At 45.1% G+C, this 281,093-nt stretch overlaps 1 protein-coding gene across 1 annotated transcript; it reads right to left on the bottom strand.

Moving 5' to 3' along the window:
• Positions 1-37,559: 37,559 nt before the first annotated feature.
• MYBPH (myosin binding protein H) lies at positions 37,560-184,906 on the bottom strand. The gene is made up of 11 exons (XM_069238998.1): positions 184,543-184,906; positions 163,949-164,083; positions 138,474-138,641; positions 135,335-135,423; positions 132,978-133,173; positions 129,813-129,952; positions 91,810-91,969; positions 69,983-70,119; positions 67,053-67,239; positions 53,682-53,731; positions 37,560-41,739 (listed from the first exon to the last, which is right to left on the bottom strand). Exons 1-10 carry the CDS (start codon positions 184,847-184,849, stop codon positions 53,721-53,723), a joined length of 1,530 nt encoding a protein of 509 aa, XP_069095099.1. The 5' UTR covers positions 184,850-184,906; the 3' UTR covers positions 37,560-41,739; positions 53,682-53,720.
• Between the last annotated feature and the right edge of the window lie 96,187 nt (positions 184,907-281,093).

Genomic DNA, 281,093 nt, shown 5'->3' with positions numbered 1-281,093 from the left:
GCTACATGGTTCCCATCAATAGCACCTATGACGTTGGGGATATGTCCAAGGGCATAGAAGTCACCTTTAACTGTAGGCAAATCCTCCACCTCAAGGAAAATGATGTATCTCCTTACGTGTTTCAGCAGGGCAGACAACACTCTGGACAACACGTTGGAAAACATAGGCTGGGACATCCCTGATGCCATGGCCACAGTTGTCTGAAAAGACCCACTTGCAAGGAAATGGAGCACTGGCAGCACCTGCACGTCAGGGGGGATTCCAGTCGGATGGCGGATTGGTGACATCAGGTCTGGCTCCAACTGGGTACATATTTCCTGGATTGTGGCACGGTCAAACCGGTAGGTTACGATGACATGTCGCTCTTCCATTGTCAACAGGTCCACCAGCGGTCGGTACACCGGAGGATTCCGCCATCTTCTCATATGTCCCAGCAGACGGTGCCTACGAAGGACAACAGCGAAGAACCAGTCATTATTCCTCCAGGTATGTACCCACAGTCACACACAAGACTACACCACTCACAAAACCCTTCCTGGATGTGTGTTCAGTGTAGGCCTAGCTATGTGTGACGCAGTAGTAAATGAAGCCATGTGGGCCCCTGAAATGGCAGATGCTTGACCTCTAAAGTGGGACAATGGGATTGTGGGGTAACTGCGCTGGCGTTGCACACCGTCGCGGTAGGCGGTCGTAGACCGTGGCGCAATGCTGCATTGGTTAACATTGGACCCTATGGGTCCCAGGAGCCAATGAACAGGTGCGCCGGCGGTGATGATGCACACCGCCGCGGACGTCACCGCCGCGGACGTCACCGCCATTTTCTATCTCTTCAATCACTAGATACCTGACCTTCGACAGGAGAGGACCTACACTGCAAGTGCTGCTGTGACCTCGGTCTAGAAGCGACGATGGCTGCTGCGTCTGGGGAAAGGGCCCCTGCCTTCACTGCACAGGAGTTGGAGAAACTGGTAGACGGGGTCCTCCCCCTGTACACGCTACTCTACGGTCCTCCAGACCAACAGGTTAGTACACAGGGAGCACGTTGTATGGGCTAGGCCTGGGTGGAGAGGGCTGGTTGGAAGAGGGAAGGGGGCAGAGTTCATAGAACATTAATGCATGTGAATGAATGGGCCACATGGCCAGAGTAGGGAGGGGGCCACTCACAACGACGGTGCAGTTGGTAATGACTGTTCCTCTTTCCTTGTGCATGTCATGTAGGTCAGCGCCCACCAGAAGAGGGACATTTGGCGTGCCATCACCAAGGAGGTCCGGACCCTGGGGGCCCACCAGAGACGGGGAACCCACTGCCGGAAGAGATGGGAGGACATTCGCCGCTGCAGCAAGAAGACAGCGGAGGCTCAGCTGGGGATGGCCTCCCAATGTGGGAGGGGTGCCTGTCGCACCATGACCCCCCTGATGTTCCGGATCCTGGCGGTGGCCTACCCGGAGTTGGATGGGCGCTTGAGGGCATCACAGCAGACACAAGGGGGTGAGTACAACCTCATTCTACGGACTTTGCGTGCAGTGGAGGTGTCTGGGTGGGGGAGGAGGGCTGTGGGTGTACGTAGGCCAGGACGAGTTCCATAGGCAAGGCCCGTCCGTAATGTAGGCCATGTGGCACTCTACCCCAACTCAGCAGAGTGCCAAGTCAAGGTATAGTTGCCCCTGTGGCATCCATGTGCGCAGATGTCCACCATTGCCATATAGGCCAGATCCCAGAAATTGCATGTGCAGAGGGCAGGAGCACGGCGTAATGCAGGGGGCAGCTGCGTTTGTCTTGTCCGCCAACGGTAGCGGTATGCCATGCACTAAAACCCTCTTTCTTCTGTCTCCCCCCTTTTTCTGCTCTCCCTGTCCTTTTGTACATCAGCATCAACAGGCGGAGGTACAGTGGCACCGAAGCACGAGGGAGCTGCATCCCACATGGCCATGGAGGGCCACACCACGGACTCTGAATGCACCAGTGGGACGGAGGGCGAGGGGAGCTTCACGTCGGCAACCGGATCACCAAGCAGCGACACAGACTCGTTCGACGATGTGGGCTCCCTTGTGGTGGCGGCACCATCTGTGCCCCCACCTCTACAGGTACAGCCGCCACCTCCCCTACCAGCACCGCCCTCCCAGCAGCCCCTCAGCGTTCGCCCCGTGCCCGCTCACCCAGGAGGGTGGGCATCACATTCGCCCCATGCACCTCAGGCCCTGCCCCAGTCACCCCTGCTGCCCTCAGTGAGGAGGCCATTGACCTCCTCAGGTCACTCACTGTTGGGCAGTCTACCATTGTGAATGCCATCCAGGGTGTAGAACGAGAGTTGCAACACGGTAATGCATTCCTGGAGGGCATTCATTCTGGTCAGGCTGTCATTCAGCGAACCCTGCAATCTTTGGCCTCAGCACTGATGGCAGCCATTGTCCCTGTGTCTAGCCTCCCCCCTCCAACTTCCTCCACCCAGACCCAATCTCCTGTACCCCAGCCCATCCCAAGCACACCTACAGACCAGCATGCACACAAGTCAACACACCCAAGTAGCTCAAGCAAACCTAGGCACCACACACACCACAGGCACTCACGCAAGCCTCAGCCGCATACAGACACAACAACATCCACTGCCTCCACTGTGTCCCCCTCCTCCTCTTCTCCCTCCTCCCTCCCAGTCTCGTCTACACACACACCTGCATGCACCACATCTACAGGCACCATGAATCGCACCAGGACACCCAGCACCACAAGCCGCTCACCTGCACTCACCACCTCCACTGCCATTTACACGTCCCCTGTGTCCTTTCCCAGTGTGTCTGTGACCCCCCTTCCCAAAGTACCCAAACGCCGGCAATCACTCACCCAACATCCATCCACCTCACAACAGCCTCCAGTACCTGCACCTGCACCCAAAACACCTAAAGTGACACCTCCTACAACCACCTCCTCTTCCTCCACTCCCAGACCCCCTCCAGCTACCCATCCCAGTGTTCGTCAGAAACTGTCCCTCTGTAAAGTTGACCTTTTTGACCCCAACCCCCCCTCCAATTCATCAGTCCCGTCGTAGCGCCTCAGCCAAAAAGCCTCCAATACCAGTGGTGCCTGTTCAAGGTTTTTGGAGTGCACCGTCCACCAGGTCAGGCAGTAGTACCCAGAGCCAAGGCACTGGCAGCCCACCCCCTGTAAAGGCTCTAAAATTGGAGAGTGGACGATGGGACCGTGTTAAGACTCCTGGTGGGAAAACAACTGACATGGGTTCCAAGGGGATTGGAGAGTCAGATGTGACTCCACCAAAGGTGGGGAAGGGCCAGAGGAAGTCTCCCCAGCCTGTTGTGAGTGTCACGGCGGAGAAGTGCGCCATCATTTCTGGCGGTCGAGACACAACCGCCAGCACCATCGTTACTGGTCCAGAGACCACCGCCAGAGTCACAGCCCAGGAGGGCCCAAGTATCGTCACTGGTCAGGAGACCACCGCCGGAGTCACAGCCCAGGAGGGCCCAATTATCGTCACTGGTCAGGAGACCACCGCCGGAGTCACAGCCCGGGAGGGCCCAATTATCGTCACTGGTCAGGAGACCACAGCCGGAGTCACAGCCCGGGAGGGCCCAAGTATCGTCACTGGCCAGGAGACCACCGCCGGAGTCACAGCCCGGGAGGGCCCAAGTATCGTCACTGGTCAGGAGACCACCGCCGGAGTCACAGCCCGGGAGGGCCCAAGTATCGTCACTGGTCAGGACACCACCGCCGGAGTCACAGCCCAGGAGGGCCCAAGTATCGTCACTGGTCAGGAGACCACCGCCGGAGTCAGTGCCCTGGAGGGCCCCGGCTGCCACAGCCCCGCTGGGCAATGATGAAATGTCATGGCACACACCAATGTCCAGTGTAGAGAACGTCATGCCACACACCAATGTCCTTATCAGAACCGCCATGGCAAAGCACCGCTGAACAGGGCAAAGACCGCCATGGCAAAGCACCGCTGAACAGGGCAAAGACCGCCATGTCAAAGCACCGCTGAACAGGGCAAAGACCGCCATGGCAAAGCACCGCTGAACAGGGCAAAGACCGCCATGGCAAAGCACCGCTGAACAGGGCAAAGACCGCCATGGCAAAGCACCGCTGAACAGGGCAAAGACCGCCCTGGCAAAGCACCGCTGAACAGGGCAAAGACCGCCGTGGCAAAGCACCGCTGAACAGGGCAAAGACCGCCATGGCAAAGCACCGCTGAACAGTCCGGAACCGCCATGGCAAAGCACCGCTGAACAGGGCAATGCACCGGGTAGGAATGAATGGACCGCCACATCAGGCATCCTTATCCCATGTGCAGCTGGGACAGTGACAGGAGACGACCTTTCACAGGGAGACTCATCCAGTTTGGGCACCAGTCCCCCCCAAGACCTGCATCAACTTGAGAGACTGTGGCTTTGCACTCCCCAGGATGGCACAGTGGGCAACCCAGCCACTGTATAGACTTGAGAGACTGTGGCTTAGCACTCCCCAGGATGGCATAAATGGGCATGGAGCCCCGTCATGGATCTGGCTTTGCAGTGATCCGGCTGAGGTGCCCCCCCCTTCCCTTCCCCCTGAGGTGCCTGTAGTATTTCTATCTGATGCCCCGGCAGTGTTCTCTCCGATTGTGGTCAGGTATCGTTTGTGGGCCTCGCCCATGCATTTTTGGACTGTTGGTGCACAGCCATTGTTATGTACATATCTGCACTACTTCTCGTCTTGTATATAATTATGACTGATTTTCAAATATATATCTGTATATTTTTGTATGACATGTATATTGGCACATTACATTGTTTGACCGATTTTCGCTTTGTGTATTCATTCTTCCGGGGGGATTGTGGGTTGTTACTGTGAGTTTTTGTGAATGTATTGGTGTGTATGTTTTAATATGCGAGGGTGGGGGTGGGTGTGTTTGGTGTTTGTCCCCCTAACTTTTGCCTCCCCCATGTCGTAGGTGCAGTACTCACCGTTGTCTGCGGTGCCTACGTAGCTGTTGGTCGTAGAGGAGCAGAAAGACAAGGGCAGGGAGTATTTGGAGTTCCGGCTCCATGGATTCCTCGTGGGATATGTTAAGGTGAGCGTTTTCCCATAGCAAAAGCTGTTTCCGCCGTGTTTTTATCCACGGTGAATCCGCCACGGAAAAGGTGGCGGATTGGCGGGTTGTAATACTGTGGGCGGTACATTGTCTTCCGCCTGTCTGTTGGCGGTGACCGCCGCGCTGCTTGTCTGTACCGCCGTGGCGGGCAAAGTGTTAAAGTGGCTGTCTTTGTTGGCGGTTTCCGCCAGGGTCATAATTCCCTTTTTTTGTCCGCCGGCCTGTTTGCGGTGTTTCCGCTGCTTTAACACCGTCCGCCAGGGTTGTAATGACCCCCATGGAGTCCTTTCCTACTGAATGTGTGTTGCTCCCCTCACTCTCTCTCCTCGCCTCAAGTTTGCCCTCTCTCACCTAACTCTCTAATGCCCTCTTCCTATCTTCTGAGATTCTGCTTCCCTTCTGGTCTTTCATGCCTTTGCCATATTTCTCTCGCCTCAGTCCCCGCTCTTATGCTCATTGACAACAAAAGAGCCTGCTCACCAGACCACTTTGCTCCTGCAACAATACATGAAATATTTTGCATGGTTGCTATCTTCATCTGGTGAATATGCAATGCACTGACCCAGACTGCTGGCCACTGTTAGTGTTTGAATGCAATAATAACATTGAATGCAGGCTGCAGAGGTGGCTCAGGGATTCACCTCAGGGTGTACTGGCCTAGTGTTAGGCCATTGCACATTGGTATGTAAATGATCTGCTTCTTAACAGACCCATCAGATGACATAGGGGGTCATTACGACCCCGGCGGTCGGTTCTATAGTGGAGGTATTACCGCCAACAGGCTGGTGGTACCTACCTCTACTATTATGACATTGGAGGTTTGGCCAAAGCCAAACCGCCAAGTTAACACACCGACCACCACGGCGGTAACGACCGCCGGGCTGGAGACTTCAGTCTCCAGCCCGGCGGCCGTCACTAGGCTGACAATGGAATTATGTCCCCGCCCATCGCCATGGTTTCAGTGGTTTCTGTACCGCCACGGAAACCATGGTGGTAGGCACTATCAGTGCCAGGGAATTCCTTCCCTGCCACTGATAGGGGTCTCCTCCACCCCTCACCCCCTCCCCAGAGCCCTACCCCACCCGCCTGGCCCCCCTCCCCACATATACACACATACACGCACATACATACACACCATACACACATTAAACTACGCATGCATACATTCATACACACTCACAACAACACTCACAAACATACATCCAGGTACACACGCACTCACACAACACAACATGCACGTACACACACACCCACTCATGCACACACGCATTACACACGCATGTACGCATTCAAACACAGTCACACACACCCCCACACAATCACACAACACCCTCCACCCCCCTCTCCTGTCAGAGAACCCGACTTACCTGCATGCAGGGGGTCCTCCGGCAGGAGACAGGATGCAGTGCTGCTGCCAGCAGCAGCGTCCCCAAGCAAAACACCGCCAGGCCGTATCATGGGACATGATACGGTAGGCGTTTTTTTGCTGGTGTGGCGCTGCTGCTGGCAGCAGCGCCACCTTACCGCCGTCCGCCGCCATGACCGTCACCGAAATTCCGCCATCCTTCTGGTGGAATTCCGGCTACGGTCATAATGGCATGGACGGTCGGTAGCCACGGCGACAGTATGTTGGCGGCTGTCGCAGTGGCGGTAGGTGGCATTTGCCGCCAATCTCATAGTGATGCCCATAGTCACTAGGATGGCTATCATTTCCTGTGTATGAACCAGGCTCTATGTGGCCATTTTGTTCTAATGGACTATGTACAATTATGTAACTTACAGGGGATCTTTGAGGGTTCACTCCATTCCTAATTCACTATAGCACATCAAGAATAAAAGCTCAACAAAGACCCCACCATGCAACCCCCCTTCTCAGATAAGTTAGTGTAAACATGCGCATAGCTATTTCTTTATTTGCGGTTACCTCTCAGTCTCTTGCCACTTAGTCTGGATCCAGGCACCGTTAGACGGCCAGAGTCACACTGGCAGCATTGTGAGTGCAGGACTTCCCAGCTCCTCCACTGTTCCTAGTTTCGCTCACTGCTCACAGCCGCCATGTCGGAGGAGCCCGAGGCCACAAGCACAAGTACCAATAGTCACCTGCTTTTCCTGGAGCTGCAGACCGTGCTCTGTTCACTGAGGCTGAAGCTGGATCAGTGGCAGAAGTCACTGGCCACCAAGGAGTACCGGGTTGCTGTGCAGGCTCATGGACTGGCCAGAGCATAGCTTGCTGGCGCTGAGCCCAGTGGGGCAGACGATTCCCACAGATCACTTTCCACTGATGGTCGGTCTAAGACCTCCACATCCTTTTGTATTGAGGCTAAGATAATGCATTTTGGGAAGTATAATCCTGGAGTGGTTCACTTTCCAAAGCAGTAAGCACCAAAGTCAAACCAGTGCCTTTTTACTCAGGTCACTAGATTGTCAATTGGAGCAGAATGTTAAGGAGAATTTCCCACCCGGCGGCAAGAGCAAGGAGAAGAGCTCCTGATTATGGCAGGGTTGTGGGGGCAGCTGCTGACCAGGGAAATCACCTATCGGCTGGAAGTACAGCCAGAGGCTGTCAGGCTGGTGTGTGCTGCATGCACTCAGGGCCACAGTGAAGGGAATGACCGGAAGATGGTTCAGGTTGACTTCCTACAGACAACCAAAGTAAACCTAACCAATCCAGGAGCTGCTTTCTTGCTTTTTTCACCTGAGAGAAGTTCCAGGATTAGTTTGAGCAGGCTAACCCAGCGCTCCTTTTAAGCCTAGGTGTCTGTGCCTACAATCCCTAGCAGGTTAACTCTGCTGGGATATGTGTAGTCTGAAGTCCGCATATCGGGCTGACAGTCACAAGACAGCCGGCCAATCCGACATGCACACTCTGCTCTAGCACCCAGATTCAGTCACCTTGATCCTGCTGCTGTCATCAGCCCCGCCCTCACAATCTAACACTTGTGCTAGAACAGCCTGTAATGAAATAGTCATTAACACCATTACATGTACCTGTTGTGCTCGCAGCAGACGGGGAAACGCTCCTCCACCCGTTAGGAGGAACCATCCCTGTGTGACTGCTTTGTGCATTGATTGAAACAATAATGGGCTTCTCGCCTTGCTTGGTCATGCTCCACGCACTAATGAAAATATAAATGTGATTTAAATGCCATTCTTTCCCATCTTATCACAGAATAGGTTGTGGTTAAGGAATCATGCCGACCCCACACCGTCATATGACAAGATGGGAAAGGGTGGAGATAAGGAGTGTATGACATGCAGCTGATTACTGTGCAGATGCAGGTAACGGTCTTAAAAGTTAAAAGCCGGAGAAAGTGTTTAATGGGTGCTCCAGGAACAGGGGCAGATAGACATGGAACATCACCTCATTACCTGGAAATACAAAGGCTGTGCGTGAGCAATCATTATGGAGGCTGCAGCATCAGCAAGACATTTTGACACGCACAGTTTGCAAAAGTGCCTGACTCGCTCACAGAAAGAGTCAAGCATGTCATCAACAAGCTGAGTTAATTTAACTTGTATTTATTTAAGCTGAAGGAGGCCACAAAATAGCAGAGCTGTGACCCTCACGCCCTAATATAAGATTAATCTCTGTGTATAGTATATGATAATTTAATGTTTAATTTACATTTTTTTCGTTTTTTCATGGATGGCCTTCACAGATCCTCCCCTTGTTTTTAATGTAATCCTAACCTTCTTTTACTACTTTCAACCCTTAAACCCTGAAATTACCAATTCCTCCCTTTATCACTACCCTTTGTTTTGCTTATAGCTAGAATGTTTAGGTGTGATCCCTCAAGCAGGGGCCAAGAAAAAAAGGGGGTGGAGGGGTCACACAATTTGTTTTCCTTGTGCCTATTTATACTCACAATAAGTGTAATCAGTAGTCAGCAGCTTAAATTCATTCTTCTGTTTATTGTTGAGGATTGTTCTCCTTGTACACGGTCAAAAAACCAACAGCCAACACGTGTTTCGTCATGCGAGAGAGTAATCTCACTGACTTCCTCAGGGCTGTGAAGGATACAATTATAACTATTTACAGACATGAATATCATATAACCTGTCTATTGACAGATTTAGTTGCTAAAACCCATCACCATCACCAGGCGGTGTTGTGATAAAAGAAATAGGTAAGCATCAATACCAAAATGATGAATTGAATACTTTGGAATATGTTATATACTGTTTGTGAATGAAAAAAACAAGTATAGTATATTAGTGTGTGAATAGGCTATATGCCAAAATTATCTCAGAAAAAAGAGCAGAAAATCTATTTATAGAATGACAATCTATCATAACACACTCGTGAAAATAGCGAGATACCAGAATAATAAGAAGCCAGCAAAAACATGCTAAAACCACATCTACTTGTAATCCCATGGTGCCACCAAATAGGATTATAAAAAGTGAACCCAATCAGTATGAATCTAAATATCATAATGCATTCCTCAGAAACTTAATCATAGAATATATACAATCCCAAAATACTCGTAAATTCCGATGGAGTTCTTTGGAATAAAAATTTCTACAGTCTTCTAATAAAAACCAGAAATTGTTTGCCAATATCAATAAAGAGTTCTGAGACCAATATGTCTTTAAATACAACTGACTGAAATTTCAGTATAAGACAAAATGAGGAAAGAATTAAAACGCCAAGGTTCATACCTCAATCATAAGTTTCCAGAGCTTTGGTGGTCACAAAAGCTAATAAAAAGTTATAAATGGGCTTTTCACTGCAGTCCCATAACGATCGTCTGTGGAGATAATGGCTAAAATTACTTTATTGCCAAAGCGGCCTCTACATGGCCATCGGAAAAAATATCTATGGTGTGCACCTACCGACAAAGACAAAAAGATAGAAGAAACTTCGTAAAGGGAGTTCAGATTCTCGCTCATTTCACCAGCGTGTTCGCAAGAAATGCTAGACTCAAACGAGGCGTGTGTTGAAAAAACGCCCTTTATCGTGAAAAGATAACGAGAAAAAAAGGAAAAAGGACTATCATCCCTAATTGTATGCGCCATCTTGAAATGCAAAACTCACAGTAGTCTTGTGAGAGAAAAAAAAGAAAAAGAAAAAAGGACCGTCCTAAATAATAAGTGCCATCTTAATGAAAGTAAAAAGTAGAGAAGAGGCGTCTGTTGTAACACGCCCTTTAACTTAAAAGTGCCATCTTGGAATAGAAACCTATTGGTAGTCTCGTAACAGGGCGAAAAAGAAACAAAGGACCAACTGCCCTAAATAGTAAGCACCAACTTAGTGAAGATACTGTGATTGTAATTGCTAACTGTCAACTGGTTCTCTTGGACTCCTCTCCTGGCGACGAGCATGCTCCATGGAACACACTTGTTGGACCCCATCGACACAGACTGTCCTGAGGTCCTGCTGTCCCAATTTCGAGGTCAGACCTTGCCTTCCCGAGAACAACAGTACCCCTGTGCACTGTGTCTTCTTCACCTCCTGAGGCCTCTGTGCACTATTTACAAAATTGCTTTGTGCACAACCAGGCCCAGGTCTCCAGCACTCCATCCTGCGATGTTCAACTTGCTGAGTTGTTCTCCTGCGGCGTGGGACCTTCCTTTATAGTGCTGCACCAACCGCATTTTGCACTACCTTTGTCCCCATGTCCTGAGAATCCCGTGGGTGCTACCTGATGTTCTGAGGGCTCTCTGAAGAGCTGAGAGCCCTCTCTTCCTCTGCTCCTCACACAGAGTTGAGGTCCCCAGGTCCCTCCTGGGACAAGATAGTGCCTACTTGACGCAAAATGCGACTTTGCTGGAACCAAGGCTTGTTGGAGGAATCCAGTGCCAAAGCACACCTGCATCCAACTTCACGAATGGGATATCCAGTGCATCATGCAGGAACCCGCTGACATCTTCCTAGGGTGCATTTCTGCAGTCTTCTTCAAACTGGGGACTCTTCTTTTGCACCCTCTTCTGGGTTGGCAGGGGCTCCTGTCCTTTCTGGAACTTCTTTTGACTTCTGGACTTGGTCTCCTTCCTTTGCAGGTCTTCAGGTCCAGGAATCCATAATTTGTTGTTTGCAGACTTGGTTGGTCCTTGCAGTAATTCTAATCATGACTTGTAGTGTGTCCTAAGGAAACTTGCAGTACTTTACTGGACTCTGGGGTGGGGTAATTTACTTACCTTTACTGTGTTCTTACTCTCCCAGCAATTCTGCACACACTACACTTGTCTAGGGGGGAATTTGTGATTTGCATTCCACTTTCTTATTATATGGTTTGTGTTGACCCAAGACCTATTTTCTCCCATTGCATTCTATAGCATGTCCTATTGTTTGCACTATTCTATGTCTAATTACTTGCCTTATTTTGGTATCTAGTGTATATATTGTGTATAATACTTACCTACAGAGGGAGTATTGCCTCTAAGATATTTTTGGTACTGTGTCACCCAAATAAACTACCTTTATTTTTGGTAACACTGAGTATTGTCTTTACTTGTGTATAAGTACTGTGTGACTGTAAGTGGTATTGCCGAAGCTTTGCATGTCTCCTAGTTCAGCCTAAACTGCTCTGCTATAGCTACCTCTGTCAGCCTAAGCTGCTAGGACACTACTACATTTCACTAATCAGGGATAACTGGACCTGGTGTAAGGTGTAAGTACCCAAGGTACCCACTTAAAACCAGGCCAGCCTCCTACAATAGACTCTGCCGGAATTGCATGGATCCAATGTTTTCAACCAATGCCGCCTCACTTCCACCGCTCCACAGCAAGAATCTGACACCTCTTCGCGATGCCTCTGCTCATTCGTTCCACAGCACCGGAGCTGACGCTTCTCGGATCCAGCGACGCCTCGATCCTTGACTCCATGCACTGGCTTGTTTCCTCATTTTCACAAGGTATTGTACCAGGAGGTTGGTGTGACTCCGTGACCAGCGCCATTAACGTCGGATTGTTGGGAACGATTCTGTCACGATGCCATGATATCAATGCGAAGCATCTGTGTTTCTAAGCACTATATTGAAGTTTAATCTTTTAAAAATTCATAACTTTGTGTATGATAGATTTTTGTTGTTTTGATCTTGTTTTATTTAGATAAATATTTACTATTTTTCTAAACCTGTGTGGTATCCATTTTGTGATAATTCACTGTATTTCTCTGTGTGTTGGTATAAATACTTTACACGTTGCCTCTGGGTTAAGCCTTTCTGCTCATGCCAAGCTACCAAGGGTGTTGGGGGGTAACCAAGTGTGTTTCTCCTTTACCTTGACTAGAGTGCGGGTCCTTGCTTGGACAGGGGGTAACCTGACTGCCAACCAAAGACCCCATTTCTAACAGTAATGAACTAATCCCAACAGTAAAAGGACACATTTTAAACTGAAACTTTCCTCTAGGGGGGTCTTCTTCCTCCTCTCTACCTCTGCCAACTTGGGTAGTGAGGTGCCCATCTCCTTTATTCCTAATGTTCCCAGGGCAACACCTAGTTTACCGAAAGAGGTTACCCAACACTTGAGCAATTCCACCATGACCATCAGGGTCCGGGGGCCTACAATGCTTTTGATCATGGGGTCTGCCTCCCAGGCCAAGTGCACTGCTGCCATGAAGGCCAGCACCCAGAAGAAGGCCACTGACAGCTGTTGAAACCCAGAACCACACCCTAAGCTCTCCACTGACAGGTGGGTGATATGCTTTAGTGGCAACTGTGGGGTCCTAGAACCCCTCTTGCTGTTTAGAGTGGGGGAGTTACCACATTCTGTGGCAGACACCATTCTTCCACTCTCCCTTCTGTCAGTTCAGGGGCAGCACCCTGAAGCTGGACAGCTGTCTGACTACTTAGGACTTCCTTGGGGTCAAGGGAGACCTCACCAGTGTCAACTCTGGACTCCCTCTGCTATTGTGGCAGAAGCCCTTAGGCTCACTGGAACTCTCTTTAAGAGTGGACTACCCTTCTTGTTATTTTCCCTTTTGGGGGGGGACCCCTGTCTCCTAACTGCAGGGACTGGTTCCCCAGGACTTTGGGTTGGGGGTGCCCTGGGTGACCACCCTATCTGGGATCACACACCTCTGAGAGGTCATTACCCAGAATACAATCTAAGGGGAGGTCAGCACTGACCATCACCCTAAACCAGTCGAGTATACCTTCCCTATCCAGGGGCACTATGGCTACAGGTTTGGTGGTAACCTCACTTGTGGCTATCCTAACTCTCCTTCTCTCCCCTGGGACATGCATGTCTGGGGACACAAACCAGTCATTCACTATAGTCTGACCGCCACATGTGTCTCTCAGGCCAGTAGTAGGGATCTGATTCACCTGAATGGGGTGAAAGACAGACTCCCACCCTCAGGGATCACCAGCTTACCATATGGTCCTGTCTCCGAGGCCAATGCCATGAGGACCTCATCATCTGAGGAGTCCTCCTCTATGGCTATACTGGACAGTCCAGTGCTAACCACCTTCTTGGAACAAGCTGCAACTTCCCTGAAGTGACCTGTCTGCTGACAGTCAAAGCAGGACTTGTTGTCCAGGAGCTTCTTTAACCCTGGGTCTCCCTGCCTCTGTTTGTCAGAGGGGGAGTGGGATTTACTTTCTTCCTTCTTCACCCCCCTTCTTGGAGTCTCCCCCATGTGACTTGAAAACCACTCTGGTTCTCAGGCACTCACCAGCTGCCTTCCCCAGCTCTGTGGGGTTGGTCAGCTTAGACTCCACTAGATGCTGCCATAACCTTCCTGAGATACAATTGGTCAGGATGTGCTCTCTCATGATCAAATTTTATAGCCCCTCATAAGTATTTACTTTGTTACCTTGCACCCAGCCCTCTAGTGCTTTCCCTGAGGTGTACACAAAGTCAACCCAAGACTGCGTATTACCCTTCTGTGTGTTCCTAAACTTTATCCTATAGTACTCTGGGATGAGACCATACTTCTGGATGAGGCACTTCTTCATATTGGAGTAGGACTCTGTTTCCTCCCCCCTTAGGATCAGAAGCCTATCCCTCCCAGATATTGGGACCAACTCCCATAGGAGTGAACCCCAGTACTGAGGCTTAACCCTCCTCATGCTGAGAGCCATCTCAAAAGCTGCCAGCCACTTGTATATTTCATCCCCCTCTTGATATGTAGGAACAACTGATTTGGGTAGTCTGGGGCAAAACCCATTACCATGAACATCTCACCTTCTCTGCCACTGCCGCCACCTCTTTGTTCACTCTTTGCCCACTTCTTCTTCTCTAGGGCCAACTTCTCTGCCTCCAAAGCTATCTGTGCCTCAAGCCCCCTCTCCCCGAGATCCAGTTCTGCTTCTTCTTGGTCTGATGCCACGGACCTTCTCCTCCCATTTGCTCTGGATGGGGCCCTAGCTGCTGAAACCACCGTTAGACATCATCCTCCTCCTCCTGGAAGTTGGGGAGGACATCTTCCCTTTCCCTTCCTCCTCTGAAGCTTTCTCTGCCTTCATCTGCACTACCCAGGCTTCAAGGGACTTGATCATCACAGTCTTCCTAAGGGTTTTAGCAAAAGGCAAACCCCCCTTTCTGCACAGTACCCTAAGCTCAGCTGCAGTGAGTGTGGGTAGGCTTGCCAGATTAAGCTCCATGGTCTCCCTTAAGTTTTGTGTCACTTAAAAAAAACTTTGGCGCCAATTGATCAGAACAATTTACAAAAATCAAAAATAAAGTAATTTAAAAAAATTTTACAAATTTGAAAAATCAAAAATTATTTTGCTCTAGGTCAGTTTAGAGGATTTTCAACTTATTTCACTTAAAACTGTAGTGTGATATTAAACACAAGTACTGGATCCCACCTCTATGCACCAAAAACTTTGGAAAGTTGATTATTGGTAAGGGCAGGTAAGTACCTACACTTAATAACAGGCCACTAACCCATTACGTCCAGTTAGGTCTCAGTAAATTAATCCCAGCTCGACCGTTGGTAGCTTGGCAACAAGCTACAAGGCTTAACTTAGGAGACAGATGTGTAAAGCATTTGAAAATCACAAAACAGTAAATAAGTAAAACACAAAAACCAATAAAAATCCAACACCAATTTCTAAAAATATAATATATTTTTATCTTTAAAATGACACCAAATTTATTAAAATTGGATAAGGGGAACTTGAGATATGAATTTTTAAGGAATGAATGTTTTTTAGCGCATAGAAACTAAAAGCACCAATCTGAACATCTGGTCGCATTTGGCTGGGGCAAAGTCAAAATTTCAGGCCAACTGCGATAGAGCCCTGCTTGGCTCAGCAAGCGGGAGGCCTCGGTCAAAAGTTTACCTTCAGACTTACTCTTTTTCTTGCAGATTTTTCTCACCGGAACGAAGTCATCAATCCGATCTGACCTCACTGGTTCCCTCTTTGGATACGCATCTCAGGAGATCTCAGTGTAGAATTCCACCTTCAGACTTAGTCCACTTTTCGCGATTGAAATCGTCAACCAGGTCAAAGTTGAAATTGGATCCGACGTCCTTGGACCCCTCCTCCGGTACGCTGCGCAGGAAGTCCCAGTCAACTTTTTACATTCAGACTTTGTCACTTTTTTAAAGCTTTTTCTCTCTGACGTCGGATGACCCTCCACAGCAAGCTGATTTCGAGTCGACATCATCGGATTGCCTTCCCAGGAGCCACTGGTGAGATCCTGGAGGTCTGGGGCTCCGGAGCTTTTCATGGGGATGAATCAGGCGGGGTTGACGTTGATGTAAGCAGACTTGACCCACGTTCTCCAGTCATCTCCAAATTTCTGGATCTTCTTCCATAAGGTCTTTGAAGGTCCTTTAGGAGTCCTCAGCTCACCCCAAGGTTACAGAAACTCTGAGTTGCTCCTTGAGGGTTAGGACTCCAACTCCCTAAATGCGCTTGGCTCTAACTCAAAAATGGCAACTGCACAGTGGTCAGCTGGTCAGTTTCTTCAGGATGTGATGCAGGGGACTCTAGTTAGCTATTTTCTACCTGTAGCAAACAGGGAGTCCCTTCTTGAACCAGTTGAAGCCAGACAATGTCCTTTTTGTGGTGAAGCCCATTTGTGCAGCTGGTGCAGTCCTTCAGAGTGCAATGTTCAGGTGCAAGTCAGGGGTCAAGCAGGACAGTCCTTCTTCTTCTTGTCTTTGTTCCTGGTAGGGATCTGAGGTCTGGGTGCCGCTCTTCTACATTTATCCTTGGCCCTGGGGTTGAAAGCAGGGGGGGGCAACTGTCCAATCACAGGCAGGCCACCACCCTCTTGGATTACCACTTCCTGGGAAGTGTTTGAAAAATTCCAATCCCAGGTAGCAATATTCCTTAAAAATCCAAAATGGCAGAAATTCAATTTTGGAGGTTAGTTCTGGCCGAGTCCTTCCACCGGTGTGGCTAAAATTCCTTAAAACACCCCTTTCCTGCCCTCTCCTAATCTGATATAGGGGGCGCCTGGTTGTCTAGGTTTGCAGGAAATCGGGAGGTCCTGAGCTGCTCCAAATGTCCTTCCTTCCTTTGAAGACCAGTTTGGCTGCTCTTCCCCATCCTGTTTCACCATCTGCTAAGGCAGATCTCCTCCCCCAGCCACTTCCTTTTTCCTCAGCCCAGGCCACTTCACACCTCATCAAGACAGCCTTGCCAGAACGAGTTATATTAAATTCAACAATGACAAGTTCTTGGATTTATTATAACAATAAGTTTGATACCAAACTTGACATATCGTGCTCCTTTTGAGACTTTCTTAATTCAAAATAAAGCCTCCTATGTAAGCCTATGGAACCCACTCAATGGGGTAAAATGGATTTGGCTACTTTTCCCTCACCAGGTATTGTAAAACATCTTTTATAAAGTCCCTGCTTATAGTCACACTGCACCCAACCCTGGGGCACCTTGGGCACACATTAGGGGTGACTTATATGTAAAAATAAGGTAGTTTAAGACTTTGGAAGTACTTTTAATTCCAAAGTCGAGTTTGAAGGCAACTTTAATTTAAAAGCAGCCAGTAAGGCAGGCTACCTATGGGTGCACTATATGCTGGGGTCCCTAAACCTAAACCTACATGCCCAACCATATACCTAGACACTTATTGATAGGTTGGCATAGCCAATTAAAATTAGCCTAATTTGCATACTCATTTTACACAGATCACAGGACCTGGGACTGGTTAGCAGTGTCCAGGGCACCATGAGAGTAAGGAAAACACCAGCAAAAAGTGAAAAATGGGGGCAAAAAGTTAGGGACCTTATGCAATCAGCCCAGTTTTCCCACACACATCGAGAACAGCAACATCCTGACACCTCCCAATCAGGCTTCAGGAGCAATCACAGCACAGAGACAACCTTCCTCGCTGCCACAGAAGACATCCGCTCGCTCCTCGACCATGGCCATACAGCAGCCCTCATTCTACTGGACCTATCGACTGCCTTCGACATGGTCTCACACTTCACCCTCTGCTCCAGTCTCCTCACAGCCAGCATACGCGAAAAGGCCCTACAATCAATACGCTAATTCCTATCTGGCAGAACACAGAGAGTCAGACTCCTGCCTTACCTTTCAGAAGCTACGGAGATCAGCTGCGGAGTTCCACAGGGCTCCTCCCTAAGCCTCACACTCTTCAACATCCACATGTCCCAGCTTGCATCCTTCATCATGAATCGTGGGCTGAACATCGTCACCTATGCCGATGACACCCAGCTGATCATCTCACTGACCAAAAAACCCACTACTGCTAAGAAGAATTTCCACAACGGGATGGAAACTGTCGCTGCCTGGATGAAGGACAGTTGTCTCAAGCACAACTCTGAGAAGACCGAGATCCACATCCTGGGACCATCCACATCACGCTGGGACGACTCCTGGTGCCCCTCGACCCATGGCACCCCACCACAACTAACCACACACACAACCTCAGCTTCATCCTCGACTCATCGCTCACCATGCCCCACCAAGTCAAGTCAGTCGCATCCTCCTGATTTCACACACTCTGACTTCTCTAGAAGATCTACAAATGGATTGCCCTGGTTACCAGCAGACTCGACTAAGCCAACACCCTCTACGCCGGTACCACCCAGAAGAACTTGAAGAAACTACAGGACATCCAAAACACCTCCGCCAGACTCATCCTGGACATTCCCGCTGAGAACATATCTCCAATCACCTAAGAGACCTCCACTGGCTCCCTATTGAGAAAAGAATTAACTTCAAGCTTCTCATCCACACTTACAAGGCCCTCCATGACCTAGGACCCACGTACCTTAACCACCGCATCACCTTCTACTCTCCCACCAGACCTCTCCTCTCCGCTCCACAAGCACTAGCCACCGTACACCGCACACGGAAGACCTCCCTGGTGGAAGATCCATCGCCTACCTTGCAGCAAAGAGCTGGAACACCCTGCCCTGCACCTCAGGCACTCACCATCACCTCAGGCACTCACCATCACTACCTCAATTCTGGAAGGACCTTAAAACCTAGCTCTTCAACTGAAGCTCAGAGGACAAACCCTCTTAGCGCCTTAAGACCCTTACAGGTGAGTAGTGGTGTTTTATAAACCTGGATTTAATTTTAATTTGATAAATTCTCCCCTGACACTGAAAGGCATGCTCTTTATGTGAAACAGGTTTTGGATCCTATTTTAAAACTCTTTAGTGTTGAAAAACATCCAATTTACCTATTTCTCTAGAAAATACTCTATTAAACTAATTGCAAACTTGTTGTGGAAAGAAATCGCTACGGTTTAACAATAAGACTTGGCCTAAATTATAAGGATTTAATATTATGCCTAAATTACCTTGGTCAACTCAACCCAGAATATAAGGCCCTTCCTCTGCCACATAAAAATTGGCTTTACATACTTTTCCACTGAATTCCAATTCGACTGTGCAATAACTGTTGGACCTGACAGCCTTAGGGTGGTCACCCCTAATTTTTTGCTTGCCTCCCTCTACTTTTTATATACAGTTTTTGCTGGTTTTAATACTCTGAGCACTTTACCACTGCTAACCAGTGCTAAAGTGCATATGCTCTTTTCTTTAAACATGGTAACATTGGATCATATCCAATTGGATTATTTAATTTACTTATAAGACCCTAGTAACGTGCACTATATGTGCCCAGGGCATGCAGATTAAATGCTACTAGTGGGCCTGTAGCACTGATTGTGCCTCCCACTTAAGTAGCTCATTAATCTTGTCTCGGGCCTGCCATTGCATGGCCTGTATGTGCAGTTTCACTGCTAATTCGACTTGGCATTTAAAAGTACTTGCCAAGCCTAAATCTCCCCTTTTTCTATTTATAAGTCACCCCTAAGGTATGCCCTACGTAACCCATAGGACAGGGAGCTGTGTAGGCAAAAGGCAGGACATGTGCCTGTGTAGTTTACATGTCCTGGTAGCGTAAAACCCCTAAATTTGTGTTTACACTGCTGTGAGGCCTGCTCCCTTCATAGGCTAACATTGGGGCTACCCTCATTTACTGTTTGAGTGGTAGCTGCAGATCTGAATGGAGTAGGAAGGTCATATTTAGTGTGGCGAGAATGGTGATACAAAATCCTGCTGACTGGTGAAGTTGGATTTAATATTACTTTTTTAGAAATGCCACTATTAGAAAGTGAACATTTCTCTGCACGTAAATCCTTCTGTGCGTTACAATCCTCGTCTGGCTGGGTTTAGTTGACAGCTCCCTTGTGCATTCACTCAGACACACCCCAAACACATGATACTCAGCCTCACTTGCATACAACTGCATTTTGAATTGGTCTTCCTGGGCTGGGAGGGTGGAGGGCCTGACAATTACACGTCAAAGGACAGTAGCCTACCCTCACACAAAGGACTGCCACATACACTACTGGGACAATGGCAGACAGGATTGAACTGAAAGGGGACCTTGTGCACTTCGAAGCCACTCTTTGAAGTCTCCCCCACTTCAACAGCACATTTGAGTATTTTAACAGGGCCTCTGCCCCTACCAACTCAGACACCTCCTGGAGAAGAGAACCTGAACCAGAACTTGCATCCTGCCAAGAAGACCTGCCTGGATGCCCAAAGGACTCACCTGTCTGCTTTCTGTGAAGGACTGCTGCCTTGCTGTTGCCCTGCTGCCTTGCTGCTCTCTGGCTGTGGTGAGAAGTGCTCTCCAAGGGCTTGGATAGAGCTTGACTCCTGTTCCCTGAAGTCTCAGGACCAAAATGACTTCATCTCTACAAGAAGGACTCCTTGTGCTGTGAAAATCGACGCACATCCTGCCATAAACGATGCACAGCCTGCAATGTGGTGAAAAATTCATTGCACATCAAACCAGAACGACACAGCCTGACTTTGCAACGAGAAGAACGATGCAGCGCCAGTGTAGCAACCGGAAATTCGATGCACGGGACTCTTGATCGACGCACAGCCAAGCCGGAACGAAGCAACCTGACTTCCAGTGAGGAATGGATGCAGCGCCTGCCGTGCAGTAGAAATTTTCCACGCAACGCCCACTGGATCGACGCAGCCCTTGTGACTTTGTCCTGTCAGCGCCAGAAATCCACACATCATCCCTGGGGTGTCCGAAAACCCCGCAACCGGAAGAGGATCCACAAAGAAGCGCTGGAAATCGACGCACAGACGTCCCTGCGTAAAAACTAAATGACGCATCGCCGTGTGCGGCCAGAGAAATCGACGCACACCTCCTTGTTTTCCACGCATCTCCTCTGCGGTTCTTTGTGGAGATTTTGAACGCGAACCAGGTACTTTGTGCTTGAAAGAGACATTTATTGCTTCTAAAAGACTAAAGACACTTTATATCACTTTTACTGTGATATTTCAACATATACTTATTGCATCTTAATTGTGTTGATCTGCATTCTACCAGATAAATATTATATATTTTTTCTAAACACTGGGTGGTGTATTTTTGTGGTGCTACACTGTGATAGTGCATGATTTATTGCACAAATACTTTACACATTGCCTTCTAAGTTAAGCCTGACTGCTCAGTGCCAAGCTACCAGAGGGTGGGCACAGGATAATTTGGCGACTTACCCTGACTCGAGTGAGGGACCTTGCTTGGACAGGGGGTAGCCTGACTGCCATCCAAAGACCCCATTTCTAACAATAACCAACTGTGAGTCTGGGTTTGCCTGTAAATGTTTCTAGAGGTATGTCTGAAGATATTCATTCTTTCCCTAAATTCTTTCAAAATTATTGATCCATGTCATACTGATTTGTTGACGATAATATAGAGAGACCCAGAATCAGCTACATTACCAATGGGTACACTACCTAGTGTAATTAAGCACATTGGCTTTTTCCTTGACTTCATACTAAGACCTGATATTCTTAATTCGGATTAAATGCTTCGTATACATAAGACATCGCTCTACTCATCTCCCTCTAAGGAAGAGCCTGAAATCTTAATAATACACTTCACTGTATCGTTGCCTCTCTTTTTAACTACATACTCTGGCAAAGTGCTTAACAATGCTGCTGTCAGAGCAGCGTTGTTTTATTGCTGAACAACACTCATCTATCATAATTTGTTGTGTTTTTTCCTCGTGTTTACTTGGCTTAGTCTTGATTATAAACGTCTGTGTAGTAGGTGTCACACTGCCAGTATTTCGTTTTGACAAGTTATCTAATACACCATGGGCCAGATGTAGCAAAGTTTTGCGAGTCGCAAATGGCCCGATTCGCTATTTGTGACAATGCAAAATCGGAAATGGGATTCAAAAACCCCATTTCCGACTTGCAAAAAGCGATGCGAGCCGTTTGCGACTCGCAAAAATTGTGACCCCATTTTGCAACCCGCAAATAGCAAGTCGCAATTTGCGAGTCGCAAAGCTTATGCAATTGCAACTCGCAAATTGCGACTAGTCGCAAAAAGCCCAGTTTGCATGTCCCATTTACCACTAACTCAGAGCAGGTGGTAACCATAACCAAAGCATAAAAGGAGACCCAGAAAGCCTCTGGGTTACTCAAGATGGCGGAGATATACCTGATTGCAGTGAGGAGGAGAGTCCACGCCGCACAGCAGAGGAGGAGGAGGGGCCACAGACAGGAGAAGATATATAGAACAAGGCAGACTCTTTTTCAGCAAACTGAGGATGAGATATACGATAAATATCGCCTTAGCAGCGCAGCCATACTAGAATTAATTGATTTACTGAAACCACAGCTAGAACACCAGACTCTGCGTGGTTGCGCCATCCCTACGCATGTGCAAGTGCTATGCTCACTGTACCTTTTGGCCTCAGGGAGCTATCAGGGGGTCATTGCTGTGGCAGGTGGGGTATCCCAAAGTGCAGCGTCAAGGTTCCTCAGGGCATTCCTAGATGCCTTAGTCACACACATGGCACGCTTCATATACCTACCAAGGAATGAGGCAGAAATAAACAGCACCAAGCTGGACTTTTACAGGATTGCAAACTTTCCCCCTTGTCATAGGATGTGTAGATGGGACACATATTCAAATATGCCCCCCCAGCAAACCTGGAACATATTTTCCGCAACAGAAAGTGTACCCACTCACTGAATATTCAGGTTGTTTGTGACGCCCATTATATCATCACTGACATTGTAGCTAAGTTTCCAGGCAGTACCCATGACTCATACATTTTTAGGCATAGTGGGATACATCAACGCCTGGAACGTGGGGAATTTGGATACGGATTCCTCCTAGGTAGAGCTACAGACACCTTGCAGGCATACACACAGGTCTCTGTGCACACCAATCAGGACTTCCTAACAGTGTACTTTTTGCTCTAAGGCCATGGATTATGACTCCGTTTTTAACACCCAGCAATGAATGTGAGAGGCGATACAACAATGCACATAAGAGGACCAGGAACATCATAGAGCGCACCTTTGGACTCCTGAAAGCAAAATTCCGATGCCTCCACCGCAGTGGAGGTGCCCTCCAGTATACCCCCATTACAGCATTCAAAATTGTGGTTGCATGCGCCATCCTCCACAACATAGCCACCTGACGTGGGCTACCTCTCACCCCTGCAGACCCAGATCCTGATGATGAAGAGCAAGAACAACCACATCGCCATCATGGGGATCGGAGTATAGCTAATCAAGGCAGACTGAGACGGGAACACATCGCAAACCAATACTTTGGAAGGTATGTGTCAACTCCAAGCATACTCACCTATTGACCAAAAACACCATTTGTTAAGTGGAACAAATAAACTATTTAATTAGTGCAGAAATTGAACTATATACAAGTAATGAATGTCCATGGGCATGAAAATGCAAACCAGGAATGTGGCACATTGACGTCATGTGCCACTTCAACAGGACCAGGGTAATCTCTATCACCTTCTGCCCCTCCTGCCAGCCTGGCTGGTCCCTGGTGCTTCTGCTGTGCTCTGGCTGGTACTCCTGAGCACCCTACTGTCAGTGGCAGAGACACTGCTCACTGTAGAGCCCTCCTCACTGTCCTGGGGTGTTTCCCCTGTGCCCCTAGACAGATGCCGTGCCTCCATCAAGTCAATGACGTGGGTGAGACGTCCCAGGCCCCTAGCCACATCCCCAGCGAAATGGCCCATTTCCACCTGCAGCCCAACTGTCCCCCTCGACAGGCCTGTGGTGTTCATAGCCAGCCTGCCGATGGATGTGGCCATCCTGTCTAGTCTGTGCAGGAGCTGACGGTCCCTGCGCCGCCCACCCTCGGCCTGGGCCAGTAGTCCTCCCGTCAGTTCCCTCATGGCTAGGGCAAGGTCCCCAGTGTTCGTGCATATCATGTCCATCCTGGAGTTCAGTTGCTGCATGCTGGCCTCGTTATTGCGCACGAAGCGGTGCAGCACACCAATAATCCTCCCTAAAATTCTATTTTGTAGGCGCTGACCATGCAGCAGCTGTGCCTCACTGGTGCTGGGAGGTTGTTGGCCGGACTGCAGCCCTGATGTCCTGGACCTGCGTCGCCTGCGCAGCGGTGGCTGCCCTGTGTGTTCCACTGTCTCACTCCTGCCTGTTGCTGGCGCAGCCTCTTGGGATACAGTTGCAGCAGGTGTGGATACTTCAGGGATGATGTTGGCCGTGCAGGTGGGAGTGCTGGCGGGTCCTGAGGTGTCCTCATGGGGCTGGCTGATCTGAGTAGTGGTGGTGTCTTGTGGGAGACCTGTGGGACATGGGGAACAGACTGTCAGTGTCTACCATCTGTTGCACACTTCCTAATAAACATTTGCCTATGAACTGCCTACTTGACTACATTTCCCATAATGCATCATTCTGGTGTTTGCTACCCTGAAATGGAGCTATCTTGGTTGAGTATGCCCCTGTGTACATGGTGGGTGGGGTATGGCATTGATAGGGGTACAGGCATGTCACATGGTACTCACCGGTTGATGTGCTGGGCTCTGAGGTGTCCAGGTCCCCAAATCCAGATACTACCTCCTGCTCCAGGGTTTCCTCCACCCTTTCTTCCAGGGGTGTGGGTGGTGGCACTGACGATGGTCCCCCTCCTGTGCCTCTCATCTCCCGGAGCCTTTCAGCCACCCTCTCCTTGGTCCGGGAGCGGAGGTCATACCACCTTTTTTTGATGTCATCAATGCTCCTGTGGCTCACCCCCAGGGAATTTATTTTGTCCTGGATGTCCTGCCACAGCTGTTTCTTGGTGGCTTCAGGCACATTTAGGGCTGCCTTGCCAAATAATTCATCATAGTGCTGACAGCATTCGTCTGTCAGCACCTCCAGCTCCCTCTCTGAGAACTTCAGCTTTCTCTTTCCTTGGAGTTCCTTCCATGGCAGCTGCTGTTTCTCCTGTGTGCAGTTCAGCAGTTATAAAAGGGTGTGGTCCTCCCTCCTCCCAGGTGTATTAGTAAACTTACTGGCTGTGATGTCATCATCATGTGCCAGGAAGTGTTTCCAGAGTGTTCTGGAGTGGTTTCTGGAGTGTTCTGCAGCACCTGTAATCAATTTACATGCAACTCGCAATTTGCGACACCCACTCGCAAAAAGTGACCTCGCAATCGGCGGACTCGCACACTGCGTTGCGACTCCGGGTGCGAGTCGCTATTTCGGCACTGTTGTTTTGCCTGCATTTCGATTTGCGACTCGCATTTTGCGAGTCGCACAAACTCGCAAATTGCGAGTCGCCAATTTTTTTTTTACTACATCTGGCCCATAGTCTTTTTTCTCCAATTTAGCACATTGTTTAGACAATTCAGATTTTTTTGACAATTATGATGGTGTTTTCACGGGTAGTATTTCCATTTTCCCACATTCTTTCCTCTATTCCAGAGTCGTTAGTGTGTATTACAATTTGATCTCAGATGAGATCGTCATGGAGGTTTCAGAATTTGCTAAGGAAAGCTGATTTGTAAGTTCTGATAGTCATCTGTAAATTCTTGAACTCCTATGTGGCATTGATTTACATTGAAACGATCGACTGATATACCAACAGATGTTGAAAAATAGTGATCTTAAATCTTCAATTGCATCCATGAAGACATCAGGATCTGAATCAGTTTGCTATTTTTTTTCCATTTGTAGACACATTCTTAACCTTCCAGACCCAAGGTATGTATAATTTTTTTCTAGGTGAACATTTCTCAGCAACATCATCATCAATAACTGAAATATAGTTTATATAGTATGGTTCCCATTGAGGTTCCCCCTGGAATTGGTAGAAAAGCTTGAGGGGGAATTAATGTAAATGTGTGCACACACACTGTGAGAGTTGTAATATATACGTATAAGCAGTTTGCTAGATGTAAAATGCCCTTGTCTAAAAATACCAACATTCATCAGAAGTACTGCTTGGCAGAGACTAATCGGATTTTCCGAATTAGAGGCTGTTTACAGTCTGAAATGCTGATCTCTTGTGAAGCTGTAAATAAAAATAAGCACATGTAAGATGACTTGCATGATTCCTCACACTGCCTTGTGACTTGCCAAAGCAGTGACATTGCCCGTACGCACATTTGCAAGCATCGCTAAGAATCTGACGGGAAAGGAGGTGTTTTTCAAAAGGTACTTGGTAAACAAGTCTAGTTAAAATCATCACGCAATGAAGACATCCATATTTCCTTCTTCCTTTTCGTATGTATTGAAAGTCACAGTGAACAACGTGAGTCGTTAAAAAAAAGTCTGTGCTGCAGGGTGAAGCACCGACATTGCAAATAATTGTAAAAAGAAACGTGGTTGGTCGCTGTGGTGTGACAACACCTCACTAATTTGTATCTGTTTTAAGGTAAAATATCATTTTGGTTTCAGCATAACACTCTACAGCAGCTGTTGCTTCCAGCTCCGTCTCTGTACATGTCCTTTACCCTCCCTCGTCATTGGATTCCAATAGTTAATGTCTTTCTTTCAGAAGTGACAAAAGGTATGGTTACTTCGGATGTTGATAGGTATGTTGTTCCAGATTCTAGGTGCATAGGGTGGGAAGGTCTGTCTTTTGGCCTTTATCAGTCTGGTAAAGCCTTGGCTTGGCTTCCACCTCAGGGAATATCTCTTCTAGCTATGCAGGGGTGTATTGTCTGAAGACGTTTGCAGGATATACAACTGGTCTTAACTGTGATGTGATGCAGACCTGGAACAAGGGTTACTTGAGTGACATTATTGTTGGGTTGATGACAACCAATTTCCCCAGGTGTCTGACTGACGTGTACCCTACTTCTGTGAGATCCAGCATTGAGTGTGGGACTCCATAGTGCCTAATGGTAGTATTGGAATAAACTCTCATTTTGTGCTTTGTAATTACCGCAATTTTTCACATAGTAATTTTTATGTCTCGTCTGTGACTGTGCATGCGCTGCATGCACTCTCGCATGTGAGAGACATTGTATACAACATGGGAATTGCAACCGGCCGATTGCTTACCATTCATTGGCTTATTTGTCACTGGTATTTGCTGTCTTCAACTTGGCCAGCACATGCCAGTAACACTCGTCCTTCTTTAGACTTGAGCATGGACCAAGTACTGATTACTTCAGCTGCATTGCTGTCCTTCCACTGATCGTGCCATGATTGATGTACTATTTTTATTACTTTGAATTCTTCTTCTGTCATACTTGTCCGTTTACTTCCCCTCCCCCCAACCCTCCTGTTGTCTATGTTGCTTCTTCCTCTCTCTGGCCATATCATCGAGCTTCTTTTTACAACTTTTAACCATGCGGCACAGCAGCCGCGTTGCTCTACAACATGGCTAAAAGACACTGGCAAAGCCAGTAGGTCTTGCACAGGTGAAAGCTCTTGTCTTTCCAATGCAGTTTATCATAATGGGGGTGGTCTATCCAATCTATCAGCATACATTTACAAGATTAGTATGTATAATCCACTAAAAGGGCTCAGAATTTTGTAAACTGTATTTAAACCTTACTTTTTAAAAAGCTAAACTCTGAATACTCTAAGGCTGCTAGATTCGAACACGCTTTAAATCTTCAACTGAAATCTGTAAAACCCATTCCCATTTCTTTAAAATCAATATTTTCGGTTTTATTGTATTTCTCAGTAACTCTCCTAACACGTTGGCCTTAATAATAAAAGGCTGAACAATCATTGGTGAGTGACGATCTATATGTCACATGAATTTTAATTTTGGTCCCACACTTTAGCCTTTGTATATCCTTTCAAAAATATCGTATGTTATTACACAGCATAATTCCAACATGATTTACCTGGTCTGAACCCTGGTTTGAACATTTGTTTTGGCGACGTAGCCTTGTTGCAATGAACACGTACGATTGTTTGCACTACAATAGGGGGTGGATGAGCGTCTTAAATGTTTGAACTTTTTTTCAGGAAAGAGGTAAATGAGTAGAAGAGAAGTATGCTATACTGCGGCTTGATTAATATTCTAAAATGTGGCTTTCAACGTTTCTTCTGAAATCTCGGTTTTAGGGACCTTCTCAGTCCATGTGTAGATTTATCACTCATCCTGGAGAGTCCTGTCATATTGTAATAGGAGGTACCCTGACCATTTTGATTTAATAAATTCCAGTTCCATTTCAAGTATGAAATTGGCAGGCCCAAACCAAATCTTTTAAAAGGGGGATGTGCCCCAGATTAGTGCACTAATTCTGCATATTCTTCCAAAGGTGCCTATGAACTTGACAGAAGGCAGTTTAACTACCGTTCTGTAATGGTCATATGGTACAATGAGTGTTTACAACTACAAACTATAGACTTATTAAGATTAAAATGTAATTACAACTTCAAAGAACTGTTGGCTATGATTAGATGAACGCTTTCAAATTGGACTAAACTTTTGAATTTTAGAGCGAGTCGTCGGTTACTGAAGTTTGTGACTAACAGTAATGGGGATAACTGAACTCTTATTTTAGTGGTACCAGTGAGCATCTCCATTATGTTTTTCCAAGTTTGAACCCATCATTCAACAAACAAATTATTACAAGGTAGAAAGATCCAAGGGTAAGCGGCAACTTCTTCCAAAACTCCTTTATTAAGAAGATGCAGGTTATATGTAGTACGGCCCAGCCATTCACCCAACACCTTAAGCAGGCCCTCCTGAGCGGCACGGTGGAAGCGCACTCCGTCTCCTCTCCAACCTCCACCGCATCTCACCGTCTCTCACTCCAACCTCCCACGATTCTAGAACATGTTTGTTCTAGAATACAACACATCCCCCCCTCTACAACAACCACAAAACAACACAGTAAAGGGAAAAAGATCATCTGAGAGGAAACAAACAAAAGGGGAAAAATAAAAATTATACTAAAGTCTTTAAGATATGTAAGTTAACCATAGTCTTTAAGATAGGCAGGACTCTGCAACTTTCTATGAGACGTATGGATTGTTTTTAACCTTAGGCGGGTCTTCTTGGTCATCCTGACTTTCCTGTACCACTCCACCCTTATATAAAACAACTCTATTGAGATTCCACACCCGATGATCACAGATTTTGACAGTATTGGTAAACATCTTAATGACTCTCAATGGTTTAGCTAGCCTACTCCCACCAATAGGCAGTCCAGGACGTTTTATCATAACCAAATCCCGACCTTCACCTTGGTCACCTTGACTGCATGATTACGATCAAAATGAAATTTGCTTTTCCTCACCTTGTAGAGTTCTCTCTCTTTCCTATAGATATTCTTATTAGGGCGACTCCCATCATCCAAAAAATTGTTTACCCAACCTGGTTCTAGCACAGTGTTAGGACACCTCCCATGGAACAAAACAAACGGAGGTACCCCAGTGGTCGTATGTGGCGTCAATCTATACACTCCAACTCATTTGATGACCTCATCTTTCCAGTTCTTGTTGTCTTTTTTGGCTAGCGCTATAATCTCTTTCAAAGTTCTATTGAATCTCTCAACCATACCATTAGCTTCTGGATGGTACAATGTACATTTTTTGTGTTTGACCCCACACAGCTGAGGAAAGTCCTCCATTTCCCTGGAAACAAGTTGAACACCATTGTCTGTAAGAAGAGTTTCAGGTAAGCCTTCCCTTAGAAATGAATCTTGAGAAAGCTTATAACACATTGAGTCTCAATACCTCTAGAGAAATGAATTTCTGGCCAACGAGAAAACATATCAACTACAACAATGATGTACGTTTCCTGACCATTTCCATGTACAGGACCCAGTATGTCCAAAGCAATATCCCTCCAAGGCTTTTCAGGGCGATTTCTCAACAACATGGGTTCGACTCTCGGTTTCATACTCTTCTCACTCTCTGCAAATTGTACACATTCCCTCACCAGACGTTCAACTTGGATATCCATACCAGGCCACCAGTAACTAGATTGCAATCTCTCTTTCGTCTTAGAGATGCCAGAGTGCCCTTCATGAGCTAAATTCAGTAGCTCTTTTCTTAGTGTGCTTGAGGGTACCAATCTAGTGCCCCGTAACAGCAACCCATCTCTGGTTGATAACTGGTCTTTAATAAACCATAAATCTTTGCGCAGGTCTCCACCTTGCTGCTTATGTTTCCATTGACACATGATGAGATTAATTACACCCTGTAAAGTAGAATAATCTTTCAATTCATGGCGCCATCTCTCCTCCAAAATCACTGCTTGATTTATCTCGCAAACTAAATCTCCTTCCTCACACACTCCATCATCCAAAGAAACTGAGGTGTTCTCAGAAACTAATCTGGATAATGTGTCCACTATCACATTCTCAACCCCAGGAATGTATTTCACTTCAAAATTGAACTCTTGAAGATCAACCACCCACCTGGAAATTCTAGAGGATATGAAATCCACACCCTTCTTATTGAAAACCTCACACAAAGGTTTATGGTCAGTCCTGACAATGAAAGTGGATCCCCACAACAAATGTTTTAGTTTCTTGATGGCCCAATGTACAGCCAGCGCTTCTCTCTCAATCACTGAATATTTGCTCTCAGCACCTTTGAGGCTCCTCGATAAAAACATGATGGTATTCTGGGGTCCACATCCACCTTGTTGTAATACAGCTCCCAACCCTTTAAGACTGGGATCAGTTGTGACAATAGAATTATTTTTTGGATCAAAATTCCTGAGACAGGGAGCCAAAGATAACTTTGCCTTGATTAAATTAAACTCTTTTTCCACACACCTCACTCCATACGAAATCTACTCCTTTCCTTAAAAGGACTCTCATATTATAGGTGATCGCAGCAAAATTCTTGACAAATGTATGATAATATTCAACTATTCCCAAGAACCTCATGAGCTCTTCTTTTATGGAAGGGGACACCATCGCCTGAATTGTGTTAACAAGATCAGCCTTGGGGGCAACACCATCACCTGTTTTGGTGTGGCCTAAGTAGTCAATAGTCTTAGTGCCAAACTTGCACTTTTCCAATTTGACTGTTAAAGTGTGATCACTTACTCTCCTTAATACTTGTCTGACTCTGGTATCATGTTCAGCATAATCTTTCCCATATACAAGGATATCATCCTGGTATACACAAACCCCCTCTAAACCTCTCAGGATCCTCTCCATAACCCTCTGAAATACAGAAGCCGCCGAGATTAATCCAAACAGAAGTCTGGTATACCTAAATGTGCCAAATGATGTTATGAAGGTCGTGAGATCCATAGAATCTTATGAACGTGAGAGACCACAGCACTCAACAATGTACAAGTCAATAAGTACAGTTGAAAGCTATCATGTAACAGTAATGTTAATAAAGATAATCAGTGTTCGTCTTGGTTTTCCAGGAGATTCTTTATTTGGATTGGTTTTCATAAATCCAAAAGGTACAGTCAAAGCAGCACAGCCAACACGTGTTTCATCACAATCGTGACTTCATCAAGGCTAAAATAGCAGTATAAGGTTGGTATTTCGCAGGTTCTTAGACTCCATTGCTTCTGTTTATGAAAATGGAGTGCGAAGCTGGTTTTTCATCCGTGTAGATATATCCTGCTGTGTTCAAAAGGGTGACGAATTCCAAGGGTACAATGTAAGTACTTCCAAGGCGAGTCAAAGATAGAGGGACCTTATTAAGTCCAGTCAATAGGTAAAGCCGATCCCTATCGTATTTTGGGAATGAAAAGTAAAAAAGTAACAAGCAACAAACACAGGGCGCGCAGAAGCACGCGTCAGCGAGACTCCCTCGTGCACCACTTTAAAAAAAAACAACAAGGTGGTGCGCGAGCGTCACACTCAGAGGAGTTTGAAAGAAAGTTAGTTAAAATAAACTTCACCTCACCGCCAAAGGAAATAAAAATGCCAATCTGCCGTCAGGAGGAGACGCCGAAAACTGCCGTTCCCCACCTTCGTCGCCAGTATTACAAAGTAGAAAGATCCAAGGGTAAGCGGCAACTTCTTCCAAAACTCCTTTACTGAGAAGATGCAGGTTATACGTAGTACGACCCAGCCATTCACCCAACACCTCATGCAGGGCCTCCTGAGCGGCACGGTGGAAGCGCACTCCATCTCCTCTCCAACCTCCACCGCTTCTCACCGTCTCTCACTCCAACCACCCACGAGTCTAGAACATGTTTGTTCTAGAATACAACACAAATGTGTGAAAAACGTGTTTGGCAAACCACAAATGACTTACTGCTTGCCAAAGAATGTAAAGGTCACTTATTTTTAAAGGTGCAATATACCAGTCAAAGATACCAGTGACCCAAATGAGGCGATTTTAAATATGTAGAATTCAGGAGCATTGATGGCCATTCTATGAACTTCAAAAGACAGACCTCATCACACAAGTCTTAGCCTGCCAACCAGTGGAAAGCAATGTTTACCTCAAAATATTGACTGTAAAGATTATGGAGGGGAAGGACCTAAATACTAAATACCTGTGGAAGTTAACCCCTAATCAAATTATTGGGTTTTACTTCAGTGCAAGCAAAGGCTGTATGATAAACAAAATCAAATTCAAGTTAATAAAAACAGGAATCAAACCCATGCAAGTCCACTACTTTGGAATGTCTTGCACCATTGCTAAGGACAGTGCTTATGATTGCTTTGAAGAGGGCCCTGAAAACTGCTCATTTCATGGAGGTTGATAACTAATATCAAGTAAGGGAGACCATCTCCAAATTCCTCCTCACTACGCCTCCCAACAGGGACTGGAACCCTGGACTGCTCTCCGGCATTGCACTGCCCCTTCTGGCTACAGAGCAACTTTAATAAACTGATAGCTGATCTTGACCTTCCCCAGGAGGAGGATTCTCCACTGGTTCAATGCTGACAATTTGTGTTATTGGTGCTGCTATGAGGCCACCAGGCAGCATGTTCCGTGCCTTAAAAACAAAAATTATTTTTTCCTTAAATATGTAACTGCCTAATTGTGAGCAGTAATTTATGTTCAGTTCACAGATGTCTTTTCTTCCTGTCAGGATTGGTGCAGAAGCCAAGGCAATGAAAGGCACCTGGGATTCAGTGTAGTAAAAGTGTCATGGGCCTTGAAGTAAGAAAGGAAAATAGTTGACTGGAATTTCAGTAGGAAAATAGAGCAGTAATTAGAGTTGAGTGAGGTCTGTAGGTCTCTGGGCCCCAGTGCCACTGCACCTGTTGCTCCATAGACAGCTAGGCCTCAGGAGAGAAAGCGGATGGGGCAGAAAAAGAGAAGCAAAGGGAAGTAAGAGAAGGGGTTGCGAAGAAATAAAAGAAAGATGGGAGAGAAGGAACGAGAAAATGAAATTAAAACTAAGAGAAGAAATAGAGCAAAAGTGGAAGACAAAAGAAAAAAAGGGAAGGAAGCTAGCGAACGAAAGATAAATAGGAAAAATAATAAAAGAAGTGTGAAAAAAAGAGAAAAATTAACATTAGAGAAAAAAGAGAGATGGTGAGAAAAAACAAGCAGCGAAAGAAGCAGGTCATGTATGTATTGAAACATTTCCCACAGACACGCAATGGAATAACTACTTTTACACTTTGGGTCCCGACAAGTAACTTGTGGCTTCCACATAGAGACGGGAAAAAGAGGGATTTATAGTAAAACCTGAATTGACAGATACAGATAAGAAAAACACCAGGGGAAGTGAGGAAGCAAGATCTAAAAAAAAAAGTGAAATGATGCATACTAAATCAAAGGAAGGAGCAAATAAAAAAGACAAAGAAAGAATGATGGGAGGAGAAAAATTAGTGAAACAATGAATGCCTGATGAAGAAAAAGGAGAGGAACTAAACAAGGAAATAAATAACCAAGTTTTTGCAAGTTTGAAAGAGAAGGTAGAAACAGGAAGAGGGAAATAAAAAAAGGGAGCTGAGTAGAAATAAATAGTTGAAAGAAAGAGTGAAACTGTTAACTTGTGGATTTTAAGAGCTGGAATGAGAAATGTAAGGGAGAAAGAAAACACTGAGAGAAAACAGAGTAAAGGAAAGAACAAAGTGAGATAGGTGAAACAGACCCTCCCAAATAAAGATGGCAGCTAAGAATAGATTTAATTGGCTCCCCAAGGCCTCAAACAGAAGTCAGAGTGTGGAACAGCAGTGGGCACTGCAGAACAGCAGGAGGTATGTGAACCCAAATACAACAATATTTGGACGCTTCAGATCGGGACTGGGGATATAGTCAGAGCTGTGTCCCGGCCCGCTGCTGGAATAACAGAAAGGCAGCGGGTGAGGAATGAGAAACTGAGTGCCATGTAATTCCTGGTATTGGAATAATGGGGCACTGCAGGTTATGGTTGAGGTACATTAGCAGAGTTGTATGTGGGCTGAAGTACTGGAATAGTAATGGGCACACAAGGTCAGAAGTGAGGTATGTTAATGAAGCTATGTGTGGAATCTAGTATTGCCCTGCCAGTGTTGCCGAGTGTTAGCCTGCAGATGCCCTGATGAAGCTGCGAGTGAGGCTCACCATGGTAGTAGTTTTGCCTCTGAACCACAGTAGTGAGGTGTGGGTGTGTGAGCCTTACTACTGAGAAGAAACATGCACTGAATGTTAGAATTAATGGATTCTGGCAGAGCTGTACAGTGGCGTTGGATGTTAGACTTGAGGTGCACTGGCTGAGCTGTGTTTTGCTCTTTTGGATCCAGTATTGGCTTGGCAGTGGGACTAACTATTAGAACTGAGCTGCTGTAATGGAACTGTATGTAAGTGGGGTCCCAGCATAGGAAAGGAAGTGACCTCACTAGGGTACAACTGAGGTGCACTGATTTAGCTGCACCCGAGGTCCCAGTACGGGAACAGCAGAGTGTACTGACTGTAAGAACTGAGGTGTTCTGGCAGACAGCTTGTGTGGAGTTCTGGTACTGGCACAGCTGAGGGGCTTGGAGTGTGTGAACTGAGGTGCATTGATGGAGCTGTGCCTGAGGTCCCAGTACTGGAACAGCAGAGTGTACTGACAGCAAGAACGGAGGTGCTCTGGCAGATAGCATGTGTGGGATTCTGGCACTGGCACAGCTGAAGGCTTTGAGTGTGTGAACTGAGGTGCAGTGATATAGATGGAGTGGGATCTCAGTATGGAGCAGAAGGGGGCACTGTCTCTAAGGATTGCAGAGCCCTGGTAGAGCTGGGTGCCTAGGCTTTAGGCAATTACAAGCAATCCTCCCCCGTAGTGACCACAGGCAGGCACACTTGGTAAAGAAAATCCACGCCAAGGAAGGGTGGGAGCCAGGCAGCTGAGAGAGGGTGCAGGGAGCCCACAAAGACCAAACGTGACCAAGATAACAGCCTGATTTATAGCCTTTTGTACAGCTAAGCTCAGAGCAGGAATGCTCTGTAAATGAAAAAGGAGGCTTACCTGGACAGGAGCAGGAAACAAAGTACACAAAAAAGACCCCCTATAGACCAGTTAAACAGGACAAAGCGTAATGATACATTAGTTGGTCCCTGCTCACACACATAGGAAGGCGGCACAAAGAGGCATGACTGACCACTAGCAATCAACGATTTTTAAATGACACTGAAACTAACAAATGAAGTAGCTGATAGCCCCCAGAAAAAGTATACTTTAAAGTATACAAGAGGTCGATCGCTTACGCTAGACCTAAAAAACGAGGATCTAGCAGTTTAGTGACCTGATTTTTAGGTGTATGCAAGGCAGGCGCAAACACCTCCAACTCTCATTTTGGATCTAGCAAGGTCCAACTCTAAAACTACCAGATCCTCCACCTTGCGTGGCAGAGTTAGTGTTTTCAGGGACCACAACTGAAAAAATCACAAAAGATAAGCACAAACGTCTCTAACATCTGTGGAAAAAAGATGGCATGTTAATGAGACAATATAGGCGGGCACTGACAATGTACCCTTCCCTGCCCCCGTCATGTTTTTTTAGGATGCATTTCCAGTGTCCAATAGGTTAAGGAAACAGCACCATCCTGCCTGAGTACTGGTAACGCTCCTGCAAAATGCCCTCATCATCCCACAAATTAGCTCTTTCTCTAGGTGGTGCCACTTTGATGAAACCTCTGCCACCATGGTGCCACTTTGATGAAACCTCTGCCACCACGGTGGCAATTTCGGAATGTATTGAGGTTCTTTCAACCAGTGTAGTGAAGAATTTTGATTTACCACACTGAAGGATGGAAATGCCATCCACAAAGCATTAAACAAGCCATTCCACATCTGCAAGCGGAAAAAATATATATTTTTCAATACTCTGATAATGCAACAAACGTTTAAAAGTGAGAATTATTACATTGCCAATGTGATTTAAATTGCAACAATATACTGTAGTGATGTAAATGAAACTTGTGGAAGAATGATTGCACAAACAATTTCTAATCATGCAAAAGTTATGCCAGACCACCTTGTTCCAAGTTTGGTAAGGCAGATTTAGGCAACTGTCCCCGAGATACCAGATGAACACTAGAGACAAGCAAAGCTGCTCCTCAGCTCGCTGCAATTCAATCTATACACCAATTAACTCCTGGAAGTACTGAAAAAAGCGACACTGGCTGCCCCCAAAATCAATGACATTGAAATCCGGGCACTACTGGACACTGATGACTCAGTGCTGCTGTCGAAATGAGGGAATGCATTGTGGAGGCTACTGACACAACTTCAGCACAGAATCTTGGCTTCAAATCCAAAATCATGCCCAGGGTCCTATAAATGTTACAATCTGCAAGACAAGCTATGTAGGTGACTCGCCTGCATAAAATTAATCAGTTTCAGTACCTAGAAATCCCTATATTGTCAGGTCCCAGTTCGACCTAACACATTTCAAGAGCAACAAAGAGAACCGATTCCAATGGCTTACCTAGATTTTCTCAGGTACATGGCAAGGGCATGGTAAGTATGTGGAAAACATCAATCAGTCCAGAACTGGCAGCATAATGATATATAAAGCTGAAATATGGGCATCGGGAACTACTCCTACTAAGCACACATAGCACAAAAGAAATACTGGCAAAAATGTCTCAGCACATCGGCTCTTTGGAGGTAGATTGTGGGGCTACTATCGCTAACAGGCAGGTAGAATGTGCTGCATAAAGCCGAGATAATCCTCCAACAGGGAAAATCACAATCAAAGAAAGAAGAGGTCAATCCCCGCACGAAAGTGAGGAAGAAACATCAGTCTTCTTGGTTCATTCATCCTCATTCAGTGCAGAGACGCAGTAAAATAAACTATTTTTTTTATTATGTTCTCCTTGTCTCTTCCTGTACCCAGTTCCTAGATCTTCATTATTTATGTTATCTTGTATGCGTTTTAGAAAATGTATTTTATAGTCTTCTTCCCTTATGCGAAAGCCAAGTGCTTTAATGCAAATAAAAACAAACCCATTATTTTTACTCTGCAAGCATAACTTTGTTTCCAAATTATAAAATAAGAGTTTTTGTAAACCATCATAATTAAAAGTATGTTATCTTTGAAGTTGAAAATGGGTACAAATGATGTATCACTTCACATCGGCCATTGCACTGGCCGTTTAGAGTGGCATGCTGGCTTCTTTAATGCAGTGTAATTCCAGAGTCCTTTTAAGGGATCATTTTTGCCTACTCTGTGTTGACGACCTTTTTCTGAGGGATTATTCTTTGAGCTGCCTGTTGTGTGCCAAGATCTTAACGCCAGTCGCCAGCATCTATTGTGTGCAGTGGTGCCCAGCCACACCCCATGTTGATTATGTCTTTTGTTGAAATGATTTAGGTACCACCTTTTGTCTTTACCTGTCAGACATGTAAGTGTACAGTAGAGCTAGACCAGCCACGTGATCTGTCACTGAATCGGTGAGGGGCCTTCTAGTTGATTTAATTTTGAAGAAACACACAGTACTCAAGATCTAGGTACAATAGCAGCTTTATTGACTAACAGAAAACTACCACAATTACAACAGTGCAAGAGCCAAACCAAACAGAGAAAAAATCCCAGAAAACCAAGGCTTCCCTTTAGATTCAAACTATAAATACTCTATAAGAGATAGATAACTCCCTAGAATCCATCCGCTGAGGTCCCCACATCCGTGACCTCATCAGGTGTGTTGCAGTTCCACATGTCTCTTTATTTGCACAAACAAAAAGTAAAACACTCCATTAATTCACAGATCTCTGAATTTTTGTAAGCAGTGGAGAAACAGGACTTGCTTTCTGACTGCCCGCTTCCTCCTTTTCTTTAGTTCCAAGGCCTGGGCACTATCAGAGTCCTCAACGGAGTCCTTATTTTTGCATCATTGAGTCTTGCAATGCTCCTCACTGCCTTAATGATTTTAAAGAGACCGGAGACTCTCCCGGTGTATACATGCAGGAAATTTCCCACTTCTTACCAGTTCAATGGCTTTCATTTTACTGGGGTAATTTCTTGTAGCTACATGATTGTCTTCCTAAGTAAAAACAAATGATGGAAAGCATATTGACACATATGGTTCGTGAAACATAGGTAAATTATCCTTGCAATCTCCTGCAACTAATCTAAACGATCTCTAAATGAAAACGGATTCTCTGTTTGTAGGCATATTGGGCCAGATGTAATAAACATTTTGCACGTCGCAAACAGCGAATTTCGCTGTTTGCGACGTGCAAACTGCAGTTTGCAATGCACAAAACCCGTTTGTGATTCGGGAACCTGGTTATTGAATCGCAAAACGGGTTTGCGACTCGCAATTAGGAAGGGGACTCCCCTTCCTAATTGCGAGTTGCAGTGCAATGCCAGATTGCTTTGTGACGCGAACGCAGTCGCAAAGCAATCACAGTTTGCACCCATTTGAAATGGGTGGTAACCCATTCGCATAAAGGAAGGGGTCCCCATCGGACCCCTTCCCCTTTGTGAATGGAACTGAAAACATTTTTTCAGAGCAGGCAGTGGTCCTGTGGACCACCGCCTGCTCTGAAAAAATGAAACGTTTCATTTTTCATTTTTGTAATGCATCTCGTTTTCCTTTAAGGAAAACGGGCTGCATTACAAAAAAAAAACTGCTTTATTAAAAAGCAGTCACAGACTTTGCGAGTCGTGTCAGTGACACCCTCCTACATTCCAATTTGCGACTCGCAAATTGCAAGTCGCTCTGACTCGCAATTTGCTAGTCGCAAATTAGAATCTACCTACATCTGGCCCATTGCCTTTATCCCACTGGAATATTGTTGGTGCGGTCTAGATTTCATGTGGTGTGTTTTGGACACCCTATTATTTTATGCAAATTGCCAGTGGATCTAGTTGTCAGTGATACATTTCTTAAGACAACCTTAACTGAGGAAACTTGAGAAAACAAATGTATTGAGTATTAAATTAGCATACGTTAAATGAAAGAATTAAAACGTCTTCAATGAAAATCTTCATATAGATCACCTATGTAAACAGCAACTTTATCCTCTGAGGCAAAAGGAACGACAACGTGTGTTACCACAAAAGGCTGAGCTTTGTAACTGTGTTGCTGGATGAAACTCTACCACCTCCCCTCAAGTACTTCACAACTATTAGAAGGACTGACTACCAATATTTCCACCTCGTCATTCTCTTAGCGCAACTCTTCTTTTTATGGCAGTGATTAACTTGTGCCTGATTCCCTTGAAAGAATTACTACAATGAAGCTAATTCAATCATCACACCGAACACATAGCCTGGAAGCTTCTCCAAAAAAATAGTCTCCGCTACACCACCACAAATCTCGTTTCTGGCTTTCCAGAACTATGTCCGACTATAGAACACATGGATGTTATTCTGTAGCCTTAGAACAGCCCCACTGGCCTCAGGTCACTCGTCGACACTCTTCTCTTTCCTTTAAGCATAACAGCCAAATTCATTCTCTCGGCCATTATGTACATCTGGGTCATCAATCCGCAGCCCGGATAGGCAATCACTCATGTAACTCCTACCTTCACCCATGTAGCAGCCAAGCCACGATCACTGGCATCAGTAACTTTCAACAGGCTCAGAACAAATATTGGATAATAAATCTAAAGCTCGGCAAAGAAAAGCCTTTAGTTGTAAAACATTTGACAATCATTTTGTGTTGGAAGGAAAATGACGGACACGTTTCATTCAATTGTTTTGGCTAGAGTTTATGTTGGTCTAGGCGTGTAATCAAACAGCCGCACACCATGCAGTGGAGTAGTAAGGATCTCCAATCGGTTATAAGGAAGGATTGTTGTCTTAATACGAAGATATGTAATGTAGGCTTCCATTGAGATGAGTGAATAGTGCCCCCTGTAGGCGACTTGATAAAATACACAGGGGACTAGTGGGTTTAGCAGAGCAAAAGACCCATCATAAATCAGCCTGGCTCCCACTTTACCAAACCTTCAGTTTCCCACCTTAGAGACAGGCAAGCTGCCAGGTTTTTCCGCAGCAGAGTTTTAGTAGTCACCAACACTGGAAACCGTTAACCAATGCCATATTACCAAGAACATTGGGGTTCAGCATTAGACATTTCCCACCCTATTAAGGTTAGGGCTTCATGTGCTGATTTCTATTGCCCAGAGTGACCCTTCGTGCCATGGCAAACCTTGGCAGGAAAAGAAAGAAAAGCTTCTGATGAGCAGAGAACTCCAGAGAGGGATGTTACATTTTTGTTCTGCTGAAAGAAATCAAGATTCGAGGAATTTCTTTCTGCAAAAAACATATCTACACCTAAAGGGGCAATATTTTGGTAAATTATATTTTGGCCACTATATTTGTGATAGAAGATATTTCTGTACCCAAAATTGTGACATATGCCCCGCCAAGCGGGTTAAAATCGCAGAATGTACAAGGTGCTCCTCTGCTGGGTGGGCAAAGGCTGGAAATGTGTTACTCTGGCTGTCTGGTGGACTATCTACAATTGTTTAAATTACCCCTTTAGTATTATATATGTTTCCTGTTTTATTAGTGAGAACATAACTGTCAGATATTTAAAAATTGTACTGTGTGTGAAAAGAGATTGTATTAACATTAGCACCATGTGAGGTTTGTGTTAGAATATCATTAGGAAAAATAACGCTAGCCAGAAAAAAAAAAAGTATCCTAAACATAGTTACACAAATATTGTCCAATTTGCTATAGATTTTCTGTTATGATTTCCAATGAGGCAATTTTTGAGAATTATATTTAGGACAATCTATTTCTGTCAGACAATATTTTATCTAGAATACACTGGTACCATAATCATCATTTGTACAAATTAATCGAAACATTTATGAATTACAAGGGAAAACTCTTTTCCTGCCCTTGTTGTCTAAACCTGAACCCTAGACTTAAATATAAAAAGATGAAAAGTTGGAAAAACCTGAACGGACCCAGGTAACACAAAAGTTTGACCAGTGCAGGATAACCCTGTGCAGCATGCAGCATAAACATGAACCTTTGTAAATGAAAATTCAAACTATATAGTAAGATATTCCAGACAAGGAGATAAAACAGTCACTTGATAATGTAACTGAGGCCGTCTGGGGAAACAAACAGAGCGAAGTAGAACCAAAATGGAAAAAGAGAAGACGAACGTGTGTTGGTACAGAGAACGCGGTGAGCATAAGGACAGTGGTACGTGGTGATCACAGGCGTCTTGTGTTAGTGGCATCACACACACCGGCCAGATCCTTAGTGCACACTCTTGGGTCGTTTTTACCTACAAACCACCTTATACATATCTGTTTTAAAGGACAAACGTTATCAGTCCTTAAGAAGCTAAGCAGTAAATATGTCCAGGCCGGGCTTCAATTGTCGAATCGCACATATAAAATCAGGAAGACATAGGTTTTCTCAATGAACAAGTCAGAGTAAAAAGGAGATCTTTGAGTTGCATCAGACACATTTATTTGTTGAAATGTACTAACGAGCAACGAGGATTGCTCCGGCAGAGTTCAAGCACTGTGAAATGAAGCTGATGGCATACCCTAATGCCGACCAGCCCGACCTGAGAAGTGACGCTAAAACGCAATAAATATATTAACATTGTCATTGTGAATTGCTTTTGTACATGGTGATGCACAGCACAGTCTTGCTAGTGTCTTTGTTGTTGTCTTGAAGTCTCCGCTTTTATTCACGATGGATTCTATCAAATGGAAGCAAAAAAGAGCAAACCTATGTCAATGAGCAGCAAGGACCTCCACATGCAAATGACCACACAGCATTTCTAACGAAGAACACACTTAAGTAGCCTGGTTGTCTATTATTCTGTTCATTGAGTGGCATGCTATGGATGTACAAGTATACAGTGCATCTATGGATGTATATTATGCTCATGTACATTTTCCCATATATTTTTGTGTGATGCTTAGAGGATTTTCTTGTCCTTTTTACAGGTAAATTAGACAATACCTAAGTAAACAGTAGGAGGTGATTCTGCTAGGATTCTCAGAAAGTAGTTTTAAAAGATTTCATTATGTGTAGGTTCTTAGAAAAGAGTCATAGTAGTACATACTAGATAAATAGTTTTTAGAATAAGATAGCAACAAAAATGGTCTTAACCAGGGACAATATTATTATATTTCTTTCTTGTATGGTAATTCCTCTAACCCCGTGCCATAGAAACTATAACTCATGCTGGAAAGTAACTTTGGACAACAAGTAATAGTTTCTTAAAATACGCATACATACAAGTATAACTACAACTGCTGCATTTAACATCTGTGGTCACCACTGTGAAGCTATATTTCACATTTTTTATGTTTTATTTCAGTCATATTCAAACTCACAAGTCATTACTGTTTCAAGAGAATTTTTGTGCCATGTAAAAAATGATTTCACAATCCTGGGGGCACTATGAGATGTGCTTGACCCCAGCAGGGATGCTGGGGGACAAATCGAATTGTAAACAAAAATTAAAACTGTCTAATAAAGTGCTTATACCCCCCCCCAAAAAAAGAAATGGGTTCAAAGTGCCATCACAATCCGCAGGAAAATCGTAATCCACCAGTAGCCATTTTGGATGCTCCTAAAAGCCACCATTTGTGATTATATTTTCAGACAAATAATGAAATAAAAGAAAATATAGGAAATACAGTTTCCCATTCAAAAAAGAGAAAACAATGCTGCATTACGTTGTACACAGGGCCTGCATCTAGGTCAGACCTTGTGCTCAGGCCTGCTGTACACGGCTGAAAGCCAACAGTGGGGCAGTGCATGCTCGCAGGTGGATGGGCACTCCACTCCTTCTAGACAAGCCTGAAGGCCGTGTATAATGGGAAGACCACATTCACAGTGGTTTGAGCAAAGGGCATGGCTGTAAGTTGCAGGAGATGCCCTCAAACTACACAGGGCACAGGGTGCGGAAGGGATGATTGGCATCTATTCTAAAGGTTGCATTTGTTTACACACACACACATATGTGTGTGTGTGTATATATATATATATATATATATACATATATATATATATATATATATATATATATATATATATATATATGTATATATATATATATATATATCCATATATATATGGCCCTGAATTCACACCAGGGCCATAGGCAGTGAAAGAAAGCTGCTGTTTAAGGACTCTTGTGCACCGGCCTACCCCGTGTGAGTGTCACAAAGCATTTGTGAAACCCACTACTTTTATAAAAAAGTTACACACACATGGACCCACTGGCGCTTGCCCTTAGAGACCCACTCAGATGTTCATGCATCCACTTACAGACCCACTCCGACACTGACACACCCATTCACAGACCCACTGAGATATGCAGTCACTCACTCACAGACCCACTCAGAAACTCATGTACCCACTCACAGATCCACTCAGATACTCAGGCACCTACTCACAGACCCACTCAGAAACTCAAGCATCCACCCTCAGACTCATTCACACACTCACTCACAATTATAAAGTCTGATAGTGGAAAAGTCCCTCTAATAAAATATTATGAGAGTCAGACAAAAGTATTATTGTTTACGGGTTAATCCTCAAAATGCCTTATTCATTGTGAGCAATATGATTCCAACATTATTAATATAGAAGAATGAGTCCGAAACAAAACATCCGGCCAAACACACAAGGTGAATCCGTAGTGGTTGTATAAAGAGTCAGTCTAGTCTTCTTATTTCAGGTTTATTGTGAACAACGTCAATCCAATGTAAATGCCGTCAGTTGTGAGTCTATTTACAGTAGCCTAGGAACATCGTCCTAACATCGTTGGTGAGTCTAAAGCAACGACACAAGACCATCAGCCAACACGTGTTTCGCCCCCTTACGGCACGTAAGCCGGGGCTTTCTCAAGGCATTCAGATAAGTTGTGGTGATACGAGCACTTGGACATAATATAGAATCAGAATCTCTTGTGAAGAAAAAGGCGCATCTCGGGAGAAGGATCTTGCCGGCACAGTCTATAATTAGACCGTTAACGTTCCTACGAGCGTCCCGTTCTGTTTCTGGGAGACGGACGCGTTCTCCCGAGATGCGCCTTTTTCTTCACAAGAGATTCTGATTCTATATTATGTCCAAGTGCTCGTATCACCACAACTTATCTGAATGCCTTGAGAAAGCCCCGGCTTACGTGCCGTAAGGGGGCGAAACACGTGTTGGCTGATGGTCTTGTGTCGTTGCTTTAGACTCACCAACGATGTTAGGACGATGTTCCTAGGCTACTGTAAATAGACTCACAACTGACGGCATTTACATTGGATTGACGTTGTTCACAATAAACCTGAAATAAGAAGACTAGACTGACTCTTTATACAACCACTACGGATTCACCTTGTGTGTTTGGCCGGATGTTTTGTTTCGGACTCATTCTTCTATATTAATAATGTTGGAATCATATTGCTCACAATGAATAAGGCATTTTGAGGATTAACCCGTAAACAATAATACTTTTGTCTGACTCTCATAATATTTTATTAGAGGGACTTTTCCACTATCAGACTTTATACTTGTTACTTTAGGAGGACTAGGGTCCAATGTCCTCCGGTTAAGTCCCTTCAGTTACCTCATTTAGGCATTTTATACAGAGAGCTAGTGTACTGGACCCCCTCCTTTTTTGGAGCTTTGTTTTTGCATGTACACACTCACTCACAGACCAATTCAGAAAGTAACACACCCACTCACAGACACACTCTCACACTCACAGAACCCCTCAAAGACCCACTCAGACACTAACACACACACTCAAGGACCCACTCAGATATTCATGAACCCACACACAGACCCATTCAGACACTTACACACCCACTCACAGACCCACTCTGATACTCATGCACCCACTCACAGACCCACTCATTCAATCAATCAATCAATCAATCAGTATATTTATAGAGCGCACTACATACCCGTTAGGGTTTCAAGGCGCTGAGGAGGGGGGGGGGGGGTGAGTTGCTACTGGTCGAAGAGCCAGGTCTTGAGGAGTCTTCTGAAGGTGAGTAGGTCGTGGGTCAGTCGCAAGTGGGTTGGGAGAGTGTTCCACGTCTTGGCACCGAGGTAGGAGAAGGATCTGCCGCCGGATGTCTTACGGTGGATGCGGGGGACGGTGGCGAGTGCGAGGTCTGGGAGCGGAGCTGGCAGGTGGGAGTGTAGAAGCTGAGTCTGTTGTTGAGGTAAGCAGGTCTAGTGGTGTGGAGTGCTTTGTGTGCGTGGGTGAGGAGCTTGAAAGTGATCCTCTTGTCAACGGGGAGCCAGTGGAGGTCTTTCAGGTGGGGTGTGATGTGGTTGTGGCGGGGTACGTTGAGAATCAGTCGGGCGGAAGCTTTTTGGATGCGTTGGAGGCGCCGCAGGTGTTTTGTGGGGATGCCTGTGTAGAGTGTGTTGCCGTAGTCTAGCCTGCTGCTGACGAGGGCCTGTGTCACAGTTTTTCTTGTGTCTGTTGGGATCCACTAGTAGATCCTGCGGAGCATGCGGAGAGTGTTGTAGCAGGAGGAGGAGACTGTGTTGACCTGTTGACTCATTCACACATACACTCACATCTACTCAGACACTAACGCACACACTCACAGACCCACTCAAGACAATCATGCACACACTCACATACCCATTTAGAGACTCTTGCATGTACTCATGGACTCAGAAACTGATGCACCAACTCAAGGACCCAGTGAGAGAGTCATGCACTCACTCAGACAACCACTGAGGTATTCATGCAGACACTCACAGGACCACTCAGACGCTCAAAGATGCACTCATAGACTCATGCAGTCATGCACAGTTTCACTCAGATACTCATGCACTCAAGTAACTATAACTCATGTTGTAAGCTAACTATAACTCGCACCCTCGCCATGCATGTAGACAGCCCCTGCGGCAAACTCCTGCTGCACATGGCCAAAAGCTGTGTGTGGGGTGGGGTTGGTGTGGTTATAAGGGGTTGGCTGCAGGTCCTGCGGCCAAGCCCCCTTGCACATGGCCAAAGGCCTTGCACAAGGTGGTTGGATTTACGTCTAGTGATTAAAATTACTTTACGTGAAAAAAACATAGAAATTCACTGTAAAAAACAAAGGTTACATAGAATTTTTTTAAAACATAGAAATTCACGCAAAAAATTTTTATAGCGATTTTATTGTTAGGTACTGAATTTACTTACACAAAACCATAGAAATTCAGCAATTATAATTATGATTAGCTCAAGTAACTATAACTTATGCCCTAAGGTAAGTATAACTCGTGCCCTCGTCATACACTGCTAATTACCCCAAATATTACATCACTCATGACATCTCTGATAGAATCATTGGTAATATCAATGTAATATTTCCAGTAAAATGATTTAATAATATTTATATAATAATATTTGCAGTAGTGTTTAGAAGAAAACTGGGTATGGTGAGAATGCGAGTTATACATAGGCAACTATTATATATATTTTTATATTATATATATTATTTATATATTTATATTTATATATATGTTTATATAAAATATATTTATTACATTATAATTAGATTATATATATATTTAGATATCATTTTATATAAGTAACTATAACTCATGCTCTCATCATGCACAGTTTTCTCATCAATAATTTTACTGCAAATATTACAGTGATATCAATGATGACATAGGTGATGTGGTGAGTGACGTAATATCTGGGGTAATTAGCAGTGCATGGCGTGGGCGTGAGATATAGTTACCTTAAGGCATGAGTGATAGTTACTTTAAATTATTCTAACTATAACAAATTGATTTATATGGTTTTGTACATGTAAAATCCGAACCTAACTATAGCGTCCCTGTAACCTTTGGTGCTTTAGTGAATTCCTGAGGTTTTAAAAAAAAAATCTATTTCATAACTATAATATCCCTGTAATCTTTGGTTTTTTTCAGTGAATTTCTAGTTTTTTTTTATGTTAAGTAAAATGCCCATTGCAATGCACGTTGAGGTGGGGGGGAGGGTTAGACGCAGGGCCTTGCCTAGCAGTGTGCTACCCCTACACAAGCTTTCCTCCTTGCCATCCATTGGACAGTCCGTGGCCCTTCTCCCTCATTACAGCCCTGTGCTGCCATTGTTCTGCCACTGCCCTTCCCGCCTGCCCTGAACAGTTAGCTTGCTCCCCATCCCTCTCCTCCCTACTGTCTGTTGTCCGAGTCCATGCACAAGCCCCTTCACTACTGCCCTGCATGGTCCAATATGCGCCCCTTCCCCTTCCCTCCATTTAGCTTGATGTCCCTGCCCACTGCTCATGGTGTCCATTGCCCAATTTTATGTCTCATCATTGCCCTCCAGCTTAACGTATGTACTTAGCTTGCTGACCCTACCCCTGTCCTCTGATGTCTGTGTGCTTGCACCTGCTCCCGCCTTTCTGCTCACCATGTTCCATTGACCTGCCACTCCTATCTACTCTGAATTTTCTGTTGAGATGCCTCTTCCCCTCCCACCTGCCTAGCTTGATCGGATGACTACTGCCTGTCCCTGCCACCTCCACCTTGCCTTCTGGTGTTCCAAACCCCTATCCCCTCCATCCTTGCAGCCACTCCCTTTTGCCCTCCATGCTCTGTTGTGCTGTAACTACTCCTCCTGCCTACCCGCATGGTCTGTTGTGAAGCTCCTTTCCTGCCCTCTCATGCCTGTGTCCAGCCCCTACCAATCCCTTATCTCCTTTATGGTCTTTTGTGCATGCCCCTGCCTCCTCCCTCTTGCCCATCATGGCTATTGTGCTGCCACTTACCCTTCCGCTTGCCAGGACTGGCTTTCTGTGCTGCCACAGCCCCTCCCATCTGCCTTGTGTGGTCAGTTTGCTGCCCCTGGCCCCCTCCCACCTTCCTTTCAATGCTGGTGTGTATGCCATTATAGTCTCACTTTTGCCCTCCATGGTGCGTTGTGCTTTCAAAGCCCATCCCGTCTGCCCTCCATGGGCAGCTTACTGCTCCCGCCCTCCTTCCTTGCCCCCTGCCATTCTTTTTTCCATGTCAGACCCCTATACCCACCCTCTTGCCTTGCCTGATCCCTTATTGTGCCCCTGCCCCTTTCCTACCGCCCTTCATGGTCTGCTATGCTGCAACTGTCCCTCCTGTCTGGCCCATAGGGTCAGCTTGCTGCCCTTGCTTCTTTCCACTCTGCTATCTGTTGTTCATGCGCATGGCCTTGTCCTGTCCCTATTGCTTTCCATGGTAAGTTGTGCTGCACTGCTGTCCCACTTGCCTTGTGTGGTGTATTGCACTGTAGCAATCCCTGAAGCCTGCCCTGTAAGGTCATTTTGGTGCCCCTGCCCATGTCCCTCAAGCCTTCTGTTATCTGAGTCCATGTCCTTTTCCCATTCCTCCTGGCCTCAGTGATCCAATGTACTATAATTGCTAACATTTTGAACTTAGTAATAGGGAGATATTTAAAAAAAACCTGAGGAGTTAATTTCCCCATTGATAGACATTGAAAAAGATGAGATTTTAGGCAGGAGACAGATAAAATAAAGCCTGTTTGGGCTTAAAAACATCGGGAGTCTCCTGCCTGATTCAGGTCTGCTGGTATGTATGGTTGTATTGCGACGGCCTCTTCCTTCTGCCCTCAACGGTCAGTTATATTGCTACAGCCTCTCTTCCCTGTTCTGCATGGTTTGATTTGTTGCCCCTTCCCCACTTTCTACTGCCCTCCATGGTCCCTTCTGCTGCCACTGCCCCTCCAATCTGCCCAGGTTGGTCAACTTGTTGCCTCTGCGTCCTCCTCCCTGCCCTCAAATGTCCAAATCTGTGCCCCTGACATCTCCCTCTCCACAGTATTCTAAAGAACAACTAGATTGTTAACATTCTATATTTAATACAAAAGTGTGGCACGCCTGACTTCATCTTGATGTAATCAAAACTGTACTACCTAAAGTATTTACTTTACAAATTATAAAAATGAGAGGGTCTTATTCCCATAGAAATTATGGGTAGTGCTCTAAAAAACTAAAATTAGGACATATTTTCTGAGTTCTCAAATAGCAACAAACCACTTTTAAATTACTTGCTATCTTGATGTTTTTTTATTCAGCTGATCACTTGATTATATGTTGTACTTAAGGGAGGGAATGTGGTGTTATTGCCAAAGCTACAGATTTTGCAACTGGGGAACCAGGTTTGAGTTTCAGCGTCAGCTCGACATCCTGTGATTCTGGACAAATTACTTAATCTCCCCAAGTCTAAAGCCCACAAAAAATTTATTTTTGTGTAATCTAACTGATGCCCATGTAAAGCATTACAATACCTTTGGGCCGAGTCTGTGCTGTATATAACTACAACCCAAAAAAATACAATTAAGTATTTCGCACACGTCTGTCATTGAGCTATACTTGGGCTACCTTTGCGTGATATTTGTGCTACACTTGGGCTCTTTTTTTCTCTGGTGGCCATGTTAGGAGACTACTTTGCTGTGAAGCTCCCTAATCTCTTAATTTACTGCATTATCCTCAGGGGAAAATTATTTCAGTTTTGTACTTCCATTCCAACAAGATGGTGGTCAGATGTGCCTCACTTTTGGCATAAATTCACAGAATATGCATGTTTCAGTCTCAAAGTTGGAATGTTTCAATTAAATAGATAACGAAGATATTTGAGAACTCAATTAAAATGTGTCCTCATTTTTATTTCTACACCACTAACCATAACTCATCTGGCAAAATGGAACCCCTTATTTTGTTGCTTTCTTAATTAAATGTTTTAAGTTTTACCACTTTCATTCAATCAAGATGGCTTCAGGTGTGCCACACTTTTGTCATAAGTAAGACTGTCAGTGCTTTAGTTGTACTTTAGAACACTCTGAAAGGCTGCAGTAGAACACAAGGGAATCAACTGCCTGGCTGCTAATTTTAGAAGTACATATTTTACTGAGAATGTCAGACTTCATTCTCATGTAGCTGAGAAAGACAGTATGACCTTACGGAAAATATGCTATAATTTTAGCTTCTGGAGCCTCTTACATAACCTCTATTGGAAAACCATGAGAAAACAGTTTTGTCTCAAACATGATTCATGAAATCCTAGCAGAAGTCTCTTTCAAAGGGTAAAATCACCTAGGCAACAAATGATTTTTATTGTAACTAAAATCTGTTATCATTCTTTGCATGTTCTCCTTTTTGTGACACTCAAAACCTGCCATTCACTACCATCTATTGTAATGGGTGCTATCATGTATATTGGTCCCAAGATGGCTGCAACCACTTTCTGGTTGACATGCGGACAGCCAATTAGATCTCACCATGTGCTTAGGCGCCAACCAGATATACAACTTTGGATTTCTTTTAATATCTCGAAAACTGCTGAACAGATTTGCACCAAATAACAAAAAGGTTTCTTTCTGGAACAAAAGCTACCTTTCTGCCAAATTTTGTGTAATTCCGTCCAGCAGTTCGGGCTGCAGTTGTGTTCAAAACCCTATGGGAATGATAATGGGAAAAGCATTTTTTTAGCTCCCCCACCCCCATTTTCTTTCTGCCCCACTTGACGGATCACAACAAAACCCTTGGGCACATTTTATATACTCATGTGCGCCCAACATCCCTGCAGGGTCCCAATCCCCTGTTGTACACCGCTTTGGCCAAGTGTTGCTTGAGCTCCCTCGCTGGCAGGCAACCACATCTGTTGAGCACATACTTCATCATCCTTCAGCCTTGCACACTGAAGGGTTAAACCCCTTCCCCTGGTGTTGTAGGCTGACTATATGTAACAATATAAAGGGTGTCATTTTAAGTTAAGCAGACACACTAGCCTGGCCACAAAGTCACCAATAACTATAATCAAAAGTATATTTCATAAATTCACAGACTGAAAAATTTACTAAAAGTGATTGTCATATTTTGAATAAGTCCTTTTAAAAAACATTAACATATCTTTGAGTCTTTCTTTTAACATTTTTCAAGGAAGCTAGTGCAACCATAAAACCAACCACTAGAGGTCCAAGCATTCCAGCTAAACAGCATATAGATCCTGTCCAAAGTACTTTAAAATATATGGTAAGCTCTCCTGTGGTCATGGATTTAATAACACAGGAGACTTACTGCTTTTTTAATGTTGCCAGACAACTGATGCCCCGTGCTCCCCACAACATTAAAAGCAAAGTTTGGGAATGTCCCTGCCTCTTCTAGGGGCACAACCAGTGAAAAATGATGTACTTAAAAAAAGCCTTAGTGAATTATCGGGCCCTCCCAGCTAAGGACAGTGAACAATAAACAAGTGGCTCTTGCCACTAGTTTATTGTTCATTTTTCAACTTATTTTTGATTTATTTTTTTATTATTATTGAGGGTGTCCCGGGCCCATCTGGGACACCAACCACTTTCTGTTCTCTTTCAGGGCTGCAGGGGGGGCGGGCGGGCGCCAGGGCCCCAAAGGTCTGCCAGCTCCCCTGGCAGCACCCATCCAGGTGCCGTCAGGAGCAGGCAATTCTTTTGATTTTTTTAAATTTTGGGAAGGGGGCATCTGCAAATCATGGAAGGCCCTGTTACACTTGGCATAACATGTATTGAAAGGAGTGGTGTGTGCGCCCCTCCTCCCTGAGCCAATACTGGCCGAGGACTCCATCCCTTGGGGCCTAAGTTGGGTGCATACCATGTTGGGGGCTACAGGGAAAAGCCCATGGCCCCTGCAGTCCCATCAGCTCTCCTGCATACACCCATCTAGGGTGCAGCGGGAGCTCATTTTGCTCCCACACGCTTGAAGCAGGTTTTTTTCTATGCTGCTGTCAGGCGGGAGCAAACTCTGTTTCCCTACCTGCATGAGTGCGGGCAGGGTAAAAAAATGTGTGCTCCCACCCGGCGGGGGTATTTCTGCAGCTCTTCCTGGGTACGAGCATATACGTTTCCCCTGCCCACCCTCTTACAGGCAGGGAAACAGTGAACTGGGGGTGGGCACTGGGGGTGGCCTCCAGGGGATGGGGGTGCTGCAGGACCCCTCCCTTTTTAAGTAAATACAGCCCTAAGGGATCAGATCCCCGGGGGCTGATAGAGTTTGGGGAGGGAGGCCACACTTCCTCCTTCCCACAACAAACAATGTGCCATCCGGCCAATTTATTGCCCACCCTCGGAGGAGGTTATTAAAAAATAAAAAAAAGCCAGTAGATTGCCTCATGTTTTTTCTAGTCAGTGCCTGGATTTTTTTGTTTTTTTTTAAAAGGCATTTTGGACTTTGGTGAATTCCACTGGGGGATGCCCCAACCGGCTTAGGAGGGTAGGGTATGGTATTCCTTCCTTCCCTGCACCCTACATTTTTTAACACTTCAGTGTAGAACAGGGAATGCAGTCCCCTAGTCCTAAAATTTCTGCCATCATATCTTTGTTGATGTGGTGTCAGCCAATCAGAGTTCATCAGAGACCTGTCAGCTCCACAGATCATCGGCATCATGACATATCATTATTTTTTAACCTTACTATCTTGAATACTACTGAATGGATTTACACGTATTCATCAAAAACACACTTTCTGGACCAAATTCTAGCTTTGAGAATTTATTGTAATTCTGTTCAGCCATTTAGGCTGTAGCTTTGTCAACTTTTCCTATGAAAAATGAATGGGGAAATCTTGGCCCCCCCACTTGAAGGATCACCCTGAAACTTTCCAGGAAGGAGCTGAGGTGGAATAATATTTTTTGGAAAGTTTTATAAAGATTCATCAAATGGCGCCAACTATAAAAGCAATCCAATATTTATTTTCCTATGTAAATGTGGTCCTAACTATAGCTACTCAGTGGTGACCACCACTGGGTAAGATAGATAGATAGATCAGCTCTCACACTCCGGAGGTGTGGCTTGTATGTAATCCTCTTGCTCTGGTGCTTGTTGACATAACGCCACAAGCTTCCTTGGACGTATATACGTATATAAATATGCATTAACTCATCCTTAATTAAAAAGGTGAGATTACATATCAAATTATGCTTGGCACTTTGACAGAGACAACTATTTATGTAGTATAATTAGTTATTTTGATTATATATTTTTTAGTTACATATTTACTTTTAATAATACTGAGAGGTCAAAAACATTACATCTGTGTGCAAGTTATGGTTTTCATGGATGTTTGCGATTTATGGATTCAGACTGTCAGGACATAAATTGCGGTTTTATAACCAACTCTAACCATAACTTCATTTTAACATTTGGTTTTAAACAGCGATCTGTTTTAATCATATACAACATCCAAGAGTTACATGCAAGTATTCCAATAAAAAAAAAAATCAATTTAGAAACGCCTAATTAAAGTGCAGTTATGCCTATGGATTAAAATGAAGAAAAAAAACTGAATTTTGTAAGTTATGGTTTGCAGTTTTATCATAGTTTCGACATCCATTGCAGTAAATACATAAAGAAAGTGGTTCAAACATCACAGAATGTATAGGAACAGTTTGAAAGCCAGTCACTAAAAGTACGTAAACAAAAATAATGCTATGTTTGATGACAAGTGTTGGTTTCCTCCGAGCTCTGATGGTGTAGCCGGGCCTTAACCTCACTTAAACATCGAACACCCACCCACACATTGCCCATCAAACAGCTTGCTTTCCACTGCAAAACTGCCATGAAATCCGTTGCATCCCTGACACGGTAACGACATAGCGCAGTGAATTCTCACAAATAACACACGATATACGGTTTCGCACAAAACGTACCTTGCTCTTTGCTTCTAAACCAGATCCAGATAGAGATCCTTATTGTGGCACTGCAATAGAAGACAAACGTGCTTTTAGGAGATAAAACAAGCTTCAGCTTGGCTGAGAGGCCTTTCTGTGCTTCCAGATGCAGAGCTGCAGACTGTAGTGTCCTGAGCCCGTGCCAATGGCAATGATGTGTTGCAGTAATTGCATTACTCTGTTGGACGGATATGTGTTGTTTTGCATATTTTGGGGTTCTCTGGTTCATAAACAAACAAACTAAACGAATTCTAAAATGAGAACGTTTTTCTGCCTTCATTTTCCTAGGCTGAATGATTGCAGCATCTGTTCTTCTGGGATGTATCCTGATTAAACAAATGGAAACATTACAGACAATCGTGGCCTTTTCAGACTCCGGCGGCTCAGAGGGAGGAGGCAGTTTTCACCAGCTTAATTTCAAAGTTGGAGCAGGTGTGTGGTTGTGCTGCCACTTTCATTTGCAATAATGAAGCATTGCACTTCAGTGTACCCACCAATAGCTGCCTTCCGTGTGCTACGATGTTTTAAGTCACGCTTTAAAACTGCCTGTTGTAAAATTAAATAGATTCAAACAGTGTGTTGCCAAACTATGATGTGTGATCTGGTAGATCTACATTGGTACCTATTTACCTTATCCCTTGCATACCCAAATTAGTGCAAATGTAGTCAAATTCATCTTTCTGCTACTTATAAATAAAGAAGAGAGTCACTACATTTTGGAATCTAAATTGATGAAAACGTTTGGTTGGTGATCAATGTTTTTAAACAAACTTAGTGCTGTTAAATTTAGATTATAGCATTTTTTAAATAAGGTTTTAAAATACTTTGTCAGTATTTTTCAATCTACTGTATTTGAGTCGGTTTTGTGATTTAAATTTTATGATTTTAATCAACAATAAACATTGGCTTGAATTGTACCTGATCTGCAGAATTCCCATTCTGCTGAGGACACCAATCCCTTTCGGCCCATCTCTTCCTTATACTTCCCAACACCCTCATGAGTGCACAAGGTGCAGTGAGTACGCCTGACTATATACTATTGAAAGTTTCAAGATAACCATGATCATTGGGTAAAACAGCGACATCACACGTTGACGATATGAGGTGATCTTTGCATTAAGTAGATTGCTAACTTGTAAAACAAAGGATTCACATGATTGTGCGTGGCCATAACACTGCATGCATCCAATTGACAGCACTTTAAGAAGACATTTCCCCATAATGCAAGACATCAGTCATAGCTGTATGCAGGACAAAATCACAGACAAGCAACTACTGACCAGCAGAAAGCCAACGAGGCTTTTGCAAGTACCAGTTGACAGGTTAGGAAAAGGGTGCCATCATACCGGGCTTCTTGGAACCTGGGACAGATGCACGTGGGCGCAGAATGATAATAGCTCATTTTAACTTCTGCACCATTATGAGCATCATAGCTTGTAGTGGTTCTTTCAAGTATTCATGAATGAAAAAAAATAACATATATATATATATATGTGTGTGTGTATATATATTAGCGTTTACAGAAAAGGGATGTTAAACAGGCAAGAACTTCCAAATGAAGCAATTTGACTGCTTCAGGGGCTCAGAAAGTAAGACAATTTGTCAAGAGCGCAAAGGCGTTATGCAAAAGGTGGAAATCAATACAGATCTACACTCCCTTGCATTTCACCTGCCGAAACAACCGTTATCGATTTGACTGTAAGTTATTAGACAAGCAACATAAAATAGCCTTTTCTTAAATGAATATGGATTGGACTATCACTGTCAGTGTCACGAGATTTCAAAATCCTGGCGATAAGTACTTTAATAGCATGATACTGCGCTATTATGCGCCATTTATTTAAGACTATTCATATACATTTGTTAGAATATATAAATGGCTGATTAGGCTTGGCCAGCCAAGATGAGGGCGCAAGTTAATGGAGCTCCATTGTGGGGCCCCGATCTAGTGATCCTTTCAAATACGGAGAGGTAATCGGATCGCTCTGGCGTGTGGAGCGGAAGAGCGGAGCATGCAGGGCGTCAGATGTGCCGCTTGTGGGGTGGATCAGTGAGCCTTGAGCAGTACTGGAGCAGACACAGCCTTTGCGATGAGATGATGTGTGACAGCCATGGGGAGGAGGCCGATCCTGTAGCGGGTGCGGGTGGGCGGTGAGGCTCGGACGTGCACCGTGTCGCCTTGATGGCCGGTCCCGCGTCTGACTGAGTGGGTCAGCACCTGCCTGCCCTTTGAGAAGGTGAGGAGCTGGTGGAGCGCATCATGGGGCTGCTGCTGTCCCATGCCCCCCTGGCTCTGCTGTGAACTTGATCATGTTGGGGGGCCCTCATTGGAGGTGCATACATGAGGGTCCCCCAGATGAGAAGGAGACGTGTGGGGCTGCGGTAGTGTAGGAGGGGCCCTGGTGATTGGCGACAACTGGGGAACACCTCTCGGAGGTTGTGGTTTGGATGATCATTTTATCAATGGCCTTACTATTACTCTCCTATAATCAAGCTACTGGAACTGTGGATATCACCGGTTGACCGGCCCACCCATCTAATGCGCTTTTGATGTCCAACGTGAACTGTGCCTTACCACCTGCTTGTTCTGCTATTACAATGATGTAGGCTGCCTCATCGACAATCTTGCAAATTCACAACAAAATTGCCCCTGGTGCAGCAACTGGCCTTGTGCATAAGTGAAGGAGAGGTCACTTCCTGTGATCGTCTTTGGGTGGCTGCTTGTGCTGCTGCACGCTGGGAACTGCTCACTGTGCACGTAAGTGGGCCCACCTGTGCAACTGACAACTAACAGCCCAACCCTATGGTCACGGAGCCCTAAAGTGTCTCAATGAGCCTAGCACACCAAGCCCCTGGATCAACCGAAATGGGCTGTCCTCAGTCTGGCATGGAAGCCAAACAACCAGCACTTAAGATTAGATGTCTGGACATCCAAACCTCACGAGAGGGTAAGATTGACAAGGTGGCTAGTGATCTCGCTCTGCTCCGTGCTGATCATCGTAAACTGGCGGACAAGACCCGTTCTCTGGAGAACCGCCTTGACAAAATCACCCTTCAGACATCTCATCTGGAGACCTCCATGCGGGATGTACTGAGTAGACTGACAAGGCTGGAATGCCAGGTGGAGGACGCTGAAGGATGTTCAAGAAGGAACAATCTCTGTGTTGTGAGTCTCCTGGAGGGTGTAGAGGGCACGGATGTGGTCATCTATGCCATGAATTTGCTTCAGGCACTGGTTCCTGAGGGCACATTGACATCCCCACCGGGTCCTGACAAGAGGTAGGCTGCCGGGCATGGAGCCCCGCCCATTCTTTATCGGTCTGTTACACTTTGTGGTCATAGACAGCATTTTTCCGTGAGGTGAGAACACTCCCAATACTTCAGGTAGAAAATATGCAAGTCATGATGTTCCTGGACTACACCGTCAATGTACAAAAGCAAGGAGCGGCCTTCCTGACAGTGAAACGCAAACTCCACCACCTCCATCTAACATACTCCCTTCTCTTCCCTGCCAAGTCGTAAGTAGTGCACCATGGAAAAATGCACTTCTTCCACACTCCGGATGATGTTTGGGAGTGGGTGGAATCCACAAGCCTGAGTAGGAAACAAGAGGCAACTGCAGAGGAGGTCACATGAGAAAACACTCAATCACGCAGGTGGGGAAGCTGCAAGTGATGCAAAACCGTCTCTCCAGATGCCTGTCATGCTCAGAGCAGATCACACAGGAGCACCGGCTTGCGATCCAGAAAAAGGCGGCTATCAGTGAGTCACTGACCACTCCTGACCCAGGGCCAGAACTGGCAGACTCTGATGCTGAAAATGGCTCCCTTGCTAACTTGCTCTCGGACACCAGCTCACCGGCTCCCCCTGTGGTAACACCACAAACTGCGGACAATATCCTCTGAACAGCCTTGCCTAATGTGTTTGGATACTCCAGTCCATTGTCAGGAATGCAGTGATGCTGTGCAGCAAGTTTTTTTGAGAAGTGCAATGCCACATGTTCTATTTGCCCCTCATGTAGAACGGTGGGGTATTGCTGTTCCACACTACTTTTTGCAATTGCTTTGGCAGTTATAGTGGGTTCCCGTGCAGCCTGATTAACGCCATTCTGGACGCCATGTGACACATACATCCACCTCCCAAGACCACAATATATCCGGGGCCTCCACCTTCTTGGGCTCCCCAGTTGCCATCCGGCCACCTTCCCTCACATCCTACCTGCTGTTAGTGGGTCATTCCCACTCACACTGAGGATGCCAGCAGGCTTTTTTTTTTTTTTTTTTTTTTTTTAGTTTGGGTGGATACCAGGTGTCCCTCTGCTCTGATGGTATTCTACACTTTTATTGTTAAGATAGCAGTCGGTTCTGCACTGTGCAAGTTAAGTTTTGATTGAGGCTAGAGGTTCCCCTTACGTTTGTCCCTCTCCTCTGCGCCCTGCTTGGCAGCCGTGGGACTCTGACCCTCCCGGGCCCTGATGTCTAGGGTAATACTTACCCACCATGTCCTCCACCAACATCCTGACATGGAATATGCGTGGCATTCACAGCCCAGTGTGCAGATATTCCATATACTCATACCTTAGGAGACACTTAATTCACATAGCGCTCTTACAGGAAACCCACCTCACACACCCGAAGGATGGGCAGTTGTGGAGGCGCTGGTGAGGGCACCTGTTTGTGACTAACTACTCTTTCTATGCCAGGGGGACCTTGATCTGGGTTCGTCCAGGTACTCCGTTTGTGGCTGATGCCTGTGAAATTGATACTGAGGGGTGTTACGTGTTGATGCTCGGATGACTGCGGGGCAGGATGATATTATTGGGGTCCATTTATGCACCAAATGTGGACCAGGCTTCTTTTCTCAGCAGACTCTCTGGTCCTCTCTCTAGATGGAGTGACCTCCTTTGGCGGCTGGAAGGAGACTTTAATAGTGTCCTGGACCGCCGGATGGACCGCTCCATCCCCCGCTGCCACAATGGCCGCCACGCGTGCGCTGCGAAAATTGCTTGGACACTGGCGCCTGCTGGATATCTGGCGCCATCGTAATCCAGATGTCTATTCGTTCTTCTGGCCCCATATCAGCTTCATGTGAAACTTGACAGATTTCTATGCACGCCCACATTAAACTCTGTGGTCTTTGGGACAGACTACCTAGGCCGCACTCATTCTGATCATAACCTACAGCTCCTGCAGCTGGTTTGGGACATATCTCCCCTGTGATCCCCATGTGGCGACTGCGGTCAGAACTACTAGAGGATACTGCGTTCAGGGCATCGCTAGACAAAGGGATTTCTGAATATTTTGAACTCAATGCTGGTTCCGCCTCGTCAACTCTCACTGAGTGGGAGGCTATTAAGGTCTTTATACAACGGCATTGTCTGGGTGGAACCTGTGTAAATCCGTTGAACATGACCTGGTTCGGGTGGAAAAATCCCTGTTATCATACAATCAAAGGGTCGTACAGTTCCCCACGCCTCCTCAGAGTTAACAACTGTTCGGGCGGAGCATGTGTCCCTGTTGGAAAGGTTGAGGTGTCTTAACTTTGCAGCATATTCGGCCTGCACACACGCTGTGGCTGACCGGTCGGGTAGATTGCCGGCCTGGCTGATCTATCAGGAACAGGATCATAGCCCTGTGGTGGAACTGCGCTGGGAGTTGGGAGTGCGGCTCCATACCCCATGTGAGATACATGCCAAGTTCACCCAATACTACATGACGTTATATCGCTCCTCTGTCGTAGCTACCTCAGCTGATTATAATTAATTCTTCTCCCTGAACACACTTCCCTGACGGAGGAGCAGCGAGAGGAGCTGGATCACCTCTAGCACTCCTTGAGCTACAAGACAGTGTCCGTGAGTTGACTACCGGCAAAACACCGGGCCCTGATGGCATTCTGTCAGAATTCTATAAGACATTCTCCTCTGCCATCGCCCCTCGCCTTCTTGGCCTTTATGAGGAGGCGCTGAGAACCGTGACGCTGCCTGCATCACAATGAGAGGTGCTGTTGGTATCGCTCCCCAAACCTGGTAAGGATCTGCTGATGCTGGGCCCTTGCAGACACTTTGCAATGTTAAACACAGATTACACAATTTTTGCTAAAACTCTGGCGTCGAGATTCACACCCCTAGTGCCCCAACTGGTACATCCAGAACAGAACGGATTTGTGCCAGACCGCATCACGTCCTTGAATATCAGGTGCCTATTCAGGGTCATGAGGCACTCGACTCAGGACTGGCCCCAGGCGGGCTGCCTAGTGCTTGACCTTGAAAAAGCCTTCGACTCCCTGGAGTGTCCCTATCTTTTCGAGGCATTGTGGCGCTTCAGACTTGGCCCCCACTTCCTGTGCCTGACGAGAGTGCTACACACTCGACCTCAGCTCAGAGTTAAAATTGGTGTAAACATCTCCGACCCCGTTGAGGTGGGAAGAGGGACCTAGCAAGGTTGTCCCCTCTCTCCGTTACTATTCTCACTGGCCATGGAGCCCTTGGTAGTTGAACTTTGACGGAGGTGGGTAGGCTGGGCTTTCCACTGAGAGATGGCACCCACATTGTCTCCTTATACGCGGATGACCTCCATTTATATTTCAGGGGCATTGCAAACATCCCAGCTGACATTACGGATATCCTACAAAACTTTGCCGCACTTTCTGGCCTGCGGGTCAACTGGGCGAAGTCATGTCTTTTTCCATTCACCCCTGACAAGCCCGATCCGGGGATCTGCCTTTCCAGAGTACCTTCCCCTTGGCAGTCTAGAACATTTAGTTACCTGGGCATCAACATATTTCACATGGACGATGACTTGCATGATGGCAACCTTAAACGGGCGGTGACCTCCATTAGAACCCAGATGACGTTCTGGCAAACTCTGCCCCTTTCGGTGATGGGTAGAATATCCCTCCTAAAAATTGTAGTTCTCCCCCGGCTGCTTTATTATTTTCCTAATTTGCCCTACTATGTTCCGGCTAAATTCTTTCGGTAGCTGGAGACTGCGTAAGATGTACTTTCCCCTGGATAGGGGAGGCCTGGCGGTTCCAAATATGGAGTAATACTAACTGTCCTCCCAGCTTCAATGGGTTGAGCGGTGGCTAGGTGGTTGTCAACTGGCAGACACAGAGACTAAAGCGCCGCCCTGGACAATGCCCGAAATCCTACACCTCTTTCAGCTCTTTACAAAAGCAAAGCAGCCAGAGGTGCCCTTCCTGGGTGTGGTGCACCGATGCTACTGCAGGAGTCTGTATCTCACACGCTAAAGCACCCCCTTCGCCCCTGCTGTGGCATTGCTGGGCACGCCACATGGCTTGCATTACACTAGCGGCACTGAGCAGAGACTCTGACATGCGCCAGAGATCCACACATTAGGCGATCTATAAGAAGAGGGCAAACTCATCACATTCCCCACACTGGCTGCGGAGACGGGTCTGTCCACAGGACAATTCTTGCTGTACAGCTCCCTGATAGCAAAGTTTAAGCGACACAGGGGGGGCATAACAACCGAACCCCCGGTACACCTATTACTGCAATGCATGCACGTCATGGGGCAAGGTAGACACCTAGTGCGATGGCTTACTGATGCTCTCCATTCACATACGGCTCTTAATTGTGCTGAGCTGCGTACCAGATGGGAGGCAGATCTGACCAGGCCTTGCTCTAACACGACATGGGCTGGAATACTGTCTAGCCACACTAACATCCCCATTATCTCTAGGTTCCGCCTCATCCAGTTTTACATTCTTCACAGGGCCTATCTCACGCCTGCCATCCTAAACAAATACCACCAGCAATTAAATACTGCATGTCCCTGTTGTGCACTGGCGGGTGTGGACTTGCTTCACATGCTTTGGTCTTCTCCCTCTCTTAGTGCCTACTGGTGTGGCATAGCGACATGACTGTCGGACTGCGCATCGTGCCCACTCCTGTCCACATGGGAAGCTTGTCTCCTGGGGCTATACCCCAGGACCAAGAGGCATAAAGCCTCATCGAGATTTATTGATCTTAGGCTCCTGGAAGCTAGACGTCTCATTACCAGGGGTTGGAAAGCCACGTCCCCACCTACATTAACGGCATGGTAGAACTCCTTTGTGGTGTGGGAGGAGGCGGAGGGAGTGGTGCTGCGTAGGGAGGACAACCTGGGCCTTCGGAAATCTCCCTTGGCCGTTAATTGGGATGCAGTGCTTAATAAACTGAGGGAGGTGAGGCAATCGTCGAACCTGGGCACCACTGCGGCCATTGATGCATAGCCGTCCACTGGTTGACATGTCCATAAATAGGGGATGAATGCTGCACTCATTGTAATGCCCGCACGCCACCTTCATTCTAGCTTTGGGGGGGGGGCACCCTGACAGGAGGGTGGAGTGGGGGAGGTGAACCTCCCATAAGTAGGTGAAAATAGATGATGGACGCGTGAGGTATACTGGAACTGGGGGGGACTAGGGTGGGGGCACTCGAAACAGACTCCAAGTTGTTATCTGTTATGTGTTATCACTCTGTTACTACACTACAGTTATGCTGAATCTCCACCTTGAAGCGTAGTTGTATGGTGAGACCACTTGAAATACTATTGTCCTCCATGTCATCCTGTGTTGTACTGTGACTTTGAATTTAAAGCTAAAACAATAAAAAGATTCAAGCAAAAAAAAAAAATGAATGGCTGATTATTAGGCCTTTTAGTTTCTGTATTTTAGGTATCCTAATTCAGACATTTAATCTGTAGGGTTTTTTAATTGGCTATCCTTTTCTGCTGAAACATAATAATGTTTTTTTTCAAAAAATAAGTTGGGTATAAGTAAAGATTTAAAGTGGTATGCACAGCAAAGGAAGCTGCCAAATGTTCACGCAGTGTCACTTAAATGTGATTTTAATGTTTAACAATCACCAACAGGTCAATCCGTGTGTATTTGTCACACCATTCAGTGCTTTGTCCTCAGCCCTGTCTCAATCACAGGAAAGGGACCACACTACAGAATGTGGCTTTACTACCTTAACAATCTCCTTGATAAAAGAAGCACCTGGAGTCTCTGGTGACCTTTGTCTCCCACCTTGCATGTACCTGGGAACAAGCTGCATACTGGTCATATCAGGCTGCCCTTAGACACTCCCAGTGAGATTACAAGGTTTTTAGTACATTTTTACTATGTGATAGAACGTAGAAGTGTTTCTGGGGAAGCTAACTCTGATTCCTATCTATCGTCTCCCGGCACATTTATCGATACATTTATTCATTTAAAAAATAACCCTAAGAACAATTTCCTGGTATCTAATCTTAGACAGAAAAAGGTCCAGTCACACCAGAATACAAAAGTTAGTGTACAGAAAACAAATCTTTCACGGAGAATAGTTCTCTGTCTTCAAAGTACAGCAGGTATAGAAACTGCTATGAAAGCAGTCTGTCACCACAAAGTTTGGCCAATGAGCTAGATCATACAAATCTGAGGGACCATCAAAACGTATTTATTAACATAAAACAATCAACCTATAGCCCTGATGTGTTTGAAAACACTTGCAGAGAAGAAACAGCATTTATCATTGTCTGATTTATAGACGACCCGATTTTCGCAATGGTTACTACAAATTAATTAGTGACGTTAAAATGCAACAGAAGATTTAGGGCTAAAATAAAAAATTGTCAAATGCATCTCCTAATTAATGTACCGAGAGGTGTAACATATACAATTAAGAGTAGTAGGCTCAAAGTGGAAATCTGAGAAACCCAGCCTGATAGTTGCCTTTCCTCACGCATGCACAGTGGCATGGTAAAGCATTGGGTGCAGTTAGCTAGAAACGAGAAGATCCAGAAAGTACAAATCACACCACGCCTACATTAGGTAGGTGTTCAAGAACTATCAAATGTTGAACAGTATCTAATGCTTTCTAAAAGTTAAGGAAAATGAAGGCATTGTCTCTGTTGCCACTTGCAACTTACCAACAATTGTCAATAGGTGCCTCATGTTTTGGACAGATTCTGTATAAAGGGAATCCAGGAGCTGAAGTAAATATAGGAATTGTTGTATTTGCCTACCTATTGTGCTGCCAATAACCTTCTGTTGGTAAAACAGTTTAAATGTGGGACTGGGATTGTCAGTGTCAGGGGCTCTTGACCTTGGACTCCTGAAGACCTAGGTAATCAACTATAGTTTTAGGACTTCCACCTCCTCATCTGTTGGATCTGGCCCTTTCTACAAGGTCATCCCCAAAAGTTGTGCCTTCCTTCTCCTACTTTTTACTGAATTTGTTTTAGTTGGACTGAGAAAAGTTATGCCTTCCTTCTACTTTTTACTGAATTTGTTTTAGTTGGACTGAGGACTCTATGTATTTTACCAGTTCTAACCGATGCTAAAGTGCTTGCACTCTCCTCTTAAACCATGAAAACAAAGGCTCATACTCAATTGGCATATTTAATTTCCTTTATGTCCCTGGTAAAGTAGGACTACATATGCCAGGGCCTGTAAATTAAATGTTACTAGTGGGCCTGCAGTGCTGACTGTGCCACACACATAAGAAGCCCTTTGAACAGGTCTCAGGCCTGCCATTGCAGAGCCTGTGTGTGCAGTTTTAAGCTGTCATTTCAACCTGGCAAAATAAACCTTTTGCCAGGCCCATGCCTTACTTGTTAATACATATAAGTCACCTCTGGGGCAGGTCCTGGACAGCCCATATGGGTGGATGCAATGTATTTAAAAAGTAGAACATGTACTTTTACGTTCTACATGTCCTGGTAGAAAATAATTCATAAATGTGTTTTTCACTACTGCAAGGTCTATCTCTCCCATGAGATAATGCTATAGTTGCCTTATTACATTTTATAAGTGTAATTTCCAATTGGAGAGTGATGACTGGTTCATGCTTGGTGTCTAATTTAAAATCCTATCTTATGATGAATTCGGACATTAAAAATCAATTGTGAAAATTCCGCTTTTAGAAAGTTGGCATTTTCTTGTCTTAGGCTTTTGGTGCATGCATCCTGTCTCTGGTCACATGTGTGGGTGTAGTTGGGCTTTGTATATTTTTCCTTAACAGCCACATACAATGTGAGCTTAGGTGTGCCTGTATGGGCCATAATTGGCAGGATGGGAGGGAGGAGCTGGGCCCAGCCTTACTTTCACTTGAACAGCCCGTGTCCTTTCTCCACAAAAAGGACAGAATACCCCCAAATACTCTGGAGCCAGGAAGGCAGAGCATCTGCACACTTCAAAAGAATGCCTCTAGACGTTTCTCCCTATTTCAAAAGCACAACTGTGTATCTAAGACAGACTTCAGACGCCATCACTTCAGTAAACTTCTCAACCTGTAAATACTATGCCAGGAAGAAGGACTGGTGTGCTGCTATAAGGACTCCAACTCTGCTGGATTGCTGCCCTGCTGTGCTAACCTGCTGCCCTCTCTCTTGGGGAAGGCGAACTGCACCTACAACCCATCTTGAACCCAGGACCCCAGAGTGACTTAAAGGGCTAGTCTGCTGGCCTGCTGATCTGATCCTCAGGGACATAAAATACTGCCCAACTGCTCCTCGATCCATCTTCAGAGATTTCCAACCCCCCAAGCGTTTATCCTCTTTGTGACCACGAACGCGTCCCATTCGCCGTGAACCGCAGTTCTTGCACTGAAAATCAGTGCAAGCTGCTGCTAGCCCATCTCTTTGCACAGCATCATTGCAGCCCATGGAGGTCCAATAAACGAAACTCCAGCCCACCTGTCTGCCACACTCGGCCTGCTTTTTGCACCATGCCGACTGCCACCGGCGACTTTCTCCTTGCTCCTCACGACCCTCTCCAATATGAAGGGCACTCTTGGCACAAAACTTGAGAAGATAAACCTTCAGCTGGGCTACTCTGGGACTTTATACAACATGCACTCCATCGCAGTCAGCTTAATCTTTTGACTTTGACCCGGTCCAGCATGACCAGTTAGCCACACTTGGTGCTTATGTTTTTAGATGCCATACTGCAGTTTATTCTTTGAGAATTCATAACTCCGGTTCAACCAATTGAATTTTTGTTGTTTTGCTCTTGTTTTATTTACAAAATTCTGCTCTATTTTTCCAAACCTGGGATGGGATACTTTTTGTGTAGTGATTTCACAGTTTTACTGTTTGAAACATTGTACAAATACTTTACACATTGTTTCTCGGCTAAGCCTGACTGCTCTGTGCGAAGCTACCAGGGGGTGAGCACAAGTAAATTTGGGATATGCTTTTGCGTTATCCTGACTAGGATTGTGGTTGCTGCTTGACTAAGGCTCACACCCTGGGAGGGGGGGAGAGGACAGTAACCCAATTTCTTACATATCTATTGCTTATGTTTTTGTTCCATTCTTGCCATCATTTAGTGTATCGGGATTCTGCTAATCAATGGGTGGGTATCGCAACAGGAAGATGTCCTTTCATATTCACTGCTGGAGTTCTTATAACCTCTGTATAGACTGTGCCCTGTTTACCCTAGAATGCCCACTTCAGAGGTCAGTTCATGGAACAAGCTCCAAGGGAGTTATCTCTGGCCTCTTCTCCCAGCCCAGTGTTGATCAATGAGGATTTACCACCTGTGTATTTGGGCATGCTTTCCTCATCATCCACTTCACTCACAGTGACAGAATGGGTGATACTATGTCTGCCTGCAGTGTTTTCTCTCACCCAGGTGCTAAGATGGGATTGTATGAACATCCTTTTTCTGGTCTGGCTTGGCAACACAGCTGTTGCCAGACAACTATGTGAGTAGCACCAGGAGAAGGGTTTTGCTCTGCCCACATGTTCAGAGGCAAGTGTACATGTTTTGATTGGGCAGAAGTTGTGTGCTGCCACAAAAAGTGCTTATCCTTTAAACATATGTGATTACTTTGTTTATTTATCTAGCTGCATGAGCTTGCACCTTCGGGGGCTGACAAATGGCATTGTAATCCTCTGAAAATGTCTTAGATAACTAGATAATGTATGGTGTTTTTTTCTGGCAGCAGTACAGATGGAAGGAGGGCAGTCATTATCCTATATGGATTTTTAGGTCTGGCTTAACAGTGCAGCTGTCACTTGACCTTTTAACCTACATCAATATTATTCTATAGTACTTTACTTCCACATAAATACATATCCACTTGCAAGCTATCTACTTTCAATGCTTCACATTACATTACTTCATTCTTTTAAAGACAGACCTACTGGCATTGCCAATGCAGGTTGCTCTTGTCACTGCCATTTGTGGTGTACACTTGCATAGATTGCAGCTGTGTGCTCAGTATGAAAATAATGCCAGGGTTGAAAAGTTGGGGTGGGAATTGTTAATTTAAATCTGGAAAAGCAGCAACAATGAAAGCCTCATGGGCAGTTGCTAGTTCTAAACATGCACACAATATTTGCATTCATCACCTACCTTTCACGTCCAGCCTGCAATCCACAACAGCTTCTCCAAGGTCATTGACAGCTTTGCAGGAGTAGACGCCCCCATCAAAAGGGCAGGGCTTGCGAATCTCCAGGGAGCACACACCCTGGTTGATGAGAGCTCTGTACTTAGGGTCTTCTCTGATCTCCATCTGGTTCTTCATCCAAATAATTTTGGGCTGAAAGAGATTTATTGTCTGAACTAATTGCAATCTTTTTTTACAAATCTGTGAATAAGTTCAATTTCAAAAGTGCACAACTATAATTTAAAGTCTTGTCATAACATTATTGATAATCAACTGATAAAAAAAATAATGTTTGATTGCAAGCTATATAGACAATGTTTTAGAGAAGATTGGACCTGTTCAAAAAGGCATTTTGGAGGAAGTAAAGTAGAACCGCTTTAGTAATCTTCTATATGCCTTTGTGAATTGGCCTTTAAGGGAAAAAAGAATTTTTTGAGAATATGTAAGTATTATTCATATTCAATTAATACAAATAGAAAGGACCGTGCCCTCTTCACACTTTTACTAAGAAGGGCGTTGGACATTTTGGGGTCGATTCAAAAAGGAAAGTATGAGTACATAAAACAGTAGTGATGTAGCGCTGCTTCCCATACTCATGAATGCTTTTGTGAATGAGCCATTTCATATTCATTTAATACTACATTGTAATAGTGCCAAGTTGTTTATATTGTATGACTCATTTTATTATTGTAGACCACTGCCGTGCATACTTTGTAACAGAATGTAATGGAATACATGAAATACAAATTGTTTTTAGTCTATTCGCTTTAGGAGGTCATGGAGGGTTAAAGGGCAATTCTCGATCCAAGGTATAGACACCGACAGACTCAGTGAGTGAAAGTGCAGACACCTTGATCCTTGATACAGACTGAGGATGAAGGGGCGATGAGAGCTTCTTAGTAGGTGGGGGGAGTCTTTATTGTGGCGCTGATTTAACTTTCTTCTCCAATTTTTAGATCAATAAACAGAAAAGTAGTATTTTTACTAAGAGTCCAATCTCCTATATTTGGCTTTCTTAGAGAGGGGAGATTGTAAGCATCAGGGTGAGTATTTGATGAAGAAGAGATTTTGTGTAGGCTGAAATGAAAACAAATATGTCAGCTTTTAAAATAAGTGTGTTTTATTTTTCCCTATTTGTTTATTCAAAGAGCGGAGATAAGAACCCTCTGCCAGGTGTCTGTCTGCAGTGTTGTAGCAAGTATGCCTTGAGTTCTAATGCAAAGAAGGCTGATCTGCCTCCTTCTATTATGGTTACAAAGTAATAGACAGCTCCCTTTGGAGTGCAGTGAGCCCCTTACACTCCAGGCTCTGATGCCATTTGCACCTGCTGGTTAATGATAGCTACACCATTATGCCCCCTAATTCTACATTCTTATTTGTCCACTGTAAGAAAGTGGATTATTAGCTGCAGTGGATGTTAGTCCACTACATGTAATAATGTCACTCTTCTTGTTAGATCCAGTAAACGTTTCAGTAATTATGGGAGAAGTAGACAGACCTAACCTTTTAAGTGCGGGTGTCAACTACCAACAAACGCTGTGGAATATCCTGGCGTGCTGATGTCATTGCCATTGAAAGCAAAATGAGCCGATCAGCATTTTACTTTCACAAAACCAGTGCTCAGGGGCATATCTCAGCCCCCAGACCGCTGATTTCCACAGGGCAGGTAATGTTGGAAAGGGGAGTACCTTACCTTTCCGGTTATATCTCTCCTCCTTGGATCCCAGCATAGAGGATATTGCAGGAAGGCGATCCCTAAGCAGGGATCCTTCTAGTGGGCATCAGGTATGAAGTTAATGGGGGAGAACATCCCCCTAGGTATGGGCTTGTGTTCCCTCCCACCTCAGAACCCGTTAGACTTTTTGGGCCCACTGGAATCTAGATGTGATGCTCCCCACTCCCCCAATCAGCCTGTGAAGGGGATTACCTCCAATCTAGGAACATAAAGCCCATGAGACACCATAGATATATTTTATTTTTGTAGAATAAAATATGGTGGGTGGGTGGACCAACCTGATGTTGAGCCATTCCTCCAGTCCCTAAACCCATTAAGTCATTCTGCCCACCTGGGGCATAAAATCCAATTCCAGTGGCAAGTAAGGGGAAAATGTAATTCTTTTGGTCGTAGTTTTGAAATATGTATTGGCAGAGTAGGGGGAAATCCAAATCTCCTACTTGCCATGGTGAATGGTTGCGCCATTCTAGCCCATCCTATGCCATATAGGGAACCAACATATTGCAGCCATTTTGAAAACTAGACACTTAGGAGATGTCGGGCGATGTACCTTGCATGAATCCCCGAAACTAACACATTGGCTCACATTTCTGAGAGGGAAAGTTCTGGAATCTGCAGGGAGCCCAATGCTTTACTACAGAGCATTCCCCTAAGTCTCCAAATTAAAATGGTACTTCACTCACGAGGATGGAACTGACGCCCATGACAACAAAGGATCCAAAATGGAACAAAATGGAGTTTATTGAGAGTCCCCTGGCGAGAACCCATGATTGTTCTTCAATTTTCTACATCTAAGTTTTTCATTATGAAAAAGAGTGAGGTGGGAGATCACTGCAACGTTTGCAATATACTGTACAACAAAATACAGTACATCCAGTATCATCCAACATTACATCATCAAAGCATATTAAAAATATATCTTAATGAGGTCTTTCAAAAATGTGCCTTCATGACAGTGATTGAATTCAATTCAAATATGTAAAATAAATGTGTTTTGACCAATTGTTTGTGTGGCAAGGTGCAAATGTATTGTATAATAAGATAGTGTTACATGATTTAACAGCTTGTACACAATGTAAAGAACATTCTGTAGCAAATGCATGAAACTTATTAATATGAAAATGGTGCCATAATGCTGTAATGCAGTGTAACTCGTCCTACCTTAGGGGTCCCACGAACTGCACAAAACAGCTTTGTGCTGTAGCCGGTTGTGGTTGTCCTGTTGCTCAAGGCCTGAGTGAATTTAGGTGCTTCTGTGAAATCACGCTCTGGGAACTCTGCCGGCTTGTACACAACTCCTGTTAATAGACACAAGAACATGAGCATCTTCAGCTCAAGCAAGACTGGTCAGTCTACCATGTTGTATGTCGCCCTTTGGTTTGTGTGAAACAGTGTATGTACAACAGTGATTATATCGGCTATTATGAGACAGAGCTAATAAAAATTAAAGAAAGCAAATTAACACAAGGCTCAATATTTTCTGAATGTGTTTCCATTCTTGCCTGTAGCCTAGTGATGGAAATCTCTACATCTAGACATTGGGGATTGAACTCAGGCTTCCATTTCACGTTCCTCAATGGACCAATAAACATCCGCCAAGTCTAGTCTAGTCACGCTAACACTGAAAGGACCTAGTATATTCTTCTCCTTTCATGTCTCACTTTTAAAACCTACTCACCACATTTTAGTAAATGGTGTCTCTTGTCTCCGCTCCCCAAGGCACGCTCTGGAGATGTATCCATTATTGAAAAAATATTGCAATTTTGGACAAAGGTGAATAAGAGCACTAATACAACAAATGTGTGCAAACAAAAACTTAAAGAAAGAGCAATCCTTTGAGAGAGTGTAGTCAGCTGTGCTGCTGAGCCTCTTAAACATGAATATAAAATGGTGGTCACAATTTGGTGGTCATATTTTGGAATAACGTGAAGAGATGTTTTCATTTAAATGGTGCATTGCAATACACATGAACAAAAGAGCACAGATAAATATATGGTGTTATATAAGCTGCAAAGAATCTTTGTTTGAATTTTTTTTATGTTATAATGTTTTAGAAGTATTGTGGTATATAATCATTCAGTAACAGAATTAATATAAACTGCAGAGTATTTGTGTTTCTTTAACTTCCTGGAGTGAAGGCCACAATTATTTTTCTTGCCTAACATTCAATGTGAGGCTGTTTTTGCATGTTTTTCTAAGAGATGTATGTGGCTGGATCCGAGGTTGAAGTAATGAAGAGTCCATTGTGCTTGAGAGATACGAAGATTTGGGAAAGGTACGATTATCATAAAGAGAGTCATTTGGAATGGTATAAGTAACTCTTCTGAGGTTCCTGGGAATGTGAGGGGGGCACAAGGTTGGTATGGAGTTTCTGAAGTTAACGTGCCAATTATAAATAATCTAAAGATCTATTGTTCAATGAAGATGCTTTTGAAATGCTGCAAGCTCTGGAGGACAGAAACCTAAAAGTGAGATCTATTCAGTGAAAGATTCAGATTAACATTGTACTTAGCAGAGAGTAGACATTACTGAGATATATCTTATACTTAAATTCTCTCTGGCTTCATGCCACTGCACCTCTCTAAACAGAAACGTGTACTGAAGATTCTGTTTGCTGACTCTTTACTCAGAAATCTTTAGTATTAAAACAGTTAAACTTAGATTAAGTGGTCGGGGAGGAGAACTTGATTTCAGGATTTAAGCATCAGTCTTTATTTCTGATTTTCTGCATTACTACTATTGAGATACTTGTCTTTTATATACTTGTGAAATTTAATATAGTACGACGCTTTAACTTTACTTTGGTGATTGTGTATATCTATATATAGTTTTGAGACTCATTTATGTAAGTTTGGCTTTGAGTCTGTAATAAAGCCCTTTGAAACTTAAGATGGTCTCTGACACTTAATGTGTGGCTCCCTGACTTGCACTGTAATTACTCTGCACAAAGTTGATGCAGGTTCTCCTCTTACCTCGGAACTGAGAAGAAAATATTCATCAGACTCCAGATTTATAGATAGGGCCTAGTGCTCTATCACCTCCAAGACACATATTTTCAAAATACAGCAAACACTGTTACAATAGGTACAATTATAAAGACTTGGTTATGAGGACAGTGAAACATATATATCCTGGATGGCATGGGTTTGAAAGGGTTGCCAACTGCATTTATTCAAGTTACTGTGTACTGTATAACCTGCACATTTCTTAACTTCTTATAATCGTATATCATTTGTAGTAGATTTCTATGTGTTTCCTAAAGGACAATTAGTAAACTTTGTGGTAAACATAATAAATATATTGTTTAGTATTACTATAGGACAGGTGTATAAGATTCTTGCAGGGGTCCATGTATGACTTTAAAATGACTATCTAGAGCAGAGGTCTCCAAACTTTTTAATGCCACGCCATCCCAGCTGAAAAATAAAAAATCATTGGGCCTCCTCCTCAGAATTTTGCACAATTATTGTATAAAGATGGCAATGTTTAAATATGTCTAGACCTATTTAAACATTGCAGTTAAGTACTGTTATCTTTTTAAAGATGCAATAACATACTTCTGCTTAAAACAAAGGCCTGTTATCTGTGTAATGGATCTTCTGGCCAGAGTCTGGCGCCCCCCCAGTGATCACTTGAGGCCCCCCTAGTGGTGCCCGCCCCCCAGTTTGAAGACCTCTGATCTAGAGGCAGTGATATGATAATACAAAGTGGCAGAAGTCACTAGCAAAATCCCAGACAGCCAATCAGTCAGGGTTATGTCCTATGAAGCAGTAGCATCCAAAGACTTCATTGGCTTTCAAAAAGATTGTTGATTCAGCTCAAAGTTTTCTCATAGGATTGTGTTGTAATTTAAATATATCTTGATGTTCACATATATTATATTTTATTTTATTTTATTTTATTTAAAAAGGTTGGTTAGAACTGTAAATTGGCCAGGAAGTTGTCAATAAGACATATCCATCTGGAACAGTTTTCTTCAGTTTGTCTAAACCTGTTTCCAAGAAAACGTGCTGAGAATAGTAACTTAAAAATGAGACATAGACTCCCGACATTCCAGAAGTATGACAACATACACCACTACTCTCTTGTTATTGTATGCTCCATTTATGCTGAAGAAAGGGATCTATACTAACTGCTTTACTGGGCCACTAAGGCTTGTGCTGGCCTGGTCCATGCTCAACAAAGGACATGCAAAATATAATATATCTTGGTATGACTGGTCAAATGACAGACTCTCTTGAAATCAATCAAATCTACCCTTAGTATGTATTGGGATCCTTCAATACTTTATCCTTTTCTTCTGGAGCCCTGCCCAAAAACCCAACTTCCTCAATCCACTTGTCAAATATGTGCACAACAACATTCATTCATAAGTAACTATCCATGTTCAAGAATTTCATTGGTGGAGTTGCCAGTGAAGACCACTCTGAAAACATTTATCCATTACCATGCAATCATAATGGTTGGCGTGTTCTAATGGTTATCGTTGGAGTAAAAGTTGTCATGGAAAACAGATATTGTGCATCACATAGTTGTTTGGTTGCCTATGACACCATCAGTACACCTAGACAGGCATCAGCTTCAAACTTTTGCCTTAACATCCACATACAAGAGCCAAATCTACCAATAGATTGCGCCAGGTTTGTGTCACAAAAGTGACGCAAACCCAGGTGAATTTACTTTTCAACGCAAATCATGATTAGCCTTGGAAAGTTGCCTAAAGTAATGCAGAGTAGCGCTTGGTGTACTTTGCACTACTTGGAGATGAGGGAGCATACCATTGGTGGAATATGGGCATTACCATGCAACTACCAATAGGTTTTGATGCAAATCCCTTTCTTCTAGCATTTGTAGACAGGGATTTGCACCAAAAAACTATGCCTCCATGAGGCAGGTGTAATAGTGGAGCAATATTTAAAACTCTCCACATTTTTCTTACTTTGCATATATGCCCCCCTTATCTCCTATTCTGTCTGCCATCGCTATGGAGCCACTGGCAGCTCGACTGAGGCAGCATCTTTCCCAACGAGGCCTGGCCATTACACCCCCTGAGGTTCTCGAGTCCATGAATGTGGATGATGTTACATTATACATGAGGGATCGATGGGACAACTTAAACCCGCTGATTAAGGAATTCCCCAGATTTGGTGGCATAATTGGGATTACTGTCAATTGGGCTAAATCGATAATGTTCTCATTTACTGCAGTGACAAGGAACTCATCTCAGAGTTCCCGCTGCTGTGGCGAGTGAGCCTGTGCGTTACCTGGGGGTCTGGATGAGCCAAGATCTGGATGAGTTCTGAAGGGCTAATTATGGATGCTTGATGACCTGGCTGGGGGAGCGGATGGAGACTTGGATGAAGCTCCTGTTATCATTGACTGGGAGGTTGGCCATCACTAAGATGGTGTCCTCCCTAAATTATTTTATTTATTTCTAAACCTCCTCCTGTCAGCGTGTTTTATGCAGCAGCTCCGGTCGCATTTGATGACCCTTGCATGGGCAGGGAGGCAGCCTAGGATTGCATGGGAGGTATTAACATTCCCCTTTGAGCAGGGCGGGCTAGGAGCACCAGATGAGGCATTATAATATTATAGTGCCCAGGTGTCTTTCACACACTACTGGCTCTATCCTAAGCAGTTTCAGGCTTATACTGAACCTGAACATGATCACGCTGCACAATGTCTTCTCCAGATGGCATGGTACCTTACCCCCAAGCACCCGAGGATGACAATTAGCAATGTTGGTTGCACAGTGTGGCCGTGGAGTGTGCTTTTGCAACGGGCTCAGCTGAGCAGTCTTTTTGCCCCTTCAGTACCCCTCCTCAGACATCCCTCATTCCCCATCATGCTTGATGCCAACACCTGTGGTGGGCTGTGTCACTTACAGCTTACTACCAAGGGGTCCATATATCTGAACTGCACCTTTATTACACCACAGCAGGCCCTGCAGGGTCCTGGAATTACACTATTGGACACATTTGCATCCTATCGGCTGTGAGCTACCATCTGTGCGCTTCATGGTTCCTTTCCTGCAGCCACCCCCCCACATGTAAGGTACTTGAGGCTACTCTTGCATGCCCTTCCCCATGAAGGCTGATCACTAGGCTTTATGCTGGTAAGCAGGACAGAGCACCAATCTGTGTCCCCAATGCCCGGAAGGTGTGGTCTGATGCCCTGGGAGTCCCCGTTACTGAGGGCCAATTGAAGTTTTGTTGCCCCAAGTCCCGGACACTTTCACCCAATTACTGGCTGAGTTTAGTTCATTTCAAGTATGTACACAGGCTATGCTGCACTTCAGAGTAAATGCACAGGATGCATCTGTTCAGTGGATGCCCGTCCTTTAGGGCGGAGGGGCCACACCCCCCCACCTTTTGCCCCTCATGAAGAGTGTCTGTCAGGCTGAACAAAGGTCAGCCTGACAGACACTCTTCATGTTCAGCTCAGGCAGCCAGGAGCAGACATGCATGATTTGCGCACACTCCTGGCTGCCTGAGCTGAACTTTGCTGGGCTGAGGAGGTCACAGCTCCTATGGGCGTGACCTCCTCGGCTCAGCAAAGGTGCCTCAAGGCCCTCCCCTGGGTGATGAGGAAAGCATCACCAATTGACACTCTCCCTGGGCGCTTCAGGTTTAAGCCCTGAAGCACCCAGGGCGAGTGTCAATCAGTGACACTTCGTCACAGAGTGGGGTGGGGTCAGCAGTCTCACTGACCCCATCCCACTCTGTGACGAGGCTAGGACTGCTGCCTTCCCTCATTGGCTGACCTAAGGTCTGCCAATGAGGGAATGAAGCAGTCCCAACCCTCCTGGGCCCTGGAGGCTGAAGGTAAGTGTGTGTGTGTATGTGTGTGATATTTTAAATTGAATGTTTGGTGTGCGCGTGCATGTTTGAGTGTTATGAGTGTTGTTAATGGATGTACGCGTGTGTGTGTGTGATCTTTTAAAATGAATGTTTGGTGCGTGCGTGCATGTTTGAATGGTATGAGTGTTGTTAATGGATGTGTGTGCGTGCGTGAAAGAATGAGTGTGTGTGTGTGTGTGTGTGTGTGTATCCCGCCCGCTCCCCTCCCTCCTAAAGCTGCCGGCCGCCACTGCGTCTGTTTGGGGATGCATGCTGAGTGTGCTGTGCTGTGCCCTGCCCTGCGCTGATTTCCTTCAACTAGTGTTGATTTGTCCTGGTTTGGGGTGCTTCTGGCTCATTGTCTTTGATACTATTGAAGAGGTCACTTGGCACTCACTAGAGCTGCTGGATTATGTGAAGGAGTTTCCCTGGAGGTGTGCAGACTGACAGCACTCCTACCTTTTTGCTTGCTAAGCATCGGGTGGCGACACATTGGGGTCGCCGCCCGGTGACACAGAGAGATGAGTGGCTTCGAGATGCAGCCTGCTGTCAGAAGCAAACAACTGTCTACTGGGAGCTGATCCCTGTGAGGTCCCTCTAAAGATATGTGTTCCCCTTTGGAGATGTTTCTGAGTACACAGAGCAAGAAGAAGGCAGTTGATGCCAATACATGCCCTCGGACAGATGATTAGCAGATGGCCAACACTGCCATATGCCAGACTCCTTCAGAGGGTGCTTATGTTAGCTATATGGTACACACACTGTCTTTTCACTACATGGGCATCAGGGGACTCACTCTTGGAGTACCTGCCTTGTGTTTTCCTTGCTGAGTTATCTCCCCTTTCTTTCCCTTTTTTCCCTCCCCCCTCTGTTGTGTTGGCCTGAAGTACAGCTTTCGCACCGTAATTGTTTGCAACTTGTACATTGAGCACGCTATATCGCACTGTTCTGTATGCTATTTTGCATTAGTCTGTATGCTGCACTTTGTGGGTCTGTCCAAAATTTCAATAAAAATATATATTTTTTAAAACATTGCATAGATGCTGCACTGTACACCACACATACAAAGTGTAAAACGTATTAAAGCATAGTTTTGCACTGGAAGGGTCTCCTTCCAGCACAAACGTATCCTTGACAGAAAGCACACACCCCTACATTATGGTGCAAGGGTGTGTGTGTGTTAGCTCATGGCAGCCTAAAGTGAGCCATCGCTGGGGGAGAGAAAACAGCACCATATCCTGGTAAAAATTGTGCTGTTTTGCTCTCACCTTTTCATACATTCCAGCAAGCACGTTTGGATACTGAGGTGTGCTGTGTTAAAACTCAGTAAATCTGCTCCACAACATATATAACATGAGGTAGCTGTTAACATAAAGCATAGTTTGTTGAGACAAAGTCGGAATAAGGCTAATGTAAATCAACACGACCCAGCATACATCAGAACGCTCCTAATTGGACACAAAGCTATATGGGCCCTCGTTTGGTGTTAGTTCTGCTGACCTTTGCAGACTCCGAATTTTTTGACAAGTGCTTTTCTGCAAATTTTCAAGACTATACATAGTTAGGTGTGCATTGCTGTCTTTTTTGAGGTTTCTATGGTACATATGAAAGTGACATTCTAAACTATGTTTTGATACCAACACTACAGAAAGTAAAATCATGTATATATAAAGTCATAAGGAAGCCATATTATGTGATTTGCAATAGTTACAAGGTATCTAAAAACGCCTAAGAACTGACAGTGAAGCAGCGCGCTTCACGGGTAAATGCTGAGATCGACAATAACATCAATGTTGGTATTACCGATGTATGCTGAAACTAATTGTGAAGTGTGGTTTTGTGTGTTCCCGGCGTCAGCCTTTATGACTGTCAGGCAAATGGTAAACAACGGAACAGCCGTTTAGTGTTTCAATTGGAAACACTGTTATTCTTAGAAAAGCCCTACGAATTCAAATTCACTTTTAAATAAAAATGAGGCGCTGGGGACTAATTTAGTTCATCTCATCAGATTTGCATTAAAACACAGAGGCGTAAGCCAAATCTGTAAGCTAAATCTTTTAAAAGGAAATGTAAGTGCAAAGACCATAATAGCCCCCAGAGTGGGGCATAAGTAGAACTGGGCTCACGTGTCGTGAAAGTAAATGGCCTCGCTGCAGGATTAGCTGCACCGCTATCTAATGCCCGTGAGTAATGTGAGTCAATGCAGCGTGGCAGCGCGTGCAACCTACGCACGCGCAGGAGATCGATGCGTGAAACGTAGCAATCCATTCTAATCTATACGAGTGGTTCTGGAGACAGGTTCTGGGGTTCTTTCCAAAAAGCAACAAATTATCTGAAGAAACCTTTTCTAAGTGCGTACATTATCCTGACAGAATAGCAAAGAAAGCCAACATGGCGCAGAAGTTAATGCAGACAAAGAGTACCGGAGGGGTACCTGAGCATCACTCTCCATCTCCGGGTCCCTTTCTCCTCCAGCCCTCTATGTCCATGTCTCTTCGAATCCTCCACGTCTGCTCCTCTTCCCCTTCTCACCCTTTCTTTGTCTCCACCCTCGTCCTTCCCACTCTGCTATCAAACCCACCCCCAGCCTTCATCCCTCTTCACCACTTCATGGATGAGGGTTCGCAACCGGGTTGAAGCGCGCATCAGGATGGAGCGCTACCAGTAGTGAAGGATAATACATGTCATTAAAAATAGCCCAGCTTTTTTCTGAGACCTAGTGTACATCTTCCTAGATGTGAAACAATAGAGATGCATACGTTTGCACTTATCTATGAATGTATGGGGGCGGGGCACGGAAGATGATGCGGATTGAGGGGTCAGGTAGAAGGGAAACGCACAGAGAACAGTCCCTGGCAGTGGTCAAATGGGGGGGGGGGGGGGGGGGGATCTGAGAGGCATGACGTGGCCATACTTTTGTACTCCAAGATAAACAGTTCCCCTACTTTTTTGTGAAAAGACCACAGTCCCGGGATGGTGAATTCTTCATGCTCCAGTTGAGCTGTAAAGCAGGGAGTCTCCTGAGCTGTGGATCTGAGGGAGGGACAGACAACTAAACAAGCCTCCTTGCCAGGGTGCCGGCTTTCGTGAAGGAAATGTAGATGTGCACAAATGGTTAATCTGCAAATGTAGAGGGTGCCTTGAAGCCAGCATTGGCTTTAATTGACGGAATCCCTTGAAGCTTCCCTAAAACAGATGACGAATGCGTTTTCTTTGAGAGGTATTGCAAGGGAGTTACCTTGGCAGCTGTGAAGCACATGCTTTTAATGAAGAGTTATGAAAAAATTGCACTGCATACGGTCTGGGTATTAATAAAATCTATGTTTTAGAAGCACTTTTTTTTTAAACCTTCTTGAGCATTTTGCAAGAGCCTTTTTAAAACTGTAACGCAAGATTAAAATAATGGCTTGTATATTCACAGTGCTTTCTTTTCACAGGCTTGGACGTCATGGTACTAGACATACACAAGTCACTACCGTTATCTTTACAGCTGCCCTCTTGACTTATGCACTATCTGACAGACTTTTTCAATTTTAGGGTCGCGGGTTCAGATTCCTCGCAGTATTCTGTGCACCTTTTTCACACACGGAGGCAAAACGACTAAGGGTTATTTACGATTGAGTGACCATGCATTATTAACCAAGTGCGTCTATAAACACCAGGGCCGTGGAGGGTTTGACAGTGGAGATGAGTACATGTTCGAGCAGAGTGTGAACATTCAAGAGTTTCCAATCTGTAATGAATCGTGTGTGACTCTAACTGATTATGAACGCGCATTTCATGATTGCACCTCTGATGTAATATGAATTATTTATTGAATGACTGACACGCAAGTGATGAGATTGTGAAGTCAGGAGTGCCTTGCTCAGTGGCGGGATGCAAAATAATGCCCCTAGCCCCCTGCCAAATGTTTTAAGGGTCCCTCAGGCTCCGATTTCTCACGAATATTCATTGGCCTTGGGCTGGGTGAGGGCCCCCTGAATGTCAGAACTCCCCGCCCTCCTCCGGGCTCCAGGAGCCTGTGTTACGCCCCCGATCTTGCCCTTGAAACTGTGACAGAGAACCAGGTGCACCCTGGCCAGAGCTCGCGCTTCATGAACGCAGGATCCACCGATCACGACTGAACTGCGGCCTGATGAGGGATGGGACATATCGCCCAATCCCTGAGGAACAAATGGTGTCTCTTCACTTTACAAAGCTCTAAAGAGCATAAAGCTAGGTCCCAAGGACTACGCCGCACATAAGGAAGAAAGGAACAAGTATAGGAAATGTGTTTAGAGCGCAGTAAATGAGCACTTTGCAGGCGTATCCCCCCCGCTTGGTATTGCTTTGGTCAGCAGAGAGCAATACTCTAGACAGAAGCAGTCGATAGTGAGCGTGCGTCCAGAAGAATAACGGAACCAATGAATCAAAGTGCACATGTCTTTCAGATGCAGGCAATGGTAAAACGCGCACCCACCGGAGCAGTCATGCTGCAAACCTGCAGTTCAACTAGTCAGCTCCTACCAGGGAGTGCAAAGGTGGGAGTAGGAGCAAACACGATTCTTCTGCCCCCCTGAAATAGACCATCTCATGCAGGTGCGCCGGAAGGTGAGGGCTAATGGAAGGGCCTTCTGTTCCCACAGCTGTAAGCAATACCTCGCACTGATCCCAGCCATCAAGGAGCTATTGCAGCTGGCGCAAATTGGTGTCGCGGTGGCATGCCTGGTACCTGTGCAGGACTGGGGCATTTCACGTCTCTTCTGACATCGAGGGCCTGCAACACCACCTCTCAATCCGGATACGGCATGTAAATCAGAGAGAAATCCCTGAGGCCCAGGGTGCGGAGGGCAGCCATGATTCACGCAGATGTCCAAAGACTATGAGGGGGTGGCAAGTGGGACCCCACAGCCCAGGGCACTAAAAACAAGGGGAAGGGGATATCGACTTGGGGTCAGCTGGTCCTCTCTCGGGATGTTACTGCAAGTCCAGGGGTAGGACTGCAGAAGCCCAGTCTCCTGGACATGGGTTCACCTTCTTCCTGTGTGACTCCTTCTGCACGCCTTTGTTTTCCATGGCACGTGCTTTCCTGATCACTTTGGCAGCGATTATCACAACCAGGAGGGGGAGGTCGGGAAATGGCACAGCTTGGAAAATTCCTCGCCAGGGAAGCACTGAGACAGGTAGAAGAAGATAAGGTGAGTAACCTGACCAGCTAGCCGGTGGGCAGACATGTTGCAATCAGGAGCCCACTAGATAAACAGAAGGGAAACCCCAAGGAGACAGATGAAGTCAGGAGGTGACCCTGCGACCACAAGAATGTACCGATTCCAGTACAATTGAGAACTATGCTTGGAAAGAACGGTGGGGGATGAAACTTGAGAAATAAAAGCATAGGAATGTAGAACGGTGAGGATTTCTGTGCTTTCCGAATTTAAAAGGGAAAAGGGCATATATATCTTATTCTGGTGCTACGTTTACACCATGTAAATCACAAATTTACACTACGGGCTGTAGTAGCAGCCAGTTACGGCGTTTTTACGTGGCATAGAAGAGTGAAAACAATCTCTCGCTTCTCAATCGATGCATCTTGAATGACTGTGTTTGGCTTCCCGCGTCGTCACAAAATGAGCTGCAATATAGACCTGCTGCCATTGTGCCAATTTTAAAGCAAACAGAATGACACTGTTCCAAGAACATCTGTAACAGTGAGACGCGCCACAAACAGGACGTCTCCGACAGATGGACTCCTACCTACCTGGCCAATCGATAAATGCATTAGGCGGAAATGTAAACTGTAATGTGTGCATTCTGATATTACAGGGAAAGATAAAACCTGTTTGCAGCCGTACGCCGCACTCTACCGCACTTCTTTGTATTGAATGTTAGCTGCATTTACATAGCGCTTCAAACTGTTGTAAAGACTGCAAAGCGCATTTGGAAACGGGTGGCATGCCACACTACTAACGTGGCTGATGTGGGAATGTTCTTGTGTGTCCTTGCATTGTAGAGGCTGCTGAAACTGTGTCTCGGTGAGCATGCAGTGCCACCAGTAGGTGGGAGCAGGAGCAAGTGTGGGAAAAGGTGCTGTCCTGCACGCGATACCTGTCAGCTCCAGAGTGACCTGTCAGATCCAGAGTGACCTGACAGATCCACAGTGACCTGCCAGCTCCAGAGTGACCTACCAGATCCAGAGTGACCTGTCAGATCCAGAGTGACCTGCCAGATCCACAGTGACCTGCCAGATCCAGAGTGACCTGTCAGATCCAGAGTGACCTGTCAGATCCAGAGTGACCTGACAGATCCACAGTGACCTGCCAGCTCCAGAGTGACCTACCAGATCCAGAGTGACCTGTCAGATCCAGAGTGACCTGCCAGATCCACAGTGACCTGCCAGATCCACAGTGACCTGCCAGCTCCAGAACGGTCTGTACTATGCAGTTTAGACAGCTCTGAAGAAGGCCAAGGCGTGAGGGATGCCACCTTCAGACAAGCATCAGATCCAGTATGTACATTGGAATCCACACAAGAGTGGCGGATGGGCAACCCAAAGGAATGAATGGGCTTTATGCAATGGTTTATGCTCTGGCAGGTCTATCATGGAGTGACAGAGGAGCAGCAGCCACCAGTCATAGTATATACCAAAGAAATCTACCCGTTTGTGGCAGGGAACAACCTATAGGAAGAAGTAAAATAGGTTGTACGGCACTGCAATGCATGCAGTTACCACGCATACCTTCACCATGCAGTTAAGTATGACGAATGTAAGTTAAAAATATATGTATATCCATACACATATATGTGTGTGTATATATTTATATATATAACTATCGTGTGAATAGTGTGGCTTGTTCACTTAGAAAATCAAAGGTTACAGGGACGTTGCAGTTAGGCTCAGATTTCACTCGCACAAACCCACAGAAATTAATCAGTTATGGTTAACTATATCGTACGCCCCCACAATGCACTGCTTATGACTGCACATATTTTTCATATACGTTTTTTATTGGGAGGGACCACCACAATCCTCCCTTTACTAATTACCTTTAGCACTCTATGCCCCTACCCACTGCCAAACCCTAAAAATACTTTGCCACCATATACTCCTACCCAACCCTAACCTCTATCACCAAATATCATTAGCCATCATTAAATACTAAAAACATCCTTACTACCCTATACTCTTACCCACCACTAAATCCTAATAATGCCCTTATTACCCATGCCTCTACCAACTCCAAACCCTACAAATACCCTTACCAACCTCTACACCTACCCACTACTAAGCCATAAACTACCCTTATTGCCCTCTGCACATATCTAAACCTAAACCCTAAAAAAAACCCTTACCAACCTATACCTCTACCAACCCCTAAAACCATTAAGAAAACACCTTAGAACCCAATATTCTTACCCATGCTTAAAATACCCTGACCAGCCCATGCCCTTACCCACCCCAAGCCTCAAAAATACTCTTCCCTAATCCCTTATCACTCTATACCCCTACCCATACCAAAACCCCCAAAATCCCTTACTACCCTATGCCCTCACCTTACCCAACCCCTAAAATACTCTTACCACCACATACCCCTACCAATCCATAAACCCTAAAAACACCCTTACAGCCCAATACACTTACTCAAGTGAAAAATCCATTACCACCGTATACTCCTACCCACTTCTAAACCATAAAAAAACCTTACTACCCTATGCCCTTACCAATCCCTTAAGCCTAAAAACACAGTTACAACAAAATAGTCTTACCTACTCCTAAACCTTAAAACAACCCTTATCACCTTAGACACACCCCATACCCATTTACCAATACAAACCCCTAAACCCAGATGGATGGATAGATAGATAGATAGATAGATAGATAGATAGATAGATAGATAGATAGATAGATAGATAGATAGATAGATACATAGATAGATAGATAGATGGATGACCATCCATGCTATATGGGCTGGTAGAGAAACAACTCACAAAACTGGGCAGGATTATACCAACAGCCATGATATATACTCGGGTGGTCCTCTGTGAAGCAACAAAGGACACTCATTATACAATCATGCATACTATATGCTGGAGGAGTCTACCCAAGAGAAACAGGAATCAATCCAGAGGAGGGGATTTTCTACAGTCTGCGATAGTACATGTTCTGTAGAATCTATCCAGGAGCAACAAAGGAGTAACCATTTTTCAAAAGCTCATAATAAATGATCTGATTCCACACAGGAACAGCATAAGACCAATGCATGAGAGTGGTCATTATAACCAGGTATGCTAAAAATGTCTGAGGGGTCCACCTGGAATCGGCAGAGGAGTATCTCATAAGATTGGCAGTATGCATCAGACCATGGAATATGCCGTCAAGGACGACACAGGAGTGGCACTGAGCAACCAATATCAATCTGCAATATACTATCCCATGCTATATGTCATGTAATATACAACCAGCCATGCTATAGAGCCTGTGTAATACCCCAGGAGCAGCAGAGGAACAACCCAAAAAATGATCATTTTGGTTACAGCCATGCACTTTGGGATGTGGCGCTCCCCCAGGAGTAGCAAAGGATCTACCTTTAGGAACAAGCATTATACAGTCAGTAAATTATGTGTTGTATAGTGCAGCAGAGGAGAACTCGATGGAAGCAGGCAGAATACAACCAGCTATAGCATATTATAGGAGGAGTCGGTTCATAAGTGACAGGGAGTAAGCAACAGGAATGGGCAATATACAAACCAGCCATAAAATAAGGTCTGATAATTGCTCCTAGGACAGCCAAGGGAGAAACACAGGAATTAACAGACACCACACATATATGGGTTGTAGAGTCCAGCCAGGAGCAAGGACAGTCAAGCCAATCGATGTGGGTGATGTTAAAAAACAAATCGAAGAAAAGGGGCATGTGAGTCAAAGAAAGGTTAAGAGCGGAGAAAATTGCAACATTATCGTCTCCTCCCTTTAGATGTATGCCAAAGCTGGATGCTCCAGTGGTAAAATAGGGCAGGTGAGAGGAAGCGGGAAGGTCAGAGGAGGTAGTCCTGCTGAGTCACCATGAGTGGCCAAGATTAAGATCTGATGGCATGATGCAGGCAGGCATATTAGGAGAGGGAAGGAGAATAAAATGTCCATGGGGGCAACTGGGAAATAGGCAGGGAAGTGAAGTGACCTGTGTGTTTCCTGATAACATTTTCCCTAATCGGTAAATTAAGAGGCAAACGCAACTGGCAGAACAAAACACCAGAGAGGCAGTCACAGCTCTGGTCACAGTTTTGTTCAGGCCTCTCAGGCTATCCCAGGCTTGAGCTGTTCCCTCCTTTGGTCATTCTTTACTAGCCAATCACCAGCCTAAGAAGACTGCAGCACTCATGATGCAGAGTGGAGCTGGTCCCAGGACAGAGGAGAGCTGAGCCACAGACTCTGAAAAGATCTCACCACTCTGTCCTATACAGGTAGTTGTCGATTAACTGAGATCAGTTCCGCATGGGAGGAACCATGCGCCTTAGGACAGACAAGGGGAGAGAAATAGCCTTCCCTGGGAGAGCAGGAGTCCTGGGACACCACACTGAGGGTCAAAGCATAAGGATCTTCCATGTTTGGAGAAATGAGAGCACAATATGTACTTAGGCTTTAACCACCTTACACTTTTGGAGAAATTAGAGTAAAATACGTAGGTAAATGAAGTACTCAGTGGTTCTTCTTGATATTTTTTTTACAAACGAGTAAAATAAGAGGCAGAGGCACTCTGAAAACATAACAACAGGGCTCCCTTTAGTCAGGATGCCGATCGGAGAGTATTCCAGGTTAGAGCTGCTCTGCCTTCTATTCGCTCACCAAGCACCGAGCATCAGTCTAACCCTCATGTAAATTTCTAATCCTCACTAAACAGAAAAGCTGGGCCTCCTTCTAATTTCACTACCGATGTCTTCTCAATCTATGTGTACAGTGTATACATTATTCCAAGGTACTACATGAAAGGTGGGCTGTCTGTGGGTAAAGTGCCACAGCCAGTGCATTAGCAATTCTAACATGCCTAGAAGAGTCAGCCACACAACCAACTAGAGAAAAAGAGATGGAGATAAAGAGAGAGAATGAGAGAGCATATAGGAAAGAGAGCTGGAGAAGTATGCTGAGTATGTGTGTGGTGTGTGTGGGTGTGTTTCTGTGACTGAGTGCCTGTGTGTGCATGTGTGCAGACGTGTGTGTGTGTTTAGCGCCATCTTAAGGATTTTAGTGGCTATGGGAAAGATATTTTTTTGGGGCCCTTGTTTGAAATAACTTGCAATTTATTACCCGTTTTCAGCAAACTTAGGTAATCGTTATATCAAACAATATTACATTACATATTAAAGTTTTAAACACTGGGACACAAACATTTAAAGCTATCTGGCACCTACCGGGTCTATTGTACCAAAGGAATCTTGACCGAGTATGGATGAAGCCATTTCTTTTTGTGCTTGAATCTACATATTTGCAACAATATTTTACCTAAAACTAAGGCCCATATTTATACTATTTTAGCACCACATTTGCGCTGCTTTTTGACGCAAAAACGGCGCAAAATTACAAAATAGTATTTTGCAAGTTTGCGCCACTTTTGCATCAAAAAATGACGCAAATACGGTGCTAAAAAAGTATAAATAAATATGGGCCTAAGTTTCTAGCCAGCTAGTTCTTCCCAGATGGTTAGCAGACTAGACGTATAATATGAAATGTAGCTTTAATTGCTGCATATTCATAATCAGAAATATATCTCCCTTCAGATCTGGCATTCTTCCTGCAACAGTGAAAATCAAAACACCTGCTCTGAAGATTTTCACCATTCCGTCGGGTGAAATATGATAATTGTATTCTTAATTCTCTTTCTCTGCCTTGTCCCTCCGCACCTTTTTATAGGTGCATAATTTCCTGGCTAGGCCATGACCTCTGCATCTTCTGCGTAAGAGAAATAGAAGGAGGTGAGAGACTGAAGAAGGTCAGAGATAAAGTTGATGGTATGCTCAAAAATATGAAGCACAGGAAGAACAGATGTGTAGACAGCAACGAGGGAGGCAGGTAAGTGAGCTGGGAGAGACATAAGGTGAAAAGACATATAATGTATTTACTAAGAAAGATACAGAGTGGTAGAAAGATGAACAGGAATGTAGAGAAAGGATTATAGGCAAACAGGTAAGATTTTACAGTGATGTAAAGATGGAGGAGAGAGGAAGAAATAGGGGCAGGGAAATGCAAAGGGTGGAAAAGGGGTGGGCTACATCAAGGAGTGAAGTAGAGAGAGGTAAAGTAGAAAGACGATGAGTTGGAGGTAAGGAGAGGCAGAGAGACAGAGGTTATTCAAGAGGCAAGGTGGTGATAAGAAGTATAAAGAGATGCAAGGGTGAGAGAGAGCAGGGAGACTGAGAGAGCTGCTAAATAAAAAGTGGTATAGAAACAAAATGGTTAGGTATAGAGAGAAGCGATGCAGACAGATGGTAGCGAGCAGGGATGAAGGGTAGCAAAAGGCATGAGGTGTAGAAAATAAGATGAGAAGTAGAGAAACATAGAGGAGGCACAGGAAGAGGGATGAGGTAGAAAAAGGAAGGTAACAAGAAAGGTGTAAAGTGGTGAGAGATGAGGTAGACGGAACAGAAGTTTAGAGAGGGACAGGAAAGGGAGTGAGGAGAGATAGCAAAATAGCAGAGAGGTAAACTGAGAGGGCAAGTAATGAGAAAATAGACAGAGTAAATGGTAGAGAAAATGGGGTAGTGAGGGAGATGTGAATTGCCCACATTGCCCAGGCCGTAAAACATCTCTGAAAGTTGGCCTTTCTGCGTGTGTGCAAGTATGTGTGTCAGAGTGTGTGTGTGTGTGTTTGTTTGTTAATGTGTGTATGTCTGTGTTTGAGTGTGTGTGTGTGTGTTTCTGTATCTCTGTGTGAGTGAATGTGGTACACTGTCTGGCGTAGTAGGAAACAATAGAATGCAATGCTTGGAATTCCAAGAGATGAGTTGAGAAGTTTATAAAGAGAAAAGAGAAAAAGAGGCTGAAAGAAAGAGGATAGTTGTAGCAAGGGAGAAGGTGAGAGACATTGACAGAAAGAAGAGACAAAATGTTAAGGCTAGTAAGTCAATAAAAAGTGTGAATAATTGCCAGACAGAGAGCACGGTGGAATAGAAAGCCACTGTTTCCTTTATTGGAACAGAAATCGAGCAAAACTTAGGTTAAACTCAAAGGTCTTGTGTGACTTTATTGAGCAACAAAGGTGAATTTACTGTTTATGTATCACATGCACCATCCCTTAACTCTGCCATATGCAGACCACGGCAGTTCATCCTCAGGGCAGCTGGTTAGGCTTCCACTGACATTAAAACGGAGGGCTACAGCCTCTAGCAGCTGGCAAGATGCATGGACCCATCACTTTTGGGAGGAATCTTCAAGGCCAATCAAGATATCTTATAAACAGGCACTGCCACAAAGTAGTGAGTTGAATTATGAATACACCAAGAAGCTGATCTTCATTTTTACATATGATGAATAACCAAACTATTGCAATATGCATTTAAGGCTGTATACATTCACTATGAGAATCATATGACCTTGGAGTGACCTTCATGCAAACCCCTGCTCCTTGACCGGATGCACCCTTCGGTGTATTTTACCAGTTCCATGATGTAAAGTTATGGAGCCCAACAACCTGTATACCATAATCAGACAAGTGTAGTTTATGAAATAATGATGGCTTTCCACCAATAATGATGGATGTAAAAAAAAATTGCATGCACATTGGGTGCCTAGTTAGATGGTGACTTACTTTCCATCTCATTTTTTAAAGGTATAAAGTGTTGAATTAACATTGTAATTTCCTGTGATTTGATGTTTGGTTGTGATTTTTTCTTGTCTCCTCCACAAATAGCATCAATAATAAAATGTGTTGATTAACTGAAAGGCATGTTACTTAAAAATACCCCACTAGCAAATGGCATCATCTGTGAATATTTTTATATTCAAAATATGTAGTACAGACATGTGGCAGCCATGTTATATTTCTCTTTTTTCTTTTTGTAGCATATGATTGCAGGAAATTAAATATTACAAAACAATTGCACACCTTGCGACAAATACTTGCACACAACTTTTGGCTTTGCCAATGCTTGTCTTTTACTGACATGGTGCTGACCTCACCCCAGGTGCACCAGAGGAATTTACAAAGTACTTATTTTACGAGTTGCCACCTGCTGATGGACTGCATGGCATCGCCATCTGGATGAAGAAGAGCCGCCTCAAACTTAACTCGGACAAAACAGAGATCCTCATGCTCGGCTCCAACTACTCCACATGGGACGATTCCTGGTGGCCACCCATCCTAGGAACTGCACCTACACCCACCACCCATGCACGCAATCTAGGATTCATCCTAGACTCTTCGCTCACCATGACCCACCAAGTCAATGCTGTCACATCCTCCTGCTTTAACACTCTCTGCATGCTTCACAAGATCTTCAGATGGATACCCACCGAAACAAGAAGGATGATCACCAACGCTCTCGTCAGCAGCAGACTGGTCTACAGCAACGTGCTCTATGCAGGAACCACAGCCAAGCTCCAGAAGAAACTACAACGTATACAGAATGCCTCCGCATGCCTAATCCTCAACATCCCATGCCGCGACCACATCTCAGCCCACCTCAGAGACCTGCACTGGCTCCCTGTCACCAAGAGGGTCACCTTCAAACTCCTCATCCACGTTCACAAAGCTCTTCACAACACAGGCCCAGACTACCTCAACGAGCAACTCACCTTCCACACTCCCACCCGCCAACTCCACTCCACCAACCTTGCCCTCGACTTCGTCCCTTGCATCCATCGAACTACAGCCGGTGTCAGATCCTTCTCCCACCTCGCCGCCAAGACCTGGAACACCCTCCGCGCCCGCCTTCGACAGACCCAGGACTTCCTGACCTTCAGGAAATGCCTCAAGACCTGGGTATTCGAGCAGTAGCAGTCTACACCCGACCCCCTTCCCCCCAGCGCCTTGAGACCCTAGCGGGTTAGTAGCGCACTTTACAAATGTTTTGATTGATTGATTGTTGCCATTTGGATGCTGAAGAGATTAGTGACAACAGACTTAAGTGCTGCACAGGAGAAAACTGCCTCATCAAAACACTTATTAAAAATGTTATTACACAAATGCTTCGTTATTACTGCAGAATAAGGAGACAGTTAAACATACTTCTTAATTTGAGGATTAAAAACAATTCCTAGAATATAAATCATACTGGTGGCAATTTTGGTAAACTAAGATACTATCACACCTCAATCAGGAAAAACAAAGATGTCACCTATAAGTGTTAGCAGCTAATTACAATCAGCAAGGACATTTGGGGATGGGTCCAGCACACAGCAGGACAACATGGAGCACTGCTTGTGACCCTTGCCTGCAATAATCTCAGACGTCTCTGTTTATGCTGTCTCTGCATTTACAAATTGCTAGCTCTATTAGTGATCAAGTAGAACCTCATGGTGATGCCCCGGGATGAAATAATGTCAATTATTTCAGTGGTCAAAGTGGGCGGGATCTGAGGGGCACAATGTGGCCATACTTTTTTAATAAAAAAAAAACAGTACCCTTACTTTTCATAAAAAGACAACCATCCGGGGACAGTTAATTCCGACAGTTGAAATGCTTCAGTTGAAGTGTATGGCAGGGAGTCTCCTGTGCTGTAGAACCCAGGGAGGGGCAGACAGCTGTGGCCTGAAAGAAATGTAAATGTGTGCAACTGCTAAATCTGTAATTGCAAAGGGTGCTTGGAAGCGGTATTGTCTTTAATTGATGGAATCATTTGAAGCTTCTTGTTGACACAGATGTATTCTTCAAGAGAGGCATTGCAAGGAAGTTACCAGCTGAGCTGTGAGGAGTGTGCTTTTAAAGAGCAGTTAAAAAATGCACTGTAGTGGCTGGGCATGCTTAGATCTATATTTTGAAAGCATTTTTTAAAAATCTTAAAACTTTCTATGCCCTTTGTAGCAGCCTACCTTATACTGTCTGTAAGGGAAGTTTAAAATAATGACATGCACATTCACAGTGCTTTCTTACATAGACTGGAACCTCATAGCACTAAACATACACAAGTCGATATTCTCCAATGCAGCAACCAGAATTTGGATCTGTGGCTCTGGTTGCAGTACATTAACTAAGAGAGGTTTCATAATGTACCATAGTGCATTTCTCATTAACTTAGCTTGCATCTGTATTCCTCATTTAAACTGCATGTTATTTTATATGTAGTTACCTGAAGATGAAAAAACAAAAAAAGTTACAGAACCTTTTGTTTTTTAGCCACAGCTTGGGCCCTGCCGCCACGCTCACTGACCTAAACCCCATAACGCACCATCATAGTTCTTGTACTTTTTTAATGCACTTCGACCGCGGCAATCATGTGGTTTTTTGACATTTTTTCGGCCGCGGATAATTCAACATTTTTCAGGAAATTACCAGGGCGTGTGCCAGCAATACTGCATACCTCCCACTAATTTCCATAAGGGGTTGTCTTTTATCCGGCAATCTTTTGCAGCTGAAGTAGTTGGTATAGTGAAGCGACTTTCAGAAACAGCATTATTTCCAAATCTCCGTAGACGTCTTCAAAATATAATTGAACCCATGCAGTTAATGCTATTTTTTCAACAGTTTACAGCATTATCTAAATCGGGACCTAGGTCTAACTAGAGATTTCTTAAGAACAGACCCAGCCAGGGTTGATGCACTTGCTAACGTTCCTAACATTGTTAGCTATCTTTGCCCTAGCAGATCTGCAAGACGCATTTCTTCCATTCCATTCAGGGTGAGAATGTTGGTTACAGGCCAGGTAGAGAGGCCAAGGCCTCCTTCCATTCAGAATGTAAATCTTCAGTGGTATTTAGGAGACATGTTATTCATCGTATGTACACTAGAGGTCAGGGCAGGATTACTCTTTTTTTATTTTATTTCACACCTCGCCCACATTCATACATGATCGAGATATATTCCACTTGCTGAACGGGAGGTGTTACATGCTGCATGCCCTACTTAACCATGTCAGTGACATTAGTTTTCTTGTCACGAAATTTGAATGAAAAATAGTAAATAATGATTTACAACCACAACGAAGCACCCCCCCTAATTTGACCGTGACGCATTTTTTACGAACCTGTTTTCTTAATAAACGCGCAGTCTTTCGTTACCACGGGCTTCTCGCTGAGGCCGACCAGGTTTTCTGCGAAGACCCGGAAGTAGTAGGAGTTGCCCATGATGAGGTCTGTCACGGTGCAGTTAGTCCTGTGGTAATGCTCCAGAACCGTGAACCACTCCTAGAAAGAGATCGTGCAGGTTAGAAGGGGTGCTGAGTGTGTAAAAGAAGTGGCCACAACAGTGAACTGAGAGACTCTATAAGTGGTTCCCAATATGTTTTCTTCTGTGGACCCACGTGTGATAATTACTGGAACCCAGGGACCCCCACTAATTCATTTTTAGAATCCGGGGAGCCCCCCACTGAATCATAACTGGAAGGCTGACCCCCAGCCTAAAACATTGTCGATGATTTGAACCGCGAAAACAAAACACATAAATTACAGAAGCAAGCATTCATTAAACACATACACAAATGACAACATATACTATTTCATTTGCAAACAAATACAAGTAAAAAAGTGTAATTGTAATAAGAAGGTAGCTTTTTCATCATCCATACTATAATCAGTTGGATGCACCTGCACTGCTCCCACGAATCAATCTGAGGATGCTAATTTAATTATTAGCCACCAGTTTCAAATAACTTGAGATTTATAGTACGTTTTACAATTTTCAATTGTACATTTAGCCATTTTATTTATATACACTTTAATAATCTGTTAATATTATTAAATTTTCTAAGCAGTCGTGGACCTCCTGAGGAGGCTTGGCGGACTCCCAGGGGTCCCCAGGGCACAGGTTGGGAACCACTGCTTTATTTCATACTTTCATATTCAGCCCTGGCTTTTGGCATGGACGAGCTGGGCCTAGGCCCAGGCGCCCGCCAGTCTGCGGAGGGGCAAAAAGAATTGAATGCATTAAGGCCATGCAAGCAGTAGCACCTTCTCACTTGGAACCGATCATTCTGTTTAAAGTGCAGTGCTTTTGGTCATTGTTAATGATGGCATGTGTGTTGTTTTAACACATTATCAGCCCCTTTCCAAGCCCTCTTATCCATTGCTGGAATTGAGGGGGATACAGCTTAATCCCAGATCCGGCAGCTGTTATGGAGCCGGGTCGGGGATCCGCCTGGTCCCAGTGAAGTATGCTGAATTTGTCCTGGTGTTATTTGCCAACACTGGGACACAGTTCAGCATCGCCCGCACCAGCAGTGCATACCTTTGTTTGGTGCAGCAACCTGGATGGGCGAGGGAGCTTTCATATTCTAGATTACAACTGGGTCCAAAATAAAGGCCAAATTTAAAGGGCCATAAGCACTTCTTTTGTTCAGGTATAATCCTGGCGGTGAGCTCTCTGGAGCCGAACATCTAACTGCCAATGCAATTGAGGTAATTAAAGGCACACAACTTATTTTCACCTTAGAAGTGCTTTAGAGAAACTGTTATTTGGATGTAAGCTTTTGACTGTGCATATAAGAAATATGCATGTAATGTAAGAATGTCAGATGTATGAGTCTACAAGTATTTAGAAGAATAAAATTTTAAAAAGCAGTTTATTTTTTTAATTTAATTATTTTGTAGCGCTACTCAACCCAATGTAGGACGTCAAAGTCCTTTATATCAAGATGTCACCTTGCTCTGCGTGTCATGTGAGGCACTGGCACACAACCTTGACTTTTTAGTAAACGGCACCTTGACTCGGGATTTGTGCACATTGAAGTCAGCATACATGCAAAGGCAGGAAACTCACAGCATGCAAGGTGACTCTTTGAATGTTTCACAAATGACATAGGGCACTTGGCTAATAGCCTGCAAGTTGTAGGTAACACATTTTCAAAGCCTTTCAACTCCCATACCTGTTGATTCCAGCCATCCACGCTACTGCCTATGCCCTGGTTTCCAATAAGGAAAACATACTTGTGGGTGAAGAAATGGAGTGTATGTCCTATCACAGAATTAAGAAGGCTCTCCACATCGCATGCACAAAGTGTAACCTACAATAGTGCCTGTGCTTGGGCCAGCAAATCAGTGAAAGATGAACCTGTATTTTAAAAGTGAGGCTCCATCTTTCATTGACAGCAGACCTAGTCTCAATTTTGAGGGCTGGCAGGGATCCCCATAGGTGAGTGCAGTGTGTGAATACATCCACCTGCAGGGGGATTCCTAAGAGGTCACTCCCACCTTTCAAGGCATGCCATTGGGGCACACTGAAAGTGTGTGACTTGTATGTGGCACACAACCCAAACACTTTCCAGTGGGCTGGTTGCAAGAACGCCTGCATCTGTAATACACCTGGCCACTGGAATTATGCGATTCTGCGGCCCCAGCACTTTTCACATAATTATAGATTTGCAGCAGTCGCCACATAATCTATCATCTTCTACATAATTTGCTGATTTTAACAAAAAAAATGGTTCTAGCTTAAATGGATCAAAAGCTACTAAGAATGCAGCAACATGTGTGGCTGTGCAGTGGAAGGAACTTCGCAAGATTGACTGTTCACCTTTCAGTTGCATATTGCTGCATTTGGGGGTTAAACTAGTACTAATGAGATGAAACCTTTGTCCAGACAGTGTTAAGATGTGTAAAAGATAACAAAATAGTGATATGATACTGAGAGTAAATATGCTTCATAATTTGGACTTTCTTGCAGCTAAATTTAGTAAATCCTGACACATAATTTGATTCCCCCTTTCTGCATAATTCCAGTGGCCCTGGTAATACAGCACGGAGGCTAGGGTAAAGGAGTTTCCTCATGTGCATGAGGCCACATTCTCATGCAAAAGAGGAATGCCCCTTTGGGATGGCGCCTCCGCACATTTTGTAGCAACACAACTTATATCACAGAAGGGGCCATCCAAGTGTCTTCAGCTCCTTCTATAATACTAAAGTGTTCTGCAGCTATAAAAAGCCACCACAAAAACCTGGTGCTCCCCCGGGGTACTTTGTGTAATAATGCCACATGTGAATAGTTGTTGACCATAGGGACCTGCGATGGTCACTGTGAGGTACCAGTTTTTGGACGGACTATATGCCACTGTCCCAATACTCTTTGTGTACAGATTAGAGGACCTGAGTTTAATTCTCTCCTACACAGGGATCCATTAAAATGTTTTTTAGGCAGTTTTAATATTGTCTGCCTTCTGTAGGGTCAAGAACATTCTGGATGCTGAATTCAGAAGCCTTTGTAATCTCTTAATAAGTTTTCTATGCATCTATTCTCCACTCAGCAGTGAGCGGGCCTGATTTAGATTTTGGCGGATGAGCTACTTTGTTATAGCGGTGATGGATATCCTGTCTGCCAAAATCTAAATCCCATAGGATATAACGAGATATCCGTCACTGTTGTGAAGGAGTAACTTGTCCGCCAATCTCTAAATCAGGCCCAATATTTTGAACCTTCTTTATAGTTGAGATTAAATAGTATTCCCATCAGGACAGTCAGGTTGTTACTTTGGAAAAGGACCTGAGGCCACCTCCTTCGACGATACCACTTATGAATAAATAAATACATCTTTTTGGCACTGCCAGTTTAGAGCAATAGCAGACATGTGTCATAAACATATAACACACACACCAAGGCCATGTGGACTGAATAAAGGAATATCTTTTTTGTGGTTGATTTGTGATTTCTTAAGTTAAATCTCTAGTTTGTAAACATCAGGGCAGGTGTGGGCAGCCATCTACCTCAATCTATACTATTATTTCTCAACTACATCCGTGTTCAGTGCCACTTTAGTCTTGAAGTCCCTTTCACATTTACCTTTTGTACAATTATCAACAGGCTTCAGTACCCTAAGTCTTGAGGCATTGTCTGGCCTTATTTTTAGGGCAACTCAATTAAATATTGAAATTACTACACAAATAACAGATAGTAGGAGAGCTTACTGTCAGAATCTCAGCTAAGCAAAAAATAAAGCACGTGTGCTTGCTTCAAGGTGCTATACTTAATAAACATTTAAATCATTCCCAATTTTTTTTTTTATATGACCAATGTTTTCCAAACAGCGGGGTAATGGGATGTGAATGACTCAGGCCTTTGGCTATGTTGCTGGATGAGGCAGAGCTACTGCAGGTGTAACGTTACCATCTATCAATTTAAAACAAAGTAATGATCATATAAATAAGGTTATTGCCAATTGTATATTATAAGGATAGTATACGTCACAGCAAAGCTGTGTGCTGTATTAGCAAGGAGTGCTTGATATAGGTACAGAACCCAGAGACTTGCAGTTAGGCTTAGGCAAAATTTTTATAATTTTCTAGACATTATGTAAGATGTCTAAAAAGTTATGAGAAAGAAATGCTATTATCCAAAATGCCGGTCTAGCACTTTGCACATTTTCGTAACATAAAATGCATCTTCTCTTTCATTTTCGGTGCATTTGGCATTAACAAAATTGCATATAATACAAACAACAGCCACTCACATTTTATTAGTTTGCATAGTTCTCTTACTCCTGCAATAGGATTTTTACCCAAACAAAATCTCAACTAGATGACCTGGCATTACAGCATAATCGCTGGCATTTTGAATGATTATTCTAATGTGAAATGCTGGAAATAACACAAGATTCCACCTGTGTACATTACATTTCACAAAGGCCTATTTCCATCGTGCCTAAACCCAGTTGATGAAGGCGCATTACTTTACATTAGCTTATTTCCCCTTTCATACAGTTAAGTGGCTCCTTACAGCCAAGCAGGTGTTGCATTGTTCTGAGTTTTGTAATAGCAGCTGTCTGAGAACTATTGAGTACAAAATCTGTTTTTCCTCGAAGTGAAGGAAGGCCATCTGAAACCTGTACCTGGCTCCCATGAGCTTCGCCTTCCTGCCAGTATTGTTATCTTCACTCTGCATAGATCCCTCTTCCAGCCATTCATTAAAAGACTCTGAAGTATACAAAAAAGTGATGGATGGAATGCTTGAATTAATCTCAGCCACTGGTAATTACTCGAGGCCGGATCCCAGTCCCTAATTATCTTGCGCACCATACCACCTCAATTAGGACCAGTTATATGCAAATCAGTCTCAACCTTGCTCCAATGGGAACAGTCTAGCCCGAACTGCCAAACCAGGTCCTCCCTGAACTGGAATACAAGCAACTTAGGACCTGTTTCAATCTACATGGGGCTCATCAGCCAGGTATAGCTTGATTCCAGTGACCCAGTGTGCACAGGACCCACGTCTGGGCACACCTGTCCCATTTAGGGTGACACACTGAAGTATACAAAAAAAAGATGGCATGAATCCTCTAATTATTTCAGCCATTGGTAATTACTCATAGCTGCATCCTAGTCCATCGTTATTTTGCACACCATGCCACCACAGTTTGGACCAAGTTATATGCAAATCAGTCTGGACCTTGCTCCGGTGGGAACAGTCCAGCAGTCCAGCCTGAACTGCCAGGCCAGGTCCTCCCTGAACCAGAAAAGAAGCAACCCAGGACCAGTTTCACCTTTTTTAGGGTTTATCAACCAAGTATAGCTTGACTCCTGTGACACACTGCGCATGGGACCCATGTCTGGGCATACCTGTCCCACTTAGGAAGAAAGACAGAACTGTACAAAAAAGTGAGGGATGGAGTGCTTGAATTAATCTTACCCACTGGTAATTACTTGGGTGTGCATCCCAGTCCATTATTATTTTTCACACCATGCCACCTCAGCTTGGACCTAGCTATGTACAAATCAGTCTTGCCCCTGCTCCAATGGGGACAGTCCAGGACTAACTAGGGCAACACTGGTCTTAGGCTGCTTGTAGTTCTGGTTCAGAGAGGACCTGGCCTGACAGTTTGGGCTGGACTGTTACCATGAGGAGCAGGGTCAACACTGATTTGCATAAGGCTGGGTCCAAACTGAGGTGGTATGGGAGCAATTAATGATGTATTGTGACACGGCCCAAGCGATTGCCATGGGTAAGATTAATTCAAGCATTCGATCCATCACCTTGTTGTTTTTTCATATCACACCCTACATGTGCAGGGTATGCCCAGACATAGGTCCCAAACTCACAGCGCCACTGGAACCATGTTATACCTGGCTGAAGATCCCTAATGAGGGTGATACTAGTCCTAGGTTGCTTGTGTAAAGGTTCAGGTTGGGCCTAGCCTGGCAGTTTGTTTCCATGAGGAGCAGGGTCAAGACTGATTTGCATTAGGCTGGAACCAAACTGAGGTGATATGGTGGGTGAAACTACTAGATTGGGATGCACTCGAACGATTGCTAGTGGCTGAGAATGATTCAAGCATTCCATCCATTATCTTGTTGTTTTTGCATTTATTAACATTCCGCATCTGGGAAAGAAGACACAAGATACAACTCAAGAATATACACATTTGCAAGACCACTCTTGAGGGTCCAGCATCAAGCGGAAGGCTGCAGGATTTGCAACCCCGTGTGTTTCGGTACACCTGATCCATGGCATCTTCACCATTAATGTATAGTACAGCAGAACAAAATGTCAGCTGCAGATGAGTGTGCAGCCAGGAGGCCACAGGACGGAATGGTGAAAAAGGTGCCTGAGCATTGCAAACTAAGATCCAGATTTAATAAACTTTCATGCAATACTAACGGCAACTAAATTTGCAGCGCTGCCGTGCACAAGGGGCAAAACAAATGCCATATCTATTTGGACCGGCCTGCTGCCTCTGTCATCCCCTGAAATCTAAAATGCTATCTTTTATGACTCATAGCCTTGCAGAGGTCTATGGGTGCTATCCAGCATAGGGTTTGTGCTGGAGCATAACCTTCCAATACAAATTTCTATGTCTAGACAAGCATAGATGGATCCCACACACTGGATTAGTGATGCGCACTGTAGCACACTTGAAATGTATGTTTTGAGAAATTATAGAATGTCTCCTTGTTAGTGCCTGCTTCCAGGAGGAATTATTTTTTATAGCTATCTTACTAGATCAGAGTTTGCGTCAAACCATATGGGTGTTTGTGCTGATCTTCCCAAGTAATGCCCATGTAACGGCTTCCTGATGCAAAGCAGCATGAAGTGTTTTATGAGCTGGGAAAATGGCTATGGATCTTTAATTTAGCAGACTGGGAAAATTTAGCTCAATCCATTTCGTGAAGGCCCTAAATCTTCTTCTCAGCAGAATATGAGGGAGCGATGCTGGGTGGGTCATGCCAAGTGCGGGGCTATGGCCCCCACAGCCTCTTTTCTCCATCAAGAAGAGGTTATATTTGAGGAGCATGAGAAATCCTCTCTGAGTAAAATCTTCTAGTGAGTGTGCAGCAGTTATCATTTTTTTCAAATATAATACTGGATCTTTCCAGATAGTGCTTTATCAGACACTGTTTTCTTTAGTTGTTCTTTGCACTGATAGTTTGCCAGGGCAGGGATCTCATTAATGGGAAGAAATGATTTTGACTTTGAAACCTGCTTATCACTCTAACAGTGCCATTCTGGATAGTGCACAGCATACTGAGGGTCTCAGCATCCAGCCTGCTGAGATGATTGTCGAAATAGTCTAACCATGATCATCTAGCACCCTTGACAACTAGGGATCTCTTCCATAGGTGGAGTGTGGCAGGGTATTCCTCAAAAAGCCTAGAGAAAGAAAGGTTCTCTTAAATCTCTGCTTATTGTGGTCATAAAGGTAGCAGCTCTTCATCTACTCAAAAGCTATGATAGGTCACATTCTCTGTGACTCCCTAAAGATAAATGCCTTGGCCCACTTAACTGACTATTTTACAGACTTTTTCTCACGTTCAACAAAATTGCATCAGTTATTACTAGCTCTCTTGCATCCAGATTCTAAAATATAGTAGGCAGTTAGACAGAAAGGTTCATCCATGGTTTGGCAGATGCTCTATCCATCAAACCAGTGATTCCCCAGGGTAATTTGAAGGTGGAAAAATCAATGAGTTTTCAACTGTGAAACCTACGCTGACTCTGCTGTCAGATACCCACCCCTGATGACCCATCCATCAAATGACCACTGGGTTGCATATGCCAGATGTCCTACTCTATTTAGGTGAACCATTCTGATGGAGATTTTCTCTGCCTAAGTCTACTATGTAACAAGTGGCGGACCCATTCAGGAAAGATAAGCACTGATCACCAATGAGCAGTGATGAAACTCCTCCATGTCACATCCATTGCATTTTTGAATTTCTGAAACAAACCCCTTCTTCGAGAGTTTGTTTCTGCAATACAAATAAATCCTGAGTGGGTCCCCATGACATGGCAGACCTCCTAGTTTTGCAATGTCACTGAAAGAGCCCCTATGCCTTGGCTAAAATGAGTTTGCCAAATATGCCCCCAAAGCAGAAGGAAGCTCTTGATTTGGCAGGGGAGCTGTATGGTGGCCTGTCTGCTAAACCGTAAGACTGCCCCATAATATGTTGAGGTCCTAAAGCATATGCCAGTGGCATGAACATTTAAGTTTTGTTCTTAATATACCTGAGGCTTCAGAGCACAATTTTTTTTACGAGAAAAGAGGCATCCTTATAGACATTGAAATATTTTGATAAGAGTAAAGCAGAAAATCGGAAATATCAAGGGTTTCCATCAATGAAAGAATAACAATGGCAATATGAATAAAACTGAACTCATTAGAGCCTGCTTTATCTGTCTCAGGTGATGGGAGAGAAACTATTGAGAAGGAAGGAATATGTTTTTTTTTTTGTAAAGCCATTGAAAGGTACAGCAGGGTTTGCAGGCATATTGTCCTCTGTTGGATTATGATGCTATTGCAACCCAAACTTCCAGTAGTTCTCTGCTGTGGTCCAAAACCTGTCTTAAGAAAATGTAGGGAGTGAGGAACTCGCTTGGAGTTTGGCAGAGCACAAACACAGCTGTAAATTGGTGGTGCTGCCACCGGCCAGGTGTGCTGTTCCTGGGTTCTATTTGGAATTGAGCTAATCTTTGGGCTTCAGATGGTGGGGAACCTTTGACCTGACTGCCCATCTGCCACTGGACTGTCATTCCAGAGTGCCACTCATCGCACTCTATTTGTCTATGGCAGGGTGACCATCACTCATCTTCTTGGGTAGGGGCAATGCACAATGGACCTCTTGTGCAGGGAAAATTCTACCTGCATGTCAAGGAACATTGTGTATATTTCTTTCTGGAAACAAACGTTCTCTTTGGGAAACTGCTACATTTTTGGTGCTGGTGATTCACTATGTTTCCAGTCATGGCAAATCCGGGATGCCTGGTCTCCGAAAGATATTGGTTGTGATCTTGTAACAGGCTTCTCAACAGGTGCACATCAGATAACTGTGGCTCTCCCATATATCCTTCCAGAACTTCCTTCCTCTGCAGCGGGAGATCTCATCAATTCAGTATTGGTCTTTTGTAATATACTAGCATGCAGGGATGCTGGCATTCCAGTACGCTAGCAGTCCTGCCTCCTCACGACTGGACACATGGAGAATCACAAGGACCAACAATATAGCACTTGTCTCATTTTCAGAGAAGGTCGACTGAACACAGGCACACAAGATGTCATGTGTTCTATTATATAATCAGTTAAAAGCTCTTTGTAGAAAGCAATGTAATTAACATACTTTAAAAACGTAGCATTTAATTTGTGCTGTTTATGTTTGGTGAGCACTCTCAGTGAAATCGGTCTGTGCCCCACAGTTGCAGAAAACCGAAGTCCTTCTCTTATGTTTGTGAAATATCCTGTTTTTCACTTTTCAAAATCTGGTCACCCTTCAGTATCTCTACTACAAACGCAAAATAAGGTTCAGCCGATCCCTTACCACCAGTCACCAGGCTCATCAATGCAATTATGATCAGCTGCATTTCACAATGTAGTCATATCTATGGAAATATTAACAATTAGTGCCCTCAATCACAGTTAAAACTACAAGCGGGCTAGCCAACAGCTTTTCATGGAGAGCCAAGCCAAAGGTCTTGCTTGGCTCGCTGCATGAGCCGAGCCCTGAAAATGTATGCTACGTAAATCACACAACAAACATCAGGTAAAATATGATAAAGTTGCTTCAAAGTACAACAAAGTGTATTTGTTTACCATGTGAAGCTTCGACATTAACACATCTTGCTATAGCACTGCACTGAGAAGTACTTATTACAAAATATAGTGCACTAATGGTTTATGTTTAAAATCTAAGAGGCAAAACATTTGTCCTTTAAACCCTACAAGTGTCCCAGGTTACTACAGGTCAACATTATAGCCTATTAAATCACATAGAATACGTTTTTGTAGTACTGATATTCTGAATCATATATTTTAAAGTCTTTCATATGCAATAATGAAGAAAAATGTGTTATGATGAAATAAAATATTTGCCTAAGATCATACCATTTAAGCTGGGAAGCCGCAATTTATCCGGGTTTTCTGGATTCACTTTATACAAATGAGTACCTATTTGCCTTCCCTTATGTAAAGACTTTGTTTTTAACTCTTTGTGTATTTTTACATAGTGTGAACTCGACTTAAGGCATTGGCGCACTATACAAGAGAACCAGTTCCATTACACAAGGTGACACTCATTGATATAGCCATGGTGAGATTAAGTGATTTGCCTGGAATCACAGGATGCTGACCCAGCGCTGAAACTGGAACCCAGTTTCAAAGTCGCCAGCTCTGTCCCTAATGTCACATCCAGGGTACAGGAAAGGAGGCAGACAGCACCCACAGGAAGCTCGGCTCGTTATGGGCTCAAGGTTCCAACAGGACCTTGAGCTGAGCCAGAGTCAGGCTCCACACTCGGGTCTCGCTCGAGCTTTCAGTGACTCGCCCACCTCTAGTTCATATGCATATAATGGAACACATATGTTCAGGCTAAAATCACAACTTTAGTAGGACACTCTACTGACTAGACTGCCCCCTGACGCTTGAATGGTAGAACTTAATATCACCTACTAAAAATTAAACATCTTTCATTTAATCAGCTCTGCCAGGACTCAAACGCCTGGCCTGCAGGCCATTGAACAGGTTTTCATCACACTCTTTAATTTCTATTGCTTTCTACTTCTCTAATCTACAGCCTGGGCGGCCCCTTCACGAGAGCAGAGAAGCATCGCCCCACCAAACAAATGCCACAAAAATGCCCCCGGAGCTGAAAAATCAAATGGTAATACATTTTCTTTATTACCAATCTTATTTTTCAGTACCCCATCCTGAACGGAGTGTCAGGACTCGGGGGACCACTTCTGCTCTGCTTCTGAGTGACAGCAGCAAGGAGCTGTGCTCTTTAGTTTAGTGCATGTCCCTTTGGCTGGTGTCTTGTGACGGCCAGCCTGAAATGCGCACTTTAAACTTTTCTAACCCATCTGTCATTGGACAGCTGGGTTAGAGAAATCACAGGCCTCCAGCGCTCTGGTAAGCACTGAGAGAGGCCACTCCCACCAATCCTGATCCTGGTTACAAGCATGAAACCAGCATCAGGATTTGGTAGCACTGTTTCCTGGTCCCCGTGCCGTGTTGGAGACACGACAAGAGGAGAACGCCGTTAGGAGAGGGAGACCCGTCGCCATCAGTTAAATGCCTTTTCTTTTCTTTAAAAAAAAAAATTATTATTGTATTCCCCCCACCGCCGTAAATACAAGCCCGCCACCACTTATCCTGAGGCAAACAAAAAACAAGAAACATACAAAAATTAAGAGCAGACCAACGTGCCTGTTAAAAAGTCCAAATTGTTGAAGGTGCTATCGACTTTAAAAACCTAAAATTTTATTTAGAAAAAGTGTATCATGTTGTCAAAAAAAAAGGAGGCGAACAGTTCAAAGTTCATGCATGTTGATTGAATACAACATATGCTGCCAGAGAGGATACATCTATAGGTGCCATCTATAAACGCACCCTCTAAATGTCTTGTTGTCTCTAATTGCTGAATAAAAACATTCGCTCAATAAAGAGCCGCCTCCCAGTTGACTGGGGCTACCGTGCTACCCGTCCTCGGAGCCTGGGGATGCCTTCCTGCTTCTGTATTTGGGCCAGATATCCGTCAGCACGCTGCCGGCCGCGACAGATGCTCTTCGGCTTAGCCAGCGCACCGTAAATCACTCAAGGAGGGTTGCATACTCAAAATGGATACAAATATTTTTCGCTAGGAATTTAAGCCGGTGTCAGAAACAGGACACCTGCTGCAAGAGAGCAATAGTGCGGCCTGCTGTGTTTTCAATCGTTTACACAGCTTGCAAAATAGTTTCAAGGCCTTCCTGACTCTGGGAACTCTGACTCAAAATCTGCTATAATGGTAACCCACTACTGTGTTTACAAGACAAACGTGTTGCATCTGGCTCATTGGCGAAACGCCTTTCAGGGTGCCTCAGCCTGACACCTCAAGGTTTGAAGTATTACGCCATCTTCTATGTCTGGGGTGAGCCGTGGAAGGTTTGTCAAACAACTAAGAAGCTATTCTTAATTGAGTTACAGTCCACTTCAGGCTACAACGCGCCTGTCCCGAAAAAACACTTGACAAACGTCAAAGGAATCAAATTCCCAGGGTGCACCTTTCCTTCGGACATCTCTGCTGTCTGTAGTGAGCGCCCCTAGCCAGCCCCAGTCCTCTTCCGCATTGGCTAGAATTTAGTCTACATTGTGTTTTTTGTTCTTCAAATGCAGCCAGGGATCAGCTCCTCTCTATAGCTGCAGCTCTATATGCGCGAAGCTATGGCATTCATAGGGGTTGAAGACTGAGCTCCGTGGAGTCTCACATCTGGAATATCTGCCGAAGTCGCCACCTGCGCACGCCTCCTTCTCCATTTTTAAATGTAACTTCATCCATCTGTTTTGAACTTCTCCCTTCTCTGAGCCCACCTATTAGCAAGAGCAGCGCCTAGACACAACCTGGTTGCAAATTACGCTACATAAATGCCTTCTTTGGTTTACCCTGGCACGTGAGGCCCTCGCTGATGGCAGTCACCAGCATCTAAGACACTTAGTGGAACAGGAAAGATTCGAAGTACATTTTGGGACCTGAAAACAAGGTTCTCTCACTAACAATCCTGACATAACCTTACATTTGCTGAACTATTTACCCATTACAGCTACATGTGTAGAGTGAGCAGCCAGGCCCTGACTTTAAGCTGTCACGCTTGTGGCATGTAACATGTTCAGACTCAAGCCCATCCATTGGAAAGCATTGGGACGTATTGTGCGAGCGTCAGGGTAAAAGGCTTTTACCAGCTGCCCTGAGGTGCAGCAGCATCGTAGTCTATGTGATGGATGCGGATGTAAACATGCACTATGTGCCCACACTCTCTCTTTAGTAATAAAAAAAAGTCACAGTCGTCCATTTCTGGATATGAAAAGAGAGAAGGGTACATCGTCTGTATTTACTTAATTTGAAAGTATCTGCCCCAGTTTGGCAGCTGCAAAGTATTGTGAGATATTTACCCACGCATCTATAAACTACAAACTCGAGCACTTGCCTTCTTCTATCGCCATCAATAACTGCCTGACCAGACAGCACCTTCCTGCTTTGAACTGTGTCTGTTTACGGAAAGGTTTTGTGCACAATTCAGCATTAACGCTAGACCCGACGGATCAATGAAACGGGGGAGCATTTTGTTATTTATTAGCAGCGTTTATTGAACTCTGGTAAATGAGGGGCATTCAAAATGGCCGCTCTGAAATAAACATATGCTGCCCAGCCCCGGCTTTATCGTTATTCCATGTGCGTCTTCCAAAGCACGGGGCAATGTTTAACTATTCAACACAGACATCACTTGCCACAAAAATACGCGCCATATATTTTACTCCTACAAAGTTTAATGTCAGTAAAGCTTATTTATTTCTGTCCCATACTCCCAGTAGGCAATACTTTTCCATGAACTCAGGAGGGCCTGCGAGGCCCAGTGTAATCCCTGTGACACTGCGCACATGGCTTTGATGGATTATATGTAAAGTGTCTTGGTGATAATCTCCGCACTCTGTCACTGGTCAGCTATTCTGGTCGACGCTCCTGAGCAGTTACACGCCGTTTCCTACTATCCATCTTCAGAGGTTTTCTCTCACTGCCAGGCCCGCTCCCCATCTTCTGTCGTGTTAGTGAGGTTTGAAAGCACACTCTGAAATGTATATGGCCTCGTAGCCAACGAATGCTACTTTACTCCTACTCTTAATGTTTCAAGGTTTACAAGTCGGAGCATTTATAGATAGCTACCATGTAGCGCTGTCCTACAATTAACTGAACCAGACCGTGAGGCTTCTGCTCGGCTATGGTAGGTTTAGTGCACTGAAGCTTAAGCACACAATATGGCTCTGAAATATGGGCGCAGGCCCCGTCTCCTGCAGTTGTAATGATTCAGTAGCACAACGGAGCGCCTGAAGGAGCCAAGCATTTGGGGGAAACCCACTGCAACAGGAGAGCTGTCACCCCAGGCTTATCAAATGAAGAATCTTGACGCTCATTAAAATTCAAGATAAATGGAAAGGGCAGATTCTCGTGCCTACTGTCATCTGGTCCTTTAGACTGCAGAGGTTAATTAGCAGTGGCCAGTTTGGCTTTACACAGAGATCCAGCTGGGACCGGAGGAAAGAGGGTGGGCTGCTGAGGAAATTGAAACCCCATTACTAAGGTGGCATATCTCTCCAAACATGGCTGCTCCTTCTTCATTCTGTCCACCATGACCTACGTGGCACTCGAGATTTTAAGAGAAGGAAGGTAACCAGATGCAAGCGATGGGGTGTATCACGGATGGGGTGTATCATGACGCTACTGTAGAGTATTTAAAGGTTTTAAGAAGAAAAATCACACAAGAATGGACAGAAAGATGCATGAGTTTTGAGGACACATGGATAGGAATGATTACATCTAGATGATGCAGAGTTCTGTGCTTTGTTCATCCCAGGACACTCCAGTGAGTCTGGATACAGTCAGGATACATAAAGAGTTGAGGGTTGTCTTGAGTGAGGGGATCTGGAGGCTGCCTCATTGGCTTGACAGAGTATCATCCAGCCAGGCCGGATTAAAGCTAGGGATGCGACTTTTAGAGCGCGCCTGCTGAATCAGGAGACCGTATCCTGATGACTATGGATATTATCATTCCGAGTTGTGCACAGGATAGGTCTGGACATATGCTTGATACAGTACAAGGGCAGGTTGTAGAAGGCTTCTAATCACTTTAATGGCACACCCCTTCATAGCGCCTCATCCCTGATCTTTCTGTGGCACAAACACAGAAAACCAACTGATTAATAGGAATCCATAGATGTAATTAAGGGTCGCCAGAGTAGGCAGCTGCTACTGGTGGCAACCTCTATCCTCTTCCTAGCCACTCCTGTCTATCAACCAGTCACTACTTGTCTCTGCTGTGCACAATTGTGAGGTGATACTATGTTAACTATGCAAACTAAAAACTGCGAAATGGAACAAGTTGCACTTCAGTTCGCTGTAAATAAACTGGAAAACAAACTGCCATCTAGCACAATCTGAATTACAGTTGTTCACACGAACGCAGAAATAATACACCAAGAACGTTATAATTAATAGGAAAAAACTTCACAGTATTGCATAAAATGCAATGCAAAGGTCAGCACCTCTGAGTTAAAACTGCTCATTGGTGATCTGAACTGCTTGATATTTCGTTACATAGCTGTTTATACAGTTAACAAAACCTGGTCTCCTCCGGAAAAAGGAACGCCGTGTAATTGTGATAATTTTTCCATCCAGAATACAATGCATTTTCTGTTATTCTGTGACCATTACGCGGCCTTAAGAAAGAAATATTTGTTCCCAATTTTAAAGGAGGAGGGGTTTATACAGGTCAAACCAGCCCTCTTGTTCTTACAGTTATTGCAGACCCCTAGGATTATGTTCCATGTTGCTAGTTTTTTAGTGGGAGCTGTTAGGGTTAAGAAAAAGAAGTTCGCCACTAATCCGACTATTTCATTGTAATGAATTGAGTGATTAATTAACTTTTTATAGGAAATGTAAGTTCTGTGAATCTGGGAGATTATTAATGTTTCACGTCAAATGATGTTTTTAGGATGTTTTACTCTACTGACCCCCCTTTTTAAACATTGTAGATAATATGAATTGTTGATTGCCTGTAATTTTTGATTGTATTGTTTTTATGCCTTTTTATGATATTTATTTATCGAAATAAAGTACTTTGACTGACTGACTGACAGTTAACAAAACTATTGCAAAATGTATAGCACATGTTAATGCATTGCTCGCTGTTGGCCATTAACATTTCAACGGAGGATGTTAACCTGTCTTGTAACTTTCGTCTAACCCTCTAGGAAGAGAAATGGCTCATCCCTCTGTCAGATAGTTGGCGAACCCGCCATCTTGATTAAGAGCACAGATCACCCATTACCTCCAGTCCCTCCCTCGCCTTCCTTAAGCAACCAATGAGGCCCCTTGCCTCACCTAGACCCCTCCCATCGATTCTAAAAAGTCCCACACAATGCATCACACCTCCACAGAGACTCACCACCCAGCCCATTCACGAAGACTATAGCAATTGCCCAGACAGTGCCTCCCAGGTCAGGTCCCGAGGCCACTCTGTCCCACACATGCCGCTGCACCTGGCAGTGGCACACAGCAAGAAACAGGCTGCCAGCTCCTGGCAAGCCTTTAGCACAGCAGCCACTCTCGTATTACAAACGTCTTAAGTACAGTCACTCACTCTGCTAGTACCTCTTGTATAACAGGGTCTTGCAGGCAGATCTTTATGATGTATATAAGTGGTCTCATGCCCCAGTTAAAAGGGATAGTCCAGAAAACAGTGATACAGTTAACACCCTTTTGAGATGATTATGAAGATTATTCAAATATATGGAAAATAATATTTGAAGTAGAAGTCATTTAAAACAAATAGTATATACTCAAAAGATTATAAAGCTCGAAACAATAGCATCCTTCCAAAATAAAATCCACAATGAAACAACGAACAAGTGCTGTAAAACATACCTCGTTGGTACAGAGAGCAGACTCCTTCACTAGGGTTCCCTGAGGTAGTAACATAGCGTTATAGTTACCAACAGAGTGTAAGGTACTGCAACACCCAGGACAAGTTCTGTCCCTAACACCTTACGGCCATCAATGACAGGGGTTACCTCTGAATCCCCTGGTATCGGTAAGTCTCAAGCGGTGGTGAATAACAGATCAGCGACCTTGGCTCTCAGTTTCAACCAAAGGCCTTTTATTTAAGTGGACAGCTGTTGCTTGGCATAAAAACGTGTCCCTCAGCTTGCACCCCAGTGCTCATGGTGTATGCGCTTACTCAGTCTGTTCAAATATAGCCGTGAAATGGGCGTCAGTCCTCCATGTCTCACCTTGACATATATACTCACCCAGGCCTTCTGGAGATGTGGCCTCTAGCTCTGCTGTTCCAGAACATCTGAGTAATCGCTGTGCAGAAAGCAACACAGACACTGCGAGGCCCTCTTCCTACCCTTGCAACAGTACCCTCAGGCCCATTCCCTCCACCAGGCACTTAGAACTCGCCCCAGGTTATTAGTCTAAGGGAATTCCTAACAGCGCAAGACTTGAAAACCTCATCTGTGTCATAGGCATTAATTGGGATGGACAGAAGGACGGACGGACGTATGGACAGGTGGGTTAATGGATGCAGGACTGATGGATCAGGAGAGCTGAGATAGGTAGATCTGCAATGTACGGACTAAATAAATACATTATTTGACATTTCTCATGATACTAATTGAGTATGGCGTACAGGAAATAGCTGTGATACTTCGGCTGACAAGTGGGCAATCACTTTTAAGAGTATAATATCTAATGCATGTCCCTATCTGAATCAATAGGGGTTAGCCTGCAAATAAATAACTTTGTCATCCTCCCCAGTGCAAATAATGTATCATGGAATGGCCAGCAACATTTTGTCCCATTTTAGCACGTGAATTTGTACGTGTGCAAAAAGTTCCAGTTTAGAGTTGTACAAATAGTGTTGACATGTACAATCTGTCCGCTATCTTCTCTTCAGAAATAGCATCAACTACTAATTCATGTTTTTTATTGTTACTTTACTGCAGTGTTTAACGATGTATAGTGTCAGCTAATCGGGGCGGTTGTATCATGCAGCCTCCAAGTCCAAGTGTAAGCTCCTCGGGTATACAGAGGTCCAGAGTATGGTTCTGCTTGTTGTGAGAGTATCATGGACCATGTATATGTTTTGAGGAACTACATCTTTGTGTGTCATTATGGCACAAAAAGTGATCCTGTTAGTCGGTGGGAGCGCAAAGGACACCATCTTGCTCTCCCAAAACACTGAGAGCTGCTCTTAAGCGAACTGCTTCAAGCCTCATCTTAATGAAAAACACGAACTTCCAGTTTTCTATGAAAAGAAAGATTTTACTATCCCCTTTCCTTAAACTTGCTATCCAGATAGTGCTGAGGAGATCACAAGTGAAGGACGAAAAAGCTAATTGCAATCTTTTTTTCACAAGGTTCCCTAATAAACTCATAATCAGACTTAAATGCATCCAGAATCAAACTGCTAAGATAAAGCAGGAGGGATAAATCTCAATACTAAAATATAGAACCATATAAAACCCACCTTAGAATCCTTTTACAGGCTCCAGATAAAAGAGCAAAAACATATTCACCTCCCATAAAATGGCTCCATCTACCTTAAGAAATCAGCAACACACGTTTAAGTCAACCAAGTCAGATTCAAACACTGGGCTCGTGGAGGCAAATCCCTCACAATTCAAGGGCCAGGCCAATGGAATGATCTAGACCCATACCTGAGAATAGAGCTGTACTTCATGAGTTTCAGGCAACATCATAAAAGAGCTGTGTTTCGGAAGACAGTCAGTTAATTAAGGGTACCATAACAGCAGATGAGTCCACAGCTCCAAATCTGCCAGCACTAACTAGCACCACGCAACCAGTGTAGTCAACTAACTTTTCATGACCCACCCAATCAACTTTAGGGGCCACGTCACCAGTCACAGATAAACATACTTAAAAGAGGTTACAAGAAAATTTACAATCCAAGCATCAACCATTAACCTGTTGAGAAGTCACTGCTTCACATACGTCGCCTCAGGAAGTCGGAGGCAGAGCCATATGACCTTCATGGATGAAGCTATCCATTCATCTTGTATATAATTGTCCCCTTTCTGATGCTGTGGACTAAACCTAAACTTTTGGTGATCAAATATATGGGTCAACAATGCTAGCAATATTTGTGCCCATTGCATCCCTCCCACTGCCATTTCACACTAGCACATGAGAATTTGTAGAAAATACCGATACCACTGACTCTGAAGTGACTAGTAGGCAACACAGGACATAAGGTTACATACACCAAATCAAATGAATAAATATGGTTTCAATTTCTCAGTATCATAGAGGAGAGACTGCCACAATGTAACACGTGACAGAAACACAGAAATGCTGAGAGGGAATAAAGAAAAAGGACAAACTGTCAGGGATTCAGCATGTCCTCCCTATCTGAAAAATGCCCTAAAAACTTCCCCTATCATAATATGGCAAGAGTTTTAGTTTTGGATTCTGGAAGTTCCGCTGAGGGCAGTCAGTCTAGTATCTCCGCCATTTTTAGGTCGAGCATAGCAGCGCGTAAGCACTGCTTTCTTTGATGTGTAGTTATCCATATGGGCTTTTAACCACTCCCACGTCACGCCCGTTACATTTACTCGTTCGTGGGTTTGCACTTCAAAAATCCTTTGTCATCATTGGCAAATGCTTTACTTTTGTTCCTCCTTGGGGCGGTTTGGTTACCGACTTGGGCACCGACCCTGTTACATAGCTAATTGCACTTTTGCTGATACGTTTGACTGCGAGCACACTTCTTTTAACTTTTGTGTGGCTCCTTCATGCTCGTGCTCACAGCGGCCATCTACTCGCTTATGTGAAACTCTTTTAGTTTTCATTTACAATTTATGTGTCAAGAAAAGCCCAGTTAGGAGTTTACAACGCTGATACCTCTAACTCGAGCAAATGTGAGACCCACTGCAATGCACATGCTTGTTTTATCTCCTGCAACACCTCAGATTCTCTTAGCGCTGCACTTTAACGTGCACATTTAGGGGTACTTTACCGATGGGCAGGGGTTCGGCCTGGAATTCTGCTCCTCCCCGGCAGTTGTGTGTGTAATTTGATTTTAGAATAAACATGCTAAAAGACTAATGTAATATGCACCGGCATAAAACGCAAATGTTGCTGTAATTCAGCCTCTTCCATGCGTTACCCGTTTTTTTACGATTTTGTAAATGCAGCAATATCCAACATAGTGGGGAAATTATATTTTAAAATGCACATTTAGTCTTTGCAATACGACATTTCCAATACAATAAGCCTAAAACTGCTGTGTATTTGAAATGATTGCTATCTGCAAACACGCACTGGTAATCTAAAACCTGGATGGATTGGTGGGTACTCTATGCAAAAACGAAAAAGCAAAGTACTGTAGCCCTTGTATGTAGTGGTACAGTAAGTTTTTTTTTTTTTAGTTTGAGTCGAAATAACAATTAAGGCTTCATTTAGCATTTGACCGTAAGTTGCCATATGGCTGCAGAGGAAGTCACAGAGTCAGCTGATCCAGCCTCGGCCAGCCTTCAACGTTTAGGGTTTCCCACCGGGTCTTTGTGTTTGTTTACTGAAGCAGTACCCACCTGTATGGCAGAAGCCCCTTCAGTGTATCACAAGCATTGACAAACCAATAGGTCTGGCGTTGGATGCCAGTATTTTGACTTTGCATGTTTTGTAACGGCTTTCATAAAACATTACTGTTGGAGGAATTACTGGGCAATCACCAATGTGTATATATATATATATATATAATGATTGAAGGGAAAAATATTTTTTGGGTCTCGAAAAGCACACAATGGCAAGTAGTCCCTGCACTTAAATGTTCACTCACAGTGAACTTAGCCAATGGCTGCAGAAGGCCGAACCATAGTCCTATGGTGTATGCCTTTATGCCTTTGCAGGTGGAAGAAAATGTGTGTGGCACAGCAGTTGACCAATGGCTAAAGAGAATTGGTTTAGAACCTGTATAAGTAAGTCTCATATATATAAGTCCTCCTTCTGGACAATCGATACGGCGGTACAGCACAGACAAGTCCGCAACCCAGATCCTGTAAGCTGTAGAATTCTTTCTACAAAGTGCAACCAATAATATATATATATATATATATATATATATATATATATATATATATATATATATATCTTTCAAAATGATGAGGTTCCACTCATCATACAGCTGCACCACAGCTAAAATCCACAGCTACTGTCGTTAACAGGAAAAACAGCCGATGTACATATTTATCAATGATGGTGTCTTTCATTGTCAATATTGTGCTGCTCCCAAACAAGACAAAGTGTCAACGCATTTCGGCTGACGCCTTCTAATATATATATATATATATATATATATATATATATATATATATATATATATATATATATATGTATACATATATATATATATATATACATATATATATATATATATGGAAAATGTCACTTACCCAGTGTACATCTGTTCGTGGCATGAGTCGCTGCAGATTCACATGCTGTGCACAGTCCGCCGTCTGGTGTTGGGCTCGGAGTGTTACAAGTTGTTTTTCTTCGAAGAAGTCTTTTCGAGTCACGAGACCGAGGGACTCCTCCCATTTCGATTCCATTGCGCATGGGCGTCGACTCCATCTTAGATTGTTTTCCCCGCAGAGGGTGAGGTAGGACTGGTGTATATTAGTAATATTGCCCATGCAATGGAATGAATACGTATGTACATAATAAAGGTTAAAGTAATATATTTACAAATGTACAAATGTTTAAGATCTACTTCTAAACGGCTACAGGCTCCCGGGGAGGCGGGTGGGCGCATGTGAATCTGCAGCGACTCATGCCACGAACAGATGTACACTGGGTAAGTGACATTTTCCGTTCGATGGCATGTGTAGCTGCAGATACACATGCTGTGCATAGACTAGTAAGCAGTTATCTCCCCAAAAGCGGTGGTTCAGCCTGTAGGAGTTGAAGTAGTTTGAAATAATGTTCTTAGTACAGCTTGACCTACTGTGGCTTGTTGTGCAGTTAACACATCTACACAGTAGTGCTTGGTAAATGTATGAGGCGTAGACCATGTTGCTGCCTTACATATTTCGTTCATTGGAATATTTCCTAGAAAGGCCATGGTAGCTCCTTTCTTTCTGGTTGAGTGTGCCTTTGGTGTAATAGGCAGCTCTCTCTTTGCTTTAAGATAGCAGGTTTGAATACACTTAACTATCCACCTAGCAATGCCTTGTTTTGAAATTGGATTTCCTGTATGAGGTTTTTGAAAGGCAATAAATAGTTGTTTTGTTTTTCTAATTAGTTTTGTTCTGTCAATGTAGTACATTAGTGCTCTTTTGATGTCTAATGTATGTAGTGCTCTTTCAGCTACAGAATCTGGTTGTGGGAAGAACACTGGTAATTCTACTGTTTGATTTAAGTGTTTGATTACCTTTGGTAAAAATTTTGGATTTGTTCTTAGAACTACTTTATTTTTATGTATCTGAATAAATGGTTCTTGTATGGTAAATGCTTGAATCTCGCTCACTCTTCTTAGAGATGTGATGGCAATCAAAAATGCAACTTTCCACGTTAAGTATTGCATTTCACAAGAATGCATGGGCTCGAAAGGTGGACCCATGAGTCTTGTTAAGACAATGTTGAGGTTCCATGAAGGAACAGGTGGTGTTTTTGGTGGTATGATTCACTTTAAGCCTTCCATAAACGCTTTAATGACTGGTATTCTAAATAGTGAAGTTGAATGAGTAATTTGTAGGTAAGCGGATATCGCGGTGAGATGTATCTTTATGGAAGAGAAAGCTAGATTTGATTTTTGCAAATGTAGTAAATATCCTACTATATCTTTTGGAGATGCGTGTAATGGCTGAATTTGATTATTCTGGCAGTAATACACAAATCTTTTCCACTTGTTTGCATAGCAGTGTCTAGTGGTAGGTTTCCTAGCTTGTTTTATGACCTCCATACATTCTTGTGTGAGGTGCAAGTGTCCGAATTCTAGGATTTCAGGAGCCAAATTGCTAGATTCAAAGATGCTGGATTTGGATGTCTGATCTGTTGTTTGTGTTGTGTTAACAGATCTGGTTTGTTGAGTAGTTTGACATGAGGTACTACTGACAGGTCTAGTAGGGTTGTGTACCAAGGTTGCCTTGCCCATGTTGGTGCTATCAGTATGAGTTTGAGTTTGTTTTGACTCAACCTGTTTGCTACATATGGAAGGAGAGGGAGAGGGGGAAAAGCGTATGCAAAGATCCCTGACCAGTTCATCCATAGAGCATTCCCTTGGGATTGATCTTGTGGGTACCTGGATGCGAAGTTTTGGCATTTTGAGTTTTCCTTTGTTGCAAATAGATCTATTTGAGGTGTCCCCCAAATTTGAAAGTAATTGTTTAGTATTTGGGGGTGAATTTCCCATTCGTGGGTTTGTTGGTGATCTCGAGAGAGATTGTCTGCCAACTGGTTCTGAATCCCTGGAATAAATTGTGCTATTAGGCGAATGTGGTTGTGAATCGCCCAATGCCATATTTTCTGTGTTAGGAGGCACAACTGTGTCGAGTGTGTCCCTCCTTGTTTGTTTAGATAATACATTGTTGTCATGTTGTCTGTTTTGACAAGAATGTATTTTTGGGTTATTATGGGTTGAAATGCTTTGAGCGCTAGAAATACTGCTAACATTTCTAAGTGATTTATGTGAAACTGTCTCTGATGTATGTCCCATTGTCCTTGGATGCTGTGTTGATTGAGGTGTGCTCCCCACCCTGTCATGGAAGCATCTGTTGTTATGACGTATTGTGGCACTGGGTCTTGGAAAGGCCGCCCTCGGTTTAAATTTGTACTGTTCCACCATAGAAGCGAGATGTATGTTTGGCGGTGTATCAACACCAGATCTAGAAGTTGACCCTGTGCTTGTGACCATTGTGATGCTAGGCACTGTTGTAAGGGCCGCATGTGCAATCTTGCGTTTGGGACAATGGCTATGCATGAAGACATCATGCCTAGTAGTTTCATTACCATTCTGACTTGTATCTTTTGTGTTGGATACATGGCCTGTATTACCTTGTGAAATGTTTGAACCCGTTGTGGACTTGGAGTGGCAATCCCTTTTGCTGTGTTGATTGTCTCTCCTAAGTATTGCTGCGTTTGACACGGCAAAAGGTGTGACTTCGCGTAGTTGATGGAGAAACCTAGCCTGTGAAGGGTTTGTATGACATATTTTGTGTGCTGTGAACACTGTTTTAGCGTGTTGGTTTTGATTAACCAGTCGTCTAAGTACGGGAACACATGTATTTGCTGCCTTCTGATATGTGCAGCTACTACTGCCAGGCATTTTGTAAAAACTCTTGGCGCAGTTGTTATTCCGAATGGCAACACTTTGAATTGGTAATGTATTCCTTGGAATACGAACCTTAGGTATTTCCTGTGTGAAGGATGTATTGGTATATGGAAATACGCATCTTTTAGATCTAATGTTGTCATGTAGTCTTGCTGTTTCAGCAGTGGGATTACGTCTTGTAACGTGACCATGTGAAAGTGGTCTGATTTTATGTAGGTATTTAGTGTTCTGAGATCTAGTATTGGTCTCAGAGTTTTGTCCTTTTTGGATATTAGAAAGTACAGTGAGTAAACTCCTGTGTTTTTTTGTTGAATTGGTACTAATTCTATTGCGTCCTTTTGTAGCAACGCTTGAACTTCTAGTCCTAGAAGATCTATATGTTGTTTTGACATATTGTGTGTTTTCGGTGGGACGTTTGGAGGGAATTGGCGAAATTCTATGCAATAACCATGCTGGATAATTGCTAAGACCCAAGTGTCTGTTGTTATTTCCTCCCAAAGTTTGTAAAATTGGCTTAGTCTTCCCCCCACAGGTGTTATGTGATGGGGGTGTGTGACTTGTGAGTCACTGCTTATTTTGAGGGGTTTTGGGGCCCTGGAATTTTCCTCGATTTTTTGGGAATTGGCCCCCTCTAAATTGCCCTCGAAAACCTCCCCTCTGATATTGACCCTGCTAGGTAGGTCTTGTTTGTGAGGTTGTGGTTTCTGTGGGTTGACCTCGAAACCCTCCCCTAAAAGGTGTTTTCCGAAATGTGCCTCTGCTCTGCGGGGAGGAGAATGCGCCCATGGCTTTGGCTGTATCGGTGTCCTTTTTGAGTTTTTCAATGGCAGTGTCTACCTCCGGCCCAAACAATTGCTGTTCATTAAACGGCATATTGAGCACAGCCTGCTGGATTTCCGGTTTGAACCCAGAAGTGCGCAGCCATGCGTGCCTTCTTATTGTGACTGCAGTGTTTATTGTCCTTGCAGCTGTATCTGCTGCATCCATAGAAGACCGTATCTGATTATTTGAGATACTTTGTCCCTCTTCCACCACCTGGTGCGCTCTTTTTTGGAACTCCTTGGGTAAGTGTTCGATGAAATGTTGCATTTCATCCCAATGAGCCCTGTCATATCTTGCCAAAAGTGCTTGCGAATTGGCAATACACCACTGATTTGCTGCTTGTGCTGCAACCCTTTTTCCAGCAGCATCAAATTTGCGGCTCTCCTTGTCTGGAGGTGGTGCGTCGCCAGAGGTATGAGAGTTGGCTCTCTTACGAGCTGCCCCCACAACTACTGAGTCTGGTGTTAGTTGTGTTGTAATATATATTGGATCCGTGGGCGGTGGCTTATATTTTTTCTCCACCCTTGGAGTTATGGCTCTGCCTTTAACTGGATCCTGAAATATTTGTTTTGAATGTCTTAGCATTCCCGGGAGCATGGGAAGGCTTTGGTACTGGCTATGGGTGGAGGATAGGGTGTTAAAGAGAAAGTCATCCTCAATTGGTTCCGAATGTAAGGAGACATTGTGAAATTCGGCTGCCCTTGCGACCACCTGTGTATAGGATGTACTGTCCTCAGGTGGTGACGGTTTTGTAGGATAAGAGTCTGGGCTATTGTCAGACACTGGAGCATCGTAGAGGTCCCATGCATCGGGATCATCCTGACTCATTGTGGTATGAGCTGGTGAGTGCATTAGTGGTGGAGTTGTCGCCGGTGATGCATGTGTTGATGGTGGTGGAGAAGGTGGTGGGGTTGTTTTCTTTGCCACCTTTGCCTGTGGTTGCTTGTCCCCTTGTTGAAAGGCAAGTTTCCTTTTAATCTTGATTGGGGGAAGAGTGGTTACCTTCCCTGTGTCCTCATGAATATGAAGCCTTCTCTGCGTGTAGTCAGGCTCTACAGCTTGAAGCTCCTCTCCAAATCTATGTAATTGGGTGGTTAACCCTTGTTCCTCTGTATAGGAACTGGTTTTAGGCTCCGAGGCTGGATGTTTCGGTACCGAAACCTTTTCGGAAGTCTTTTTCGGCTCCGAAGAAATTTTCTTAGGTTTCGGCGTGGTGTCTCGGTGCCGAATCTCTTCGGTGCCGCTGTCTCTGTGCCGAAGTTTCTCGAAGCCGCTGTCTCGGCTCCGAGGTTGCTGTGTGGCGGTATCACGACCGGAGTCGGATGACTTCGACACCAGCATGCCCTTTTTTGGTGCCTTGGGTCGGTCACCTAGTTTTTGGGTTAAGCCATGGCCTGTTGGCGGTGGCGTCCCCTGGGCTTTTGTGGACTTTTCGTGAGTCCTTATTTTCGACGTCTTACTCACGGTTGTTGTTTCTTCGGCGTCGAGTTCTTCCGAATCCGACTCATGGATGGAGAAAGTTTCTTCTTCCTCCTCGAACCGCTGTTGACCTGTCGGCGTGGATGCCATTTGTAATCTCCTGGCTCTTCGGTCTTTCAGCGTCTTCCTCGACCGAAACGCTCGACAGGCTTCACACGTATCCTCCTTGTGCTCGGCGGACAAGCACAAGTTACAGACCAGATGCTGATCCGTATACTGATATTTGTTATGGCATTTTGGACAGAAGCGGAACGGGGTCCGTTCCATCAGTCTTGAAGTCGCACGCGGTCGGGCCGACCAGACCCGACGGGGGATCGAAATTACCCCGAAGGGCCACCGGAGCTCTTCAAAATTCGGTGTCGATTTGTTCTAACTAACCCGATACCGAACGCAACAATACCGATGTTTTTTTCCGAGATTCTAACTAACTTTCCTACCCGAAACACGGAGCGAAAAGGAACACGTCCAAACCCGATGGCGGAAAAAAAACAATCTAAGATGGAGTCGACGCCCATGCGCAATGGAATCGAAATGGGAGGAGTCCCTCGGTCTTGTGACTCGAAAAGACTTCTTCGAAGAAAAACAACTTGTAACACTCCGAGCCCAACACCAGACGGCGGACTGTGCACAGCATGTGTGTATCTGCAGCTACACATGCCATCGAACATATATATATATAAATAAATACAACCAAATCGGTCCTGTGTCGGGCTTCTCAGTGCACTTTCTTTGGTGGTGCGATACTCCGTGCTGCAGGACCATACATCGCTGAAATCCTTCACACCGTGCTGCCATCATTAACAGAATGAGTCACACTTGTGCATCAGGTATCAGCAAATCCTTTTTTATTACATGATAGTGGAATGACAAAATAAAAATGCCCAACGCTTTCCAATCCCCCTGTTCCTTTCTCACAGGATCAAGGACCAGGTGGCCTGAAACCAATTGGGCGTTTCTTTTGTCATTCCACTATCATGTAATAAAAAAGGATTTGCTCTGATGCATGAGTGCAACTCATTCTGTTGACTACGGTATGGTGGTTTAAAGTAAATAGATAGGTAGGTAGATAGGTAGATAGATAGGTAGGTAGCTAGATAGATAGATAGATAGATGGATAGACAGATAGATAGATAACAGACTATACATACAGATATATAATTTTAGTTAACTCAAACTCCCCCGCCATGTACAGGTTCCTCATCAAAAGCTTTATTGCAAATGTTGCAGTGATAAATCAGTGATGCCATATATATCATCAATGATGTAATATGTGGGGTAATTAGCGGTGCATGGTGAGGGCGAGTGTTATAGTTACCTTAGGGAACGACTTATAGTTACTTGAAATATTTCTAACTATAACAGCTCAATTTCAATGGTTTTGTGCATGTAACTTCAGAACCCAACTACAGCCTCCTTGAAACCTTTGGTTTCTTCAGTGAAATTCTAGGGATTTTTAAATGCTAATTCCTAACTATAACATCCCTGAAATCGTAGGTTTTTTTCAGTGAATTTCAATTTTTTTAATTCAGCGGTAGGTTGGCAGCTGGACCTAACACTCTGCATGCCTATAACCCCACACCAGGTATGGCCTTTTGCTGTGTGCAGCCAACCCTGGCATGCATATAATCGTGCACCAGGCACAGCTTTGTCCATGCAGGACGAAGGTTGACCACACCTATGGCCAACCCCCCCCGTATGCATCTAACTGTATGTCACACACTGCTTTCCGCCGTGCGTGGAAGTGGTTGACTGCAGGGCCTCACCTGTGGCCAGGCCCTATGGCTAACACCCCACATGCATCTAACCCTTCACCACTTACAACCTTCAGCCATGCATGGAGGGGGTTTGTAGCAGGGCCTGGCCCCTGTGTACAACCCCTCCTAGACTTTTACTGGCTAATTAGTACGTGCTATCTCGTTAGGAACATATATATTGGTACGTATATAGTGCATATTCCACACTACAGCTGTGTGAAAGTGCCTGAGGTAATAGCTCCAGTGACTTTGTGAGTCCCTAATTTTGACAATGTGATTGTTCCTCAAGCGTCTTCATACTGATAACATGAGTCCTGCTGTGGAGAAGATGTCGAGACTATGAACAGTTGAATCTCCACCAAACAAGGGTACTTCATCTTAATTATACATAGTAAGTACTTCTTCTGTGGAGATGTGCTCATATTTCTCTGCATCCCAAATGGGATCGCAGGGGGAGCTTTAATGCCCAGTGGTCCATGTTGGCTCCCCGCCTACTGCGGGACCCACCAGTGCTCCAGGACGCAGGGAGCATCTAAATATGTTGCTCCCCATGTGTGGGAGCAATCCTTTCATATGTTTCTCTGCCCACTTGACAATGGGCAGGGAAACAGAGGAAAACAAGCAGTTTTCCTGCTCCCACTTGCTGGGAGTGGAGTTACTGTTCGCTTGGCAGGAGCTGTTGAAGCTCCTGCCAAGCAAACAGCTATCTCCTGAGTGTAGGCACTTTAGGAGATAGCAGGAGCCGGCTCTGGAGGATGGCAGTCCCCAGGGCCATTTGCGGCCTCCCTCCTGTGTTCCTTAGGGCCAGACTATGTGGCCCCCCTTCCCATTAAAATTTGAATCAGCCTGCCCGAGGGAGGTGGTTGTCCCCGGGGCTCAAACTGGCCTTTTGGGAGGGGGATGCATGTACCCACTCCCCTTTATTTATATATAAATATGCTCCCAGAACCTGGCCCACCCTTAAGTTGAGTTTTAAAGAATCCCTGGACATTGCGCTTATTTAAAAAATAAAAAAAATTGCTGCAAATTTGAGGATCTCTGTGATTTTGTGGCTAAATTTTTTTTTTAATGCGTTTTGCTCTGGCACGGTCCCTGGGGGGCCCAAGCACCAGGGCTAGGCGGTCAAGGTATTCCTACTCTGCCCCTTTTCTTTATTTTTACTCTTTTTTCGGGGGGGACTCGGCTGAGGTCGGGTCCCAAAATGGCTGCCAAAACTTCCTGGTTAAAGTGTTGGCAGTCAATCGGATTTCTGCACTTGGAGTCTTGGATCCACAGAGGATTCACGTTCCTAGATATACAAATTTATTTTTCATTTAATATCTCAAAAATTACTGAACATTTTTACACCAAAATTAAAAAGCACACTTTTTGGGCCAAGAGCTAGCTTTCTGCCAAATCTGGTGTAATTCTGCCCAACTGTTTGGTCTGTAGTCAGGTTCAAAATCTCTGTTTTGGGACCCTCCTTTTTCTCAGCCCTCTCTTGAGGAATCACCATGAAATTTTCAAGACAGCTGAAGTGATTGGCGTACTAGTTTTGAAAATTTCATGAAGAACCGTCAAACACACCAAAGTTACTGGCAAAAAAAAATCGCTTTTCGATGGAAACTAGGTCCTAATAATAACTACCTACTGGCGACCACCAGTATGTATTAAATATATATATATATCTCCACCAAACAAGGGTACTTCCTCTTAGTTATATATATATATATATATATATATATATACATATACACACATATACACACACATAATGTACATACACATCATATCTATCTATATTTATATATATATATATATATATATATATATATATATATATGAAGGGTTGGGACGCTGCTTCCTGTGTTAGTTAGCCTCCCACAGACTTTAGAAAATTAATAGAATGGAGCGTCTTTTGTACGTGGATTATCGGTCCTTATGCAATCATGTAGGACAGTGGTCTTCAAACTATTTAATGCCGCCCCCCCACCCCCCGAAATCATCGGGTCCTCCTCAACATTTTTCACAATTATTTTATTAAACTGGCACTGTTTAATTAGGTCTAGACCTATTTAAACATTGCAGTTAGGTTCTGTTACCCATTTAAAATTGCAGTCAAATACTTGATTGCCAAACATATTTTTCTGGTCAGGTAGCTTTAACAATGTGTAAAAGTATTCACAGTGTGATTATTAGAAATGGGGTGTGTGGGGGTCTGAAGAATATTTGAAATCCCTTCTATTTTGACACATTCTCCCACCAGAATATAAATGACAAAAGAGGTTACTGATGGCCCATTACAGAGTGGCTTACTGCCGCTCACTAAAACAAAAGCCTGTTATCAGTATAATACTTCCTTTGGCCAGAGCCTGGCAGCCCCCCCCCCGAGATCAGTTGAGGCCCCCCTTAGGGAGGCCCACCCCCCAGTTTGAAGACCTCTGATGTACAATTAGACAGCTGATGGAATTTAGGGCTACTTTGAATTTATTCTAGGAATTAAGTATTGTTTGTCATTAATTTAGTTGTGTTAGTGAAATGGAAAATTTGCCCAAACATACACAAATTTGGGTATTCATTGTATTGGAAACCTGCCCTCAATGATTGGGAGGAATGATGTGATTGGTTGTGATGTGGACTCTAGCATACTATAGGCTCCATAAAAGATAGGTGTGATAGTGAATTAGGTCACTATTCAGGTTTAATGTAATTCATTGTAGGAATCATGTATATATTAAGTGAATTTATCTAGTGAAATGGTAGAACATGGATGGATATGTATGAATCATGCATTATTATTCATGAAATAAATATACTTAGTGAAATGATAATATGTTTATGGTTGCACACAAATCAAGTTTTCATTTTTCTAATAGTTGTATTGGAAGTCTGTCTTGCGTGGTTATGAAGGGGGACACAATCAGAGACTTTTTAGCTCAAGGACAGCAACAAAGGACAAATTGATAGTAGTGAACAAGACCTTGGTGTTAGGTCGAAACACGTCTGTTTTACCTCTGCCAAGAGAATGAAATAAATAATTTTTACCTCAACATATCCAAACTGGAGTGACTAGTGCTTTTCACCTGAATTGGTAAATGCTTTGGTGGAATATTACAAGTGGCGGTGTCCACTAACGAAGCCCCGACCCGTATGGCTGGGTGTTCTTTTTTTACATCCTCTCATGGATATATACATATATTCTATTGCTTTCAAAATTCTATTTCCTAGCTATAATGTTCCTTTTACCTTTGGTTTGTTCTGTGCTGAGGCATCAGAGCCCAACATGATACGGCTCCAAGACCTCTAAAATGAATGAGGGTGTAACACACACTCCTGAAGCCCCTGCAACACTTTCACAAACTTTCAGAAGGTCCGCACTGAGGCCAAATTCAGTGAATATCTGTAAGATGTGGGAGCCTCAGGGACCCTCATCACATTCTGTGAGGGGGCATCATTTTGTATTACACGCTGAGCTCATAGAAGAGCTAAGTGCCTATTTTATGTGCTATGCAGTTTCTAAAGTGTATACACATGATGTGGATTATTGGTGTTAGCACGTGCAGCTGGCAGCCTAGGTAAGAAACAAAGAGAGCTGCAGTCACTGCTGTTTCAGAGCTGTGCTGTCTGCAGATTATGCATTAACTCAGAGAAATTACTGTTATGTGTAACCACTTTAGACACTGAAAACATAAATAAAACAAGGATTGGTAAAGCCAATAGGTCTTGCCTTGTAAATGAACTGTTGGCTTCGGCAATGTGTTTTGTCATGTTTTGCACCAGTGTCGCTGATGTTCAGCATGGCAAAAACTTAGTGGTGTGGAGTGTCAGAATGGAGTGGAGGAGCAGCGTGTAGTAAAGTGGATTTTTTAGAATGTCATAGAGTGAAATAGGAGGAGTGGAGTGCCGTAGAGCTGAGTAGAGGGAAGTAGAGTTCAGTGGTTCAGTGACAGAGAGTGTTATAGAGTGGGGTGGGTTGGAACAGGGTGGAGAGGATTGAGGTAGTGGGGTGGATTGGTTTGGAGAACAATAGGGTGGACTGAATTGGGGTAGAGTCAGGTGGGTTGAGTGGAGTGGGTTGGATTGATATGGGATGGGGTGGATTGGATTGGGGTGGGGTGTGGTAAGGTTGGTTGTATGGGAGTAGGGCAGGTTGTTTTGGATTAAAGTAGGGCAGATCAGAGTGGGGCAGGTTGAAATAGATTTGAGAGGGGCAGGTTGTTTTGGATTGAAGTGGGACAGGCTGGAGTAGGGCAGCTTGTTTTGGATTATAGTGGGGCAGATTGGAGTTGGGCGGATTGTTTTAGATTTTGAGTGGGGCAGATTGTTTTGGATTGGAGTTTGGCAGTTAGGACTGATGAAGATTGTTTTGGATTGGAATGGGGCAGATTGGAATGGGGTGAATTGGATTGGGACAGATTATTTTGGATTGGGGTGGGGCGGACTGGAGTAGGGCAGATTGATCTGGATTGGAGTGAGGCAAATTGGAGTGGAGAGGATTGTATTAGGATGGATTGGAGTGGGGTGGATTGGGTTGGGTTGGTGTGGGATGGAATGGATGAGAGTAGGGTGGATTGGAGTGGGGCAAATTGGGATGGGACAGATTGCTTTCGAGTGGAGTTGGGCAGATTGTTTTTGGATTGGAATGTGGCAGATTGAAGTGGGACAGATTGTATTAGGGTAGACTGGAGTGGGGTGGAGTGAAGTGGATTTGATTGGAGTGGATTGGGTTGGTTTGTGATAGATTGGATGGGAGCGGGTGGGTTGAAGTGGGGTGAATTGGGATGGAATGGGGTGGATTGAATTGGGGTGAGGTGGATTGGAATGGAGTGGGACATATTGTTTTGGACTGGAGTGGGGCAGATTGTTTTGGAGTGGAGTGGGGCAGATTGTTTTGGAGTGGAGTGGGGCAGGTTGGAGTGGATTCCAGTTAGACAGATTGTTCTGGATTTGAGTGAGGCAGATTTGAGAAAGGCAGATTGTTTTGGATTAAATTGGGGCAGATTGTTTTGGATTGGAGTGGGCAGATTGGAGTGTGGTAGATGGGAGTGGGGCAGGTTATTTTGAGTTGCAGTGGGGCAGATTGTTTTGGATTGGAATGGGGCAGGTTGGAGTGGTGTGGATTCCAGTGGGTCAGATTGTTCTGGATTGCAGTGTGACAGATGTGAGTGAGACAGATTGGAGTAAGGCAGATTGTTTTGAATTAAAGTGGGGCAGATTAGAGTGAGGTGGACAGGAGTTGGGGAAATTGTTTTGGCTTGGAGTGCAGCAGATTGAAGTGAGGCAGATTGTTTGGATTTACGGCAGATTGGAGTGAAGCAGATTGTTTTGGATAGGAGTGGGTCAGTTTGTTTTGGATTGGGGTTGGGCATATCGGAGTTGGTTAGATCGGAGTGGGGAAAGTTATTTTGAATTGGAGTGGTGTTGATTGTTTTGGAGTGGTGCTGATTGTTTTGGATTAGAATGGGATGAATTGGAGCAAGGCAGATTAGATTGGAATGGGGTGGGAGGATTAGAGTGGGATGGGTTGGATTGGAGTGGGATAAATTGGTGTAGGATAACGTTGGGTGGATTGGGGTGAATTGTAGTGGGATGGACTGTAGTGAGGTGGATTGGGGTGTATTGCACGATTATGTGTTAAAGCATCATTTAATAAAATACACATAATAAAGAAACAATGTTGCTTCACAATATTTCAAACAAGATAATTGACATCTTTTGAGAACAGCACCCACAAGCAAAAACAAAAGAGAACATGAGAGGGAAAAACTACTTGGCAAAATAAACTAAAGTAAACTGTAAAGAATAAAACTTTGCAATTTTGTTTGTCATGCTGGGCACATTTTTGCCATTCACAAGCCTTCTGTTCGCAGGGCACTAGACGTCAAAGAGAACAAAATAGTCCCTCAATCATGCCGGGAGCAGTGGACGGGCACAGATTAAGTAGAATCAGGCAGTGTTTGGTCCTGCTCCACATAGACAATTGAAAATTATGCCAGGCCTGCAGTGATGAATTACGAGGCTGTAACAAAAAGTGTCATACAAGCCAACAAATGGTGAGTGACAGGTGGGGTCAAAGCCCTTTACTGTACATAGCAGAGTCTCCCAGGCGAGACACATGCGCTAGCACATTGACTCGTAGGCTCCACCCTAAAAACAGGCTCTCAGCTCTGAGCCAGCACATATGTTCATGATACAGCCCCTTTTGTGTCACCACAATAGTTTTATGCATAAAATAATTACTATTTTTTTCCAAGTGTCATTCTATTTTAATGACCTCTCAGTTTCTGTCGTGCTAAGTTGATTGACAAAATTAACGTTTTGCAAAGGGGTTTTCAATGCTGTCCTAGTCAGAAATTTTACTCTGAAAAAAGCCACAGGTTGTGTCAGTGTAAGACGGCTTACTGAGATGAAGTGATGCAAGCCGAGACACCTTTAAGCTGGGCCAAGCAGAATACATCATACAAGAGGGGGGTTTCAAGTGCTTTCAAAAGTCTGTTGAAGTGATTGAAATCTTCAAAAATCAAAGGAAACTACATTTATAGGACCACAGTGGCGCTCGTACTGGTATGGGCCACTTTTGCTACCATGTTCCCAGTGGACTAAACCACCAATATCTAGAAAGTTGCAAGATCGAAGAGGTGTGTTCTGGTATTGTATACATCAACTGTTGAATCAGAGCAAGTGGACCTGACCAGTCTACATGATGTGAAGCAAACATTGCATCCACATAGCCTCAGAGCCCTCACACAGCTTGACATGACAGGCAAACCCTAATACTGAGGTTGGTGGAAAGTGTACTGAAGCCCACCGGTGTGTATCAGTGTAACTTACCATGAACCCTGCTGGGCCTGAGCTCCTGTTTGAACCTGTTCTTGTCAAGCCTCTAGGATCCTGATGCCTTAGAAGAGGTGTCTTGAATGCGGTGCTGGTCAGCGTAGTGAGGTGTCACTGTGCAGGACTGTTGTATTACTCACAGACAGAGACTCCATGAGTGGAGTCAGGTGCCTACCTGATGTAATTCAGGGTTTGGTGAGGGGTTCCCTTTGTCCCTATTGGCACATGAGACAATTCTTGACTACTGGTGTTGCATGCTGCCTGTGTGACTGTCTGGCTAAGAGACGTGAGTAAACTTCTCTGTGAACACAATTGGCTGGGCTAAGTTGTCGGATGTGGCTTTAGGTGTATGCAAAACACATGACTGCGTTGCTGGCCCATATGGCCGACCCATGTCTCACATGTGGATGTCTGATACATGAGCTTTGGATCATGCGCTCCTCATGGTAGACATGCGACCTATTCAGTGGAACCTGTCAGTGCCTTTGTAGTTGTGTCAATGCTCATGAGTTTCCTCTGAAATAGGTTTACACAGTTGCCCTAAGCAAGAAGTGTACCTGCAAAGGCCTCTAGTTTGTTTCCATCCACAAGACTGTGGTCGACTAGTTTGGACTTTACCACCAAATATACATCATCTGCTTCATGTCTACCATTGGTGCGGCAGGTGCAGTGACACTTGGGCCTAAAGCCTTTACGGGGCCCATTGAAACCGACCATGCTGTCCCAACATAATTTAAAGGGGCCATTTGCCTTGCTTGCACCAGGGCTCATGGCAACCCTGCTACTCCACTGCCCGTCTCTGATATTTCTCACAACTTTATGCTCTTGCAATGCTTTTCATTTTTACTTTATCTTTATTCCTTACATTATTGCACCAATTCGTTAAAAATGAAGTGTTTGCTATAGATGTGTCATACAAAAAAATACATAATTTTCCCCATTTACTAAGAAGTAAGTATCCAGTAGAAATTTGACTGAATATGAAGTGGTACCATTAGGTATAAGAGTGTCAAATATAACACCTAATCTACTGAATGACACGGTGGTAGCCAGGAACACTGAGCTGGGTGTCAATTCTGTTCAGAGACTCCTGCCAGCCTTACGGGGGGGGGGTAAGGGGGGGGTGTTGCAGGAGCTGCCAGTTCTATCAGGCTTCCTGGACAGCCTGTGCTTTGACATCATTTTCTTGCCCGAGACACCCGCACACCTTGTTTTTGGCCTGGCCATGCTAAAATTATTGAGATGCTGGACGAGGTCCCAGCAATGACAGTTGATTCAGCAGCACATAATACAGACTGAACCTAATCCAAGAGTCCATTAGCTGATTATACCCCCTCCAGGACCAGCGGGGGGGGGCTTATAACTAGCTTGATCAAGTACATCGCCCTGCTGATGACATTCGAGCCTCCGTCCGCCGCGACTTTGTATCCAGACATCTTAATAGATGTACCAGTGCTTGCCCCCCACCAAAATTGTTGTGGTTATGGTACGACGGTTTAGTTTGTGGAATAGGTCATCCTGGGGGAAACATTTAGGCGCTCATTACGAGTGGCCCTCTAATTCAGGTACAGCCCTATGGGAATTATAGGTGTTCGGTAACACAGCAGCTCAGTAGAGTTTCCCCCAGAGATTTCACCTACTGAAAGCAGGCAAAGTGTCCGGGTGTAATGCAGACATATAGAAAGTGGTTCAATAAGTTCAGGTTCCACATGTTATGCACTAAAAACTGTAATTATTGTTTTTCCCTGCCTCTGGAATTACTGGAATCGACAGAAACATTTAACGAAAAAGTAATAGATGGAATATAATGGGACTCTTAAAGAGTGTTTCGAAATGAGGGCCTCAGAGATCACTATCTGACGGGCTGATAACTCCACACTGTATACCATCAGAAGAGAAAAACAGAATCACTTTTTTGAGTATTCCTTTTAATTCTACAGAAAAACAGCAGTAGGTTGTGCACACCTCGTTATTTAGGTACACACAATATCTATTCACTAAGGTCACAGAGTTATGTGTTAAACAGCTTTGAGATTCTGACCCTTAGATTTCATGACAGTTGAGTACCTCAGAAGGATGGATAAGGTAAATCACAGTAGCTTTTATATTTGGGCAATACGTCGATACCACCGGAGCACAATCAGTTCCATGTTAAACTTGTAAGGTCGTTGTTCTACTATCCTTTCATAATACATATCGTTAGTACTATCAATTTGCATAATAGTTTATTTTTCTCGGCATGAGGAAGCCCTACAACAGAGAGAAAGAAACGAGGACAGTTGAGCGGCATGTGAGGTGGGTGCAAAGTGCCCTGATCTTTGTCAGGCAGTGAAAGTCCAAACCTCATAAAAAAGGCATAGGTCCTCACTTGTTGCTTTACAGCTTTTACCACAAACTATGACAGAACATGTCTGCAGATGCTGGGAAGGTTTCTTATCCAGATTTTGTTCTGCTAGGAGAAAGCTTTTGATCAAGTGAAACGTGAACATCTAAAAAGTGCACCTGGCTGGTGTAGACGTCCCTAGGGCCTAGAAAGGAAGTGTGCTTATACATTTGTAAAACATCTGCATAGGACGTGTGTTTGTTGTGGACTACATTGCTGGAGTGGGTGTGGATACTGACGCTTGCTGTTTGTTATTGTCAGTGCATAAAATGGAAAAATAAAAGTGGCGGTACCCGGTACCAGAATGCCTATTTGCTTCTGAGACGTGTTGGTACTCACCAATTAAAAGAAGTGCCCCTCCGCCTCTCAAAATAAAGAAGTGCAGATGCACGGTACCTGCCCATTTAAAGTACTGGCTACAGCTTTACAATGTGGTTGGAAACATTTCAGTGACTATGTACAGTTGCAACCAGCGTTAGGGCGGCTTACCCCGGTCTTTTTGTCAGATTTCTGGATTGTGTAGCCCTTTATTTCAGAGTTGCCATCATCATCTGGTGGAGTCCACTCCAGAGCGGCGTTGAATCCCCAGACATCGACCAGCTTGATGCTTTTGGGAGGCCCAGGTCGTTCTTGAAAAGGAAGTAAAATGCTGATGTTTAGGGATAAAACTGTTTAATATCATGTGTTTGCATTATCATTTCTGTAAAGAACTCAAAAGCACATTTTTTAAAGTGGTTGTGCTAGTTTCACCTTATTGAATGAATTGTTTATTGTGTCCTGAGCAAACTCCTGCCCCACTCCTTCCAATTTACTAAAGCCGAAAACTAAAGCTTTCACTTGGGGTAAGAGGATCAGTAAGAAAGAACAAAAACAAACAAATAAACAAGCCCAGATGCATCAGATCGACCCTTAAACTAGAATCTGGTCAAAATCGCACCCAAACCACAGCTGGTAAAAGTCAGAACCTCTCCTTTGTATACCAAGCATAGATGCAGCCTTTTATATTCTATCATTCTGGTGTTTTACAAACAACCAAGGTCAATGTCACCTCTAAAAATTGGAGTTTTGTCATTCTCACTTGCGGCCTGCAACATCAAAGCATGCCTCCCTTAATGCCTCTGCCTAGTCTGGCTTGTGGACCATAGGAATAGAGAATTCATCAATAGGCAGGAAGAAGGAGCTGTGATGCTTTATTCCTGCTCTCGTAGTGTTGCCATTTCAATTGCACCGCCAGTGGAGATAAGATCCATATGTGTCGGAATGTTGGATGAAGCATGTTATCAAGGTATGTGCGGTGGTTTCCTTACATAATCATAAACGCCTGGAACACACCATGTGCAGATCAGGCAGAGATCACCAAACTCATTTCACTTAATACTCGATGCGATCACACATCCTAACCCACTTTGCACACAATGCTTCCAGTCTGCAAGCCAAATCTAGCCAGATTTCAAAGAAGCTCTCCACTGTCCTTTACCACTCTGGCAAAGTAGGTCTGAAAGCCAACTGGAAGACCTCTCAATACCGCAAGCCACCATCTTGTTCCACATGTTCTTCCAAAGATGACACCTTTCTCAAAATAATGTTCCCCAGTAGAAAAGCTTGCCAACATGCTTGGTCTGAATGAAATCACACAAAGACTTCTCTAAGATCCAAGTTCTGAATAAACTTGAAATGACAGACAAGGAAGCATATTTAATGGGAAAAATCAAGATGAGTTTGCTTCCCAAAAATAAGTATGACAGGATCCTGGAACTTAGTACCCTACTTTGATAAAGATTTAGACAAAGATAGCTTAAAAGTGTTGCTTTCCTATTAAAATAACTGACACCTCCATGTATCTCATGAATACAGGTGATAATATAGTGCTTGAGCAAATAAAATGCTTTGGAAGGAGCGCTCAACCATAGCTATGAATTTTCTATTCAGCCACAAAATGGCCTGAACGCCCACCCTACCATCAGAGCAGGGGCGCTCCTTCACAATGGTGAAGGAGCATCAACCCCCCTGCACCCCTCTCCCCCGGCTGAGCCAGGAGCTGAAAGATAAAACGATATTTCTGTATCGTTTTATCCTTCAGCTGCTGGCTCAGCCAGCAGCATGTGAAGGGAGGGGTGGGCTGGGCCATGGGAGGGGGAGGGGGAGGGTGGAGGAGGAGAGAGTGCACCTCAGTGAGCATGTGTGCTTGGCCAGTCGTCTGAGGCCAGCAAAACACGCTTGCGCACTTAGGTTTCTCCAACCCGGCTGTGCTGAACAGCCGGGCTGGAGAAACTGCACAAATCCCAGGGCAGTGTCTGAGCCACAGTCCAAGCCACTCAGACCACTCTAGACACTGCTTTCATATTAGGTAATGCATGAAAGTAGCACCAGGATTAATGGGGAGCAAGTGCTGGTTTCCCAGTAAATGCTGGGATACCAGAAGAAGAGGAGCGAGGCAGAGGGAGGCGGCAGCGATGGGAAGAGTATGTTTTTTTTAATTCCACCCCATCCCAGTCACTACTCCCCACCCGCTTCTCCCCTTGAGATTTGCGGCGGGCCACCGCTGCATCGGAGGCCATCTCATAAAGATAAATGCTTTGTTTCACAAGAACCAACCATTGGTCTCTGATAACCCACACTCATGTGTATTTCAACCAACAAATTAGGATATATGGAAAGAACATTTTATGCAGTGAGGAACTAACAGTTATCAAGCTGTGCACAGATTTTGGAGGTAGAGTGTTAATCTCCCTGGAGTGGAGGCAGGAACATCAGATACCTGGCGGAAGAGAGAGGCCATGGTAAAAGGAGAGAAGAGTAATGCACACTTGTGGCATGAGATGCTATTACTGGCAGGAGTCCCCTGCATCAGCAGCTGGTAGTGAGGGGTAGTCAGGGCCAGCTTTAGAGGGGTGCCACTGGTGTGGGTGCACTGGGCGCTGAGCTGGATGGGGGCACCGACCTCAGGGGGGTGCACTGTGGTTAGCAATTACATTAAGACTTAAAAGCACTGGATGCAGAGTTTCTTGTGCTCCAACTTTCAGGAAGCAATAAAAATGTCAAGATAAGACTGTGATTAATGTTCCTGCTAGAGAGAGAGATCAGAGTTGTGTCTAGTAGCAGTTTTGAATCACCATAAAGTAGTTCACAGGGTTATTATGCCTGCTCCAGAGAACAGATCTGTATTTTGTGTGGAATGCTGAGTGGATTAGTAAAGTCAGCCTTTACCAGCACTTTAAAACAAATGAAATGTCTGTGAAAGAGGGGATATGAAGTGATGAGGGGCATTTTAGCCGAGTGGTAGTGAGGAAATCCGAGAAGGATGTCGTGGTGGTGGGGTACCAAAAAGACTGTCGCAACGGGTGCCACTAGCGCAAAAAACAGCCCTGGTGATAGTGGTAAAGTTAAGGAAATGCAGGAGCTGCACAGACTTATAGTGGAAGAGAGAAATCTATGTAATAAAAGAAGGCATGTATAATACTGGAAGGGGGAAATCGAGGTCCTTGTGCTGTGCTGGTCTGTATTAAACAGGTCATTGCACTTTATGTGTTATCTTTCCTGTCACAATATACTAACTCACAATTGCATTTAAATACAACAGTCATATTTGATTGTCAATACTCAGCTCTTTCGGGATAATATTTTAGAATTAAGGGAAACATTAAGGTCCCTTACCAATAACTTGAATATCAATGGTTGCCTTGTCCTCCAGGCTGTCAATCTGAACAGTCACCTCATATTTTCCAGAATCCTTCCTTTCTGTCTTGCGGATGAACAGAATGGTGTCTCTGTCACTGTTCCGTACACTCACTTGCTTGGGATCCAAAGGCTGACCATTTTTAGTCCAGCTCACCTGTGGCCTGGGCTTCCCCTGTAAAAAATAGCTTGACATTAATATCTAGACACCTACTCTTGTTAAAATAGTGATAGTAAAAGAAATTAAAAGGAGACTGCTGCAAAATGTATTATGGAACATTTATGGAGGAAGGATATTGCTAACAATATACATGGCACAGTGGGATAATACAGATATGCTGATGAGTAGTATTCTCTTTCAAGAGGAATTATAGACTTGGAAACTCTTGCAACTATATGAGTGATGTGCAAAAAGTTAGAACCTTTGAACAACTCAAATATAGTCTTAAAAGCTTAAAATGCATCGCCTAATGAACAGAATAAACAAGAGCTACTGCTGAGGGTATTTTGGAAAAACCTGTCTTGTCTCACTAGACACTTAATATGGATGTTGAGCAACCACAACTACAAAAGCCAAACATTTATACATTTCTAAAAAGAATCATGGCAGCCCTATGAGCATAGAAGTAACCATACATCAACAAACTGAAGTTGATATTGAGCAGCACCTCCAACTGTATGTGCTACTCTCCACTGATGAAGGATAACTATCCTGAAACATGAGCTTATGTCTAGAGATACTCAGCACTGGCTGGACCAACCAAGGTGAAAATGATGGATTGTTTAATGGAAGTAAGTGTTAACCATGCACTGCATTTACCAGGATGCATTCGAGTGAACTGGGATGTCAAGGCAGTGTGCTCCCACCCTGTTTTTGAAGATGATATTGTATCCACATCACAGGCATTTTCTATGAATAATATTTTTAAAAATGTATATAGTTTCAGTTAACCTAAACTCTCCTCAACATTCTCAATTTTTTATTTCGTTTCTTCCTCAATTCTCATCATCACTTCCTCCACAATCTTCTTCCTTAATTGAAGTATCATCCCCTCCCATGCTCTGTGCTGGAATTCACCAAGCCTCAGGACATGGTATTCTGCTTTTCTCGCTGTATGTTCTCCCACTTGGAAAACTAATCCACAGTTTGGTATCAATTACTGACTTTACACATATACAAGCAACCTAACCCTGTCTCTCTGTTCTCCCCCACTGTGCACCAGGCAGAATCAAAGACCTCCTGGATCATATGCTGACAGCTTAAACTAAACATGCAAAAGTGACACCAGTCCTTTCACCTCAAAATGTTATCACCTGACCAGTAACCAAAGCCACAGTAATGTCAGTTTCTGATCATATATGTTAGGCCCCAACATAGATGCATCTGGCCACCCATGCCTTGCAATTCCGTCTCCATAAATGCACGCGCTTTACTTATTTCTTACTGTGAGAATCACGCCCTTTTGCTCCCTGACTTCTCCCTAAGCATGCCCCTTACTTAAGCAATCCTTTCACTTTACACATAGTTTCACCCACCCTCTTCCCGGCAGTCTGGTGACTCCACCTCAACTCATGCATTCTTTCCCATAAAGTCCTCTACTTCATAATGGCATCTTCAAGATCATGCCTGACTTCCCATACACAAAATATACGCATTAAGCTCCATGCCACTCTTCTTGCCCCCTCCCCTAGTACTCCACTCTACAGAAACTTTCAACTCCATAAAGTCCCAGTATTTGCTACTTCTCTATTGGTCTTGAAGCCTCACAATACCGGTCATCTATTCTAAACATCTTTATCCTCCGGCATTGTATTCGCTCTTCACCTCCCCCTTCTTACTTAGCATGTTCCACTTCAGCAGCCAGCTCTGCCTCTCACAGACACCTGTACACGTTCACCAGTAATGAGTCTCTGAGACAACCAAACATGCTTCTGCTAATGCTTCTTAACCACTGAAAGCTCAGTTGGGCAGCCTTATGGATCATTGCTTTTACTTTGCCTGGGGCAATGGAAAGGGGACCAAACATTATGCTAATCACTGTTGTCACTATTGCAATGAAACAATCTAGTTAGTATCCCTGTATCACATCCCCTCTGCATGGGACACAACCAAGCCGATGCATTATCCACAGCACAGTCCCATACAGATCAATTTTGGGTACTTCACACCAAGACCTAAACCCATAATTTGTACAGACAGATCACGACATAACCCTTGCGGTGGCTGGGCAGTGAAAAGTGCCATTTTGCACCGCTTAAGAGGTGCAAACGATGTTTTGCGAAGGTTGGTTACTCTACATGGTGGTACATAATCACCAGTCACAGACTGCTGTTACCTGGAAGGGAATGACCAAGTTCACGCCTTCACCAACGTGTCTTAAATATGTTTGCCTCAGGAATCGAGGAAGACGGATTTTGGGGCGATCTGTGGGGAAGAAACAAGACAAGCCCGACATTTTTGTCAGTATTATTTCACAGGCGCTAGTACGAAATAAAAATGTTAGACCAGGGCAGAGACCACGAGTTACTTTCGGAACAAGACATGCATTTCACAACTTTTGGGTCCCGGCTTTGTGAGAAAACATGTTCGTGCAACACTTTACCTAGAGCTCCAGCTTTGTTTTCTTTCAGGACTGCTAAAATTTAGATGTGCGCGACCGATTTCTAGCTTATAATTTCCCAAAGGCGCATGCTGGATGGTTGTTTTTTTTTCGTAATGTTCACTAAATGTGTGGGAGACTTAACGCGTTTTGTACGTTTCCCAACACCTACAGACGTTCATGGCACCCCCAGCCTCGTGCTTAGTTAACGACGGGGTATAATGAGGAATCCAAATGCACGTGGATATGGCCTTGACGTCAGGACTTGTATCAGTCGTGTAACTTAACCAATACCTGAGCTTAAAAATACACAGCCATATGTGCCAGAGACTATGCTGACAGAGAGTGATGAGCCGCGAGGGGAGGGGGCGCGATGAGGGGCTGGGCTCGGGGCTCAGAATGAGGCCCTGAGAAGCACTGCTTCCGTCGACGGCGCCCAAGGACCTCCGTGGGCTCCACGGGGCAGAAGCGGGCCGACGAGTAACACTCCTAGTGGGTAGAAACCCTCAGGCGAGAGGCTAATGGGACAACATGTCTCATCGGCAATCTAAGTGCGAAGACAAAATGTTAGGCGGGTTTTAAGTGCAGCACAGGACACTGCTGGCGAGGTGAGACGTGGATGGCTGACAGGCCCAGATGGCCGGTATAACAGCTGAGATAGCATGTTCTCCCCTCACTCCATAACTCGCCTCTGGGTGTTTTTTTCTGCTGCTAACACTTGCCCTTATCAGTCTAGGGGAAAGCGGAGAAACCCAATGCCTGTGAGTGAGCATTCCTCCCGGGGGCTTTGACTGACGTCGTCCCTCTGATACAAATTCATTATTATGCACTTAGCGGGGTCGATATGTTGTAGGTGTTTGCACTACACAACTGCTGCAGCCCGCAAGACGTCATTTAGAGGTTGCCAGGGGTCGCAGCCGAGACCCCTGGTACTGCATTTGTGACACCTGGCTTCAGAGATGGCAAATTCAGTGCCAGGAACACAGTGGCAGCCTGTCCTTGTCCTTATGGACATCAGTTGGGGCTCCACTCCAGGGGCAGCTTTAGGGCGGTGCGAGCGGTGCGGCCCCACCGGGTGTTGACCTGGATTGGGAGGCGCTGACCTTTGTTTAGCAATAACTTAGAAACTTGCCATTTAAAAGCACCTGTGGAAAAGTTCCTTGTGCGTTCAGCCTTCAGGAAGCAATTAAAATGTCAAGATACCTCTTGTGATTAATGTTCCTGCTGGGGAGAGAGATGGGAGTTTTGTCCAGCAGCAGCTTTGACTGGCCATAAAGTAGATTAAAGGACTAATATGCCCACTGCAAAGAACAGAACTATATTTTATGTGGATAGCTGAGTGGATTAGTAAAGCCAGCCTTTACAAGCTTTGAAACAAATGAGTGTATGTGAAGGGGGGGTTATGGAGGGATGAGGGAGACATTTGCAGGGTGGTAGTGCGGGAATCCGAGGAGGTGGTCATGGGGTGGAAGGGGTGCCAAAAAAGACTATCGCACAGGGCGCCCCCAGCATTAAAGCCAGCCCTGCCCCAATCTCTTTGTTTTCTGTCAATTTTTTTATTACACTAATAGTGAAAAATAAAATATTATTCACTATTAGTGTAATAAAAATGTGAATATGCCCTTCCATGGCCCCAGGGGTAAGTAAAAATGCTTTTTGATCCAAGTTGTGTGCGTGCTTGCAGGTGAGAGAGTGTGTATGTGTGAATTTGTGTGTATGTGAAAGTATGTGGCGGTGAACGAAAGAGGAGTCAAAAGGTACGTGATGTCACTTATGCTACCCCGGGCATTTTGGTAAATGACGCCCATGGAAGACAGTGTTCTGTGCAGTACTTTATGACAGAAACTAGGCATTCTTGTATTAGAGAAGTCCAAAAATAATTTGCAGTATTTATTTGTTTTGGGGACCTGCTGTAAATTAGTTTCAGCAATGTCAATACAATATGAAGCTCTGTAATCATTGTTTTGTAACTGTTAACAGGCTGTCTTTCTTTACCTGAACAGAAAATTGAAGTACTTTTTGAGATGTTGAAACCTTTCTAAGGACACTTGAATAATTTAGAACCTAGAGGTATTTAATCCACACACCACTATAGTGTACTTAATTTTTCAACATTTCAGATGATTTTAGGCAGTGCTTAATTTGTGCTTGTTGTTTCCGGTGCTGAGCACCAGCACTTATTTATGAGGGCCGGGGCTTACTCTTCTTCCTCGAGCATTTGCTGCGAGCAAAAATTACATATGAGAAAGACGGATGAAGGGAAAAACGAAAAAAACGTAACAAAGAGAGAAAGTAGAATGCTGTGAGAGTGAGCTGAAGGGGCACATAGTGGCTTTAAATGGATTGGAGAGGCCCAAGATGGCTTCGGGATTGCACCGCCTCAGTATTCCGTGCTCGCACATTTAATTGCTGCAGCCGTGTGTTTGAGGAGGGCTTTGAGCACCGGCACCTTTTTATTTACAAAGTACACCGATTTTAGGTCCCCGTTTTGTAAAATACCTTCAAGAGCAAAAACAATTGGAAGTTGACGCAATTGTATCCACTTTTATTGTCTGTCTTCATGATGTAGATCTGTTGAAGTTCAGCTATCTACCACATTTCGTCCCTGGCACAGAAAGTAGATTGGACGAGTTTTGGGAATTCACCTCACTTCCTGGCACCCATGGTCACGTTCGCTCCTGCCTGGCGAGCACACGCGGTAGGGGAACTTAGTGGGGAGGGGCGTTGCGCTTATGTCTTTGACACTGGGCCACAATGAACAGAATTCTTTGGCTGGATTGAGAAATGCAAAGCCCGAGGTCTATGCAGCAGACATGCAGACGCAGCACAGCACACAGGAGTCGTGCAATGCGAGGAATGGACAGAAGGCGTTTACCAACAATCTCTCTAATTGGAACAGGTTGATCCAGGACAGCTGGCACGCTGGCTCCCCCACGGTTTAGTGCCTTCACCCGCACAAGAAGCTTGTCTCCCTGAGTCAGGTTCTGGATGTTGTACCGGTTTGATACACATGGTTCTTGATTTACAGCCACCCAGGCATCAGCTGAGGAGAGACAAACGTGTATTTAAGGTTAGTACTACAAAGCCCTTCAATACAAAATTAAATATAATACCTGTGTACATGGAGTTAGGAATAGTTTTATTGTACATGTAAAGGCACATAAAGATTCTAAGGACACAGGGGTGTTCTGTCCAGATGTACTGCTTGGGTGTGTGAGTAACATAACTCAGAAACATAGCATAACATAGCTCAGAAACATTAAACACTTTGCAGCAAGCCTCACACTCCATACTTCAATGTGAGAACAATGCTAAGCAGAATATAAAGTACTACATTAAGAGCATCCTTTAGCTTTACAAAAAGGTCAAAGACAGTTAGAAACAAAAGAGGGCTAATGACAGAGGAGCTGGGCCGGGGAGAGAGGAAAACAAAATGCAAAAAGGAAGACAGCCATGTGCACTCAAAGCGTGCTTAGTATTTCATGATTTAGGAAGCGTCAGATTGTGAACTTTGAAACTTGTGGGACAAAATGCCTACCTCCACTTGGACTGAACAAGTAACCAAACTGAGTAAGCCCATGAAGAATATGAAAAAACGAAGCATAAACGTTGCGATTTGAAGCACAAACAGTGGCCTAACGAAACTTGTGGGGGACCCTGCATGGTACACGGAGGAGCCCCCATTCCGGACTCAGTCAGGGGCTCTCGGGCCAGAGTACTGTGCTAAGGGGGGCCTTGGAGCTTGCCCCTCTCGCACTGCCCGAGCTGCAGGGTCCTATGTTACGCCACTGAGCAGAAGTATCACATTAATAGGTTAAAAAGTCAAAACTTCAGAAGAAGTGCTAACGAAATACCCCAGTACTGGCATATCTGGCAAACATTGTCCTCTCTGTGGTTGTCAGGGCATACCCAGCACCATGCAACTTTGAAAATATTGTGGCAAAACGATGTAATTTATGCATTTTCTCCCTAAAAATTGGATAAGAGTTATATTTATTATGGGTAAATTAAACTGTGAAATGCAATATCATATAACTTATCGTTTTTCAAAATATATGGAACACATTTCATTTTCCATTCTTGCCCTTCTAGGTAGATTGATAGTTATACCCAATGACTGATAAGGTAACAGATTAGACAGCAGGTAAGTTACATCAATCTTATTTATTAGGCTTCAATAGCAGTGATAGTATACATTTTATACTATGAATATAGATGACGAAAAGCCTTCAATATGTCACGAAACAGCCAAAGCAGTAAAGTCTGCATGGTACAAAGACCACACAATCAGCAACCACGCTCCAGAACTCACTGAGTTGTCTATAAAATGCCATATTAAAATATATTTCAGAACATCAGCCAATTCGGCCAGGCATCCCTTCACCAGTTTAAAAAATGCATACAATTAGAAATGTGGCACACATTTTTAATTTTGAGTAAATAAACTCATTCCCAAAAAGTAACGCCTACCCTATAGTTAAAAAGACAAAACATTACTGTCCTTGAGAATCCGTTTTCAATTCCCAGTAAATACGTTTGTTTTATAGACATCACTGCCTTGTTTCGACCAAGATTTGTAATCTATTGTAGTGTTTCAGTAAGAGTCCAGCGCTTTCGTAAGTAATACATGTATATTACTGTCATGCATGGACAACGTCTGCCTTGCATGCCCCTTGAACATGATCATCAAATACCAGGGTTTGCAGATTTATGGAAGAAATTGTCATGCCCTATTATGGAAGTGACAGAATATTATTCAGATTGATCACAATATGCTGAGGCTGTGCCTAGTATTACGCCAGGTGTAGACAGACCGGAGCGATACTAAAATGTTACCTGAAATGCCCACAATCTCTCATGGATGGACAATTAATATGCTAGCCATAATGCTGTGGGGAATGTCAGTCATATATCAAGGATGGACCAATATTAGGCCAGCCAGAGCACAAACATTGGCATGAACTGACACAACATGTCTGATGTGGGCCATTATTATGCCTGACATGGCCTTAATAAGCAAGAATGTACACAAAATTTCAGGTTGCCACTATTTTGTCACAGATAGCCAACAGGTCATCAAGAAAGCTCATTATATTTGAAGAATAGACCATTATTGTGATAAAGATGCCCAAAATCTCAACAAGAATGCTCACAATATCTGAAGGATGGCCCTATTATGCAAGAGGCTGCCAGAATGCCTTTAAGAATGCGCACAATATTTGAAGGATTGGCCACTATTCCAGCAGGGATAGCCAGAATGCCATCAAGAATGCCCACCACATGCCAAGGACGAACAACTATTATGTCACGGAGCAACACTAAAAGGTTACCTGGAATGCCCACAGTATGTCAGGAGTACACCATTATTTTGCCAGCGATAGCCAGAATGTCACTAAGAGAAATGAGAAATGTATCTAGGTTTCTAGCAAACCCCGGCCATCCTACTACCTCTGGCCTGTGCAGTTGTACATTTCTGAGCTGAGCAACATCTTCACAAGCAATCAGCAGCTCATGTTCTTTTTGATTACAGCGATGAGATCACAGTGTACGGAACACTTTATTAGAGTAAGCTGCCATGCAAGCTCCTTGAAGGATGTCCTACCATTCATCACAACTTCTAATGAAGCATCCTTACTAGGGCGTTTTAATCAGTGAACATAATATTGTCAAAATTAGTTTAATCTCATAAAACACAGCATAACACAGCAGGAGATATTTTACTGCATGCTGTACACAGGACCGAACACCAGCCCTGAGAGTAACTCAGCCATCTTGTTACACTGGATAGGAAGCACAAGAGAAGACCATCTTCTATGATGGCCACATTGTTTGAGCCACAGGAATAAGATATTCGTCAACAGGAAATACTGAGGTGTTCCGGGTTGCTGAATGGCAGAAATTGTAATATTTCCTAAACTATCTTCCATTGTCACCGATCACCAGGGTCTGCTGCACTATACATGGGAACACAGGAGCCAAGCTGGGCCCTTAGCAGGTAGAGAGGTAGGAACTACACCTTCTCGATCAGAATGCTAGAATTCTAGAATACTATATTGATTTGTACCAAGAATTATTCAAGACACCCAAAAAGCAAGTTCCCCAGATCAGTAATCATAGAGTATCTGCATTAAATAAATCACCATGCAAATTCAAAGCACACCTTATTCTCAAAGCATGGGAAGCCTTGAGAATGGACGATAATGTGCTGCAAGTGAACTTTGGAACAAGCCAGAATGGTGTCACTGACAGAACAAGTGTTACGATCTAACAGAAGAATCTCCAAGAGCTGATTGCATTTAAGGAGGTGCGCACAGTAATCTGCATATAAACACATGCAATATTTCCCTGTGACAAATGTACAGAAGTAACGCGCACTGGCAGCATAGAAACACGGCCCGTGAAAGTCTCAAGGAACAATGATAACAAGAAACCGTCTTAAAGGAAAAGTATGGGGCGCCACACTGGACAAGATGGTAGAAGGCAAACTTTTAAAAGGAAACACCACATCAAGCGCAGGTTCCGCTCTGCTGCGTAACTCTGCATTACTGGACGAGGAATATAGGTGGATTCAGGGGCTGATGTAATGACTATACTTGTCCTATAACCATACACTTTCCGCCTGAGGGTAGGAGCAGGGTTACAGGAAACCTTTGAATGCCTGGAAATCAAAATAATGCGCGAGTAATAAAATGGAAATGTGTATTTCCACATGTCCGTTTAGCTTTCTCTAAAAAGAACATATTTCCCCAGTGGATAAGTCATTTCCCTGCAGAACTATTAAGTAAAAGGTGTTACTTCACTAGCATTTACTAATTGTGCGTTCCAGTAGGGGATACTTCTGGCAAATTGAATACCAGTTAATGTACACAGTCATGAGGTTTCACCAGTGAAGTCGACGTTGCACGATGGGCAGAGGAGAGGAATGCAGTTCCTTTACAGGATAGCAAGTTTTACTATATTCCTGAACCTTCAACTGTAAAACCCACATCCCTTGCCCTGCCTAAAAGAATGTGTAAAGTCCATCATGCTGGCAAATTCTTACATCCCATTAGTGAATGTAAAATTCTACCAGCCCTCCAACTCTGAATCTAGAGCTATAATGTACTGGGGACTGTTTTTACTCCTAAGTGAAATATAGATGGACAAAACGTAAGTGAATCACACCTATAGTGAATAACTGAGTTCACGTTACCTGAAGTCAACTTAGCTCTTTACAAACTGGTTTGAGCCACTTAAATCCTTCATACCTTTGGGCTCACTTTATCTGTGATCCCTAAATTTGGCTTGGTCAGCTCTCCTAATTTCATTTTAAAGCATCAGCTCCTTCCATTGTCCTCTCCACCCTTCCATCTCCCGGCTTCAGCATCTGTGCTTTCATTATTTGCCTAAAATTAGATCATTAGATAATGTTTTTTGCTCTTTGTGCTCGAAGGGAAGCAGACTCTCTTATTTTTGTCCAAAAGCAACCCCATTGTTATTTGTGAGGTCTGCATGTTGTCCTGGAGGCATAGGAGTGTGAGAAGCCACACCTGCTGCTGGTGGGAAGGAGCATCTATCCCTTACATTGGCAGCTCCTCCTACTTGGTTTTGTCTTTATGAAGCCATGCATGTTTTTTAACTCCTGGTGTTCATGTATTTCATATATGGAACTACTGGGAATGGTGTGACCTTCAGGAATCTTTTCTACTCCTGGTGTTCACACATCTCCCACAGAGGATTTTCCTGTTCCTGAGGTTCACGGTATTCACACATGGGAAATCCTTGCTCCTGTCAACCGTATTTCACACAAGGGATATTAGTGCACTTACCATCATTTGCCTCATTAATAGCACATTACAGCTATTTGGGTCCGTGTAGCTGGCATGGTTGGGACCAAGTAACTGGCATGAGCTTGGACCGATACCCACACCCACCACTCACAGCAAGAACCCCAGGATCATCATTGATAGCAAACTCAACATGACTGCCAAAGTCAGTGCTGTCACTGCCTTGTGTTTCCACAGCCTGAAGAGGCTGAGGAAGATTTTCAAATGGCACCGAATCAGCATGTGTAAAGCCATCACCCACCCCCTGGTAACAAGCAAGCTGGACTAAGGGGACAACCTCTATGCTGGGATCAACAAAAGAACTCACCAGAAGGGCTACAGAATTCAACCTCAACAATTGAATCCACTTTCATAAACCTTCTAGACACATTAGCTCACCAGGACTCTTACATGCAGAAAGCACAAGCATACAGAAAAAAAAGTTCTGGCGGTCCAGCCTTCTCCTACATCATGCCTAAAGCATGGAAAGACTTGATGCCTGACATAGGAGCCTCCTCCTCACTTCTTGAATTCCACAAGAAGCTGAAGACCTGGCTTTTAAAGTAGTACCACTAGGTCCTAGGTTTGTCTAGGCTCACACTTGCTCAGCACCAGGATACTCTCCTGGGTGAAAGATCGCTCTACAAATGTACATAAAATAATGTAACAGAACATAACATAACAGAATATGGTGGTCCTTCCTACTCGTAGGGTCCCCATATTTCACACATTTCCTTCTCCTGAGGTCCATGTAAGTCACACAAGGAGCATTCCTAATATCAAGATCATTGTGTCTCTTACAGGGGACTATCCCAGCATTGCTGGACTGGCCAGCCAGGCAAAGGAGGCTGGAGCCCGAGGAGGCCGGTTTTGACAATTTAAGGCTGGTTTCAGCCTCCAGGAGTGGTGATGCACATTACACAATCTCTGCGAGAACTTGAAAGAGTTGCTTCTTTTGCTTTGAATTTCTGGAGATGGTTTTAATGTGCATTAGCACTTCTGCACATGGAAAATTAATTTATATTTTTTCCAGGGCTGTTTTAAGTGCCCAGGCACCCAGTGCTTAATTTGTGCTTGTTGTTTCCGTTGCTGAGCACCGGCACTTATTTTTGAGGGCCGGGGCTTATTCTTATGCCTCAAGCATTTGCTGTGAGCAAAAGACGTACGGAGGAAGAGAAAAACGAAAAAGCATCACAAAGGGAGAAAGCAGAAAGTTGCAAGAGTGAGCTGAAGGGGCAGGGAGTGGCTGGAAATTGAATAAAGAGGCCCGAGATGGGTTCAGGATTACGCCGCCTCAGTATTACGTGTTCCCACATCTAATTGCAGCAGCCACGTGTTTAAAAAGAGGGCTTTAGGCACCGGCACGTTTTTATTTACAAATTAAGCACTGCAGGCACCTCTTTGATCACTCACGGATGACACCAAAACGCTTCCCACCTAGTTTTACAACAACAAATGTAGCAACATTCCAATTGTGCATTTTAGCCTGTACCCGTAATGTGCTTCTGCGTCCCACAGTAAGGTATTGTGTTGTCAGTGCATTTATAGGATACCCACTACCCCCTGACTGTACTGTGTGCTGCCACTGTAAAGCACTTTAACGCCTCATTAGGGGTGGTGAGCAGCATATAAACGTGATACAGTATAGAGCTGCATGGGGCGAATTTATGACTGGATTTACGATTAAACGCTTCTGATAAGTTAACGCCCGGAATGCATTAAACGAAGGCAGAACGCATTTACATCTATATTTGGGCTCCCAGCTTTACGAGGCAGTGTATGTTGCACGAGCCCCCTCTGCCCCTTCCCCTCAGACGCTGATAGCCTGACCGCGTTTTTATCTCTTCGGAGTAAGGCAAGTTAAAACCGTCCGTGCTGACCCGCCAGCCAGGCTGCTGCACAAACTGCAGAGAGTGCACATTGCGGAGGCACATTTGCTGATATCTGTCAAGACGTTACAGCGCCCGCACACGGCTGCCTATTAAGACAAGGGTTAAATTTAACGTGGCAGCTATGATTCACAAAGCTGTCCATGATGTATGGCCCGTTTATATCCGGAGCCCTGTTCCAGCGCGTGCCACCGGCTGCGGCGCGTGCGCTGCGCAGGGAGATGCTGCTCCACCGACCGAATATCGAACCCAGCTCCTTAGCTTCCACTGCAAACTCTGGAATTAGACACCAGCATGATATTGGTCTCCTGATTCTCCAGTTTGTCAATATTCTGAAAGTATTTGACAGCCGCCTGCCGCTTTTGCTTGGCTGTAAAATAACATGCTAAATGTAAAACACTCTAAAAATGCATACAATGTAAATTGCACTCATAAGATGTCTCATTTGGTCGAAATTCACATTGCAAAGTGTCACCTTTGGAAAGTTCACATGGCAAAGTGTATCGCAGCCCACTTCTGAGGTGTACAATAAATAATGCTATGGATAAAGGCTTTCTTGTTATGACTCTCTCAGTTAACTTAATTCTTGTTAAATACAATTTACAAACTTGTTTAGGTTCAAACTAGTTTGTGGAAGTTTTAAATCTGAATAGGTTCATCAACATAAAAAGGTTGTTAGAGCATCTGTATCGAAATAGGCCCTGTCTTCTATTTTGTTTAATTGTGAAATATCGTGTGCAATAGGAGGCCAAAGGAAGTGGACCCGGATAGGAGAACATGATAGCATAGGTCACTAACAAGGCCAAGATACATGGGTGGGCCCAGATGAACGCTTCTAATGTATTATAATTGGCTAGAGTAAGTGTTATATTTGGAAACAAAAGCATATTTGATTGTTTACCCGGCCGAAGGAATAGGCCAGAATCACGTTGGTTGATCCATAATAGCCTGAAAAGGGGTGACTGGAATGTCCCAGTTTAATATAAACGTATGGATATAAAACCTTTAAAGTATTTCCACTCATGTTAGGAAAAGGTAAGTTATCTTAGCTTTGGCTGATATATAAGTAACATGTTGCATCAATGGCATGGTGCGGTGCCACTAAGTATATTTACAGGTGACTTCATATAGCAACTTTAGAAAGGTATCAAAGAGAAGAGAGGATAACATCCATCTCTGCAGGATATTGAAATATACGTGCAAACATGTAGGGCACTGGCATTTTCTGTTGAGAGCCATGATATCCCCTCAGATGCTCGCCAGCATCCTTAGCCTTCAAAAACACACACAAAAGAGATCCTACAAAAATGAAATGCTCATCGCCAAGGTCTCTTTACAGAGACAAACAGGGTTCTTACGAGCCTGGTGGTCACTTGACCACCAGACTTGTGGTGGCGGTCAGATCGCCGCCAATGCGGCGGTCGGAGTGCCACATTATGAACACGGCGGTCGTATGAGTTTCTAAGTGGGTCTGTAAGTGGGTGCGTGAATCTGTGTGTAAGTCTGTGAGTTGGTGTGTGAGTGTTAAGTGGGTCTGTGAGTGGGTGCGCGGGTGTCTGAGTAGGTCTATGAGTTGATACATAAGTCTCTGAGTGCATCTGTGAGTGACTGCATGAGTTTTTCAGTGGATCTGTAAGTGAGTACATGGGTCTCTGAGTGGGACTCTGAGTGGGTGTGTGAGCCTGAGTGGGTGCATTAATGTCTTTGTGGATCTGTGAGTGGGTGCATGAGTGTCTGGGTGAGTCTGTGAGTGAGTACATGAGTCTCTGAGTGGGTCCATGAGTGGGTGCATGAGTGATTGAGTGAGTCTCTGCGAGCGTCTGTGAGTGGGTGTGTGAGTGTCTGTGTGGGTGTGTCAGTATCTGTGTGAGTGACCCGGCCACAAAGTAACCTCACCTGTCCTTTTATTTAACAAGAGTCCACAGCTTTCATAAAGTATCTACCCAAGTGGGGTTCCTTCTATCTCTTTGGGTAAATGTCCAGTATATATTCTATACCACAGCTGTGCAATGTAGCACAAGAAAATGTCACCAGTGACCTTGTGTGCGTTTTGGCAACATGATTGTTCCTGGTGCATCTTTCTCTAGAATTCTGTGATAACATGAATCCTTTTATAGTGAGGCCAACACAACTACAAAGATGTAAATCCCCACCAAGCCAGGGTCCTTACTATTATCTATATGAGGTAACTGCTTCTTTGTTTAGTGGAGATGTCCTCATATTCCTCAGCATCAAGAATGTGCCACCAAAATCAGCAGCAAACACACTGGGAGGCCCTTTGGTAAGGTGTTCATCATCCAGGCAAAATGCGGGAGGACCTTTGCATACCACTGAGGTCGACGATGCAGGGCCAAGCGGACGGAGCTTCCAGGTGATTTGCACATTTGCATACTCATAGCAATTTAAAGAAAGAACCACGGACTCTGCTCTCACCTGGAGAGAACAAGAAAGAACCCACTCGTCACAGTCGTATACAGATGGCGTTCCAATAAATCAAAGATGCATTCACCTCCCTGAAGTATTTCAGATTTTAATAAGGGAGGGAGGCATTGTTGCCCCCCTCCCTGGGCTGATCTCGGCCCTGGGGACCCCATCCCCCAGGGCCTGGCCTTCATTCAATAGGGGAGCGGGGGCAGCGTGGCCCCCACTCATGGGTCAATTTTGGCTCTGGAAACCCATAACCCAGGTCTCGGCCATGTCTCCTTGATGCCTGTCAGGGCACCCAGTGAGCACCGCGGGGTACCATGGGGGAGTCTGAATGCCCCATGGTCCAAGCCGGCTCTCCCCCTCCTGCGAGAGCTGGCGTTGTTCCCATACACACTGAGAGCAATCCTTTCGTCTTTTTCCCTGCCTGCATCTCTGTGGGCAGGAAAACATATGAAAACTCTGCTCCCAGCAAGCAAGTACTATTTGACAGCTCTGGCTTCCTCAGAGCAGAATTCATGCTTGATCTGACTTGGCAGAACTGTAGTATCTTCAGACGGCACACCATTATGATGAATCCTCTGAAAGCACAGAGATCTCTGCTTGCCTGACAGAGATCTGTAAAAATAATGGACTGTCTTCTGCACAGGCAGCAAAATAAATCCTTTTCTGTCCTTTTGGACCAACGAACCAGCCAACTCTCCATAAGTACCATGTTTTTTTTTGACCAATCACAGACTTGACTTGACAAAGAAAAAGACAACTAGCAGTTGTTGAACCATCACATTTGAACTTTAACAGAGCCTCACTGCACATGCATTATTATTAAAAGACTGTCTTGCCCAACATCTCCAATTTAATCAACAGGAAACTAGTCAGACACTCTTTCAATGTAGACCAAAAAACATTGATCACACCATTTAGAGAGTTATCAAAATGCACAGACAAATACCAGAAGCCTTTCATTGCACAGAGATTTCAATCTACGGCTCACCCCTTCTTTCATTAAAGAACTCAAATCGTTATGCCTAGAAAGAGAGACAAAAGATTCGAACTTTTTCTACCCTCAACAAAAAGCTACAACCAAAAATGCACTATGGATAATCACCACAAAAACTACACCCATCGCTCTTCTAACAGTCCCCAACAAAACTACATCTCTACCAGACAGCTCCTCTCCTAAAGTTATACTCCAATCCATTAAAACATCCATCATGCACACCTCAGTCAAAGATGTCCCTTTCATAAAGCACACACCCATAAAACACACAACTTCTAACAAAACAACCTCGATTACTCAAGTATAAACTTTCAAGGGTTGACTCAGGCTTGGCAAGAGTATGAAGCAACTGTAACACAAGTTATTCAATAATCATATCCAGAGGTTGCACAATTCACCTTAAAGAAAGCCAAACTCGTCTCAAAGTTCCCCTCTGCAGAAATCACAATAAACAATTCGAAATCATCTGTCAGTCTATGAAGAAAGCATGTGCCATGCTGAATGACTACCAACAATTATACAAAAAATGTCAAATGTCTTAATTGACAAAATGTAAAAAATCCCAAGACGACTCTTCCCAAGACCTACATGTGTTTTGTCGATGAAACATCTTTGGCAAAACATTGTATACCTTCAAAGCACCCCATCCAAACACCTAAACACACTTAGTAAACGAGAATAGACACCAAACCTTCCTTTGTGACTAGCACAACTTCCATCAGTGGCTCTATCATATTTGTACAAATCAGAATTATTCCAGTCACCCTCAAGTAAGTCATCACCACACCTATTAAAACAAAAATACCCTCATCCTGTACCTTCCCCAGAAAGTACACACCTATTGCCCTTCTAACCACTGTATATGTCTTTATTTATTGTACTGATTTATAAGCGTTGAGCAGTGACGTAATTTAAAATTATGTGTCCACCACGCCCTGCAGAATATGAAAAGGTGCCCTGAGTCTCTCATATCTCAAGAGACATTACTTGACCTTGGGCCAAATGGTTGGGGGCGCCCTGCACCGCAGTGCCTGCAGGGGCCTGCATTATGCAGGCCTGCGTTATGCCCCTGAGTACCATAAAATGCTTTCTGCTACTGAGGCATGCAGCCAATTTGGAAAAAAACGGTGAATCCTAGCTAAGAATGCTATAACATTAGAAAACATGGTCCTAGCACAGTAAAAACTAAGATCATTTACAGTCTTTCTCAACCAAAGGAGCAAATTATTCCACAGATTGGGAAGTAGGGAGGGAGAGAGAACGAAAAGAGACGCCTCTCCTTTAAATATGGAACATTTCGTTGGCTTACATTTCTCTGAGGTATTGAGGGACTAGGGGAGTAATTTGGAGTTAGTCAGACAGGGCAATCCATCACAAAATAGCGAAATACCATATTCATCATACCATTGGTTCATCCACTCTATTCAGAGTTCAGCGAACCATCATGTTTCTGTCGCCGCAGCCCCACTTTGGGAGTTTGTTTTTGAAAAATAACACATTTGCAGAGTGGCCACATGAGATATGGCAGCCGCTCAGCACAGTGCCTTTAGAACAGCTGCACAGAGACCTCTGCCAGGCAAGTGGAGTCCTCAAAATATGGCAGGTGAGCATCCACTAAGGTGAGGAGATTATTACCTGTGCCACTCTGACAGAATGGTAGGCGGCCCAACACAACCTACATAATCCTGTCAATTTGTATAGTCATAGAAATCTTGCTAATTCTGATTACTTGTTTCCATAACAACTTCATTGGGTAGAACGGTGACAGTTAAACCCGGGGGCGCCTCCTCCACTAAGGCAGAGGAGCGTCACTCCACTGCTTTTAGGCAGAAGGGGAACAAAAAATAAAAAGATAATAACAAGGTGTTATTATAATTTTATGTTTCCTGGGAGCCGAGTTAGGGCAGCTGGCGTTGGAGGGGCCTGCAGGGAGGAGTGGTGAGTGCACAATAAGTGCACATGTCTGTTTAGCCGGCCGAGTTGAGCCAGTCAAACAGACATGGGCACTTTGCATCTACCCACCAGGCTGTTTTGAACAGCCGGGTGGAGAAAGTGCACAGGCTTCCACTCCCTGTGTGAGCGCCAAAGCCGGGTGCTCACACCGATCATGACGCTGCTGTCAGGGTGGTGACAGCAGCGTCGTGATTGGCTGGGAGCCGGTGTGCTGCCAGGAAGAGGATAGAGGAGATCATAACACGTCTCCAGAAGAAAGGTAAGCGTTTTTTTATTTTTTTATTTCTTTATATTTTTAGCCCCCCCAGGCGCCACCGCCAACCCACCACTCCCATTCAGTGGCAGCTGCCACCGGTTCAACAGCACTTTCTGTTCCACAGCCAGGAAGGCAATTCTCTCTCTGCTTTGCACACATGGTAAAAAAACTCAAAGTTGCAGGTCTGTTCTGAATGTAGAGTGTACTAAGGTCCATATTTCTACTTTTTTAGTGCCACATTTACGCTGTTTTTTATGCAAAATCGGTGCAAACGTACAAAATACAATTGTATTTTGTAAGTTTGCGCTGCTTTTGTGTCAAAAAATGACGCAAATGCAGCGCTAAAAAAGAATAAATATGGGCCTAAGTTTCTCAAACTTTCTTCTACCAACATTACATTTTTAAATATGCCATTTACTCATCCGAAAGGCAAATAAGACCCATGACCTGCAGTCTCACTTGTACGATGATGATATTCCACTATATTTCCGCACAACCCATTTTGAAAAGCACACAAGAAATATTTGAGCGCAAGTAAGGAAAGTATGGTCTTTGACGAAATAAACAATTGCTTGCATGTGCTAAGAGTAGTGCTTAATTTGAGCCGGCGGTTTCCGTTGCAGGGCACCAGCACTATTTTTGAGGGCAGGCACATATTTTTCTACCTCAAGCATTTACTGCGAGCAAAATACACAGATGGGAAAGACGGAGAAAGAGAAAAGTGAAAAAACATCTCAAAGGGAGAAAGCAGAAAGCTGCAAGAGTGAGCTGAAGGGGCAGGAGGTCACTGTAAATGGATTAAAGAGGCCTAAAATGGCTCAGTATTGTGTGTGCACACAATTGCACCAGCCGTGTGTTTCATAGGAGAGCTTTGGGCACCAGTACGTTTTTATTTTCCAAATTAAGCACTGGGTAGAGAAATTTTATGTTATTTACTCCTAAAACATGAACTTGTTTCTGAGACTATTACAAGGTTGAACACACATTTTCGAGCGAGGCCTAAGATGGCTCAGTATTGTGTGCGCGCACATTTAATTGCACCAGCCGTGTGTTTCATAGGAAAGCTTTGGGCACCAGCACGTTTTTATTTACAAATTAAGCACTGGGAAAGAGACATTTTATGTTATTTACTCCTAAAACATGTATTTGTTTCTGAGACTATTACAAGGTTGAACACACATTTTCTAGCTAGTATCCTGCATTCCTTCACCCTAAGGCAATATTACGATCTGAAATATCGGTAATAGTATTGTTTAAAAGAGGAAGAGATGCCTCATGAAAAATTATATAGCCATTATTCTTTCGCTTGTGCTTTACAGTATTTGGGTAGGCCTCATTTTCCTATTGGTTACAGCTTCAGAAATCTCTTCTGCCTAGCACTTGGTCACATAAAAAAAACCTGTCGGACCCAAACAAACACTATCCTTGTGAGAACCGGTGAGTTATGAGGACCGATCCCCGTAGTGTGTTTAGGTAGTCTAGAGCGAGTGTATAAAAACATTAAAAGTGCAGTTATATTTGCCTCGATCCGCTTCCGCTTTATAACTTTTACCACTATAAAAGCATGTGTGGAGTTAAAATAGTAAAAACACACTTCATTAGGGTCAAAGGCCGGACCTCATAGTGGTAGGTGTGTTATGTTCAGAAGTCACCTCGTTGCACTGGCAAACAAGAGCCATTCACAGGTGGCCAGTAGCAAAGGTCAAGGTGTTCTATGGAGCTTCTCATCAGCTGCTGCATCCAACAAACATGGCCTCAGTGACTCACAAACAGGGCTCAAATGCAGTTTAGCCCACATAGTGCTTTTTGATCTGTACGAGAGATTACATATTCTGTGTATCTGTATATGCCAGATAATTTATTAGAACCAGATTTATTAGAGCCATTGAAGAGACATGATTTTATCAGCATACCTACCATACGTCAGATAACAGTGTCCCTTTCCAGTAAGTCTTCCCTTCCCAGCACTGTGTAAGCTATGTCACTTCTTGTGACGTACTCTTGAGCCAGGAAGGAGCCCAACGGGAATTAAATGAGTGCATGGAAGAGCTAAATGTCCAAAGGCAAAAACAAACTTCTAAGTTTTAAAGAAAATGAACAAAAAGATAAGAACATAGCAAACTATCGGCGACCCAAAATAGGAAATACACAGTAGTGAAAACATAGTTCCAAATGCTAGAAAACTAAGTTATTGTTGCTAAGATTCTGTCCATGAGTCAGGGCATCTTTTTGATTTTTGAGAGGAAGCCACAATGTTAGAAGCTAGTGCTGGCAATCTGAATCAATAGACATACACAATAGTGCTGAGTTTAAGTGCCTCGTACTTTGGATAACAGGGTGAACCCCCAAGCTAACAAAATAACCATGCACACTTTTTCATTTAGACTAAAGAGGCAAGTTAATGATAGCATCGACCTGGGTCAAAGCCATAGCAAACTTTCAGGAAACCCATCTGACTTTCAACTTAGATCTAATATATGTCTCATGTTCATATCATGTTGGTATTCCTAAAGTCTTGCATAAATTTAGCTATTCTGTTCCTTCGCTGGGCACTTTTAAGTTAGACTAACACGTCACACTGTACCTTGCCTGACCCTAGAACAATATCTTCAACTCATATACAGAAACTAGCCCCTAATTTTTTAACAGGTGAGAACCAAAAATATGTGTTAAACTTCAAAATGAGTTCACAGTCTGGGTAAATATATAAAAAATTTGGATCAATGAAAAAACGTCCAACTCTTGCACTAAAGCAGTAATCTGGAAAACACCAAACAATAGTCAAATGAGATAGATGTACAACTTTCCCTTATGGCATAGCGTGTGATGAGGCAGACCTCAGCCTACGTTATGTGCGACTAGTCCCCACAGCACACAGTCGGTGGTCAAGGCATCAGTATGAGTGACTTTATTTCCATTCACTTCTTCGCTTGAATTCAGCCCTCAGGGTTCAACTGAGTATGGATTCCAGGAGCACGGTGGCACCAAGAGCTCTTGTACGCCTGCAGATCTTTCAAAAACGAGCTCACGCTTTACTTTTGTCACTGAAAAGTATAAGTAACAGTGAGGAGCCACCTATCTCCCCTTTCAATGATGGTTTCATTTCAACACATCCAGTAATTAAACCCTCCACTCCTTGTGTAATCCATCGGATACACTCTGATTAGACATATCTTGCTAATGACTACATAGCTCTGGAATGAGGCGCAGAGAAGGATACGCTCCTAAGGAAATTTCCAGTCACCCATCCAACATCCATCGAGTATCCGTCTTTGTATTGGAAAGCACACAACATGCAGAAACCTAAGCTTACTACTCGGCGTTACGTTCTACTCTCACCCACTTTTGTCCAGAAAGAACCATTTCCAACATATCCATTCACAAGCACATGTAGCCCATGAACAGTCAAGGAAATGTAACATTGCATCCGACAGCGTCTCGGATAGGGATGAATCTGCTCTAAGACAAAATAATGTACTCTCGGTCGGTCACTATTTATAGGAGCACTTAAAAGCTACGGTGTAATGTGCGTCATAAGCAGAGTCGTGAGGGCGCTCTAGTGCTTCACGGTGGCAGGTCATACTGCACTTTGAGACGCTAAGAACTGTATAGACAGCTGCCTCAGCGGCAGGTTAACAAAATCACATTCTGCCTGTTGGGAACTGCAGAGTCAGGCTGTGTCCTTTGACCCTACGGCTATTTTTAACACCTCCTACTTTTGCAGGCTCCAAGTGTCAATTCTAAAAGGTTGGAGGCGGGAAATGGCAAAAAGAGAAGAGAACTACTTGTACAAGAGGAGGGGCACCTGACTGTGTTTGCCAAGAAGCAGCATAGAAGATGAAGGTGAGATACCTCTGCCCAGCACAATGAGGCTTCCAATGCAGTGTGGGACAGACAGGATGCAATTGTACGCCAATGCACGCTTAATAATGTCAATACATATCAAAATAGAAAATAAAAGATAACACCGAATCCTTTCACAGTCAGGGTTTACTAGAACCACCACAGATCAGAGTAGCTTTAGGAATCTTAGTTTAAGTCACCAAATCGTACCAAACACGGAGAAAGGAAATAAGAATGTGCAACTGAATGTCTTTCATAACTGATTCTCTCATCAGGGAGGCATCAGTCTGTTTGGATCTCAACAGTCCGTTGTCATTCTCCGCAGCACCACAAAGAGTGAGTTGTTCTCAAGACTTCTTTATCAATCTCCGATAAGAGTGACGACCACACCAGTTCGTCTCCGTACTCTTCTGCGCTCCTCCCTCACTTTTGCAAATGGAGGAATAATCTCTCTTAGAGAAATGTGCAATTCAAAAGAATTTACTCCCCTGTGGCTCAAGTATAAAAACATGAGCCAGTCTAGCCATGCATATGTAAAGCCCTACAACATTTTGGGATTCACAAACGTGACAGGCATACTACAGACAAGGTCTGTTGCATACTCCTGCCTGCCATCACCCTACAACTGCAGACGTGTTTGAGGAATGAAACATCCAATGTTATATGACTAGGGTAAGGGTAGAATTGTTTGTGAATACCTTCAAAGTAATCTCTTTGTGGATGTAAATCACGTTGGCAAACCCGCCTTTCGTGCACTCGCATTTGAATACCCATTTACCGACCCCCAGGCCACATGTACACCCACAGAATAACCATAAACCGAGTGTATATGTAACACAGTAATACATTTAAATCTCCACTTAAAAGAATCTGCAGGCCGATTCTATAAACACGTCTGTCATTTGTGGACCAACATGCAATCCTTTGTACACCTCGGTATCACTTGAGGGCGCCGGAAGCTTTACTTATCATTCCCACATTTTAAACTGGTGTCCTAATCATGAGCGCAGTGCGTTTGGAGGTGTCCTCCATTACCTCCTCGCCCCCCTCTCTTACTGCCATTACACAGAGAGGCCCTTGTGCGTCGTGGACACCGCCCTTACCAATGTAGAATGCCCCACCCCCTCCACACCACCTGTTCTTTTGTGTCTGTTTTGTTTCTGTGTTTTGGTTTGTCCGGAAAAATGGCACGCTAGGATATTTTTATTCTTTGAACCTCATAATGATTGTTAAAGTGAAAGCGAGGCCTTACCCGGGTAGGACGGGGGAGGAGTACTGTGGCAGGGGCAGTCTAGATCATTGTTGGGTAGGATTCCCTCTTGTGCAGGATGGGAACTTCAGAAAACAAAACACTACAAAGACACGTGCCATCAGGAGTGGTGAAAAAACTGACCATACTCTTTTAGGAAATGGCAAAGAACACCTCGAACTAATGATATGGTCAAAGAAACATCCATCGCATATGCATTATCTTAGTGGGTTAATGCACCTCATGTAGCACTCTGTGTAACCTGTAAGTCAGAGATTCGAATCTTGTCAAAACCAGAAGGTCGTATGTGAGCATTTGGAGATTTCCAAACAGAATATTTTGTTATTCATAGTTGGAGCCAGTGAACGCCATTAATCACGGGTTAAAGTAAGTACTTTAAGTACAGAGCTTTGTTTCTTGGAATCGGAAACAGAATCTAGAAGCAGATAAGAGTCACAAAACCACACAGGGTCTCTTATCACAAGTAAAATAATTGGACATTTTTAGGGCAAATAGTTTAAGTTCAGGTAAAAATGTGCTCTTGATAACTCAGAAACATTACACTGTCTCAGTTTCAGTCACTACAGCGGGAGAGTAGGCCAGGCTGTTCTTGAGCCAGGTGGCTGCCAGTCAGTGAGTCAAAATGACTGACGCAAGCATATGCCTGTCCACTTTAGCCACGGAGATACCTCTTGGTACATTCACCAATGTTCCCTTTAGACGTCTTCTGCTGATGGCAGAGCTTTGCTGAGTCTCCTGGTGTCCCCTCTGGGCTGACTGGTGGGCTGAGTGACGTTGCTGCATCCGTGTCAGACTCTCATTCCACTTCAGAATCCCGGCCGCAGAGCCCAGTATCGCCTACAGCAATATCCACCACATTGCAATAGCCCACTGGTCCTACTGGCATTTTATGGGATTTCTTGTATCACTACTGGCCATACCGCCCTTGGCCCACCGAATTCTATTTTTGCAAAGCTTGGAGCAGTGACCAGTCCTGCTTCCTCTGGCAGTAAATTCCACTGCAAGTGAACCGACAGGTGAGAGCTATTTCAAGCAGAATCCGTTGAAGGCTTGAGGATTTGCAGCCTTCACTAATGTTAGCTGCAATGGCCTCCATTGGAAATAGCCACTTTAGTTGTATTTAGTTCTTTGAAAAACCAGAACCTTGAAACGAAGGTGGGACATCAGTATAGGAACAGAAATGTTTTATTACCTACACTTTCCATTTACAGACTGTTCTATTCTGGAACTTATAGAATATTTGGCTACATGGATATGCAAGAGTAAAACTCTAAGAATTCATTGGTTTGTCAAGTGAAAGCTGTGGTCAATGCACAAAGTAAGCATCTTTAATACTCCTTTGGTAGTTTTCCACATGGTCAATAATATTAATAGTGCGCCGGCTATGGTCTCTGCGCCTCAACAAAGCTGGGTGTATGCAAACCCTGAGCCAATCTGTGCAGGTTTCAGGGCAGTAGCAGTTCTGTTCTTTCGAGAGATCCTGCCACGGATATGAAGCTGAGAAGCATGTATGTGCACAATAACGTTTCCAGTGAGGGATAGTTCAAGATCAGTTAATCCTCCCAAACACCATCTGCCGAGCTAAACCATTTTACATCTTGGTTCTGTTCACAGGTCTGAATCAAATTAAGGAATGCAGAGCCTTTCAGACTCCCAACTGTTTTCTTCCACATATCCACAGAGATTTGCTTTGGGGCAAATCTAAAGTAACAGTGCATCCTTAAGATGCTCAATAGAACATGCAGCTGACAAAGCTGTACTTAATGGTAGCTTGGACATAATCCAATCAATTTCGGATTTGCTCTAGTCCAAATATTTATGGATTTGTAAAATACAGAAGAAGCAAATCTGAGATATTTCTGGCATCCACTGATCAGCTCGTCACCTTTGTGAACACTTACTCAGATACTCTCTTTCAGATAAAGAAAAAAAACTTGGTGTACGCACACTACCTAAGTGATTTATGAGTTGGACACAAGTTTATATGTTATTATAATATGTTATGCTTTGTTGTTATGCTATGTTGTTATGCTATGTTGCTATGCAATGTTTTGTTATGTTATGTGGTGTACCATGCAGAAGTTATATGTTGAGAAACACAGCTTAAAAAGGGGAAAAAAAGAAGTGTGCACCAAATATTTCAGGGGCCTATTCACAAACTAGATTTTGTAATACGTTAATAGTACTACTATAAAACTATTCACACACCACAAAATGTTAATCCCAAACCTACGTGCGAAGGTTTCACTTCCGCCTCTGCTATCTTTGCCTGTGAGTAAATCTCTACCCGACTTCAAAGTCTCCACACACATAAGTAAATGTTTTAGTAGTCACTATCAATGGGACAGAGGAGAGTGGCTGGAAAATGGGGAATACTTGCTACACAATGGGAGGGGTGAAGGGAGGAGTAAAGAGGTGCTTTGGGAGGGACCTGCACACACCCACAAAGAGTAAGACCATTTCTATTCACAAATTGCACTTCTAAAGTTACCACAGCAAAAAGGGTCCAAAACAGTTGTAAACGTACTCCAGTTCAGAGCTGGAGTAAGTCAAGCACATCACATGGCCAGCCACTGGTATAGTAACACTGAATAATGGAGGTAGGGACTTAATATAAAATCCCATAGGAAACCATGTTAAACTAAATTAAATCACTTAAACTAGTTAAAAATATAAATAAAAGTCATTTGATGCTAACACAACTATATAAAATGAAAACAAATGTGTATTTCAATTTTACATAGTTCAACCTACTTTTATAAATGAAAAATTAACATAACATTAGTGTGTACAAAAATATGATTAAATTGCTTCTATTTAATCCTGTACATTACTTTTGAAAACTTTTAATACACAATAAACTATAGATATTTTATACCTTAGGTTTTTTTATTTTTTATTTTAAACCTCTGAAAAATAATTAAAATGTAATTTAATATTTTAAAAAAAATATATTTTACATTTCAATTAGATACACTAAAATACGTATATAAAATATTAACATTAATATTTACATTAAAATATTTCTCCTATGCCTTTATGTTTAATAAACCTTTACACGTCTATCTTTAGTTTACCATTCAGAGGACTCCACCTCGTTGGCGAAGATATCTGCTTACATGTAAAGAGTTACTAATAAATAACTTTAAACTATTAACTTATTTTACATACGTTTTAAATTAATTTGAATATATTAAATTAAAGAAAAATATTTGTTGGAATATTCATTTAAGAAATCCCTCCTAAAATAATGTATTTGTATTTACTTATTATCTATTTTGAATTACAAAAGATATGTATAGAAATAATTTGTATGAATTTAATTTCTTTCTTAAAAATGAAAGTTATGTTTATGTTTAAATTAAAAAAAAAAGTTATTTAATTATTATATCATTGAATAATATTTATTTTTAATATATGCAATTATTTTCACATTCAGTTTCATATTTTATATATATATAGATATAGATATAGACACACACATGCATACACATATACGTATATTTAATTTTGGCACACAAAAGATCAGTGTCCCTGATGCACTTAGAGCTGTATTCTAGGTTGTTGTGGACTTTCCTAATTTTTTCAGCCTAAGATTGGTGGTCCTGAGTAGGTTTAAACAGTGTAAGAAGGCTCGCCCTAAGGAGGGTGGGCTTTCTGATGCCGTGGAGATGGCCGTGCTGCGTTAGCTGCCCATAAAGGTGTTTTCAATGGCAGAGACCACTGAAGCTCAATATAAAATGAAGTTGTTCCATCACTATGTGACAGATAGAAGAGCACTCATGAATTTTTAGTTGATGTCTCAGTTCTCCTTTAAATGAAGCACAAATTGTTCTATGTGAGCTAAACAAAAAGACAAGGGAATAACAGGAGCAGTGAACAATCATACAGCTGCAACCGTATATATTTTGACATGGCAAAGTGAGTGTGAGAGCTTTGATGAGAATCTGCAGCTGGAGCACATGACAGAGGAGAAGTGATGCAGCTGCAAATTGTAGCTGCCCTAACGCTTATTAGTGTATTAGTGCTGTAACACATTCAATCATGTAATTGCCTGATCCACTGCAGTTTGCACCATGGCTTTAACATAGGCCGTTGGGAAGGTTTATCGGGGGTATGCACTACCTTGGAATGAGAAATAGTTCACGCAAATGAGGTGACAAAACTATTGCTATCAAAGTATATCACAACTTACATGAACAGCTACTACGATTTAACTCTCACTTGAGCGAGCACACAAAGATGAAACACAAAGCAGTAAGAAAGATTAGGGAGCAGAACAGCATAAGCAAGGAGGAAACAAAGGAGAAGTTTATGCTATATATTTATTTGTCATGGACGTTGGGGCTCATTGCGAGTTTGGCAGTCCCAACAGACTGCAAGCACGCAGGGAGGATGCCACCACCATTGCCATGGTGTCCCTCATCTCTATTACAAGGTGTACACCGGCCTGACCTGGCTGACCCGAAGAAACCTTGAAATAGAGCATTCCCGCCTGTCTGACCAGTTGGAGCAGTGCTACAAGACAGTACTCGTCTCCCTTAAAGGAGCCAAGTGCTTTTTCATAGCACAGAGGGGGCCAACAAGCACCCTCGGAATGGGCACTGTCTGTGCACATTCCGATGGTGCTGGGCAGGGAGGCCTCTGCACTGTCCATGCTATGCATCCAAGACTGCCGTCACCCCGTTGGGATCATGGATCCTGGTGGAGGTGGCGGTCGGTTGGCGGTCCGACCGCCAAATTTGTAATGCAGCAGTTGGACCACCATAGGTGCTGTGGTCTGACCGCCACTGTGAGGCTGGTGGTCTTGTGACTGCCAGCCTCAGAATGAGGCGTTTTGTCTTTAAACTTTAGGATCTTGATGAGCTGAGATTGGTTAAAGGATCATCAAAAACACTCTTCTAGAGCTTAACTGAATTCATTCGAAATGAACATGTTTAATGGGCTACATAATTCATTAATCTTGAGAAATACATAAAACGTGAACACCTTCAGCATAGTCCACCTTTTCCAGTTAGAGTTGTTATGCGCACCCTATCAGTTGGAAAAAACCTGTTTCTATTTGGTTCCTGGAAGTTTAGAGAACAATAATTGGTAAGTGAGCTAGCCAATCACTAGGACCAAATTAAAAAATCTGGTTAACAAGAAGGAATGGTTTAAATACTTACAGGAGGAAATAGGCAAAAGGAAATTGGAAAATCATGGATAAGGAATCCTATTCTAAAAATAGTACTAGAAAGAGCCTGAATTGTTTAGGATGATGATCCTGCATACTAGTCTCTAAAGAGCACATAGAATAGAACTAGAACTAGCATTGGAGTACTTTATGTCAAGGGAAGGAACACCGCACGATTGATAGTGTGCAGCATTGATCAGACACAGAGTCTATGGAGGGCTGAAATCTTCAGGGTGGACGAACAAACCACTGAGATCCTATTGCAAAAAAATTGAAATAAACTCTTATTCAAAAGGAACATATTAATGTACTCAAAGAAGAAAAGAGTAAGTTCTGGAAACCCTGTACACTTAATTTTGGGAGGACCCAAAGATCTTGTTTTACAAATATTTGATTGTTTTACAAAAAAAGGAGAAAAACGGAAAATTAACCAAAGGTTCTCCCATTGTGTAAATCTTATACATCATAAGGAAAAAAATCCAGCCCATGAAAAACGTCATTGCTCATTAATTTCCTCTTTCTGAAAAACATCATAAGGAGTAAAAAGAGGAGAAAAAGTTGAGAGAGAGTAAAGACCTCGAGCCTTATTCCACAGGGCTGGAAATTTACATGTCTGCATGGGCGTACTTTACATTTCTTTCTGTTCACAAGCATTCTCAGTGGTACGCCAAGAAAACTGTCCCAGTTAGGTTTCCAGACACACTACTTGGAAAGGCATATGACAATTCCTGCGGGCATCTATCCTTACTGTGCACAGCTCTGTAGAGGATAGCAATCCCCATAGAAGGAAAGGAGCCTCTCTTTGAAAATGTATGTGTTTTTTTTCTTCTGAGGGAAAACTTTTTACCTCATCTTTCACAAACAGAAGATCTAGGGTTGATCCACTTCCCTTCTCATCCTGCAAAGAGAGTTACTCCAGCCCTCTGCTGGAGTGAATTTTAAACCATTTCCAGAGTTAAAAGACTCAGGAAAGGAGTTTCGGAATGCCCACTAATGTATATGTTTGTGGATGTTTCAAAATTTCCAAGGCAAAATAAGTCCTAAAATGCCCACTTCCTACCACTCGAGTGGGATTTACTACTGCAGAGTCATCCCCAACTGCAGCAATAAATGTATTTATGCCCCTAGAAATCACTTTGTGAATTCCTGAGATACATAAAACAAGGGTTTTTGTCTTAAACTTATGCTTATGATGGAAAATGGCTTTTGGAACAGGCCCCCGACTGCTTACCTGACAATCCTCTCATTTTTCTCTCTTGTCTATATAAGTGATTAAAGGTAGTTGTTGGCCAGTTTGAATTTATACATCTGGGTGAAGATAAAACACAGAGGCCAAAGACATAGATTATTGAACCAACCCATTTAGAATAGAAGCCTCCTAGAAAATGCTAGAACTTGGAGTTAAATATGGAAAGCTTTCTGCAGTTTCAGAATCTACCGATGTTCATCTGGAGCATGCAATACTGAAGGTGTGGCTTCTGCCCCGATGGGTCAGGGTGGCTCAAATCTGAGCCAGAATCCTTGAGCACGCAGCTGCTGAAGGTGAAACATCATCAGGAGAAGCACTAACAGGTTCCTAAAAGGAAGGTTCATAAGAACGTTCAAAGACTGTTCAATAGGACAGACAACTGTACAGATGACCTACACTTGTCCATGTGAAAAGAATGAATTAGCTTTTCTTTGCTGTGGCAAAAACACTGAGTCACAATGATTTAAATATATAGAGACTGTTTTTACTACGGCCTACGTTTTCAAGAGAGGTTTCATCCAGTAGTCAACTTTAGCGGGTAGTTAACAAGATGACAACAAGCTTTACTATCATAAATAGTTTTAAAAGGTGGAGTATGCTTGCCTCCCCCTGCAGCAACGGTGCTTTTCGTTGATTATTTCTATAGCAGGCTGTTAAAAGTGAAATACAGGCGGAAGGTGGAATGATAGGTTTAATTTAAAAAAATGCATGAAATGCATCATGTGGTGCACTGGCTCTGGAGTCTGATAGGGAACACGACTTGTGCTTGAGACTACAGTAGACCATTTTTCTCAATGAAAGAAATAAGGGCTAATGGTTGATGAATCCTATTGTTCAGGTCATGACCCCGACATCCTTAGCACTACTGCCATGACTTTTTCAATTAAAGTGTACTTTTCTACTGCAAAAACACTACGTAGTGACCGACCCCTTAGCACTCAATGTCTGACAGCCCAACACCAGATGTACAGATTTTTGTTTCTATACTGACAAATGTTTATGGCTTTTAATCAAGCACTTTCTGTGAATTATGGCTTTTAATCAAGCACTTTCTGTGAATGCAAGCACGAACATACAATAAAGTCACACAATTATTTGGGACAAGAAGCCCGAGGATGTATCCTGATCGCATCATACCACATGGCTTCTCTCTCACAATTCTCATGTTGCTACTGTGGACATGTGCCACATTTACATTTTCAATTTACGAAAGAACTGCCAATGTCCTTCAATCTAGGGCAAAGATCTTGCATGAGATCAATGTCTTCAATTGCAGGCAAAACAATAATATTTGCAGTTTGCTGTGTATTAAACAAATGTGTGAAACGTGTGCTAGATTTTCCATGTACCATTGGCCTCCTACTGCATGCTGTGAAACCTGGATAGAATCAACGCATCTTTCTCCCGCTTTCAGGCTTACAGCTATACAGTCTTGGTTATAGATTGGTGCTGTATGGCCTTCAAATAGACAAAAACATAACCTACTTCCTTCCTTGCAGTACTCCACGAGGTATCCATCCAGCCCGGCTGCTCCCACTTGCTCTGGAGCTTTCCACTTCACCAACAACGTGGTATCGGTGACATCTTCCACCGTCAGTTCAAGGGGCTGACTGGGAGGTTCTGCAACAACACCAAAAACCATCAATTACTTGGTGCACTTATCACATAATAGCTCAATCCAAATGAAACGCAGAGGTTGGTACTGGCTGATCTCAGAGGTGAGGCATGATCTGTTGAATGCAGGGCTGAAATCTCATATTAAACAATTGTGCAACTTTCCTGTTATATTACACGTAGTGTGTCCAACGTAGGTTGAGAAGGTATGGCTCCATGCCAGGTTTTCAGAACAACCACTGAGTGCATATTTGTTTTGTAGGTTAATTAATGGTATTTATGTGTAGCCCGTGTGACCATCATGAAATTTAGCATGGCTATGATAGGGGAGTGGCTTCATTTTGAGAGACGTCACTTCCAGTGACATACCTGTGCATTGCATATGCTAATTAGTATCATGTTTGTACTATTTAGGCATTGCGTCCTCAAAAAACTGTACCCACAACCTGATGACACCTAATAGCAGTGAAAACTGGAGTCCTCGGATGTAGAGGTCACATTCTAGCTAGGCTGGAGTACAACGTGCTCTAAGCTGGCGAGCTATTGGAAGCTTTGGAATACAACCCGGAGTAATGGGTCATGATTCACACGAAAGTGCGCAACTTCATCAAATGTGCCTTCAACACTAGTTTACTTTTCTGTAGGAAAGGGAACCATGATTCATTAATCATTGATGTGGTAGTGACGTCTAAAAAGGAACGTGTACTGAGTCAGGCGGAAAGGAGGAATGATCAACAGAAGATGAGATTATTCTTTCCGGCAGACTCCTTACTAAGTAGATATACACAACACTTCCATGGTGCAACACGGTGAACAGACATGGCTGTTCTCAACAGCTGCTCACTCACCCCGATGGAAAGAATTAGGCGACCCCTCAAATAGGGCTACTGAGGTGTGTTAGGCCACAGTGATCATGGTGCTCTGGTGTGTCTAGGCCACCCAGAAGCCTGGCTTGCAAGTCTCCTTCCACAAGAAGAGATTGTGCCCTGTAAACAGGGCTATGCTTGTGAACCAGCACTTAACTTTGCAATCAATTAAATTCAATTTATATATTGTCAGTGTTAGAGATAAAAACATACATCTCAGTCGAGGACTTGGGGTGAACCAGGGCGCTCTCACTGCTTTTGGTAAATGCAAGTCCTAGTGCTGAAAAAAGCTTTCAAGATCAATGTCTATTATCTTTTTGTTTTTGGGCCACAACTGTAGCTTTTCTGTGATCCCAACTCTTTGTATAGCAAGCCAAGATCAAAATAGGCATTTTGGCCTTGTCAGAGTACTCTCTAGTGGCACTTTTTAAGGCGTACAGCTCTTCGGTAAAAAGGAGTTTGATGAAAGTGACACCGTTCCCATCTAAGAGAAACAGTGTCCATGACTGGAATACTCAAGCATGCTAACTGTGCCCAGCAGGTCTACGTAGGCCAGGTTTTAAACAACCCTTCTGAGACAAAGGTAAAATATGCACCTGGGGTAATAGTCACTCAGCAGGTGCACAATATTCCACAAGGATTTAAAGGTGATATCTTTAATTAAACATGTAGACAAAGTCTAAGCATTGGAAGCAAATTCTTAACAAAATGCAAAACATTGTTAACAAACTGACAATACTTTATTAAAGTACACTTACATTCTTATTTCAGGGACCATACTACTATTCCATGTTATGTGAGGGAACATGTAGCATGTCACTCTACTTTCAAAACATAATGGATGCATGCTGATGACAGAGGATGGATTTTCTGATGAAGCAGTAGAAGAGACATCATTGAAAATAACTACAAACCTCGCCTCATGTTAGAACCAAGAGCCTGGCTCCTATGTAGTCAAGCAAAACTGGCTCGCTAAGATGGTGGGGGCAAAGGCACCACTGTCTACTTCATTTTATTTTTTGTAACACATCCTGTGTTCCTTTAAGGAAAATGGGCTGCATTTCGAAAATAAATTGCTTTATAAAAAAGCAATTAAGACATGGCGGTCTGCTAACCATAGCAGGTCACCATCCCTGCACCATCCCTGCAACCTATCCTTATTAATATTCATGATAGGTTGATGTGTGATCCACTATGTATCACTAAATGAAACTCAATGAGCCTCATATATTCTGAATAGAAATTTCCTACTCTTTGTGTTGCCGTCATTGGCTTGAGTGCAGCATTTGACCTTGTCCCAAGAATGGAGTTGTGGGAGGCTTTAGTGGGCATGAACCTCCCAGGTAATCTGTTGAACATAACAATGCGTTAAACAATGCTCAGATCTCCAGACAATAATGGAAAGATGTTTGCTCTTTTGTGATACTCATGGGCTAGAGACCAAATTTATGGTCTATTCTAGAAAGCAGAGATCATGAGGTACCATTAGCCTAGGCTATAACACATTAAAGAAAGTAAAGAAATTAAAATAATTGGGAATTGAACAGTCAAACAATGAGTCTTGGGAACCCCAAACCCGAAAGACTCATTCAATAATCATCCATAGAACATCCACCCCTGTGAAGTTTGCCAAAAGAGTGTCAATTCGCCCATTCTCCTTTGTGATTCAGATCTATAACTAAAAGATTAAGAGTGTTGCATTATATAGCCCAGAGTTATGGGGCCACTGCAACTCCTCTCCCCTTGATGTGGGAAAAAATAATTCTATCAGAGCTGTTGTTATTCTTGGGTGCGCAATCCCTCTCCTGCTGCTGAGACTGGCCTTGCCCTCAAGCCCATCACAGAAGTGGTGAGATTGCTGCCCTTTTGGATCTAGTTAATAAAGGTGCTAAACCTGTATAGAGAAGCCCTAATTGAGATTACAGCCCAGAATGACTCGTACAAAGTCCCCTGGTTGGCATACATTAAACTCACATTCAATAGTTTGGGGATGGGAAGTCTCTGGAGTGACCCCCTATCCATCTATAGGAACAGCAAGGGTATTTTCAACTGAGCAAATTGGGCAAACTCTATTGTATCCAATGAAACCTCCCACTCTCTAGGTAGCAGGACTATAGCCTTTTTAATGCATAAAGATATATTTAAACTAGAGGATGGCCTGGACTTTATTAATCTGACTAGGGCTCCCTCTTTTTTCTTGCAGTTTTGCTATGACCATCTATGCTTCATCTTGGACTTTGTCAATTAACAAATTGAAATTCTGTCCAGCCTGTCTTTCTACAGATGTGTTGGAGGAGCAGTTTTTATTTTTCTGTAGATCTTATTTCATATCAAAATCTAGGTGGATTGCATCAATGGGCCAGGCTCTGGGGCTGTGTGACCATATTAATTCCCAAAGAATATGCAAAAGTGACACTAGGGCAATTGTGGTGTTTGCTGTGGCTAAACTTAATATGTGAACATGGTCCATGTGGCAGAATGTCATAGCCTCCATATAGATCTCAGCATTGTTGTATTGTAGGCAGTAGCCATTTAATTAATATCACTTTTGATGGATTGGACTTTTTAAAAGGCCATCAACACTGCTATTTCAACACTTTATGAGTTTAGTTTTTATTGATATTATATTGTGATTAATGTTATCAATCTGTCTTTTTAATATTTTAAATTGTACGTTATGTAATTTGCTTTTAATCTTTGTACTTGTTGATAAATTGCTAAATTGAAACTGACAATGAATCTGGAATTTCACAGAAAATCACAATTAGGTAATTCCTATTACTACAATTTGCACATTTGGCTCATCGTCGCTTATCTTTTATTATCAACAAACATATATTTGAACACATCTTTAAAAGCTCCAACCAGCACAGCCTGGATCTCAGTGTATACATACAGCAAGATGAAAGTCCAATCTAATCTATGTTAACAACAATAAATGTAAACTTTGTGAGATACCCTTTTTTGTAGGTTGATGCAAATGGATACACTATGACCTTGCCCATTTGATGGGAATGGGAGATAGAATCTTTAACACAATGGGAAGTATTTGTTGCATATTGCCTCAAAGCTGTGAAAGCTATGCTTCTAAAAATAACAATTCCCAATTTTTAGTTCTAAAAATAAATACTATGCAAAAGGAACACTTCACAAAACCTTTGTTCCCAAATGATATTGAAGGAAGGGCAAAATGAATGAGGTTAAGGCTCAAGGGTTATGAATATAGGTGTTAACGGTATGGGATTAGGGGTTAAATGTATAGAGTTAGAAGTATAGGTTTAGGGGTTAGGAATTAGGAATTAGGAGCAGGATTGTGGTATCAGTTTTAGGAGTCACAGGATTAAAGGTATAGGATTTATAAATCAAGGATATTGAGTTAAAGATTAAGGGAAGAGGGGTGGGGTTGTACACATATGCATTTGTGGTATGAGGTAATGCCTTCTGGTATTGGGCTAACAGGTAATTGATTAGAGGTAAGCGATTAAGGGCTAGAAGTTAACGAGTAGAGGTATGGGGTTTAGCATGAATGGTCTGGGTCTATGGAGTATGGACTGACTTGGAGTATAGGGGTTAAGAGCTAAGGGTGCAGGTTTAAGGGTACAGTTCAAGAGGATGAGAGGATGGGACTACAGGTAAGCATGTAGGAGTCATGGTGAAGGTTCTGAGGAATGGGATTAAGATTCAGGGTACAGGGTTAAGATTTAAGGGTTTGTGGTATAGTGGTGAAGTTTTAAAGAGTACAACTAAATGGTACATGGGGTAGAATTATTGGTATAGACAATGGTGTTGGGATCAAGGATATAGAGTAAACAATAAAGGGTGTGGGGTATAGGGTTAAGGGTTTGGGAGTAAAGTGTATACGATAGAAGGTTAAGGGTTTGAATTGCAGGTCTGGTGTAAAAGGGTAGAGATTAAGAGGTTATGGGTTAAGAAGATAGGGGTTAAGGCTACAGGGTTAAAGTTTAAGGCTTAAGTATATTTTGTATAAGGTTAAGACTACAGTGAATAGGGTTAAGAGCATACAGATAATGGTTTGTTTTTCATAGCTTGTGGAATAAAGTTAAAGTTTTAGAAATTAGGGTGTAGGTGGTTGGAAGGTGGGGGCTGGGGTTAGGGATTGATAGTATAGGGTTAGACCCAATGACTACATTTGTTTAGTGTCACAATTTGAAATGTGTTTAGGGCAAGGTGAGTTAAGGAGTGTTAAAGTTATTTATAGCCTATCTGTATGAGAAAAAAATGAAAGTGTTGCTTTTCCTTCGGAAACTGCACTTAATTCAAATGGAATACACAATTGTAAAGTGATGCATTTAGAAATGTTAAAATCAAACAGATCTACGTTCTCAGTAGATAATTCAAATTAAAAAGGCACAACCATTAGTCTTAGGCCATGTACCTTTTAAAATTGCTCACTATACATATATATATATATATATATATATATATATATATATATATATATATATATACAAATTACTGCAAATATCACATTGATATTATCAATGATGTTATCAAAGATGTCATGGGTGATGTAATTTGTGGGGTAATTAGCAGTGCATGGTGAGGGTGCAAGTTATAGTTACCTTAGGACACGAGTTATAGTTACTTGAGATAACTCTATAACAGGTGAATTTCTATGCTTTTCTAAGTTTAAAATGTGAGCCTAACTATAATGTCCCCGTAACCTTTGTTTTTTTAAGTGAATTTCTATGTTTTTTAATTCTATTTTCTAACTATAACGCCCTGTAACCTTTGTCTTTTTTCAGTGAATTTCTATGTTTTTTTTTAACATAAAGTAATTTTCATTACTACGTTAATCCAACCACGGTTGCACACAGGCCTTCAGCCAGTCCCTGTGGTCAACCACCCTAAACGGCCAACCCCATGCTGCGCATGGCCTTAGGGCTTGAGCTGCAGCAGTTGGTTGCAGGACCGTGTGCCTCCCACCTCCCCAGCCACTTTTGTCACAGGGGACCCCATCCCCTGGTACCCGACATTAATATATGTATTTTTCCGGGAATGGGGCTGCAAGGCTCATCTCCCTGGGCAGATCTTGGCCCCGGGACTCAATCCCTCAGGGCCCAGCCTTCTAAAAATTATTTCTTTGTGGGAAAGACGGCCATGCGGCCAACCTCCCCTGGCCCATTTTGACCCCGGGGACCCCATCTCCTTGGGCCCGGTGTTAATATATTTTTGGGGGGCAACGTGGCCCCCTTCCCCCGGCTGATCTTAGCCCAGCCAGTCACCACCATTGGGGATTGTAGGGGGAGCCTGAAGGTCCTCGCGGTCCCAGCCAGCTCCCCATCTCCTGGGGGAGCAGTCATTGCTGTCACAGACAGGAAGCTGCTAAACATGCAGCTTCCTATCTGTGAGAGCAATAGTTTTCCTCTGTTTCCCTGCCTGCAGGTCTTTGGGCAGGGAAACAGAGGAAACCTTTGCTTATAGCAACTGAGAACTGTTTGACAGCTCTCACTTGCTGGAACCAGAGTGTTTGCTCTGACTTGGCGGGGCTGTCCGAGCTCCCACCATGTTAAAGCAAAAAGCTATGTCCTGGGGGTGGGCACCGGGAGCAGAGCGGGAGCCAGGGCCATTATTGGCTTCAGGTGTGGGGGCTTTACTGTGAAGTAGTCCCAGGGAAGTGGTGGTCCCTGGGGCCTGAGGCCTGCAACGGACCTCCTATCTTATTTTAATTTAGCTTTGGGGAGGTGGTGGTCCCCAGGGCTGTAGGGGGGTTGGGCAGCCCCCCTGCATTTCATTATATATTCTGTCCCGGGGAGGGGCATGAGAGCTGGGTTGATCCCCTCCTACATTTAATTAGATATCAGCCCCAGGGAGGTGGCATTCCCCGGGGCTGCAGGAGGGTCAGGTGCCCCCTGCATGTGATTATATTTTCTACCCTAGGGAGGTGGCGGTCCCCGGTGCCGTGGGGGGGCTAAGTGGCGTAATATGTGGGGTAATTATCTGTGTATGGCAAAGTGTGAGTTATAGTTACCTTAGGGTACAAGTTTCTTTTTGGGACTCGACTGAGTCTGAGTCCCAAAATGGCTGCCAACACTTCCTGGATGAAGTGCTGGCAGGCAATCGGATATCTAAACAGGCTGGTGGATCTGCAGAGGATCAGCATCTCTACATATCTATATTTCTTTTTTCTTTAATATCTCAAAAACTACTGAACAGATTTACTCCGGAATAACAAAAAGGGCTCTCTTTCTGGACCAAGAGCTACCTTACTGCTGAATTTGGTGTAACTCTGTCCAGTGGTTCAGGCTGTAGTTGTGTTCAAACTCCCTATGAGAAATTGCAAAGGGAAAGAGCATGTTTGGGCCCATTTTTTCTCACCCCCTGCTTGACGAATCACACCGCAACTTTCAAAACAGCAGCCGAACTGAATGGTGTACTAATTTTAAAAATTTCGTGAAGATTTGTCAAACTGTGTCAAAGTTATTGGCAAAACAAAAAATGCTTTTCCCATGGAAACTAGGTCCTAACTGTAATTATCTACTGACGACCATCAGTAGGGAATATATATATATATAATATATAGATATGGTTATAATTACTAATTGGGTAACAATGTGTATCCATGATTCCCCATTATGTTTCATGTATTTTTATCTATGTGGCCTTTCCTGCATCTTCCTTTTGGCCACCACTTCTCCAACTCTATGAATGATAGTTGCATAAAGAATGTAGTACATTTTTGTTTTAGCCCGTAAATTTAGCATGGGCCAACAATGAATATAGGACCGATGCACAAATTACTGGTCGCAAAAATCTGATAGCAATTTGTGACCAGTATATTTGTGGCCAATAAAGATTGTAACAAACTGACCTATGAACTTATAGTTGTAATTTAATCTACCTCATGAATATTAATATGGTAGGTCACAGATTGAGCCTCACTCTGACTGGTGGCCACCACATGGATTGCACCGAACTAGAGACAGCAGACGATCTTTAATGATCTTTCAATAATTTTTTTTTTTTTTTTAAATACAGTCCATTTTCCTTAAACTAAACAGGGTTGTGTTTAAAAAGAAACTCTGTTTTTTAAAAGGTTGTTTGAGAGTTGAAAGTGGTCCCCAAGGCCACTGCCTAATCCCAACAACCCTTTAGTACATTCCCAAAGCGGAAAGGGTCGCAGTGGGACCCCTTCCTCTTTGCGAATGCATTACTACTCCAATTTAGGAGTTGGAAATATTTTAATGTTTTGTGGCCAGATTTCAATTGCAAAACATTGATGCATTGCAGAGTAATTCTGTATGTGGAAGGAACGCCCACAACACACCCCTTCCAAATACCGAATCAGTATAGATCACAATCCCATTTTTTTTGATTTACTGATTACTAAAATTGGATTTGCTGTTACAAACTCAGAATCGGGTGTTTGTGTCAATAAAAAAGTTTTTCACATCAGGCCCATAGTTTGCAACTTTGAACATGTTAGCTCCAAGCTTTGGGTATTTCATGGTTGTGCTAACTGCTAAAAGTGGTAGTCTGAAAACATGATATATACCAGTGCATGCTACACCATCTCTAAGAAATAAATGAAGAGACCTCTGTAGGAAAAGTACAATAATTTCTCGGTTTGCAGTGGTTAGTGCTACCCTTAGTCCTCCATGGTGAACATTGTATTTTTAGCAGTGGGTACAACAACAGTACAGGACATCCAGCCAACAGAACATGCACATGCAGTCTTCGTAAAAAGTGATTTGTGAAGTGAATTGACCCAGAATCTTCATCTGGGACTGGCTTGAAATCGCCATATGTACACATACTGCAGTTGCCCTTTTAAAGATAATCTTAGATACTTTTAGGGTCGAGCCTGCGTTGCATGCGCTCGCGCATGCGTATCGCAGCAAGACGCTTTAGTATTTAGAAAAGGGCTCGGAGCCCTGTCAACTTCACGTCAGTGTTTTTTATTGGTTTGTGGGCTTGCCTAATAAAATCTGCTTGCTTTCATTAGTCGAAGGCACGCATACGTCATGCCTTTTCCGGTAGCTAGCCCTCCTCGAGCGCAGCGACCAAGTACAGAAAACATGCGAGGCTCGCTGTTTTCCATCGGGCTCGTGGACTACTTTTTCTCTAATTTACGAGCGCGATCTCGCTTGGCAGAAGTCAAGCGCTTTACATAGTTAATTTCACTTTTTCGGGTTATGTACATAAATGCACTTTTGCCCGATAGGTGAAAAGTCGGGTTAGGAGTTTACAACGCGATTAGCTCTAACATGAGCAAACGCGAGACCCGTTGCATTGTAAATGCTTGTTTCCGTTCTGTCGCTACTCTTGCCCACCCTCAGATGCTTCTTCTAATTTACGCCTATGAATCACTCACTACATTTTGACAACACTGCTTTAAAAATACCCCACATCACAGCGCCAAAACGATAACAACTAAGGGCTCTATCACAAAGCCTTCGTGTAAAATGTAGAATATGCCCCTGTAAATTCACACATGCATTTGGAGAAGATGTTTGACTTTTATAGCATTAACAAAGAAGCTAATGAACAAGCTTGGACTGCAAGTCTATGACTGCTGTACTTCAATGACAAAGAAAACAATTTTCTTGTGGAGAACCACGTCCCATAAACCGCTATTTTCTATTCATTTATTTCTTTTTCTTTTCCTCTCTCGCAAAAGCATTTCCTCTCGTCTTTCGTGGATTTCTACATCGAAAAATGCCGCAAACCTTGAATTACTACAAAAATATAACTTTGTGGGACTTAAATTCATTTTTTCAGCCAGCGTCCGACGATTTACAGTCCCTGGCTCTAAAATTGTGAATGCAGTAATTCTACCCTTTGGCGAATTTTGAGTATAATAAGAATGTGGCTTTGTGTTCATTTAGTGTAAGTTGTATGTTTATTACTTATCGAAAGAAATAAGTCACTAACAAAGAAATGGGGAAAACTAGTAACAGAACAAACCCAGCAACCCTGTGCAAGAAATTATGAAAAAAGAGTAGACGATTTTTAAAAACAGTTTCTGGTGCAGGATAATCTTTTATTGGCATCTTCACTGACCAACCACTGCAAGCAGTGTATTGGGATCCACTGAGTAATCTAAAAATCTGTTGGCACTGGCCACTTTTTAAGGAGATGGTCTGTGGAAGGGTGCTTTTTGGAACCTGTTGGTCAGTGAAAAGATGTTTTTTTAATCACTTTGTCGGTAAAAAGGTGTTTTTTTTATTCAGTTGGTCGGTGCAAATGGCAGTGCCAAATTACCATTCCAGAGTGCAAATGTTCTAATCCGTTCTTGATCTCGTAATCCAAATGACACTTTGTGAACAGGATCCCTCTCCTCTCATTTAATGAACTGTGTCATTTGTAGGTACTTCCTAATCAATCCTTGCCCCTCAAAACATATATACCTTCAAAATAAGGGTGTGAATGTGCCAGAAAACTATAAATGGCATGTGGATTTCTGCAGGGCCGATCATAGGGTTTCTGGGACCCTGGGCAGATTAGCAACATGTGAGGCCCCTCTAAGATGTGATATCACAGGAATTTACATCACCGGAAGTGATATCAATTGAGCATTACTTTTCTGGCATTGTTGAAGCAGTTGCTTTGCAAGAAACTACTTACCTAGTATGGGTATCAATAAAATGGATAAAATATAAATAATAATCATGAAAAAATAAGAACATATATTTTAAAGCTGTATTACGTGGAAGTACATTAAATTAATTAAACTGCCTGAAAACTCTAGGCCTAGGTCTCTCCAAAACTGATACGATCACTGCAATGTTCACTAACTGTTTCCAGATTAGGGCACAATCAAAATTCCAAGTCATATTTTTCCAGAACTATACAGAGGGACTTCAAGTGACTCGCTAGCCCTTCCTTTATGCTAGTGAAGTTGAAGATAAGGCATTTTGTTTTCAGCAAGGAAGAGGGGTCAACAAAAAATGATACATGTTACATTAGATGAGCGACCTGCAGGAGCTGTAGCAAACAACAGAAAGCACAAATTCCAAAAGAAAAGAGGAGACAGCACAGATGTCATACACAGTGGGATGGGTAAAATATTGTCAGGAAGAAGCAACAAAGGGTGGAGCACACATGCACACTAAACACCTAAACACCGCAATTAATCTCAAAGATTTTTAAGGAATGTAACAAGCTGAACTAATGTAAGATTAGAAGAAATTAGTAGGCCACTCCTCAATGCTCTGCCCCTTTCCTTTAATCTTCCCACCCAGCCTCTCACCTTCTCTTGCCTCAACTACTTTTGCTGGTTCTCTCCCCTTTACATCAACCTCTCCATTTTCCCCAGCCTCATCTTGCTGGTTTTGCCCACCCCACTAACATCAACATCTTCCTTACTTACACTGTTCTTTAACACTCTTCTCCTCTACTCTCGTACCCTGTTTGAGCTGTTCTCCTCCTTCATAGCCATCTCTCCCCTTCCATCATCCCCCTTTCTGATTGGTTTTTACATTTTTTAATGGAATTTGCCCATCCAAACATGCTATTATAAGTGGGGAAACCACTAAAATCGTGAGCCAGAGGCCTGGCTCTGCTCAGCTGAAGGTCCTTTTGGAACGTTGAGGCCAAAATGAAGCAATGTGGCCTAGTGGCTACAACTGCCCACAATGCATCAAGGGGAGCCAGGCTAAATCCTGGCCTTGTCTCAGGATCCTGCATATCCAGACAAATATCTACACTGGAAAAAAAATGTACGTATTCTGTGTCTGTTGTAAAGTGCTCTTATGTCCTTGGCAACGTTTGTGCTATGTAAAACTACCAAAAATACTATGTGGACCCAGCCTGTCATAAAGGATCTAGTATTATTGTCCAATAATTAAAGATGAAGCATGAAGCTTTAATGTCATGAAGAGATAGTCATGTTGTGGCTGAGTTTAACAGTGAGAAGCTAGAAAATTGAGATCACTCCTGGCTTTCCTGCTTGACCAATTTGTGTGATTCTTGGCAAATGCTTTATTTCGCCAACCTCCATTTTGTTAAATATCACACATCAAAGCACATTCAAATATGTGCACATCAAACGCCTCTTGTGTTTAATGTAATAGACTATAATTTTTTTCCATGTTTAATATGAATCTAGCACACGTGCATGGTTCACATGAACCCTGACATGCTTTTCAGTCAGGACCACTGGAATTATGCAATTTTGTGGCTGCTGCCTTTCAGCACATTTATATATTTTCCCACTAAGCCATCTGATGCATGATCTGCAGCTTCAAACACATTTTGGATTGTTTCTAGCTCAAATGGATCAAAAGTTGTGAAAAAATGCAGCAACTCATATTGCGGCACACTAGAAGGCCCTTCACAAAGGTTGTCTGGTCATCTTTCTGTTCCTTATTGCAGTATGTGGTAATCAGACTGGTGCTAATGAGATAAATCATTTGCCCAGATAGTAATGTCATGGTACAAATGACAAATAATAATACTATTGCAAAATCAGCCGCATTTTGCCACATAATTTTCCTTTTCCTACTGCATAAGTTAGTTAACCCTGCCACCTAATTTGGTCCTGCCCTGTCACATAATTCCAGTGGCTCTGCTCTTAGTTCACTAACACCATTATCATCAGGCTGGGGGCAGGAATGTTTCTCAGTTCATGTTTAAAAACTCTCACTTTGACTAAATACATCTCAATACAGTGATATAATCAGATGTACTAAGGTAAAAGGCTTCTGAGTGTTAAAGAAATATGTTTTTCTGAATTTTGATGACACAGCCCCTGTCTCCTCCATGCTAGGTGAGTATTACCCATTGGTAATGGAACATGATTCTTTCTTCTGTTGTGAGCCCTGCAGGGCACCCTGCTTTACATTCAAGCAAGGGCATGGTTCACTTCACACCTAAGAGCATTTCAAGTAGCCATATATTGCAGATGCAGCAACTAGATTTCTGAAACCCTTTCAGCCTATGGCTGCAAGGCCCAGGGGACTGGGGCCCTCCATCCCCTGGGCCTCGCATTGCTGAACCTCTGCCTCTACTTGGGCATCATAACACTGGAGTCTTTTCAACAGCGGTGCTCTAGTGCAGGACCCCTTATTTGCAAGCAGGAGCGAGGCTTTTGGCAGCTTCCCACACTGCCCTTGCCTAGCACTGGCCTTGGTTTCGAAGGTCAGGGAAAGGACTTACAAAGAAGTGTCAATTAAAGTCTATCATAGCAGGAGATTATGTAATTCCCTGTCATCAACATCTGGAATAAGGAGTAAGTGATGACAGGTAAGCATAGTGAAAATACTATTGATGCCATTCAAAGTGAATGGTAACAAAGATCATATAGGAACTCAGCAAAAGAGTAGTGAGTCTGAAGCATGTAATATGGGGTTGCGGGCACTACAGAAGGGCATAATAGTATATCCAATGAGAACAAAATTTACGCCTGGACGGCTCATTCATTGTGACCGACTAGCATAATGAAGTGTTACTACTGTTCGATGACGCCCACTACAAGCTACATTACTTGTTATATAAATTGTTTCAAAACAATTACTTTTTTTGAAAAAGTAAGAAACACATGAAGAGGCAGGAGTGAAAGCATGCTTAAGGCACGAAGTGCACACCATCAGTTTGCAATAATGTGAGGATTTGGGTGTACTATATGATGTGGCTGTGGGGCCATATCGTGCAGTACACTGTCAAATACCATCATGGGTCCAGTTATGGACATTTACTTAACCTTAAGATTAACCATGGGTAACTGTGGCTGAGAGCAGTAAGGCTTAGCATAGGAAAAAGATGTAAAGCATTTAACAGCACCAAACAACAACAAAAAAGAAAGCAACATTACACGAAGAACAAAGACACCAATTTATAGGAATAGATGATATATTTATGAATTTTTCGAGACCTTGATGAACAAAATCCACCAAAGGGTTTTGGAAACACAGATTTATAAGATATTATCACTTTTAGATGCAGCTGCAAACAGGCATTGGTCAACAAAAACTTTGGGAACTTTTGAAAAGTTTGAAACAGTTAGTTTGACTACTCATGCCCAGGTAGGGGACCAGAGTAGACATTTTAGACAGTTACCTGGCCACCAGAGGGTTTTTGAAGCATAATTTAAACTTCACAGGACAGCCGCTGTAGACGAGAATGAGGTGGTCCTGATGCTGAGGGATGGATGCTTCGTTGTAGTGTGGTCAACAAGAGTGTCTTTGTTGGTACTCTTTTGAGTGTCTGGCCGCTGGTAGCGGCAAAACATCTGCAGTGGCTGCCAACTGGTCAATTTGGGCAACTTCAGCTCTTGTTTTTCTGGACCTGTGGACAGGAGATCAGCCGACTGATTCTTGGAGTCACTGCTGTAGGTTGGGGTTGGGAATTAACTTTTCCCCCAGCCACAGGCACAGTTCAATCTTTGGTAGCCCAAAGTGCAGCACGTGCAGTCCTTCTGATGGTGCAGCCTCTCTTTCTGCAGGTCCAAGGGCAACTGGGCAGTCGTTCTTTAGTCCTCTCTCTGATTCCAGCATAATCTAAGAGTCAGAGTGCCAGGAGTGCCATATTTATCCAAGGAAGGTGCCCTGAGTGGGGCCACGCAGTCACTAGCCAATGGGCTATTGGGTTCCCTCCTATCTAGTAACAAATTTTCTATGATGTGTGGCATCTGGCTATCCCAGAGTGCCACATTCTGGCCCCATTCAAGATGGCATGACTCTTTCTCGGTTGTTATCGAGAGGTATGGCTACCAGAGGGCCACATGCCCGCAGTAGAACCGGTTTGGGCATGAGTTTTACCTCTTTGACCCTCTATCCACTTTGTCTGAAGGAACAAAAGGCAATCTGCTCAGGGGTGTTGGCACTACTTCCCTCACAAAGACAGCTTCATCTTTCAAGCTCACCTAGTGGTAACACCCTGAGTGGCCATCCAGTGGGAGGAGGTGACAACTCCCTCCGCCGATACTGCCTTTGTTGCTGTGTTGGGGAACCATTAATACATCTCCCCAGGTGGTCAGAATGCTGTCAGTGTGCCAGGTCTTTTGCGAGGATGCTGGGCTAGCTGGAGCACAGAGTGGCCACTTCCTAAAAGTTGCTTACCTTTAATAGTGATATTAAAATCGGCCTGGGCATCAGGTCAGGTTTAATGTCACAATTAATGTGATACCTTCCATGACTAAGTTATGTAGTCCCATTCAGGAGTTAGCTGGGTTGGGATGCCAACCGGGTACCCTGTGTTAGCCAATGGGGCTACTAACTTTACCCACAGCAAAATGACAATTTGGAAATGTTGCTGTTAAGACATATCAAACATATATGTCTTACTTAATAAAATACAGCTCCCTGCCATAGGGCTCAATAGGCCTTCCTTAGGAGAGACTTACATATAGTGTTATGGGATAGGGTGAATTTGCCATTGGATGAATGGCAAAGTCGAACTGGTAGTGAAAACACAGTCCTTCCAGTCTGCAATGGAAGGTTTGGGGCAATTTTGTACTTTGTCACACAGAGTGGCCAAAACAGTGCTGCAGCCCTGAGTTGCCATTCTGCCTTGCATGTCCTGGGTACATATACTAGTAAGTCAGTCCTTGCCAAATGAGTGTATCCAATTCGGCATGTAATTTGTATAGGGTTAGAACACGGGCACTGAGGTCTGGTTAGCAGGTCTCAGTGCACTCTTAGAGTCTAAAACACAGCAGTATCAGTCCAAAAATGTGGGAGTGACCATGCAAAAAGAGGCATTTCCTTACAAGTAAGGGATGTGTACTTTTCACAAACAAGATTACTTTAGTTTTCCTTCAATAAAACTAGATGTACACTTGACTCCTAGTCTGTTCTGCTTTATTGAGTAGTTGTCATATCAGTCATGGAGTCTTATTTTTCTGAGGTCCTGATGTTGCACACCCACCTTAATGTCAAAAGACTCACATTAATAACTTTTCAACAAAATAAAACTAGAGCTTCATACTACATTTTTGCCATGGTATATGTAACATTTGATACTACTGGCCAATTTAATAGTACACAAGTCACCAACCAAAGAATGGAAGGCTGAGTCTGCTTATGGGGATCTTAACTTGTGATCTGCAGGACCCTGCATGTATCAGCATGCACCTGTTTAAGTCACTGAGCCATTATGCCAGCCTAGAATAAATAAGTAATGATATTTTCTTCACATAGACAACTACTGCATAGGTAATTTCACTAGTATGGCCCATAGATGGGGATGAATGAGGTTGGGGCATTCAGAAATAACACGTTTTTGGTTCACTGATCAGGCAATTCAGCAGTACTGAATCAAAATGTGTGAATGCTATCTTTCATTAGGAAAAAGTTACATTTTATACATGTGAAAGTAGCTTCTCTCATAATTCCTTGCACTGCAGCTGTGTGAGGATGAATTCCTATGCACATAAATTAGCTGCACATTTTTACAAGATAGCCTCTAAGGTAGCTAATACATCTGCCCCATAACTGTATGTAAAACCTGCAGGATTCAATGTCTGTAGCACAACAAGTTCAACTTAACCTTGCATCCCTCTGAATTTGATAAAGCAAGTACAAGTCAGTCAAGTAATATTAAGACCCAGTATTAATGGTCCTATGAGGCAACATGCAGTCAGTGTCAGACAGCTCTCACCAAGCAAAAGCAAACAAAGCAGGCTTTCTGACAGCGGGAGCTACTAGTTACTAGCTACTAGCGGGAGCTGACTAGTTACGTTTGGATTCAGAACAGAACAGAGTCGCTCCTGGGCTCATAGTCAAGGTCTTGTGTTGTCACTCAGTAGGCTGAAGGGTCAAATCCTATTATCACTTGGCAGCTTGTTTGTTTATTTACTAGTGTTTTGAAATATTTCATTCTGAGTATATCATTCATCAAAGCCTAAAAAAAACTCTATATCTCTCTCCCTCTCACTCTCTTTCTCAATTTATTCTCCCAATCACACACCCACTCAGACCCCTACCTACATACTCACAGACCCACTCAGACACTCATGTACCCACTCACAGACCCACTGAGACCCTTGTGCACCCACTCACAGCCCCACTCAGACCCTTATGCACCCAGTTACAGGCCCACTCAGACACTCATGCACCCACTCACAGACCCACTCAGACTCTCACACACCCACTAACAGACCCACTGAAACCCTCACGCACCCACTCAGAGACCCTCACAGACACTGATGCACCCACTCACAGACCCACTAAGACACTAATGTACCCACCTTCACACACAGATAGACACTCTCACAGCCACTCTCACACCCAGATACACCCTCGCACACCTAATCTCTCTGCCACAGAGAAAGGCTGCGGCCAACTCCTGCCATGCACGGCCAAAGGCTTGGTGGTTAGGGAGGTTGGCCGCAGCATCTAGCCTCGGGCAAGGCCTTGCAGCCAACCCCGCCATGCACAGCATGCCTTTGGGTGGTTATAGAGGTTGGCTGCAGTCATGGGTTTAGGTGGTTATAGGGGTTGGGTGCAGGCCCTGCAGCACACCCGTCCTGCGCATGGCCGAAGGCTGTTGCAGCACGGGGTTGGGTTGTTATAGGGATTAACCACAGTGCCTGGCCACGCCGCAGGCAATGGTCGGATTAACGTATTGTAACAAAAATTACTTTACGTTAAAAAATCAATAGAAATTCACAGAAAAAAAACAAAGGTTACAGGGACGTTATAGTTAGGAATTTTTTTTTTTTTTTAAAGCATAGAAATTCACATAAAAAAACATATGTTACAGGGATGTTATAGTTAGGATCACATTTTAAACGTACAAAACTATAGAAACTCACCTGTCATAGTTAGAGTTAACTCAAATAACTATAACTCGTGCCCTAAGTTAACTATAACTCATGCCTTCTCAATGCACTGCTAATTACCCCACAAATTACGACACTCATTACATCGTTGATAACATCATTGATAATATCAATGTAATTTCGGCAGTAACACTTTTGATGAAAAAACTGTGCATGGTGGGGCGCGTTTAAAATGTGAACCTAACTACAACGTCCTTGTAACCTTTGTTTTTTTAAGTAAAGAGGTGTCAAATATTTGTAGCAGAGAGTGCATATGAAAAAACTGATGTGGATACATTAGAGGTTCTTAATCTGTGGTCCAGGGACTGTGACGCCTAATCAGGGGGTCCACGACAGCTTAAAAATTAAACATAAAAACAATACTAACAGTTTATTAAAGTGTGTATAAATAAAGAAGTAAACTATAAAACTGAAACATTTAAATTTTTCTGAAATTTTGAAATTGGAGGCTAAAAACTCAGCTGCTACCCTCTGATTGATTTAGGGGAGCAGCGCAAGTGTATCAAATAGAATATAGTATGGACAGTGAGTCGCCTCAATTCAGTTTAGAAAAACTCCAAATTTCCCTTTAAAATTACATTTTTGATTGTTTGTATATTTGTTTATGAGTCAAATAAAATATTTCATATTTTTTATATCTGGTTAATAAATGCTTGTTTATGTATTTTTGTGTATTGTTTTGCTGTTTGAATCATTGGAATTGCTCAGGCTGTGTTCTCCCGATCCCAGTAATGATTCAATGGAAGTCCCCAGACTCCAGTAATGATTACATGGCGGTCCCCTGATTCTAGTAAAAGGTTAAAAACCACTACCCTAGACAATTCCCAACAGTGATGAGCATCAACATAGGGGTGCTCTTGTGGAGTTGCAAATGAGTGGAATGAGGTATCTCTGACCACCGCCTAGCATCATTTCAGGATCCATAGAAGAGAAGCAGAGGGATACAGGAACATCTTCAGAAGGTGCTGGTGGCAGCGACTAATGGAGGACAGGAAAATATCTGCAGAATGCAACAGGAGAGTGAATGTGCCGGATTTGTGTGAAGCAAGGGATATACTTAAGTTACAAAATAGCAGTGTGTTACCTTGGTTTGATGGGGTGTGCAAGAAATCTCTCGGCGTTAACAGAGAGGGAGCCTCTGATGAGCCAGCAAGAAAGAGATATTGAATCTGAGGAGCTGAATATCACTGTGTCAAGCCAGAACATCTTCCTGTTGGGGCATCGAGATCTCTGGATAACCCAGACACAGATGGAGTCTATGCAGCTACAGATCTGATGGATGCCTCCAGGGATTGGAGTATTCCATTGCTTAGGGTCAGCTTAAGTGTCAAGGCTTGGGAAGTAGTCACCAACACAATTTTGCCTCATTTTGTGTCAGCAACGATTTACAGTAGCGGCTGGGAACCAAAATCAGCTCTGGCAAAAATGTTCAGGCCAGACCCACTCCTTTCCTCTCCACATTCCCAACCCCAACACCCTTCATTATCCATCTATTTTCTGTCTCTCCTTCTCACTCTCTCTTTCTATCTCTCCGCTCCTATCTCTTCTCCCTCAGGTCTCGCTTCATCCCCTGTCTCCTTTTCTTCACCTCTATCTCTTTCCCTCTCCTCTCGCCTTCTCTCTCTGTTTAAACCGCCCAGGGCACTGGAGTCAGTGACAAAGCTACCAGAGGTGGCTGATGCAACCCTCCTACTCTAGGAGAAAATGCCCAATAAGATAAATGGCCAGTCCGGCCCTGGCGATGTGGGGCATGAGCCTGTAGAAATAGGCGCATTTCCGTCTTGTTAAACATGGTCAGTGACACATAGCTTGGTTCTATAGCCATAGGACCCCCTGCTCTAATGTGTACTTATTTTAATAAAGAGATGTTCACCATGTTCCAGCTGCTTCTGTTCATGTTGGGGCGATATGCAAATGAGATCAGTCATTTTAATGGTGAGGTAGAAGACCATAGGTTATTTCCATGACGAGAGGTGGACGACTGTGTCAGGCATCATGTGAAGTCCTCATAATGTTTATTAGAAGATTTGTGATGAACATTGTTGTAATAATTTAAAGGGATTAAAACCCCAGAGTCAGATTCACAATGATGCTACCATAAGAGGGTGTGACTTTTGACTTACTCTTTCTAGGCTTAGTCCTGGGTTTCAGGAGTAGGCCTTGAGTATTCTTGCTTACTCCTTAATTTATGGAGTACTACAAGAGTAAGTCACAGCAAAATCATTGTGAATCGATAGCTATCAAATGCGAAAGCGCAGTATAGTGGCAAAATAGAGCTTGATCCACGCCGTCTCAGCGACAGAAAAACCATCAGGTCGTGGCCCGAGTCAGATAGTGACATGCTAAATCTGGTTTAGATATGCCTAATCCTATTAAAGACAATGTCTGATTTTCAGATCAGAGTGCTGCACGTGAAAGTCTATACTTTGCCTGAATATTCGCTGCAGTTTGTGACTATAAAAACACTAACTCGTGATTTCAGAAAAGGGAGAGCATGCACTGGTTACTGGCAGAGTACTGCAGCTAACGCTCCTAGTTTAATTACATTTTGAGCCGGCCCCTTTTTAAAAACCATCCATTTAGAGACCACAAAGTCTTTCCAGAAGAACGTATCTATTTTTGCCCCTACATTAGTGGCTAGCATATATTTTACGTGCGTAATGTCAAACAAGCATATGATGCTCTATAAAATGAAAGACTAGATTGATTTACGGATACACGTGTGCAATGCCTCAATGTCTGTGAGGGTGACTAAAACTGATTCTTGGGGATTCCACGTAACACATTTTCCATTTGCACCCACTTTGCCCTTTACAGTATGTCTGGTGGACCCCCAGCCCTCTTCCCCTCCTCACCATCCTTTGGTTTCTCGGGCTCCGCGGGAGGGGGTGGGGGCGCCGCCTCTGCTGGTTTCTCGGGCTCCGCCGGGGCAGCGCTCTCCGCTGGCGCCGCCTCCACTGGGGCCTCTGCCGGCTGAGCTTCTGTCGCAGGGGCGGGCTCTTCCACGGGAGCAGGGACAGGTTCTGGTGCTGGAGCAGGGACCGGCTCAGGCGCGGGCTCAGCCACCGGGGCAGGCTCGGGGGCGGGGGCAGCTGCTGGCTCCGCCGGCTTACTAGGAGCCTTTTTGGCCGGGGCCTTCTTGATTGGGACTTTGGCTGGCATGTTTGTACACTCTGCTCACTCTGCCACCGTCAGGACTTCAGCTCCAAGTGAGCTCCTTGGCTTTGATTTATATAGACACTCGCTGCAGCACTTCACCATCTGTTCTGCAGGGCACACCTCCTCAAAAATCCTATTTCTAGTCACAGAGGGCGCGCACAGTTCCCCGGACAAAAATAGACCCGGGTAGTGGGTACTATTTTGCAGATACCGAAGGAAATTCTCATCAGCACAGGTTTTCGATTCACGTTTCGGGCTCAGAATTCTTTCACTTTAAAAAATAACAATCGCCATGTATACGAATCTAGGCGCTAATATGAGCGCAATAGTGACAAGAGTAAACAAACAGCAGTACCCGCACAAACCATCACTAGTTTAACAACGTACAGCAGTATTGGCAAGTTCTAGCAAAAGCCATGCTGTGTACATGACAATAGGTACACAGACTTGGTTACATGTCGTATGTTCTATTAACGTCATAATTTTTTTGGCAACCTCTCCACTCCTCTTCGAACGAATACGACCAAAAGCAAATGAAAGAGTAATACATGAAGAATTATTGTGCAGTTAAGAGTAAATATTCCAGAATTTATTGACTCTACATAAACCTATAAAAAGAACTCAAATGAAGACACTTTGCGACTTGCTTTCTCAAGCTAGGACTACAGAACTGATTCAAATGGAAATTATTTCATAAATTGCTTCCTGCACCATAATCAAAAACGGAACATTGTTGATGTAAACCTCGAAGTAATCCGTTACAAAAGCAATATGTGACAGTGGGCGTTCTAGAAGTGAGGGTGTTTGTATTTTGATGGCCGAGTTTCTGTGTACAAATCATGATGGCAGGGTAGGTTGATAAGTGAGAGGATTGATGGGGAGTGAAGGGTTGATGGATGAACATGTGAACGGATAAAAGTGCAAATATAGACTGATGAATCAAAGAGTTCTAAGATGAATGGGTGAATGAAAGTTTGGAAGGATAATGCATACACGTAATTATGAATGAATGAATGAATGAATTAATGTGCTGCAAATTTTGCCTCAGGCGTAATTGTTAGGGACTATTGTCTATCATCATGAACAGACACATTTTGCAACCTATCACGCGATGAAATATGCTTTACACACTTTTAGGGCCCGATTGGAAGTGAGCCATTAAATTAGGTTAAAACACCTGTTTGCGTAGGGCATTGCAATCACAAGTGGCCTTATTTTTATGCACCTGGTAAGTAACAAGTGTGATAAAGATCACACACTGTTAAGTTTTGGCGGGTCAAAAGTTCCAGAATTTAACACGAGAAATGGGGCTGCATTTACTGAGGCATACATAATTTAGTGAGGTTAGAACAAAACTTTGCATGTTGTCCCCCAAAAAGTCACAACAGGTGATAATTGCCCCACCCCACAAATTTTAAATATCTCAGTATTTGATTTTTATCAGATGCAATAATTAGTGGTTGCAACCAGTCCCTGAATGTGTAAGTGAAAATACCTGAGGCGGGTGGGAGGAGGTTGAATAGTATTCAAAGAACAACACAGTCAAGTGGAAATTAGAACTTTATTACAGGCATAATAAATGAGAGAGGAGGGTGTGAGATAGAGGGGATTAGGGTTACTGAACAAGCACGCATGTGTGAGTTTTTTAGTGCTTACTGTACTGAGTGCTACTGCTTTACAGATTTGTAATTTCTTTTTTTTAGGGAAGGACCTCAACATCCTACTGCCCTGAGGCCATGCACAGCAGCTGGTATTGTACCATTAGGAGACTGTAAAAGCAGTAATTGTTAAGCTATTTTTCTTCGTTTTATAATGATTTTTGAGTATGATTATTTAACTTCTCCTTTTTAATTTGAAGCATGCCTCCTCGATCGATGGTAGTGTGCAAAGTTGCAAAGCTACATGTTTTGCAACTTTACATATTGTGTTCAAACTTTTGCCAGATTTGCACTGTTGTAGAGCGCGATAAGTTTAAAAAATCGAATACAAGGAAGCAAACAAGGAGCCTGAGTGACTCTGTTGGTGTTCCTTCTGCCACTCAGCATGGGGGAACAGGAATACTATTTGTAAGGCAATAGTACGAAACAGTACATTGATGGCAAATTAACTGAGGGAGGAAAGTTGTGACCTGGGTAGGAAACGGGTTACAGAATAGTTTTGTGTGGGATTACATTTGTTTACTTCAGTGGGTACTAATAATTATTGCATTTTTTCATCCCTCCTTAGGAACGCTACTGTCTGTAGAGATGCAACAAGGTGTCACTGGCACCACAGCTGTGCGACCAGGGATACATTCACAGGCCACTGCATGCCAGAAAGTTGGAAAAGATTGCAGAGACTATTACCTTGCTGAATTAAAAACTAGCCAGATTAATAAAACTGCCAGGTACCTTCTTGAATCTAAACTAGGAGCGGGGTGAATATTTACGAGACCAATATACTAGTTGGGTCAAGGTGGGACATTTTGACCTGCATGGGGTTGGCTGAAGTTTCCTGAATCCACCAGACTCACAGCATCAAGACAATATCGTCCTCTATCATGACCCGTTGCCAGGCTGTTTATGGAGGGCTGGGCTACCAGCACCCTACATATGCTGTAGCTTACACCACGTTTTTACCACCAGCATTGTCACTGCCACAGATGTCTCTATTCACTCCCAGCACTCTCATTCGCATCACCAGGGGACCTATCTGGAGTACTTTTCCAGAGTTTAAATAAGCTTATGGACTTCCTGCTATACCTTTATGCTGACTTTTAGCCTCTTGAGCCTATTATGAAATTCTTTTTTACGCCAGATCCATGTCGGGTTTTGTGAAAACCAGTTTGCTTTTGTTTAGACCAGTACCTAGAATTCCCTGTTCATTGCTTCCTGTCCATCCCTGTAGGCCAAAACTGGGTGGAGGAATTCAGCACACCTGTGGCTCACAGGTGCTAGCCTACTCACACCTGAGAAATGTGTTTATAGTGAGCTCTTTTAATCCCCAGTTTCCTTCAGTCCTGAGTTTGTCATTGTAGCAGTTTTCTTGTTTCACCGACTCCTTGTTTCCAGAGTTCCTGAACTATTGTTAACCCTTGCCTGCATTGCTTTCTTGTTTGCTGTCATTAGCTAGCACTATTTTAGTGCATCCTTGTTCCCTGAACTAGCGCCACCTGCAATGCGCTTTAATTCCTGAGCCAGCACTATTTTAGTACATTCTTAATCCCTTGAACATTATCTCTGTCTGTAGTTACCTTTGTCCTTGTACCTGCCCTTCTTTCCATTTACCTTAGTTCAGGTTTCTAGTTGGCTATCCTCCTATTACTGCTGCCATAGATTCCATTTCACTTGTGTGGTTTGTTACTTGCTTTCACCCAAGTGTGGCCTTTTGTGTTCCTTTCTTCCCTGTTACTCATTTTTCCTTGCCAGCTCCTTGCCTATTGTGGCTGTGTATCTTAGTTCTCCATGCTTACTGTTACCACCTTGTGTGTTCCTGTTTGATCACCAGCATTTATGGACACAGCTGATAACCTATTTGGTGTTTCCTGTTCACTGTGAGTATTGTATTTATGTTACTTTCATAACATCACCAAAGGCATAAACTCCACACACCATGTGTTGGATGCTGGCTATTAGTAGAGGTAAGTACACACCTACCACTAGCAATAATGCCCCCAAGGCAATGTTAGGTCCAGTCAAAGTCTCAAAACATTAGCCCCTGGCTCAACTCCTGGTAGCTTGGCAACGAGCAGGCAGGCTTAACTTAGGGGAGAGGTATGCAAAGCATTTAAATGCACCAGTACAGTAAATAAGTAAATCACAACACAGAATAAAAATCCCACACCAATTTATAAAAATAGGATATATTTTTATCTTTAAAATGACACCAAAAGAACAAATTTCCAATATAGGGCACAGGGATTATGACATTTTAAATATTATAAAAACATGCTTTCTAGTGATTAGAAATCAATAGCACCCACTGGGGACATCTGGTCACGCTTGACTGGAACAAAGTCAAAGTTTGAGGCAGACTGCGATGAAACCCTGCTCGGATACATTGTGCAGGAGGCCTGGGTCAAAAGTGTACCTTCGCACTGAGAAACGTTTCTGGAGCTTTTATCTCTAGATGTCATGTGGTCCTTTCCAGCAAACTGATTTCGATGCAGCATCTTTGGACTGCGCTTCCACAAGGTCCCAATAAAATCCTGGAAGTCTAGAGCTCCAGAGCTTTCAGCAGGACAAACCTGAAATTCAGGCCAGGTCGCGGTTGAAGGTAGTTGGCTTGACTCAGGATGTCAGGTCGTCCACTTATGGAGCTCTTTCCCAAAGTTGCTCCAAACGTCTCCAAACTTCTGGAACATCTTCCTGAAGTCCCTCTTGAGAGTGTAAATGTCCAAACCATAAATCCAAGGGTCTAGAACCTCTGCAATGGTCCTTGGAAGTTTAGGACCACAATTCACCTGGCCAATCCATAAAAGTCCACTGGACACAGTCCAGGCTGGGGACTTTTGTGATAGTTGGTGCAGGCAAGCTCTGTTAGCCTGTTGCTATCAGGGAGTCCACTCCTGAGTCCTTTCTGAAGCAAGGCAAATTACTTAGGGCTGTTGTTCCAGTGTGCAACAGGAGCACTACTTCAGAGTGCCGTCCTATAGGTGGCAGACCAGGGTTCCGACAGGGCAGTCTTTCTTCTTCTTGTGGGATAACCCGAGCTGCCTGGGAGAGCCATGTCAGCAGTCTGTATGGACTGACAAATAGGCTGACAAAAGGCGGAGCTAGGCTTCCTCCAGTAGTGACTGAACCATCTATGAGTAATAATCACTTGCCAAATTTCAAAGATGAGGGTAAGCTTTCGGGCATCGCCGAGAAGGAAGATCAAATTCAAGTTTGGGAGCTAGCACAACTAGTCGGCTTGATCAATAAGCTGAAGTCCAAAGGGGTAGCTGGACCAAATGGACTTCCGAATGCAATCTTCAAAGCCGACCCAGTATATTGGGTGCAGTATTTTCTGCCACTCTTCAACTCTATCGTCCACATCAATCGGATCCCAGAATCATGGAGAGGCAGTATAATACATACCGTCTATAAAAGCGGAAATCCCGCTCTGCCGTCAAATTATAGGCTGATAGACCTCACTGATGTAGAAGCCAAGCTCTACAGCTCATGTTTGTTGCAGCACCTTCAGACCTGGGTCGATGAAAACAAGCTACTCCCTAGGTTTCAAACAGGCTTCAGGGCAGGTATGGGAACGTCATCAAATTTAATCGCACTTTCCCTTATAATGGAAAAAGCCAGCTACAGGAAGCTGGGCCTTTACGCATGTTTTATTGATCTCAAATCAGCCTTTGACCGGGTCCCCAGGGAAAAGGTTGTGGTCTAAGCTGGCTAAATGGGGTATCCCTCACAACCTACTGAGGGCCATTATAGATCTCTACACTGACACCTGGGTCCAGATCAAAGCTGGAGATGGTTCAAGATTAACAAATAGAATACAGACACAATCTGGCCTAAAACAAGTTTGTGTTCTGGCACCAATCCTCTTTAACCTATATCTGGCAGATCTTGCTGGCATGTTAGCACAAGTGAACAGTCTTCCCCGGCATTGGGTTCAGAGAAAATTCCTTTGGTGCTTACAATATGCAGATGACATCATTTTGCTGAGTCATACCCCTCAAGGTCTGCAACTGAGTTTAAAACAACTTTATGGCCGAGCAAGGCCTCGAAATACATCTTTACAAAGCTAAACTGATAAGGTTCCTAGGGACAAACTATATACAATTTAATTGGTACCTGGGAGAGGAAAAAGTGGAGATGGTGCAGTCGTATAAATATCTATGAGTTCATCTTGAACCACGCCTAAAATGGAAGCGCCAATTACAGTCGATCAAAACAAAGGCCAACTCATTAACATATAGCTTTAACCTGCTTAAAAAGAAGCTGGCTTGCCCAAACTGGTCCCATCTATTAAAGATCATGTCAGCACAGCTGCTTCCAGCTATTTCTTCTGGGACTGAAATATTGAAGGGCTGGGAGATCTATGCATTGAACAACAGTCAAGTCAAAACATACAAGGCTGTTTTTAATATCCCAAAAAGTGCACCCCCCGGCCTAGGTCAGACTTGAGATGGGCTTAAAAAATCAAAGTTTCCAGCATCAGGGCACCTTTCTTAAAGCATCATGGAGTTTATGAGTGGCAGAGAATTCCTCCTTACTCTACTCCTACTGGCAAGAAGTGCAGGCGCAACAACTTAGTAACAGGAAAGGAATATGGGGAAGCTACTTAAGCCAGGTTATCATTAACCTGGGAATGGAAGGAGTATGGAAACGTCACATGGGGAAGTCCGAATTTAACAGATTAGTCAACATTGCTGTTAGTACACTCTCGCTCATTACAGACAAAGCCTTTCTGGGCAGACAATGGCAGGCCTGGGCAGTCTTGGGGTCTTATTCAACATTGTCCCCACAGGAGTATTTAGTTGAGCACTTTTATTTTCATATCAAACATCAATTCCTGCTAAATCGTATGGGATTCTTCGACAACGACAGAAAATCGTCCATCCTGAAAAGGCCAGTATATTGATCTAAACTGCCGCTTGTTCGGCTATAACCAGGAATCATTACTGCATGCCTTTTGCATTTGCCCCGCTCTTGGTCTGGAAAGAAGAAAATTGTTAAAACATGATTTCCTAGTTAATAATATCCCCTCATGTAGACCTACGGTAATAAACTGGCTTAAGGGTGAGTCAATTCCATTTTGCTGTAGGGGGTTTAACATTTTTACAACTACTCCGTAAGAAACTGAATAATTCAGCCTTGGGGCAATTGCTTTAGGATAATTCTTAAAGAATCAGCTTAAACGTTTTATTATGGTTGTAAATGATTTTTAGCTCCCAACTTTTTAATTGTTTTATTATTAAGTGTCAATTTTACGATTTGTAGCATGTGGCCATGTTTTATATTGCAATGTTTTTTTATTAATCGAGCAATAAAGTATTTGATTTGATTTTATTTCTTCTTGTGATTTCAGGCAGCAGACCTGAGTTGCAATGTAGCCCAGACCTATTTATTCAATCATCTTGGGGACAAGCAGAGGGGCACCCCTATTCAATGAGATGCAGGGTCTCACCAAAAAGCACAATAGCTTCCATCAAAGTGTGGCATTTTTCTTGTCCCATAAAGCACTGCACTTTAAAATCCAAGATGGATAATTTCTCTCTAGAGGAGCAATACCTAGCTAAATCAACCTACCGGTGTGGCTCATTTCCATTAACACTTCCTGTCCAGACCATCTGCAACTTCCATTCCTGGGGCTGCTATCTGTCTGTGGGGTACAAGTTGAGAGGGCAGGCCATACTAGCATTTCTTACTGTTGTGCTTCCTTTGAAGCCAGGTTTGATTTACCCAGCCCCATTCCTGGCCTGGCCTCTGCAGCTGCAGAAGTCCCCACCTCATCAGATAACCTCTGCTCAGTGCAGGTCACTTATCACCTCATCAAGGAAGCCGGGCTATTCCACGTTAAGGCAGACCAATCAAGAGAGGAGCCTAGCAAGCTGGATTTTGGCTTACAGAAAATAAAGTCTTATAACTTATTTTCTGCATTAGCTATGATAAATTACACAGTGGCAAGTTGTTGGATTCATTATTACCCATCGTTTGAGTCATTGAATGACACATTTAGCTCCTTCCTAACATTATTTATACCTATATATAAAAATTCCAGTGTTAGCCTATGGAGCTACATATTTACAATGGGGAAAAATTAAATGGGCAGTTTTTCCCTCACCAGGGCATGTAAAACATATTTTATAATGCCCCTCCTTATAGTTACATGGCACCCCACCCCTGGGGCACCTAGGAGAGACCTTCGGGTGACCTATATGTAAACATCAGGTAGATTATCACTTTGGAAGTACCTTTAATTACAAAGTCAAATTTGCATCCATTTTACTTTTTAAAGACAGCCTGCAAGTCAGGGTTGTCTTTAAAAATGACAGCAGCCAACACAGCAGTGAACAGTCCAGTGCAGGAAATATAATGGGCCTCTAAACCTTCCTGCCCTATTATATATTAGGGACTTGTAGGTGGTTTGAATCCCCCTTGCCTATTTACTAGGGACTTATAGGAGCCTGTCATTGCCAATTGTAATTGTACCACACTACCAGATACCTTTTGATCAGAACACTGGCCCTGGGCCTGGTTAGCAGAGCCCAGGGTACAGTCAGGGTCAATTACCACCAGTATCAGTCAGCAAAAAAGGGGGCGTGAACATGCTAAAAGGATGACTTTCTCACAACCTGCCTTAGCATGTATGTCCTGTGAGTGGGTATTGGCAGTGAATATATGTAATAGCAAATGTGGATGAGGAACTTAAGGAATTTCAATCTTATTGTGTGGGGTTCCTGAGAACTTTACCCCACATTCCTTTTATTGGTAATATTGGTATATGCCTGTCTTGCACATTCCAGGTGTTAATTGTTGTTAGACATTGGGCCTGTAGATGGCAGAGGTATGCACCCTGCCCAAGTAGGGACCACAGTCCCAGTCAGGGTAAGTCACATCACAACCTAAATTATCCTCTGCTCACCCTCCAGTAGCTTGGCACAGAGCAGGCAGGCTTGACTTAGAAGGTAATGTGTAAAGTATTTGTGCAATAACTCATACAGTAACACAGTGAATACACCACAAAAAGTACTCCACACCAGTTTAAAAAATAGCTAATAATTATCTAAATAAAATAAGACCCAAACAACAAAAATCCAGAGGTCTAAGTAAGTCTTAATCCATAGGAATCAATGGATGTATCTCTTTAGAACAAAGTACCTGGGATGCATTAAAAATAACGACAAACAGGAGGTGATGCATCGGAAAGTAAACCGATGCTTTGATTTTTCCAGCACAGCAGAGAGTTTGCGTCAATTCTTTCCTGGGCGACAAGGTGATGCATCGATTTCCGGATGTACAGCCTTGGTTCCTTAGTGCTGTGCGGGGATAATCTGACACCCAGGTAAAATGTGTAGAAAATCCAAATGTGCTGTGATGAAAAAATAGGCGCTGCGTCGATTCGGAAGGTGTTGCTGTGATTTTCCAGCCACAAGACAAGCACTGCATCGATTCTGCAGACGTTGTGTCGATTTTGCAGTCATTGCTTTGATATTTCAGCCAAACTGAATTTTCTCTCTCAGGTGCAGTCTTTGATGGCCCTGAGACTTCTTAACAGGAGGCAAGCTCAGACCAAGCCCTTGGAACTCACCAGTGGAGGAAGGCAAAGTCCTTCAAGGGAGAAGCAGGCAGCAGGGCATTGAGCAGGAGAGCAGTCCTTTTAGAAAAGTAGTCCAGATGAGTGCTTTGGGCAGAACGGCAGTTCTTCTGACAGAGTGCAGTTGTAGGTCCATAAGTGTCTGATTTTAGGGGGACACAGACCAAGTCTATTTACACCCAAATGTGCCTTTGAAGTGGAGGATGCTTCAAAGAGTGGGTTTGAAGTGCACCAGTTCCCCTTTTAACCCAGTCGTGTCTGTCAGGAGATCTGGGGGGGTGATCAGTTCTTTGTGTGAGGTCAGGCCACTATCCTTTCAAATGTAAGTGAGAGCTCCTCCACCCTTCCTACACAGGAAGACACATCAGTCCTTTCTTTATGGCTGTCTGGGTACAATACACAAGGGGAGCTGTCAACCAGCACAGACTAGACGTGAATTGGAGGCATGCTGTAAGGCACAGAGAGCAGTAAGTGCAGAGAAATGCCCTCTTTCTAAAAGTACTGTCATGGAAAAGGAGTATGGCCTTTAAAACAGCGAGTCTAGGCCAATCAAAATACACAAAAGAAACAAGCGCCAACACTTTAAAATACTTAAAAAGAATTATTACTCACAATGAGAAGGGAAAACCAATTACCTCTTACAGGCAACACACACGATTGGCTACATTATTAGTATTATGTTGCAATGTCAAGAGACCCCTGCTTTGGTGGTAATCTATTTACAAGATGGCAATTCCTACTGATCAGATATTTATACTGGAATGTGTTAAGGGCATAGTGATGAGATCTGTTGCCACTCTTTCTTTTAGTACTATATGTGATTTTTTTTTTAGCAGTTGTGTTTAGGTATTATGTGTCCTGAAGAGAACTCTTGAATCTAGTGGGTTTGAAACGCATCGACAATAGGGAGCAGTGGTGAGCGCTATTAAAGAAGATTAGGCATTCAGGGATAATTCAAAGTATGGTTTTGTAATGCACATAATTCCTGATTGAGCTATCACAAAGACTTATAATCAGTGCCTCTGTGCTGTTTTGCTCTTTAAGGAGGAGCCAAAAAATGTTGTGAATGAGTTAGGCTCCGAGTTCCCTCTTTTTCAAATTAGTGCAGAACCTGAACTTTATTTTTTAATGGGATGTGTTATTGTTAGTTTTTGAATTTCTATTATTGCCATGTGTTTTTGATGTAAGTAATGTTGGCATAGTGCCAATTCTTTATATGAGGTAATTGTTAATTTCTGTTTTTGTTTTTCTGTGTGCGACAAATGTTTTCCAATTAAAGTTGTTTTTCTTGATAAATGTTATGAATTGATACCAGTGAGTGGTAATTGATTTTGCCTTCTCATTGTAAATAATAATTCTTTTAAAGTATTTTACAGTGTTGCTCATGTTTCTTTTGTGTACTTTCTAAAAGTAGCATTTCTATAATAGTAATGTTAAAAGCAGTAAGCATGATTACTCACTACCACTCTAACCACACCAAACATGACAATGCTACTTCCCTTTCAGTTCATAAACTACCACTTAAAAGTATACAAGGGAATTTCCAATGCTGGCCTATAAGAGAACTAGGCTTCACAATAGCGAAAACGAGTTTGGGAGGTTTTCACTACCAGGACATATAAAACTTACAAGTATATGTCCTGCCTTTTGCTTACATAAGACCCTGCCCTATAAGCTAACTACGGCCTACCTTAGGGGTGACTTATGTGTGATAAAGGGGGAGTTTAAGGCTTGGAAAGTAGTTTTAAATGCCAAGTTGAAGTAGCAGTGAAACTGCACACACAGGCCTTGCAAAGCCATGCCTGAGACATGATTAAGGGGCTACTTATAAGGGTGGCACAATCAGTGCTGCAGGCCCACTAGTAGCATTTAATTTACAGGCCCTGGGCACTTCTAGTGCACTTTACTAGGGACTTATAAGTACATTAAATATGCCAATTGGGTAGAAGCCAATGTTACCTCCCTGGTGCGGGTCACAACCAGTGGCCGACAACAGGGAGGGGGTTAAAAAATCCTCTGGTGTGTCACACTGGAGGATTTTTTTTCTATTTAAATACCCTTGCGAGACACGAAAGTGCATCCATGTCTCCCCCGCCCCCTCACCCGCCCCTTTGTGACACGTCACAATTTGTTTTCCCCACCAGAGCAGGAAGCGGAGGTAAGGCCGCTTCCTGCTCCGGTGTGAAAACGGGCCCTTTCTCCCCTTTCAAACAAGGCCTTCCTGAAACAGGTTCCTGGCCCTCGATTGCAGCACACCTGTGATCGAAGGCCAGGAATCCCCACTAGACACCAGGGAATTCACATGGTGGGTCGTCCCCCTCTGGAAACGGGCGACCCCTGGGGGCATACCTTTTAAAAAAACAATAAGTTTACCCCAGGGGTAAAAAAATATAAAATATATATGATATATACAGGGAGTGCAGAATCATTAGGCAAATGAGTATTTTGACCACATCATCCTCTTTATGCATGTTGTCTTACTCCAAGCTGTATAGGCTCGAAAGCCTACTACCAATTAAGCATATTAGGTGATGTGCATCTCTGTAATGAGAAGGGGTGTGGTCTAATGACATCAACACCCTATATCAGGTGTGCATAATTATTAGGCAACTTCCTTTCCTTTGGCAAAATGGGTCAAAAGAAGGACTTGATAGGCTCAGAAAAGTCAAAAATAGTGAGATATCTTGCAGAGGGATGCAGCACTCTTAAAATTGCAAAGCTTCTGAAGCGTGATCATCGAACAATCAAGCGTTTCATTCAAAATAGTCAACAGGGTCGCAAGAAGCGTGTGGAAAAACCAAGGCGCAAAATAACTGCCCATGAACTGAGAAAAGTCAAGCGTGCAGCTGCCACGATGCCACTTGCCACCAGTTTGGCCATATTTCAGAGCTGCAACATCACTGGAGTGCCCAAAAGCACAAGGTGTGCAATACTCAGAGACATGGCCAAGGTAAGAAAGGCTGAAAGACGACCACCACTGAACAAGACACACAAGCTGAAACGTCAAGACTGGGCCAAGAAATATCTCAAGACTGATTTTCTAAGGTTTTATGGACTGATGAAATGAGAGTGAGTCTTGATGGGCCAGATGGATGGGCCAGTGGCTGGATTGGTAAAGGGCAGAGAGCTCCAGTCCGACTCAGACGCCAGCAAGGTGGAGGTGGAGTACTGGTTTGGGCTGGTATCATCAAAGATGAGCTTGTGGGGCCTTTTCGGGTTGAGGATGGAGTCAAGCTCAACTCCCAGTCCTACTGCCAGTTCCTGGTAGACACCTTCTTCAAGCAGTGGTACAGGAAGAAGTCTGCATCCTTCAAGAAAAACATGATTTTCATGCAGGACAATGCTCCATCACACGCGTCCAAGTACTCCACAGCGTGGCTGGCAAGAAAGGGTATAAAAGAAGGAAATCTAATGACATGGCCTCCTTGTTCACCTGATCTGAACCCCATTGAGAACCTGTGGTCCATCATCAAATGTGAGATTTACAAGGAGGGAAAACAGTACACCTCTCTGAACAGTGTCTGGGAGGCTGTGGTTGCTGCTGCACGCAATGTTGATGGTGAACAGATCAAAACACTGACAGAATCCATGGATGGCAGGCTTTTGAGTGTCCTTGCAAAGAAAGGTGGCTATATTGGTCACTGATTTGTTTTTGTTTTGTTTTTGAATGTCAGAAATGTATATTTGTGAATGTTGAGATAATAATTCTGCACTCCCTATATATATATATATATATATATATATATAAAACATGATACCTTAAAGTTCATTAAGGCAACCAGCACTCTGCGAATGGCAAAACAAAGGTTTATTTAAACAAAACAGGAACGCGTTTCGGCGTGACCGCCTTTGAGGTTGATAAAGGCGGTCACGCCGAAACGCGTTCCTGTTTTGTTTAAATAAACCTTTGTTTTGCCATTCGCGGAGTGCTGGTTGCCTTAATGAACTTTAAGGTATCGTGTTTCATGTCAGACGTGGTGGTGCGCGTCCAATCCTAGCACCATTGGCGTTCAGGTGCGGCGAGGGAAATGCCAAATGAAGTGTTGATATAAATATATATATATATATATATATATATATATATATATATATATATATATATATATATATATTTATTTTTTTTCAAATGAAATTGACAGGGAATCGCCCGTGTGAAGGGCGACCGCCTGTAGGGGCAATTCTTTTTTTAATAGTTGCATGGTTATAGTGGCCCCCAGGGAACCCATACAGCTATTAAAAAAAAAATATATATATAGATATATATATATATATATATAATATTTACATATATATATATATATATATGTATACACATACCTACATAGTATATCTATAAACATAGGTATGCATATATATATATATATATATATATATATATATAGAGAGAGAGAGAGAGAGAGAGAAAGAGAGAGAGAGAGAGAGAGAGATCACTTATGTCAATGCGTGTGTGGTGTCAGTGGGGGCTGCATTCGGCCCCCAGGAAAACCACACCCACATATAAAAGTAATCTCTCTCTCTCTATATATATATATATATATATATATTATATATATATATATATATATATATATTCGCCACCAGTTCTCTTGCAGTTGCAGCTTGTGTCTTCAAAGCAATGCACATACTGCAAATGACACGTTTCAACTGTACCTTTTAGCCAGCAATAAAAAAGTCAAGTAACTCTTGTGATTATGTTTCTGCTACAAAAGGATCTGACTTTTGTATAGTGGCAGTTTTGATGCTATAAAGTAAAAGGTGTGTCAGTTTTATTGATCAGTTAATTAAAACAATTACAAATTCGAGTATGAAAAAAATCATGTGATTCAAATTATTTTTAAAACAAATAAAATTAAAACAATAAAATAGTCTCATTTGTGACATAAGAAATGCTTACACACGGTTAGCTCCCTCGTGAGCTCTGCTATCTATTCAGCTTTCTGGGCTAGCAGCCTCCTGAGAGCTGTCACATACTTTGCACATCTTGCCAGAGCCCAAGTTGCGGAGTGTGAAAAGCAAAGGTTAGATACCTCCACACAGGACCGTGCACCCTGCGCCAGCGCCAGAGAAATTATTAGTTGTCTTCTTTTGTGTGCTAATTTGGGACGGCAGCACAGAAGGTGTAGACAGGTTTCTCTGTGGTAAGAGCAGAGCCTACAGGCGTTTTTTTGCCCATGTGCGGACCAAGAAGGATTAAAGTCCTTAATTGGGAGGACTAATATTCGCATGTAAAGGATTTGATGCTGGGTGCCTGCGTTTATTGCTGCTAGGAGGTATGGCTGAGGGGCTCAGACCAGATAGAAATCACTTAGCGCTGGCACTGTTGTGGGTGATTTAGTTAACGACAAATCAGACTCTCGTGAGAGTTCCTTTGCTCTTTTGTTAATCGATAAAGTAGCGCAGAATGTTTATATGCCTACTGCAAAGATCAAATCTGTTTTTTATGTAAATAGCTGAGTAGATTAGTAAAGCCAGCCATTACCTGCACCATAATGCAAATGAATTGTATGTGCGAGGGGGGGCTATGGAGAGATGAAGAGCACGTTTGCTGGGTGGTAGTGAGGGAATCCAAGAAGGAGGTCATGGGAGTGGGAGCACCAATAATGATTGTTGGACTGGGCGCCAGAGGTGCTAAAGACTGTGACGATTGGTATGTGACAAGGTCTGAGACAGCAGATACTGAGACAGCATCTGAGGGGATAGGACAAAGGCGCAGACTCTGGGAGTGATTTTTCCGGCATCTCCTCTTCCAGTGATTCTGAGGGAGGTGATGAGGACAGTCCTGCTGTCCCTTCGCAAGCACAGTCTGTACAGCGGGACAATAGTGGGTTAGCCCAACCCAGAGAGCAGGTGCACGTGGCAGCAAGCACATAGAGCATGCTCTCTTGGGAGCTCCCCAATTTAATTCAGCCCCAAATTCCACCGCCCAAATCGTACTGTAGAGGCATCAAAATAATCTATCACAAAACAACCTTTTTTTGTAAGGCAGGTACCTGCGTTTTTGGTCCCAGGCTTGGCGGCCATATAGGGAAACCTACCAAACACAAATATTTCTGGAAACTAGACACCCTGGGGAATCCACTGAGGTGTGACTTGTGTGGATTCCCTAAAGTTTTCTTACCCAGAATACCCTGCAAAGGTGAAATGGTGAATAAAAACTCTATTTTTTCTTTCATTTCTCTCACACAAACTACAGGAATATGCTGGGATCCACAAAATTCCTACCACCCAGTATTTCCCCACCTGTCCTGATAAAAATGCTACCCCACTTGAGTGCCTATACCTATTGCCTGCGTTAGGAATGGATCACCCCAGGGAAGGACTAACATTGACGGTTGTGTGATCCATTCCTGACACGGGGATCTAGGCCTACCCACACAAGTGAGGTACCATTTTTATCGGGAGACTTTGGGGAAGGAAATTTGTGGCTCCTCTCAGATTCCAGAACTTTCTATCACCGAAATGTGAGGAAAAGGTGTTTTTTTTGCCAAATGTTGAGGTTTGCAAATGATTCTGGGTAACAGAACCTGGTGAGAGCGCCACAAGTTACCCCAATCTGGTTTCCCCTACGTGTCTAGTTTAAAAAAATGCACAGGTCTGGTAGGTTGTCCTAGGCATCGGCTGAGCTAGAGACCAAAATCCACATCTAGGCACTTTAAAAAAACTCGTCAGTTTTCAATGTAAAAGTTTGATGTGTCCATGTTGTGTTTCGGGGCCTTTCCTGTCGCGGGCTGTAGGCCTACCAACACAAGTCAGGTACCATTTTTATCGGAAGACCTGGAGGAATGCTGGGAGGAAGGAAATTTGTGGCTCCTCTGAGATTCCAGAACTTTCTATCACCGAAATGTGAGGAAAAAGTGCTTTTTTTTCCAAATGTTGAAGTTTGCGAAGAATTCTGGGTAACAGAACCTGGTGAGAGCACCACAAGTTACCCCACCCTGGGGTTCCCCTATGTGTCTAGTTTTTAAAAATGCACAGGTTTGGTAGGTTTTTCTTAGATACCGGCTTAGCTAGAGACCAAAATCCGCAGCGAAGCACTTTCCAAAAAACACATCAGTTTTCAATGTAAAAAGTTGATGTGTCTATTTTGCATTTTGGGGCGTTTCCTGTCACAGGCTAGGCCTGCCAACACAATTGAAGTACCATTTTTATCGAAAGACCTGGGGGAATTCTGGGTGGAAGAAAATTTGTGGTTCCTCTCAGAATGCAGAACTTTCCATCACCGAAATGTGAGGAAAAGTGTTTTTTTTGCCAAATTTTGAGGTTTGCAAAGGATTCTGGGTAACAGAACTTGGTGAGAGCCCCACAAGTCACCCAATCCTGGATTCCCCTAGATGTCAAGTTTAAAAAATGTATAGGTGTGCTAGGTTTCTCTAGGTGCCGGCTGAGCTAGAGGCCAAAGACCAAAGCTAGGCACTTTGCAAAAAACACATCAGTTTTCTTTGGGAAAATGTGATGTGTCCAAGTTGTGTTTTGGGGCATTCCTGTTGAGGGCACTAGGCCTACCCATACAAGTGAGGTACTATTTTTATCAGGAGACTTGGGGGAATGCTGGGTGGAAGGAAGTTTGTGGCTCCTCTCAGATTCCAGAACCTTTCAGCACCGAAATCTGAGGGAAAAGTGTGTGTTTTGCCACATTTTGAGGTTTGCAGGGGATTCTGGGTAACAGAACCTGGTGAGAGCCCCAAAAGTCACCCCATCCTGGATTGCCGTAGGTGTCTAGTTTAAAAAAATGCACAGGTTTGCTAGGTTTCCCTAGGTGCCGGATGAGCTAGGCAAAAATCCACAACTATGCACTTTTTAAAAAACACTTCAGATTTCAATGTAAAAATGTGATGTGTCCATGTTGCGTTTCCTGTCACAGGAAGTAGGCCTACCCACACAAGTAAGGTACAATTTTCATCAGGAGACTTGGGGGAACACAAAATAGAAGAACAAGTGTCATTGCCCCTTGTCTTTCTCTATATTTTTTTTCTAACTGTAAGACAGTGTGTAAAAAAGAAGTCTATTTGAGAAATGCCCCGTAATTCACATGCTGGTATGGGTACCCCGGAATTCAGAGATGTGCACATAACCACCGCTTCTCAACGCCTTATCTTGGAAATACAAAGGTTTCCTTGATACCTATTTTTGACTTTTTATATTTCACCAAATGAATTGCTGCATACCCGGTGTACAATAAAAACCCATTGCAAGGTGCAGCTCAATAACTGGTTCTGGGTGCCTAGGGTTTTTTATGAACCTACAAGCCCTATATATCCCTGCAACCAGAACAGTCCAGCAGACATAACGATATATAAAAGTTATAGAAGAAAACGTGGACATAAATGGTTCTTTTTTACCTCAATGTCAATTTTTGTTTTATTTTAGTTGTTACTTTCTGTAGGAAAACCTTGAAGGATCTACACAAATGACCCCTTGCTGAATTTAGAATTTTGTCTACTTTTCAGAAATGTTTAGCTGTCCGGGAGCCAGCATTGGTTTGACACCCATTTCTGTCACTAACTGGAAGGAGACTGAAAGCACAAAAAATAGTAAAAATGGGGTATGTCCTAGTAAAATGCCACAATTGTGTTGAAAATGTGGTTTTCTGATTCTAGTCTTCCTGTTCCTGAAAGCTGGGAAGCTGGTGAGTTTAGCACCATAAACCCTTTGTTGATGCGATTTTCAGGAAAAAATCACATGCTTTCTTCTGCAACCCTTTTTTCCAATTTTTCTGAAAAAAACAAAATGTTAGCTATATTTTGGCTAATTTCTTGCTCTCCTCAAGGGGAACCCAGAAACTCTGGGTACTTTTAGAATCCTTAGGATGATGGAAAAAAAGGACACATGTTTGGCGTGGATAGCTTATGTGGAAAAAAAGATATGAAGGTCTAAGTGTGAACTACCCCAAATAACCCAAAAAGGGCTCCGGATGGGGGGCGTGGGAAGGCCCAGCAGCTAAGGGGTTAAAGTTAATATGGCCCTCATTACGACCCTGGAGGGCGGGGGAGAAGTGGCGGTAATACCGCCAACAGGCCGGTGGAAAAAAAATTGAATTATGACCACGGCGGTTACCGCCATGGTCATCCGCCACTTCTCCACTCCGACCGCTGGGCTGGAGACTTCGGTTTCCAACCCGGCGGCCGTCACCAGACTGTCGGCGGTATCAGGACTCTGCATACCGCCATAGATTTCAGGTGGTTTGGAACCACCACAAAATTCATGGCGGTAGGCACTATCAGTGCCAGGGAATTCCTTCCCTGGCACTGATAGGGGTCTCCCCCACCTCCCTCCCCACCCCGAGTCCTCCTGCCACCCCCCACCCCCCTGCCATCCCCAAAGGTGGCAGGACCCCCCTCCCCACCCTCACCCCCAACATTAACTTACACACACCCCCTCCCCACTCCCAACCCCAACATGAACATACACACACTTCTACACGCACACATACACTACAACAACACATACCCGCACACATAAAAACAGACATGCAAACAGAACGACTTGCACACATTTTCAAAACACACAACACACCCCCGCATGCATACACGCACTCACACACCCCCTCTACGTACTCACACGCACACCTCCATTCACGCACACAACACACAACACCCCCCAACCCCCTCCCCTAATGGACGATCACCTTACTTTGTCCGGTGATCCTCCAGGAGGGGACGGGATCCATGGGGGCTGCTCCGCCGCCAGCTCCCCATCATCAGAACACCACCACACCGAATCCTGGGTTGGGATTCGGTGGGTGGTGTTCTGATGACGGGGAGGTGGAGCAGCCTCCACTTCCCCGCTGACCGCCAGTATGGCTGCTGACGGCTCTCCATCCGAAAAAGGAAGGAGGGCTGACAGCAGTCATGATTCGCTGCGCGGAAAACCGCCTGCACTGGCTGTCTTCAGCACAGCAGTACCTCGGCAGTCTTGGAAAAAGACCGCCAAGGCTGAAATGAGGCCCTATATGTTTTAAAAGTATTATATTGTATAATAGTTACATTTTGATATGCTTACCTATTTTATGTCAATATTGTAGTCTTCCATATTTTTGTTGTTGATATTTTTGAATTTACACACAAATAATGTAAAATCGATATTTGTGTCCTCAATGTTTTTCTGATGATATTTGTGTCGCTGATAATTTTGTCAGCGATATTTCATCAAATAACTGTACCGGGTTCAGCTTATTTGTTTTGTTCTAAGTACTCAGGATTCAGTTGTTGTGTACGATCATCAGAATCAGTGTTGGATCTCAGATGACTTTGGGCCTGAATACAACCTTGACGGATGGAATACTCTGTCCCAAACTTGACAGATGTCCGGCACGCTGTTTTACAAGTTCCATAGGATATAATGGAATTTGTAATACAGCGGATGGGATATCAGTCACGTTTGTGACAGAGTATCCCACCTATGAAGGTTGTAATCGGGCACTTACAATCAGATCTGTTTATAGGGAAATTTTAGATTACAGCAGAATACGTTTCACAATCAGAGCAGGAAGCTGTCAAGGGGCTGGCTGCTGAGAATGTCTGCTGAGTGCTTCGTTGACTGCCCAAGGAAAGGGCAACTCTTCCATGTAGCCATAGCACCACCCTGTACAGGTTAGTATTTGTAAATATGACAAGTGTTTTCTTAAGAGGGGCCCCCCTAAGGAGGAAAAAAGCACAAACAGCAAGAAACCTCCTTAGCAATGTTGCACATCTTGGTTAAAGATGAAAGTTAGTATTGAGTATAATAACGAAGTACTAAACCTCCCTTGACATCAGGAAGGAGAAAACAGCAAGGCAATGGGATCCAGAAGTAGAATGCAGTATAACATTCCAAGTGCAAAGAGCAAAAACAGGGACAAATATGGAAATAAAGTGATATATATTGTGGCAAAAAAATAAGGGAGTGAATGTGTTTGGTGACATACTCTTCACTTGGAAATGCCTTTTTATATTTACATTTTTTATTTCTCTTGTAGAGGGCAGGTTATAGCCTTGCCCACTCCTTCTTTTGTACAATTTTGACATTCACAAGGTAAATGAAAAAGAAGAACAATTTTTGTCTACTTTCAACCTTTAATGTATTCCGCGATCCTGCAACCGCCATCCATGTCTGGTACACTGGGGTACCTGTGGAGCACCTGTCCATGTGACTGTTAGTGTGGAGACACCAGGGCGGGACTGCCTGACCATGAAAGCAGCGCTCCTTCCTCTTTGGCTCGCACTGAGCCTTCAGTAAACTCTTGGCTCAGGTCTCTGTACAAATACAACGAATGGTAAGGATGAACAGTTGATTGGGTGGGAAGGGAGGATAGGGTAAAAGGGATGAGGCATGACTGTGAGTTACCCCTATTTCATGGAAAGAAAATGATATTTTTTAAGCAATAAGCATTCAATTCAAAGGAATTTATCAAACGCATGGCTACCCAACGGGCTTCCCAGTGCTGAGAGATCTACCAGACTTAATACAACGATCTTAAACAAACAGAAACATCTTGAGTTGTTTCCTGAAGCTGAGAAAGTTGTCATTCAGCCTAAAGAGTTAGGGATAAGGACTTAAACAGTTTGGGGGCAAGGTGGGCAAAAGAGCACCCAGTGCATCTAGCTTTCTTCACCCTAGGGATAGAAATACTTAGATTGGTAGATCTTAGCTCTCTGTTGAGCTGGTAAGGACTGACAGATGATGGAGGATGTGTAGCCCCCTGATGTGCCTCGCACCATGAGCCACGCAGAGTGCTTTAAACTGAATCCTCTTGTGTATAAGTAGCTAGTGTACAGTAGCAAGTTCAGGGGAGGCAGCCTGAAATTTGAAATTTAGGAATGCCCAGAAGGATTTGTGCTGCTGCATTCTGTACAACCTGATGTTTTTTTAGTAATGGAAAGTGGGCTTCCCAGATAGAGAGAGGGATAATATCAGGCCTTGAACCACCATTCTCGGAACAGAAACTGATAGCCAACTAAGTGGCTTCCTGGGGGCTCTTAAGAGTCCAAAACAACTGGAAAAAAGCTTCTTGGCCTTAGCCCCCATGGTGAGTTTGCTGTGCAGTATAACACCCAAGCCTTTCGCTTCTAACCTGGGGGATAGAATATATCACAAGGATAGGGGGGCGACTGAGCTGATTCCAAAGTGATGGATTGTTCCAACCACCAGAACCTCAGTTTTGTCACCATTTAACTTCAGGCAACTGGCAGCCACCCAGCTGGCAACTTGCTTTGAGCAAGAGTGAAGGTGTTGTGAGACAATGATCTGAGTGTCGCCTGCATACGACACCACAGCAAAGCCTAAGGACTAAATGATGTCTGACAAAGATTAAAAGATGAAAGAGTTTCAAACTCAAGGAGGAGCCCTGGGTAACACCACACTTTAGGTGATGGGTGGGAGAAAGAATTGGCACTTTATTCACTTGAAAGCTTCTGTTATTTAAAAAGGAGGAGATCCATTTTAGCGCACCCCTCATGATCCCGGCCTCTTCCAATCAACGCAGAAGGATTGGGTAAGAGGCAGTGTCAAATGCTGCATTCAGGTCAAGCAGAATGACGACGATTGAATCACCTTGGTCGAGGACACTTTTCAGTTTATCCATGGCAACAAGGAGTGCTGTTTCCATACTGCACCATGGCTGGAAACCAATTTAAGTAAAATGCAGTGTGCCATGAGACTTCAGAAACACAGAAAGATGTTTATCAATCACTTTTTCCAGAATGTCGCTATCTCCAGGGAAGAGGGCGATAGGCCTATAGCTTTTGATCCAAAGACTCAAGATCCAAAGATGGTTTCTTTAGCAAAGGTCTAATGATAGCATGCTTCCATGCATCAGGCACATTGCTGCTGTCCAATGACGGATTATATTTAGCAGTAAGTACTGAAAGAATGTAATCCCCTTCTTTTAGCAAAATATTGAGGGGTGCAGGATCCAGCAGGGGCCTGATTCCACAGTTCTTGCTATATTCATGATTTCCTCCTTGCTAACCAGTAGAAATGAGGAAAGTTCTCCCTTTGACCTGTCAGCCGAAGCCTTCTTGTTGGTCGTGCCCTTCTATTCTAGCTCACACAAGCTTGTCATAGATAACCCTTGCTTTCCAGATGTTAGACCTGTCAACCACTGGCTTGGATTTCCCTGTCTTTTGGCTATCATGTGCTGAATTTCATTTTTGCTGGCTTTAGTACTCTGGGCACTTTACCCCTGCTGACCTGTGCTAAAGTGCAACTGCTTTCTGTCTAAATAGTATTGGTGATTGGTTTATTCATTATTGACATATTTGATTTACTAGTAAGCCCCTAGTATAGTGCACCATATGTGCACAGGGCACGTAAATCAAATGCTACTAGTGGGCCTGCAGCACTGATTGTGCCACCCATATAAGTAACCCTGCAAACATATCTCAGGTCTGCCATTGCAGCGCCTATGTGTGCGGTTTTAAACTGCTATTTTGAACTGGCAAGTGAACCCACTTGACAGGTTTAAACCTTCGCTTTTACTGCATGTAAGTCACCCCTAATTTAGGGCCATGACAGTCTATGGGCAGGGTGCGGTGTATTTAAAAGGTAGAACATGTACTGGTGTGTTTTACATATCCCGATAGTGAAATACTGCTAATTGGGTTTTCACTATTGCAAGGCCTATCTCTTCCATAGGATAACATGGGGATTGCCTTGAAATATCTTTTAAGTCTAACTCCCCATTTGGAGCAGATAGAGATGGGGAGTTTGGGGTCTCTGAACTCACAATTTAAAATTAAATCTTTTGGCGAAGTTGTTTTTTAAAGTGTAAGTTTGAAAATGCCACTTTTAGAAAGTGGCCATTTTCTTGCTTAACCATTCTGTGCCTCTGCCTGTCAGTGAAATACACGTCTCGGTCAGGATGACAGTTGGGCTGTTTGTGAATTCACTCTAGACAGTCACACAAAGGGAGCTGAGGTGTGCCCTGCGTATCCTAATGGGTCTTCCTGAGCTAGAGTGGTAGTAGGAGCTGACACTTGCACCTGAATAGGGCTGTGCCTGTCCTTACACAAAGCAGTATCCAAACCCTTGGAGTGTGTCTGGGGCCAGGGCAGGAAAGGCAGGGTCTTTTTTTTTAAGTTTGCCTACTTCAAAGACAGAAGTGAGTATAAGTACTGGACCTCTGACCCCACAACGTTAGAATCCTTCTGGACTGAGGACATTCTGCCAAGAAGAAGAGCTGGATACTGTAGGAGGGACTGCCACACTGCCTGTTGCTTTGCTGTGCTGGCCTGCTGCTTGCTGTTTCTGTCCTGGGAGTGAAAGGACTGGACTTTGCTTTCTACATCCTGCTTCCAAAGGTTCTCCAAGGGCTTGGACTGAGCTTGCCTCCTGTTAAGAAGTCTCAGGGTCATCAAACACTTCATCTGCCAGTATATGGGTTCTCTTACTGAGACCCCTGACTTGCCAAGTGATGCAAATCTAGTTCCTGGGCCCTTGGGAGTGAGTTCTGGTGTAACCAAGAAGAAACAAGCACATCGACTCCAGAGTGACTTCAGAACCAGCGCCACTGTCCAACTCAGCACTGCTACCTGCATCTGAGTTGTGGTCACTGCTAAGTGCAAAAACTGCAACAAAGCGCTTCAGCACCTCTGAATTCCCTCCACAGCGTGAGTCCTGAGTGCAGTGTCACCGACATCCATGACACCCGACTCTGACTCTGCCGCAGCACCTGTTGCTCTGTGGTATGATTGCGACACTGCGAAGTTGACACCTCGCTTCTTAACCTGTTGGATTCATCGGTCTCGCCTTGTAAGGAACGGATGCCACAAGCGCCACATTGCCTCCCCCCCAACTATAAGGAAATTACACCTCACATCCCCTGCCCAGCAGTTAGGGACTGATGCCTCACCTCCCTGGTAGCAGTAAGGAACAAACGCCGCACCAGCTCCAGCAAAGCCTGACCTCCCAGGCTCTATGAACAATCTTTGTTTACTCGTTTTCCAAGGTACTGTACCTGGGGTCCGTGCGACTCCATGGCCGGCCCGCACTCCCTCACAAGTGGCATCAGACTGTTGGGAATGACTCCCTCTAGATGTTGTGATAGTCCCAGTCGGAGCTATTATGTTTCTAAGCACTGTACTAAGATTTAATCTTTGAAAACTTGTATCTTTGCTTGTGAATGTTGGGTTTTTGTTTTTGTCTTGTTTTACTCATTTACTTATTGGTTATTTTTCTAAGCTAGTGGTGAGTACTTTTGTGGTGGTTTCACTGTGCTACTGTGTGTGTGTACAAATACTTTACACATTGCCTCTGAGATAAGACAGACTGCTTGTGCCAAGCTACCAAGGAAGTGAGCAAGGGTTATCTTAGCTCTGTGACTCCTTCACCCTGACTACAGTGAGGGCCCATACTTTGACAGGGTTCAAACCACTGCCAACTAGAGACCCATTATTAACACCTGAGAAAATAATTGGCTAATAGATCACAATGTAACTCAGAGGGAGGAGGTCCTGAACCCATACAAGCCAGTTTCAGAAAGGAATTAACACATTTGTAGAGTTCCTTTGAGTAATTGGATGAGCTTTCAATACTCAAGGTGAAATCATCTAGCCAGGTTTTGCTTATGCCTCCCTGATACTTTTTTCAAGCTTTTGTGAAGATAAGTTACCTTGTTTCATCATAACTTACTCTCCAATTCCTTCCCCTCCTTTTACATTATTTCTTTAGTTCAACCGATTCTGCTGAGAACCACAGGGCTTTTCCAGTGTGCCGGGAATGCCAGCGCACTAGGGTGAAACCAATCTTAGTTGCTTGTGTTACGGTTCTTGTAGGACCGGGCCTGGCAGTTTGGGCTGGGCTGTTCCCATGAGGAACAGGGTCAAGGCTGATTTGCATATGGCTGGGTCCAAACTGAGCTGGCATGGTGGACAAAAAACCGATAGGTTGCTAGTGGCAGAGATTAATTCAAGCATTCCATCCATCATCTTGATCTTTTTGCATTTCCTGCCTTAATTGCTCGGAGTATGCCCAGACATGAGTCCTAGGCTTTCTGTGCCATTGGAGCCACGCTATACCTAGCTGAAGAGCCCTAAATAGTGTGAAACTGGTCCTAGGTTGCTTGTGCTCTAGTACAGGGAGGACCTGGCCTCGCAGTTCAGGCTTGACTGTTCCAATGAGGAGCAGGGTCAAGATGGATTTGCATATGGCTGGGTCCAAACTGAGGTGGCATGGTGGGCAAAAAAAGGATAGATTGGGATGCGGCCCAATTGATTGCCAGTGGCTGAGATCAATTCAAACATTCCATTCATCATCTTGATTATTGTGCATTAACCACTGGGCTTTTGCGAGTAGCAGAGCATTCTTACTCAGTCTCAAGCATTTTACCCTGTCTAGACAGTCCTTTACATATTGTTAAATGTTGCATAGACTATGGAGATATCGCCGAGTAAATCAGGGATAGAATTATATAGCGCCTTTTCCCAGCTGGCTGTGTCTAATTTAGACCATTGCCGAATAAAGCTCAACTACACAGCTCTGGGGGCATTATTTCCTATTATTGGCAGAGAAAAAGGGGTGATGAAATGATCAAAAACTGGATCAAAACATGTCCTTTTTATGCGTGCATGATGTTACCAATTGAGAAAGCGGTATAGCAGAAAGATAATGTATGAAATTTACCATGTATTCACAATCGATGTCCTCTAGGTGCAAACTGAAATCCCCCAACAATGTGAAATTTCTTTTCTGCAAGCTTTATATAGCCAGTGCGGCTGGCAAAGCATGGAAGCATTCAATATACTTGCACATTACTTTAACAACCTTCAACTAATGACAAGCGTTCAAGGACTGAGCACAATGAGTGTCTCTTTAGTTTCCTTTGTGATTATGAGAAAAGTGGTCCTCAGCCCCGAAGCCATGGTCCACCATGCATTTATTATTAACATTGAAGTGTCTTCTTGAGAGGGTTCCAGTTAGGAGGAAACCCCGCAAAGGGCGGAAATAACCTCTTTGGTGATATTGGTTCTGGCCGACAATTACTGCAGAGGTCGAAAAGCAATGCACCAAAACTACCCTGAATCAGGGTTGAGAAAGAGCCCCACATGATGTCGTCTAGGTAAAAGAATGAAAAAAGAATCCTGCTGAAGAAAACAAGCAAAAATTGAGAAACAAAAATGAATCAGAAAGGGTGAAGTATATGACCCAAAGTATGATAATGAATGTACTGCAAAGTATTCTTCCCTGGTCTCCTTATATATGTTCTAAGCAGGAAATAAAATCACAGGAAACAGGTTAATACAATCTTAAATTAAGAATTTAAGGGAACAAATACTATAGAGTGTAGACATAGATTTAGGGCAAGTCACATGTACTCGCAGGAAATGTAATTTCCAAGAAATGGCAGACAGAACAAGAGCCCCATGTTTGACACCTTTAATACTTCCACGTCCTGCAGGCTTCCTCTTCTACCCAGTATTCCGTATCTGAAGTGGAGCTTGCTGCTGAGAGATTATGATCACCAAGATCTGGTGCAGATTAAGTGGTACTGCTGAAAACACCTCCAGCATACCAAACATATAAATCAAAGATGCTCTGACTTCGTCTTGAAAGGCAAAGGGCTAAGAGAACAAGCTGCTGCCTCCTGTGAATTTTTTTCAAGATCTAAAAGGTCAATAAGTAAGAATAATAGAGACAAGTTTGATCAGTTACAGTCACAATCTGACAATTCACACCTTTATTGATTCCATTTTGTAATTTTGCTCAATTTTAGCAAAACCTAAAACACTCTGCTCCTTACGCCCATGACTGAAGCAATAAGACATGATGGCTTCCCTGATATCAAACATCTCGTATTGATAAACCCTCACTGATGCCCTTGATGGATTGATCAAAACATGCACCCAGAGGGCACCTTAGAAGTACCCCCTGAAAACCTACCATGTACCCATGTGCAGACTGACCAGAGTCAGTGTACCAATGGTGCCAGCATGGTCCCCCAGCCCTCCAGGGACCAAGCCTACCTCACACTTACCCACTGTGGACTCATCTACACTGCCTGCAGCTTGTGCATGAAGGCCCCATCAAATTTAAATGCTCTGGTGTAGAAAACCTGATGCCTCAAAGTACCTCTGCAACCGTTGCCCCTGGCCCGGTGAGACGAGGGCCTGAGGTGTTTCCACATCCCCAGACATCTCAAGAGCCAAACCCCCTTGTTGGTTCCTCCTGATTGGTTCCCCAATCCTCAACTGCAGCATTTTCTCTCCCAGACTGGTCTCCACAAAGCTACATTGGGCACACAACGTCGTTCCTCACCTCTGCACCCTGCTGCCGCCCGGTGTGACCTGTTGGTGTGGTCCTGACTCGTGCCCAGTACTTACCTCAAGTCCAGGAGATTGGTCTCGTAAATTTCTGTACCCTACCTAAATACAGTACTTGTTCTCATCATAGGATAACATTGCACCTTTTGACAAATGCACAAAGTATCGACTTTCCAAAGCTGTAACGAATCTCTTTGCAAAAGCGTACTGACCTGATCATAATGATTCTGGTGTCAAAAATATAAAAATGCTTGTTATTTTTGTAAATTGGTGTAGATCTCCTTCTTGTGCCATGTGTCTCATTTATTAATTGTGCATGTATTTGCAAGTGTCTCACACTCCTCTCTGATAGGCCTAAGGCTGCTTGACCACACAACCCCCTAAAAGAGCACGTTGAGAGTGCTAGAGCAAGCCGCTGTCCATAAGTAAAGGGACCCCTGGTCTCTTTGCAAGATATATCTCATTTTGATATATGATATAAATAGTCAGGTCCTATATTGGTGGCAGCTGTGGAATACAAGGCTTTGGCATTTGCTGTAGCACTTGGTTAATAAGTGATTGCACAAAGGAATCCAAAATTGTGTTTAGTTAGGAAGCATTTTTCCAGTTTTCAGTTTTTCCAAATTGTTTAGAATTACTGTTAAGGCCTTGTGTTAAGTCCCTAGTCCAAACATTTTGGAATGTAAAACACATTAACTAAATTAGGCCTTTTAGTTAGTTTACTTAATTTCTAATAAGGTTCCAACTCTGTTAAAACCATGACTGAGGTAGCAGGGTCATCTCAGGAGCTCAACCTGGGCCCCAACAAACACCTTAAAGTTACTCAACTTAAGACCCTCTGCAAAGCATGGAAACGTGTCATGGACAATAAGCCCACAAAAGCCATCTGTAGCAGCTGCTTGCAGAAAATGATAGAGCCATGGCAAGCAAAGGTGCCCCTCAGGAGAATGAGGAGTAGGAAGAGGATGAAGAATCCCCCCACAACTCTACTGACAGGAACACCACTAGAGTCACTTCTTATAGTACCCCAGTAGATGTAGACAGTGGGGATGCTGAACTCCAGAAACCAGCTAAGAGAGGAATAGAGTTACAGTCTTGACTCTTAGCTATAGAAAAAAAAGAGATGAGATGAGCCTAGGACCCATCTCTGGTGGCAGCAAACTTTTAAATAAGGAGAAAGAAGAAGCTTTCAACTCTAAACTACCTAAAGGGATTGTCCCCAACTATTCAGAGGTGATGATGTCACCAAATGGTTCACAGCCTTTGAGAGGGCCTTTGCCATGAGGAAATGCAACCAAAAGTATTGGGGCTCTCTACTCTGGGAGCTGTTTTCAGGGAAGTGCAGGATAGGCTCCTGACACTGACTGGAGCAGATGGTGAGTCCTATGACCAAATTAAAGATACTCTGATTGAGGGATTTGGACTCACAATTGAGGAGTACAGGATCATGTTCAGGGAAACTAGAAAAACCTCTAGTAAATCCTGGGTAGATTTTGTTCACTTCTCAGTCCAAACACTGGGTGGCCGGTTAAAAGGGAACCAGGTGCAAGATTATGATGGGGTTTATAATCCTAATATTAAAGAGCATCTGTTAGGTAACTATCTTTCTGAAATATTGCATCAGTACCTGGTAGACCTAGGTCCAATTTTTCCCCAAGCTTTGGGCAAGAAGGCAGACCACTGGGTGAAGACTAGGGTACCGAAGACAAGTCATGCTGGGAGTGACCAAAATAAAGGGGTTGCTAGCCCCCCCAAGGGAAAGGTGGTGACCAGTCTAAGAATAAAAATGAGGAGTCTTCTAAAGGCCCCCCAAAAAATCATCAGGCGGGTGGGCCCGAAACAAACTACAAACCAAAGGCAGGTACAAGGGTAAGAACTTTGACTCTAAGAAGGCTTGGTGCTTGAATTGCAAAGCCAATGGACAGTGAACTGGATACCCTACCTCTATTAAAAAAAAATCCCCTAGTGCACCTGCAGCTCCTGCTGCAGTGGTAAGTCTCCAGATGGGATCTCGGGTGAGATCTGACTATTTGAGAGAGCACACCGAAGCAACTTTAGTCTCAGAGGGAGGGATGGATGTTGCTGCCCTGGCTGTCTGGTCCAGTAATCTGGAGAAGTACAGACAACAGCCTCATATTAATAGGATCAAAGTTGAAGCACTGAGGGATACAGATGCAAGTGTTACCATGGTGATTGAGAAACTGATATTCCCAGAACAGTATCTGACTAGTGAAACTCTCATCATCACCAATGCTGACAACCAAGCTAAGTTTCACCCCATGGCGTGGTATCCTTAGAGTGGGGAGGGGTTACTACTCAAACGAAGTTGGTGGTATCCTCTGCAGTTCCTGTAGCCTATCTGCTAGGAAATGATCTGGAGTCATCAGCATGGGCTGAAGTCGAAAGAAAAACCTGTGTAACTATGCTGGGTATACCTAAATGGTTGTGTGTGAAAACTAGAGCACAATGCAAAGGCCAGGGTGAAAAAGAGGTGATGTAGCCTGGAATAATGGCCCAACCCTCCAAGAAACAAAAACAGAACGTCTGATAAGCCAGCTTCTGAGTAGCCCCATGCTCATGCCTCCTTCCCTCAGGGAGAAGACCTGTCAGCCTTTGAGGGAACTGAGCCCCAGGAACTTCGGCCTAATATGACAGAGCTCCTAGGTCCAGGGGGGCCCTCTAGGGAAGAGCTGTGCCAGGGACAGAGGACCTCTCCCACTCTTGAGAGCCTGAGACAACAATCTGCTGACCAGGAAAAGGGAGATTTCAGTGGCTCCCACACAACCTATTAGGAGGAGGGACTCCTGTATACTGAGGCCAGAGACCCCATTCCTGGTGCCATTCGGAGAGTGGTAGTACCACAGATGTACAGAGAGTTCCTAGTCACATTGGCTCACGACATCCCCCTAGCTGGGCATCTTAGCAAAACTTGGAGTACGTTGGTACCTCACTTCTATTGACCAGGTATGCCCCAGAAAGTGAAGGGATGTTGTAACTCCTTTCTCATCTGTCAAGCCAGTGGCAAGGCAGGTGGCCACCCAAAGGCCCCCTTAATTCCACCTCCATTGGTTGGGGTTCCCTTTGAAAGGGCAGGGGTTGATGTTGCTGCCCCTCTAAACCCTCCAACAGCATCAAAGAACAGATTTATACTGGTGGTAGTGGATCATGCCACCAGGTAGCCTGAAGCTAAACCCCATAGGACTACCACTGCTCCTGCAGCGGCTAGGGCCCTACTCAGTATATTTTACTAGAGTGGGCTTCCCTAATGAGTTGGTCTCAGACAGTGGTAGCAGCATCATGTCTGCACACCTCAAGGCCATGTAGAATGAATGTAGAGTGACTTATAGTTCACTACCCCATGTCACCCACAAGGAAATGGTTCAACTGAGAGATTCAGCAAAACCATGAAAGGCATGATTGCAGGACTCCCTGAAAAACTCAAAAGGAGATGATCCATCCTTTTTCCATGCTTGCTTTTCACCTACAGAGAAGTACCACAGAAGGAAGTAGGTTTTCCCCCCTTTGAACTTCTGTTTGGTCATCCTGTAAGGGGACCTCTGTGTCTAGTGAGGGAAGGTTGGGAGAGACTTCACAAAGAGTCCAAACAAAATATTGTGGAGTATGCGCTTGGCCTATGTTCAAGGATGACTGAGTACATGGATAAAGCTTCCAAAAATCTTGTGGCCAACCAAGAGGTCCAGAATCCCCAGTATGACCAAAAGGCTGCCATGGTGGCATTCCACCTAGGGCAGAAGGTGTGGGTACAGGAGCCTGTAGCTCCCAGGCCACTCCAGGACATATAGAGTGGCCCATACCCCATCCTTAAAAAGAAAAATGAGGTCACCTATCTGGTTGGCCTAGGCACTCCCTTGAACCATCACAGGTTCATCCATGTGAACCTCCTAACGCTCTTCCATGACAGGGCTGATGTCGCCATGCTGATGGTCACTGATGAGGATCAGGAAGAAGAGAGCGAGCCTCTCCCTGAACTCCTCTTCCACAGCCCTAAAATGGGTTAGTTGATAGACTGGTCTTCTCTGACACCCTCACTGCCCAGCAGAAAGCTGACTGCAGGCAAGTCCTGCAGCAGTATGCTGAGCAGCTCTTTTCCCTCACCCATGGTCAGACAACTGGTGTGTCCATGATGCAGACACTGTTGACCACATGCCTGTCAAAAGCAAAATATACAGGCAGTCTGACCATGTGAAGGAGAGTATCACAGCTGAAGTAAGCAAGATGATGGACTTAAGGATGATTGAGCCCTCTGACAGTCCCTGGGAGAGCCCTGTGGTCTTAATCCCAATACCTCATTCCAAGGGAGATAAACCAGAGCTGAGGTTTTGTGTGGACTAAGGAGGTCTCAATGTTGTCACTAAGACAGATGCTGTAGGAAAATGGCTCCTCGTTGCAGTTTTCCACTTTTTGCCTGATATTGATGCTGACTTGACTGAGAGTGTGTTGGCACCCTGCTAACCAGGCCCCAGCACCAGTGTTCTTTCATCAAAAATGTGCCATTGTTTCCACAATTGGCACAGCCCTGGCACACAGATAAGTCCTTTGTAAAAGTTACCAGTGGTACCAAGGGCCCTGTGACAAGGTATGGTCTCTAAGGGCTGCAGCATATGTTGTGCCACCCTAAGGGACCCCTCACCTAAAACATTCACACTGCCACTGCAGATTGTGGCGGTCATTCTGACCGCGGCGGACGGCGGTCGCCGCCCGCCAAGCGGTTCCCGCCGAAAGACCGCACCGCGGTCATAAGACCGCGGCGGCCATTCCGGCTTTCCCGCTGGGCCGGCGGGCGACCGCCGGCCGGCCCAGCGGGACAGCCCCTTCAACAATGAAGCCGGCTCGGAATGGAGCCGGCGGAGTTGAAGGGGTGCGACGGGTGCAGTGGCACCTGTCGCGATTTTCACTGTCTGCTAAGCAGACAGTGGAAATCTTTGTGGGGCCCTGTTAGGGGGCCCCTGCACTGCCCATGCCAGTGACATGGGCAGTGCAGGGGCCCCCAGGGGCCCCACGGAACCCATTCCCGCCATCCTGGTTCTGGCGGTGGACACCGCCAGAAACAGGCTGGCGGGAAGGGGGTCGGAATCCCCATGGCGGTGCTGCTTGCAGCGCCGCCATGGCGGGTTCCCTGGGCCAGCGGGAAACCGGCGGGAAACCGCCGGCTCCCCTTTTCCGACCGCGGCTTTACCGCCGCGGTCAGAATCGCCCAGGAAGCACCGCCAGCCTGTTGGCGGTGCTTCCGCCGCACTCCGCCATGGCAGTCATGGACCGCCAAGGTCAGAATGACCCCCTGTGTGTGTTGTTGGGGAGAAAAAGGCAAAGTCGACATGGCATCCCCCTCAGGGTGTCATGCACACAAAATACTGCCTGTGGCATAGGTAAGTCACCCCTCTAGCAGGCCTCAAAGCCATAAGGCAGGGTGCACTATACCACAAGTGAGGGCATAGCTGCATGAGCAATATGTCCCTACAGTGTGTAAGTCCATTCTTAGACATTGTAAGTACAGTATGGCTATATTAAGTATATGGTCTGGGTGTTAGTCAAAACGAACTCCACAGTTCCATAATGGCTACACTGAATACTGGGAAGTTTGGTATCAAACTTCTCAGAATAATAAACCCTCACTGATGCCAGTGTTGGATTTGTTAGAAAATGCACACAGAGGGCATCTTAGAGATCCCCCTTGTATTTTACCCAATCCTTCAGTGCAAGACTGACTGGTCTGTGCTTGCCTGCCACTGACAGATGAGGTTCTGACCCCCTGGAGTGAGAGTCTTTGTGCTCTCTGGGGCCAGAAACAAAGCCTGCACTGGGTGGAGGTGCTTCACACCTCCCCCCTGCAGGAACTGTAACACCTAGCAGTGAGCCTCAAAGGCTCAGTCTTCGTGTTACAATGCCCCAGGGCACTCCAGCTAGTGGAGATGCCAAGCCCCCGGACAAAACCCCACTTTTGGTGGCAAGTCCAGAGGGATAATGAGAAAAACAAGGATGAGTCACCCCCTCAGCCAGGTCCACCCCTAAGGTGACCAGAGCTGAAATGACCACCTCCTTGAGAAATCCTCCATTTTGCTTTGGAGGATTAGGACCAATAGAGATAGAGATGTACTCCCCTCCCCAGAAGGAGTGGGTACAAGGAGGGTGTAGCCACTCTCAGGGACAGTAGCCATTGGCTACCGCCCCCTGACCCTAACACACCCCTAAATTTAGTATTTAGGGGTGACCCTGAACCCAGCTCTTCAGATACCTGATGACCTACAAAGAAGGACTGCTGACCTAAAAAGACAGCAGAGAAGAAGGAAGATGACAACTGCTTTGGCCCCAGCCCTACCGGCCTGCCTCCTACTTCAGAGAACCTGCACCCCAGCGGTGCATCCTGTGGGCCCAGCGACCTCTGCCAACTATGAGGACTGCCCTGCAACTAAAAAGGATCAAGAACTCCTGTGGACAGCGGACCTGTCCAACCAAGAAAGAAGAAACCATCTTTAAAGGGACTTTCACCTCACTCCAGAAGCGTTAGTCCCCACCACTCTGCACCCGACGCCCCTGGCCCGTGTCCAGAGAAACCAACAACCCAGAGAGGATCGCCAGGCGACTCTGACAACGTGTCTACCCTGGGCTGACCTCCCTGCACCCCCACAATGACTCCTGCAGAGGGAATCCCGAGGACCCCCTGACCGCGACTGCCCGAGACGAAGATATACGTCATCTGGAGAAGCACTGCACCCTCAGCCCCCAGGCCTTTGAGAAACTGACTACCAGTTCAGCAACGACCAGCAGGCAGCCCGCGCCCTTTCTCGGGCCCACGTTGGCTGGCCCGAGAAGCCCCCCTGTGCCCTGCCTGCAGCGTCTGAGTGACCCCCGGGTCCCTCCATTGAATCCTATTGAACACCAGATGCCCTGTTTGCCCACTGCACCCGGCCACCCCTGTGCCACTGAGGGTGTGTGTTGTGTGCCTAATTGCCCCCCCCAGTGCTCTACAAAACCACCCTGGTCTCCACTCCGAGGACGCAGGTACTTACTTGCCAGCAGACCGGAACCGGAGCGCCCCCTGTCTCCATAGGTGCCCATGTTGTTTTGGCTCCTCTTTGACCTCTGCACCTGACCGGACCCGTGTTGCTGGTGCTGGGTGTTTGGGGATGACTTGAACCCCCAACAGTTGGCTACTTATGCCCCGGAGACTGAACTTGTAAGTGCATTGCTTACTGTAATAACTAAACTGTACTGACCTCCCCCAGGAACTATTGAAAATTGCAGTGTCCACTTTTAAAATAGCTTATTGTCATATTATGGAAAACTGTGTACATTACTGTTTTGGTTCAAAGTTGTAAGTATTACTATGCAAAGTACCTTACATTTAATGTACTTACCTGCAACCTTAATCTTGTGGTTCTAAAAATAAATTAACAAAAGAATATTTTTCAATACAAAAACCTATTGGTCTGGAGTTCAGTCATTGAGTGTATGTTTTCACTTTTTGCTTGTGTGTGTACAACAAATGCTTAACACTACCCTCTGATAAGCCTAATTGCTCAACCACACTAACAAAAATAGAGCATTAGTACTATCTATTATTGCTTCTGTCAAGCCTCTTGGGGAACCCCTGGACTCTGTGCACACTATGGCCCTCATTACAACCCTGTTGGTCGGTCGGTTATAAAGTGGCGGTAATACCGCCAACAGGCCGGCGGTAACTACCGCCAAATTATGAAAATGGCATTGAGAACTCAGATAGACAGCCACTTAACCACACAAGCCGCCAGGGCGGACACAACAGCCACCACGGCGGTAGCCGCCAACAGCCAGGCGGAAGTCAATGTTCCACCCACCATATTAATAGATAAGAAACTGCCACCTTTTCCGGGGCGGTACTAACGACATCAAAAGCCTGGCGGAAACACTGCACAGAGGGGAAAGGACTCACCTTTGGAGACACAGGGAAGAACTGAGCCACCATGGATCCTGAACTGCAAATATTCCCAATGATTTTCTACGTCCTGCTCCACCACGAACACCAACGACGGCATAGATGACCACGGTGAGTACATCCAGGTAGCACACGGGGGGAGGAAAAATAGAGTGTCACACACACGCAACACACACACACACACACACACAACATCATACACACAATCAGCTGCCGTAATAAAACATAATTACCGTGTACCCCTGTGGAATAATGCAGGTGTTGGACTTTTTTGCTTATGCAGGGTCATCCTCATTCTTTTTGCCTCCTGCCTCCTATTTATTCTGACCTGTTGCTGTTGGCTTTTGAACTCTGAGCACTTTACACCTGCTAACCTGTGATAAAGTGCATATGCTCTCTGTGTAAATTGTATGTAATTGGTTTATCCATGATTGGCATATTTGATTTACTAGTAAGTCCCTAGTAAAGTGCACTAGAGGTGCCAGGGCCTGTAAATCAAATGCTGCTAGTGGGCTTGCAGGACTGGTTGTGCCACCCACATAAGTATCTCTGTAATCATATCTCAGACCTGCCATTGCAGTGTCTGTGTGTGCAGCTTTAACTGTAAATTCAACTTGGCAAGTGTACCCACTTGCCAGGCCTAAACCTTCCCTGTTCTTACATGCAAGGCACCCCTAAGGTAGGCCCCAGGTAGCCCCAATGGCAGGGTACAGAGTATGGTTAAGGTAGGGCATATAGTAATGTGTTTTATATGTCCTGACAGTGAAATATTGCTAAATTCGTTTTTCACTGTTGCAAGGCCTGTCCCTCTCATAGGTTAACATGGGGACTACCTTTAAATCTGATTAAAGTGTAGATTCCCTTTGGGAGCGGATGGACATATGGAGTTTGGGGTCTCTGAGCTCACAATTTAAAAATACATCTTTTAGTAAAGTTGATTTTGAGATTGTGTGTTTGAAAATGCCACTTTTAGAAAGTGAGCATTTTCTTGCTTATACCATTTCTGTGACTCTGCCTGTTTGTGGATTCCCTGTTTGAGTCACTTTGACAGTTGGGCTGGTTGCACCTCACACTAGACAGTGACACAAAAGGAGCTGGGTGTAGTCTGCATTTCCTGATGAACCATCTGTGCTAGGAGGGAGGGGAGGAGTTGTTATTTACACCTGAAAGGGCTGTTCCTGTCCTCACACAATGCCGTCTCCAACCCCCTGGTGAATGTCTGGGGCCTGGCCTCGGCAAGGCAGGATTTCACTTTCAAAAGAGACTTTACTTTGAAGTAGGCCTACTTCAAATGAGAAATTGAGTATAAGAAGGGCACCCAAAACCACAGACTTTATAATACTTCTGGAAACAAGAGGAACCTCTGCCTGGAGAAGAGCTGAAGAGCTGAGGAGAAGTGCTGCCCTGCCTGTGACTGTGCTTTGTGGAGCAATCCTGCAGTTGCTGCTTCTACCAGAGTAAGAGAGCAAAGACTGGACTTTGTGTGCCTTCCATCTTGTTAAGAAATCTCCAAGGGCTTGATTTAGAGCTTGCCTCCTGTTGTTTGAAGTCTCGGGGACAGCAAAGACTTCTCTCTGCCAGCACCTGGAGTCTCTGGAGAGACTCCTGCTCTGACAAGTGGTGCCCTATCCAGTCCCTGGGCCCTTGGAAGGAAAGCTGGTGGAAATCCAAGGAAATCGACTTCGGACGACTTCGGACCAACGCCGCTGCTGAATCCGGTGACGTCGCCTGCAACCGACTCTGTGATCTTCACTGGAACGCAACGACCTTCACAGGCCCGACGCTGCTGCAGCCCCGCTGAAGTCCGTGACTCCGCGGAAGTCTCCGAACCACGCCGTGACCGACACCGCTAGAAGTGCGCAGATTCAAAGTTTCTCACAGACGCTGCGATCCCCGACTTTGCGCATCGACTTCTTTTCACTCCTCACCAAAGGTACTGTACTTGGGGGTCTACGCGACTCGGTGCCGGCGCCGCTGTTATCCGCTTGTTGGGAACGACTCCATCATGACGCTGTGTTAACACCTCATCGAAGCATTTTGTGTTTCTAAGCGCTATTTTTGAGTTTAATCTTTAAAAATTCATAACTTGCCTTGTGTATGTCGGAGTTTTGTCGTTTTGGTCTTGTTTTGCTTAGATAAATATTTCCTATTTTTCTAAACTTGTGTTGTGTCATTTTGTAGTGTTTTTATTAAGTTACTGTGTGTGTCATTACAAATACTTTACACCTAGCACTCTGAAGTTAGGCCTACTGCTCTGCCAAGCTACCAAGGGGGTAAGCAAGGGTTAGCTGAGGGTGATTCTCTTTTACCCTGACTAGAGTGAGGGTCCTTGCTTGAACAGGGGGTAACCTGGCTGTCCACCAAAGAGCCCACAACAGGAATGAGCAAAAGTGAGTGTAATAATAACAACACAGTAGAAATATGAAAATGCAATGTAATGGTATATACATATGTACAGTTCAACGGACACTGCCCAGTCCTCATTGTGCATGCGCCACAGGGCCACAGGCCAAAGTCCAAGGCCCCACTTGTCACCTGCACCAACACGGAGAGAACACTGCAGGGGCATCAGTTGGAAAATAGGCAGGCACCTCAGGGGGACAGGGAACGGGGGCTCCTCAGCTGGCAGATGGAACAAGACCATTAGTTCTGGAGGGGGATACATTCCCTGTGCTTGGTCCTGGGGAGTGCAAGGACACAGTCTCTCAAGTGGGTGACTTGCCCACATGCTCTGGAGGGGACAACATACCCTGTGCTCGGTCCTGGGGAGTGCAAGGCCACAGTCTCTCAGGTGAGTGTCTTCCCCACTGGTTCTGGAGGGGGCATTGTGCCCTGTGCTTCTGATCCTGGGGAGGCTGGTTGGTGGATGTCTTCCCCACTGGTTCTGGAGGGGGCATCGTGCCCTGTTGTGATACTATTAATTGTGTTTGACCAATGACTTTGTGTTTCACTACTGCGCATATTAGTTGCTCAATGTTCACCAGTAGCACGTTACATGTTGTATTCAGTTTAGCTGCGTATTGGCTTTAACGTGGCATTAGACATTACATTTGATATTTAGGTTAGCTGCCTATTGGCTTTAACATGGCATTAGCCATTACATTCTGTATTCAGTTTAGCTGCCTATTGGCTTTAACATGGCATTAGACATTACATTTGGTATTTAGGTTAGCTGCCTATTGGCTTTAACGTGAAGTTAGACATTGCAGTTGAGACATTGCAGATGAGCTGTGTTTTTCCAAGCTGTGTTTTTCCACATGATAGACCAAGCTGTGTTTTTCACACCAAACCCTAGCTGATAAGAGCGCGTAGATTTTGTGTTTACCTCTCAATCCAGTCTGAGAACGAGTGAAATTTGGAGAATTGGCCCCTCTCCAAGTTTATTCGGTTCTCACACTGAGTTTGCTTTTAACGATGGCCCTGGGCAACAGCGAAAGAGAAATATCTTGACTTCAGGCAGGAACGGACGTCAGTTGCCTGTCCCCGTTTGGGTAGAAAATCTCTTTCTCGCAGTTGAACCGAAGTCATCAACTTGCAGGTCCCAGAAAGATGAAGCAGAGTGATAGGCCCTACGGTGATGCAATTTTGACTTTTATGCTTTGCTTTGAAGTTATGCTATAATATAATCACATGTTTTGCTGTGTACATCGCAAATGAGAAGTACTTTGATATATTTTGCTTTCATTGCTGCGACTACGTTTAAACGTGTGCTTCCAACCTACTAATTTCGTCTTTCAGGAACCTCGTGGTGAAGTAATAATAACAATAAATGTCTTCTTTAAACTAAGAAGTGCATTCCAGAGAGGTTTTGTAAGCTCGGTCATAAGATAAGAGAAGGAAAGCAGAACACCTGTGCATCTGATCCTGGGGATGCTGGGGTTGGTGGGTGTCTTACCCACTGGTTCTGGAGGGGGCATTGCGCCCTGTGCTTCTGATCCTGGGGAGGCTGGGGTTGGTGGGTGTCTTACCCACTCGTTCTGGAGGGGGCATCGTGTCCTGTGCTTCTGATCCTGGGGAGACTGGGGTTTGTGGGTGTCTTACCCACTGGTTCTGGAGGGGGCATCATGCCCTGTGCTCTTGATCCTGGGGAGTGCAAGGTCACAGTCTCTCTGCTGGGTGTCATACCCACTGGATTTGCAGGGGACAGGCCGAACAGCAGCCCATGGAGGCAGGACTACATACTGTCTGCCGGCAGTGACTGCTGCTCAGTGGTGGTGCTGCTGCAGCCACTGGTGGTGGGAGGCCCCAGCCCATACCTTGCAGCCTCAGACGGCTGCCCACTGGTGGTGGTGGTGGTGCTGCTGCTTGTGGTGGTGGGGATAAGCTCCTGCCCATCCCCTGCAGCCTTGGATGGATGCACAACCATGGTTGGTGGTGGGGTCTCTGTCTGAGTCCCTGCACCAGGCCCCTTGTCCTTCCTGCCTGCTCGCTCCTTACCCTTCCTGGCAGCAGCTGGTGCAGGCTCCTTGCCCTTCCTGGCAGCAGCTGGGGCAGGTTCCTTGGTCTTCCGGCCTGCAGCTGAGGCAGGCACCCTTTCCTTGAGTCTGCCTGGTGCCCTAGATCCTTTCACACTATGAGTGGGTGTGGAGACTACTGGGCCCGTGGACTGGGTGGCTGAGGTGCTTGCCTGGGTTTTTGCCACCCTGGCCAGACGTGAAGGACGGGGGGAAGGGGTAGGGAAGAGGTCAATGGTGGAGAGGAATAACTACTTAGGGACATTGGGGCGGGAAGAGGGAGAAGGTTTGGGAGAGGAGGAAGAGGGAGTGGTTGTAGGAGGTGTCTGTCTGCTGTGTTTGGGTGCAGGTGCATGGGCTGGATGCTGTTGTGAGGTCGATGGCTGTTGGGTGTCTGAGTTTTTGCGTTTGTGTACCTTGGGAGGGGGGTGACAGACACAGTGGGAGATGACAAAGGGGACATGTGCATGTCTGTTGTGGAGGTGTCTGCCAGTGAGGTGTGTGTTCTGCTAGGTGTGGTGGTGATGCTGGTACTGGATAAGGACGTAGTGCATGCAGGTGTGAGTGTAGATGCAACTGGGAGGGAGGTGGAGGAGGCGGAGGAGGGGGAGACAGTGGAAATTGTGGATGTTTTTTGTCTGCATCTGAATGGTGTTTGTGTGAGTGCCTGTGGGATGATGTGTGGTGCTTGTGTTTGCCTGTGCTACTCTTGTGTGTTGTCTTGTGTGCATACTCGTCTGCCTGTGTGCTTGGGATAGGTTGGGGTTGAGGGGAATGGGATTGGGAAGAGGAAGTTGGAGGGGGGAGGGTGGAAACAGGGACAATGGGTGCCATCAGAGAGGAGGCCAGAGCCTGGATTGTTCTCTGTTGGGCCGCCAAGCCAATGTGAATGCCCTCCAAGAATGCATTAGTCTGTTGCATCTGGGCTGCCAGCCCCTGGATGCAATTCACAATGGTTGACTGCCCTACAGAGATGGATCTCAGGAGGGTAGTAGCCTCCTCACTCAGGGCAGCAGGGCTAACTGGGGCAGGGCCTGAGGTGCCTGGGGCGAAATAGATGCCCACCCCCCTGGGTGAGTGGGCACAGGAAACTCGATGAGGGGCTGCTGGGAGGGTGGTGCTGGTATGGGGGTGGCGACTGTACCTGTAGCTGGGGTGGGCACAGAGGTGTCCCCCACCACCAGGGACCTTCCATCGGAGGAGGTATCTGTGTCTGAACTGTCCCCTCCTGTCTCCGCCATGGTGCTCCCCTCGCCCTCATTCCCACTGTTGCCCTCAGCGTTGGTGGACTCTGTCTCCTGGGTCATGTGGGATGCAGCTCCCTCCATCACCGGTGCCTCTGCTCCTCCACCAGATGATGCTAATGCACATGAGGACAGGGTGACAAAACAAAAAGGGGGGAGAAGAGACAAAGGATACATTGGGTCAATGGCTGCACCAACACCACGTTGGCGTCACTCACAGGGAACAGCCCTACGCACTATGCATTGCACTACCAGTTAAAATGCTAGCCACCAAGGCATGGGGAGGGGCACATACCACCAAATGCAGCACACCTGGGGCCCACACAGCCCTGACCAGTTGTGGATGCCTACGAGCTAGGTAGCAGGATAATCACTTCAGAACCCTGGCCAACATAGGACCTACTCTGCAATGTCAGGCCTGGCCTAGGGGCACCCACTGACACACATCCCCCACCCGGGCACCCCTCTACCATGCATAAGTTGTAATGAGGGGCACTGTACTCCCCTCTTGTGGCTGCTGTGATGCCCTGAAGCGCCCATCAAGCTCCAGACAGGAAACGGCCAGTATGCAGGCCATCAGGGGGGTCAGGGTTCAACGGGCACCCATTCCTCATTGGGAGGCCATCCCCAGCTGGGCCTCTGCCGTCTTCGTGCCCAGCTTCTCAGGTCCTCCCACCGTTTCCGACAGTGGGTGCGCCACTGGCGCACGTCCTTGGCGATGGCATGCCATATACCCTTCTTTTGATGGGCGCTGACCTGCAGGGAAATACACACAGGAAATGGTATCAGTCAGACAGTCCTGCCTGTTACACTTATGGCCCACCATACCCCTTCACTTCACCATTTGCAAACACATGGCCCAGCACACAAGCTGCACGCCGCCCAGGGGACATCACCCACCCCACCACACAAGGCCTTCACACACACCACTTCATGCATTCATGCCATATGCATCGTGCTCACAGTGTACTCACCTGTGGTCTAGAGTGGAGTGGTCTGGAGGCCCATACAGCAGCCCATACTGGGGTAAGACCCCATCCACCAGTCGCTCCAACTCCGCCAAGGTGAAGGCAGTGGCCCTTTCCCCATTCACACGAGCCATGGTAGGTTCCAGACACAGGTCACAGCAGCACATGCAGTGTAGGTCCTCTCCTGCTGAAGGTCAGGTAGCAAGTGAGTGATCAGATAGAAAATGGCGGTCACGTCCGCAGCAGTGCATACCGTCACCACTGGCGTACATCACCATTAGCCACTGTACCCCATAGGGCCCAATGTTAACCAATGAGGAGTTGCACAGCGGTTCCCGACTGCCTACCGCCTACCTCAATGGCGCACAATGTCAGCAGAATTACCTCACTTCCACCTGTCCCTCCACACAGGACAGGTGGATGCCATTTTGAGGGGGGGGCAGGCCCTGGATAATAACTGCGTCACAGTTAAAAATAGGACATACAGGACAAATACCACTTAACCATTACAAATTAACATAATGCATTGTACTGTTGTGGGTCCAATGTTCAGTTTGTGACCGGCTCCTCACACTTTTGTCCCTTAGACTGCAACCACTGTGGATGAAAAGGAGATGGAGACATACCCCCGTATACAGACCCCTGGTCGACTTGACAACAATGCAGGACAGGTACATTATCCTCACCTATAGACTTGACAGGATCACAATCACAAAGCTGTGTGCCCAACTGGAACCTGACCTGATATCTGCTAAGTGTCACCCCACTGGGATTCCCCCCTCTTGTGCAAGTCCTATCTGTGCTCCATTTCTTGGCAACTGGTTCTTTCCAAGTGACAGTGGGCGTGGCAGCAGGAATGTCACAGCCAAAGTTCTCAATAGTACTGACAAGAGTGGTGTCTGCCCTGATTAAACACATGTGCAGCTACATTGTTTTCCCCCAGGTGGAGGATTTGGCCACAGTGAAGACTGACTTGTATGCAATGGGACATATCCCCAACATAATTGGGGCGATTGATGGAACTCATATTGCATTTGTCCCCCCCCCCCCCGGCAAAATGAACAGGTCTTCAGAAATTGAAAGATTTTACACTCCATCAATGTACAGATGGTGTGCTTGGCGGACCAATACATCTCCCATGTCAATGCTAAGTATCCTGGGTCGATGCATGATAACTTTATCCTGAGGAATAGCAGCATGCCTAATGTGATGGCCCAACTATAGAGGCACCGGGTGTGGCTAATAGGTGAGCCCTGGTTCCCACCCAGTAGATGTTGTTGTATGGGTATGGTGTGGGCCATATAGGATAGTGTGTGCCTAAATGTTGTCCCTGGATATTTGCAGGTGACTCAGGTTACCCCAACCTATCATGGCTACTGACCCCTGTGAGGAATGCCAGGACAAGGGCAGATGAATGTTACAATGAGGCACATGGGCAAACAAGAAGGATAATCGAACGGACCTTTGGTCTCCTGAAGGCCAGGTTCAAGTGCCTCCATCTAACTGGGGGATCCCTGTGCTACTCACCCAAGAAGCTCTGCCAGATAATCGTGGCATGCTTCATGTTGTACAACCTTGCTTTGAGATGCCATGTGCCTTTTCTGCAGGAGGAGGAGGCTAAAGATGGCCGTGTGGCAGCAGTGAACACTGTGGACAGTGAGGATGAGGAGGAAGAGGATGAGGACAACAGAACAGCAGTGATTCGACAATACTTCCAATGACACACAGGTAAGACAGTGTTACTTCACATTTCATTGTCATTATTTAGATTCTCTTTGACACTGTCATGCTGTTATTTCCCATTTCTATGCCCAATCACTGTACCCTTTGACAACTCATTTTGCAGATGTTGGTGCCCCACTAACGCTCCTGGTGAGATCACTGCAGCCAACTACACGTCTTTCCTATGTGAACATTACTGTACAGTTGAATTGCAATGTTTGAACCTGGTTAAACGAATACATACTTAAATAAGTTGAGATGTGGTGATGATGGAAGAAACCTGAGGGTATTGTTACAGTCTATTTGGTGCACAGGTGCATTGCCCAAGGGGACATAGGAAGTGGAGCAATGGGAGTTCAAGGTGGACAGGGTGACAGAGTGCGACACAATGGTGACAATCAGGAGAGTCTAATTTCCTGGCGGTTGTCTTGGCAATAGTCTCTGGCTTCTGCCTGGATCACAGGGAATGTTTGTGGGGTGATTCACCTTCTGCAGGGTAAGGGGTGCTGGTCGCCTGTTGGTCCTGTGGCAGAGCCTCCAGTCCACTAGCGGCAGCGGAGGTGGAAGGCAGTTCAGATGTCTGGCTAGTGGCAGTTGCCCGCTGTTGTGAGATTGCCTCCCTCATAATGTTGGCCATGTCTGCCAGCACCCTGCTATGGAGACCAGGGTGGTGTTGATGGCCTGCAAGTCCTCCGTGATCCCTTGGTACTGTCCTCCTGCAGCCACCTGCTCTCCTGCACGTTGTCCAGGATCTGGCCCAGCGTATCCTGGGAATGTTGGTAGGCTCCCAGGATCTCGGCAAGTGCCTCCTGGAGAGTCGGTTCCCTGGGCCTGTCCTCTCCCTGGCACTCAGCATTCCTCCCAGTTTCCCAGTTGTCCTGTGTCTCTGTCCCCTGAACCGTGTGCCCACTGCCACTGACCCCGAGTTCCTGATTGTCTTGGGTATGAGGTGTGCCCTGGGGTCCATGTAGTGGTGGACACACTGCTGATTGACTTGACCTGGGGACAGAGGTATGGGTACACTGGGTGGGTGCTGTGGTGGTGTTTCCAGATGGGGGAGGCTCTGTGGTGGTGTGTGACTGTGGCTGGGTAATCGACTGTCCAGAGGTCCCTGATGGGCCAGGTTGGTCATCCAGATCCAGGCATCCAGAGTTGCTGTCATCACTGTGGGCGTCTTCAGTTGGGGGACTGGATAGTGCTGGCACCTCTTCTCCACTGACACTGGCTGGGATACCTGTGGGGATGTAAATGCTGTGTTATTGTTTCTGTGTGTGACATATTGTGCATCAGTGGGTTGCCCTCTTTGTTTGTATTTGCCCTGCAGCTTTCACTTGTGTATGTTGGTGTATGGTGGGATGATTAGTTCTCTCTAGTGTGCATGCTTTAATGATAGGTGTCCATGCAGGTCAGTGAGTGGTGCCCATGCATTGGTATGGCATGCAGGGCTTGGCATTGGGATAAGTGAGATGTGATGGTGGGGGGTGTGGGAGGTGGTGGAGTGATGGGAGTGAGGGTCAGGGTGGGAGTATGTGGTGGCATGCAGGTAAGGGGGTGATAGTAGTATAGAGTTGACTTACCAGAGTCCAGCCCTCCTGCTACTCCGGCCAGCCCCACAGGATGCATGATTGCCAAGACTTGCTCCTCCCATGTTGTTAGTTGTGGGGAAAGAGGTGGGGGTGCACCACCAGTCCTCTGTACAGCGAGTTGGTGTCTTGCTGCATTGGAACGCTCCTTCCCCCGTAGGTCGTTCCACCTCTTCCTGATGTTGTCCGTTGTTCTGGGGTGCTGTCCCATGGCGTTGACCCTGTCCACGATCCTCCGCCATAGCTCCATCTTCCTAACAATGGATATCTGCTGCACCTGTGCTCCAAATAGCTGTGGCTCTACCCCGATGATTTCCTCCACCATGATCCTTAGCTCCTCCTCTGAGAATCTGAGGTGTCTTTGTGGTGCCATGGGTATTGTGTGAGTTGTGTAGGTGAGGGTGTGTAGGGTGATGTGTTAGGGTGTGTGATGTGGGGTGCGTGGGTGGTGTGTGGCTCTGGTTTTGTCTGTAGTCGTGGTGTCTGCCTCATGCCAATGGTTTGTAGTCGTAAAGGGTTGTGGGTAATGTGGGTGTGCGTTTTATAGTGGTGTGGGTGTGTGGGTGTGGTGTGTGTATGGGTGTCAGGTGTGTGTAATTTAAATTGACCAATGTAGTGTTGTTTTGTATGTGTGTGTGTATTTTGAGTGCAGTGGTTAGTACCGCCAATGGTTTACCACCATTTAATGTGTGCCGTGGTGATTCGTGAGTCATAGGTGGTCATTCCAACCCTGGCGGTCGGTGTTAAAGCGGCGGTAAGACCGCCAACAGGCCGGCGGAAAAAAAATGGAATCACGACCATGGCGGAAACCGCCAACAAAGACAGCCACTTTAACACTCCGACCGCCACGGCGGTACAAACAAACAGCGCGGCGGTCACCGCCAACAGACAGGCGGGAGACAATGTACCGCCCGCAGTATCACAACCTACCAATCCACCACCTTTTCCGGGGCGGATTCACCGCGAACAAAAACACGGCGGAAACAGGACTCCGAAGGGAAAACTTTCACCTCTATACACCCCACAAGGAACCAGGACGCCATGGAACCAGAGCTTCACATTTTCCCGGCCCTTATCTTCTTGCTCCTCTACCAGGAGCACGAACGCCGGCGGCGAAGACCACGGTGAGTACTGCACCTACGACACAGGGGAGGGGGGAGGGAAAAAACAGTGACACACATGCACCACCCCCACCCTCACCCACGACAACATACACACTAATACAGCATGATACATTACAGTTACACCCCTCAAACCCCCCAGAAGAATGTAAAGACAAAAGCAAATGAGTGTAACCATTGTAATCTATTAAAATCCAGTACGCAAAAATACATATATACACTATGAACAAATATATATACACCAAGAATAGTAGTCCAGGTATTGCTCCATTGAAGTCCGTGGAACACTGGGCCCACACTCCATGGGCGAGGCCCACACTCAATACCCGAACATGACAGAGAGAACACTGCAGGGGCATCAGATAGAAATTAAACAGGCACCTCATGGGGAAGGGAAAGGGGGGGCACCTCAGCCGGTTGAGTGCAGGACGCCAAATCCACGAGGGGGCCCCATGCCCACTGTGCAATCCTGGGGAGTGCAAAGCCACAGTCTCTCAAGTCTCTACAGTGGGTGGTTTGCCCACTGTTCAATCCTGGGGAGTGCAAAGCCACAGTCTCTCAAGTCTCTATAGTGGGTGGTTTCCCACGGTTCAATCCTGGGGAGTGCAAAGCCACAGTCTCTCAAGTTTCTACAGTGGGTGGGTTGCCCACTGTTCAATCCTGGGGAGTGCAAAGCCACAGTCTCTCAAGTGGATAACAGTCTCAACTGGTTTTGGAAGGGGCTTTGTGGCCAGAGTGCTTCATCCTGCCAAGGACAGAGGTAGTGGATGTAAATCTCCACTGGTTCTGGAGGGGGCATTGTGCCCAGAGTGCTTCATCCTGCCAAGGACGGAGGTAGTGTATGTAAATCTCCACTGGTTCTGGAGGGGGCCTTGTGCCCAGAGTGCTTCATCCTACTCGTGGCGGACTCAGTAGCGTCAGTGCCCTTGGCGCTCATGGGCCAGCGGTGCTTGTGGCGGCGGTGTCGTGCTCAGCGTTGGTTGTGGCGGAGGTGTCCTGTACAGCGGTGTTTGTGGCAGAGGTGTCCTGTTCAGCAGTGCTTGTGGCGGCGGTGTCCTGTTCAGCGGTGCTTGTTGCGGCGGGGTCCTTGGCAGCGACTCAGCTGCTGGCGGTCCTTTCTGACCCAGCGGGGCTGGTGGTGGCGGTCCTGTCTGGCCCAGCGGGGCTGGTGCTGGCGGTCCTTTCTGGCCCAGCGGGGCTGGTTCTGACCTAGCGGGGCTGGTGCTGACGGTCCTGTCTGGCCCAGCGGGGCTGGTGCTGGCGGTCCTTTCTGGCCCCGCGGGGCTGGTGCTGGCAGTCCTGTCTGGCCCAGCGGGGCTGGTGCTGGCGGTCCTGTCTGGCCCAGCGGGGCTGGTGCTGGCGGTCATTTCTGGCCCAGCGGGGCTGGTGCTGGCGGTCCTTTCTGGCCCAGCGGGGCTGGTGCTGGCGGTCCTTTCTGGCCCAGCGGGGCTGATGGCCTCCTGGGCAGCGGGGATGATGGCGGTGGCCTCCTGGGCAGCGGGGCTGATGGCGGTCGCCTCCTGGGCAGTGGGGCTGATGGCGGTCGCCTACTGGGCAGTGGGCGGGGCTGATGGGGGTCGCCTCCTGGGCAGCGGGGATGATGGCGGTTGCCTCCTGGGCAGCGGGGCTGATAGCGGTCTTTTCCGCTTTGCTGCTCTTCCCAGACTTGCTGAGTTTCTTGTGCCCCTTCCCCATCTTGGAAGGTGTCGCAGCTGACTACACACTCTCACCTGTACCCCTGGGAGTGGCTTTGGTGGCTGGAGTCTTCCCCCTCTCCCGCCGGGCACTGGCCAACTTTTGATGCTTGACAGGTGGGGGACTGTCCATGTTGTGGCTCCTTGCCACACTGGCTGCCCTGCTGCCTGGTGCACTCCAGAATCCGGTGACTACTGGCACCACTGGTCCCGGAGATGTTGTGGCTGAAGTGCTGGGTTGGGACCTGGAGAGTCGGGCCCTAGGAGACTGACGGGGTGAGGGAGGAGAGGGAAAGAGGTCACGGTTGGGCAGGAAAAGTTTCTTTGGAACACTGGGATGGGTAGCTGGAGGGGGTTTGGGAGTGGAGGAAGAGGTTTTGTTTGTAGGAGGTGTACGTTTGGTGACTTTGGGTGAAGGTGCGTGCGCTGGAGGCTGTCGTGAGGTGGATGGCTGTTGGGTGGGTGTGTGGCTGCGTTTGTGTATCTTGGGAGGTGGCGTCACAGACACACACTGGGAGAGGACACAGGGGACGTGTGAATGGTAGTGTCACGTGAGCGGGGTGTGGTGGAGTCTGTGCTGGTGATGGAAGTAGTGGGTGTAGATGTAGTGCATGCAAGTGTGAGTGGAGACGAGACTGGGAGGGAGGAGGGAGACGAGGAGGAGCGGGACACAGTGGAGGAAGTGGATGTTGGTGTGTCTGCATGTGTGTGATGCTTGCGTGAGTGCCCGTGGGATGTGTGGTGCTTATGTTTGCCAGAGCTTCCCTTGTGTGTTGACGTGTGTGCATGCTGGTCTGATGGTGTGCTTGGGGTAGGCTGAGGTACAGGGTTGTGGGTCTGGGTGGAAGAAGTTGGAGGGGGGAGGCTAGAGACAGGGACAATAGCTGCCATCAGTGCTGAGGCCAGAGTCTGAAAAGCTCACTGAAGGGCTGCCTGACCAGAATGAATGCCCTCCAGGAATGCATTTATTTGTTGCAACTGCCTCTCTACACCCTGGATGGCATTCAATATGGTAGACTGCCCAACAGTGAGGGACCTGAGGAGGTCAATGGCCTCCTCACTGAGGGCAGCAGGGGTGACAGGGGCAGGGCCTGAGGTTCCTGGGGCGAAGGTGATGCCCACCCTCCTGGGTGAGCGGGCACAGGCAAAGGCTGAGGGGCTGCTGGGAGGGCGGTGCTGGTAGGGGGGGTGGCGGCTGTACCTGTAGATGCGGGGGGGCACAGATGTGGCCACCACCACAAGGGAGCTCCCATCAGAGGACGAGTCCGTATCACTGGTGTCAGCTCCTGTCCCTGCCGTGGAGCTCCCCTCGCCCTCCGTCCCACTGGTGAATTCCGAGTCCATAGTCTCCCCCTCCAGGGCCATGTGAGATGCAGCTCCCTCCTGCTCCGGTGCCACTGCTCCTCTGCCTGATGATGCTAATGCACACAAGAACAGGGAGACCACAAAAAGGGGGGGGAACGACAGAAGAAAGACATGTTGAGTGCATGCATTACCGCTACCGTTGGCAGACACAACAGACACAGAAGCCCCCTGCACTACGCCACGCACTTGGGGTCCACTGTTTAATCCCTGGGACATGGCCTACAAAGCTATGGCTGACATCTGCACATATGGATGTCACAGGAGCCTGACTAGGTGTAGTTGGCACTGTACACAGGTGGGGTGGGGTGCCACAGGGTCTGCCAGAAGAAGGGGACCTAACTAGCACACTCGCCCTGGCCTAGGGAAACCCACAGCCCACCTCCTCCACCCAAACACCTCCCCTGTGCGCTGAATCAGCAGAATGAGGGTGTACTCACCCCCTTGTGGCTGCTGTGATGCCCTCAAGTGCCCATCCACCTCCGGGTAAGCCACCGCCAGGATCCTGAACATCACCACGTTGGGAGGCCATCCCCAGCTGGGCCTCCACCGTCTTCTTGCTCCAGCGGCGAATGTCCTCCCATCTCTTAAGGCAGTGGGTGCTCCGTCTGTGATAGACACCCAGGGTCTGGACGTCCTTGGCGATGGCACGCCAGATGTCCTTCTTCTGGTGGGCGCTGACCTACATGAATTGTACAAGGGAAAAAGAAAAGTTAATACCAACTGCACCGTCACAGTCATTGGCCCCCATCCCTGCCCTTGCCATGTGGCACATGCACTCACTGTCGTTTCATGCACACCTCAATCTCACCCCCCATCTTTCATCCACCCCACTCCTCACAGGCTTAGCCCATACAGCATGCTCCCAGTGTACTTTCCTGTTTGTCTGGAGGACCGTAGAGTAGCATGTACTGGGGGAGGACCCCATCCACGAGTTTCTCCAACTCCTCCGTGGTGAAGGCAGGGGCCCTTTCCCCAGACACAAGAGCCATTGTCTCTTCCAGACTGAGGTCACGGCAGCACTTGCAGTGTAGGTCCTCTCCTGTCGAAGATCAGGTATCGAGTGATTGAACAGATAGAAAATGGCGGTCACGTCGGCGGCGGTGCGTACCGTCACTTCCGGCGTGCATCGTCATTGGCTCCTGGGACCCATAGGGTCCAATGTTAACCAATGCAGAATTGCACCGCGGTCTCCGACCGCCTACCTCGACGGTGTACAACGCCAGCGCAGTTACCTCACATCCTATTGTCCCACTTTACAGGCCAGGCAGCCGCCATTTCAGGGGCCACATGGCTTAATTTTTAACTGCGTCACACATACCTAGGCCTTGCCTCAACACTCATACATGCAAATTTCAGATTATGAATTGTGTTCTGTGTAAGCTGTGGGTACGTACCTCTGAGTTGGTTGACTCTGTGCTCGCCGTTGTCCTTCATAGGCACCGTCCGCTGGGACATGTGAGGAGATGGCGGCATCCTCCGGTGTACAGACCGCTGGTGGACCTGTCGACAATGGAGGAAAGACATGTGATCATCACCTACAGGCTTGATCGTGCCACAATCCTGGAACTGTTTGCCCAGTTGGAGCCAGACCTGATGTCAGCTATCCGCCATCCCACAGGAATCCCCCCTCAAGTGCAGGTGCTGTCAGTACTCCATTTCTTAGCAAGTGGGTCATTTCAAACAACAGTCGCCATTGCATCAGGGATGTCCCAGCCTATGTTTTCCAACGTGTTGTCCAGAGTGTTGTCTGCCCTGCTGAAACACATGCAGAGCTACATCGTTTTCCCTCAGGTGGAGGATTTGCCTACAGTGAAAGGTGATTTCTATGCCCTGCGACATTTCACCAACATCATAGGTGCCATTGATGGGACACATGTGGCTTTGGTACCCCCCCCGCAGGAGTGAACAGGTGTACAGAAACCGGAAGAGTTATCATTCAATGAATGTGCAGATGGTGTTTTTGGCAGACCAGTACATCTCCCAGGTGAATTAATAAATTCCCTGGCTCAGTGCATGACGCTTACATCCTGCGGAATAGCAGCATCCCTTATGTGATGGGCCAACTCCAGAGGCACCGTGTGTGGCTATTAGGTGAGCAGCTGGAAGCAAGTCAGTGGGAATGGTTGCCTGGGTCTGCGGATATCCCTACAGGTTAGTGTGTGTCTAACAGTTGTCCCTCGCCATTTGCATGTGACTCTGGTTACCCCAACCTGTCATGGCTACTGACCCCAGTGAGGAATCCCAGGACAAGGGCAGAGGAACCATACAATGAGGCCCATGGGCGAACTCAGAGGATTATAGAGCTGACCTTTGGCCTCCTGAAGGCCAGGTTCAGCTGCCTCCATATGACAGGTGGATCCCTATTCTACTCACCAAAGAAGGTGTGCCAGATCATCGTGGGCTGCTGTATGCTTCACAATTTAGCTTTGCGACAACAGGTGTCTTTTCTGCAGGAGGATGGTCCAGATGGAGGTGTTGTGGCAGCTGTGGAGCCTGTGGACAGTGAAGACGAGGAAGCAGAAGAAGAGGACATCGACAACAGGAACTCGGTGATCCATCAATACTTCCAGTGAGACACAGGTAAGAATACAAACCTGCCTACTACATGTACTTTAACACATTCCTACCTCTCTACTGTCTGTTGTTTTCACCCAGTGTATGGTTACTGAGTTGGCACTTTCCATTACGATTTCACAGATGTGGGTCCCACTGTGTGACATCTGCTTTGTTTCCTCATGGACTAGAGCTGTCTGACATAGGTATGTTGACATTACAATTGAAAGAGCATTTTGACACTGTAATTGCTAATAAACTATTTCAAAATCACAGACAGACTCCAGATTGTTTTGTGCTTTAAGGGTGTTTATTTAAGTGCTCAATATTGGAGGGTGCTGTAAAATGGTGAGGGGTGATGGTGGATGAATGTCCATGGCAGAGTCCAGTCTATTAGTCTCACAGGTGCATTGCCCAAATGGGCATAGGAAGTGGAGCTGGGGCAGTTTGGGGATGAACAGGGTGACAAGGTGGGACAGAAGGATGACAATCAAGGTGGTCTCATTTCTTGGCGGGGGTCTTGGCATCGTTCTCTGTCTTTGTCCTGGATCTCAGGGACCGTTTGCGGGGTGGTTCTCCCTCTGCAGGGGGTGAGGTGCTGGTGTGGTGGTCCTGTGGCGGTGCCTCCTGTCCACTAGCGCCGGCAGAGGTGGTGGGCAGTTTATCATCCAGGCTAGTGTCAGGAGCCCCTTGTTGTGCCACAGTGTCCCTCCTGGTGTTGAGGACTTCCTTCAGCACCCCTACGATGGTGCCCAGGATGGAAGTGATGGATCTGAGTTCCTCCCTGAACCCCAAATACTGTTCCTCCTGCAGCTGCTGGGTCTCCTGAAACTTGGCCAGTACCGTTGCCATCGTCTCCTTGGAATGGTGGTAGGCTCCCATGATGTTGGAAAGGGCCTTGTGGACAGTGGGTTCCCTGGGCCTGTCCTCCCCCTGTCGTACAGCAGCCCTCCCAGTTCCCCTGTGTTCCTGGGCCTCCGTCTCCTGGACCGTGTGCCCACTGCCACCTCCCCCAGGTCCCTGTTGTTGTTGGAGTGTTGGGTTAGCCTGGGTTCCCTGTAGTGGTGGACACACTGCTGCTTAACGTGTCCTGGGGACAGAGGTATGGGCCCGCTGGGTGGGTGCTGTGCTGGTGTTTCCAGAGGGGGGAAGCTCTGTGGTGGCCTGTGACTGTGTCAGGGGAACCGAATGTCCAGAGGTCCCAGATGGGCCGGGCTGGTCATCTAGATCCAGTTGGAGAGAGCTGCTGTCATCACTGTGGGCCACTTCTGTTGGTGGTGTGGACATGTGTGGACCCTCCTGTCCAGTGACTTTGGGTAGGGGTCCTGCAGGGGTATAAAGGATGTTTATTGCATCTGTGTGTGCCATGGTGTGCAATGGGTGGCTGACCGTGTACCCCAGTGCTTGCATTCCTGTGTGGGACCTTGTGTGATGGTGGTTTAGGGGGGTGTATGGGTATGTGCAGTGGCCATGCTTTGGTGATGGGTGTCCATGCTTTGTTGTTTCATGCAGGGCTTGGTGTTGGGATGTATGGTTTGTGATATTGGGACATTTGTGAGGAGTTGGAGTGATGGGGGTGAGGGCGAGGGTGGGGGTATGTGATAGCATGCAAGTAGGGTGGGGGATGTAATAGTTAAGATTTGCCTTACCAGAGTCCATTCCTCCATCTACTCCTGCGAGGCTGTCAGGATGCAGAATCACCAAGACTTGCTCCTCCCATGTTGTTAGTTGTGGGGGAGGAGGTGGGGGTCCGCCGCCAGTCTGCTGAACCGCAAGGTGGTGTCTTGAGACCACGGAACGCACCTTCCCCCGTAGGTCGTTCCACCTCTTCCTGATGTCATCCCTATTTCTAGTGTGCTGTCCCACTGCGTTGACCCTGTCCACTATTCTTCGCCATAGCTCCATCTTCCTAGCTATGGAGGTGTGCTGCACCTGTGATCCGAATAGCTGTGGCTCTACCCGGACGATTTCCTCCACCATGACGCTGAGCTCCTCCTCAGAGAACCTGGGGTGTCTATGCCGTGCCATGGGGTGGTGTGGGTGATGTGTGGGGTGGTGTGTGTAGTGATAAGTGGTGTGAGATTTAGTGGTGTGTTGTGTGAGGTGCGTGGAAGTTATGTGGGTGATGGTATTGTGTGCCTGTGAATGCTTGGTAGTAGTTTGTAGTGTCTCTCTCTGGCCTTTTTTCGGTATTTTGGTCGTAGGGGTTTGTGGGTGATGTGGGTGTGTGTTTTATATTGTAATGGGTGTGTGGGAGTGGTGTGTGTATGTGTATCCGGTGTGTGTATTTTGATTTGTCCAATGTAGCTGTGTTTTGTAAGAGTGTGTGTACTTTGAGCGCGGCGGTGTGTAGCGCCAATGGAATACCACGGTTGAAAGACCACCACGTGGATTCGTGGGTCGTGATAGTGTGGCCGTATTTTTGTTGGCGTGATGGTGGAGGTTTTGTTTTCCCCAGTTTATCACTGACCTTTGGTGTGGCGGACTTGTGTGGGTGTCTCAATTTTGGCAGATTCCGAGCAGAGGGTCATAACGACCGTGGCGGAATTCCGCTGCCGCGGCGGCGTGTTAGCGGGCTTAGGCACGGCAGTAAGCGGCTTTTGCCGCCAATGTTTTAATGAGTGCCATAATGTGGTCAGCATTGTTCTGTTGGTGTAACGGTGTAGGTTTGAATACCGCCAGTTTATCACTGACCTTTGGTGTGGCGGACTTGTGTCTGTGGCTGAATAGTGACGGATTGCTGTGTATGTGTCATAATATGGTGAATGGCTGTCCGCCATGGCGGCGGTATGTTGGCAGCAGTCAGCATGGCTGTAAGTGGGATTTACTGCCAATGTCATAATGAGGGCCTGTATCTCATTTTGATATAGCATATACAGAACCAGCTTCCTACAGATGCACACCCTATTTCAAGGGCAGACAAGTTGATTGACAGGCTAGAGGCAGCCACATTTCTCCGTATTTTTGATTTGACATCACGGTAGTGGCAGATTGGTCTGACCCCCTGAGCAAAAGAAATATCAGCCTTCTCAACCCCAGATGGCCGTTATCAGCTCACTGTTATGCCATTTGGTTTTGAGAATCCCCTTGCCACCTTCCAAAGTTTGGTGAATAAAGTTCCTGCTGGGTTGGAAGCCTTTAGTGCAGCATATCTTGGTGATATTGTTGTCTTTAGCTCAATTTGGCAGGTTCACCTGATCCACCTTAGCAAGGTCCTTGAAGCACTACTGAATGCAGGCTTCACTGTCAAGGCAAGCTTGTGCCAGATAGGGCAGAGCAAAGTTGTATGCTTAGGTCACCTAGTAGGTGGAGGCTAAGTTCAATGACGCCATCCCAAGATTTAGACAATCCTGGACTGGGAAGCTCCAACCACTCAGACCCAATTCAGGGCATTCCTTGGCTTGATTGAATACTAAAGGAGGTTTTTGAAGGCATTGTGGCACTCCTCACAAAACTGACCTCCAAAAAGATGCCAAAGAAAGTAAACTGGACAGTGAGCTGTCAAAAGGCCTTAGACACCCTGAAGGAAGCAAAGTGCTCAGCAACCATTCTGAAGGCTCCAGATTTTTCAAAGCAGTTCATAGTACAGACTGATGCCTCTGAACATGGGATAGGAGTGGTCCTATCCCGGACCAATGATGATGGCCATGACCAACCTGTTGCATTCATTAGCAGGAGGTTACACCTCAGAGAGCAGCATTGGAGTGCCATTGGGAGGGAAGCCTTTGTTGTGGTCCAGTCCCTGAAGAAGTTGAGACCATACCTTTTTAGTTCTCACTTCCTTGTTCAAACTGACCACAGGCCTCTCAGATGGCTGATGCAGATGAAAGATGAAAACCCAAACTGTTGAGGTGGTCCATCTCCCTACAGGAAATGGATTTTCCAGTGGAACGCAGATCTGGGACAGACCACACAATTGCAGATGACCTTTCCCAGTTTTTCCAGTTAGGCAATGTAGACTCGCTTTGGAATGGTTAGCCTCATTCTTTTTTATTTGGGAGGGGGTTGTGTAGGAAAGTGCCCCTTTTGACATGGTCACCCCCACTTTTTGCCTGGTATTCGATGTAATTTTAACTGAACCTGCACTGGGCTCTTGCTAATCAGGTCCCCAGTGCCAGATCCCTTTCCCTAAAACTGGACAAATGTTCCCCATTTGGCAATATCTTTTGCCGTCCTGTAAGTCCCTAATGGATGGTACTCCTGGTACCTTGGGTGGGGGTACCAAAGAGAGTACCCGAGGGCTGCATCATGTATGGTGCCACCCTTAGAGACCCCAAACCTAGCACGCTCAGACAGCCATTGAAAACTGCGTGTCTCTGGGCAGCTAAAAGTGAAAACTTAACATATCACACAATCTGTGCGTCATCTCCCCGAACTCTGTGTGCAATATATGTAAGACACCCCTACTGCAGGCCTTACAGCCATAAGCCAGGGTGCATTATGTTACATGTGAAGACATATCAGTGTGAGGAGATATGCCCCTGCTATGTTTTTGTAGATTCTTAGACATGGTAGGTGAGCAGGAAAGCCATTTTACGTGCCTGTGCTTGACACTGGTAAATATGAGCTCCCCAGCTACATGATGTCTTCCCTGAAAAAAGTAATGTTTGGTATCACACATCTTGTATTAATAAATCCTCATTAATGCCAGTGATCGATTCATCAATACATGCACCCAGAGGACACCTTAGAGATGGCCCCTGAAAACCTTCCATGTACCAGTGTGGAGCCTGACTAGTCTCAGCCAGCCTTCCATCACCAGACACAAGTTTGGTCCCCCAAGGGTGAGAGCCTTTGCTCTTGGGTAGTCAAAACCAAGCCTGCTCCGGGAAAGGTATTAACACACCCCACCTAACAGGATGACCAGTGAACCTGCATTCGAAGGCAGAGGGCTTCAAAGAGGCCTACCACCCTTGGTATGCAGATCTGGCTTCACTCACAGGAGAGATGCTGACCTCTGCCCCAGGGTCCATTTGGCAACTAGACAAGTGAAAAAGTCTGAATTCAAGGAGGTGTGCCTACCCCCTCAGATCAGTCCCACCCCTAAGATGAGCTGCCTGATGTGGACACAACTTTTAAAAATCTGCCATCTTGATGTTGGCAGATTTAGAAACTCTGGGACAGGGTAATCCCCCCTTCCCACAGGAAGTGGTAAAAAAGGCATATAGTGACCCCAGGGACAAGTAGCCCATTGGCTACTACCCTACACTCCCTGAAACACCCCTAAATGCAGTATCTAGGGGTGCCCCTGGCACCAGGAAAGCAGATTCCTACTGACATACGAAGAAGGACACTCAAGAGCCGCAAAATCAAAGCCCGAGGAAGAAGCACCTGACTTGGCCCCAGCAATGGTGGCCTGTCTGCTGTTCCCACGGATTTACGCCAAAGTCGACTCGTCCTGCAGTTACTGCGCCTCCAAAAGCCTGGGAGGCCTGCCTTCAACATCGGAACTTGTGTACATTGCTTCTGGATATCGACACATGAATGACGTTGCCCGATCACGAAACAACACATCACTTGCAATAGCGACACATCCCCTCCTTTGGATCAACACATCAACCCTGAACATTAAAGCAACCAAGGCACTGTCAGCGGGTCAGGGTGACTCCTGTAACTGGACCGTGCTCCATCACAGTCAGACTGATTTGTCACATCCAGATTGCCCCAGTTGGAGCTACTGACGTCTAAGCACTGCATTATGATTTCATCTTTAAAAAATCATACCTTGACTTGTGTGTGTTGAATTTTTGTTGTTTTGATCTTGTTCTACTCAGATAAATATATATATATATTTTTTTTAATAAACTGGTGTGGAGTATTTTTAAGGTGTATACATTGTGTTACTGTGTGCGCACAAATGCTTTACACATTGCCTCTTTAGTTTAGCCAGACTGCTCTGTGTCAAGTTATCAGAGGGTGAGCATAGGTAAACTTTTAGGGCCAGATGTAGGAAATCCATGAATTGCGACTCGCAAATTGCGAGTCAGAGAGACTCGCAATTTGCAAGTCGCAATTCAGGATGCAGAACGGTGTCTCAGACACCTTCTGCGACTCGCTATGGGGTCGCAAAGACCCACCTCATCAATATTCATGAGATGGGTCGCATTTTGGGACCCCATAGCGAGTCCCTGCACTCAAAGGGATGGTGGCCTGCTGTAGTGAGCTGACCTCCATGTCTGTGACTGCTTTTTCAATAAAGCAGTTTTTTTTTTCATTTTGCAGCCCGTTTTCCTTAAAGGAAAACGAGTTGCAAAATGAAAACAAAAACGAAACCATTTGGTTTCGTTTTTTTCAGAGTAGGCAGTGGTCCACAGGACCACTGCCTGCTCTGAATTTTTTTTTATGTCGACATTCACAAAGGGGAAGGGGTCCCATGGGGACCCCTTCCCTTTTGCGAATGTGTTACCACCAGTGTGACACTGGTGGTAACTGCGAGAGGTTTGCGACCGCATTCGCGGTCACAAAGCAACTCTGAATTGCGATGCGAGTCGCAAATAGGAAGGGAACACCCCTTCCTATTTGCGAGTCGCATTCCCAAATTGCGAGTCGTTACGACTCGCAATTTGGGAATGTGCATCGCGTGGGCCGTTTGCATGGCGCAAACTGCGTTTTTCGCAGTTTGCGGCATGCATTGAATCTAATTTAATTTGATTGAGAAGACACAAGATTGGAGTGATTTAAATAAATATTGAGAAACATGGAAAAGGGGAATGGTAAATAAGAGAAAGATGAAGAAAGTGAGGCAAAAGCAAGAAAAAGTACAAAAAGTGATTCAAAAGTGGGAACACGTGCAGTGGCTGAGTTTTATTTAAGAGAAGTATACGGAGGGAATTTGGTGGATGCCCATTGAATGATGGCCTATTTGTTTACCTTTATACATAATTTTCCAAAGTTGAAGGAAGACCCCCGCTAAGTGGTATTTGTTGTCCCTAAATTGTGGACAGATTTGAATTCATTGTTTGACATTGTTGTTTTCGGAGATTTTGGTGCTGGAGTTTAAAGTGGCTCTAAGGTGCACAACACAGGAACCTCCTAGACAGGGTCCTAACAATGCACCTTCAACAGATCTTGCTGAAAAATACAAGGAAGAGATTGAGGAGCTGAAGAAACTAATTGCAGAAAGAGATATCAATTGGTAATGGAGTTTGAGGGCAATACAGGGGCCTAAAGATCCAGTGCATTCCTAATATGAGAGGTTAAAGCAGATATATTCTAAATGCATAGCAGACTTGAAACTCCAGAGAAGGAGGCTGTTGGAGGTTTAGTTTCTGCTTTTGTGAGAGGGCTGCAATCCTGGATTAGCAATCACTGATGAGATTTTGAAATTGACTACAAACAGTAGTACCTACCTTCAAAAGAAACAAAAATAGCTGAAGGAGAAACTGATGATTGCTCATTCAAAGAATATGAAAAGGGGCAGATGGGTTTAAATATGAATTTTGTGAGAAGTTGGATGAATTAAAACAATGGGATGACTCAAATGGTGCATGGAGAAAAGGTATATGGAATGGTTGGAAATTTGAAATGTTGTAAAAGACTACAGTTTGTCAGTTTTGTAGTGGATTGGTAATTGAAACGGGGAATGTAGACATAATCCAAGCAGAATTAAGGGCAACATACAGCAAAATCAGTAGGTGTAGATAAATAATGTAATGTAATGTCAAATATGCAGAAAACAGACCAGAAGATACAGAGCCAGAAAACGCTTTGAATGGCAGTACCCTCAGCTCTGGTAATGCAGCCAAATATGAGAAATAAAATGTCATATAATTCAGGCTATCAGAAGAATGCCATGATCTTCCCTGTTGAGATGCAGGCACCAATTCGCAATGATGGTACCTGAGAGGGGAGGAGGATTGCTTACTTGGAGCAGCCCTAGTAGTAGATCAAAGTGGGCCATATATTGATAGGGAAGTCAAAGTTGTAGGGATCAGCAATAAACAAACTGTTAATCAAGTTTCAGCAGAGGTGCCAGTCAAAACAAGACAAATGCAGAGTAAACATCTGTTTATTCTATGTGATTCAAGCCTAGTGAACTTGTTTGAAAGGGATCTTCTTTGCAAGATGAATTGAGTTATGTATTGCAGACTGGACGGGATTACAGTAGAAGCACAATATGAAGATTCACTTTTTACATTTAGTGCAGAGGACTCCAGAGATGAGATGTACCCAGTTTTGACAAAAGAAGACCTCCTTCCCGACTGCCACACTATGAGGTTGGCCACATTATGAGGGAGTCAGCGCTGCCCTCCTGATTACAATCTTGTTCTCCACCAGCCTTTTCATGGCAGTTCTACCACCATGATAAGGCTGTCGGAAAACAAGTGCAGGGGGCCACAGGGGGGCCCTTCACTGCCCATTCCCTTGGCATGGGCAGTGCAGGGGCCCCCCTGCCCAGTACCCATGCAATTCACACTATCTGCTGTGCAGACAGTGCGCATTTCGAAGGTGCTGTTGCCCCCTGCGTGCCGCAGCATTGCCGCTGGCTCTATTATGAGCCTATGCCATGCTGCTGTACCTTTTCCACTGTGCTGATGGAGGGAACCTTGGTTCCCGCCCTCAGCCCAGTGGGAAAGTCGCAATAGGGCCGGTGGGAAGACCGCCACCTTCATAGCAGTCTCCTCACCACGGGTCTAGCAGTCTGCAAAGGCGACCTCCCAACTCATGATCAGGCCCTATATATCAACATTTATAAATAAAACCTAAATTAACATTTACCATATGACAAAATATAGGACATAACTGATAATAAAAAAAACCTAAAACTAATCTAACCAATAGAACCAAACTATAAATAACTGTAGCCAATAAAATCAGAAAAACAATTAAATCAGCCTTATAAAAGGCACACTAATTTTACTAACTAAGTATATCTAAAGCAGCAAACACCGCAAGAAATTCTGCTGAATTCTTTAGCCAGGACCTTAAAGAAGAACTACCCACATTTGGACAACTACCTAACCAAGTAAGTAAAACCTAGAAAGTAAATCTTATATTTAAACTCAAACTAGCTCCTGAAAGAAAACACTACAAGTTCAAAAAGGGATAATCTGCAAGAAAAAAACCTATAACAAATCAGCAAAAAGATATATAGAAAATAAGTATACAATTAAAAAAAATATATATATATAAACTCACTCCAATAGCAAGTAAAAATAAACATAACAACCTCAACCTCTACAAACTACCAGCAAATAAACATTTAAAAGGAAACTTACACTTTTTTACCTTTCCACCAGAAAAGGAAGCAAATGCTCCCTATTACAACACCCCAATGGAAAAGCTGAAAAACAGTTTGAAACATCTAAAAAGAACATATATGTAAGTATAAAAAGTAGGAGTAGTGCATAATTGTATATGAAAATAACAAACGCAAACATTTAAAAAATGTTTATTTATTTATTTAGTTATACTCTTACACTACTTTCGGATACAATGACACAGCTAGCCAGATATATAGCATCCGAGAAAGGAAAGAAATTACTAAGTCACATGGATTACAGTTACAACCAAGAAAGTGCATGAATAGAAAATTTGAATTCACACCAAATATTATTCTAATGCATTCTATGGGAGTGCCATTACAAAAGATGATGCTGTAAGAGAACACATTCAAAACCCAATTGTGACAGAAATAGCAGTAAGGGAGGTATTGCAGGATATAAGAGAGGCAAGCACAAGCTCCCAGGAACCCAAAACCAAAATCCTAAAAGATATACTGACTAAAGGCCCCAAGCACAACACAGGGCAACTACTACCTATACCCACTTTAAGATGTTTAATTGCACAAACTAAAAACCAATCAGTAGTACCCCTCCTGCCCCTAGAAGACACCGAGATGTAGCAGTACCTGAGCATTTAACAGTGACACATATTGAGGAACCTTTCCTTTTATATGACAATCTAAATAATGAGAAAATTATCCTCATATTCTCTGCATCAACTAACGTTCTAAAACTAAGCCATTGTCAAACCTGAATGATGGAAGGGACCTTCAAAATATGTCCGAAACCATTCATTCAAATATACATCATACATGGTTAATATCAAAACACACAGATCCCTTTTATATATGCCCTACTACAAATAAACAAAGCAACACTTACTACAAACTCTTATACCACATAAAACAAATTACTACCCACAAAAAAATCATAGACTTTAAACAAGCCATGGTTCGGACAATTTGAATAGAATTACCCCTACACAGGCTGTTACTATCATTTTAAACAAAGCATATGGAGACACCTCCAGCAATCTGCAATGAATGTAGGATATGCTATGACAATCCAATTCGCCTTTGAAATAAAAACATAATAGCACTAGCCTATGTCCCTGTCACAGAGTTAGCTAACCATTGCAATATACTAATTGAAAGCCATGATGGAATGTCTATGACAGCACCTTGGCACAGGAAGCCAAAACAAACAACAGTGGAAAGATAACACAATGCCTTCAAATTTACATTAGGCAGAATTCAATATACACTATCTACAACTATGAATGGAGCAATCGATAAAAATGAGAATGAACACTGATGATCAGTTCAATAAAGTCGGATCTTTATTGGCCATAGTCCTCAACCGATCCGACTTCTCTCTACAACTGTCCCCTCTGGAATGCCACAGAGGATCTCTCATTCCACATTCCATGTATAGCATGGAATATAGAATGTATGAGATCACTGCACAATCTGTTAGCCAAATCTCACCTAAACTTAGCAAACAAACCAAATGAATGTAAAACATGCTACAATTTAAAGTCATACTCTTCATAAATAACAAAGGAGTAGCCAAAAGCATATTATAAAATAAATTGTAACCTACAAAAGTCCCATTAACCTGCCACAAAATCTAAACCAATGTGACAAATTGTTTTTATATAAAGAATAAACAAAATATTTTTCTACATCAGTCTAAACATTAAATCGACTCCAATATTAAATACAACTGAGATAAGTAAATAATATGTACATTATTTACATTAAAACATTACATACAATAAATACAACACATAAACCATACATTTCAAAATTAGAATCACATAAAATATACACAAAAAATGAACTATAACATTTCTCATCTGAAATTTAAAAAAAATATAACTTACTGTTCAGTAACTGCAGATCTTCTTCTGTATCCATGTAGTCAAAAATAATATTCCGACAAAAATGGGGAAAATATTCTTCAAAAAGCCCCCCCAAAAATAAAAAAATTAAACAGTCCCATTAGACATCCCTCAAAGCAACTATTAAAACACATGAAATAGAGCCTCATTATGAGTATGGCGCTCCCACCACAGGACTGCCAAACTCAGAGGGAAGACACCACTGCCATAGCGTAATACAATGTTCCAGCGAGGCTGACCAGCGGAACCATTGCAATACCAGTTCCTTCAGGGCTGCCCAGCAGGAACAGTGTTAGGATATTGGCCTCCACTCCCAGGCCAATAATCTAACACTTCAGTACCCTCGGAATGCGCACTGTCTGCAGTAAACAATAAAATAAATAATAGTATAAAATAGATACAAAAACTTATGTTTAAAATTATGTTATAAATATGTACATAAAGCAATATAGGAAAAGTTAAAACATGTAAAACAGTGGAAAAAAATTGAAAATGTACAACATGGAATACATTTTAAATACGATTTACATTTTTATGGAATAATAAAAATGTATTTATGTATTTATAATTTTTTTAAAGTTTAAATATATATGTTCAGACAATACAGAAAATACAAATAAAATAAACTTAGAAAACATAAATAAATTTTAAAAAATGTGTTACTTGTCTTTATTACATAAAATGATGTAATTAATAGTATGCATTATAAACATGCTACTAACAATTTTTCGTTATATTGCTCAACCCCAAAAATACTAATTACATAACACAAATTATTTCTGCTACATATAAGAACAATTTAAGCAAAGTATTTTACACTAAAATTAAAAATTAAATATTCACACTTCAATATAAACTTTATTTAAGAAAGTGCTGGACAATAAAGGTGTAATATTTACTATTCCCACTACAATCTACACCAATTTGTGGGAGGTGTTGGACACATAAAGGGTGACATTCACTATTCCCTCTTACACTTAAACCAATTTAGGGAAATTGTTGGACACTAAGGGGGTGCCATTTATTATTCCCAATCCAATCTATGCCAATTTAAGGAAAGTGTTGGACACTTTAGGCCGATTGTGAGTTTGGTGGTCGGACCACTAGACCATTGTGTCAGTAGTCCCAGAAAGACCGATGCAGCAGCATTCTCCAGATCACCATATTATGATGTATGTAGGCTGAACCGCCACTCACCAAGACAAATGGTGGCCTGCCAGCTGTGCAGTGGCCTGCAACCTTGAGGGTACACACTCAGTTGCCATCATAGCTTTGGATAACTACCAAGCACATTACAAAAACACAGGTGACGTTGCGATCTTCTTGTGGCAATTAGCTCACGGCGGTCGGCTGCCACAGTACGGATTCAGCAAATCAACAGACATGGATGGATTAGAAAACAACACATCTACTGACATACATTGGCCCAGTAGACACACCTGCAAATAACACTATAAAACACGCCCCTTCCCAGATCATGATGCTTTACCTCTCCACTACAGCACTGCAAGAAAGAAAGCAGAGATCACATTTTTTTTATTGATAGATAAGGCACCCCTTATTTCACCATCCTATTTTATACCTTTAACACATTTTTGTAAATTTGCTCCCTATATCACTTTTCCTGTTAAGTAAGTCCCTGTTACCCACTTTAATTTACATCCACGTCACATCCCAAAACACCGCGTATTTCTGAAGATTAGTTGAGAGTCATGGTGGATAGGAGTAGAGCCACAATTGTTTGGAGCCCAGGTCCAGCATACTTCTCTCAATAGGAAAATTTTAATTTGGCAAAGGATAGTCGACAAAGTAAATGCTGTAGGCACCACCTTGTGCACAAAGGAGGACCTTAGGAAGAGATGGAAAGACCTGAGGGGGAAGGTGGTTGCCTGGCCTCCAGGAAATACATGGAGGCCAATAAGACTGGTGGTGGTCCTCCCAGTGCCCCATTACAACTCTTTCCCTGGGAGAAGAAGGTCTTCGCCATCCTGCCTCCAGAGGGCATGACAGGAATACATGTGGGAGCTGAGTCTAGTAAGTTACAACACAAAAACTGTCACAAATCTTAAATGTCCTGAATGCTCACATCTCACCTTTGCCACTGTGTTGTTCATCTACTTTCCCGACATGTAATACAAATAGTAGCAGAGATGTGAACTTGTCAATATGAATGTTCATACATAACATCAGATGTATCAATCCCTATTACATGCCATATATTGGAATGGGGTCTGTAAGTGCTTCAATATGAAAAGATCATCCTAGGACCCATGGTATGTTCCAACATGTAAATGTATTGTTCAACCTAACTGTAGTGTGCCAACAGATATGTAAGACTAAACATTTGTCAAGTGTTGGGAAGTAGAGAGAGTGGCATGCATACAACTACCAGGAGCCCGTGTTTCTGTAACTTAAACAAACATGCCATTCTTCACTTGCCCAAATACACCTATGTGTTATATCTCAAATGATGTACCCTCCACTGTGAGTCTAGCATTTGTGTAGTGTGGGGAGTCAGCAAGTGACATGACTAAAACTACCAGAAAGCCCTGTTCACACATGTCCTTTCAACAACTTCAGTACCAAGGAAACATAGTATAATCAGCAAACCTACCACTTAAGTGTGCCGGAGGTCTCTACTTACAGTGTCACAAAACCTTTGGATGTAGATCCCACACTTCAACCAATAACAATGTATTCTATTTCTCAACAGGTCGAGCTGGCACAGCACCTGGCCAGACATGGTCCACCAACCAGACTCCCACCTCACCTCTGGATGAAGCCCTCAGTGATGATGACACACCTGGACATGTGGACGTGGATGACAGTCCTGGCCCATCTGGGCAGCCTAGTCAGACAGCAACAGTGAGTCTCACTGTGACCACAACAACATCTCCCACCTCAGTTGCTTCTACACTATAAGCAACAATGTGCCTCCCATGTGTATTTATCACTGTTGCAACCATCTTGTACCCCACACTCCTGGTTCCTGAGGTGCAACTCAACAGTTGTGACACTGAGTGTCCTGGACCCAGTTAGTGAGGGCACCTTGTGCCAAGGGCACAGGCTTGTGGGGGTAGGGTTTGTGAGAGGGATGATGTGGGCCAGCAGAGTGGGGCCACTGGGGCCACTCATGGCCAGGATACAATCAGTCAAGTCTTAGGGGTCTATCAGGAGTCCCAAGGTGTGATGGGCCAGGTGCTAACCAAACTCTGGGAAATCAAGCAGCTGCAAAGGAACATGGACCAACAAATGGAGGACCATAATTCTCACATAGGCACCCTAACAGGGGTTCTGAGAGACATTCATACAGCCCTGAGAAAGGCTTTTCCACCACCATCTACCCCTTACGGTGGGCTAACTACTTCAAGCCCAAGTATATCTGTGGCAGCCACAGGAAGGGAGGTCCTGCCAGAGGACCAACCACCCTCAGACACCCCTGCCTCTGAAGCAGCTAAACACTGTGCCTTCGCAAGCGGGGACGTCCATGTAAAAATCCAGGTGGTGCAGATGGAAAGATACCCACCACTGCCAGCAAGAAACCTCAGTCCTTAATGTCCTTCTTTGTGTGTCACACATTTACTGTGTGGACTGATCCTGAACCCCATTCAATTTCTGATGGAAGGAGGACTCTGGACTTTGGACTTTTGATGGTGTGCCATCTACACTTATGATTAATTCACCATAACTGACCCCTTCACTTTCCATTTATATTACTTTTTGCCAAAAGTTTTTTTCACCCTAAGCACTGTAATAAATTCATCAGTCACAAACGTATTGTCTGCTGTCCTAAATTTCACATTTAGAAATGTAGATATGTAAGGACATTTGAAACATACAATGACAAAACAAGCTACGAGCCATGTCACCTACCTCTCAAAAGGAATCCCACAACACATCATGAAATATTCAGACAGATGGAAGTACAACAGTTCCTGGTCACAGGGGCATTACAATCCAGGGCATCTGAATCTGGTGGTCTGACACAAACAAATGTCAGTGATGTGCCACAAGCACCTTGGCCTACAAAGATGAAACACATCAACGGCTACATTCAGTTCATACTAAAAGAGTGTTTAGCCAATGTGAAAGGAAACTAACATAAATTTGGCCTAGGACTACATATTTTCCGACCAAATGAAGAAACACATGATGCATCAGGGTTATCACATGACAAGGGACAAGTCCAGGGGAGTCTTCTAAACTTCCATCCTATCATTGTGCATGCTGTCTTGGCACGTCTTGTACACTCAATGTATGTGACATACATTCCCAGGAACAATCCATGTCAACTTCGTATGTCCCAGCAGCATCATATACCTGCCAATGCCACAATTTGGAAATGTCCTAATAAAGATGCCATGGTAAAGGCCTGAACAAACGCAAAAACAAAGAGTATAGTTATGAAACCATACATATGGCACAATTCCTATAGCAAACGTCTAGAGAACGCAGTCCATGTTATAAATCTCACACAAACAAAGCAACATCTCCAAAATGTGATTGTGTCATAAACTTCATCATCAGACACATCTTGCTAGTATTTGCCAGAGCTTCAGCTTTCTAACATTTACAACAAATATACTCCTCACATCATCACAAGAGTTCATCGTACAGTCAAAATCATGAATTATAATGACATACTTACACTCATGAGAAGAAGCTGTTGAAGAGATCTTGTCACAAGTTAGCTCCTTCATCTTCACTATGATCATCTTCATTGGGCATTGCAGGATTCTCTCCTGGTGGCAACACAGGCTCCCCCTGTGTGGCATTAGAATGGGGAAGAGAGAATGCGGGAGGTAGAACGTGGCGTGGGAGGTAGAATGTGGGTGGTTGGATGACAACGGAGCGTCGTGGTGAGCGGTTAAGATTTGCGGTTGCTGCCGCTTATGTATCTTTTGACGTGAATAAAAGAATAATCCTGCACTCCGCATACCTGCATCTTCTTCACATTGGCGACAAGCGGGAAGAAGAGGGATCTCCTTAGGAGAGGCAGCAATCTGCTTGTTCTTTCAATGCTCATCAACGATCTTCAATCTGAGGACTTCCTAGCAACGCGTTCTCGTTGCTAGGTGGATTAAGGACTTCCATTTCCTGTGCCGATCGCGTTCGTGGTGGGATAGTGTGTTGGTGATTTGCAATCTCGCAGGTATTGTGCGAGACTGTTTAAACATCTAGTACACACTCTTGGATGACGCCGGCAGCCGTTTCGGCGGCCATCTTGGAAGTACTCAAGTGCTGGTGGTTGTTCTGAACGACACAAGTCCAATTTTGAGTATTTTGAGTTCCAATTGAATGCTGGCAATTTTGGCGGCCATTTTGGATTTTGTGCATATTTGTTGCCTAACTTGCATTGGTGGATACTTCATGAGGTTTCGCAACTTTTGTGGGCTATATATATATATGTATATTTTTTTTTTTTATAACATTTTTGTGCATTATTGGCAGTATCATTTTTTTTTATTCTTCTCTTCAAGACTATTTCAAGTTCATAGTGTATATTTATAAATCAACTACAATTTAACTTTATCATCATATAGTATTTCGGGCGCCTTCTTCATTGTTGAACAGTTGCATTATTTTTATTGTTCAGGGAACTTTAATTTCTGTTTAAGTTTATTTATTGGTTTCTGGAACAAGATGTCAAACATCCAACCTCCACCATTTTTTCTTGCGGAGCCGGGTGAGCCTCCTTTTCAATGGGAATTATGGATTGACTTATTTGAAGCTTATGTGGATGTTTGGAAGATCAAGAATGCACGCCTGACAGATATTTGGCCTTGCTGAAACATAGTTTAGGCGCGGTTGGTTTAAGAGAATTTAAGAACTTACCTCCAATGGACAATGTATGAAATGTGGATGTTTATCAGCTTGCAAAAAAGAAACTCCATGAACGCTATGGCAGAAAGATTAATGTGGTTCTGGAACGGTACAATTTTACTCTAGAACACGGCATGATGATGAAACAATAGATCAATTTGTTGCTGCTCTCAGAGGTTTGGCTGTCACCTGTAATTTTGAACAAATATCATATGACCAGGTTTTGCGGGATCAAATTTTAATGAAAACTAAATCTCGTAAAATTCAGGAGAAATTATGGTCATGTGGCAGTGAATTGACGTTGAAAGGAGCCATTGATGTAGCGAGAACGATAGAAGTGTCTGAAAAATGCACCCAAACTGTGAGGAAACATATTTCTGATTTGGACCCCGGGGCAGTTGCTGTTAGTGCTGTGATGAAAGAATCTAAAGGGATGGAGAAAAAAAATGAATGGAAAAGGAATAATATGAAAAATTGTTACAGATGTGGGGCTGGGGATCATCTTGCTAATTCCAAGAAGTGTCCTGCACTTAACAAGATATGTAATTTGTGTAAAAAGATTGGCCATTTTGGCAAAGTGTGTAAGAGCAGTATGAAAAGTGTGAATTATGTTGCGGCCTGAGAGGATTCTGATTGCACTAGTGTTCAGGATTTAGTTTTAAAATGTTTCACCATTGCAATCTTCTGGGTTACCCACTTGCAAATTGAGCATTGATGGTACTGAAGTTACTGCCATGGTTGATTTGTGTGCATGGTTCACCATTATCTGTGTGAGTATGTTTGAGAAATTAGGGCCTGGGAGAGACTTGATACCTACAGATGTCAACCCTGGAAGTTATACTGGTCATAGAATTTCTATGGTCGGATATACTAATGTATGCATGGAGTTTGGGGGTAAGTGGTGTAAGGACAAATTGTATGTTGCTGAGAAAGGCCAGACAATTTTAGGATGGCCACATATTAAGGAGCTGGGTATCAAAATTGATTCTACGAAAAATATTCCTGTGTATGTGGTAATGGATAATAATTTCCAAGGTGCTCTGCAGTATGATAAATTGGATGAATGCTATCCAACAGTCTTTTCAAAGTCTTTGGGTAAATTGAAGGATTTTAATCACAAGATTATACTGAGAGAAAAAACTAGTCCAGTAAGGCACAAAATATGGAATGTTCCAGTGCATTATAGATCTAAACTTAAGGAACTGTTGAAGGACTTATGTCAAAAGAATATTATTGAACCAATTCAAAGCTCGGACTGGATATCTCTGGTTGTATTGTCACTTAAGATTGCTGGGGATCTAAGATTGTGTGTTGATTTAAGATCTCTGAATGATGCTATTTGGGTGGATACTTTTCCTTTACCAAATTTGCAGGAATCGGTATCATCAGTGTGTAAGGCTACTGTTTTTTCTATCATTGATCTGTCTAGTGATTATCATCAAATTGAATTGTACGAAGGTTCAAAACACTTTACAGCATTCATAACATCAGAGGGTGCTTTTCAGTACAAAAGGATGCTCTTTGGCCTTGCAAGTTCGTCTGCTGTTTTCCAAAATGAAATGAATAACTTTTTCAGTAAGGTGCAAAATGCTAAAGTATTTCATGATGATATTTTGGTATATGGGCATGACAGATTGGAACATGATAGAGTGTTAAAGGAGGTTTTGAACTTACTAAGTGAAAATTGATTGACAGTGCAGAAAGATAAGTGTAAATTTGGGCAAACACAAGTGGAGTATTTAGGCCACATTATTTCTTGTGAGGGTATTCGTCCCAAAGTTAGTCATGTGAAGGCTATTGTTGATGCACCTGAGCCGAAATGTAAAGTTTTTGGGTCTTACTGAGTTTTATTCGCAGTTTATAGAAAACTAGGCAACTAAGGTGGAGAATTTGAGGAAATTATTAAAGAAGAATGTTCCATTTATATGGGGGCAGGAACTAGTGGAATGTTTTGATTCTATTAAACATGAAATTATTCAGGCTCCGTGTCTAAAACTTTTTGAAACCTTTTGAAACCAATACAGATTGTGTGATTGCAGTGGATGCTAGTAATTATGGTATTGGTGCAGAGTTATCAGAAACTAATGGATATAAGAAAGCATATGTTTCGCGTACATTGACACAGTCTGAGAGAAATTATTCCGTAGTTGAAAAAGAATTGTTAGCAGCTTCATAGGCTGTTGAAAGATTTAGAATGTATGTATGGGGAAAGACATTTAAATTATGTACAGATCATAAACCCTTGGTAAATATTTCACAACTGGGGGGGTGGAAAGAACTTATCGCCAAGATTGACGAGGCTTGCCTCTAAGCTGCAAATGTATTTTTTCGAAGTAATGTATGTTCCGAATAGAAACAACAATATTGCTGATGGTTTATCTCGTTTGCCTATTGATGATGACTGTGTTGATGTTGAGTGTGATGTTGCGTACACATATGAGGAAGTTTTAGCGAGTTTGGAATCGTATGATGCATCTGATCAAACTGTGTTGTCCAAACGGAAATGGGAAGAAGAAATGATGAATGATAAAGATTTGCAAATGGTAAGGAAGTATATTATCGATGGTTGGCGTTGTGAGCGATCTTTGCGTTATGAATTGAGATTAAAAGATTAAGGCCCTCATTCCAACCCTGGCGGTCGGTGTTAAAGCGGCGGCTAACCCGCCAACAGGCTGGCGGTTAAAAAAATGGAATTCTGACCCTGGCGGAAACCGCCAACAGAGACCGCCACTTTAACACTCCGACCGCCACGGCGGGACAAACAAACAGCGCGGCGGTCACCGCCAACAGACAGGCGGGAGACAATGTACCGCCCACCCTATCACAACCCACCAATCCGCCACCTTTTCTGGGGCGGTAGCCCCGCCGATAAAAACACAGCGGAAACAGACATTTCAAACCGAAAACGCTCACCTCCATACACCCCACGAGGAATCTGGACAGCATGGAACCCGAATTACACATCCTACCAGCTATTGTATTCCTGCTCCTCTACCAGGAGCACGAACGCCGGTGCAGAAGACAACGGTGAGTACTGCACCTACGGCACAGGGGAGGGGGGAGGAGAAAATATTACGGGGACACACATACGCGACACCCCCACCCCCACCCACTACAACACACACATCAATGCATAGCAATACATCACTGTTACAACCCCCAAGCCCCCCGAAAGAATGCAAAGACAAAAGGAATAGATCATAAACAGTCGAATATATTGGATTATTGCCTTATAAAAATATCACACATTTAAAACTAATATATACATAAATATTAAAAGTCCGATAATTCTAGCTGTCATTGTCCGTGGACCACTGGGCCCAAATCACATGGGCAAGGCCCACACAAGATACCTGACCTAAACGGAGAGAACACTGCAGGGGCATCAGATAGAAAAACTACAGGCACCTCAGGGGGAAGGGAAGGGGGGGCACCTCAGGCACATGAGTACACAATGCCAGATCCACGAGGGGCCTCCATGGCCACTGTCCCATCCTGGGGAGTGCAAAGCCACAGTCTCACAAGTCTCTACAGTGGGTGGGTTGCCCACTGTTCCATCCTGGGGAGTGCAAAGCCACAGTCTCACAAGTCTCTACAGTGGGTGGGTTGCCCACTGTTCCATCCTGGGGAGTGCAAAGCCACAGTCTCACAAGTCTCTACAGTGGGTGGGCTGCTCAATGCCATATCCTGGGGAGTGCAAAGCCACAGTCTCTCAAGTCTCTACAGTGGGTGGCTTGCCCACTGTCCAATCCTGGGGAGTGCAAAGCCACAGTCTCTCAAGTGGATAACAGTCTCCACTGGTACTGGAGGGGGACTAGTGCCCAGAGTGCTTCGTGCAGCCCTGCCCGACACAGATGCGGGCCTGCCCCTTCCCCCAATGGGCCAGCGGTGCTTGAGATGAAGGGCCCAGTTCAGCGGTGCTTGAGACGGCGGTGGCCAGCGGAGCGGTGCTTCAGATGAAGGGCCCAGTTCAGCGGTGCTTGAGACGGCGTGCCCTGTTCAGCGGTGCTTGAGACGGCGGTGCCCTGTTCAGCGGTGCTTGAGACGGCGGTGCCCTGTTCAGCGGTGCTTGAGACGGCGGTGCCTAGTTCAGCGGTGCTTGAGACGGCGGTGGCCAGCGGAGCGGTGCTTGAGATGAAGGGCCCAGTTCAGCGGTGCTTGAGACGGCGTGCCCTGTTCAGCGGTGCTTAAGACGGCGGTGCCCTGTTCAGCGGTGCTTGAGACGGCGGTGCCCTGTTCAGCGGTGCTTGAGACGGCGGTGCCTAGTTCAGCGGTGCTTGAGACGGCGGTGCCCAGCTCAGCGGTGCTTGAGATGAAGGGCCCAGTTCAGCGGTGCTTGAGACGGCGGTGCCCAGTTCAGCGGTGTTTGAGACGGCGGTGCCCAGCAGAGCGGTGCTTGAGATGAAGGGCCCAGCAGAGCTGTGCTTGAGATGAAGGGCCCAATTCAGCGGTGCTTGAGATGAAGGGCCCAATTCAGCGGTGCTTGAGACGGCGGTGCCCAGTTCAGCGGTGTTTGAGACGGCGGTGCCCAGCGGAGCGGTGCTTGAGATGAAGGGCCCAGCGGAGCGGTGCTTGAGATGAAGGGCCCAGCGAAGCGGTGCTTGAGATGAAGGGCCCAGCAGAGCGGTGCTTGAGATAAAGGGCCCAGCGGAGTGGTGCTTGAGATGAAGGGCCCAGCGGAGCAGTGCTTGAGATGAAGGGCCCAATTCAGCGGTGCTTCAGATGAAGGGCCCAATTCAGCGGTGCTTCAGATGAAGGGCCCAGTTCAGCGGTGCTTGAGACGGAGGTGCCCTGTTCAGCGGTGCCCTGTTCAGCGGTGCTTGAGACAGCGGTGCCCAGCGGAGCGGTGCTTGAGATGAAGGACCCAGCGGAGCGGTGCTTGAGATGAAGGGCCCAGCGGAGCGGTGATTGAGATGAAGGGCCCAGCGGAGCTTGAGATGAAGGGCCCAATTCAGCGGTGCTTGAGATGATGGGCCCAATTCAGCGGTGCTTGAGATGAAGGGCCCAATTCAGCGGTGCTTGAGATGAAGGGCCCAGTTCAGCGGTGCTTGAGACGGCGGTGCCCTGTTCAGCGGTGCCCAGCGGAGCGGTGCTTGAGATGAAGGGCCCAGCGTAGCTGTGCTTGAGATGAAGGGCCCAGCGGAGCGGTGCTTGAGATGAAGGGCCCAGCGGAGCGGTGCTTGAGATGAAGGGCCCAGTGGAGCGGTGCTTGAGATGGAGGGCCCAGCGGAGCGGTGCTTGAGACGGCGGTGCCCAGCGGAGCGGTGCTTGAGACGGCGGTGCCCAGCGGAGCGGTGCTTGAGATGAAGGGCACAGCGGAGCAGTGCTTGAGATGAAGGGCCCAGCGGAGCGGTGCTTGAGATGAAAGGCCCAGCGGAGCGGTGCTTGAGATGAAGGGCCCAGCGGAGCGGTGCTTGAGATGAAGGGCCCAATTCAGCGGTGCTTGAGATGAAGGGCCCAGTTCAGCGGTGCTTGAGACGGCGGTGCCCAGTTCAGCGGTGTTTGAGACGGCGGTGCCCAGTTCAGCGGTGCTTGATTGAAAGGGCCCAGTTCAGCGGTGTTTGATTGAAAGGGCCCAGTTCAGCGGTGCTTGTTTGAAAGGGCCCAGTTCAGCGGTTCCGGCCCAGGCATGGGTGTCACTCGCCACCTGGCATGTGGCTGTCAGGGCCTTCCTGCCCATCTGTCCGTTGGCTTGCGGGGCCCTCCTGGGCTGCCGTACCAGGCCTCTGGGTGTCCTCCTGCACACCTGGGAGTGGGCTGGTGGGGCACTCCTGGGCAGCTGGCCTGCTGCCGGACTTGTCGGGCGTGCTGCCCTTCTCTGGTCGTCTGTGGCCCTTTGACCCCTTTTGCGGTGTGCCAGGTGGCACCCCACTTCCAGACGGAGCCAGGGTAGGGATTTTGGTCCCTGGTGTCCGTGGCCTCTCGCGCCGGGCACTGCTCACTTTTGGATGCTTTTCTGGGGGTGGGCTGGGCGTGCCTTGGCTCCTCGCCGGAGTTGTTGCCCTTGGGGGTGGGGGACTCCACAGTCCTTGGACAACAGTCCTGATAGCTCCTGGTTTGGTGGTGGCTGAGGTGCTGATTGCAGTCTTATGAGATGGACGGGGTGGGGGAGTTGTTGGAAAGAGGTTAAGGTTGGCAAGGAAAAGCAATTTGGAAAGAGAGTGACGGGTAGGTGTAGTGGGTATGGGAGTGGAGGAAGAGGATGTGGTTGTAGGAGTGTGAAGTCTGGTGTCTTTGGGTGCAGGTGCTTGGGCTGGAGGCTGTCGTGAGGTGGATGGCTGTTGGGTGGGTGGCTGCTTGCGTTTGTGTGGTTTGGAAGAGGGGGTGAAAGACACACTGGGAGAGGACACAGGGGACGTGTACATGGTAGTGGGGGTGGTGACTGCACGTGTGTGGAGTGTTCTGGTGGGTGTGCTGTGATGGACGTAGTGGCTGAAGATGTTGTACATGCAAGTCTGAGTGGAGACGTCACAGGGAGGGAGGAGGGAGACGAGGAGGAGGGGGACACAGTGGAGGCAGTGGCTGTTGGTATGTCTGCATGTGGATGTTGCTTGTGTGAATGCTTGTGTGATGTGTGGTGCTTATGTCTGGATGAGCTTCCCTTGGGTGTTGAGGTGTGTGCAGGCTGGTCTGTAGGTGTGTCTGGGATAGGCAGAGGTACAGGGGATTGGGTCTGGGTGGAGGAAGTTGGAGGGGGGAGGCTAGAGACAGGGACAATTGCTGCCGTCAGTGCTGAGGCCAGAGCGTTGAACGATCGCTGATGGGCAGCCTGACCTGAATGAATGCCCTCCAGGTATGCATTACTCCGGTGCACCTCCTTTTCTACACCCTGGATGGCTTTCAAAAGGGTAGACTGCCCAACAATGATGGTCCTCAGGAGGTCAATGACCTCCTCACTGAGGGCAGCAGGGGTGACTGGGGCAGGGCCTGAGGTGCCTGGGGCGAAGGAGATGCCCACCTTCCTGGGTGAGCGGGCACGGGGCGAAGGCTGAGGGGCTGCTGGGAAGGCGGTGCTGGTGCGCTGGGTGGCGGCTGTACCTGTTGTTGCGGGGGGCACGGATGTTGCCGTCACCACAAGGGAGCTCCCTTCAGAGGACGAGTCGCTGCCACTGACATCAGCACGAGTCCCCGCTGTGGAGCTCCCCTCGCCCTCCGTCTCACTGGTGAAATCCAACTCAGTTGCATGGCCCGCCATGGCCATGTGAGATGCAGCTCCCTCGTGCTCCGATGCCACTTCTCCTCCGCCTGATGATGCTGATGCACACATGAACAGGAAGGCCACAAAAAAGGGGGGGTGGTGAGAAATAAAGACATGTTGAGTGCATGGATTACCGCTACCGTTGGCGGACAAGACAGACACAGAAGCCCCCTGCATTACGCCGCGCACTTGGGGTCCACTACGCAATCCGTGGGACATGGCCTACAAGCCTATTGACGACAACTGCACACATAGATGACACAGGGCCATGGATACCTGAACTTGGCACCCTACAGAGGTGGGGGGCGGGGGCACAGGGCCATGCCTTACGGAGGGGCCTAGCCTACAGAATTCGCCCTGGCCTAGGGAGACCCACAGCCCTCCTCCCCCACCCAGACACCTCCACTGCGCGCAAAGTCACCAAAATGAGACTGTACTCACCCCCTTGTGTCTGCTGTGATGTCCTCACGCGCCCATCCAAATCGGGGTAGGCCACCGCCAGGATCCGGGACATCAGGGGGGTCAATTGACGACTGGCACCCCTGCTACGTTGGGAGGCCATCCCCAGCAGATCCTCCGCCGTCTTCCTGCTCCCGCGGCGGATGTCCTCCCACCTCTTCCGGCAGTGGGTGCCCCGTCTGTTGTGGACCCCCAGGGTCCGGACGTCCTTGGCGATGGCACGCCAAATCGCGATTTTCTGGTGGGCGCTGACCTATGTGACATGTACAGGGAGAGAAAAATTGTCATCACCTTCTGCATGCTCAATGTGAGTGGCCCCCCATCCCCACCCTTGCCATGTGGCACATGCTCTCATCTGTCGTCTGATGCATGACTCAATCGCTCCCCTCCCCACCATCTTTCATCCACCCGACTCAACCCAGGCATTGCCCACAAAGCATGGTCCCAGTGTACTTACCTGTTGGTCTGGAGGACCGTAGAGTAGCACATACTGGGGGAGGACCCCATCCACGAGTTTCTCCTCTCCTGTGGAAGATCAGGTATCGAGTGATTAAGCTGATAGAAAATGGCGGTCGCGCCCGCGGCGGTGCGTACCGCGACCGCCGGCGCACATCGTCATTGGCTCCTGAAACCCATAGGATTCAATGTGAACCAATGCGGCTTTGCGCCGCGGTCTTCGACCGCCTACCGCCACGCTGTGCCACACCAGCGCATTGACCTCACATCCCATTGTCACACTTCACAGGTCAGGCAGCCGCCATTTCAAGGGCCCACATGGCTTAATTCCTCATGCGTCACACATACCTAGGCCTTTCCTCAACACTCATACACACCATTCAATGCATAGTGAATCGTGTTGTGTGCAAGCTGTGGGAACGTACCTGTGGGTTGATTGACTCTGTGCTCGCTGTTGTCCTTCCTAGGCACCGTCCGCTTGGCAATGCGAGGAGATGGAGGAACCTTCCTGTGTACAGACCGCTGGTGGACCTGTCGACAATGGAGGAACGACATGTCATTCTGACATACAGGCTTGACGGAGCCACTATACATGAACTGTGTGCCCAGCTGGAGGCAGACCTGATGTCACCCATCCGCCAACCCACAGGGATCCCCCCTTTAGTGCAGGTGCTGTCAGTACTCCATTTCTTAGCAAGTGGGTCATTTCAAACAACAGTGGCCATATCATCAGGGATGTCTCAACCTATGTTTTCCAAGGTGTTGTCCAGAGTGTTGTCTGCCCTGCTCAAACACATGCAGAGCTACATTGTTTTCCCTGAGGTGGGGGATTTGCCTACAGTGAAGGGTGACTTCTATGCCCTTGGACATATCCCCAACATCATAGGTGCCATTGATGGGACCCATGTGGCTTTGGTACCCCCCCGAGAAAGTTAACAGGTGTACAGGAACAGGAAAAGTTATCATTCGATGAATGTACAGATGGTCTGTTTGGCAGACCAGTACATCTCACATGTTAATGCCAAGTTCCCTGGCTCTGTGCATGACGCCTACATCCTGCGCAATAGCAGCATCCCGTATGTGATGGGGCAACTCCAGAGGCACCGTGTGTGGCTATTAGGGGACTCTGGTTAGCCCAACCTTTCCTGGCTATTGACCCCAGTGAGGAATCTCAGGACCAGGGCAGAGAAACGCTACAATGAGGCCCATGGGCGGACTAGGAGGGTGATAGAACGCACCTTCGGCCTCCTGAAGGCCAGGTTCAGGTGCCTCCATATGACAGGTGGATCCCTAATGTACTCACCAAAGAAGGTGTGCCAGATCATCGTGGCCTGCTGTATGCTTCACAACCTGGCTTTGCGCCGCCAGGTGCCTTTTTCTGCCGGAGGATGGTCCAGATGGTGGTGTTGTAGCAGCTGTGGAGCCTGTGGAGAGTGAAGAAGAGGAAGCCGAAGAGGACGACATAGACAACAGGAACACAGTAATAGAGCAATACATTCAGTGACACACAGGTAAGAGTACACACCGGCATATTACATTTACTTAAAGACTTCTACCTCTCTACTGTCTGACTTTTTCCCCCAGTGTATGGTAACTGTGTTGTGACTTTCCCTTCCGTTTTCAGAGCTGTGGACCCCACTGTGTGACATCTGCTTAGTTTCCCCATAGACTACAGCTGTGTGACAGCGGTTTTTTGGCATCACTATGTGAATAACAATTGTGGCACTGTCATGTCTAATACATTTGTTAAAATCAGAGACAGACTCCAGATTGTTGTGCAATAAGTGTGTTTATTCAAGTGCTCTAATTTGTATGGGTGGTTGCAAATCGGTGAGGGGTGATGGTGGAGGATTGTCCATGGCAGAGTCCAGACTATCAGGTTCACAGGTGCATTGTCCAAATGCCTGTGAGAAGTGGAGCAGGGGCAGTTTAAGGTTGGACAGGGTGACAATGTGGGACAGTGGGATGACAATCAGGGCGGTATCCTTTGCTGGCGGGGGTCTTAACATGTTACTCTGTCTTCTCCCTGGATCTCAGGGCCCGCTTGCGGGGTGGTTCTCCTTCTGCAGAGGGTGGGGTTCTGGTGGCCTGTTGGTCTTCTGTCGGGGCCTCCTGTCCACTAGTGCCGGCGGAGGTGGTAGCCAGTTCTTGGTCCATGCTAGTGTCAGGGGCCCTTTGAGGTGCCACAGTGGTCCGCAATGGGGAGATTAACTCATTCAGGGCCACTACGATGGTACCCATGGCGGTACTGATGTTTCTCAGTTCCTCCCTGAACCCCATATATTGTTGTTCCTGCAGAAGCTGGATTTCCTGAAACCTGTCCAGGACCGTCGCCATCGTCTCCTGGGAGTGGTGGTATGCTCCCATGATGGAGGAGAGGGCCTCGTGGAGAGTGGGTTCCCTAGGCCTGTGCCCCCCGTCGCACAGCTGCCCTCCCAGTTCCCCTGTTTCCTTGGGCCTCCGTCCCCTGGACCGAGTGCCCACTACCACTGCCCCCAGGTCCCTGTTGTTGTTGGGGTGGTGGGTTAGCCTGGGTTCCCCGTAGTGGTGGACACACCGCTGATTGACGTGTTCTGGGGACAGAGGTATGGGCCCGCTGGGTGGGTGCTGTGCTGGTGTTCCCAGAGGGGGGAAGGTCTGCTGTGGCCTGTGCCTGTCTGAGGGGAACCGACTGTCCAGAGGTCCCCGATGGACCGGGCAGGTCATCTAGATCCAGGGAGACAGAGCTGCTGTCATCACTGTGGGCCTCTTCTGGGGGTGGAGGGGACATTTGTGGACCCTCCTGCGCGGTGACCTGGCGTTCGCGGCCTGCAGGGGTATAAAAGTATGGTTATTGCTTCTGTGTGTGCCAATGGCGTGCAATGTGTGGGTGCCCGTGTACCCCAGTGCTGGCATTCCTTTGTGGGGGCTGTTGTGACGGTGTTTTGGGGAGGGGGGTGATGGGTACGTGCATTGGGCATGCTTTGGTGATGGGTGTCCATGCTTTGGGGCCGCATGCAGGGCTAAGTTTTGGGATGGGTGGGTTGTGATGGTGAGACATTTGCAAGGGGTAGTTGTGAAGGGGGTGAGGGTGGGGGTCTGAGTTGGCATGCAGGTGGGGTGGGGGGGATGAAGTAGTGAAGATGAGACTTACCAGAGTCCATTCCTCCGCCTACTCCAGCGAGGCCCTCAGGATGCAGGATGTTCAAGACTTGCTCCTCCCATGTTGTAAATTCTGGGGGAGGAGGTGGGGGTCCGCCGCCAGTCCGCTGTACCGCGATGTTGTGCCTTGACACCATGGAACGCACCTTCCCCCGTAGGTCGTTCCACCTCTTCCTGATGTCATCCCGATTTCTTGGGTGCTGTCCCACAGCGTTGACCCTGTCCACTATTCTGCTCCATAGCTCCATCTTCCTGGCAATGGTGGTGTGCTGCACCTGTGTCCCGAACAGCTGGGGCTCTACTCGTAGGATTTCCTCCACCATGACCCTGAGTTCAGCATCTGAGAACCTGGGGTGTCTTTGAGGTGCCATGGGGTGGTGTGGATGATGTGTGGGGTGGAGTGTGTAGTGATAGGTGGGGTGCTATTTAGTGGTGTGTTGTGTGAGGTGCGTGGAAGTTCTGTGGGTATTGGTATTGTGTGCCTGTGGATGCTTGTTTGTAGATTGTGGTGTCTCTCTCTGGTCTTCGTTCGATATTTCTGGTCGTAAGGGTTTGTGGGTGATGTGGGTGTGTGTTTTATAATGTATTGGGTGTGTTGGAGTGGTGTGTGTATGTGTATCAGGTGTGTGTATTTAGAATTGTCCAATGTGGTAGTGTTTTGTAGGTGTATGTGTATTTCGACCGCAGCGGTGTGTACCGCCAATAGAATACCGCGGTTGAAAGACCGCCGCGTGGATTCGTGGGTCGTAATGGCATGGGCGTATTTCTGTTGGCATGACGGTGGAGGTTTGGTCATCGCCAGTTTATCGCTGACCTTTGGTGTGGCGGACTTTTGTGGATGGCGGTATTTTAGCGGTTTGCCTAGTGTGGGTCAGAATGACCGTGGCGGTTTACCGCGACCGCGGCGATGTTATGGCGGTCCTCTGTCTGGCGGTAAGCGCCTTTTACCGCTGAGGTTGGAATGACCACCTAATTGAGCTTAGAAGGTGATGTAATTTTAAGGGGGGACAGAATAATTCCTCCGAAGTGAGTACGTGATATTATTGTAAGTAGGAGTCATGTTGGTCATGGTAAAATGCCGAGGAACAAAAGGCAGGTGAAGGAATTTTTCTGGGCTGGGTGTGGATGTGATGGTTGACAGATATGTGAGAAATTGTTCTGTTTGTGCTCGGAGTGACAAAAGTGCGAAACCATGTTCGGCACCCTTGTTGCCAGTCGAATTACCTGATAGACCTTGGCGGAAATTAGGTATTGATTTTATTGGGCCGTTTTCTACATTACCTATGAAAGAGGCATATGCTACTGTTTTGATTTGTGAGCAAAATTTCTACTGAAAGTGTAATTGAAATTTTGGAAAATATATTTGCTAGGGAAGGTGTTCCTGAAGCACTTGTGTCGGACAATGGTGTACAGTTTACATCTAAGAGAATGACTGCATTTCTGGTAAGGAATGGTATTAAACATATTAGAGTAGCTCTGTATAATCCTTCCTCTAATGGTCAAGTTGAAAGATTTAACAGAGTTGTTAAAGAAACTATACAATTAGCTTGTAAATCAGGAATTCCTTGGAGACAGGCTATAAGGGATATGCTCTTGTTTTATAGAGAGTCACCACATTCTGTGACTGGTAAGATATCTTTCGAGTTATTGAGTGGAAGGAAGCCATCCACTGGGTGGGTTCCATGGTGGTTAATGGAAAGGAATCGGGTGAAATTTGGAGTGGTCTGTGATAATGTGAAGGATAAGGCATCATATTATCAATTGCGTACCAAATTGTGCCATGATACCAGATCTAGTCTGGACAAATTGGCTGTGGAGCAAAGTGTCCATGTCAAAATACCGGGAATTATTGAGAAAGGTAAACCACAGTGGTCCGAGCCTAGGAAAATTGTTAAGATTTTGAGAAATGCAGTGAAATTAGATGATGCCAACGTGTAGAATGTAAGACGCATATCGGTTTGTAGAAGAGAGGATACGGTGTTAAGCATGGTAATGAAAGTTTAGAATAGTGTAGTGGGTATTTGTTTGGTAATGAATGCCCCACTGATGAAGCATTGAGTTGTCGTGAGACGCATATGAATGTGGATGAGGTTGTTTGTCACAGTGCAAGAGTTAGAAGAGCCCCAATGTATTTGAATGATTACGTAACTCATTGAGATATTGGGTTTATCTCTCAGACAAAATAGGTGACTATGGTGGTATTATGAACACAGCGGTAAACCCCGCTGACCGCCGTGGCAGCGGTGAACAGAAGACCGCCTTTTGCGGTGAATAAAAACCCTCCATATAATGAACCAAAATCCTGAACCCGCCAAAAATCACCAGTCCACCAGTCACCACCACGACCCTGTTGGTAGAAATGCTGGACCTTCCACCCCGCCACTGCCAAGCACACCCACATCCCGCCCTCCAAATATTGATGCACAAATCACCTTGGTGGTCAGTGGAAGTCGAATGACCATTGGCGGTGCTGACTGCCAAGGGCGGCAAGTGGACCCAACAGCAAGAAGTGCACACATTGGATAAACTAGAAACCCACATACCTGACACACATCCACAACACCATAAAACACTCACATACACACCCCACAATCCTTTGCAACGAAACCAGCCCAAAGAAGACAGAAAGCAGCAGAAGCAGACACCGAACGCCACTACACATGAGGCTCACACCGACTCACAGAAGAGCACCCTCACCGCTATTCCACCCCAACACCATTCACCACACTCACCATGTCACCCCCCAAACATCCACGCTTCACAGAAAGGGAGCTAAGGAACATGGTGGATGAGATCCTGAAGGTGGATCCACAAATATTCGGGGCTCAGGTGCAGCACACACCCATTGCCCAGAAGATGGAGCTATGGTAGACCATTGTCAACAGAGTCAATGCAGTGGGACACCATCCACGCACCAGGGACGACATCCGCAAGAGATGGAACGGCCTGCGGGGGAAGGTCTGGGGCATGGCATCAAGGCACCACATTGCAGTCCAGAAGACTGGGGGAGGACCACCACCAACACCACCCGAATACACTGACTTGGAGGAAAAGGTACTGGCCATCCTGCACCATGAGGGACTCACTGGAGGAATGGACCCGGGTAAGTTGTCTACATTTACCCCATATACATCACACCTGGAATGCATGCACCACCCCACCCCACCAACACCCACCAGGACCACTACCCCACCCAGCCCACAGCCACTGAATCCACTCCCCCTGCATGCCCACAAACCCACTAACAGGCCCACATCCCTCCCCCTGTGCACAGCCACCTACCCGAGCAAGGATTCACAATGGCACTACACCACCCACAATGCTACTCCACATCTGAACCAAAATGCAGTGCAAACCTCACAAAGGCACCCTGCATGGCCCCAAAAAGTTACACCTGCACCAAACAGCCCAGCCCTGTGCACCCCATCCGATCATGCATTTGTAACAGACATGTCCATTTCCCCCAACAGGCACCACCACCAATGCTACCCTGACGGACAGGACAAGGAGTGTTGGTGCCCCCCCGGGAGACAGAGGCACCTCACAAGACACTGAGGATGGATCCCTGGACACTGATGAGAAGGTTGGCCCCTCAAACAGTCCTGGACTGTCACCATCCAGCAGCCCCACCCAGGATACCACTGACACCCCTACCACCCAGCCAACAACATCAGCCCAGGGCAACAGTCCCCACAAATGTGTATCCAGGCCACAGACTGGTGGAACACAGGTACAGAGGCCACAGTTCCCCCCTACCAACAGGCAGGAAGATGATGGCCCCAGTACAAGTGGTACCACCAGGCCTGTGCAGGGGACACAGACACAGGGGGCTAGGCCCAATGGTAGGGCCTCAGTGACCCAGGGGGGAGGCCACAGGATGGATGCTGCAGCCCAGGACATGATCTCTGAGGTCCTGGGGGCCTACCAGCATACCCATGACAGATTGGCACAGATAGTATCCACCCTGGAGCATAGTCAGAGGATGCAGCAGGAACACCACGAAGAGGCCATGGAGCAGTGGAAACAGCACAACGCCACAATGGCCAGCATAACAGGAGCACTGCTGCAGCTGGTACAAACCCAGTCTGAGACCCACATAGGACAGGGGGCCCCCACTACAGTACAGGAGACTGACCGGACAATGACAGCAACAGCAGCAACATTCCAAGAACTACACTCTTAGGAAACACAAGGTACAACCATGTCATCCCCTCTAGGTCAACAGCAGGCATCCAAACGGACCCTCAGGCCAAGATATGGGACTGCACCCCTGCCAAAAACAAGACCCCCTCCAAAAAGTAACTCTGCAACAATCTGCCCACCAACCATTCCACACAATCAACCACCAAAGAGTGCTAACAATCAATAAGAACTCATGTATGCATTAATGGACCCATCAGTACTAACAACAAGGCTGCCACCATGTTGGTGTCAACATCAGGACAGTGTGCGCTCTACGGGCGACGTAAATGCAAAAACCCAGTCTTTATGCAGAGGCATATTTCATGAATTGTGTTTCTATGCAGTATATTAACCTTTTGCATTGCAGAGCTTTCACCTTGAAAAGTCATTAATGCTGTTTGTAATTCATTGTTCATTTGCAAGGCTTGTTTGCAGGACTACAGGGTGTGGTCTTTTATTCTAAGACTTTCTAGGAGCCTTTCTGCAGCATGGTTGGGTGTGGCTTGTGGACCGGGCTTGGCTCTATATAAGGGAGCCAGCCCAGCTCCACGTGCTCACTATTCAGAGGTCACGGTGCAGAGCAGCAGCATTTTCCAGAGCTCCTGTCCCGGAGGCCTATCCAGTTATTTCCAGGCCTGCCCTCATTTATTTGGTGATCTTCAAGCAGGGCGGTAAGGCAGAGGTCGGGTTAGGCCCCCAACTCTGTTTTCCAGTGACACTCGAGTTTTGGGCCTAAACTTGAAATCGTGTGCGCGATTGTTTTCATGGCATTTGCATCGTGAATTCCGAATCGGCAACAGTGTGTGAGATTCTTTCCAGCCATTTAATTCTTGGCATTCAGATCGGCAATGTGCACGATCATTTCATGGCATTTGCATTGTGAATTCCGAATCGGCAAAAGTATGTGCGATTCTTCCAGGCATTTAATTCATGGCATTCACATCGGCAGTGTGTGCGATCATTTCATTGCATTGGCATTGTGAATTTTGAATCGGCAACAGTGTGCGCGATTCTTTCCAGGCATTTAATTCTTGGCATTCAGATCGGCAGTGTGTGCGATCATTTCATGACATTGGCATCGTGAAGTCCGAATCGGCAACAGTGTGCGCGATTCTTTCCAGGCATTTAATTCTTGGCATTCCGATCGGCAGTGTGTGCGATCATTTCATGGCATTGGCATCGGGAATTCTGAATCGGCAACAGTATGCGTGATTCTTTCCAGGCATTTAATTCTTGGCATTCAGATCGGCAGTGTGCGCGATTACTTCATGGCATTTACATTGTGAATTCCTAATCGGCAACAGTGTGCGAGATTCCTTCCAGGCATTTATTCCTTGGCATTCAGATCGGCAGTGTGCGTAATCATTTCATGGCATTTGTATCGTGAAGTCCGAATCGGCAACAGTGTGCACAACTCTTTCCCAGCATTAAACTCTTGAATCATAGATTGGCATTTTGCGCGATCGTTTCATTGCATGTGAATCTAGATGTTCGAATCGGCAGCAGAGTGCGCAATTCTTTCCTTTTGGTTAGCTTTTGAAATATAGATCGGCGGAGTGCGCGATCATTTCTAGACATTTAGGGGGTCATTCCAAGTTTGGCGGGCGGCACCGCGGTTAGAAGACCGCGGGGGCCATTCAGACTTTCCCGCTGGGCTGGCGGGCGCCCGCCAAGGGAGCGCCCGCCGACCCAGCGGGAAAGGCCCTGCAACCCAGAAGCCGGCTCCGAATGGAGCCGGCGGTGTTGCAGGGGTGCGACGGGTGCAGTTGCACCCGTGGCGATTTTCACTGCCTGCTGTGCAGACAGTGAAAATCATGCTGGGGCCCTGTTAGGGGGCCCCTGCACTGCCCATGCCATTGGCATGGGCAGTGCAGGGGCCCCCAGGGGCCCCAGGATACCCGTTCCCGCCATCCTGTTCCTGGCGGGAAAAACCGCCAGAAACAGGCTGGCGGGAAGGGGGTCGGAATCCCCATGGCGACCCGGCTGGGCGACCGCGGCAGAATCCCAAATGAAGCACCGCCAGCCTGTTGGCGGTGCTTCCGTGGTCATCCACCTTGGCGGTCGATGACCGCCAGGGTTGGAATGACCCCCTTAAACTTAGATGTGCAGTTTTGATTAAAGTGCATAATATTCCCTGGACATTTAAGCCTTGAAACTCTTAATCAGAGAGTGACGTAGCAGTGTTATTCATGGTACTTGTACAGTTCATTCATGCAGAGAAAAAAAACATGTGTTCTTCGATTCTTGCTATAATGCAGAGACACCCACCCATCACACATCCACCACACCTCAGCATACAGTTCAGCCACCTGCCGCCCACGACATGCACACCTACACCACTTACGACCAAACCCTCTACCTCCACCCCACCCCCTCCTCCAGGCCCAACCCAATTGCACCCAAGAAACGTTTCCTCTCCTGTGCTGACCTCTTCCAACCCACTGGCCCACCCCGTCTTGTCCCTAAGCGTGAGCACCTCCTTGCCCTTTCCACTCCTTCCACTTCACAGCCCGCCCCTGTCTGCCCTTCACATTCCTGTGCACCTTCCCCAGAGAGGAAGAAGTCCCGTGCTGAGCCAATTCTATCTGGCTCCACCCAGTCGAAGCACACAACCCCACCTTCCAAAGCCAAACCCAAACCCCCTCCACCTTCAGAGCACAAGTCCAAGCCCCAACCCGTCACAAATCCCCAACCCCACCACCCCCTGCCCCTGTTCCCTGAGGTGCCTGGATGCCCCATTGTTGCCCCATCAGGTGGAGCACCATGCACTTTTGGGAGCCAGGTTGGGGCCATTGTAGCCCAAACACATCTGGCACTATGGACTGGCCATTGGCCTTGTTGTGAATAGTTAGCTCTGTGAGCTGAAATAAATAATTATGTGTGCCCTGTGTTTTGGCGGCACACTCTTGTACCCTGGTCTCTCGTTTCATTGTTTGTGGGTGTGGGGCATTTGTATGTACTATGTACAGGTTGGATTTGCCTTGTGTCGGGTAAGTGCCTCTTGCTGTGGGGTGTACGGGTTGTGCTGCTGTGAAGGGCTGTGGGAGCGTTGCAGGGTGGGTGGAGTGGGTTGGTATATAACTGTGCCCTTTCTTCTCTTGTTTAGTAGGTTGCGGTATTTACCGTCATCGTCTTCGTCAGCGGTCTCAGTCATTGTGGTATATGGCAAGGAGCAGGGCTGGCATGATCTGCAGCTCTCTATCCATGTCTGCTTCGGCGTGTTGTGTGGCCTCCGTCGAGTGTTTCCTTATATTAGGTTCATTTCCGCCTGGCTTTACATGGCGGTGGTTCATGCCCCGGAACTGACAGCTGTCTAGTGGTTCATTATTTGATGGGCAGGTTGGGCCGTTCTGTCGGCCTGTGGGCAGACTCTGCCGTCATCGTCGGCACTCCTCTACTGGCGGTAGGTGGTTTTAAGGATGCCTGTGTTTCAGTTGGTCCTTTATTTGGCAGTCGGGACTGCTCCTCTGTTGGCAGTTTTTACCACCACCGGTGGCGGCGCAGTTTGGACCGCCATGTTCATAATGAGGGCCTTTATGTATATTCCCTTTATTATTGTGAGCTATATCATTTGTTAAAATTCTTATGAAATTCAGTTTATGTTTATGCAAGTTATATGTTCTTGTATTGCTATATTAGATATTGTTACTTTTGTTATTTCTTTGATGGGGGAAAGGTGTGTGGCATTGGAATGTGGAAGAGAGATTAAAAGATTAATCCTGCACTCCGCATACCTGCTTCTTTTTCACACCCTCCTCTGGGATGTAAGGGTTGTTCCTTCACAGAGTGATGTTATAGAGCTTGCAGCAGGCCACGGTGATTTGCCACACCTTCCCGGGTGAGTAGAGGAGGGCTCCCCAAGTCTTGTCCAGACAGCAAAATCTGGCCTTCAGAAGCCCAAAAAGCCCGCTCAGCTGGCTGGTGTGTTCTTCCATGGGGCTCACTGAAGCAGACTTCCCCTGGTGTAGTTGGATTCCTCAGAGGTGTTAAGCAAGGACAGTTGGGATATGCTGAGACTTCTGTTTTGCAATGAGACATTAGTGTTACAATGAGTCACACACTTCCTGATGATAGCACCTGTCATTGCACACACAAGATCAGAACAGATGTGACTTGCCAAAAAGCCAGGCCCTTCCCGGTTGCAGTTGAGACATCAGCTAGGGTATAGTGCTGCTCCGTATTACAAAGGATTCATAGGCTGAATCTGGTAACTGGGCACAGATGTTTGAAATGTACAGATCTGACAAGAAGACAACTTGCAAGTTGATAGAATAGAAGTGCTTCCTGTTTCGATAGACTTACTGACTGGCATGCAGTGGCACCAATACAACATGAGTGCCATCAGTGGCTTTGCCCACATATGGAAGGCAACAAACTCCATAGAAGTCAACCCTCACATTATTGCTAATAGCACGTATTTTAAAACATCATTAAACATAGGTTGTGACATACCATCAGTTATAGCCACTGTATATTGAGGGGACCCTGTGGCCAGGAAGTGCAATACTGCCATGAGTTTCACAATGGGTGGTATACATGTCAGGTTAGTGTTTTGAAGCATGAGATCTGGCTCCAACTGACGACATACATCTTGGATTGTTTGTCTGTTGAGACAGAACTGCTTTATTACGTCACGTTCTTCCATGGTCTGAAAGTCTGGAATTGGATGGTGGTCTGTAGGTTGTCATCTCCTCCCTCTCCCAAGACACCTATTTGTGGAATTAAATGAGATGGAGCATTAGTCACTGTGCACTGTCTAACATATCTGATGAGTAAGACCAAACATAGGATGCATAGGTTATGGATTGTGGAGCCCTATACTCTGTGTATTCCAAATGACCATTGTCTTGTGTGCTGTGTGATTTGCCTTAGATCATCCTTCTGTTGCAATCAAATATCTCTGCAAGTAAACATTACAGCCATACAATGATATATCTTATGATCGGATGATGGTAAATGACATAATAGATGTATTTGCATTACAGCATGAACTGTGTATGTATACTGTTTGAGTCAGTTGAGGATGTTGTTAGCAATGTGTAAAGTCCAGCAGATCACTCAGCCCAGATCAGGCCTTGGCAAACTGTCGTATGAGAACAATATGAAACTCACTGAGTCCTTCAGAGTGCCAGACAACCCTGAACTCACAAATAGGATGCCCACAGGATGCACTGTCATGCATGGAATGATAAAAATGTGATGTTCATGTAGGTTCTGTATGCTCAGCCTGCAGCGAGCAAGGCATGCCAGAGCCTTTTCACAGTGTGGGACATACCACAGGCTGGTGCACAGTAACTGTGGCTATGCAACTGAGGTACTGGGCCCACTCCCTGTAGACCTGCAGATCCTTGGATGTGGCCAAAATGAGTCTTCAGATGCGATATTTGCCCTGAATGCTTTTACATTGACTACATTAGGAATGGGGACTAAGGTAACCACCTGACCTGCTACTTATTTCCATTGGCCCTCACTGTCAATATGTGTCATTCACTTATAACAGGCCCCTTACTCCCACAGGTCTGTTGTCACCTTTCCATAAGTCATGTTTGTACAGTACAGGCCTATTGCACGAGAGCCAAACCCACAGTACAGATAGGTAATTAATTCAAGGGAGATCATGACATGTGAATCTCTAGCTTTGTTACATACAATCAATCAGACCAAACATACCTTGGTATGCCGAATGTCATCTCTGTAGGAGTGCCACATATGGTAAAAGGTGTCTCCTGTACATACCACGCAAACCCACTCAAATTTGGTGTGAGAATGTATTATGTAGACAACATGTCTACACATCCACAGAGAAGAATCTTCCAGTGACACCCATGTCAGCCATTTCATTGTCACCTAAGTCTGAGAGTGTAGTTTGTACCGTGGTAGTTGGCTGTGTGGGCGATATACAGCGAGTCCATGTGCTGGGGTGTAAAGCTGTCTGTACAGTCATGTACAAGTAGTTTACCATTTAGAAGGTCACAATGGTGTGTTGTGTTTCATAGTGGCTCACATCACAGTACATGTTGCTTGGCTCTGGGCTACAAGATGCCAGTGGGCTTACTTAGTCAGTGTAGGCCATGACCAGGGTTGTGGATAGTCAGCAGATGACTCAAAAAGTGTGCATTTATGTCCCTGTACCTATCACCTTGTGTGCTTTACACATGGAGTGTGCTGAGGTGCTTCCAAAATGTGTGCTAAGCAACCAGTTCCCCCCAAAAAGTACAATTGTGACCTCTTCATTTGTCTATTGCATCCATATAGGTCAACATCAGAAGCAAGGGATTCAAAGAGCCATCTAGGGGTCTATCACTGGTGGAGCATCCACTGCTGCAAAAGGTGGGAGGACGTGAGACGTTGGGCATGGAAAATCGCAGAGGTCCAGTTTGGGCTATCCTCCCAAATTGGGGAAGGGCGCACACAAGACCTTGACCCCCCCCCCCTGATGTTCGGCATACTGTCGGTGGCCTACCCCTAGGTTGATGGGCAGTTGAGGGAAGCACAGCAGCTACCAGGGGGTGAGTCCTGGGCAGATTTATACCTGTTACATTGCCAGGTTGATGTGTTAGAGGTAGCCATCTCCTTATGTATATTGGAAATGGTCCACGTGTGATACACAAGATGTGTTATTGTTTGTGTAGGAATGGAGGTTGGTGCATGCTGATGTGCCTTGCCTCTTGTCCTAGTGACCAGGGACACAGCAGAGTACAGTCCACTACCAATATACTCTCTTGGGCAGAAACATGGCTGAGTACAGTGGTCAATCATCTCATGATGTTTCATGTTGTGGGTGTCATTTGTACCCAACAGTCCACTTGCCTTCAGTATATCAGCCCCAACAGAAAACAACATGTGGTAATACATCACTGAACTCAGCCATGTATATTCTCAAGAGAGTATATTGTCATTTGTACCCAACAGGCCACTTGTCTTTAGTGTATCAAGAGTGCTGGTACATCACTACTGTTTCTCATGTGATGGTGGCCATCATGCATGTGACATAGCATACATTGTCCTTCGTGTGCAGTCACTTAACAATACTTTCCCTTTGTCAGTAGGGAATATACAGTTACATGATGTGGGTAATATCACTGTTGGCATCAGTATTTGTGCCTACATGTTAGTATTTGTTACCTTTCACTTTTGTAGTATCATTCCCACTACTATTTCATGCATGATCTACCCGTCTTCATGGAATGATGCCTGATTCCATCACATATGTGTGTGTTTCAAAATCTTTTGAAAAATAGTTTTATGTGATGGGTATTAAGTTCATGTGGTACCACAGACAGAAGTGTGTTAGCATTGTTTGTTGAGTCCACACATACCTTAACCCGTTACTCCATGTCATTCATCATGAACAATTGCAGAACCAATGAAGAATATGACAGGTAGACCTACAGTAATTACTCACAATGTTCATTTCTATGCCATTGATGTTGAATCATTACGCTAAGTGCTTTGCACATGTTAATTGGTGCAGGTTAGTTACCTGACTGTTGACATGCATCAGGGAGTGACATGCAGAAATGATGGAATTGTATGTGAGCGCGTACACTCAGTAATCCAATGGAATCTGTGTTTGCATGACAAAAAGGTACAGTGATGTGCCTTCCCATTGAAAAACATGTTCAATGTTTGGAGATTCTTTTGAATGATAATGGAGATTCCCTGGGCCACAACAACATTCAGTGGAGTATTGCCTTTTAGTTATGTAATGTTAGAAGGGTGTTCTCAGCAGTACCAATCGAGACAGGTGATTTCCTTAGGCCTAGCTGATTCATTGTCCTGTGGATCTTTGTAGGCAAATCTCCCCGACATTTGCACCAGTTTGTCTCCAGGGTACGTTTCTGTGCAGGATGTTTTATCTAGCAAATCAATATTAGCACAATGTCCATGAGGCTATTTAGACAATGGAAGTATTGTGAAGTCACCGTTGGTGAGTTATTAGAGTGTGGCATGAGTGATTCCATGTCATCTTCTTGTGTGTGTATGAACATATGCTGATTGCAGGACCTTGTTTGGAATCTGTGAGACTGAACTTGGCATTGCCATAAGATTTGATGTCAACAGGTCACTGAGGGGTGCTACAAGTGCCAAACCATTCAAGGTGACAAGGTCTCCTACTAGATCCATGGGCATTCTGATTGGACAATTTCACTTATACAATTGAAGTCTGCGGTCGACATCAGTGGGGAAGCAGCTGGCCATAGTACCTCTGGTCGCAAAACATCAGACATGGAGGGATCCAGAGTCCCAGAGGGTGAGAGGAGTGCCACAGAGGACACTGGCTCAACATCGTCTTCTTCTGAGTCGACCTCCAGTGGACATTATGAATGCCATCCAGGTCCAGGGAAGCCAGCTCCAACAGATGGTTGCGTACATGGATGGCATTCACAGTGATATGTCTGGCCTAATAAGATCTTTTTAGGCTCTGGCCTTCTCCATCACCGCAGCCTCCCACCCCCACACAATCCTCCCCTCTCACCTTCCTCTTTTCCATCCAATTTCCTTATTCCCATACCTGTCTCAAACACACTCACACATACACACGTACACAACTCAAAAGCCACAAGCAGCACACATAAACACAAATACCACAAGACACACAAGCATGCAAGCACTCAACAGACCCTCACCCCACCCACACCGACTGCCACACACACCATACCCGAAGACACCACACCCACAGAACCACACACCACCCACATCATACCCTCAGACACCACCGCAACACCCACAGACACCACTCACCCTATACCCCCAAACACCACCCCAACACCAACAGACACAGCCATCACTCACACCATACCTCCAGACACCACCCAAACACCCACAGACACAGTTGTAGGAGGCTGGCACACTGTGTAGTGTGCAAAAATAGGCACACTGTGCTGGGGGTCCAGGCAACCACACGTTGGTTTACAGAGGTAAAAACTAGATCAGCTAACGCTCTAATTGTTATGGTAACTTGGTTGAACAGTTAGGCCAATCTTGGAGAAGTGCAAAGCATTTGGTGTACTCACAGTATCAATCAAGCAACTCACACATTTGAAGGAATAACTTGAGACCAATTTATAAAAAATACTTCAGATTTTTATTTAAATTTTAATACCAAGATTATCAAAATTGGTTAAGTACTTTTGGTGATATGGATTTTTGAAGTTCAAAGAAAATAGTCTTTCTGTGCACAATTATGCACCATAGGAATCAATGGAAAGTCACCTTTAAAAATACATATAAAATCGTACAGTTGAGTTACAAAGCTCTCCTTTTGCAGGTTGGTTGAGGTCATCAGTGGGCACACTGTGCCAGCTGGAGAAGTTTGGGTGACTCCCCGTTCCGGCAGGAACAGCTAGGAAATGTTTCTTGAGCTGGTGAAGGGCCACTGCGAGGGGGGGCACTTGGAAAAGCACTGCAAAGGTAAGTTTAGAGGTGGTTCCTTGGGATTCTCTTGGAGTGCCGAGGTCCTAAGGGTTCTTTGTTGCAGGGCACAGGGCAGCCTGGTGCAGAGCAAATTGGAGATCCAGGAGCTGTTCGCAAAGATGCCTTTTCGATCCGGAGGAAAGTCTCTTTCAGGTTAGCTGGCAGCACAACGGGGGCACTCTGGTGGGAGGTTTGGGGTGTTCCTGAGGTCCCTTGACTGAGGCTTTCTCCTGGTCTTTTATCAGTCCTAGGCAGTCTGGTTTTCCTGGTGTCTGATGACAGCTGACCAGTACCCAGGGTATTGGTACAGTTCGGCCACTGGAGGGCTCAGTGCCACCAAACTTGGTACATCTACACAGTTTATCCTTATGGTTGTTGGTGTTTTGTTGAGTCTGGCTGCAATGTCTAGTTCGTGAGTTAGTGGCTAGTCAGTGAAGTGACCCTTTCTGAGTTGCTGGTTTCTTTGTTGTTGCAGAATGGTACCTCCACTCTGAAGGGGGTTCTTGGATGACTGGTGAAGCCAGGAGGTCCTCTGGGTTTCTTGGTTGCCCTCACATATAATATGGTGCACTCTGCCTTAGGGCTATAATGCCTGACCGAGGAGTGTCTTACCCATAGGAACTGCAGTGTATGGTAGACAGGGCACACAGGCTGTGTGCCATTTCAAGTTTGTGTTTTAGGTTTGCACCAGGACACTCAGCCTGTAATGGCAGTGCTGGGTGCATCAGGATGCATGGCACCGAAGGGTGGCACAATCAGTGCTGCTGCCCTCAGGTGCCTACCCATGGTACCCCATGCCCTGAGTACCTAGGTGCCCATTTACCAGGGACTTATAGTGGCAGTTAAGGGTGTATCCAATTGTGCCAATGCATTACAACAGTTTTAGGGAGAGAGCTCTGGCCCAGGGAACCTGGTTAGCAGGGCCCCTGGGCACTACAAAGTCTAGGCTACATCAAACATCAGGCAAAAGGTGGAGACTAACCATGACAAAAAGAGTTTTTTTTCTCACAACAGCCACCACTCACACCATACCCCCAGACACCACCCGACATCCACAGACACAGACACAGCCACTACTCACAACATATCCCAACACCACCCTAACATCCACAACAAAACCCACCACTCAGACTATACCCTGAGACACCACCCCAACACCCACAGACACAGCCACAACTCATACCATACCCCAGACACCACCCCAAAACCCACAGACATAGTCATCACTCATACCGTACCTCCAATACACCACCCCCGCCCACACAGACACATCCACAACTCCCACCTTACCGATCACATCCACGTCACAGTCCACCAAGAGACAAAAATACCCCCACTCACACATGCAACAGACACCAACAAAATACATACTTCCTGACACACAAGCACCAACAACAGCCACACCCACACCTGATACAGCCACTGCCTCACCACCCCAACCCCTAATCCATCCTAAATACTCTACCCATTCCCCAAGAAAGTTTAATCTTTGCCCGTGCCCTTAACCTTGTGAAATTCTCCTTACCGAAACAAAAAGAACCCTGCCCACACCTCAACCCATCCCTTCCATGTTCAGGTCCTCCCCTGTGTCACGTGCCCCCGAAACCAGTCATACCCCTACCAAACCCACTCCTCTCAAAGTGAAGCCAATTCCCTCCCAAGACCAACCCCACCCATCTGAAACCTAACCCCACCAATCATTAAGGTGCCTGGAATACTACTAGATGCCCCATCCTGTGGAGGTTCCTGTGGCAGTGATCTGTGAGACAAGTTGTGGGGCACAGCAGTGTGCTAGCACATTCGGTACAAGAACTGCCCATTGGCCTTTTCTCCATTTTTGGAGTGTTGAAAATAAACATTAGTCAGTTGTTTTGCTACACATTGGTCACGCCATTACTTTTCTACCTTTTTGATGATCATGAATAATTTGAGATGTATAAGTACAGTTGTGTTTGTTTCACTCTGATTGATGGTCCCTTGATGTGGATGGTAAGATCTAGCTTTGGAACTAGTGCTGGAGCATCAAGGACACGGGGGAATGTTCAATGGATGGATGTGTGGGATGTAATCCAATTGGGGTGGCATTGCATTGGGTGGTGTTTCATATGGTTAGTATTTCATCTTGGCTTGGCCAATATCAACATCTATTGGGTTACATTTCTCCCCCTGATGTAGATTGGACATTTGTATCATGTGTGCAAGCTTGAGGTTTGTTTGTCCACACATGGAGGGTGTTCAATTGTGCTACATTCGTATACATTTGAATGGACACGTAGCCATTTTAATGTCTGTACCTTACACCTAATTTATCTAAATTTGTGACCCATGCTGTTACTGGTG

Source organism: Pleurodeles waltl, chromosome 6 (assembly GCF_031143425.1).
Source record: "Pleurodeles waltl isolate 20211129_DDA chromosome 6, aPleWal1.hap1.20221129, whole genome shotgun sequence".
Lineage (NCBI taxonomy): Eukaryota > Metazoa > Chordata > Amphibia > Caudata > Salamandridae > Pleurodeles > Pleurodeles waltl.
This window is presented reverse-complemented; position numbering and strand designations above follow the sequence as displayed.

Bases quoted from the DNA above. Each gene is read 5' to 3' on its own strand.
- MYBPH (XM_069238998.1), bottom strand. From the start codon at position 184,849: ATGCCAGCCAAAGTCCCAATCAAGAAGGCCCCGGCCAAAAAGGCTCCT. The intron at 138,642-163,948 runs GTAGGTTATGTT...GTCTCTCCTCAG, and splicing joins GGAGTACTGCAAGGAAGGAA to CTGATGCCTGGGTGGCTGTA. The intron at 135,424-138,473 runs GTAAACGCCTTC...TCTTCCCCACAG, and splicing joins TCCAATTAGAGAGATTGTTG to ATCGCCCCAAAATCCGTCTT.